This window comes from Malaclemys terrapin, chromosome 8 (genome assembly GCF_027887155.1).
Source record: "Malaclemys terrapin pileata isolate rMalTer1 chromosome 8, rMalTer1.hap1, whole genome shotgun sequence".
Classification (NCBI taxonomy): Eukaryota; Metazoa; Chordata; order Testudines; family Emydidae; genus Malaclemys; species Malaclemys terrapin.
The window spans coordinates 18,162,867-18,451,224 of record NC_071512.1 but is presented as its reverse complement, the minus strand read 5'-3'; the positions used below and the strand labels follow the sequence as shown (position 1 = coordinate 18,451,224).

At 42.3% G+C, this 288,358-nt stretch overlaps 1 protein-coding gene across 2 annotated transcripts; it reads left to right on the top strand.

Annotated features, from left to right (window-relative positions):
* Positions 1 to 59,300: 59,300 nt before the first annotated feature.
* PPP2R2B (protein phosphatase 2 regulatory subunit Bbeta) lies at positions 59,301 to 287,704 on the top strand. Of its 2 annotated transcripts, none has more exons than XM_054038264.1 (9): positions 59,301 to 59,470; positions 220,018 to 220,115; positions 222,862 to 223,027; positions 226,729 to 226,841; positions 257,440 to 257,617; positions 265,932 to 266,096; positions 280,358 to 280,527; positions 281,789 to 281,880; positions 283,241 to 287,704. In XM_054038264.1, exons 1-9 carry the CDS (start codon positions 59,392 to 59,394, stop codon positions 283,518 to 283,520), a joined length of 1,341 nt encoding a protein of 446 aa, XP_053894239.1. In that variant the 5' UTR covers positions 59,301 to 59,391; the 3' UTR covers positions 283,521 to 287,704. The 2 variants fall into 2 exon arrangements, with proteins under 2 accessions (XP_053894239.1, XP_053894240.1); XM_054038265.1 differs by lacking the exon at positions 59,301 to 59,470 and adding an exon at positions 127,337 to 127,729.
* The last annotated feature ends 654 nt before the right edge of the window (positions 287,705 to 288,358 follow it).

Here is a 288,358-nt window from a genome sequence, read left to right as displayed (position 1 = left end):
ACCGCACCATAACAACTCTAACTCAGGAACCAACCCATGCAACAAACCTCGATGCCAACTCTGCCCACATATCTACACCAGCAACACCATCACTGGACCTAACCAGATCAGCTACAACATCACCGGCTCATTCACCTGCACGTCCACCAATGTTATATATGCCATCATATGCCAGCAATGCCCCGCTGCTATGTACATTGGCCAAACTGGACAGTCACTACGCAAGAGGATAAATGGACACAAGTCAGATATCAGGAATGGCAATATACAAAAACCTGTAGGAGAACACTTCAACCTCCCTGGCCACACAATAGCAGATGTAAAGGTAGCCATCTTACAGCAAAAAAACTTCAGGACCAGACTCCAAAGAGAAACTGCTGAGCTCCAGTTCATTTGCAAATTTGACACCATCAGATCAGGATTAAACAAAGACTGTGAATGGCTATCCAACTACAGAAACAGTTTCTCCTCCCTTGGTGTTCACACCTCAACTGCTAGCAGAGCACCTCACCCTCCCTGATTGAACTAACCTCGTTATCTCCACACTGATATATACCTGCTTCTGGAGATTTCCATTACTTGCATCTGAAGAAGTGAGGTTCTTACCCACGAAAGCTTATGCTCCCAGTACTTCTGTTAGTCTCAAAGGTACCACAGGACCCTCTGTTGCTTTTTACAGATTCAGACTAACACGGCTACCCCTCTGAATCTGTATGTATTCACTCAAATTCATGCGATCTCTCCCTCTGAGCCTATATTTTTAAAACTGTGTCCTGAAACTTTTGATGGCCTTTGATGCCAAAATGAAAGTTCCCTACTGGACAGTCTTGAATGAGTTCGAGTGAGAATTCTTTGAAATACTTTGTTGTAATGGGTGCTTTTATCATTGCCCAATGCTGCTACAGAAGCCCTTTGGGAAATAAAATGTCTTCAATCTCACAGGGAAAACTACTCTTGATTATTCAAAAATTTACACCAGTAAGGGTGAAATTCACCCGGGTGCAGAAAGACAGCCCAAGACCGAGGCACCATTTAACGCCTACTGAAATCCTCCATGCTGGCCGCCTGCATGGAGGTGAATCCCACAGTAAGTGAATATAAATCAGATTCCAAACCTGGTTCTGCTGGCTTCTTGCACACCCATTTCTTGGCTCTCCTACAGCTTGCTGCAGCAACAGGTTTGCCAGCTAGCATTTCAATACATCTCAGCCAACTGCTTCTCTTTCTAAAAGTTAGCCTGTTGTGGAAAATAAAAACAACTCAGGGGGACTGTTACTTTTGTGGGTAACGAGCAATCTAACTTAAAAATGATGTCCATAAATGGAACCACCCATTATCATAGGACAATGCCAATGATAAAAGGTATAGAAAACCGCAGGACCAGGAGGAAACATGACTAAAAGCCAATGTGATAATTGTCTGTAAGTGCCTGCCAGGGATTAACGAAAAGCATGGCAACAAGAGAGAGGGGAATTCTTATTAGTACCCAATGGAGTCACTACAATTTAAACCAGAACTGGATTTCAGAAAATTAAGTCTACTTTAGTACAGAGCATAATATCCATGTAAGCATCAATATGCTGAAAACCCAACAAACAGAGAGGTGGGTTTTTTTTTAATCAATAAAGAGGAAGAAACATTTTATAATGTAAGACACTGGAATAGCCACAAAGAAAGGTTAAAGAATTATCATCAATGGGTGTAATCAGAGAAACACTAGATAAAGACCTGAGCCAGTGTCTGCCCTTCATCAGTGTAAATCTGGAATTACTCTATTCAAGTCAGTTTATGCTGAAGTGACAGAGACCTGAATTTGGTTTCCTAAGCGGATTGTAAAATATTCTACGAATGCTATATTCTATACATAGTGTACAGATATATTCTCTATATATTTTATATATAAATAGTCTATGAAATAGTCTCTGAATATTTTCGTGCACAGACAGAATGGAATGGACTAGATGGATCTTACCTGAATATTTGGACATTAACAATATGTCTAAGCTAATACAATTGTGATTTTTTTTGGATCTCGTTGTTTTGATGTGGTTTCAGATCACAACCACACTATGCTAGATACACATAGATTGCTTCATATACAGACCATTCCAATACACTAGATGCATTATCTTCATGTGCCCAGGTCCAGGTGCCATCTTGGTTTATATCTTGCAACCCTGTCCATGTGGGTCCATTCAGAGATGATTTAATCCAATTCTGTATATAAAAGTTTTCAGAAACAAAAAGGAAAAAGTGTCTGTGGTTTTACTGTTTTTATCAAAACGAAACAGGACAATTATTATTAAAAGAGAAGGAAATCATATTATCTGAGTCCAAATCTGCTGGGGTTTCATGCCAGAAAAAGTCCACTGAGATCAAGCCAATTCCTTGGATGCTTGATACAGCAAACACTTCTGATCCCAAAACCTTCCTGTGGTGCCTACGGCTCCACATAAACGTCAATGGAACTTCCAGATGTTCAGCACGTGCCATAACCCCTGAACGGTGTCACCCTTCCGGAAGTTCTGTCAGCATAGGCCAAAAACCCATTAAGAGAAGAAAAGCGGTGACATTAATAACTGTACCAGTTCTTCCGGGCTTTCAAACCAAACAAGTTCAGCACCTCTGTATCGACTGCAGGTGGAATTGGCATCCATCCAGGATTTCGCTTTAGCGCGTGAGATATAGTAACAGTACCTGTTCCAGTAGCGCCACCCGGCCTCATCTGGACACTGTATACTGATTGTGGCTTTAAAAAAAACAACAAAACCACAGCATTGATCTGTTATGTCAAAAACAACATGACAGACATTTACCCTTAAAAAATATTCACATTCACAAAACTGCCAGCAATTCATTCTGGGGTAAATTCCTCTCTGCAAAGAAACCTGGCACAAGGCCTATGCACCATTCAAGTCCTACTTATCCACTAGTACAGTGATGTGAGTTAGATGATGTATAGGCCTCGCACTGGCATTTTGCATGGTGAGGAGGGTGTGTGTGTGAATAATTCATCCTCCACACAACTCCCTTTGAATTTAACAGGGGCTGCACAATGAGATCCCTGGGAACCACTTTGAAAATTTAGAAGTTAAGGTATGAGGGAAAATACATATGTTCCTCAGCCTCCCGAGCTTTCATGATTTTTTTTTAAATTGGATGTGATACAGTACGTTTTCCTGGATCCTCATCAATAGGTCCATCAAGATACTTCTCTTTCAGCTCACTGAAGAGGCTTTAATGAATCTGTTTGCAGCGCATGGACAGAGAGTAGACCAGAGAGCCATATGAACAATTGTTTGCCTACATTTCTGTGCACAATTATATTTATGTGCACAAACGGGATGAATGGACACACGTCTGTACAATTTAGCACCTACAATAAGGCCCTGATCCTGGAAAGTTACTCATGTGCTTAAGTGTTTGCAGGATGAGTGCTTGAGTGTGCAACTTCTGTTATTGCACAGGCAAATTAGTCACCCGTGTGTCCAGTGATGCAACCTGTAATCTCTACAATATACAGGAGAGACCCCATTGCAATTTCAAGTTGAGGTTTGCCCTGATGTACTTAGCCAAAATTTCCCTTCCTATTACTCTTGAACAGTGTGCCCTGTGCCAAATGTCAGCTCAACTGCTTCCTCCACTCCAAAAGTGGCAGCATCTCCATGAAGCTATACATATTCTGCAGCATTTGTGAAACACTAAGAATCCATGGTACTCCTCTCGGGTCAGTTTTACACTGATGTAATCCCAGTGGCTTCAATGCAGTTACCTGTATTTGAGAGGAGAATCAGATCCTATATTTCTGCCTGCAGCACCAAATACCACTGTATTCAGATTCCAACATATTTGTTAGTACTTTATTCTTTGGAATGAAGAGGTGTTAGAGGGATGCAAATTATGATTATTAACTTGCTTCTTAAAGGAAAATCAGGCAGTTCCTCCCACAGCCCTGAACTATAAGATCATGGTTTAAATAACCCTTATTATGTAGCCCATTATTCTTGGGCCTCTATGTGCTTTGTAACATTGCTGTAATGCAGGTGCATTAATCTATAGTTATTTCTGTTTTTAATGTCCACACAGACAAATTTTGCTATGAGCAGTGCATTTTTAAGAAGTGCTGACCCAAAGTGAAAGCATTCTTCCATATGGTTCCTCTTTTGGTTTTCTTAGGCCTACAGCAACTAAGTATACACCAGTCAGCACAACATTTATCTTAGTCATCATCCCTGGTTTAATATCACTCTGAACACTGTCTTTTTATATTATATCCCTTTCCCTGATCCTTTGTTTTCAAGAACATAAGCTTCTCAAAGCTGGGACTGTCTTTCTCTGCACACATACTACTGCAAGCTAAATAATAATAAATCTTAATATTCAGCCTTGTGAGTTTTTGGGTGAAAGCAGAAGCATGTATCACACACATATGCATTTATATGACCATTAAAAAAATAAAAGGCCCAGGAAATAAAGGAAAATCTTTCTAATTATAGCAGTAGTTAAGCTCTGGAATAGGCTTCCAAGGGAGGTTGTGGAATCCCTATCATTGGAGGTTTTTACAAACAGGTTGGACAATTCAGAGGGGTGGACTAGATGACTTCTTGAAATCCTTTCCATCCCTACATTTCTATGAGTCTCTGATTAGCCACAATCAGTCACGTAAGAGCTACTCAAACTTATGCTAGTTAACAAGAGTCTCCAAGGGACAGTCTGCCAGTTGGAGTTCCAGGCACACATCTTCCTCCTCTCTCACACTGGGGACTGTAAGGGAGGGTGGCGTAGAAGTTGGTTGTGCCAGCTGCACACCCGTTGAGGACTCCCCCCTATGCAAGGGGAACAGGACCATATTCTATCCCCATAGCACCATTCTGGAAGGACAAAAGAGATGTACGGAGAGAATCCAGGCCAACAAGAAAAACCACCCACTGGTACACTTGGCCTCATGTGGAACCCTTCTTGGTAGTTTCAGAGAAGCCATGAACTGAACTGGCATGAAGACTAGAGCTCAGACTTACTGTTTGCACAACAGAGAGGGAGGCTTGCACTGCTGCTCCACCTTTTCTGTGGCGTATCAGAAGATTTACAAGATCCAATATATTCAGTCCGGCCTCTTTCACGAACCAGACAGATTTCAAACTTGTACTGGTCTGCAGGAGCTCAAGGGCAGGGAAAGGACACAAGCACCAAAGAGAAAGATAGTTTGCACTCTAGGGCTTTCATGGGCCACAGTCCTAGGTATCAGTCCACACAAGAGGGAACGAGCACCCCATCTATCTAGTTTCAATGACTGACATGTGTAAAATGAAAGAGATGGGCCATCATTTCAGGGCTCTTGTCAACATCCCTCCTGACCCTAGCCAGCTCATTTTATGTGGATTAAAACCCAGGCAACGTAATAGAAAATTGGATGTTCTGAGGTGTCCCCTTTTAGTACTTACTTGCCACACAGCTTGCTAGAGTGAATGGCAACAGACACATTGTTTTCTCATCACAGAAGCCAGTCAAACTGTTACAAGGCAGGATGCTAGTGCAGCGGGGGCAGGCTTTCCTGCATCCAGATCCGTACCGCCCAGAAACACAGCCTAGATAAGGGAAACACATAGCAACTTTCTGAGATTAACAGCCAGATTACATCTATGCATGCTGACTTTTTCCTTTCTCATTCATTTTTTTAACAATTTCCATTACCACAACTGAGAACCAGAGGAGAGAGTAGAATCGGGCTGGAGAAAGTTATCAGCATTTGGGTTCAAATGAGTTATGTTATCTTGGAATAAATGCTTTAAAATGTAACAGATATACGACTCAATGTTCTTGTGTCATCCCTACAATCTGCATCATCTGTTGAGGCAAGAAAAGTAGTCAGCTGTGAAACATCTAAGAAAAAAACACTAACAAGAGACTTACACAAAGTCCAAACGTATAGTTATAACTTTTATAAACGAAAATTTCCAAATACGGTTGTAAGTTCTTGTTACAAGTGGAATCTAGATTTCCAAGATGATACGCTATGTTGAAACCAAGAATGCACAGTACCTATGAATCACAGGACTGAAGAAAATAAGGCAGGTTATATTATGAGTCCAAATATGGATTTAGGATCCTAACCCAAGTTTGAGAACCACAATTCTTAAACATTGTCTAATAAATGAACCAAAGAACCATAAATAGCAGGACCAGGAAGAGACTATTTGGGTCATCAGGTAGGATTTTCTGCATTTCCAGAGACTGCCACCTACACCACGTCCACAAAATATATTAACTAACCCATTCATGAATAACTGCAGTGATGTTGCCTGGACTCTCTCCATTACCTAATAGCTTGAACTACCAAGAACTTTTTCCTGAGGTCTATCCTAAACTTTTCCTTCTTTAGCTTCAGCCCATCTTCTGACAGTGTGAATAATTCCCTTCCTTCATTTATATTACTGCCTCAAAAGCATTTATAGATTATGATAATGTCCTCCATGAGTCTCCTCTTTTCCAGACTGTATACATTTAGCTCATTCAAGATCTCTTCCTGTGCCCTATCTGCTAATCCTTGTACCATCCCTTTTTGCTCTTGGTATTTTTTCTACTTTTTTCCTATATCCTTTGTAAGTTATGGGAGCTAGAAATGCATGTGGATATATCAAATGTGGGTGTTTGCTATCCCTCCAGCTGTGCTACTGTCAGAAAAGTTATCATGCCAGGTTTTCATCCCAGCTGATCTCTCCTCTTCTTCCCTTCCCAACAGACCACTCGCTGGCTTCCTCTTTCCCCTTTTTCACCTATTTGTGTAAGCCTTTTTTATTACAATTGTTACCCCACCCTAACAGGTTGTATCTGTGTAATATTGTCTGATTATGTATTGTCTGGTCTTGCATCTTTGACCAGGGCCGCCCAGAGGATTCAGGGGGCCTGGGGCAAAACAATTTTGGGGGCCCCTTCCATAAACAAAAAAGTTGCAATATTATAGAATACTATATTCTTGTGGGGGCCCCTGCAGGGCCCAAAGCAAATTGCCCCACTTGCCCCCACCCCCTCTGGGTGGCCCTGTCTTTGACAGTTGTAAAGTTGGGTAACGACATGATTTTACTGGCTATCCTGTGAAATGTGCAGCATTTGGTAACATATACAAGCCGAGAGTCATTTACCTTTTTGTATTTTGTTTCTTTGTGAAAATTAATAAAACATTAATCAAAAATATTAAAGAATATAAATTCTAATATTGAACATCCTCTTTCCATACTCCACTTTGACACCCCACCCTTAATGAATACTCTATTTTCCGGCTACTTCCCAATACATACTATGGTGTTTTTCATCAATAACTGACATTTACCCACTTTTAATTAGTTTATTATGGGGCACTATATCAATAGCCTTACTGAAATCTTAATAGGTTACATTTGTTATATCCCTGCTATCCCCTTGTGATGTGGTGTGCTGACCCTTCGTGCAAAGAACCTATGAATTGAAAATATCCTATTGCAATCTGGTCACTGCAGAGAAAAGCCACGACTAACGCTGAATCTACTGCAGGGATGGAACCACCACAAGTAGGGATTAAGAAATAGTGTTTGCTTAGCCAGGTGGCCCTTCATACACGACCCATTAATCCATCACGAAATATAACACATGCTGGCTTTCCCTGGAAAGGAGATTGTGAGGTCACAGGAACCTGCAGAAAGGGCTCTGGCCCAGACAGCTGGAAAGGGGATCTATCTATAGTTTAGATTCTATTTACATACTGCAAGTTGATACCTGAGAAAGAAGCACCTCGCTTGGGACGCTAGGAGAAAGGTCTTTGTTGTGTTTTGTAATTTTTCTATTAAAGGCCTAATAAATCAGAAGGGAAAAGACTTTATAGTTAACTAGAAACCAGAGTATCTGTTGTTTTTATATGGTGGGGAAGCCTGTTTACACTACAGTGATCACATGGAAGGAGGCTAATGGATTTGCATGACAGATCTTTAATAAAGCTTTCCTGCCTGCCAAGTGATCAGACACCTTTCTCCCAAACTCTCACATATTGGTGCGCTTCTGTCTCCCACCTGGCCCTATTTCCTATTTATAAACAAAATATTCTACCCAAACAGCACAGTCCTTCTTTCTTAAAGACTGGTGCACCTTCGCCTCCTGGGATTAGTTCTCATACCCACAATGCACTTCTTTGAAAGTGTCCCGCTGCTCCTTGAGAACATGTATTTTACACATGCTGTGAAATAACACTACTTATCTGGTGAAAGGGGCAAATCCTCTGCCCTGGGTTTAGCCTGAGCAGCAGCAGAGGCTATTTCAGCTCAATACCATACAGGGCACCCCAGGCAGCAGAACAATAGACTCAGACTTTTGGGTCAGAAGGAACGATCATAAGCATCTAGTCTGACCTCTTGCACATCGCAGGCCACAGAATCTCACCCACCCAGTCCTGTAACAGACCCATAACCTCTGGCTGAGTTACTGAAGTCCTCAAATCGTGGTTTAAAGACTACGTTACAGAGAAGCCATCATTTACTCTAGTTTAAACCTGCAAGTGACCCATGATCCATGCTGTAGAGGGAGGCTAAAACCCTCAGGGTCTCGGCCAATCTGACCTAGGGGAAAATTCCTTCCTGCCTGACCTCAAATATGATGGTCAGTTGGACCTTGAGCACTTCGGTAAGACCCAGACAGACACCTGGGAAAGAATTCTCTGTAGTAACTCAGAGCCCTCCCCATCTAGTGTCCCACTACCGGCTACTGGGGATGTTTGCTACTAGCAGTTACAATAAGTTGTGCAGGTCCTGCCTGGCCCCCAGGAGTCTTGTTTTCCCATTGGCTTAGACAAAAACAAACTGGTTCCATTGCCAAAGGAGGCTCTGGAATGGAGGGGTGGAACTGGGTGAGGATTTCCCGCATGCAGAGCTTTCCATTCCTGGATCTCCAAGAGCTTCACAAAAGTGGGTAAGCAACATTATTTCCATTTTTCTAGACGGGGAAACTGACTTGTCCACGGTCACAAAATAATTGCAGACTGGGAAAATAATCAACCCTCTGGCTCCCTGCTCTATGTCAATTTCCTACTTAACAAGATTCTGAATCTTTACTTTTGCTGACTCTTTACTCATACTATAAAAACAGTAAAAACAAAAAAAGTATTTTTTAAATCTCATCTATATATATTTTTTTACTAATTAGTAAAGAGAAAAGATGGATCCTTACTTGTTTTCAAGTAAACTATACATCTACCGGGAGCTGACACCATTTCACTTCCTGAGACAAGATAAAATTTGGATGGCCAACTACTTATTCCTGTACAATGAGCTTTGATCATGCAGTAGAATTTTGCTTCAGTTAGGGTACTGTATTGAGCCATTGCCACCAGAGAAAGCAGTATTCTTCCAGGATACTCAAGGAAAATATCAAGGTCTGCAAGTGAAAAGAAAGTTGTAAAGTTGACAAGAACACAGCATGAATCACAGAGACGCTAAAGTCAGACTAGCTTGGCCTGCAGCTCCCTTAGCCATGGCAATTACACTAGCCGAAGGACTAAAGTTTCTAGAGCAACTAGGCCGTGCTTCACAAAAGCATCCCTATTCAGGACAGCACTTAACGACTTGCAGGACTAAAGCACACGTCGAAGTGTTGTCCTGCATAGTGATGGAGTTAGGTACATGCTTAAGTGCTTTCCCGAATTGGGGCCTTAATGACTACTCATTAAATATTTTAATAAGTATAAGTAGAAAGAGTGCAGGCTGCAATGAAGGCTCCATTCAGCCCTGGTTTTTCCCTGGTTAATGCACCAATTTCTGATGCAGACCATGTTGGACAGAATTATTATTTTAGACCTTTACTTTTTATGAACTGTTTTGTTGTCTGAACACAGAAAGCTTGATCTGCAGGGAGAATCTATGTTTCATTTAGACTAAAGGTTTTTTTTTTTTTTTTGCTGAACTTCTCTAGCAGCACAAGTTTAAGAAGTAGTATTTTATACAGTCCAGCTGGATCTTCTGGAGACACAGAAGGAATTTCACACAATAGCTTCATTTTATTCAATAGTTACCATGTATAAAGTCAAACAAACCACCACATGATTTATCACAAGATACTATGGTATGTAATACAGTAATTCAATTTCACTCCTTGAGGTTTGTCAATAAGACATCTCATGATCGTCTTTTCATATATTATGAATTAGTTTTGAAAGTATCTTGTTGATACATTTTTCTAAATTATTCTTGCACAGCAATTGCTAATTTAAATTACACTGTGGAGATTAGGGGCAGATTCTCAGCTGCTGTAAAATCAGCACAGCTCCATTTAAATCAATGAGATAAACCCACTTACATCACCTGAATACTTGGCACACAGAGTTAGCTAGCTTTGGAATCTGCATTCCCCGGGTATAGTACATATGCAGCAACATACAATCAGATATATCGTGAAAAGCATCTTATAAGATCCTACACAATTAGCTGTAGACACTACTACTGGTTCTTTAGATCACCACCTGCTTGTTTTTCACAGACCCAGTGCAGGCGTGTGGAGCAACCAGTAGCCATAAGTTCTCCTCCTTTCTTCATCTGAGCACAACCACTTTGACCCCTTTTAATGTCTGAAAGCCTGTTAAAAAAAATAAGGCAGCATAGGTGAATATTACTAAAGCAATCATTGGCCCTGCTGTACAATCAGAAACACACAATATGGCCCCCAGTAAATTGTTCTTTTATTATAAAACAAGAAGCTATCAGAATATAAATACCTTCTCTCCTTTGTTATATTGGCTCTTTTGAAAACTACTGAAAATGTAATTACTCCAAAAAAAAGTCCCAATAAACCCATGAATATCCATTTGCTACATACAATAACAGAAATAATGGCAACAATATTATCTTAAGTAGGTCAAGCATTCAACTGAGTCAAGGAAAAGAAACACATGTTGAAATCACATCTATCACATCTATCCACATTCAAATACAAAATGTTATTCTATCATTTCAATAATTCCCATGTTGACTTCAGGTGCTTTCTTCATGAGTGTGATTAAAATTCTTTGTATCTATTGACAAATGCATTTTCTGCTATTTTTGTATTTAATTCCAGAAGGTTTCTTATTGAAACTGCCAAATGCACACATGCAGATTCATTGATTCAAAGCCAGAAGGAACCATTATGATCATCTTGTCTGACCTCCTCTAACACACAGGACATAGAATGTCTAGAAAATAATTCCTACAATATATCTTTTAGAAAACTTGATTTAAAAAATGTTGGTACCTAATACTTTGCATTAATAGATTTAAGGTTCATTAATCTTTGACAAATAGAACAGAAAGTGAGAAGAAGATGAGAGTTTCTTCACAATAATTAAAAGAATTTAAAAAGAATTAATCCTCAGAATCTAAAATGCATGGTTTGGGAAGCATGAGGATGTACATGTGATATTTAAAACTTTGTCCACCTAAAGTGACTTGAAAACTTATGTCTAATGGATTTGGAAGACAGAGAAAATGCAGATAGGAAAGCTACCCCCAAAGCTATCAAGAATACATTTGCAGCTTTAATATTTCTGCTAGTTTTGGGACTAATCTTAATTTCGGTCCCTTTTTCATGCTCCCACAGTAAAGAACTGTTGGATAGTGGGGCCAACATCCTTTGAGATAAAAACGCCTGAATTTCATGGGCATTCTATCAGTGATCACTCAAAAGCCTGACTGTTTAGCAATGTAAGACCTTGTCTCCACTGTGGATTTGCCCCAATGGCCAGCCATCAATGTAACTGAACACACACCATCCCCTGGCATAGATCCGCAAAGCTGCTGTTTGCACTTGTGGAAGTTATCCCTGCTTGAAATCAGGGTACGTTGCAATAGTGTAAATCATGACTTCATAGCTCTTTACCATGGTTACGCTAGAAATCTGCAGTGAAGCAGCTACGCTACGGGCTGGGCACCAATGGCAAAAGTTAGGGCACGTCTCCAGTGTAGAGAAGGATTAAGGGTGAGATTCACAAAGGGACTCAGGAGTCTATCCACCACTTTATTTGTACTGCTTAATAAAGTTGTTCCAACCAGGTGTTATCTACCCCTTTGTTTGTGAATATTATTGTTACACTAATAATTATAAAAGCACATCTCAATGTCTTCCATTTTCCTGCTTAACAGAAATTTCTATGCCTGCCAAATCTACTAGACAACTGTCAGCTCTAGCATCTACAGCTAATGCTAATGTACAGAGAACATGATAGCTATGATGGTTAATATGAAACAAGATTCAAATACTTTGCTCCACCAGGCTATAGCAGCAATTCAGGTGTGGGGGGGGGAAGTTAGCTGGGGAAGCACCTCAGTCTATAGAAGATCAGTTGAGTACATGAAACAGCCAAGCATGTAAAGTCAACCCACTCCCCAGCTCCTTGACTGCTAGGTTTTCATAATTAAGATGGCTAACTCCTTACCAGCTGAGTGCAAGATTAGCACCGTGTCCACTAGTCCACTGCCAGGCACTAGACTGCTGCTTTGACAAACCAATCCAGGTGCCACTCTCCAGCATGGAAGCCACCCACATCTGAAACAGTAACGATTTCCTGCTGTTACTAAAACTCCCACAAGGCTCTTCTCATCCAACTGTCTCTCAAATCCTGCCGGGAAGTCAGTGAAAAGCCCCATTTGATAAACAAAGAGGAAGAAGAATTGGCTTTGCTACCTTAGAACTACATTGAAATAAAGCAGTCCCCAAAGAGAGCAGTCCAACAGAGTAACCGGAGAGAAATTTAACTTTCAAGATTGGAGGGAGGGATAGCTCAGTGGTTTGAGCATTGGCCTGCTAAACTTAGGGTCATGAGTTCAATCCTTGAGGGAGCCATTTAGAGATCTAGGGCAAAGATCTGTCTGGGGATTGGTCCTGCTTTGAGCAGGGGGTTGGACTAGATGACCTCCTGAGGTCCCTTCCAACCCTGATATTCTACAAAAATTCACTTAAGACTTTCAAACTACAGATTTTCTTTGAAATGAAAATAACTCCTCCCCTTCGCAAAAATACCTTTTCTTCTGCACTATCTATTTGGAGAAGACTAGCATGCTTATACAATGCACATTGGCCCAGAGCCTGCTCCCACCGCATAGTCTCTTTCCTTTCTAGGTAATAACAGTTTCCATTCCAATACCACCATGTGGGGTCTTGAGGGCACTTTAAACTGGTGAGTCCTGCAAACAAAGAAGTTTAAGTGCAAAAGGAATGTAAAAAGATGTCTAAACCTGGACAATGTATCATCCAGGATGAACAGACAACATACCATGAATAGTGATACAGCTAATGGGCCATTAGCTGAAAAAATATGCTGTGAGGTTCCACAAGGGTATGTGCAGTTTTTTGAAGAAAGGCATACGCACTTTTAAAAAGGTGAATAGCAAAGCTTTGTCCGTACAGTGCCTGGGACAGTGGAGCTCTGATCCTTGATTGGGAATCCTAGGCACTACTATAAAATAAACAACACATTTTCTGCAAAAGGTATTAAAAATACTTTACACCTCCATAAAGAAATTTGCTAACTATTTGAAATTGTATGGGCCACACTTTCAATGCGTCTCTTTACCTGTGTCTGCACACTGCTTAAGTGCATTTATTTTGCATATGGAAAGTAGCAGGTGAGCATGCAAGTTTTTCAGGTGCCATTAAGGAGGTCCACTGAAAATATGGCTCCAAAAATTGAGACCATGTTTATTTTCAGAAACAAAATATCTCCTTAGCCTACCTGCCAAGACCCGAGTGCAGGGTTGTGTATTTCCACTGTAAGAGCAGAAAACATCAAAGCCATGACATCAAAAACAGCTTCCTGAACAGTTTGCCATTGACCTCAACAGAAGCAAGACAAGACCCATATTTGTTCTCTGAGTTTCAATGCTGTGGAAATGTGTGTTAGGTTTCCTTTTATAAAGAAAAAAAGCTCAATTAAATAAATAAACCTCTGCACTTCAGCTTTGAATTTGCTCAAGTTATAGCCTCAGAGGAGGGCTCTACCTTTCCAGAGACAGAATTTGTTGTATAATGTAACTGCTGGTACACAAAGGAGAGGAGATGAGAATCAGCACAAGTAATACTGAATGAGAAAGAGAAAACAAATACACACACACACAATCACTCAAACCAGCCAAATACCCCAGATCTCCACCATAGGCAAGCAACAGAACAGGGACAAACTGCTGGAGTAAAGAAAATCTTACTACCCAATGACTGAGGATTACTGTAAAGAAAAACAAGTTATCTTAGTTAAGGCTTGATCCAACTCCCACTGGAGTCAATGGGAATTTTCCATTTGATTTAATAAGAGTTGGATCAGGCCCTTATTAAGGGACTGATTCTGTAGCTGATTTATGCCCTGAAGTTACAATGAGCCAAATCTGGGCTACAGAGAAAAGATGGCACAGTGGTTGGAGTGCCAGCCTGGGAGTCGGGAAACTTACATATGATTCTTTGCTCTACCACACACTTCCTATGTAACTTCAGTTCCCTAGGTGTAAAACGGAGGTAATAGCACATCTGCTAGGTGAGTTCTGAGCATGCTCACTGGATTGGGCCCTGCAGGCAAGTTAGGCAGAGGAATATCTATCTTCCTCCAGTTCTTGCTTTATTCTGAGGGAAGGGCATCTGGATGCCTAGAGTGGGGCAGCCATGCACTGTGGAAGCAGAGAAAGAACTGACAGGAAGGGGATTGCAATGCATGACAGTTTGTTAGCAAGAGTCAGGCTAACTGTAACCCTAGTAACACGAGATTTGTAGAAGCGAGGATTGTGTGAGGCGAGTAGGACAGAACTGTGTGAGAAGTTGTTGCGACCTTGTGTAGATAATGTTAGATAATGTGCAGACAATATGGAATGTAAACTAAGAGTCCACATAAGTGAGAAAAACAAGATATCAGAATGACCCATGTATAAACAAAATGCAGCTGTTGCTTATTATTGTCTGTAACAAAAGGTATAAATGCTTGCTGTAATTGTTTACCTGTGAAGAGATCTGCCTAGGAAGGGGAGACCCTGTGTCCTAGTGCACTCTCTTCCTTTACACAGCTGTTAAAGAGAATAAAGTATCTGATTTTGCTGTACCCAAACAAAGAGTGAGAACTGTGTTATTCTCCGACAGCACAGAGACAGAAACATAGGCACCTAGGAAACTTTTACTGCAAAAATGTAGGCGTGGAGCTGAGCAGGGGTTTTGTGAACCCCCAATGGGGCCTGATTCTGGGATTTAGGTGCCTAAAGTGACAGTTATGTGCTTAAATCCTTTTGTGAAGCTAGCCCAACTCGGTATATTCAAAGAATAATTCATTTTGGTTACATCTGCAGGTCACACTACAACATTTAAAATCCAGGATGTCCTGGGACAGGTAATATCATTTTATGTCTGCACTATACATATTAGACAGAAAAGGTGAATTAAAAAAACCCCGAGTTAATATTACTGTACCTGATTCACAAATTTCACCTTTAAATTTGTCCACACACATTAACTTTTCTGGGCATTTGCCAGTTATTGAATTGCATCTGAAGTTTCCAGGACAGAGCGGACAAACTCTTGCACAGTTTTCTCCATAGTATCCCAAAGAACATTCTGTATGAAGAACAACCAACATACCAGAGTTAAATGTAGAGGAGAAGTGATATAGCTAAGAAGCTATCTAAAATGTTACTAATGAAAGACATGATCCTGATTTCAATGAGAGTGTTACTTCCTAAGGAATTCCAGGCCCAGGCCCTTAAGTAGAAGGGTTATTTACTGAGATGCAACCAGGGTGGATAAAAAACAATGATTTTTTTAAAAAAATAAAAATAAAAAAAGTCAAATTTTTTAAAGTTTAAATTGGATTTTTTTTTTATAAAATACTTTTTGAGGAAAAAGCCTATCTAAAGATAGTTTTAATTAAGATACATTATAGCTCAAAGATATCTCATCATGGAATAGGGATTATAAATTCTAATTCTATAGTATGAGACAATATATTCATGTAATGTTTAAGAAAAATTCTGTAAATGAGTTCCAATAGTTCATGGATTAGGGACCCAATCTTATGGGGTTCCAGGGGCTTCTGTATAGATTTAGGTTAATCCTTCTATCTACCCAATGGGACTCAGTGCTCAGTCTAGAAGATACCATTAGAGATGCTTAGTTTTGCAGGTCTCAAACTGTGAATTTGTGTCTCCAGAGATAACATGCTTGTTAACAGCAAAAATGTTTTAAAATCAATAAATAATATACAGAGGTGAGAAAGAACAGACCTCAACCCTATTGTCCCTCTGCAAATTTGTGTACACAGAGTCAATCCCTTACCTCTCTCTAAAAGTGCAAAGTTTCAAAAAGTTCAATGAATAGAAGATTGTTGGGGGTGGAATAGATCTGGACAAGGAGAAGAAGTCTGGAGATAAATGTGAGAAGAGAGGGACAGGCAGTAGAAACAAAAGTGAAACTGTTTGAGCCGCATATTCCAGAAGTCTTGAGGTCTTTCTGAGCATAGCCTTCATTGATTTGAGATCTACCATACCATTCTCTCACTAGAAGGGAAAACCTATAATGGCAGCAGGCTGTAAAAGAGACTCAGTTTGAAAATATTTAATGAAGTTCCTCTACCTGTGGGTAAGACAGGCATGCGTGCAAAATGCAAACACTGAAACAAAGAAATGCAAGGCCTAGTTGCCCGAATGAAACATCATGAGAAGTGTTCCTTCTCAGGAGGAAGCTGCGTTGAAGATGATGAAAGGAACATGTCTGAACATGCAGGATCTTCAGGTTGGTAAACTTTTTTATTTCATACTTCTTTCTTAAGGACTGCCTGTCTTCCTCTGGACTATTCTTGAATTCTCATGTTTGAGCAAAAAATACAGTTGTTACTCTATGGTACTATCATTTTAGATGCAGTTGTGATAAAAAAATAAATAGCTGAAATAGGCAGAACTTCCTTTTACAATTTCACCTTTAAAGTAGTACTGAGTGTCAGTGAATGCATTGAGTAATACTAAGGCCTGGTCTACACTGGGGGGGGGGGTCAGAGGGGGAAATCGATCTAAGATACGCAACTTCGGCTAGGAGAATAGTGTAGCTGAAGTCGATGTATCTTAGATCGACTTAGAATCACTTACTTCGCGTCCTCGCAGCGCAGGATTGACGGCCGCCGCTCCCCCGTCGACTTTGCTTCCGCCTCTTGCCGAGCTGGAGTTCAGCAGTCGACGGGAAAGCGATCGGGGATTGATTTATCGCGTCTATGCTACACACAATAAATCAATCCCCAATAGATCAATTGCTACCCGCCGATCCGGCGGATAGTGTAGACGTATCCAGAATGAGCAGTATGGTAATAATAATTAAATAACTGCATTGACTTATTTTGTTTAGGAGAATCCATCCTCAACATACAGGATTCTGAAGACTATCCACCTTCAAGATCACCATCATTTTCTATAGTTTCAGACTTATCCGCCAATGATAGTGTTTCAGTCACATCATGTATGTCACATAGCCACAGTATATCACCTGTAGCAAAAAGAAAAAAAAATCTCCATCATCCAGAAACAATCATAGATAAGTTTGTGATAAGAACCAGCAGATTACAAAAAGAGGTAACTGATGAAAAAATTGCCCAGTTTGTTTATGCAACAAACTCTCCTTTCCGTATGATTGAGAACCTACACTTCATTAACATGGTTCAATCATTAAGACCAGGATACAATCCACCCAACAGAGCAGGTGTTGCAGGCAAATTTCTGGATAAAGTGTATGAAAGAGAAACTGAGCAGTGTGCAAAAGGTCTAGAGGGTAAAATTGTTAACCTGAATCTTGATGGGTGGAGCAATGTCCACAATGATCCTGTTGTATGAGCTTGAGTGACAACAGAAGAAGGTAATGTCTTCCTTACAGAAACAATTGATACATCAGGAAATGCACACACAGCGGAATACTGACAAGAAGTAGTAGTAAAAGCTATAACAAACTGTGAAAAAAAATTCAAATGTCTAGTATGCAGCTTGGTTACAGACAATGCTGCAAATGTATCCAAGATTAGAAGAAATTATTTAGAAGAGAGTGAAGAGAGTCCCAAGCTAATGACATACGATTGCAGTGCTCATTTGATGCACCTCTTAGCTAAAGACGTCAGTGTTCCAGAGATAAAGGCTAATGTTGTTGAAATTGCAAAATACTTCCGTAACAACCATTTTGCAGCAGCTGCTCTGAAAAAAGTGGGAGGAACCAAGCTAACTCTCCCATAAGGCATGCGATGGAACTCAGAAGTGGACTGTTTTGAACACTATATCAAGAACTGGCCTAATTTGATGACATTTTGTGAACAAAATTGTGAAAAAATAGATGGCACTGTCACAGCCAAAGTACTCAACATTGGGCTCAAGAGAAATGTTGAACAAATGCTGAGTACCTTGAAGCCTATTTCTGTAGCTTGAACAAAATGCAGGGAAACAGCTGTTTTACTGCTGACGCTGTTGAAATTTGGAACTGAGTGAAATCTTAAAAAGAGAAATATGCAATGACAGAGTTAAATTACAAGCATTAAAAAAACGAATAGGACAAGCACTATCTCCAGCTCATTTTCTTGCAAATATTCTCAATACTCGGTACAAGGGTCAAACCTTAACTGCTAAAGAAGAGGAGTTGGCTATGACATGGACATCCAGCAATCATCCCTCCATAATGCCAACTATAATAAACTTCAGAGCTAAGGGTGAACCATTCAAGAAACGTTTGCTGATGACGTTTTAAAGAAAGTCACACCAGTGAACTGGTGGAAGTCACTTAAGCACTTGGATTCAGAGACTGTTGAAGTGATAATCTCACTTTTAACAGTTGTAGCTTCTTCTGCCGGTGTAGAAAGAATATTTTCTTCCTTTGGACTAATTCATTCCAAATTGAGAAATCGTTTGGGACCTGAAAAAGCAGAAAAGCTTGTTTTTCTTTTCCAGATTATGAACAAACAGGAAAACGAAGGTGAAGACAACTGAGTTAGCTGAAGAAGCCAATAATTTAAGTTTTTCATGTTGACCTGGCTGACAGTCGATTTAATTTTTTTTAAAATTTCATTTAACTATTTTAGTTAAAAACAATTTTAACAAAAACCTGATTTTAAAAAACTTGAATGTTTAACTAAATTCAAAAATTCACATGCTTGATTTGTTAAAATATTTTATGTTTGCTGTTGAAGAAAAAAATCCAGAACACATAACGTTGTTGTTTTAGTTAAATAAAACAATTTAAATGTCTGTCTGGTGATGTTCTCCTCCTAATACAGCATGGCAAGAAAATCTCTTGATCAGGTTGTTCTAACATTGATCAAGAGACCAGTTCAGCACAGAGCAGCCCCAAAATGCAGGGAGCTTACCATTACCTTTGCACCCATTTCAGCACCATAAATTGCAGTCAACACTCTTCTACCAGAGCAAAGAATCAGGGCCAAAGACTCTGAAGTACAGTTTCAGTTTCTGTAAATAATTTCTGCAAAATTGAACATTTTTTCATCTCCTTGGTTTTTCAGAATTTTCCATAACAGTTTTTTAAGTAGAAAAAAAAAGTCATTTTCAAAATTGGGAAATTTCCAAAAATTATTTCTGTTCTGAAAAAAGCCCGCTATGTGAGTAATTGATCATGCTAAACTGGCAATGCAAACAAAAAATCCAAAGAACAAGAAACACTTGTGGTTTTTTAAAAATTAGACTATTTTTGCCAAAAAAAAAAAATTCAGTTTTCCCAAACTGGCCAAATTTTGATGAAACATTTCAACTTGCTTTAACCACCATAGACTGGTGAGGCAATATAGGTGAAAAGTTAATGCAATTTACCACATGGCTATCATTCTTCTGTAACTGCAGCAAATTTGTACTTGGAGTGTGACACATACCACGTTTTACATACGAAATAGCACTCGAGGGAGCAGTAAAAGGAGCAAAGTGGATTTCATCAATTCCTGCCATTCTTCTGAAGTACTGTGAGACTTTTACTACTCCTGTGCAGTTCCTGTCATATAAGCAGTCTATCTTAGCACTATGGAGGGAGTTGTATATCTTCTGTGATGAAAATGGTCTTGACAGGTACCGACTAAGAAACACATCAAAAATGTGTGGAGCTATAAAATACAAAAAAAAAAAGAAAAAACAAATCCATGCAATGAAATTAACTATGCCAATTTTCGGCGGCATTTCGGCAGCAACACCTCTGGATGACGCTGCTTGTCGGCGGCATTTCAGCAGCAACGCCTATTGACGTTGCCGCTTCTCGGCAGCATTTCGGTGGATGCTCATCTGCCGGCCACAGTCCGTGGTGGCTCGTCATCTGTCGCCCACCAGACAAAGAAGGTTGGGGACCACTGCTCTAAGGTAGCATGTCACAAAAGGTATGTGAGCTGAAGTGTGAACCCTAGTGCAAGGAGAAGAATGAGGATTCTATTCCACCTAAAGAGGGAGCTCCATAAGGATACCTTAGATCAGGGGTTCTCAAACTGGGGGTCGGGACCCCTCAGGGAGTCGCAAGGTTATTACATGGGGGATCGCGTGCTGTCAACCTCCACCCCAAACCCTGCTTTGCCTCCAGCATTTATAATGGCATTAAATATATTAAAAAGTGTTTTTAATTTATAAGGGGGGTCTAGGATGACCAGATCGCAACACTAAAATATCGGGACAGACTGGGGTGCCGTCAGCCCTGCTCACAGTCCACCCCCGATCCTCCCAGGCTCTGCCCCAAGTCCTGCCCCCTCCACCCTCGCCCCCCCCACGCCCTTCCTCATCCCCCCGGCCCCCTGCTGCCTTGCTGCGTCACTCCTCAGCCCCGCACCCACCGCTCGCCTCCTCACTCCCCCACCTGTCCACCTGCTGCTCAACCCTCACCTCTTCACCCTCCCTGCCTGCCACTCACCTCTTCACCCCCCCACCCGCCACTCACCCCTATTGCGCCGACTTCCCCTCTGCTGGGTGGGTGCTCGCCCACCCCCCGCCTCTTCCCGCCCAAGCATCCGCCCTCACTCCGCCCCCATTCCACCATCTTCCCCCAAGTCCCCACCTCTGCCATGCCTCTTCTCCGCCTCCTCCTCTAAGCGCGCCTCGTCCCCGCTCCTCCCCCTCCTTCCTGGAAAGCGCTAAGCGCCACCAAACAGCTGTTAGGCGACTGGAAGCGCTGGGAGGTAGGGAGAAACGGGGACGCAGCGCTCTGGGAGAAGGGGGAGGAGAAGGAGGGGGGAGCTTGGCTGCAATTTTTCCCTGTGGGTGCTCCAACCCTGGAGCACCCACGGAGTTGGCGCCTCCCTCCTGCTCTCCTCCTTACCTGAATATTGGGACAAATGGCATCCCGATCTTACATTGATCAGGACGCGGGACAAAGGGTTAAATATCGGAACAGTCCCGATTTTATCGGGACATCTGGTCACCCTAGGGGGGGTCGCATTCAGAGTCTTGCTATGTGAAAGGGGTCACCAGTAAAAAAGTTTGAGAGTCACTGCCTTAGATCATTACAGAATTATGCTTAGGGAGGAAAACTGGGGAGGGGAAGAACTGAGTTTTAATGATGAAAATATCCTTAAAAAAACCCTGTGGAAAACCATAGCTGAGCTGCAGATACCAAACCAGGCATCTGGGCGCAGCCTCAACTACTTCAGTGGGACTATGCCCATTCACACCAGATGAGGATCCAGCCAACTGTTGTTCTTCATGGACTTAGGCTACCCTGTTTTATAAGCCTTTTGCTCTCATCTCCCTACCCCACTCCAATGGTTTGTCTCTATCACTTCTTCCTGTCTGGCTAGGGTTGGTACAAGAACCTTCTCCTCTGCAGCTCCCGCCATCTAGAACCTGGATGCATCTCTCCACCGTACCGACTTTCAAATCTTTCCTCCATTGTCGGTTTCCTGGTTCCTCGCTAACTTAGTATTACTCTTGTAGCTAAATGCTTTAATTTTTTTCCCACCCTGCAGTCTTTAAACCCCATTTTCCACAATTTATACTATATACTAATAATCTCTATGGTCATTTTAAACACTGAATAGCTCTGGGGCAGGGTTTGCAGGAAAGAGGCTTTATATAATTAATTTGTATTCTATTCTATTCTCACGCTTAGAATTTTTTCCCCAAAAAGTCTGGAAAAAAATTTCCCTAAACTCCCTCATTGCAACTTACATTCAGCTTTCTTACAAAGCCATCTGTACTTATTTTCACAGTTAAACTTTAAAATACTTCTGGGTGCTGGCTGGATACCTGCACATCTTCCAGATGGATTTCCAATCATGGATAACCTGAAATACAAAATACATGACCAATGAATCTCAAACTGGAAGTACTTGTATCCCTCAAGATTTATCTTTTTTAAAGCTTTAGGAGTGATAGGACGGCCGTTTAAACACATAGGTATACATAACAATATTGCTCAACTTCCAAGTATTTTACAAAACATTAATTAATCCTCAAAACATCCTTGTGAGTCTTTCCATTGACTTCCAAGGGAGCTGGATCAGGTTCTAGGAGTGAAATTAACCCCTTTGCAGAGGGTGAACACAAAAGTACCACATGACATAAGTGAGACCCACATGACCCATGAGCAGGGCTTAAATTCAGCCAAAGCCATCGGGAGCGGAACTCTGGTAAATATTTTCAAACCTGCAGAAGCCCTGGCATCTCTCGTGGGGCAGAAGCCCCGAGCTCCTCCCATCCCACCGCAGGACTGAAGCCCCAATTCTTGGTGCCCCCCCCTCCAGAGCTAAAGCCCCATGCCCCAGAGGCCCCCCCAGTGGCTAAAGAACACTCTGCACTTATCTCAGATCCCTTTACAGAGGTAGGCAAGTATTATATTATCTATTTTACATGGGGAAAGTGAGGCAAAAAGAGATTCAGTAACTCGCCCCAATTCATAGTCAGTAGAGACACCATAAATAGAGTCCAAATCACCTGATTCCCAGCCCCGAGCTCAATCCAATAGATCACACTGGCTGTTCAGGATGCAAAAAGAACATTTGCAAGAAATAAACCAGTTTCTATGACTCTGGGAAGAAGATCTGTGTTCCTTCCAAAACACACTATACAGTATACTAACCCATCAGATTCCTACTCAAGCAAAAGCCAGATGAGATGGGTCTGGTCTCTACAGCATTAAGGTCAACTGGGCACCATATATTTATATTAACAGAATGAGCCACACATCTTTTTAAGCTTCCTCTGTTTCTGCTTTCTGTGGCATCTCCCATTCTTGCTCTTTGCCAGACATTTCAAGGGACCGAGTTGCCACATTTGGACTTAAGTAAATTGCATGCTCTGGCTATCACAGCATGCTTTGGTTCCATGGCATATATTCTATTTCTGAGGCACAGAGTTCACAAACTCAGCAGTGTCTCATGGAAGTTTCTAGATCTGTTACAGCTTTTCAATACATTGATAACATGATTCCAAATTGATGCATTTTAGAGCTGGTCGAAAATGAGGAAAAAATCATTAAAAAAAATCAGACTTTTTCAAATTAATTTGAAAAATTTTCACTAGCTCTTGTACATTTTTTCTAGAATGTGCAACTGTTGCAACTTTGGCATCACTTCATACTATACCTTCCTCAGTGCAGCAATAGTGCCGAAATGTCTCAACGTGACAAATTCTGTTTTGCCTTTAACTGATATGGGCCCAGATTCTCAGCTGGTGTAAGTCAGCATAGCTCAGTGGAGCTACACCAATTTACAGCAGCTAAGATTCTGGTCCTCAAAATGCCTGTTAGGGTCATGCACTACTTTACCAATCAAGTTCTTTAGCAGCTGACTTCCCATTTGACCAAATCCATATAGACTCTTGCTGCCTGCTATTCAATCCAATCCACAAGGTTTCAGATGGAATCGCCGAGAACAACCAATTCTGTTAGTGACACAAGAAAGTATGAACGAGTTATTTACAGCGGTGCTCTCCAACCCAAAGGCTAAACTACTAGATTTGATATTTTTAAGACTACATTTCATAAATACTACAGCATGTCAAACAACGGAAAATACTTGTGTGTAACATTTTTCTTTTTCATTGACATTTCCCGACCAATTCTAAAAAATACCATTTCTTCTGGGCTCTCAATCCATAGCAGATCTGCACTTCTGTATCTTCTACACTTCTCCCTTGCTTGAAGCCAGCTGGCAGGGGCCTCTGTGCTGAAGTAGTAACAGTTGCCACTCCAATACGACCAACCAGAAAAACGGGGGCACCACAAACTTTTCATAGCTAGTCAAATACAAAGGAGTAATAATACCCGAGGGTCCTGATTACTGACATCAGACAAAAGGAGAATTAGTTAAGCACTGACAAAATGCCGGGGAAAGGAAAATAACTGCTAGGAGTGAACACGTGAAACACTGCTTATGTCAAGAACAAGGGCAATTGCTCACCTTCAAACTTTTGTACTGCATTAGGAAAACCCGCCACACATAAAGCACTTATGTTTAGGTACCTCTCTCACAGGCTGTAGGTGCACTCTGAACACTGCACAAATGGAAATCGTCACAAGTTCCCGTGTAGGGATTGCACAGATCATCGTTGTGACACAAACCGCACACAGAGGAACAATCCCTTCCAAAGTAACCCATGGAGCAATCTAAGAAACGAAATAGAAAACAGCACTGTCATTCATTTCAGGGACACATAGGCTGTCATGATACAAATTTACAGTGAGATTGTGGCTACCTCTTACAGTCAGGCAGGGTGTAAGGGACATCACCCCCGGAGAGCCTATGTAAGGGCTCCCCAAACAGACTGACCCAGAGAACACAAGGGCTACTACGAGCTTCCTCCCTTTAGGAAGCTAGTTGTGGAAAGGAGGCAGGGGTGAGGAGCCTCAAGGGCTGGGGCTCTGGCTTCCTAAGGCCAGCCAGGAGTGAGGGTATGATTCACCCCTTGAAGAATGTCTTATGGTGCTCACCGCAGGGCAGAGTAGCCGTTGAGGCCTCAGCCAAATGCTACAAATTTGCCTTATACCAACAACCACCAACAATAAGACACAAAACAATATTGTTATGAGCTGGGTGAAACTTTGTTATGCATTTAGTTAAAACCTCATTCAAATGGATGTGTGAACACTCCCTTCACTTAAGATAGTTGTATAAACAATTAGGGTCATGCCTAAAACAAGGCCTAATAAAATCTGCCCAGAAACTAGCACCAGGTGGGAGGGTTACACTGCGTATTGTGACCAGGTGTGTTGGATTTCGGGGCGGGGAGGCGGGAGAGGGGAATAAGAGAACACACACAAAGTGAGAAGGGAGAGAGACAGAGGTAAAAGCAAGAGAAAGCCAAGCGCTTTGAGCACAGTCAAACCCTAGAAAAAGCTTCAGAGCAAACTTTTGGGACTGGGGCTGTAAGCTAAGAAACCGCTACTCTTGTTTTTGGTTACTCCTTCATTCAGAAGAGCAGCACTTCGCAAGTTCTTAGTAAATAAACAAGATTGCACCAAAGAAAACACCAACAACAACAACTTCTACTTCCAAATGGAACATTCCAGGGCCCTGAAATTTGACTAGCTGCTCAGGTCGAAAAGGGGCAACAATTTATTCAAATTATGTTAAAAATATGGCTTTAAATTCCACAGTGCATAATCAATTCTGAGGTCATACCTGCCCCTAACAGAAACCTGAGGAGTCTGTCTTTTTCTTACACTTTGGTAACTCGTATGCAGCTTGTCAGGTCAACAGAGTCTCACTGAACTGGCCCAAAGGAAACTCACAAAAGTTTGGATGGTCATTCCCACAAAGTCCTCAGTTATATGATCATACAGCACTGGAGAATGTGACATACTTTCAGGGGAAAAATACAAGATATTGGGAAGTAGCCATAACCACAGCACTGCTGTTATCCTAACAGTCCATACTAAGATCACAGTGGCATCAGAAGCAGCTTCTCTCTGCCATTCTATATGATGCAGGAGGGACAGAGAGTGAAATCCTGACTCTAGTAAAGTCAATGGGAGCTGTTCCATTAACATCAATGGATCAGAATTTCACTCAGAGCATGTAAGTGGTCATGTGAAGTAGTGGATTTGATCTATGGATTGTTCTAATAATTCAACTTGCCTGATTTTACATAGGCATAGGAATTGCTCTCCTCACTCTTCAACAATACGGTCCCCCTGGCAAGGGCATATGCATTATTCCACGTAGAAATTCCTGTGCATTTCTCCCTAAGCTCCAGACAAGCTTCTTTAGCAGAATTCAAATCTGCATGTACTTGTGCTTGTACACTTGGTGGTGAGAGAAGTACTTTTCCTTTGTGTTCTTGATACCGCTCCGTATCTTGTGAGGGGGGGAAGGAAGACGGAAGAACAATAACGGAATGTATGCAGATACCCACACCTGCCCTGGAGCCAATGCTCCAAAATGCACAGCTCAGAGGTGTGCTCTGGCAAAAATACCCGACTCTCCATTTCCCCCCCCCAGTAGCAGCTGGCATGTGCACTACTCCTGAGTTAACATAAAAAAATTCTTGCCGTTTCATCTAAACAAGGAAACATGATGAAAAGAGTGACAGACAGCAATGAACCCAGGTTCTGATCAGATCGATACTGTTGTGTTCTCTATAGGTGTACCATGCATACTGCCTCTGTTGTGCTCCCCAGCTCAAACCTATGCAACAGTGTGACGGGGCATCTGCCCCACACTGGCCCTGAAAGGGTTAAAACCCAGCCTGGAGGGTTGCAAGGAAACAGCCAATTAGGACGGTGGCTGCAGCCAATTAGGGAGGCGGCAGGACCAGCCAATCAGGGCCTAGCTGGCCCATATAAAAGGAAGCAGCAGGCCAAAACAAGAAGTCTGCTGCAGGAAGCCCAAGGGAGGGGACTGGCTTTCTGGAGGGCTGCAGGACTAGCACTGTGAATAGGGCTTGCAGGCCCGAGGCCCTGGGAAGAGGGTGAAGGAGCCAGAGGCAGGAGCTGAAGGTGTTGGGGCTGTGAGGAAGTGGCCCAGGGAACTGAGTCAGACTGGTGGAGAAAAAAAAGGAGGGGCAGTGGAAAGTTGTTTACAGGATCCCTGGGCTGGGACTAGGGTGACCAGATGTCCTGATTTTATAGGGACAATCCCGATTTTTGGGTCTTTTTCTTATATAGACTCCTACTGCCCCCCCATCCTGATTTTTCACATTTGTTGTTTGGTCACCCTAGCTGGGACCCAGAGTAGTGGGTGGGCCTGGGTCCTCATCCCCAGCCACACACCCCCACCCCAGAACCCAATCTCCCAGGCAAAGCTCTCACTCCCCCTGCACCCCTACCGTCTGCCCCACCCTGAGCCCCCTCCTGCACCGTGAACCCCTCATCCCTGGCCCCACCCTGCAGCCCTCACCCCCCTGCCATAGCAGAGTCCCTCAGCCACAGCCAGAGCCCTCATCCCCCACCACACCCCAACCCTCTGCCCTAGCCCTCAGCCCCCTCCCACATTCCAAACCTCCCAGCCCCACCCCAGAGCCTGCACCCCCAGCCAGAACCCTCATCCCCCACGCCCTATTGTGCAATATAGGGAAACTGTTAAACACTCCACTGCTTCCTCCTCCGTCCTGCCTCTTCCCACCCCCACTCCACCCCGCCCGCTTCTTCCCACCCAGTTCCGGCCCAAGTGCGCCACGTCCTCGCTCCTCCCTCCCTCCCTCCATTTCCCCCCCCATGGATGCTCCAGCCCCAGAACACCCATGGAGTCGGCGCCTATGGACTAGGACTAAGGACCAGTCTACATTTAAAGCTAAAAGCCCAAGTGTAGATGCAGTTATACTGATATGAAAGGTGCCTTTTACTGAGAGCTTGTCTTCACATACAGTTCTACAGCAGCGCAGCTGCACCGGTGCAGCTCCGCAGCTGTAGCACTTTAGTGAAGACATTATTATGCCAACGAGAGAGCTTCTCCCATCGGCATAATTAATCCACCTCCCCGAAAGGTGGTATCAGCTCCCATATCAACATAGTGCTGTCTACATGGGGGGGTTAGGTCGGTATAACTACCTTGCTCAGGAGTGTAGATTTTTCACACCTGAGCAACATAGTTTACCGATATAGGTCTATAGTTGTAGACCTGGCCTGATAGTGCTTATTTCAGATCCTGAGCTTGAAAACGCTACACAAGTATAACTGCATCCTCACTAATGTGGGTATAGGGCATTATACTGATTTAGGGCTTGTCTACACTTCAAACGCTACAGCAGAGCAGCAGCTATGCTGTTCTAGCGCTTCAGTGCAGACACTACCTATGCCAACAGGAGGGATTTTCCCACCAGCATAGGTAATTCACCTCCCCAAGAGGGGGGGAGCTAGGTCGCTGTTCCGTCCACCCAGTGCAGTCTACAGAGGTATTTACATCGGTTTAACTACACAGCTCAGGAATGTGGATTTTTCACATTCCTGACCGACATAGTTAAACCAACCTAATTTTCTAGTGTAGATCAGGCCTTAGTTAAAGCAGCAAAACCTCCTAGTATATGCAAACCCTGAGTACTATGTTCCTACTCTTACAAACCTTCACTCCTGAGAGCAGTTCCACTGACTTCAAAAGGGACTACTTGTAAAAGCAAGGACTTCTCCCATGAGTAAAAGTTTGTAGGACTGAGGCCTAAAGGGTACATCTGCAAATGGAAATCCTGATTTAGACATCAATGGATTAAACAAGCAGTGTAAATTCTCACCTGCACTTCGCTTGCAGATCCAATGAGCCTTGGCACTACAGTCCACAGCAATCAAGATACCATTGGAAATCTTCACACAATAAGCATTGTTTGGTGGGGCTGGGCGTGACATCCAAAGCCTTTCCATTCAATTTTAACAGAATACAAAAAGGCTACTGTTAAAGAAAACATCTAGAGAAATAATTACATTACAATGACACAAAAATGACTTCATTTTTGAGGGGTTTTTTTTTTTGCTCTATATTTGGTGGGAAAATGCAGGACAGAGGGGTGAGGAACTATAAAAAATTTCAGCAAAATTTCCCTTTTAAATTTTGATATTTGATAAGTATTGACCAGCTCTATTTGATGTAGGTTTTGGTTCCATTCTTTGCACCTGGGCACTCAACTTTGTGTTCTGTTGTATAGCATTTGAGTTTTAAAATAGGCTTCTCTCCCTTAAACAGATCTCATTATATCCTACTTCATATCTGGGGAGAGATGGGGACCAATTTTGCAGAAAAGTGTCTTAGAAATAAAATATGATCCACTGCAATGTTGCTGTGAGGTAGAATCTTATGACTCAGATCTGTGCTGTGCTTCTGCAGAGTGCCAGACCAGGCAGACAGGGGTCTACGGTGTTCTTAACTCACTTTTGCACCCTCCCAATCCCGGGCTGGTCCAGAGGATGAAGCACCACCGCCCGCCCACAGCATAATCTGACAGCTATGGGATCCTACCTAAGAAACAGCAGCCCCCTGCTTGTCTCACCCCTCTCACCTCCACCACATCCACTACACTAGGGCATGTCAGTGGGTCCTTCAAAGGCAGCCTAATGGCTATTTTGTCAGTTCCTGTACTAGACGAATCCTTACCTGGACGTATCCAGGGATTATAGACTTTTTTATACTACTTTGGCCTTTTTACCTGGCATAAAGAAACTGAAATGGGATTGAGGATCTGACCCCATTTCTTTATATTCCTCTTTTTCTATTAAATTAGACTCCTTGCATTCCTATTCCCAGAAACTTTGCAAAGCAACTTTAGTCTATGCATTTGGACTAACGGATGCAAGTCCATATTTTAAGACATATCCAAATGAATTTTCTTTTATACTTTGCCTCATTGGAGTTATCTAATATGTAATCTGACTTTTATTTTCTGCTCATTATATTTTTAAATTTTCTAAATTTGAATATTATTTAAAAAATTTTAAAAATGAGAGTGCACCCAACATGTTATAAAAATCAGTTAGCAAACAAACAAAAATGTTTCCAATTTATTAAGATGAGGTGTAATAGCAATTTGGTAATAAATACTAATATCACTGTCTCGACAGTCATGTCTATGATATTACATACTCAAATGAGCTTACACGATAATATGAATACTGCTCAAATCAGCTTCTTACCAGGGTGCTGTAATGTCTGCCAGTGTTCCTTCCGACCAGGCAAAATTAGTCACATTTTCCAAATTATTTAATCCAATCCAGAAATTGTTCAGAGGCAACCCTAAAATCCATTTCTGTGGAAATGATCAATTCTTTATAAACACATTTATGTATAGTAATAATTAGCACTTGTATAACAGCTTTTTATTCAGGCATTTCAGACATTAATTCTCATATCCACCCTGAGAAAAAGACATTATCCCTATTTTATAGATTTGGAAACTGAGGCACAGATAATTTAAGTGACTTGCTTGAGGTCATACAATGAATCAGTGGTTGAGTTGTAAAGAAAAACAAGAAGTTCTGACTCTCAATCCCGTTAACCACTAGATAGCACAGCCTTATATACACATTTGGCCAAATTCCGCTCCTAGTTATACACCGACAACACAATTAACGTCAATGGGGTTGCTCAGTAGCACAGAGCAGACTCTGGCCCAGTGACATACAATATGCATTAAATTCACTTAACACCAGAACTGAAAACAGTGCAGCTGGTAGTAAACATCATAAACCAGCAAACTAATCAATAGCTGTGTGCAATCTATACCCAGCCATATTTGATTTTTAAAGAGTTATTGAACATCAGAATAAAAAAGGCATTTAATTTGCATGACAAGGCAGAGATATGTATCTGGACAACAAAAGATCGTGCAAGACAGACTGCATAAACAGGCTTGCTTTTTTATCAAGTTCACAAGAACACATACTCCTTGTTTTATTAATTTCTTGTCCTTGCAAGGATCCGTGTTTTAAAAGAAGCAAGAGCTTACAAACTCTACGTCATTCCCTAGAAAGGTACTTGCAGTTGAGTCTATACTAGGGCATGAAGAACTTGACAGCATCTTTTAAATCACTAATTAACAAGCCTGCACGAGGGAAAACAACGACTCATTTATTGTTTTTTTTTTTAATCACTTTGTGTGACATTCTTTTCTCACTCATATTGCTTCTGTCTAGGAGTCAGGTTATACAGTATGCAAAGGAATCTGATTCTTCTCTGTCACTTGCACTTGTGAGAATCTGCACTTACCTCAATGAAGTCAATGGAGTTGCACTATTTTTGAAGAAGTGTAAGCGAAAGAAGAATCATTGTCAGATTTGGTCAAGCCAAGATTTGATAAACAATGCAATCTGAAGCATGAAGATCAGGGGAGATACTGCAAGATTATACAGTATACTTGTGGGATCATTTCATTGAAGCAACCACAGTGCTTGCTTTAGGGACTATGTGGTATTATCAGAAACTTCCCATATCGGATTTTAGAGGAAATATTCCCTCAGCTCCTTGGAAATATTTATTTTTTTCTCTCTTCTGCAGCAAACATGGCATTCCTTTAAGTTTGTGTCTGACTTTGAGTCACAGAGCTGGAATGCACAGGGGAGGGGAATAAATTCAGAGTGAATCATTGGCAGCAACACTCCTGGCGCCACAAACTCCTAAGCAGGTTCAATCATTATGGAGAAGGTGGGTGGAGGGAGACAATTAGTGATAAGTGTCATGCCCTCACCAATCTGTGATAGCCAAGCATGACTAGGTTTCAGTGGTACTGTTTCACATAATGAACTATGGTTGTGCTGGAGATGGTGCAGTAGATTGAGAGGGGCTTTTAGTGGCAATGATTTTCTAGTGCTTCTTTAAACAGCATTCGTATTATTTGCTGGCCCTCAGCAAAGTGCCCATCAAGCTTACACATAACCAAGGTGCTAACTGACCTGCTGTCTGAATACAATTAATAAGCACACAATGATTCTATTTTTTATAAAGGCCTATGTGCCATTCTGAAGAGAATTCTCCTGGGTACAACTCGGAAGGGAAGGACCATTGCCTAGAAGTTAGAGATCAGATATGGAAGCCAGAAGTTCCGTATTCTGTTCCTCAAAATCTCAGACTCCCCATGTGACAGTACGCCAAAAGTTTCAACTACAAAGCCCAAGGTTAGGTACTTAACTCCATATTTAGGCACCTAGATCAGTGACTTGTCTTCCTGTGGACTGTGAGTGTTCAGCACTTTTGAAAATCAGGCCGTTTATTCAGGTGCCTAACTTTAGGTTCATGCAATTACACTTATTGGCATGGATCTCCCGTACCTCATTTGGGAGTCTTCATTAATGTTTGTAAAATACTTTGAGATATTTGGAGAGAAGGTGTCATGAAGCTGCTAAAGGTTATGACTATTTTGAAAATGCAATAAGTAATATGTAAATTTACATCAAGTTTGTCTTGTATAGTGTTTATAGGCATAAAAACCTTATGAAATACTGAATATTGTTTACTGTTATACTATTAAAAAAATAAACAAATTATGGTTGCCAAGTCAAGCACTCAAAAGTTAGGAAATGTCAGAAGTTAAGGCTGTCTGTGGCTGCACTACTACTTATGGCACGCTAGCTTCAGCAGAGCTAGCATGTCTGTCTCCCAGCTGCTGTGCAGACAAACCCCAAAGGTCTAAACTCAGCTCCCAACAGAGTTTACATGTGAAAACAACAGTTGTCCAAAGCTACAGTAGTTCTCTCATGCCACAGTTCAGAACCTGTCGCACAGTATAGTTAGGAAAAGTCCAAAACTGGAACAGCAGGGGCTGTAACTGGCAGAAATGTGTAGAGAAAAGCTTGTATATAGCTTATAAGAGCATCTGGCAACACATGCAAATGTAACTCTGAGGTTGGGGGGAAAAAAGATAAAATGAATCAACAATGTAGAAGAAATACTGACTAGAATATTGACTAGAAATAAAAGCAGCACGATTGGTCTTTGCAGTCAAGCTTTAAAATGATACACAAGGCACAAGCTTTACCTTTTCTGACGCATTAGTGATTTTTAATAGTTCTGTATCTCGATATCGTTTGCAGTATCTCAATGCTTCAGTCCAAGTCCCAGTGCGACTCCTCTCCATGCAATAACAATTCCCCTGCCAATAGTGCCAGCAGGGTGCTTGAGGACAATTCAATCTCAACTTGACTTTAGAGAATTAAAAAACAAGACCATTATCTTGCTATATGCAAAACTTATCCAGACAGAAATATATTTATTTCAGATACAATGTTCAGCTGAACAAAGGTTTTTTTGCTATACTTCCTATCAAAGCTTTCTGAAAAAAGTCTATATTTAGGGAAAACTCAAAGATGCAGTTTAGTTCCTGGTAAATTATTAATTTCCAAACTGCTCATGGGTTTTTCCTAATTAGTTGTAAAGTGCCTCCTCTGTACTGTATATCTGGGACCACTGCAGATTGAAGGTCTGTTAATGAGGCTTTGTAACCTACAGCTTCCTAAAAGTCTGACAGTTTAATGATTTATAAATGTATGAACACTCTGTGACTTGCAATACTACTGTAAAAACCAAATGCAACCAAACCATGCGCAAACACCCCCAAATGATCTAGACTTCTTGAGTCCCACTCGTTTTTGTATTTATAGCTCAACTACTAATTTTGGCTGCAGTTTTATTTTCCGCTATTTAAAAAAGTTAATGCTTATTCCAAACCCATGCCTCTCTGACGTGCCACCAATGGCAGGAACATATGAACATTTCCATGTCCTCATTTTAAAAGGGACACTTTGAAGGTTTTTTCCCTTAAAATTAATAGTCTGTCACTGGCATTTTTCCTGTCTGAAAGCTCATAGCGTTCTTGTTGAAACTAATAATTGCTGAGATGCTCAATTTAAACACAAAACTTAATGACGCAGCAGCCTTTCTAAGCACTTGACAAATCAAAGAGCATGTGTGAATACACACACTCATACATGTTGTACATTCCACTTACATAGCCAGGCACACAGCAAGTTAGAATGTAGAAAATAAATTAATGAATAAATAAAGCACCGTGGGCTGAATCCTTAGAGCAAATGCTATCAAATATGACAATTATCAAGCTGTGTTTAAAACCTAACTCTGACAGTGTCCCTATAATTACTACAAGATATTCTTATTCTTTTGTTGAACAAGGGAAAAACACTCACTAGAAGAAACCTTTGTCATGATCATGCAACAATGGCATTTGTTCATTGGTTTGATAAGGCTGGAGAATTAAAAATACTCTTTACATTTTTAAATATTGTCTTAGTTGCAAATATGGAACAAATTTTACACACAGAAATAACTTCTCTAATCTCGCCTGCTTTGGTTCCCATATTCAATTATTTACCTTTCCAAATTTTATAATTTATACTTCACAATGTTCCTGAAAAACCATACAAAATTAATTTAACAGATGCTGATTTAGACTACCTTGTAATAAACAGAGAATAAATATACTTTTTCCCATCCTTCAGGCAGATGTCTCAGTAAAACATGAGCCTATTACCTCCTGCAAACAGCTTCTCGGCAATCTGAATGATCAATTTTGTCTATTTTACTGTTCACCCTCTACTGTAAATCTGAGAATTAATAGTATTAAATTATTAATCTAATTTGCAAATATGAGTCATTTTACCATTGCCATTTTTTTCCTGAATAGTGAATTCAGTTGTGGTGAAATATGGACAAACATCCTTGAAGGCTCCTCCTTCTCCATCCTTTCTCTTCCTCACACCATATCTCCACCATGTCTATACTCTGACTTGCAGGATTACTGCAAGGGGTAAGAGTCTAGTTCAGTGATACTCAGACCTCAGTGGTTCAGGAGCCAAATTAATGATTAACATTACACAAAAGAGCCACAGTAGGGTAAATTTTATATATAAACTAGTAAATGAAACAATGAATTATACATATATATTATTCTCACAGCAAAATTACTGACCAAGTATTATTATTTTATCAACTACAATTGGTTAACAACATAGTAAAAGCATCTTGATTGGTTAATAAATTAATTAAATCACTTTTTTTAATATCAAGAGCTGCAAAGAGCCGCAGGAGACACCTTACATAGCCACTTGCGGTTCGTAAGCTTCAGTCTGAGTATCACTGGTCTAGTTCAATCATCATTGCCTAGTCCGTCCTTACACTGTCCTCTGAGAGGATCAAGAAGGGTGTCAGTTGTGGAGGTCTTTTGTGTTTTTACTGTGGGCATTGGCCATTGGTAACTGCTGTGAAACCAACAGCTCTCGTCACATAGGCCAGCAACCCCCTATCTGATAATGACTTTTAGTTATGACTACAGATGGCTCAAGATTGTTTTGTAACAACTTTCAACATTTCAAAATGTGTTTTCATTCTGCATTAGACCGAAAAATACTTTCAATGTTTTCACAAAATGGACTTGTGTTAAAACGCCCATCTTTGAATTGAAAAAGGTCAAGTTGCTGGGTTTTTTTTCTCGTGTGTGTGTTTAGAGAATACCCTGGAACTCAGAAAGAAACCTTCCCATTGAAAACTTAGTTGAAATTGATATCTTTCCACAACATTTGTTTTGACCTCTATGAAACAACAGTTTGACAAAAATATTCTGATCAGTTCTAGTGGCTCTTAGAACCACAACCACATTCTGCACTTAGACAGCACTTTAGGAGCAATCGATCTGACCATAATCACATTTTAATAGGCTTCTTTTCCAAAGAGGGACCTTCTAAACAATCAAAAAGTGGGTACATCCCAAATCGTCACTATCCCTTAGGTATCATGATTTGCTGAATCCTAACGATTGGGCTTTATAAGAAGTTTCAAGTCAAAGCAAAATTCACTTACAATCTTTTGAAGACAAATTACTTCCATTTAATCATTTGAATTTTACATTAAATAAAAAATTTGGATTTTTTTAATCACTGAGATTGGATATCTTTTAGGAAACAAGGTTCAAGTTTCTTGCTGTGTATGTATTTGGAGTTCAACAAAATGCTGATACACAACCAATACTCATGAAAGAACTCATCCTGTTCACAAACGGGACCCTGAAATCTTACGTTTGTCTACAGAAGGGGCATACACTGGGCAATGAGAGTGCAAACTCACCTGCATACTACTCCTCCATGTGTCTCAAACAATAACCAGGAAGCACTCCCACAGTGGCCAGAAGGTAGTTAATTCTTCATGTTCATTGAGTCCATAACCTCAACAGCCAACAAGGCAGCCAGTTTTGATGAAGGTTTCTCTGATGTGGCTAGATGTCCAACAGGGACTGGATTGAAACCACCAGTTCTTTTTTGATAGGCCACTGTACCAACCATCAAATGGAAAACAGGCAGCCCTGTCAAGCTGGGGTGGCTACTAACTGTGAAGAGCTCTATATCCTATTACAAATCTCCAAGCCAAGCAGACATAAATAAGGGCCTGGGCCTAGAACAAGTGGGGACGAGAGTGTAAAGGGCCTTCATCACCCTCATGCACCTGCAAAAATCAGGGCATAATCCCACTCATGCTAAATGCTAGATCTGTAATTTTCAAAGGAGCCTTATAGATTTAGACACTCAAATCCCCTATCTCGCTCTCCTAGGCTCGTTTGAAAATCCCAGCCTAGTTTAATCAAAGGAGCCAGAAAGGAAGACTGGCCTCAGAGGAGAGAACATGTACTGTGCTCTTTCAGAGGCAGGAGTCCTGGAGGCACTCCCCAGAGACATTTGCTCACAACAGACTCCACCTAGGAGCTCTTTGTAGGTGCACCTACATACACATGCAGTGAAGCTACTTGTTTTACTGCCAGACTGATCTCATGACATTAGTTCAACTGAATGGTTAGCAGACAAAATCACTCCTCTCTTTCTGCTAGTAAATATATCATTGGAATAGATTAGGAGAAACAGGTCAGGTTTGGTTTTGTTCTCAACTGACATGGTATATCTCTAGTTTTAATTGCAAAACCACACTTCAAAATGCATGCTAAACATCATTCCTGTGGCTAACTCAGAGCTGCATAAGGAGAGAAATGGACCAGATCTGATTGTACACCTCTACCTCAATATAACGCTGTCCTCGGGAGCCAAAAAATCTTACCGCGTTATAGGTGAAAACACGTTATATCAAACTTGCTTTGATCCGCCCGTACACAGCCCCGCCACCCCAGAGCACTGCTTTACTGCGTTATATCAGAATTCATGTTATATCGGGTCATGTTATATTGGGGTAGAGGTGTATATTGCTCCAACATAAAAGCTGTCTTCACTTAGCTTGATGGAAGTCCCACACTACAGTTGATAAAGCAAGATTTTTAAACCACCTGTCCCTTAAATGCAAGAGGAAGAATGGTCCTGTGGTTAAGGCACCAGCCTAGGACTCAACAGAGCCACTCTCAATTCCTCCATGGACTTTGTTTGTAACCTTGTGTAAAGTTATTTAGTCTCTGTTTCAATTCCCCATCTGTAAAATGGGTTTAATACTTCCTCTGTCTATTAAGACTGTAAACACTTAGAGGCCAGGACTGTCTCTTACAACATGTTTGTTCAGTGCTTAGCAGAATGGACCCCTAATATCATCTAGGAGACTGTAGGAACTACTGAAATACAAATACCTGGGATGTTATGTCTGGTCTGTGATGCTTTAATTGATGCATGTGGATGATAATATTTTCCTACCTCAAAGGGAGGGGGGTGAGGTTTAATTCTTTCCTTTAATGAAGCTTGATAATGCAATTGTTCTTGTGGAGAAAACAGTCCCCTAAGTCTTCATCAAAACCCCTACTTTCAAAATAGTGATGATTTAAAATCTGTTTTATATCAGTTCTTGATCCATTCCTCCAAATTTCATGGCAACAAATTAGTTTTGAATTTCATATTTTTGAATGCTCCTTGTAAGCAGAACTATTAATGTAAAACAGGAAAACCAATGGGAAAATTCTTTTCTCAGAAAACATGTACGGGGTTTCATGCTGCAGCCCTTTTTCAATGTGATTTAAATGGAAATGACTCCTGTACCAAGGGCAGCTAGACCAGGCTTGCAAAGAGAGACATTTTGGCATCAAGTTCTGCTATGCTGGTATCAGAGGAGAAATCTACCTGCATGGTGTAGATTGTGCCATTTGCTTTATTTATAATTTTGAAAAACACAAATAGTTGGGAGCGCATACAATGTACACACTAGCCAGGCTGTATCACAGTATGCAGACTGGAAGCTCAGTTTTGTTTTAAGAGGAGAACCGAGACACAGAACTACAGTCCACAGGAGTAATAGTACCTATAACCAACACTCTTCCTATACTTCTGTTAGTCTTAAAGGTGCCACAGGACTCTCTGTTACTCTTCCATTGCATTCAGTTAAGTTAGGCAATACAGTCAACAGTCTCCATCCAAAATCACAGACACTGATAGTTTAAAGTTCTCATTACCACAAACTAGAAATGTGGTCCTCAATTCAAGAACTTACCATACATACTATTATTAAATACTTATACTGCAATAGTACTCAGAAGTCCTAATCAGGATCAAGGCCCCTTTACAGTAGATATAGTCCAGACACGTAGAAAGACAGTCCATTTTTCATTAATGAAGAAAGCCAAATTTTGTTTACTTTTTAAGTTCCTTGTGCAAAATACAGTGGGCAACTCACCCCAATATTTTATTTGTACAATTCTTAGATGAAGGGGAAGCCAAATAAAGGTTCTGAAGGTGCACACAAAAGTAAATGGGGTATGATGTTATAAAAATAAGGCAAATAAATAGATAAGGGATAGTGGGTTGGGTACATTCCTTGTGTGAGGATAGAATGTTCATAACTAGAGAGGCTATGGCTTAGTGATGGGAAGATGACTCCTCTGTCACCCCTGAAAAAATCATTTAGGTCCTGGAGCAGCTTATAGGTTCACAATCTTGGTACCTTTGAACATAATTCGCAAAATAGATAGAGATTCTCTATCTCTGAGACAGATACAGACTCTCTGTGTTTACAGTTGTTATGACTTATTTTTTTTATTGGCTAAAATCATCACCCTTTTTTCGTGCATTTTATAAAGTGAGTTTTTAAGCACCTCCTCTTCTCCCCCTTCAAATCTTATATCATATCAAATGTTCCTCTCCCACTCCCCTATACAATATAAACTCTCTTGGATATTTATGGCTTGCTTAACACTAGTATAGTTGTTTACTATGCAGTGGGTATTCTTGGCTTTATGATGTTTGCTGAATTATTTTAGTACTATTTATTATATTATGATACCGATTGTATTAAAATATGCCTATTTATTGTATGCACTCTTAATCATGATGTTTTTATTAAATTATCAATTAAACAGCATCATTGATTATATTAAAATCATTATCTATTACAAAGCATTGTTACTTTGAAGATTTATTACTCCTTTGCCTGTTATTGATTGCAGTTATTCCTGACTGCCATTTATTAGTTTTATTGGTGCATGTATTGTGATTTATCACTACTCTCATCTACTGCCAGCATCAGTTATTTTAAATGTTAAGTACTTATAGTGCGCTCGCTGCCCTTCGCTCTTTACCTGCAGCCCACGGCACGCTCAGCTGCACCTGGAGCTGTGAGAGCAGCAGCATTCGAACCAGCCCTCCAGCCATGCCGCACGCGCTCACGCGCGAGCTCCAGCTTCCAACGACGCACCTCCAGGCGGGCCGGGGACTGAGTCTGCGCGAATGCTCTGGGCGCTAGAGGCGGCTCTTAGGACCGAAGATGAGAGAGCTGCGCATGCGTCCTCTTCACACCTTTGGCTTTTTCTCGTTCCTTCAAGGCGCCTGTTCTCCCCAGGCAGCCATCTTGAGTCAGGAGTGCATCTCTCCCCTCCCCCTCGCCGCTGCACGGTTTTAACCCCTGCAGTGCCTCATAGTGCATGCCCAGGGTAATCACTCTTGGGGCCACATGGCAAAGTGGTGTATGCACGTGCCACATTGGTGCACGCCCACGCGCTGTATTGGCACCTGCAGCAAAATATGCACAGAGCCCTATACATCTATAACCGGAATACCAGTCTGTGTGGTACAGTGCAAGCAAACAGCTAAGAGCCAGCTCCTCTCCCACCATACATAAGTAGATAGATTTCTTTATATAGCTCTGGTCCTGTACAGTCAAAAAAAGGACTCATAAACAGCAAAGTCCCTTGCCCTGTAGCTCTTTACAGTCTAAAGGAATTCAGGCACCGTTTGTAATGGAAGGCATATTGTCAATCTGTTTAGATGTTCCCTTCTCTCCAGTTCATTATTTAGATAGACAAAGCACCCAAAGTGTGCTAGGCATTGTCCAAGTCCAGAGAAAGGCACAATAGGCGTTGTGAATAGAGCTGTTGGAAAATCTTCCTTTGAAACTGTTTTGTGACAGAAAATTGAGTTTGTGACAAAAAGATTTTGCAAAAACTATCTGTTTTCCACAGGAAATATTGACATTTCATGGAAAAAACACATTCGTTAAAATTAAAAAAAAATCCATTTGGCCACGTCGCCATTGCCTCTTGGGAGCTGTAGTTTAGCTGCCTCAGGTCACCATACTCCTTGATGGGCCGGGATCCCTAGTCACACTGCATCTCTAAATGTAGTCCAGCCTGGGAATCCAGCCCATTGAGGAGAATGGGGACATGCAACACCCAAAATACAGCTCCCTTGAAGCAACATGGTGGCATTTCCAAATCAAATTTTTTCAGTTTTCGGTGGAAGGTTTCCAGTTGAACATTTTCAGGTTTTAATTTTTCACCCAAAAGTTGAAATTGTCCATGGAAAAAAATTCTGACCAGTCCTAGTTATGAGAGTTAAGAAATGTTTGTAAAGTGATTTGAGGGCTCCAGATAATTAGTCACTCAGTTTCATACCAGTAAACACTTCATCAACACTACCACTTTCAACACCCTTAAAAGAAAGAAGGATAAGACAACTCTGAAATATGCTGAGAGCAATTGCCAGCAAAGATAAATTTAACTGCTTTTGTTCTGGCAAGAAAAAGGCATCCTCTTTGCTCATCTAGTAAAACCTCTTCCTCGTTTTTGAATCCAAGAAGTAATAATGTGCAGAACACCAAGGATTAAATTTTCTAATATTTGTGGTGAACATTTACCCTCACAAAATACATGTGTAATTGTGTGCCTTTGCATGCTCAGTTACTGCAAATGCACATGTAAATAGGTTAACTATGCTATACACAGGTCTAGTTCATGTGATCATGCCTACATTTAGTCATTGGCCCTAGTGGGAATAAGAGTCTCCTGATTACCAAAAATTAACAGTTACTCCTTTAATTCAAGTGAAAGAGGCTTTCCTATGGAAGCTCATACTGGTAACCATGGTATCTGTACCTATGCAGTCAGAGATTAATTACCATTGTGTATACAAATGTCCAGAACTGGCTATTTCCATTATTACTTACCTAGTTTGCACTTGCAATCATGACAATTGAACATTCAGATTAGGCACACAATAATGCACACATAGTAGTGCAATTAAAAAGAAGTGGGGCTCCGCTAATTGGTTAAATCTGCTTTAGTTCCTGGGTACTAGTTGGCAAAGAGATGAGCAAACATTCGGATTGTTCAAGACTAAAGCCCTGGCACATGTGCGTTATAGAACAATCAACTGAAAATCCTCCAAATCAGTGCTGAAATCTGCCTAATGCTGTAAGAAATGCATTAATGCACAAAAGTCCTTATTGTACCACAAAAACTTGTCATCCTTGTACTATCCTCTATTGGATAGCATGCATCCCAGAGCGAGGAATTTGAGGAACCCAGCAGGGAGGAATTTGTGAGATTCTGAAGAGAAAGCAGAAATTCCTTTTTGGTTCTTAAGAAAAGTTGCTCCTTAATAAGATGTTGATCTAATCCAGGGGTCTGCAACCTTTCAGAAGTGGTGTGCCGAGTCTTAATTTATTCTCTCTAATTTAAGGTTTCGCGTGCCAGTCATACATTTTAACATTTTTAGAAGGTCTCTTTCTATAAGTCTATAATATATAACTAAACTATTGTTGTATGTAAAGTAAATAAGGTTTTTAAAAATGTTTAAGAAGCTTCATTTAAAATTAAATTAAAATGCAGAGCCCCCTGACCGGTGGTCAGGACCCGGGCAGTGTGAGTGCCACTGAAAATCAGCTCGCGTGCCGCCTTCGGCACGCGTGCCATAGGTTGCCTACCCCTGATCTCACAACTGTACGGTGAAACTTATTACAGTTTTCAGAGTAATTAATTAACATTTTATTAGCGCTGCATCTAGTTAGCCTGATAAACATTCACAAACATAAAAAACTCTTTTCAGAGTAGCAGCCGTGTTAGTCTGTATCCGTAAAAAGAACAGGAATACTTGTGGCACCTTAAAAAACTCTGTAAAACCTGAATATTTGTGAATGAACATGAGCTCAATATTTTGATAACACTTTGACTCATTAGACTACTGTTTCAAACTTTCTCTCTATATTTGCCTATGTTAGATTTTCTCTTCAGCTATTGTATAACTAGCAGGAGCAATACTGAACACTAACTGAGATCCAAGTTGAGAAGCAACCTGTGCTACTATGCTATTCTACATCCAGGCTGCTATGAGCTCCTTATGGCCTTTTCCCAATGATGAACCCCGTTTACATTTATGCTGAGCCAGTCAACATTAACTTAGATAGGTAAACTCCATAGTTTTGCGTGAGGACAGTGCTATAGGATTGGGGAATCAGTACTATAAAGGTGGCACAAACCCTTCTGTAAGTCACTTCACATTTCTATGGGGACAGTATTTCAGAGAAATAATGAGGCTTACTTTATATATAAAAATCCATGTGTCAGTGTCTCTCTGTTTTTCATGCCTAGAATCACTGGATTTTCATCCCTTTTGTCCATGCAGGTAAAGAGGGTGTTTTGGCCCATTGTATTCTATTCTAGCTTTCACCTCACCCTGATGCCTCCTTTGTCTGGAACTGTGTCCCAATTTTCTTGCACAAGGCAGCCTCTGTTTCATTCTTTAAAATGGCTTGGGCTAGATACCCAAGAATATACCGAAGGGTCAGTCAGCTTTGTACTTGAGTGGCTTGCCCAAACTGTTGCCCGTGCTGACATGGCCACATTGCTATGTGCATTGTGCTAGTTCTGTGCTATTTTTAGCATGCAACTCAAATAGAGCTAGCATAGGTTTGTCTACCCGCTCTGGGATGCATGCTCCCACTGCAGTGTAGACATTTCTACTGTGACATCTCCCATCTGATCTGCATTTTAATTATGTCACCTTCTGAATCTTACTAGCCTGAGTTAAATTCCTTGAGGCAGGAACCTTATCTTACATGTGGGTAAAGCATTATGTATTCTGTAAAAACTAAACAATAATAATTATGAGTAATAAATAATAAAACAAATTCTGTTCTCACACTGCAGTAAATCAGGTATAACTCCACTGAAATCCATGGATTTACACTAGGATAAAGACTGTAAAAGACATTAGATTTAGACCCAGTAAATAAAATAATTGCCAGTTATGCTGATGCAGAGTTTCAATATTGAAAAGAATGTCTATCAAATTGAAAATCTAATAAGAGATGGATTTGTTTCAACTATCAAAATTATGCTCCATTATTTAGTTTCTACTTTTCAGGTCCTTTATTTCTTTAAACTGCCCAAACTAGTTATCTGAAAATTAAATTCTCTAAGACTAGGGAATATATTTCTAAAAGTTAACAATCGCAATTCCCAGCTGTTCAGCACTAGCAAATTTCACATCATAGTGATTCTGGAGACCACTGAAATCAAGGATGATGAAACAAATCAGTACTGGTTGCTTCTTTACTACCTTATAGGACATGTGACTTTTTGTATCTGTATATATATTGAGGGAAGAACAACTGTAATGAGATAACATTTAATTAGGGAAAAAAGATGGAGATGAAAGTTAAGGAAAAATCAAATCTAAGATCATGTAGGAAACAAAAACAAATCAAAATTTTGTTTTTCTACAGTGGCATGAACATTTTTATGGCACTACTCAGTTTTAATTGGGGTATTGCAGTCTGTCACTATTTTTAATCCATTGCCAAGATTTTCTACCAGTGCATCCCCCAATATACAAGATTTAATTAAAAACTGAAAATGTTACAATTCTGAAGATGTGTACAGCTTTCCTCTTAGAAGTTGTGATTTGCATACATTTATCTTGAAGATATTTTGGGGATTGAGGTTGCAAAACATGTTGAGTCTATTTGAGCCATGTGATGGAACTGTTACCTTGGCAATAATTTTTTCCTAATAAAATAGATCATTGTTTAAAAGAGCAAAATATTGGCTTTTGACATTGTGGTTCATCATCCTGTGTAGTCAACTTTTGGCTCATTCTGAAGGTCACCATAAGTTGGTTCTCATTCAAATTTCATCAAATTAAAAAGTTAGTTGGATGTTTTCTATAATATTTGTTGCAACAATCTAGACTTAAGACGAAGGGCTTTATTTCTTAAAAACAACAACCTGCAAAAATTATACATTTCAGTTGTTTAAAAAGAGGATTTCATTTACAACCTTTTCATATTGGAATGTTTCAAGGAGATAAAGACCTTTTTTATGACATTTGTAGGCAACTTGAATTTTCAGTATAAGTCAAGAGAAAAACTGAGTCCCTGTTCAAACTAAAACAGATGCCTTCAAATAAATAACACCTTAGATGGCTGAGACAACTATTTTCACTGGCCTGAATGATCTTCTCCCAGTAACTACAACAGAGAAGTGATTAGGCACCTACTTTCTGTTCCATCTCAACCCCTCTTCCAGTATGCACAACCATAATCTTTTTTGCTAAGATATTTCATTAGGGTCAAATCCTGAAGTTGTTACTCATTTTTATTCAGTCTTTACTAAGGCAAAAAATTCTGTTGTGAATTAATCCATTTAGGGATGAATTTGGCCCACTGGGAGTAATGGCTGAGTAAGGAGTGACTAAAGAAGTCAGGGTTTGGCCAAGTAATATTAAATGTATTCATTTTGGAGGATTCAAAGTGCTGTACCAGGATAAGAAGCTCTTTCAAACACCACAAAGATGACCTATTCCCTCACAGAAATGCAGCCAACTCCAGGATGAAATGTAGTAGCTTAACTAGGACACCAGAGCACGACACAACACAGACCAAATTCTGCCCTCAGTCATAAATGCATACCTCTCGCTGAAGCCAATGTGCATAGCACCTAAGTAATGTAGGGCAGAATTGGGCATGATATCCCTTTGAAACTGAAGAGGGTGTACAGGATTTAGGATGTCAAAATGTAATTACCTGAGGTTAAATTTGGCCAAGAAATTGCAGTTAATTTCCGCAAAAAAGCACCATGGGATCTTTCTCACAAATAGTCAGAGCCTGAATTACTAATGGAAACCTACTGAAAAGGAGAAGGATAATCAAAATATTTTCATGTTAGTTACTTGCATTTGTTTGTTATCATATAAATTAGAAATATATTCCTAAGAAGTGTATAAAAGCAGCTGTGATTGTATCACAGACCAGTGGATTGGCAGGAGATCTGTGAGTTGCATGCCAGTCCCGCCTGTTTTAATTTTTACCATAACAATTAGAATGTCTTATAGCATCACTTTTCAGGGATGTTGATAAAGTTTGACAGGTCCACATTTTAACTAAAAACTCACTTTCTTTCTTTTTTTTTTAAACTGACTTGATACTGGAAAAAAAAATCACCAGTGTTTCCTAAACAAAGGCTGCAAATGATGATGAATCCCAGCTCCCAAGCTGGGCAAGTTGTCAACAGGAAAATCAGGGTTTTTGTTCATTCATAATATGTCACACTATCCATCTGCTCTCCTAAGTCCATTCTTGTGAGCAAGCAAGGGATTGATTAGACAAAAATGCTACTTTCAGAAGCCCTTTAGAATTGTTGGTCACCCAGCCAAGGAGCAGGAATTTTGAGTCTTTTAGAAGGAAATGGTCGATTTCTTCAGTCTGAGTAAAAAATATTAAATAAAAAACACAATAATTTTCTAGAGAAGGGCATAAATGTTGAGCCTCTCAACCATGACATTGTCCATTTGTCTGTGTGATACATCCCATGAAACATTCAAATGTATGCAGGACATACCCTCTGTAGGACATACCCTCTGTAGGCTTCAGACTACTTTTTAAAAAGTAGGAAAATTTCAGAGCTAACATGGCTCAGAATGTCAGCCTGCTATGAGTCATATCAAAATTAAGATTCTTTCCAACTAGGATCACCTCAAATATGAGATCATCTCAGAATCTGGCCATTTAACTTTACATGTTCATAATTTTAGAACTACTCCACCATTTTTGTTCAAACTTGGCTTGTTCTGTAGATCTCATTGATACTTAAAATCAAGAAAGTTCTGAAAACTGTATATACTCTATTATAACATACTGTATATAAGCATTTTAAGTGTTTAAAATCCAGTTTATTTTATATTAATTTATAAATAATTGATCATGATAAAAAGAAAAACCATACTTGAGGCTTAAACACAGACTTTACTTCTTCATTCTGCATTTCCTAATATTTGGATGCTTTATTTTTCAGTCATAATGTTGCATTAATGTTAATGTTAACTCTTTGCATAGAATTGTAATAAATGGACTCTTGTTAGATAATTGATTACTGAGACATTAGGTGGTCAAGTCCAACTTTGTTTATTTAAGTCAGGTTGCCCTGTCTAAAGACATGACAGCATGTTACAGGTGGGCTGAGGTCTTTTATAGTCCTTCTGCTCCCTCCTTCCCCATTTATTATATATTTACAATACAGCTACTGCATAACTTATTATTGTTTAACTACTATTAAATGTCTACTTTGTGGTTATTTGTTTAGACAGTTACATTTAATACACTTAAGATTTTCAGTGTACAAAAGGTTATAACAAATTTGGCTAAAGGAGACAGTAACAATTAATTACTTATTTTTCCCTTTGCAGTTGGAACATTTTATACTTTTGTGAGATTTACTTAAAAACATAAAGAAAGGCCATGATGGGCCACATTAATTGTCCATCTAGCCCAGTAACCTGTCTTTAACAGTGGCCAGTGCCAGATGCTTCAGAGTGAATGAACAGAACAGGATAATTTTGAGTGATCCACACGCTGTGGTCCAGTCCCAGCTTCTGGCAGTTGGAGGTTTAGGGACACCCAGAGCATGGGATTACATCCCTGACCATCTTGGCTAATAGCCATTGATGGACCTGTCCTCCATGAATTCATCTAATTCTTTTTTTGAACCCAGTTATACTTTTGGCCTGTGTGTTGTGTGAAAAAGTACTTTCTTAGATTTGTTTTAAACCTGCTGCCTATTAATTTCATTGGGTGACTCCTAGTTCTTGTGTCCTGTGAAGGGGTAAATAACACTTCCCTATTCACACCATTCATGATTTTATAGTCCTCTTTCATATTCCTCCGCACCTTAGTCATCTCTGTTCTAAGCTGAACAGACCCAGTTATTTTAATTTCTCCTCATATGGAATCTGTCTCATGCACCTTATAATTTTAGTTGCCCTTCTCTGCACATTTTCCATTTTTTTGGTAGTTTTGATTACAACCTTATAACTTTCCATTTGAGTAGTCAGAGCAGATTACAAGTATATATGTTTAAGCATCTGCAAAAATAAGTGTGCAAAAATAGATTCTGACCTTCAGATATATTTTTACTTCATAAGCAATATAAAATTTGCTTGCTAATATTTTTATTTTTCTAAGCCTAACTTTACAAAGCTTTATGGAAGTTTTAATTAACAGTTTATACTAAAAGCTCTAGGTCTATTTGTTAACAGAATAAACACAAACCACAGTATGATACAGAAAGACAGATAGAGAGACAGAAAGGCATATGGATGTATAGCATGTGGATGAATGAAAGAAAACTAGTAGATCAGATCAGAACCCCTTATTTCTATGTGGGTAGATCTGAAACACAAGTTCCAAACTAAATTCTACAATTTGATTCTTTCTAGTTTGGATACAAAAGCAGAAAAAGGTTATTTTCTGGGTTTGATTCAGATACGGCAGAAATCTCACTAAGACAATGCTCCTCATAGGATTTTAGCCTAAGAGCCAGCTAGTCTATATCATTAACCTATATTTACATCTTAATATATGTATATCTCTATACTTATCTAAAAAGGGAAGGAAGGGAGTGTGATTCTCATGGTTAAAGAAAGAGCTTTGGGAGTCAGGACCTCCGGGTTCTGAGCTTTTTCTCTGATTTGCTGAGGGCAAAACACTTAACCTCTCTCTGTGTCACAGTGTACCCATCTGTAAAATTGATATAATAATATTTCCCTTCCTCACAGGCTTGTTGTGAAGCCTCCTTAATTTGATATTTTTAAAATGCTTTGACAGCCTCAGATAAAAAGTGGTATATTAGATAAAATAAAGCAAGTTGACTTTGGAGCTAAGGATTTTGTGTACCAAAGAGAACGATATATTGCAAAGGGGAACTTTTTGCTGTGCCCTCAAGGAGATGAGGAGCAGCAGCAGATGAAACATATTACCATGCTGGGATCAGTGTAGATTGCTACTGTTTACATGGAGATGCTTACAATATGAATGCCTGCTGTACCCTTTTATAACAACTATAAAGTACTAGAAGCTTCCAGGCAAACATTAATCTAACAATCTTGTAATGATCTTAAACTAAAATGGTTTCATTCTGCAAAGATAATTGCCAAGCAATTGACAACTACGTAGGCCACAAACTAGAAAAAATGGTGTTTTGTTGCTCTCTCTCTCTTTTTCAGTCTCTCTTTCACAAAGATGGAAATGACTGGGAACATTAGTATTCTGACGAAGAGAGGCTGTGACAAAGAGCATGACTGCAGGGCCTCCTGACTCCTCTATGATGCTGCCAATGATGTAGAGGGGACTGGCTCCAATTGCACCGTTTTCGAAATAGCCCTAAGATGGTACAGAGAGAACAGACAGAGAGGCAATTCACAAACACAGGCATAATGTTTTTAGTTTCCCGGCATTAGGTTATCATTTTGCATGGAAGAATGATACCAGGTTAACACATATATTTATCCTCATGCAGTGGTTGTAGATATTAGTGAATGTTTGTTCATTTAAAGAAAGGCCATATATGGACATGTGTGGTTACATCTTATCTTCTTTCTGCATGTGTTTCACTGGCAGGATTTGGAAACCTCATGCAGGATGTGCTGTGGTGCTTTAGTCAAGTAAAAGGAACTATTGACATAGGAGTCACAGAAGGTAGGTTTATTTTTCCTTTTGTTGCTTTGAGCAAAGAGAACTTGTTTTTCATGTATAGCTTGCTTGATCAACATCGGGTTTATTTGATCACATGTTGTTGAGTAAAATTGCAAGAGAGGAATTGATCAGTGCTTCCTTTCTCTTCTGTTTTCTTCAAATATTTATTCATTTTAAAAGGTAAGTCACCAAAATTAGTTAGCAATCAAACATTCATATTATGTAATTATTGCTTAAATGGATTGATAATTTAACAACCATTTGTAAAATACATTTATAGTAGCTCTTAGTTCTTATTCACAATAGCATCAATAGCAGGGAATTATGATGCAACCTCCCCACAAAAAATTGTAAAATTGGAATCAGTTTGATTTGATTTCTGGATAATACCATACTAACATACTATTTACCCCCATATCTGGGGATAACATAAATTAGAGAGCTACACTTTTACAGATATGCATTAGTGCAGGAGGGATTTCAAAAGCACCTCAGGGATTTAGGAGCACAAGTCACATTGACTTTCACACCCAATAGTGTTCAGTGGGAATTGTGCTGCTTAGGCACTTTTGAAATTCTCCCTCCCAAAAGCACAACCAGTGTCTCATTTCAGATTTGGTCAAATACTGGACACATGGAAATAACATTCTGCCATAGCTGAATAGAACACAGGAACAAATAAATACAATTTTACTGATCTTAAATTTGTGTGTGTTAAATTTATCCTGTTCTCTCCTTTGTTTATTTCATTTTTTCTTTTAACTCTCATTTTCTCTCCATTGCCCACTTTTGTTTTCTGTTTTATCTCCCATTTTGTTTTTATTGCCTCTTTTCTGTCCATTATTTTCTTTCCTTCTTGATTTCACACATTTCCTCTTACATTCAATTTGTCCTTTGTAGAGAACTGAGATCGCCATCCCATGCCATTTCCTCATATTGCTCCCAAGTCGCCAACACTCTTCCCCGCATTTTTATAACCTGATTCTCAAAAACGAGTTATTAATTGTTTGCTTAGAAATTCTGGCATAGGAAGGCTAGATATCAGATGATGAGAAACCCATCACTCTATCTTCAGAGGGCTTTTATGGGAGGAGATTCAAGTTTCTGATCTGGGTTACTGCACTGATCTTTAATGTTTAGAGACCTGGGTTTCCTTCATGTTTAAATTGTCAGCTAACATGAGTTTATCCTTGTGATCATATCACAAAATCACTACATGACTGACGGTTTAGACTGGAGTTTAGAATAACACATGAGGATGTTGCAGATCAGGACTTAGTTGCACTGGCAGAAATGTGTTGTCGGTCTGAAACCAGTATTACTGCATATAGCTTTAGACAATGGGGCTGGCATGAGTGGATTTCCTCCAGTGGAATCACTTTAGGCACTAGAATGATGAACGGGAAAGAATTTGCTGAAAGTGGTGCCACTGCTTGAAGGCTCTTTTCTATGGGCACCCAGGTACCAAATGCAGGAAATGAATTATTCTGTTGTGGTGTTTTTATTTATTTGTTTATTTTTGGAAAGTGAGGGTTTCTTTAAAAGCATGGTATTGTGAGAAATGTGGTTCTAGGTATAAAGACAATTTATTCAGCCCATGTCTTGGGTAGCCTCTGCTAAGAGTTCCTACTTCCTACCCTGGTCCCCAGGAAAAGTGTCCTTATCTATGGTACCATTGCATATTCTTCCTTGAGTTATTGCTCCCATTGTTGAGCTGGCTTGGTAACATGGGAGTATAATATCCATCGTCCTGAGAGCAGAGTGTTGCATGAAACACAACAGATATTTAAAAATCTATTAAATGGCTGCAAAAAAATTAAAATCAATTACAGTCAAGTTCACTGAATTCATGTGCTGCAATGTGGTTGCAAACCTGTTTACATATGGTTTGAGCCTTTCTCATACAACCTAGATATGGAAAAATTATTGTACTTTGTCATATCTATCTGCCTGCCAGTTCAAGATAAATAAGAATGCTGGCTTTTTTTTTTTTTTTCAGCTTGTGAGACAATGAATGCTTTAAGACATTGGTTTTCCACCTGTGGGTTTGACACCTCCCCCCATACACACACAGCAAATAGGTCCAGGATGGTAGGCGAGGGCTCCTGAAACTTTTCTTCTATTGTAATATGGGGCCACAGTATGGAAAAGGTTGAGAGCCACTAGTTTAGAATATGTATGCAATGCAACCACCAGTGAAACAAGTGATCATACGGATTACCAAAAATTGGTCAACAAGTAAAGGTGGCCTTACACAAAAAATCAAGCATGACTGGGTAGGAAGCCTTGGGAGGTAATTAAGAGGTAGAGTTAATTATTATTGGTGGTCATTGGTGCTGTTTCATTTTGGATATATATTTACAATGATGCCACAGCATCCAGCACTTCAGTGAGGTTATACAAATTTATATCACAAAAGTGTTTAAATGCTTCAGTTTCAGCAGAGCTCCATCCTTTTAGTTTTAAAAACTTGATTCTATCATGTGCTGCAGTCTTTGGGGTATATTCTAATCTCTCACCCTCCTAGCTCTTGTTAATGTCAATCTTTTGTGTCTTATTTTCATGAAATATAATCTCATTGATTCTTGTGATGTATGCAGTTATGTGCCATTAACTGAAAGGAGATGTTGCCATTCTGTTTACTGGGTACCACACCTTTAAATGTAGAGGATTCTAACTTCTGCAGGGCACCTGGGTTTCAGGTCATACACAGAATGTTGCGGAGAGACAGTCTATGCGCGCGCTCTCTCTCTTTCTCTTTCTCTCTCTCTAATTTAATAATTGTTCTTTCTTTTGTCTGTTGTTTTCCTTAATCTGAAATAAAAGTAACCTAGCATGTAATACATATTTTGATGGACTCAATAATGTAATGGATCCTTTTCATCTTTAACTAACATAAACTTCAGAGTAAATGAGATATTTTATACTTCAGAGGGGCCTGAAGTTATCTTTTTCTAGTTGTAGAGACAAACACATCGACAAAAGTAATATAAAGATACCAGACAATTACATTTGATGTACCACATTGTATCAAACCAAATTTCATTCTGGAAAATATAAAACAAATTTTCAGGAGTCCTGCTTCAAATTGGTTTAATGGGGATTAGCAACTCGGTGGAGAATCCAGATATATGCAAAATAAAGAGGCAGGATTTCCCCCAGTTCTCTTGAGGCTTCAGAATCCACAGTCTAGAGTCTTAAAAATATCAGTAAGATTAGAGGAACTTCTCCAGATCTGACTGTGGGTGATGCCACTGGGGAGAGCTATATGTGGTAGATGCTGTTGTCTTTAAAAGGCAGCATAATGAGATTTGGGGCTGCAGTGCAACTCCTGTGATCTGTGTATCACAGAATAGTGGGTCATAGACTCTTAGCATGTAAATCATGTCTTATTTAATTATTCAAGTTTAAAACATACAGATAATGAGATTTCCAATGGAAAATAATATATAAATAGCAATATTTAAATTAAAATGACCTTAGTACATTGAATTGATCTTTCTAGTGCCTGTTAGGAATACTTTGTCATTGGGATGCTATTGGATTCAAGAAATCTGCCATGATCAACAGCCGTTCCCATTGAGTTTGGGACTTTTATTACATGTGCTTGCACAATCTGTGTTTGCCAGGTCATCCAAATGTGTAACTGATAGCTCAGAATCAAACATTTAAAATGGTGAGTAACTGTCTGCAGGCTCATTGACTTGGCACTGAGCTTGGCCTGTTGTCTTATCATGTTGGTTTCCTTTTTGTGTTGCTTGCTAATTAAGCACAATGCACCTCCAGAATTTTGCATGTGAACTGACATGTTGTTTGTTACTGGAGCATAAAAAAATGAGCACAAACAATTAAATAGATTCAAACCACCATAGGGTTACTGATATTGTTGTGTCCAAAGTTTAAAAGATAGGATTGATCTCTTTCTTGGGAAACTTTTAAATCTATTTTATATTTTTAGTGAAAATAATTTTTTTTTTTCAGTCATGTACAGTGGAAACTATTTTAATCCATAAATTTATTGTAAAAGTGGAAGCAAAATTGGTGTTTATTACATGAGCATAGGATCTGCTGTTGCGTTACCCTCTCCATCCTCCCTCCCTATTGCATGTCAGCATCCACACAGGTTACTTCATCTACTCAAGTGCCAGTGTGGAACAATGCCTTACTTGCTCTGCAGTGGGCATGAAATGGGAGATAGAAAGGGAAGATTCTGAGCATCTGCCCAGAACTTAGCCTGGCTACTTTGGTTTGAAATTGGGTTCTGGGCTCTTATTTAATCCTTATAAATCCACTATTATCAACCAGACTGAGACCCTGGTTTTGTTGGGGGTGTCTTGCCCAGAGGAGCAGCAGTGATTTTTATAATTTTGCAGCCCTTTTTCACTGGAGTAGCTAAGAGTTTTTGACACCACAAGGCAGTTAAAATCAAAACCTGATCATTGTTCGAACTAGTTAAGTGTTGAGCATTTGTGACTTAATCAGCCTCCCTTTCAATTTACAGTTTGAGCAAGTTTGAGTTAATATTAATTTTTAAAACAAATATCCATAGTTTTATTTATTTTTATTTCATTACCACTCTTCTTCCTACAAACCTTTTTCAAGATACAGTTTAAAGTAATTTCCCCTCAGATAACGGCATAAATAATTTCTTAGACGGGACTTCTATAGCTCACTCCATTGATCAAAGCTGGCAAAGCTAAACAAAGTATTGATACTCTACTTCAATTTTGTCAGGAAAACTGAAGGTAATTTTCTGCGTTTAACCGTGAAGGGAGTGAATGTGAGAATGAATACCATCATCAGTACCTTCCTTTTTTCCTGGATTTCAGACACCGTGTGAAATAGAATGCAGAAACCATTTGTTTGCACAGTTTGGTCTGCTTACTGCAAATTTGTTCTTCTATAAAAATTTACTCTGAGTGTGCACAGGAAGTCCAATATGTGGACATGACCATAGGACCCTTACTTCTTGGCTGAATCCAGAGATAATACTCAGCAAAATTCAGAACTCTAATATTCCTCCTTGCCTACAAGTCTGTATGTCCCACATCAGTGGGAGTTCTGCATACACAGAAATAAGAGAATATTACAGTTAAGATACAAAATATAGCTCAGAATGCAAACAGTTTTGACTTAACCTTCTGACTAGGCGGTAAAGAGCATGCAACACAACATGTTTGGCACGTTTATACCACCTGGTAGTTTTTATATTACCAGTAGTTCTTGTATTGACTTATAGCTTCAGAGGAGGACATTTAATTTCCCACTTGCAGAATACCACTTGCACAATTACTAGAATTTGTGGCTGGAGGGGTTAAACAGGACAATGAAACATAAATTAAGTAGTGGGTGGACGCCTACTCCAGCTAGTTAACCATACTTTAACATGTGCTTCTGGAAACCAATAACCCCACCCTCACCCCTTGATATAAGCCATTACTAGGGTTAATAGTGAGAAGAAAGACCATGTTTGGAAAAAGTGCCATTTATTGCTGTATCTGATTCTTCTTACACTTACATCAGTGTAACTCCATTGGCTTCAGTGGATGTACACCAGTGTAATTGAGAGCAGAATTAACCCTCCTGCATGTAAGTTAAGGTTTCTTGGAGAACTGGATCTAAGAGTTCTGACCACAACCATTTATTCTAGCATTGATTCTGCAATATTTCTTAGACTAAGGCTCATTGTGTGTGTGTGTGTGTGTGTGTGTGTGTGTGTGTGTGTGTGTGTGTGAGAGAGAGAGAGAGAGAGAGAGAGAGAGAGAGAGAGAGAGAATCTCCCTACTTACAGCTGTAAACACTATGTTCAGTACTATTTTTAGGCCTAGGCCCTAAAGCTGTACACAGATTGATAAGTCAAAGGGACTTCTTAGCTGTGGGGGATGGAGAGAAACAGTTCTAAAGCACCACAGTTTCACAGAAAGCCCTAATAGTTGCACCTGCACAACTGCTCACACCCACTGGCACTTGGCAAAACCCACATTGGCATCTGCAAACAGGGAGTTAAATGTACAATTGCTTGTTTTACATGGAGGAATGTTTTTTTGCAGGATCAATTAGGATCAGACTCTGCAAACACTTTGTCATGGAAAGTATCCTGTTAGAGTCAATGGGACTATTTGCAAAAAGACTACACACGTGTAGTTCAAGTTCAGGCTTTTTGTCCTTACTTTCCTGGCCCTTCATAGCTTTACTTCTCTGACTCGGCCAACCTTGTCTCCTCTTGTGCTGTATGTACTGCCTTTTGCTCTGCCTGTTATGCCAGCCTTGCTTGCCTGTTTATCTGTTTCTCTCCAAAATATTTCTGCCCTTTCTTACAGACTGCTCCCATGCAGGGAACACACTTCCTGCGATGAGCTGCTAAACCATCACCCTCAGTCAAATCTCTTCTTAATTTTCACTTCTTCCATGAAAGAAATTAGCCAACTAAGAAATAAATATTCCTCAGATACAATTAATTAAAAAAATAAAAAGCTTTCCTTACTCCATCACGCCATGACTAGTACTCCCCGAATAACCTGTAATCCTTCTGATGTGACCCCTACCCTTCAATCCCATCCCCACCCTACTGTCTTGTTACTCCTTTACTATGTCATATCTAATATTCATTTGTAAACTCCTCAGGGCAGGGATCATGGTTTTTATCTATTTTGGGAAGAGCCCAGTTTACATGGTTGGACATAGGTAATAAGTATATTTGCAAGTATAGCCATTGGGCCCTTTGTTAAAAAAAATATGAGAATTGTTAAAACAGGATGTGTTAAAATGATGCCTGCTGTGTTTAGGTTTTGAAGGTTATATGGAATGTTTCACCTTACCTATAGCTTTTAAGGCCTTTGTTAACTTGTTATCCAAAAAATAACATATAGTTTCCTAGGAGGTTGGCTGGATACAGGGATTAATAATGGGATATAAAACCTTTCACCTTTAGGTTGTTCAAAGCTTGCCCTTCAGCACCTATTGAAATTAATGGAAAAACTCCCATTGACTTGACTGGGAAATTGATCTGGTCCATTGTATGTAGTGAGCAAAGGTGGTGGCCTGTTGAAATAATTCGTGCAGGTACCAGTGGACAAAGTTCCACGTCATATTAATCATGGGCATAATCAAAAACCTGGATGTCAATGGGTACGCCTACGCTGCAATAAAAAACACGCAGCTCTGAATCTCAAGAGTCGGTGTCAATTGATTCAGGCTTGCGGGGCTCAGGCTGCGGGACTAAAAATTATAGTGCACAAAGGTCCAGACTCAGTTGTGGAGCCTGGGCTCTGAGACACATCCTCCTTGTGGGGTTTCAGAACATGGGCTCCAGCCCAAACCTGAAAGTCTACTCTGCAATTTTTAGCCCTGCAGACTGAGACCCATGAGCCAGAGTCAGTTGACCCAAGCCAGCTATGGACTTGCCAAGACATACCCAGGCAGGTTTGTGAGTGAATGTGAGGAAGCCTGCATTGGCCCTGTCCATACAATGCATCATGTGCAAGATCTCATCTGTGGGTTGAGGACTTCAATTTCCAGTATTGCCTATCTGGCATTTTACATGAGAATTTAGATTCATTTACAAAAATAATAGATGACTTCTTATAAGTGCATAAAGTTCATTCTACACACTTTCTTAGAGATGTTTGCATATTAGAGCCACAGAAACCTATACTACTGTTATAGTATCATACTGTATCAGCCAAAGAAGTACTAATATTCAGTACATTATATGTACCATGCAGCTACTTAATTTAGTATTCAGCTTGATCTTGTGAACTAAGTAAGATGATAGTTGCTTTGGGATGCAGTGCTGGTGAATCAATAAGAGGCACTCTTCCTTCTGAGTCAGTACTGAAACCAATGTCCATTGGTGTTACATGGTGCTATGTTGCTGGAAGTACCATCTTTCAGGTGACACATAAAACAAAGCCCTTCAGGCCACTTGGGCCAGATTCTCTTGCCTTCATCAGCCCTTTTGCAACATCATGCAGACGCACACATATACGCAGCGTGGAAGTATGCAATGAATGGGTGGGATTACAGTCAGAATAGGACATAATAGTGCTCTGACTCTTCACAGCTGGTGGACAGCTTCTTAAGGACTATTACCAGCTGACATAGTTTAGCTAAAGTCCTAGGCTGCTCTAATTTATACAGAGAACTGGGCTGGCATAAAAGTGACCCCAAATCCAGGGAGTGCAAATGACTCATTGGCAATTCACAACTACCTCCACATTTCGCTGTGCTCCATTAGGGAGGATGGACTCAAGAGAGAGCCTAGGCTATAGTGGTCATTAATGATCCCATGGAACTATTTATAAGAATGGAGCTAACTTCCCCCTGTCATTTCAATTGGATATGGCATTCATCACTTCTTGAAATAAACTGTTGTGTAGTGTTGCTGTTTTCTGTTAAAACAGCTGTTTTGTTTCACCCCAGAAGTGCTCATATGAGAATATATAAAGTGTTTTGGGATTAAAAGTGCTCTATAAATGCAATATATTACTTGTGTTTTGTATCTTGTTTCTTGTGATATATTTGCTGTAGAAAAATGGTTCTCAAATTGTGGCCTGCAATGCACTTTCATGTGATTCTGTCACAATGAAGTAGCATCTGTCAGTCTTCGCATTACTTGTAGCCCAGTCCTGGAATTTTTTTGGGTTCTTAGAAGTTTTTTTTAACAAACTAAAATGAAAAGAAAAACATGTTTCTCCATGCATCTGCACAACTGCTTCATGTCTCTTGGTTGTCTTGGTATAAACACAACCATGATTAAATTTGCTGATGACAAGAAAACTGGAGATCCCTCCACACAGGTGGACAGGACCAAACTGCAGAGTGACCTACAATGATCAGAGAAAAGGAGGTCTGCAGGCAACAGAGGCAGATTTGGTCCTAGTAAATGCACAGTCCTATACCCAGGGAGAGGAAATAAATAGCAGCAGTACAAAATAGGCAGGGTGGCAGGACATAAGAAGTTAATAGCATATGAAAACAAATCTTTTTTCAGGTTGTCCTCTCAACACAGTTCTTACATTACTTTTTCATGTAACCAAGCAAGCTACTGCAGTGAAGGTGTGGAACAGGGAATGCACTCACATATCTCTGTGAATATCTCTTTCTTAAGAAGTGGTACAGAAGATGAACAAGTGTCAGAAGCACTGATCTAGGTACATTTGCTTGAATGCTGGAGGCTTCCACGATCAGCTGGATGCTAAAGCATTTGAATTACAGCACTGATTGAAAAGAGTCAAGGGCACAGTAAAAGGTACTTTCATAATGTGGTTTAATTTTCATAATGTGGTTTCTAATAGCCCTTTTAATATCCCTTGGTTACTCCCATGCCCTAAATTGCTGTAAAAATATTAACCAAATACCTGACTGCTGTGAAAGCACCTAACAGTACGCTAATGTGTGGGGAAGACAATGTGCTCGGTTTGAGATTGCTCTCACTCTTACTGAGGCATTTGACTTTACATTCGCACTGAAAATTGCTTGGTGCTGAAATTACTGTTTTGTGTTGGGGTTTGCAGAATGATACAGCTATAGAAGCTAAAATTAGTTAGTGTGATCCTCAAGTCACCAGTTACCACCAAACCTAGTTACATTCCTCTTCCCACCTCCCCCTCACATTCTTTTGGGCTGGTTGTCTGCTGTACCTACAGTTTGCAAAGCACTTTGGCATCCTTTGGAATGAAAGGCTCCATATAAATGTAGGATGTTTTTATGCTGCAGCTACCCTTAAAAACTAAATGCTTTTTTATTCTACATAGGTTAACTCCCACTCCCAATTCTTTAATAAAACAAGGGCAGATACCATTTCAGTGCATCCTCTTTTATTATTCTTGAAATCCACGCCTTCCCTTGGTGATTTCTTTTAACAGCAGCCTATCCCTCAGGTGACAAAGTTGTAAAGCCTTGGTTACATTAAGATCTTTACCCAGAATGAGATATGGTCACAGAGTCTCCCTGCTTCCAGACACTGCTCGTTTTCTGTCTAAAAACAAACGGACCCAAAGGAGAGTAGGATGTTGCAGGCACTGTTGTTCAGGGTGTGTGTTTACAGGCAGGACTGACTTAGTCAGCAAATCCTGCTCTGATGAGCTTCAGCCAATGAAGAGCCTATCCCAGCTTGCTTGGGGGCTTCAGAGTTCGAGCAGCATGCATGCAGAAATGTGAGGTGGTTCTCTTCCTGGTGCTGCTGCTGATGGCAAAATGGGGTCCGGCAACAGCGATTACTTGGGTTTCCCAGCTCGGCAGACCCAGGAGGGGTCCTATAACGCACCTCCCACGCGGTCTGCCTTGAAAGCAGAAGGACTCCTCATGGATTGAGGAGACTGGGTTTATTTTAATTTTTTTTATTTATTTTTTGGAAGATGAAATGCTTTTCTCGTTACCTGCCTTACATCTTCAGACCTCCGAACACCATCCTCTCCTGCAGCTGCCACACAGAAGGTACAGCCCAGTGGACGGCTGGTGGGAGGAGGAGGGGAAATGTGGGTAGGTGGAAAGAAAAGTGGGCTGGGAACATGACTGCCCCAAAAGCTCTGCTGACATTGCCTTTTGCAGCTAATACATGACAGTGATTGCTGGCGAAAGCCTCTGTGTGCTAGACTTAGAGATCAGTTCAGCCTTGTGGAAAGCAAGGGAAAACTGTTATTATCTAGCCATTTATCGAGATGAAGACTGAAAAGCAGTAAAATGCTTGGGAGGTGTTTTGAACACTTAGCAGGTTATTTCTGTAAATATGCATGATTTTGCTATTAAGTTTACACTAATCATGCAAACTAGTAGTCAGAACCGATTTTAAAGAAAGACTCTCTCACTAGATATTGCCCTGGAAATTTTAGAGACTTATACAGTTTCTCATAGTCCGTTTAACTCAGCTGTGCATTCCCAAGTAGGCAATTAAGAAAATAGATTTTAGCATTTGACTCATTTGTGTATTTTTCACTGTTTCATTCCTTCACTTGAGCCTGTTTTCAGCTCTCAGCAGAAAAGCTCTGCAGCACTTGCTATTAAATCTAATGTTTGAACAAGGCTTGAACTTAATGCCCTGGATTTTAGTGGGACTGCTGCAAACTTCCTCCTTCCATAGGGCATCTTCTCTCCCGCTGATTTATAATCTTATATGTGTGTGTGTGTATGTGTGTATACCATGTGGGAACTATCAGGCAATTTTGTGAATTACTTGTAATAATTCCTAACAGCCATGCTGGATTCAGAATTAACACTAATATTAATTCCCTATTTGGAATTGAAACATTTTTTCACACATCCTATAAAAATTAAAGGTTTGGAGGAAAAAATCTAAAGATGTTTGTCAGTGAATGTCTAATCAGCTAGAGTATTGCCTTGTAACTAATGGAAAGTTGGTGAGAGAAAGGAGAGACTAAGGGCCAAATCATGCTCTTAGTTACACTAGTGTAAGGGCTCAATAATGCAAACATTACTCAAGTAGAAGCATCACACTTAGTATCACGTGTTTGCAGAGACAGGCCTTAACAGTAGAAAAAGACTGTTGATTTCAATGGCGCTATTCTGCATTTAAATGGTCACACAAGGGTAACAGAGAACAGTTTGGCCCAATGGAAGTTTCAGATAAGTGCTTAAATAACACTGTTATTGGTGCTGTAGAAAATCTTGAGTTTGACAGATAACAGGAGACTCAATACTAAATTGACTTACCCAGTTTGTTTTAGAAATCAAATCACCTATTTTTATTCTATAATTTCTGATTCTTTCCATATGGGGAGCCAATATTATAGCACATAGAGGTAGTGTATGTATGTACTTACTTTTTAATTAGGATTAAAACTTATCTAGAGATACTTTGCGTAAATAATAATTTTCAAGTGAAATTATTTAAGGTGGAAGGTTTCAGTGATGATTTATTTGTGCTTAGTTCATGTTTTTTTGCTTTTTTGTTTTCACATTGAGTGATTTCAGTTTTCCTTTATATTTGACAATTGAATGCTGAGCTACAACAGTTAAACAGCTTGAAAATGTTTTTGCTCTCTTGTATAATCTGAGGTGCGTCTAGGACATCTGTGTATGGAATCCCCTTGTTATCGAGGTCAGTACATAATCATGCAGTTATATATGGTCATGAGTCTACCTGCTACCACACTATGTAAAAATAATAACAATTTGTAAGGAATGTGAGTTTTGTTTAATATGGACCTTGATCTTGAGCAAGTAGTCCCATTGAAGCCAATGGGATTACTTCCATAAGGATTATTACGTGTGCAAGGTTTGCAGGGTTGAGTAATGTTTATACAGTTTTTACCTACCCTAACAGATATGGGATGACTAACTTTTGTACATTATGAAAATTGATGACATAAAGGATTATTAAAAACACATCAGTAGAAGCAAGGACAGGCTTCTAAAACCAAACTCTACAAACTTGTCCACATCACTAAAGTGTGATGTATTTTCATGTACACCATTCAAGTTTTCCAAACATGAAACTGGACGTATGTCTTCACTGAAGTTAACTCAAATGATTGGCACCTGGATTAACCTAGCCCTGGTGTGAGGAGCCACACTGCAAAGCCATGCTGCATTACTGTGTCCTTACTGCTGATGCACTTGCCTGTTTGTGTCACTAGGACTTCTGGGGCCATGTCCCAAAGTTCTTTGTGCTACAGTAAGCTGAGCCACTCTGATTCTTTCCAGGAAATTTTGGGAGAACTTGTTTGTTCTTCTGGGCACTTGAGGTGGTGGTGTAGAATTGTGCGAAGGCACTGGAGGCTGTCAGCATAAGAACATAAGAATGGCTATACTGGGTCAGACCAAAGGTCCATCTAGCCCAGTATCCTGTCTTCTGACAGTGGCCAATGCCAGGTGCCCCAGAGGGAATGAACAGAACAGGTAATCATCAAATGATGCATTCCCTGTTGCCCATTCCCAGGTTCTAGCAAACAGAGGCTAGGGATACCATCCTGGCTAATAGCCATTGATGGACCTATCCTCCATGAATTTGTCTAGTTCTTTTTTGAACCCTGTTATAGTCTTGGCCTTCACAACATCCTCTGGCATGGAGTTCCACAGGTTGACAGCACTTGAATGATTTAGCCTGCACCCTCATTCCACAGTGGGTGGGTTACCAGCCCAAGTGAAAATAACACCTGAGTTCTAGCCTTTGCCCCAGCTGGGCCAACTAGCACCACCAAACTCATGTGAGAGGGTTTTGTGTGTGGATGGAGAAGGGTTATGGGTGGCACCCAAATAAACATCTAAGTTAATTCTTCAGTGAAGACATTGCTTGAGGGTGTACAGATTATTCATGTGTGTGCCATGCTATTGGAAAATGTCTGCTTGAGTCTCCTGTTATTATTCTTTTACCTAAGAAAACTATTGAGGGCAAATGACATCAAACTGGATCTCAGAATTCAGGAGCTTTGGTCAATCTTGTTTTGGAAGGATTCCCCTTGAGCACCAATGTCAAGTTATAGCAGGGAAGTTTAATACTTATCTACACTAGATCTTACTTTAGGCAAAGGGGAAATCAGAGTGTGCAAACCACAGGTAAAAGCAAAAAAAGAGAAATATTTCAACTTGATATATTAAGCAATGTGGGCAAGAACTAATGGGAAATTATGGAATGAAAGCAGAGCCACTGGAAGATTTCTTAATAAGACAAAACAACCTTCTTGATGCCCATTCATCTATACCTATTCAGCTAATTTAAGCCAGTGTGCAAGGACTCAAGTTACCAAGCTCTTCCTTTAGTAGCATGAAAATCCAAACAAAGAAACAAGTGATGTATGCTCATGGCTTTGATGGAGACAATGCGCCTCACTCTTCCCTCTCTGTGGACCTAATTAAAGGAACATCACAGTGACACCTCCTCCCTTCCCCCCCGTACTCCATTCTGTAGCATGATTCATCCAGTGAAAGTAAGACTAGAGATGAAAATACCAGCCTGCCAGCCCACAGAATGGAAGGGCCAGAATTGAAGGGGACATACATTAATACAGGCATGAGGAGTATAATAATCCACTGCTACTTATTTCATTGGACTTTAGTGTAGGGAGAAGGCCATGGAGAATTTTTCTTTGCTTCAGACATCAGTAGGAATATTTTGCCCCTATTATTTTGTCTGTTTAAAGGAACTCAGAACAGCTTCTATGAAAGACGTACCCTCCAAAGATTTCTTCCAGTGACATTCTCTAAAGGTAACATTTAGTCCCTGGCTTTCTGAAGACCAATCTGCTGCTGCATTGTTCTACCACTGTGAGATTTTCAATAGAGGTTACTGGGAATAACTAAATTCACCAAAGGGTGACCATGCGGGCGAATTCTCTTTTATTATTCAATCAAAATAAAAATAATAAGCACACGTACAGTTTCTTAAACTGTTTACTAAGATGTGTCTCATTAACTACATTTTTACAGAAGAGGAAACTGAGTAACAAAGAGTATAAATGACGTACCTTAGGCCACAAAATAAATCAATAGCGGAGCTGGAACTTGAACACAGAGGTGAGATCCTCACCCCCATTCTGGCTTCTTTACAGCAGTAAAAGAGCTGGGATGTCATAAGGGGGCTCTGAAAACTCTGGTTCTAGCTGGGGGGTGAGGGGGGGAGATTACTGTGGTGCAGGCACTGTGGGAGACAGCCATAATGCTGCTTATCAAGGACTCTCTTGCAAGCCCTGGCACTGTGGGCATGCCAGGGGTGGGTCTGGGGGTGGAAGAGTGTATCAGTCCTGGATGTGCTGCAGAATTTCCAGGCAGCACTGCCACCCTTAGGGCAGCCCCAGGAGCCCGCTGTAATTTAGATAGCGGGGGACTTGGGTTCTATTCCTGACTCAGCCAAGGTCACACAGTGAGCCATTGGCAAAATCACATTAACAGCGCTGTATCTCAGTTTCCCTATCCATAAAATAGGAATAATGATCCGTTACCTTCCTTTGTAAAGTGCTGTGAGATATGCTAATGAAAAGAGCTAATTAGTATTATTAGTAGTTAGGAAATAACGGGGATCTAAATTGTAATATAAAATAATGTTCTAGACCAGGTGGGACAAGGGCATCAGCCTTTCAGTCAAATCCGTGAGGAGCTGGCATAGATACTGAAACACACAAGTTTCCGTCTCAGATATTCTTCTGCCCAATGCTGCACAGAGGTCTTTCTCAATGAGCTGCTGGAGTACTCAGTGCTAACTCCAACATTACAGAATGCTTTATAAGCAAGATTTGGACACTCATCTAACCATAATAGCAAAACATCCAATGAGGTAAACGTATCTGGTTCGCCAGCTCTTCCATGCTATAGACCACTTCATAAGAGAGAGATTCCCCACCACTGATCACTTAGTTCCTCATCCAGTCTCCCCTTCGCTCACTGTCTGGTGTTCTAAACACTTTGTTCTGCAGAGCACAGGGAAGGGATTTGTGGACCACTGGTGATTCATAGACAGCAGTTTGTGTAATTCCTTTGTATGTTAGTTTGCATGGCTGAGAGCGAATGAGGAAGTGTGAGGAGTTCTCCGACTAAAATATCTTTCGAGACTGACTAAACCACCTGTCCATATGACCAGACTGTTGGTATTAAACTCTACCCATATCAAAGCTCTATCTTTTATTCTTACAAGAATCCTAACTGAAGCCAATGTATGTACAGTTGCAAATAATTTAAAAGTTTGCTTTCTTTCATTTTAATAAATAGATATATGATACCAAAATAGGCTGGGGGATACAGGAAGGGTGGCCAGCATGTCCCTTGGCCCGCGCCACTTTCTGCAGCCCCCATTGGCCTGGAGCAGCGAACCGCATCCGGTGGGAGCCGTGATCGGCCGAATCCGTGGACGCGGCAGGTAAACAAACCAACCTGGCCCGCCAGGGGCTTTCCCTGAACTAGGTGGCCCTAGTTTGAGAACCACTGGCCTAGTGGACAGATCACTGCACTGGGACTCAAAAGAGGTAGGTTCTATTCTTGGCTCCACCACTGGCCTGCTGGGTGACCATAGGCAAGACATTTCCTCTCTCTATGCCTCAGTTTCCCCATCTGTAAAATGGGAATAAGGAAACTGACTTCCTTTGGAAAAGGCTTTGAGATCAACAAGGTATTATTATTTTATTTTTTCGGATATTTTGTTTTTTCAAAGGGTTTACAGCATGTTGAGAGAACTAAACTACCAGAGAACTTTCCATTAAAATGTGCCATTCCCAGTGCATGACATGCCTTCATACTTCCCTGCTGACTGGAGCTCAACATATTTCCGCTATAGCCCAGCGTCAGATAGCTATTCTTTATTCCACTTCCTTCAATGATTCTGTGTTCCTTGTGCACCCAAATGTCACATGGGCATGATGATGAGATTTAGATGAGCAAAGAATGCAGAAAAGGGCAGAGAGAGGAACTTTCACACTGGGGAAAACCTGAAACTCAAGAATGGTGGTAACGAAAGACGAGAGAGCCTGTCGTTTCCTGCATTGCCTTTGAATTGTTTTCAGATAGTTATTTGAGTAAGAATTTATTTCCTCATGGCCCAGTTTCTCCTTCTGCTTCATCCTGCTCTAAAGTCATAATCCTGCATTTGGAACATCTCCATCATTGGCCATGGACATTAATGGAATGTCATCAGTTCAGCATTTCGGTGGAGATGTGAGATTATCATTCACTGACTGATCAAATAGGAGGAGAAGATGGGTCAGAAGAAAAAGAACAAGTAAAATATCGGAGACTGTAAATGTTGGGGGGTGGGGGGGAGCGGAAATGACACGCCAGTGAGCAATGGATGGAAGTGTGTTTGAAAGTTCCTCTTTAAGGTGTTTCTTTTATAAGATTCTTTGAGGTTCTGAATGCCCCTTTGATATTCAGAACCTCAGTATCAGGCCAACGATTGGTATATTCAGTATAGTGACTCCTTTATAAATTAATACTGTGTATAGCGTTTTGATCAGCAGATTCGGAGTCAGGACTCTTGGTTTCTATTCCTTATCTGACAGCAAAGTGCTGTGCATATTTACCCATCCACAAAAATCAGTTATAATTATAAATCCAAACTAACCTGCATGATATGAGAACTGTAATTAGAAAAGTGTGCAATAAATAACAATAAATGTTAAATTGAGTGAGGTTTGTAAAACACTTTGAGAACCTCCAGAGGTCTTCCAGAACTGCCAGGTATTGTTGTTAGTTTGGTGAGCAAATCTCCATCTCTAAAGCAGTTTTACATCAAACACATTTGCTTTAATTTTTGTCACAAGAGTAAAGATTTGTACAGACACTAACATTTGTTTATTAAATTCTGGCAAGAGGAAGTGAATTCACCACTTAAACATGATACGAAGACTAAAAACACCTTTAAAACATATATGTGGCACTGCCATTAAATGTAAGAAGAGATGTTCATTGTTGTCCAGAAATATCAGTCCTCCTTCACATTCATGCATGCTGTCCAAAACTTTGCACTTTTCAGTTTTTAAGAAGGCAGTTAACTAGTTAATCCTTAAGACACGAGCTCAGTAAAGCACTTAAGCATATGCTTAACTTTATATGCGTAAGTCTATCCCTATTCAGTAAGGCACATATTTAAGTCCCATTTATTTTAATGTTAAGCACATATTTAAGTGCTTTGCTAAAATATCACTGTTAGCTATTCTTATCCCTATTTTGAATCTCAGTTAGACCTGCATAAAAAAACTGTTTGCAAATACATCTCTACCCCGATATAACGCTGTCCTCGGGAGCCAAAAAATCTTACCGTGTTATAGGTGAAACTGCGTTATATCGAACTTGCTTTGATCCACCGGAGTGTGCAGCCCCCCCCCACCCCCCCGAGCACTGCTTTACTGCTTTATATCCGAATTCGTGTTCTATCGGGTCGCGTTGTATCGGGGTAGAGGTGTATTCATTCCAACGCAAAACAGCTGGTAGAGTCAACTACATTCATGTCCTGTTTTAGTAACTGAATTGTCCTAGAGTATTCACTATTAGTTATTTGCCGTTCATTCTTTGTTGCGGGAGGGTTAGATGATACTGAGGGGATGGTGTGTTATAATAACTATATTTTAAAATAGCATCAAGCTTGTCCAGAGTTGTGGACAGGCAGCTGCTCCTTTATTATTTTTTTTTTGCATGTTTGTACAAATTGAATTAAATACAATTTTGCCGTAAATTAAACATATCTTTTGGGGTTCTAAAACAACTGAGTATGATTTTAACATTAGTAATAATAGTGCTTGGCACTTCTTTAGCACTTTCTACACAAAGGCGCCAAAGGCATTACAAACCTAATAAATTAAGCTCAGTCACAAACCTTTGAATTAGAAAAGTATTATGTCCTTGTCTCCAGATGGGGAAACAAACACGGGGCCTGTCTAGATGGACAGTGAGTGTCTGGCAAGCCGGGTATAAAGCTGGAGTGCACTAGTGTGCTGCGCACTAAGGAAGTACATCAAAGTATGCTAGGGAATTGGACTCTCCTACCACACAGTCAACATGGATGGTTAGTGTGTAGCACACCAGTACACCATAGTTTCGCACCCTGCATTGCCGAGCACTAACTGTTCATCTAGATGAGGCCACAGAGAGGCAAAATGGCTTCTTCAAGGTCACATTGTAGGTAAAGGCAGAACCAGGAACAGAACTCAGATTTCCAAACTCCCAGTTATACTCTACAACCACTAGATATGCTTCTTCTCCATAACTTAGCTAAACAAAAAAAAGTTTTGCTCAATTTTTTTCTGTGCCCATCTTTCTGATCCAAATTTTAAAATGTAGGTACCTCAACGGGATATTCAAAGCCAGCAGTTGGAAAGTGGAATAGGCACATCGTAGTTATGTTATATGCCTGAGATAATTTCAGCATCCAAATGTGGATTTTGATATGCTTGTATGGTACACATATTTGAAAAATGGGCCCATGGCCTGAATAATATACTTAAGCAATGCCTGGGTATCCTCAAAAAGTTTGAAAATTTGATTTGAGTTCAGTTTGAATTTTGGTTGAATTTCTGTTTGTTTTGTTTTATCCCAACAAGTTGGGCCATTCTTATATATAATGCTGGGATCTTTGGGCTGCCTGTATGCCAAGTTGAGGGTGGATGTGAATATGCAATCTACATAAGTACATCCAGTTTCACTTTACTCACAGACATTTCCAGCTTTCTGAGATGTATTTGTTCAGTCTAGCCTGGAATATACATGAACTGAGATGCTAAAAGTGAAAAATCATATACAGTATCTGAATTTGCTGCCCGGGCTTAGATATAATATTCTATTATCTGCTGTACTGGAGTATCACATGACATTATTTACATATGATACAGCAAAACCAATAAATTCTAGGAGCCTCTTTGATTATTAAAAGAACACACTTAGGACTGATCATTTTAAACGTTTAATTTAAAGAATCATTGCTACACTCAAGCAAAGTTTAAAAAGATAATTTTTTTTTTCATTAAGCTGTCATCTATTTTTCTGTATTTTCTTTCTTATCACTGCTGATTAGTATTAGAACTGATTTACTTTTTAGTTACAAGTAAGTAATCTGATGAATGTACTCCTTTTTTATTCTTTTGTAAACTGGTTTTGAACAGTCTTGATATCTGTAGATGTGTTTGTTACTTGCTCGATGGTTTGGACAAATAATTCTTAACTATATTAAGGCTGCGAGTTTATCACAGAAGTCATGGAGTAAAGTTCAGAGTGGGCTATAACCACCAAGAGGGCAATCCCAGACTGAATCTTGAAATTAACAGGGAGTTGTCAGCTTTGGGGTGATGTCTTTGTGCTTCTATGTACATTGGAGAAGGCTCTTAGCATGCGCTTGATTCATGGTTGCTTGGACTTGCAGAGGCCATAGAAACAGCATGGCATTTAGCAATGGCAGATATTACAGATGGGCCTGACCCAAAAATCCTGAGCTCCAGGGCCGCCCGGGGGAAGAGGGAGGGTGGAGGGGCAAGTGGGGCAATTTGCCCCAGGCCCCGCATGGGCCCCCACAAGAATATAGCATTCTATAGTATTGCAACTTTTTTTTATGGAAGGGGCCCCCGAAATTGCTTTGCTCCAGGTCCCCTGAATCCTCTGGGCGGCCCTGCTGAGCTCTAGGAATGGCTGGACCCAGCTCTGAACTTTGCAGGTGATCCCTCTCTCTAATAGGTCAAATGAAAATCATGGATCCAAATACCTCTGAATGCTTGGAACATTTAGAGGCTACGCTGAACTCTGCACCTCAGGCCATCTCTAGTGGATATATTGTAGTTCAGGTAAAACACGCAAAGCCAATGGAGACAGCATAACTCCCACTAGAATAGGATGTATCTATAATTTCCAGGGGCTGTTCCCACCAGACTCCTGACCAGGAATTCGTAAAAACGAAGAAAAGATTGCCTGCCTTGGAGAATCCGTCCAGATTGCATATGGAGCTCGGTTCATGCTAGGACATGACCTTGGGATTTTAGTCAGTGCTGTGAATATGCTCATGCAGAGTGGACATGATCCATAAAGTTTATTGCTTTTGTGCCTCACTAACAAATCTGAATGTCTCTTGCTTTAAAGAACACCCCAGTAATCTGGCTTGATCTTGCAAACTCTTACTCGCCTGAATGTATGGCCTTAACTCACATAAAGCATTTAAACAGAGTGACTGCATAGGGTAGTCTCGTAGTAAGTACCTAGGTAGCACATAAGTAAGAATTTGCAGGAACAGGCTTATAGTCTGTAGCCATTTGAACAAAATTATGAAGATGGGGGAGAAACAACTCAGTGTATTGTGGGTAAATTGCTGAATGCCCAGCAAAGCTGGCTGACAGCTCATCTGGCAGCAACAAACGTGTCCACTCACAGAAAGCTTCCACATCTGGTGTACCCAAAGTCAAGACAATTGTCTAGAAATATAATAAGCATATAATAGGCTTTTCTCTCTGCGACACAAACAGCAAGAAAATGTGGCCAGTGATAATGCAGCCTATGGAACCCTGCCATACTTAATGTTAGCTGCTCTCACATGCAGATGTTAAGGGAGAAACAATGTTTCAAACGTGACTCATGTATGAGAGAACAATAAGTGCCGTGGGGGTGCAAAGGAAAGTCCTGAATCACAGCTGCAGAAAGGAAAACAAAGAATTTACTATACAATTACCATAGTGTATTATCTGAGGCTAAATCTCATCAGATAACATCTCTGGCTTCTATATTATGCCATTATCATGGCTGCATCTGCTAGCCTCAGTGCTGTATGTTTGTCAACACTTTTATCGGAAATCCTTGCTTTTCTGGGAGCTGGAGGTTGTAAATATTGTAGCTGGAGAGAAACTTGATGTGCAAAGGTCTGGATTCATCCAAGTTGCTCAGATACCATGCTGATGGGCACAACATTAGAACACAAATAGAACAGAAGGAAAGGTGGATATATATTTTTCTATTCTGTAACTGAAAAGAAAGGCAGCATTGGGCTAGTTCTTTTTCCATACTAGGACCTGAGATCTAGACAGGATCTCTGTCCCACTGAGCAATATAGCAATGGAACCTCTCTCCCCCCACACTGAGAACCCCTGGTCCGGTTGCAGAATGTGATTGTCATCAGAATTCATAAATTCTCATCCCAACTCTGGCACTAACTTGCTGTATGACTTTGAGAAAGTCACTGAAGCTCTCTAGAATAAATTCATCCCTGGAGTAACTACTGAATTCAATGGAGTTACTCCAGGGATGAATCTCTGTGTGCCTCAGGTAGGGAACAAGTGTGTTATGAGGGTCAGTTTAATCCTTGTAAATATCAGTGAGATCCCCATATAAAAGGAATGATGCAGCTGCAAATTTATTAGTATTCTTTGTTTTTCATTTCCTTTCAAAATTTAAAGGAGAGTGTTAGGGATAATTATTGCATTTCAGTATTGAAAATAAACCAGAAACCTGTAAGAGTGGAACTGTGAGATGATAAAGGTTACAAGGAAAGTTATTTGAGCTACATAATCGTATGAGAATTATGTAGTACGGGCCAATATTGTGCTTGGCAGTGGACATGACACGTAACAGGATCCTGGTTTATTCCACTAAAACAACAAGGAGTCTGGTGGCACCTTAAAGACTAACAGACTTATTTGGGCATAAGCTTTCGTGAGTAATAACCTCACTTCTTCGGATGATTCCAGTGGAGTTACACTGTCATAAAAATGGAGTAACACAGTGGTGAATCAGCTCCTTGATCTTTGCCTCAGATCTTACAGTGTAAACAGACAACACTAACCAGATGCATTGGTAGAATCAGATAAAGATTTTATCTCTGCTTGGCCAAGTAATGACTCAAGTGGGGAGGGGTACATGGAGAACAGGCTACAAATATTTAAGGGCTCTAATCACCAAGGAGGGAGATAATTTATTTAAATTAGTGGAAGAATCTCCCAAGGGAAGTGTGGAACCCCATCACTTGATACATTCACAGCAAGACGTTAAAAAACACTAGAAAATGTGTAATAAAGGGCAGTCCAGAATAGGCAGAATGGACCAGCTGACATAATAGTAGAGCTGATAGAAAATTTTCTATTGGAACAGTTTTGTGACGGAAAATGGCTTTTTGAATAAATGGAAATGTTTTCATTTGTATCAATTTTTTCCCAGGGAAAATAATAATTTCCCAATAAACTCCACTCAGCAGGGCTTTGTCATTTTAATCTGTATGTTAACGTTCATTTGAAAGGCTACTAGAGTAAAAGAAACATTCCCTTTGGAGGTACATGCTGGGCTACACCTGTGTAAATCTGCTGTAACGCCACTAAAATCAATGGAGTTACTCCAGACTTAGTGTGGTTACTGAGATCGGACTCTGACCCTGGGACCCCTTTAAATATATGCACAGAATTCCTCATTAACACTATTGGGAAATATGCATGCACCTCAAGAACATAGTAGCTGCCCTCCCCTTTCTTTATCCTATCTCTTTATTTACTTTGTTTATTATGATGAATCTGGTATTTTGGTATATTTGTTGTACTTGGAAAAATAACAACATATTTATTAAAAAAAATCATAATTGTTGGCAGACAATCCTGTTGACTCATTTTGAGAAACTTTATTGAGAAACCCTAGCGCGGCTCCTTTGTTTGTTTTTCCACTGCTGCTGGTATCAAGCATTCGTTGCTCTAGTAATACTTACAGCTTGAACATCTTCCATCTTAATTTGCCAGCCTGACCTCAGCCGATAACCATTTGTCTTTCTAAACAATTACTATGGTGAATTGCTTTGATTGTGGAGCGGACATTATTTAAATATTTATGGCCATATCCCTGCAGCACTGAACAGAAAAAAACTAAAAGACAGTTTAATAAATGGATAAAAATCAATTGGATAAATGTATCTGTTAGAAAATAAACATTTATTTTAAGCCACTTGAACAATCACAGGCATTGGTATGCTAGGACTTCTCCACATGAATGAAAGCCTTGAGTACAAACAGGGAGGAGATTGTTTTGTGTGCCCCGTTTGAGGACCAGAGTGTACAAAACAGTAGCTTAGTGCAACAGCCTTTCACTCCTCTGATGCCTCATCACTGACAACAGGGAAAGAGAAGGCTTGTACCCACATCATCATCTTCTCTTCTAAGCGTAGGCAGGCTTGGAGTTATGCCATGGCTGCACGTGACGGAGTTTAAGAAAGAGCTTTGGTATTGCTCACAAAGGGAGGTCAGAATAAATGAAATAGATACACCCCGTAGTGTTGGCAGCTGAGTCCAATCAATGTGTGTGCCTGCTGCTCTTAGTTACCAATATTGGATCCATTAGGAGCTCTGTGTTAGATGTAGCAAACCTTTATTTCTGGTTGCAGTTTAGATTTATACTGCAATGAATTAAAACAGAATTGTGTCTGTGTTCACACTTGAGAATTAAATGTCTGTGTCCAAATTATACACATTACAATTAGATAGCAAGGAAAGATGGGGGACAGGTTCTGATCTCTGCTGCACTGGAGTAAATCGGGAGTAGCTCCACTTTGATTTACCCTAAGCTGGGTAATGGAGATCAGAATCGGGCCCATTAACTCTACTTGCAGTGGGAGTCAACCAAAAGCATAATACCGCTCATATACTAGCTGCCTTGCAGATCTTTTAGGCTCAAAATTCTGAAATACTTATACCTTACACACTTGTATTCATGCACTGGGGGTTGTGTGTATAATTCAAGCTTGTGCAAAAGAGTGTGCACACCTCTTGCAAATGTGGGACTTACCATAGGACCCACCTGCCCCCAGGATCTATCTGTTTCAATGCTTTGATAATAGTTGATCTGAAGGAGGTCATACAAATCATCTGTTTCAGTACATAGAGAGCATGGAGCTACTCTTGGATTCATTTCACACTATCGCTCTCTTAATGAAGTTAATTACTTTAGCCCTTAGTTCACTTTTGTTTTATTGATGTTGAATGTTCCTGTTGTCTTTTGCTCCGTTTATAAAATGCCCTATGGTAAGTTAAGTAAAGGTACTGTGAAGTAAATAGTACACCTAATGGGCTGGATTTTTTAGTAAAGAACTAAATATAATTTAAATATAAAGGGATACTAACTAATAAACCCCTTCCTGAGGTAGAATAATTATGTCTTAATAACCCAGGTGGTAGATACACTCAGAAACTAAAAATTCACTCAAAGACCAAAATTTAACATATCTTACAAAGTAAGGGCCAGATTGTGGACTTGTTATTCCCATATTTTACCCACCAAAGCTTAAAGCTTATGCCCAAATAAATCTGTTAGTCTTTAAGATGCCACCAGACTCCTCGTTGTTTTTGTGGATACAGACTAACACGGCTACCCCTCTGATAACTCACCAGTGGGAGTGCAGGAGTTCAAAATATTTGTGGCTTCCTAGTCCCTGCTGTATCTTTACTATTCCTGTGTCTTGCTGAACTTCTAAAATCAGGTGTAACCCTTCCACTGGCATTTTCAGAAGCACCAGCTAAAAAGCTAGAGTGGTGTACAACACGGGGGATGCTTAAGCACTTCCTTTTTGAGGTGATTTAAAGCTTAGCTCAAAGGTGCCTTTAAGCGAGAAGTTTTAGCTTTTAGGGGTCTTTAAGATGAAAGCGGAGCTAGAAGCACCTTAAAACCAAGTTTTTCACCTTAAGGGCACCTCTAGGCTAAGCTTTTAGCTTTTGAAATGTTTTGAAGTGATGCATGTAAAAAATAAAAAAAGACACTTCCCCATATGTTCCAGTCAGAACATTTCTGTATGGATAAATCAAGCTCAGGCATGGCTTGTATTGTAGATCTCACTGGGATTTTAGGAATAAATAAGCCAGGTATGAAGAAAACCAGTTGAGTAATTTTTAATGTTTAATTACTCACCTTTTTCGGCAGAATTTGTCATTTTATCAGGTAAATGCAAAACACCCGAGTGACAGGGTACTTGAGCCTTGGGAAAGGAGGGTTTACTTCAGTTCGGCTTCCCCAACACATTGCACAGGTACTTGGAGGACAGACTGTAAGAATGGCTGCATGGAATGTTTTTGAGAACGTAGGAATCCACAGCCAAGATCACTGGACTGGATTCAACCCTAAGCTTGGGGAGTTTTCTGTTCATTCTTTTTTAGTTGTTAACTTAGTTCATTGTTATAAACCATGAGCCCAATTCTTGTTTACACCACTCTACCAGTGTAAAATGGTCTTAAATTTGGCATAGATATAACCACCTCCTACATTAACACTTCGCTGACTGTAACTATGTTCATTTTTCTGCTCAGTCATTCTAATGGCTTACAGCCTGAATCTGATCTTGCAGACAGCAGTAGGAATCATGAGAAACTCCACTGTGAAGTCAGCGAAGTTACACTGGTGTAAAACCCATGTAAGTGAAATCAGTCTGTATTAGTAGTACAGTATGTTATGCACAATATGTGTATGGTATGTAAGGTTGTATAAGTAGGCAAGTACGGCTACCCCTCTGATACTAGAAGTATTATTCAGTGTTTGATTTGAAAAATAATGTATAATTCTATAAAGAGGGACCATTATTTCAAGGGACATGAAGTAAAGCACAGAGTTTAGGTTGAGCTCTCAATATTAACTGTATTTCCTAACTTCCAACTGCTTTATATCTCACACTCAGTGTCGCATTGATTCTATTTTTTCCCAGGAACATATTAGAAACCTTCTGATCGAAATTCTCCCATTTATCAGAATTAGCACCAAATACAGATACCTAACTTGGGGATCTATTCTTCCGATAACATTAATGGAAGTTAATTGTGTGGAGAAACAGCCCTTTAGGTTGTTGCTAGGTGAAAAGTAGTGAATTTCTCATTCAGAATATTAGGGATGAGGAGAGATTGAAACAATGTATATAAAACCCAGTCCCCTTGCATTGAACTTAGAGCCCATTTCTATAAATATTATTTTTATTATTATTATTCAAAGGTTGAACCGTTTAACAAGCTTCAGCTCATCCAGTGGTGTTATTTATGAATGACAGAAACACAATACAAAACATAAAACAGTATACGCTAATATAAAGCAACAGGCACATGTCTAAACTGTTTTAATATTAAAAAGTATAAAGATCATCCGAACTGATGGTGATGTGGAGAAGGTATGATGAGCAGTCGCACTGTTCATGAACTGGCAACATGCCCTGTTCTTTGACTGCCAGATTCAATTATTGGTATTTAGGCATATCGGTAGTGCAGATGGTTCAGTTTTCCCCATTAAGGATGATTGGTGCACCTGCATTTTTGTTGTGATAACTCAGATGCTAGAAATGTCTCTCCTTGGCTACACTTTCCCACTTTTGCTTTGTATTTATTTTTATTCCATTTATCTGTGTAAACCAGCATTTTCTCATCTTCATTATCTTCTTAGAGGGATTAATTTTGTTTTCTGTGTTTCCCACACAAGAAAGAAAGAAAAATAGAAAAGGTTCTCAATGTAATTAAACTTTCATCACTATAATTGATGGAGTTTTATAATACCAAAGCACAGAATCCACTTTAAAACCCCCTGTAATGTAGGATACACAGTAAAAGAAAATAAATCAACTTCAGATATCGGTCTGGGGGAATACTTTCATCCCAGTGCACAGGTATTGGATATGCATCGGACCCCCTATAATCTACTGTGGATGTAAAATCCTGTGTGTCAGGAAGAGAAAATATTACATCACACTCATATAGTACTTGCTATGTAAGGATCTTAAAGAGCTTCTCAGACAAATAATTAATCTTCAGAATACCCATCTCTGGTAGGTAAGGAATAAATAGAATTTATTTCATCCACCATTTGGTGTAATCCAGGCCTGGTCTACAGAAAAAAGTTACATCAACCCTACTACACCACTCAGGAGTGTGAAAAATCCACACCCTTGAGCAATGTAGTTAAGTTGACCTAAGCCCTGGTGTAGACAGAGCCAGGTTGATGGAAGAATTCTTCTGTTGACCTAGCTACCACCTCTCGAGGCGGTGAAATACCTATGCCAATGGGAGAATCCTTCCTGTTGGCATAGGTTGTGTCGACAGTGAAGCACTACAGCGCCACAGCTGTAGCGTTTCAAGTGTAGACGAGCTCTAATAAAGTAGGAAGTGAAATGAAAAATATTGTCTCTAGTGGAAACTGCATGGCAAATATAGATTAGTAGTAAGTAAGTATCCAAATTGGAATTTGGCCAGGAACATGGGAAAACATGCCTTTTTTCAGAAGAAAGTGCCACAGGATCAATCTTACATGACCACAGATGGTTCTAACCTCAATTTTACATCTGATCCAGAAAACAGAACCCCCCTCCCAAAGCGCAGTTGCTGGGATTTTGGTTTATTACAGGCTCTAATGGATGAGTAGCTCCTGCTGAATCATCAGTACCATTTTTTAGCAGCCATTGGGTATAAATCATGTCACTTGCTTTTGACCTGGAGAAGATGATCAGTAAAGCAACCTCCCTAGATCAAGCACCATGTATCAGGGCAGGTCTTCACTACAGGGTGGGGTCGATTTAAGATACACAAATTCAGCTACGCTATAGCTGAATTCAACGTATCGGAGCCGACTTACCCCGCTGTGAGGACGGCGGCAAAATCGACCTCCGCGGCTCCCCGTCAACGGCGCTTACTCCTACCTCCGCTGTTGGAGTAAGAGCGTCGATTCGGGGATCAATTGTCGCGTCTCGACGAGACGCGATAATTCGATCCCCGAGAGATCGATTTCTACCTGCCGATTCAGTGTAGTGTAGACCTAGCCTCAGCGTGTAACATATTATACCAGCACAAGAGGAGCAATTTCAGGTGTCTTGCTTCTCAAACTGGTCTGGGAAGGGAGTGTCACAAGGGTCTCAAATGACTCATCATGTCTAGAGGTGATTGTCTGACTAGTCAGCCAGCCAAATATGTGATGAATTTGTTCTTTAAGAGTTGGTGAACACTCTCTGCTTCCAGTGACTTTAACAGGAGTTGGGGGCACTCAGCATGTTGCAGGAAGTGCTCAGCATCTCACACGACGGGGCTCTCAGTGCATAGGGGGGAAAGTTTTCAAAAGCCACCTGTGTGATTTGGGAGCTGTGTGATGTGCAACTTTCATTGGGACCTGGGTGCCTAAGTCACTTAGGTGCTTTTGAAAATTTTACCCTATATCTTTAAGACAACAGCATGGAGTCTATCTCCTTATTAGTATGCTAGATTTTGCCCTTTAAGGAGCAGAGAGTAAGAGACGAGAGAAAGAACTCACTGTGTGGTTCCTCTGCTTTATTATTTAAACATGTTACTTGTTCAAGCTGTTAGTGTCTTTCACCAGGGTGGAGGCTGTACATTTGGAATCCAGGTTTTCTCCTCCGAGAGTGCAAAACTTTCCCATATAGCATGGTGTAATGCAGATGGTTATTCCGGAGCTGAGCTGGGTAATGAAGAGCCCCCTCACCCAATCAATACAGACCATTTTCTTACTGTACCACAGTGAGCAATGGAGATTCCTCACACGTTACAGGGCATACAGCCAGCCCAGACAACTGCAGGTTTACTGCCAAGTGAATGTGCCGTAGAGGATGATGTATAGGAAATTGTAGCTGGAGGAGGGGATCAGAGAATAGGCAGGGGGTGGGGGGAGAAATAGCAGCCCACAATGAAGAGCAGGGTGAAAGCCCAAGGACCACCCTCGGGTTTTTTAATATTCAAAGTCAATGCATTTGGCAAGCTGGAGTCTCATTGGCACATACCCTCAGCTGCACCCGTGCATTCTGCAGCAGTCCTATCTGAAGCCTATATAAACAAAGGCAGTACTGTAGTAGTACTATGTTTAGGGTAATTTAGTAAGGCCTGGTCTATACAGTTTTTCTGTTGGTATAACTATTGTGGTTAGGGGTGTGATTTTTACCAACTAGTTACTCTAGTACAGCTTCTAGTGTGGATGAAGTTATACCAGTAGAAAGGTGCCTTGAGCCATTGTAACTTATCCCTCTTTCTTTCTGGGAATGAGCTATACTGATATAAGTACTTTTATACTGATACACGTGGGGTTATACTGCTTTAACTCTACCAGCACTAATCTTCTGAGCTAAATTCTGCCCCCATTTATATCCTTGCAGCCCCTTGTGAGCGAGGGCAAATGTTGGTCCTCTATTCTCATAGCTACAGCAGATGCCATTTAAAAATAATCAGCATTTACCAACAGTTGTGTCTGAGCAATCAGAGTTATTTCATTTCTTCAGATCCTGCTTTCAGCTCCTGTTGGGCAAATGAAGTGCAACTCTACTGACATCAGTGGAGCTACGGTGGATTTAAATCAGTGTAGATCAGAATTTGACCCTAAGCACAGGGCATAAGTAACTGTGTTCCATGGGCTACCATCCTGTTGAACTGTTTGCAACTTTTGGGCCCAATTCTATGCTGTTGTAAACTGGCACAACTCTCTTTGGCTTCAGTTTGGCTCATTGGTGACTCACTGTCTAGGAAACAAGGGCGGCAGCTGAGCTGATGGCTAGTTACTTTTGGGGAAATGTTCCTGACCATGGGGCTGATTTGCTGAAGTGCAGGGGGAGAGTTGTTGGTTCTTTACTAACTTGTAATTAAAATATAATTGAAGGGATTGCTCTAGATTATAACTGCTTGGCTAAGCAGTTCCGAGTGTTGTATGCTGCTTACATAAACTGCTCATTAAGGGTATTGCGTGCACTTTCTCTGAATCTTCATTTCCAGGTCTTGCATTTGCAAGTTTCTTCCCTTTTTACTTTTGTTAAATAGATACCATTTGTTTGCCAGAGACAAGCTCATTTTTGTCTGGGCTGAATTTCTCTCTTTCTCGCTCTCTCTCATATCTAAGGCCTTCGGCCCCGAGAATCATTGGTCACAATTATAACAGGATCAGGGATTAGTGAGCTGGGAGGAAACAATCTACACAGGATGCTGTTCTTGGACAACACACACATTTTCCCCACTTAGAGTCAATGTGGCCTGATTAAGGATTCCAGAAGGGAGCATGACTCTTCTGTGAAATCATTAAAGCATTGATGTTTTATGAAGTCCTCTCATTCTATTGCAGTACTGGGAAACACATATAGGGATATTATTGACTGTGTAAATTAAGGAACAGTGGCATATCCTGCTACAAAAGTAAAGCTGGAGAAGAGCCAAGCTTGAAGTTCAGTTCAGCCTAGTTTTTAAGCTTTTGCTCAGAGAAGGGTTATGAAAATTCACAGAATGGAAAACCCTCCTTTAAAAATAAAGATTTGGATTGAGAATCAGGCCCAGAAAGCATCCTGATTTGAATGGCCAAAACTGCTGCAATTTTAGTTGCCCTATTATCAGAGACAGTTTCCATCCTGATTTACTTACATGATTGATAGCTGGAAGAGGAATATTAGGGCCAAGTCTTCAGCTAGTGTAAAGAGGTCTAGCTCTGTTGACGTCAATGGAGCTGGTCCAATTCACACTAGCTGAGAATCTGGGGCTAGATTTTCATAGGTATTTAGGCACAGTCCATAATGTTCCAGATGTAAGAAATGCTTAAAATATGAAACAGCTGCACTGTCATTCAAATCTTATTATATTTTTTAAGACACGGTTGTCGATTTTTGTGTGTAAATTTTAGTGCTGGAGAAAAGGGGCTGGAGATGTCGCCTGTTTACACACACAGCAAATTCAGCAGGGACAATGGGATGTCAAGTTTTCCTCACACTGCCCCGCCAATGTGTCTCATTCTCATCTCTAGCAACAAGAGGTTCGTGTTCCAGGTCCATCAATCCTTAATCTTTCTGCTGAGAATGTCAATATCGTGCTGATTGGGGTGATGTGGACATCTGATCACTAGGAAATGAATGGAGACCACCAGCTCATTTCACATAGGCCTTTGAACAACCTTCAGATAGTAATGAAGGTCTTTGGTTCTATGCACTCCTGGGGAAGCTTGGAGCCAGGTAACTAAAAGTGAAAAGGGTCATGTCCAATTACCAATCCTTGAGCCATCCTGTCCCCTCAATCATCACCTTTTTATTCTTTTTGTTTTATACAGCCATCTATTTGTGTTTCAAAGGGATAATTCAGGAAGGTACACAACAGAGTAAGCGTATACACACAACAAACCTAAGATATACAGGTGAATGAAGTAAACAGGTAGACAGGATATACATCATTATATTCTTAACCATCGCTAGTTATCAGAGCTCTGTGTGTGTTTGATCAATAAATACAGAGGGTGAAATCGTGACTCCATTAGACCCAGTGGGAGTTTTGCCACTGACTTTTATAAGGCTGGGATTTCACTCTTGGAATGAAGTCCTGGTGGATTTTACTTCACACTGCCAAGTAAGAAACCTGGGTTCAGTTCCTATTCCTAGGTCACATGCTTAGGCCCTGAGAACCTTGCCTTGAAACGTAAATGAGATTTGTGAAGGAACAAAGCAGTAGCCGTAATGGGCTCAGCGGGGAGCTCTCCTTTGCTAAGAAAGTTTGCAGTGATGCAAAATCTTGAAGGGGGAAAGAGAAGCTCTGGGGTCCGAAGGAAGTTATCCGTCTTCTAAGGATACACAAAAGATGGCGGTATTGTCTCTTCTGACTCTCTAAAAATTATCAGACCTTTATTATAGCTCCAATTTGACCACTAATGCATCACACGCCTTGGCATTTCTAAACTAGGAGAGTCTCTTTCAAAATTCTCTCTCTGGTAGAATTATGTACTGACCTTGTTTACTTGTTCCTGCAGCAAACCAATATGGAGGCTGGTAAAGAGAAGGAAATGTTTCAACTTTTAGGTTGGTGACAAGAATCTATTTCAAGGTTGTTTCCAGTATTGTTGGAGCTGTGTCGGTCCAGGAAATTAGAGAGACAAGGGGTGTATGTGTAAAGTAATATCATTTATTGGTCGCTGAGTACCTTGCCCAAACTTGCTGAAGAGATTTGTGAAGCTCGAAAGCTTGTCTCTTTCACCAACAGAAACTGGTCCGGTCCAATAAAGGATATTTACTCACCCACCTTGTCTCTCTATTTCAAGGAACATTTATGTTGGCATTTCCTTGGCTGCATTTTCTAGGTCACCCACAAGGTGGTGGTGTCTAATTATGTTCAGTGACCATGCTAATTAAATCGTCTCTAACGTATACCTGCACTACTACAAGTGGTCTAATTGTTCTTTGTTAATGGTAATAATTACAATGAGCCTTTTTCAAAATCATGTTGCATTTAAGGATTTTTGTGTTCTATGCAGAGTGGATCAATTTCCGCCTTTCCACTGATACGTTTGGAAATCTATAGCACTAGATTTCTAGAAATCTGGAGTGTTTTAGGAATAATTTGCTGTGTTTCAAATCAGTTAACCACTTTGAAAACAATGCACTTCATACATTTTCATCTTTAAAACATTAGCCTTTGGAGCAAATGATTAGCATTTCTTCCTTACTTGACATTGGCATCAATACCTTGGCTGGTGTGGCTGTGGTGATAAATATCTCAGCTGTCGCAGGAACTTGTGCGGTGTTGAATTCTGTTTAATGGCTGCATACTGTTAAAACGCCTGATGCCACCGAGGGAGCTGAAAGTGCAGAGAGAGGATTATCAAGCATACAATATGTGGCAGCTCATTTAATAATGCAAACAAATTAGGCTACCTTAAGCATGTGAGCTGGCCTGGAAAGGCTGCTGTAGTAAGCAACACACCCTGCTGTGAAAATGTTTTCAGAAAATGCTCAGAACAGAAACATTATGATGACTTGTCAATATTGCTCTTTCAGGGAAAATAACAGCATTCATGCATTTTGTATAAGGGAGACAGATCAAACAGACGATCAAAGTCATTTTATTATGTATAAGCTCTCCTCCTGTGTTGTTTTAGCATCAGAAGCTCAGGCACTCGAGAACAGGCTTGCTTGCCCACAGTTGTGATTGGGGCATATGCCGTACCAAGAAGACCTCTCTACAGGCCCTCTCCAGCTCTCATTAAAATAAGTGGGAATCTTTCCAATTACTTTAATGGGAGTTGGATTGAGTCCTTAATAAGGTTCCCAGGTGAAATGTCTGGCCTGATGATTAAGTTCCCAAGAATTCAAACAAATTTTATTGTGATTCTCCATTCTTTCCCCTTCTTTGCACTTCTTACTACAATTGCCTTTTACTAACAGACTGGTGGCCACCTACCTGCCCACCTTCCACACTGCACACCGTGTCTGAGAAGACAGAGACTAGAGCCTCTTGTCCATAAGCCTGTGTCTTTATCGCTTGAACGGAATGTTAATCTACTTCAGCTGCTGGCAGTATAGGGCTTAGGACACACAGGGGAGCAGTTCTGATTCCAGCCAGCAGATGGCAGTACTACACATACACACTAGTCACGCTATTAAAATACTTTACATATGCACAGCACCTGAGGATCTCAGGGCCTATTTGCAAACACTAATTACTTCATTTAGCTTCACAACATCCTTGTGATATATTATCACCTCCATTTTACAGTCTGAGAAATTGGGGCACAGGAAAGTATAATTGCTTGCCAAAAATCAAACAATGCATTAGTGACAGTTTGGAAGAGATGCCAGATCTCCTAGTGCCACTAGAGGGCATTCCCTAACTGTAGTGGGACATTTGATACTTGGATTTGCCTGGCTTGAAAATGAGCCAAAGAACTCCATCTACACCTGTCTCTCCGGGTGAGGAATAGGTGAGCTAGAAAAGTTTCGGAGTGTGGATTTGGAGTGTAGATTTGGTTTGAACTTCTGAGTGCCCATCAAACTGCTTAACTCGGTATTTCTGTCTAAGCTCCCAGCTGAAAAAAGGATGAAAGCAGCTTTGCTGATGCTTTTTATTGGTCACTGTCAGAAGACAGGAAACTGGGCTATATGGACCATTGGTCTGACCCAGTATGCTGTTCTTATTCAAAAGCAAGCAGGAAATTAATGGAGTGAAAGCCTGATCTTCTGTTGAACTTTTTGCATGACTGTGCAACCATAACAAATAAGCCATTGTTGTGAACCTGAAAATCTCTGAGTGTCTCTTTGAGCTCAAGTGACCTCTTCTACCTCCACGGGGATAGCTCATAACAGCCGCTGGCTGGAGTAATGCCAGTGCAGGTATAAATAACTTACGATACACAGAGCTTTGTTATGATGATGTGGGAGTACTATCTAGAAAGGCGTCAATCTGTAATGGCAAGGGTAAATTATCAGGGACAGTGAAAGACACGGGACTGAGTCTCCCTGAAAGAATGAAATGTCTGAGATGAGCTAAGAGAAGCTCATCTCTGGAGTATGGGAAAATTTTACCAAGGCAATTTATTTCACCTGAAGAAGACTTCACCAGCTGGTGCACATAGTGGGAAAATTAGGACACTGAAGCAGACAGGGTGCTGAGGCAGAACTTGCTTACTCAAAGGTAGTGAACATGTGGAAGAATAAGTTGCCAGAAAAGGCCTTGAAGCTAACAGTAGAAAACACATTAAAAGGCAACTCACTGGATTTCTGATGCTGGGGTATCAAAGTGTAACAGACCTGGGAGATGAAATGGCTTTTCTTTTGCTTCCTAAACTACATTATGTTCTTTTGATGCATCACCTGAATCAAGGCAGCTTCTGTTCCCTAACATTTCATGGATTATTTCTTTTCTTAAAAATCATGGAGTCTGGTTCACCACTGTTTTATTCCTGGTTTGTGCCAGTGTAGTTCCACTGAAATCAAAGAAGTTAACATGGAAGTAAAAAACTGGATTAATGCAGTAGTGAAACAGACCCATTGTATGAATTTTGTGCTCATGAAGATGATGGAATAGTGACCAGAGAGTGCATATAGGCATGGTCCAGACTTAGGCCCTGAAGTTCACTTACACATGTGAGTAACTCTTACTCACTTATGTAGATGTTTGCCTAACTCCCCATATCTCTGTCAACATGGCTGAATCCTAATATTACCACAGTCAGGGGCATAATAAGGAGTTGGATGGAAGGGGCCCAGGGTCCTCCTTGGCCTTTGACTGGAGCTGGGTGTCCTAATGGCAGAGCTCCTTCCCTGCTGGCGTGACAGAAGGGTGGTTGGGCTAAATTTGAGTGGCATTGCGACCTTGTGCAACAGGTCACAATGCCACTCAAAGTTGAGGTGGCCGGGCAGGAAACCTAAGCCTCCTCCAGCAAAATTCTGGTTGCATTCCTGACCCCATTCATGGACCTCCACACACCTCTGCCAATTTACTTCAGTCCTGACCTGTAGCACGCTCTGCTGAACCCGTCATGGGTTCCCCTGCAGCTCTTATCGATGCCTCTGAATCCTGACTGGCAGCACCTTCTCCTCTTTCAATCCTGAGCACAGACTGCCACCCACAAAGTGATTTATTATGTAAATAGTTATCCACCAGGGTCAAGAAGCAGCCCCTCAAATTCCTGTAAGTTATGACTAGAGCTGGTTGGGGGTGGGGGGAAGGAGACAAATTTTAGTCCATAATTTCCCCCTATTTTTTGTCAAAAATATTTTGTCCTGACCATCACTAACAGATTGCACCACCCCTTGTTTTTGTTGAAAAATGTTCAGAGTGAAGTTTTGTTTCCCATCCACCTGTAATTAGGACCAGAAATTCAGAGATGCTCCATGGTCTCCAGATGCTACCCCGTGCTGAGCTTTCCTGAGATTTTGTATGTGGATCTGGTGTTGAGGACAAGAACGCGCTAACTGAACGCAGTGTTTCTGAGGCATGAGAGCTATTACCCGTGACTTTAAATGAGTTCAGAAGTAGCCGCCCAGCGTTCTTGCCTTACCTATATTTAGTTGCTACTTAAACCAGCAAAAAGTTACCCTCCTTTATGGCCCTCGCCACCATAATAAAGGCCCAAGTTAGATTACAAGTCTGCACAACAAATGTGGCACTGGAACAAGAGAGTAGCAGCTGGCTGGGACCCTTGGTTTCCTCTTTCTTTGGCTTAAATGAAATTGAGGTATTTTAAGTAGATTTGGGGGACACCAGTGTGGGAGGATCCTGACTTACATCTCCCAGGACTTTGGTCAATCTTACCTACTTGATTTATTTGTAAGAGGGGAGCCAGGAAAATTATCCCCAGTTGTTCAATGCCTCCCTTCCCCCTCCAGACCAATTCTACCCAGCAGGATTTAAGGGAGTTACTTGTATCATGTGAAGGGCAGAACTGGGCCTCTGAATCTAAAAGTTCTACAGCCAGGGAATGCTTAGCTGCTGTGCTCAATAGGGATGGTTTGCTGGATCTCGGTCTATATTTTCCTGTGGTTGGCTATATCAACTGGTGTGTGTGTGTGTGTGTATATATATATATATATATAACAATGCACTTTCTACAGCGGCCTGCGGCTTCAGGCCTTTATGTGCGTTCCCCACTGAACCCATGTAGGATTTTCACAAATAAATCACTGTGGCAATACAGATCGAAGTAGTATCCATAAATGTAAATACATTTGCTTTAGAAGACACTCACACAAAAGCTTGATAAGGCTTCATCTTTCACTTCCTCTCCTTATCTGATCTGTCCTTAAGTCTCCTCAGTTCAAGTGAGGTCACTACAAAATAAAAGTACTAAATTTTATTTAAATGTTTAATTTTGAGGATGACACAGGCCAGGTGTAATTACCACGCTGAAAAGTGTGTGCTTACTATGAAACTCTAATTCATACTACTTACTATTTGATAACCATCTAACAAATTGCTTTCCATGCTGCACTTTGAATGATTTTCTAATTTGAATTAAAAAAAAAGAAACTGCCATAGGCTAATCTTGCTATGTTTGGGGAGTAAATGCTTCATCAGCATTGTAAAAGCCATATGGCAGGTTTATTCACAATGCGCAGTTCCATTCACATGCAAGTTCATGGCATTTGGTAATAAATTTTCTGGTATACAGCTCAGCATTCTTTTCTTTCTTCTTTTTTCTAGCATGTGATTTGACAGCGGTGAGCTGGGTGTATTTGTACATCACCTATTGTTTATATAGTGCATATTCAGAAATATTATTTATCACTTACATTAGTGATTCCCTACTGACTCCTGCATGCTGTTTCTTTAATCTTTGGCGCCATGGAGATTTATCTTCAGTGGCGTTGCTTTTTTAGTTACCCAGTGTATATAGCAATGTGTTATTAGAGCTGGGCCTGAGCTGCAGAGTTTGGATCCAGATTTGGATCTAAGCTTCTTCAGAGTGAGCGGGGTGATCCACATCTGGGTTCCGGTTTGATACAAGATTTGCCTGTACGTATGTACGTCATTAATAGATAAGATCCATATAGTTCATATCCAGTACAAAGATGGGCCTGAGCCATGACATCTGGATCTGAATCCAGACACTTTCCCAGTATAAACAACTTAATTATAATTAAAACAATTGACCGCCATAGCTGACTTGTGGGTACAGGATGTTCTCTAATGTTTATGGGCTTGATCCTGTGGCGTGCTGAGAGCTCGTGAGGGGTGCTGAACAATCTCAACTACCATTGACTTTAAAGGGAGTTGAGGATGCCCAGCTCCTCTTGGAAGCACTCAACTCCATGCAGGCTCAAGCCCTCTAGGCCATATCACATCATGCTTTCACAATAGGATCTGTGCATGCATACATGAGGGCAGTAGAACTCAGCCCCCTTTTTACCCTTGATTAGCTGCATTGTAGCTGAAATCAATGACAATCTGTTTCTCCTGTGTGCACTCCAGATGCTCCATGCACTAGACTAACACCACTTAGCACTGAACAGCTTCAGAAGGCTTTATAAACATTAACTAATTAATCCTCACAGCAGTCCTGTGGAGTAGCTATACATCATTTGTTTAAGAGATGGGGAAACTGAGGCACAGAGAAATTAAGTAACCTGCCTAAGGCTATTTTATGAGCTGGATTTGGAAATCAGGACTTCTTGGCTCAGTACAGTGCATATCTATAAATCTAATGTACTCCCTTATTTATCTAACTAAGATTGTATTGTGGGATATTTTTAGTGATAAAAATAGCGGGGGGGGGGGGGGTTGTTGTTTTTAAACAAGCTAAAGCAATAAATAGTAACCAATATAAAAAAGAGTTTGAGAGGCTGAGCACTTCCTTCCTCTCTATTTATTCTCAGTGCTACCTGGCGTTTGTAACTGACGGATCTTCGTTGAACCAGATTCACCTATTAGAACCAAATTCTGCCCTGATTTACACCCTTTGAGATCAATAGTCTTACACCACGGAAAGTAATGGGCTCACATGGGGGTTGCAAAGGCTTTACACCACTGAAATGAGTGGTACTCCTGGGGAAATTCTGCACACATGCAGAATTCATGTCCCCTCAGATTTCTTTGCTTCCCCTCAGAAAAATGACTTTCTGACAGGGAAGCAAAGGGAAGCTGCGAGAGCAGTCACACATCACTCCCTAGCTGCACAGGGGTACATTGTTTCAGGCACCCGGAGCAGCCAGCGGAGAGGTAAATCACCGCAGGGCTGGGGACACCCCAGCCAGTGGGTCCTAACCTGAGCCAGGATCAGCTGCGCTGGAGGCAGGAGAGGACGGGACTTTCTCTGTCCCTACAAGGAATGGTTGGGGCTGTGTTAGACCCACTCCCAGAAACCTTCCCCACCTGCAGGAAGCTCAGCATCCTCACCTGTTTCCTGTCCCCATCTCTCCTCAGCCGCTGGGGGAGAGGTCACTGTATGGGGAGCTGCTCCCCCATCCACCCAACCCCTGTGCATTCGGACCTCTCATACCCAGACACCACCACCAAGCTTCACCCCGTACACCCAGAACCCCCGTAGCCCTCTATCTCAGAACCCCACCCCATTGAACCTCAATCCCTGCATCTGGAGCCCCCTGCACCGAGACTCCCTGCCTCAGGACCACCACCACGGCACCCAGACCACCCCCACTGATCTCCCTGCACTCAACCCCCCCACCCTATAAGCCCCACCCCCTGCACTCTCTGAGCCCCCACTTCCAGACCCCCATGCCCCTGACCCCCCAACTAGCTGCACCCAGACCCCCCCACCAAGCCCCACACCCCCAGCACCCAGACCTCCCTGTTGAGACCCCTACACCCAGACCCCTCCATTGAGCCCCAACCACTTTCATCTGAAGCCCCTGCAGAGTCCCTTTGCCCCTGAACCTGGACCTCCCCCCACCCAACGAGCCTCTCTGCATCCAGATCCCCTCACACCTAGTGCCCCCCCCCCCACTGAGCAGCCTTCACCCAGATTGTCCCATACAGATTCCTCTCACTCCTCACCTGGATCCCCCCCTCATACTGAGCCCCTCCACACTTGGATCCTGCCTGGTTGAGCCTATCCACCCACACCTGGTGCGCCTGGCGCAGAGGGGCAGGGTCCCAGAGTGTTTCGGGGACGGGCCCAGGCTTTGTGCTGTGTCAGGGTCGGGTGCAGCCTCACCACTGACTCCGTGTCTGGGGTGGGGGGAGGCTGCAGCCAGTGGCCTGTGCTCCCCACGGCCATGCTGGAGCCTCTGCATTTATTTATTGACAAATAAAACTTGCGAATTTTAAAATATTGTGTGCACAATTTTTAATTTTTTGCCGCAGAATGCCCTCAGGAGTAATTGAAGGGGGTGACAATGATCTGACACCACTGAAACCAGTGGGCCTGCATGGGATGTAAATCAGAACAGCATTTGCTCATTAGTTATTTAGCATATTTCCCCCCCCCCCAAAATGCTTTGTAAAATCCATACAGTACAAGGGAGTTCTACTGGACCGTAACTCAGCAATCAAAAAAAGTGGTACAGAGGTTTTGGGTTGTATTGGGGAAAATTTTAGCCTGGGATTCTGGAGTGAACTCCTTACCATACCAACAGTGCCCTGGGAACTTTGATATCCATGCGGTGCAGATAGGATCTCAGTTTTTAAGGTCTCAGCTAAAAGACCTTCATAGAAACCCCACAGAGCTCAGTGAGCCCCTGCTGGCACTCAAACGTGGAATCAGTATTTCAGACCTAATTCTCAGGCCACTAACACACCTACTTGGCAGAATTTTCTTTCATGTCCTTTTATAGTAGAGAGTTCAGCAATAATAGACCAGTTTTCTCAATATCACTGTGCAAGGTGTAGGTAGTTACAGGGAAAGAGACTCAGCCTTGGGACTCAGCCTTGTAGTCAAGGCTGCTGAGAGCTGGGTCTGAGAATGACTGGCTGGTTCTCACTCCTCGCTTACTAATAGAGACAAAATGCACCCATGGGGTGAGACATGCTGCTCTCTTGGGGCCAGTACCAGTACTCCTCCTTGAAGTCAGTGAGCACTTGGGACTCTCAAGGTCTATCTGGAAAGATGCTGAGCACATCCTGAATGTCCTCCACTCCTATTGATTTTGCTGGGAAATGAGGGTGCTCAGTACTTACCTTGGATTATCAGGGTGGGTGGCAGCTGCCTCTGTCTGACTGCACCCCCCCCCCCGCCCACTAATCACTTCCTGAGACTGCATCAATATCAGCTTCAACGGGTGGTCCATGAAATGGGGTGCCATAAGGGAAACTGCTGTACAAAGAGGAGTCAAGTCTTGTGGGTGAGAGGCTCTTGTGGGCTGACAATAATGTAATCGAAACCACCTCGCCTGAGAAATCACAGCAATGATTTGCTTTAGGACTAAAACACTCATGGAAATAGAGATGGGATTATTTTTTCATGTTTCTTTTTCTGTACCCTGCACGCCTGGTTATTTGTAGTATTTTGGCATTGCAAATAAGCAAATGTACCAGTCTAGGTTCTGTGGTAGCTTGTGTTCTGTGTGCCAGAGCACTGATCAATAATTACATTTCAGCAGTCCAGAGACATTCAGGTACATTGCAAGCTGTGGAAAGGGTACAAACAGTACTAGAGGCCAGATGTTCAAAGGTATTTGGGAACCTCAGAATGGAGCTAGATGCTCACTGGGACATTGACAAGCTCTGACGCAAGCTAGAGAGTTAGGTGCCTAACCTGCTTTGGTGCTTTTGAAAATTCCATAAGGTGCCTATCTGTACTTAAATACCTTTGAACATCTGGCCTTAGATGCCGGTCAGGGCACTCACCTGACTATGCCTCTATAAAACATAAATAGTTTACAAAAATCCTGCGCCCTCTATTACAGAAAATTGCTTCCTACTGGAAATGTGCAAGGGTGCCCTACAAACAGGAACAATCAATGTGTTTGATGTGGAAATAAGCCAAGGAGTTGTGGTAATCTTAGTTGCTGTTTCTAGTCTGAAACGTGAATGAGATTTGTTCCAAGATAAAAACTGGTAAAAATAGTCATTTTAAAGTTCAAGTTATTTGATTAATCAATTACCATTGTCTGCATTTGATAAAATAAACCAACATACACGTATACCTTCCTTCTCAGAGCTTTATCTGCAGTAGATCATCCCTTTCCATCATTATTTCTCAGCATGTCTCCAAAAAGTTACCGTTCCTAAAATATGCCAAAAAAATCTTCCCGACTGCAATTTCCTTCACATTAACTCTGTGTAAAGTCCATCTGGTAAGGTGTGCCACGTACCTGCAACTTCCATCAAAATCAATGAGAATGATGAGTGCTCTTAGGATTTGGCCATACATACTCCAACTCCTAAAAGCACTTATGGCCCCAGGGCATTCTGCAGGTATTCCACGGGCTCGTCTATCTGATAAGATATCTAATGTAGAATATATAATGTATTCTGTGTCTATCATGAAAACATATAAATTAAGGATTAAAGGACCAGATTTTAAAATAATTTGGAGGAGCAAATGTGTGTGGCGATTGCTTGCCTTATTTCCCTGTGTAGTTATTGCGACTGTGAGTGGGAATCTGATAGGACATAAAAGTCACCATGATTATCCATTTGCCTGTGCAATTACCGGCTCTGCAAATTACGCATGTAACTGGGTGCCCTCTCTGTACTCAAGCTGTTTGAGACTTGGGCCCTATATTTTCAGAAAATTGCGCGTCTGTGTGCACAGTGGTGTACCTGAATTGCACACATATTATGGGATCATAAGAATGACCAACCAATGGTCCATCTATTCCACTATCCTGTTTTCTCACAGTGGCCATGGCGTACCAGATGCTTCAAGGGAATAAACAGAACAGGGCAATTATCAAGTGATCAATCTCCTGTAGTCCACTCCTGGCTTCTGGCAGTCAGAGGTTTAGGGACACCCAGAGCATGGGGTTGTGTCCCTGACCGTCTTGGTTAACAGCCATTGGTGGAACGATCCTTCATGAACTTATCCAATTCTTTTTTGAACCCACTTATATTTTTGGCCTTCACAATATCCCCTGACAATGAGTTCCACAAGTTGACTGTGTGTTATGTGAAGAACTTCCTTGTGTTTGTTTTAAAAATGCTGCCTGTTAATTTCACTGGGTGACCCCTGATTCTTGTGTTACATGAAGGAGCAAAAAACATTTACTTTCTCCGGGCCATTCATAATTTTATAGATCTCTATCGTAGTCCCCCCTTCTTCGTCTGTTCTCTAAGCTTTCTCCATAATAGCACATGCAAGCATAATCAAGCAACTGACCAGTTATCTATCTAACTGATCGTGTGCTTGCCAGTTCTGCGGTTGCTCATGCATTCATGGCAATTGTGCATATAAGGTAAGCCTAAAAGCTTAACAATGAAATCTTGCTGCAGCACTGACTAGGGAATCCTGCCAAGCAAGAACAGGATTCCAAAGAGCGGCCTGGGACAACCTGCTGAGTAGTGTGCTTTACCTCTCCTCTGAGCTAAAGCGATGTGCATGGCCCACCATCTGCTGTCTAACGCTTGCTGCTGTGATGGCAACATATGTGCTAGCAGGAGGAGATTGGGGGCAGGAGGCTAAATATGCCCCTTGTTGTGAAGACCCTGCTCCCTTGGGGGACATGATGTGTGAGTCAGAGTTTTAGCCAGATATCTCTCCTAGCACTCTCCTGGGTACTATGAGAGATTCTGTCTGACAACTGAAATCCAAGGCAGGACTGCATGCATAGAGGCAAACCCTTGTTGCCAGTATCTAGTCTGCTAAGAGAGAAGGTACTATAGTTGGCTGTTTGGAAAACCCAATTTAAAAAAAAATCTATAGTGGGCACAATGCATCTTTTTTTGCCTTTTGGGATTGTCTCCCATGTGGTGGAAGCTGAGTTTCACACAGGCAGGGCTGGCTCTGGCTTTTTGGCCGCCCCAAGCAGCAAAAAAAAAAAAAAAACCCAACCGGAGCGCGGGTGCAGGGGGACTGGCTGGGGGGGTGGGAGAGGGAGCGGGCGGGAGAGAGAGAGAAGGGGCGGCCAGGGCTACAGCAGGGGTGCTGCCACGCGACCCGTCCTGCTGCGCCGCCGCCTGCCGCGAGGGCTCCGTGCCGGTCAGCGGGGAGGGAAGGAAGAGGACTGCCCTGCAGGGCACTCTGGTTCTCCGTGCTGCCGCCCCCTACAGGGTGGCCGGAGTGGAACAAGCACACCAAAAAAAAAAAAAAAAAAAAAAAAAGCGGCTGTGCCGTCCTAGGATTGGGCAGAATGCCGCCTCCAACAATCTGCCGCCCCAAGCACCAGCTTGCTCAGCTGGTGCCTGGAGCTGGCCCTGCACACAGGGGCCCAGTTAGTGAAATCACAGGGGTAGAGTTCACTGTCACTTTGGTGCATTCATTCGGCAGAAGTAGCACAAGACCAAATTCTGCTTTCTGTTAGTTTGGAGTAATTCCAGAGTTATTCCAGATTTACACTAGTGTGACTGAGGTCAAAATTTGTCCCTGTAGTGACTGAGTTCACAACTACCACGTCACACGCATTTCAGCTACTCTAATTAATTTCCCTTAAGATAACAAAAATATTGCACAACTTTAGTGGACGACTAAGACAGGAAATTATATATATGCTGACCAATGTTACAGTATATTGGCTGATAGCTCTGGAAATCAAAATCCTCACTTTATGCACAGAGCAGGAATTCACAGAGCAATCTGATTTCACATTGCCTTAGTATTATGCCTCATACCATGAGCTGGAGGAACGACCTGTAGGGTATGAGTAGAAGTTCAGTACATATGACCTATTCAGTCTGGCTCACAACATTGCGGATAAGTGCAAATCATTATGGTGGGGCTTTCTTGTGCTGTGAATACCTCTCCACTGGGAACTAAACTGGGACCTACACAACTCAATTCACATGGGCTACTAAACAGCCATTAGATGCTAATAACTTTCAGTCTCTACCTGTGCTAGATTTTGAGTTGGTCACCTAGAGGTGAAACCCTTTATAGTCCATTACCAATACCCTGAGCATTCCCACTGCTCGTGGTCTTTATTGTTTGCTCTTCAATGCACAGATTAGTCTCTGTTCCTTTTGAAGATGAGGATGAAATTTCAGATAAGAATGTTTTCAGTAACCAGTTAGAATTAAACTGAAATGAAGCAGCAACAAAGCAAATTCTGAGCTTTGAGGCCCTCAGATAAAAGGCACAATAGAAAGGTTATGTTGTTATTATTATTCATCTTAATCAATGTGACTTTGATTAATTCAATTGTTCAGAGACAATTCTGTGTTTCCAGAGAGTTTCTTGATTTTAAATAATTTCTTGTCCTGTACTTTTGACCAGCAGCAAATTCTCTCCTGAATTCTTTTTCCAACCAGTTAATGAAATGGGTCTGTTTTCTTCTTCCCCCATTCTGCCTGGGGACAGCATCACCATGGTTACCTGGATACCTGTTTTGTGGACTACGCGCTGTACCAATTTAGCTATTGAAACGTCTCGTTTTGTTGTCTATAAGTAGAAATCAGTCAATACCACAATGTCATTAAACTACTGGCTGCCTAAGTACTGTTTACACCATAAGATCAAAACTGCAATTTATTCTTATCAAGAGCTATGAAAACTGAAATGAGTTTGGGCTATCACTGGCCATTGATTAACTACTCTACACAGTGGAATTGTGATCCGAAAATATAGCTTCCAGAAAGGAGGTACCAATGTGCTAAATTTTATGGATAGTGCCAGGGGCAATATGTACCATATTAAAGACCTGCATGGGCAGCTGGTAATCTTCCCCATTCACTACTCCTCACTGTGCTTTGTGCTCCACAATGTAAACTTGATGTGCTATGCAATGTGACTTTTACAGAAAAGCTCAATGTAAGAATTTGGCATAACATTTATAGGGATCAAACATTTTCCATGTTGTTAAATCAAATCAAGGATGAGAGGAAACAAGAAAACTCTGAATTTCATTAAACCTTATAGTACTTCTTTTTGTAAAACATTTTTTGTTCTCTTCTCATAATGACTGAAAAACTACATAAAATAACACATTGTAATTACATGGCACCTTTCAGCCCAAAATTTCTTAAAGTGTAATGAATACTGACACTTTGCATTTACTTTCCAACTCACATCTGAGAATCTCAAAACATTTTACAAAGGTGGGTAAGTACCCAATTATTATTTATCCTTATTTTAAAGATGAGGTCTTTGAGGCACAGAGAGATCAGAGGACTTGCCCAAAGTCAGACAGCCAAGTCAGTAGAGGAGTCAGGAACACAATCTGTGTTGCTTGACTCCCAGTTTTTAATCAAGCTTTACATCTCCCCTGTAAAGCAGGTAAGATTTTTATCCCCATTTTACAGATGGGCAAAATGAATCATGGGGCAGTTAAAGTCACACTGCAAATCAGAGGTAAAGTGAGGAATAGAACCCAGGAGTCCTGACTCTCAATCCCCTGCTCTATCCACTAGCTCACACTTTCCTTAAAAAGCTGTGCTGTTCTCCCAGGCATCTATATAAAGTATTTAGAAGTTCCTTAACCACCAGTTCCAGTGCTGACACATACATTGAAAATGTTATTACACACATGAAACCCAAATGGTATTTTTAGCAAAATAAAGACCTACCTTCTCATCTTCCCAATCAAAGGCCTGTCTTCTTGCCAGCTTTTGAATATCAAAAGTACTACATAGAGTTCAGAGGTTCTGCATTGTTTGAGGAGCACTTTGAAGAATTTCTAGGCTGGTTATTATAATTTGCTTTTTTTCCTCAGGCCTCTTATTAAATATAATTCTAACAACTGCTGAAGGGAAAATTAGGTCCCAAGTGTTCTGGCATCTTCTTAACACAGAAGGTCAACTACATTCCAGTGAGCCGGAAAGCGGCATGATCAAACATATGCCTTTCCATTTTCCTCATTCATTTCTGTGGGGGGAGGGCGTGTATGGAGGGAAGGCTTGTATGTCTCCATTTCCCATTCTTAGTGGCTATGGTAGCATCTACATTCCTCTCTCCATGAAGCTAGCAAATTCTTCCTACAAGTGTTGCTGCACCTTAACTGTTAAAGTTAAAATCATAATTATTGCAACTATGGAAAAAACATAATTCCTCTCAGCATTTTTTTACAGAAATCCTGTGCCTTTCAGCTGTGTGAGAAATTCTAAAAGGCTGAGGAGGAAACAATAAAGTTGTGCATTATGGGCCTGGGTTTACTTTAACAACTGAGCAGTTAAAATAAATCTATGTTTCTTTAATTTAGATACATTTCTCATTTCTTTAGACTTCGGGATTCAGGCAAGCAGACTTTGGCATCAAAGGGGTTTCTCCTGTTTACCATGTTTTTCTCTTTGCCCCATCAGAGCCACGGGAGTCAAACTCGGACTTCCTTTGGAATTTGTTAGTGTCACTTAACTGACCATTGCACAGTAAGAGGAACTGCCTCTCTGCTGGTCTGGAGGTCTGTCTACCCTGCATTAGATGATGGGATTGCAGCTCGGGTAGACATATCCACCTAACTGTAATCTAGCTAGCGCGGCGGCACAGGCTGCTGTAAAAGCCTGCCCTGGACTAGGTACTATGTACCTGGGTATGTACTCGTATTCCCAGCCCACATTGGGATCTGTGCTGCCACATCTTTACTGCTAATTTTATCCATGCTAACTAGATTAAAGCTATCGTGGGTATGGCTACCCAAGCTGCAAACACATCGATTGCAGGGTAGACATACCCTGAGTCTCAGCTGCCAGACAATAGGTTGTATGTATTCCCATTCACATGGATGTATTGGAACAATATAATCATCTTTGTGATAATATTTAGCTGTTCCTCTTCAAAGCCCTGTGTAAACATTAACTTATCCTCACGATAGCCCTGTGAGGTGGTAACTATTATCGCCTCCCTTTTATAGGTAGGAAGTTGAGCATAGAAAGGTAAAAAGACTTCTGAAAGGTCACACTGGGGTGAGTGGGCAACAAAATGGCAGATGAAGTCAATGCTGGTAAATACACAGTAATGCACACTGGAAAATATAATCCCAACTGTACATACTAAATTATGGGATCTAAATTAGCTGTTACCACTTCAGACAGACATTTTGGCATCATCGTGGCTAGTTCTCTGAAAACATCCGCTCGATGTGCAGCAGCAGTCAAAAGCTAACAGGAGTGTTAGGAACCATTTCGAAAGGAATAATTAACAAGAGAAAATATAATGACACTATATGTTACGTCTACCCCTGGAATACTGTGGGAAGTTCTGATCACCCCATCTTAAAAAAGATATATGAGAATTGGAAAAGGTGCAGAAAAGGGCAACAAAAATTATTTAGGGTATGGAACAGAGGAGAGATGAAAAAAACTGGGACTTTTCAGCTTGGAAAAGAGACAATTAAAAGTGGATCTGATAGAGGTCTATAAAATCATACATGGGGTGGAGAAAGTGAATAAGGAAGTGTTATTTACCCCTCACATAACACAAGAAGCAGGGGGTCACCCAATGAAATTAATAGGCAGCAGGTTTAAAATAGACAAAAGGAAGTACCAGTTCACACAACGCACAGTCAACCCGTAGAACTTGTTTCCAAGGGATGCTGTGAAAGCCAAAACTATAACTGGATACAAAAAAGAACTACTGTATATACTTGTTCATAAGCCAAATTTTTTTAGTAAAAAAGGGAAGCGTCAGCTTATGAACGGGTATAGAGAGGGAGAGGTCGAACACAGCCTCTCCCCCGCAACCGAGGGAGCAAGGAGAGGCAGCACAGCTAGAGGGAAGAGGCAGGGCCAGAGTCTCTCCACTTCTGGCCACGCTGCTCTCCCCCCAGCCTCCGAAGCAGCTTAAGCTCCGGGACTGGCAGGCTGCGGCCGTACCGTTTGTTCTGGCCCGCCGGAGAAGGCTATGGCCATGTTACCCGGCCTGGCCCGCCGGAGAAGGCTGTGGCCACGCTGCCCAGCTTGCCGGAGCAGCTCCAGCCAGGCCAGAGACATTCTCCCTTGGCCTGCCCCAGCTAAGGTGGGAAGGGATGGGATGGGGAGAGTGTGGGGGTTCCAGGCTAGGGGTGGAGTCATGTGGGGGGTGGTCACAGGGGTTACTCCCCTGACCCAGCTTCTCTCCCCTCCCACCCCAAAATTTGCCCACCAGTTGCTGTCCCGGCCTGTAAGGGTAAGCCACTGGCGCGCCGGGACACTTTGTTTACTTAGGTTTACCTCTGTGCCTGCGGACCCTTGAGGTAAACAAACCGTCTCGGCCCACCAAGTGGCTTATCCTGATGGCCTGGGAGCCAACGTTTGCTGATCCCTGAATTATAGGGTCGGCTTATGAATGGGTCATAAAAAAATTCCATTTTTACTTATCCATCTTCGGGGGGAGAGGGGCGGTTGGCTTATAAATGAACCAGCTTATGATCGAGTATATATGGTAGATAAGTTCATGGAACATAGATCTATCAATGTCTACTAGCCAAGATTATCGGGGATGCAATTTGATGCTCTGGGTGTCCTAAGCTTCTAATTGCCAGAAGGTGGGAGAGTACAAGGGGATGGCTACTGCTAGAAGACAGAATATGGGGCTAGATGGACCATTGGTCTGACCCAGTGTGGACATTCTTATGGGGTTAAAATGTAAAAGTTTCCTGCTCCCAATCCTGTTCTGAGGCCTCTAGACTTCACATCTTTGTTTTTACAGTGTTATGTTACAGTAGTGACACTTCTCTTGGTTTCCTGGAATTTAAATCTTGATGGAGTTATGTTCTTCTTCCTTTAATATCTGCTAAGATTTATATATTCGTGAAGTTATCATCTATTTTCAGAGAAACAGGTGCATGTAAGTCGGTGCATGTGATCTGATATTGACTACAGGCCTCAAATAACTTGTTTTATAACGTTTGTTTTTAAATATCTAAGAAGACTATTGTAGGAACCTCAGCCTCTTCAGTGGAAGCAGAGGGTACTCAATACCTTGCTGAAGGCACTCAGCACCAGGCTGGTTTGGGACCTGAGACTGTACACATCTCAGGGCATGACCTTGTTTTCCTTTATGTATTGTGCAATGCCAAGCCCAATAGCAGTGCTCAACAACTAATAAATTAATCATGAGAATCAGAGTATTTAAGATTTATTTTATCTGATAGCAGGAACAGAATATGTTCCTTATCCTGCATTTCTTATTCACCCCTTCACTTCATTAAGCATATAACCCGAGTAAGGGGCCTGACAGAAACGCAGAATCAGGCCTCAGATGTGTCAGTGTAAATGCTGCAACTAGTCTGTATTTAAAAAAAAAAAAAAAAAAGTGAGCACAAGCTTCAATTTCCGTGCAGATGGGAGGGAGCTGGGAGTTAGGACTCAAACTTTTCTGAACACTTTCTGGATCAGAGTGCCACCCTGCATGGAGAACAGTAAAGTATTCATCACCTTACAGGGCAGGTCCATCTCCTAGACAGACAGCAAAGTTCAGACACAGAACACACCTAGGATAAAAGTTGCAAAAGTGCTTAAGTGGCTTAGGATCCCAAATCCCATTTTCAAAAGGGATTTAGGCACCTGTCTGCATCTTTGCACACCTTTAAAAATCTGGCCCATTGGCACTTAGCAGCCTAAGTCTCTTTGAAATTCAGTGGGAGCCAGGCTTCTAAGTGCCTATGCCATTTTTGCCATGTTTGAAAATAGAACTGATGCTCCTAAGTCACAGAGGCGCTCTTGAAAATGTTCCCCCTGGTGAATAGAGGAAGGTACACGCTGAAAATAGTGCAGCTTTTGCCTTTTTCTGGCAAATGATCACTGAGAGCCCTCATAGAAGGATTGTGTTATAAATAGCGCTGGTCAGAAAATGTCAACAAAAACAATGTTTTAATGAAAAGCAGAAGCTCATTTATTCTGAAATTTCCACAAATTCTTCTTCTCCCCCTATTTTCCAACCAGCCTTCGTTTTCTGAAAGGAATTGAATAAAGAGCAGGTGGGCACCCTGTGCATGTGGGTCAGTCCTGCTGTAGTGATCTCCACCTGAGAGGAAGCCTGGCAGAAGGTGTGAAGTCGAGCATCGTAGAAGACTTGGCAAGAGTCTTGAGCAGAGCAAAAGGAGTGACAGGCAGAGAGTGGAAAGGAATGACGGCAGGTGTGGAGCAGTACCCTGTAATAGAGGGCCAGAAGTTCAAATCTGACATGGGGAGTGTTAGCCAGTGAAGGGTTAGATAAGGGGATGTGACATAGCCTGACAGGTGTGAAGAGATGTTTTTCATAGGCGGACTGGAAAAGAATGAGACAAGATACATGGATGCCACAGATCTATATTTTTCTTAGTGATAGCTTTAGTAGCTTTGCCATTTCCCTTTGTCAGTGCTTTCTTTTCCTTACTGTGGCATGCGCGTGCGCACACACACACATAGGGTGGCTTTATTTCTCTTTAATCTGGTTTCTTAGTAACTCGCCTGAAGTGGAAATTTCAGAACAAAACAAAGTGACCATTAATAGCTTCAAAAGCAGATTTGATAAGAAGGTTTTCCTTTTATGTTCACCCGAATTCAGCCTTTGGATTCTACGTTTCTCAACTGAAAAGAAAGAATGAGAAAAATTCAGAAGCAGATGGCCACAATAATAATGCACTAACCCCTGATTAAAAAACATCAAGGTGTGCTTTTGACCTGCTGCCTCATATTAAAAAGATTTTTATTCCATTGAAACAGACTAATTGACTTGACTATTTAACTTAATAGCAGCTTAGGCTTCCATCCAGGGTCCAACATGTTAATCAGTGGAATAATTGGAAGAGAAAACAATTAATCCAATTGATAAAAAAAGAGGATCATTCATATTCAGCATTCATTAGTGAATCTCATTCTTTGAAATACAGAAACGTTTCTAGTCAGAGAGAGCTAAGAACAAGAGGCACACAAGGTTTTGTTGCTTGGTGGAATGTTACTTGGTATAAAAATAACAATAGACAGTCTCATCCCTGTGTAATGTTTCTTGTTTATAATATCATCACTTGCCTAGAAGTATTGAATGGTAATCAGCCTTGACCATCATTCCATTCAACTAAACAAAAGTGACTTCTGAAACCTGCCCATCAAGGTCACATAGACTCCAGAGAGATTTGCTGTAATGGGCGTGTTTTCCCAGAATACTTTGTGCAGATCAGGCTATGTGAAGGGTTAGTAAAGGAGTTTGTGGGGAAGAGGAATAGTTTTTTTTAAATATATTTTTATAAGAGATATATGCAGAAACAAAGCAAAACACCTAGATGTGAACAACTCCCAAACTCTGCGGGCTCTGGATGCAGATCTGAACTTGGCAGCTATTTTACAGCCCCGCAACCCAAGCCCCGGGAGCCAGCCATGGGTGTTTAATTGCTGTGTAGACATACCCTAATGGGCTATAGTGGGCTGAATTGAATTTGCTGTCTGAACACCCCCGAATCTTAGAGAAGTTTGGAGTCTGATCCAAACTCTACAAACTCCCATCTCCTATTTGTATATATTTACAGAAAGCAAACACACACATTTTTTTGATGACACACACACACACACACACACACACACACCCCTAATGAATTGCCCATAGATGTGTCAGGTTATAGTCCTTTATGAGTTAGTCTGCAAATCAAATCTATACCTTTGCCCTTTAATGCTGACTCTGCAGTTTTGCAAGGGCAGTTGTCCTTGAGAGCGAAGACGTTGCAGGGTCAGCGCATAACATCAGTCTCCATGTTGCCTGAACGTAGGAGCCATAAACCTCACACAACATCAAATTTTATGTGTATGAAATGAAGTAAGAATGTTTTTGATAGACTGTCATGGCTGTATTTTTATAGCATTAATATTCCAGGATGGAGGCAAAACATTCCTTTTCCCCCCCTTCTAATTTTGACCTCTTAAGCTTGGGAGGGTGGGAATAAAGCATTGCGACCCCCTTACCTTATTCTACTAGGAATCATTACATACACCTCTACCTTGATATAACGCTGTCCTCGGGAGCCAAAAAATCTTACCACGTTATAGATGAAACCGCGTTATATCGAACTTGCTTTGATCCACCGGAGTGTGCAGCCCTGCCCCGCCCGGAGTGCTGCTTTACCACGTTATATCTGAATTCGTGTTATATCGGGTCACGTTATATCGGGGTAGAGGTGTATTATGGTGCACAGATAGATCTAGAGTAGGTCTTTATTTAGCTGACTTATGATTGAGTCCCTTTTTCTTATCAGGAATGGTAAGGTTGACTAGAAAGGCCAAGAGGGAGGAAGTGTGGCTAGTGGTTGGATCAAGGTGATCAAGATTCATAGGTGCCTATGTTCTGAGTCTGTGTGTTCTTGGGTAAGTTACTTAACCCCTCTCTCTATATCCATCTGTAATAACATTGATGTGCCTTACAGGGGAGTTGGGTAGCTTCATTTATTAATATTTGTAAATTATTTTAAGACTTTAAAACCCTCAGATTAAAGGTGCATTTTTTTTATTTGCATGCACAGTTGTTCCCTTGAACTGAATAATCATGGTAATTGTACATACCAGTTAGACATGCAGTTGTACACACTTTTTGCATGCACAATAGTGTTCTACAGTTATTTGAAAAACAGCTCAAATACTGCTGGTCCAGAAACATACTCATGGATTAATTACTCTAAATACAAGCATGTTTCCTCTCTTTAAATGTTCAGTAATCAGTCAAAACATGGCAAGAAAAAAATCAATTTTGTTTATCAAATTGGATTAAACTAACTGGATTCCCATATGGACAAGGGGAATTGGATTTAATGTTATTTTACATAATATCTGCTACACTGGTGTCTTTGTTGTAGTGGTGATATTTTAGAAATAAAATATTCTGCTTTGGACATAAAGGATAAAAAAGAAAGATAAAATGTTAACGATCACATCACTGTATTTAAATCTATCCTCCTGAAGCTTGAGAGTCGCACTTTCCCCCACTGTTCTTCTTGCAATACATACAGTACAGGAGAAGGGATTGAGAATGATAGGTATGGGCATGTGTGTGGCATGGGCATGTGCAGCCCATGTGGTAAAATGGGTTGTTGTTTGATTCATGATTTAGTTGGGGCTATTAGATTTTCTTCCCTAAGGCATTTTATAATTTGTTTAACAGAACGCAGCCATTTGTCTTGTTTGCTGACTGCTTAACAGATGGATTTGTGATTTTGGTAATTACTATATGAACGTTAATAAGACGTGATATCTTTTATTAATTAATACTTTTCAAGGTTTGTTTTTCCAAATGACATGAGCTAGATTATATCTAAATATTAGTGGCATACAAATATTGGTTTTATAGAATTCGCATTTTGAGAACTCATGTAAACTTTTGACCTCCTAGGAGTAGCTTCTTTGTCCTCAGACTCTCTCTAGAAATTATAGCCCAAAACTGTAATGATGCCATTTGTTTTTAGATTTTGTACTGTAAACAAGGGCTAAAATTTGGTCTGTTCAGTTTAATAACATCTAAAGGTGGGTCAATGCCATAAGAACCTTATTTTGCAAATTTCTCTTCTGTAAGTCATGAGCTTTACTTTTAGCCATCCTTGTAGCCCCTTGGCATTCACTTTCTGGGTGAAATTCACCCATGTGCAAAGATCCAGCACAAGGCCTGTGCACCACTTACATCCCACTTAAGCCTTCATAAGATATTTATATTGCATCTTTCAGTCTGGAGGATTCCAAAAATACTTTACAAGCTTAAATGGATAAGAAAGCTGTATACTATACATAGGAATCACTTCATCGGCTGTTGAAATAAGGCCAGTAGTGGAATCAGTGCAGTTAAGGATGAGAATTTACAGTAGCATTTCCAGTTCAATCTGTAAAGGCAGGAGTTCTGCCGTGATAGCATACTGGGAAAATGGTGTGGAGTTTCTGAAGCTTGGAATGCCACCACATAGGAAATACTGTGGGCCTCATTCTCCACCCCACCGTAGAACTGGGACTTAACTTAGTTCATAGACCTTCTGCTGTCCCTCGGTACAGTGGTGAATTTCATTCTTTGTGAACTTTTGAAAAGCAAGCCTCCCTGGTACCAGACGTCACAGACAGTAAACTACGAAGTATATGCAGGAGTGTGGGTGGAAACCACTTGTCTCATTTGGCCAGATGAGTATTCCACTGGAAGTGATTGCAAGCTCATGCAATCAGGGAACAGAAACAAATACCATACTTGCTTTGTCACAGCTGTGCAGTACAAGCCAAAAATTGAATTTTGAGTTTCAGGTGCTCACAAAGACCTCTTTGTGATCAAGCCATAGAAAGAAAACAATATGAAAGTGAATTCAACAAATAAATCTGATGAAGTAGCCATCAGCTCATTGACATTTCATGAAACAAGAGGCTAAATTTGCTGAATATATTATTTATTGCGAACTATTTACTTAGCTCAAACCACACTTTTTTAAATTAAAAAAATAGTGGTGCTCACACTATTTTTTTAATTTAAAAAAAGTGAGACAGTTTAAGCAGATTATTCTCCTGTAGGTTTATTAAAGCCAAGAGTAATGGAAATACAAATCCAGATTCTGCACTCCATTAAACTAGATTTACACGACTAGAGCATCAGTGTAGCTACATCAGTGTAAAACTCGGATATCAGAGGGGGGAAAAATCACATAAATGTTTAGCACCAACGTTTGTTCATTTGAAAATCTGCACTGGAAAGTACACTGTTCATGATTCACTATATGCCATTCTCCTGTTTTAAGAGTTCCAGTCATAGAGCAGAAACAATACCACATGACTCTGGGACCTCCCAGCCAACAAGCCTAATAAATGATGAATAGCTGAAGCAAAACACTACTTGACCTTCCTGAGTACTGAAAAACATTCACCTAAACTATTCAGCTAATACTTACAAGCAGTGGACATTTTTGAAGAAAATCAGAATCTCTTCCTGAACAATTTGCTAACCAAGAAAGGATCTCAACCTATAATGAATATTTCTTTTTTATGAAATAGTTCACCCAGCCTCAAAACTTAACATGCGCTTTCCTCAGTGACTGAAAGCTTAGAAAACCAAACACAAAAACAGCCTGAAAAATTCTTTGATAGAACTTAACTGTAAAACTTGGTGACAATATGTAGATGTTGGTGTGATATGAATTTCATCCATAATCACATATATAGTAGAACCTCAGAGTAAGGAACACCAGAGTTATGAATTGACCAGTCAACCACAAACCTCATTTGGAACAAGAAGTACGCAATCAGGCAGCAGCAGAGACCAAAAACAACAACAACAACAACAACAAAAAAACAAATATAGTACAGTACTGTGTTAAACATAAACTACTTAAAAAAAAAAAGAGAAAGTTAAAATTTTTTTTGACAAGATAAGGAAACTGTTTCTGGACTTGTTTCATTTAAATTAATAGGGTTAAAAGCAGCATTTTTCTTCTGCATAGTAAAGTTTCAAAGCTGTATTAAGTCAATATTCAGTAGTAAACTTTTGAATGTTTTGTTCAGAGTTACGAACGTCCTTTCCTGAAGTGTTCATAACTCCGAGGTTTTACTGTAGTACAGGAAACAGAAGCCTAAGGCTACTTTCCTTTCAAGTACATTCCTTTTCTTGTTTCTTTACGCATCCACCTTGTTTGGCAGTGAATTCACTCACGTGTTAAACAATATGGTCATAATTCTTTGTGACAGTCATTCTCATAATACTTAGAACATTGTAGCCTTTCTGTACCAAAGAGGCAGGCGGAACTATGATTAGTTGTTGTGATTTTTTCCATACAAAAATAGCTTAATGAATAACACTTGCAGTAAGATAAGCAAATGAAAAGTACATGAGGCTATGCTGACTTTCCAATATTTGACTGTCAATGTCCGTCTTTAAATTATTGCAGTGCCAAACCAATTTGTATCTCTCTATCAAAACAACTGTGGAAAATCCTTGCTAGCAGCAAGCAGAACTGTAGTGAACATGTATTGTTTAGTAATGCATCATTGAAAATGTACGAGGTCCTTTGAGTTTTGAAATAATTAGATAACTAATAACTGCTTTTAAAAATGCAAGGGGCTCCCAAGGTTATCATGCTTTCAGTAGTGTCCAACAGTTCAATAGTATCCGATAATGCAACAGATCTTGTCTTATCCTAGAACTATATTACACTGAAAATGTATGCCACTCTAAACAATCTAACTTGTGGGTTTGTATGTGCTACTGAAACTTCCCCTTCCTAAATGATCAAAATAAATATCTTAAATTTGGTATATCTGAGATGACAATAGCATGTGTTTGATAATAGTGTATTAGAAAAATATGTTTAAAACTGATCAAGTTTTGGTGATATCACACCAGATCAATGCCAATATAATCTATTTATGTTCGTGGATTTACTCTGGTTAACATTGTAAGTACAGGATCGGGACCTTTATCACTATTATAAAATTTCACAGAGGATTGTGCTCCATCTTAACTTGGATGGAGAGCAAGTGAAACTTTTGCCTAATATTGTGTGACTCTTCTGCCAGTTGGTTAACAGCAGCAAAGGGGCTGGGTTTAATATACCTAGGGTCTCTCCTGACAAATAACAGGGAGTACTCCTTTCAATGGTTGTTCTATCATTGCTACTGTATTTTAAGTGAGTACCTATGACAAGCCATTTTTGCTCCGTCTTTGCAAGTACCAGCAATGATTTGCTGTCATACATTAAAGTTCCCATTGGTATTTCAGGTGGTTGTTTTTTGTGTTCTCTATTTTCTTATAGGCAAACAGTGAATGGGTCCTCGGGGTGTTCCAATATTGCTCCCCTACTCATTGTTTGTAGTAGTTAGAGAGAACTGGACTTGGTCCCTATCAACACAGACACATCAGGAACAGCTGCATTACTCACTAAACAGTACCTTAGATTCCCCAATTTTCTGAATCACTCTTATTTCAGTGAATGGATCCAGTGTAAATGTTGGGACATTAGCTACAAGATGAGGTTTTCCCCCTGTGTGGTTAGGAAGGTTCATGACTTAAAATCATATAAACTGAATGAAAAAAATGGAAAAAAATAGACTAAGAAAAAAGTTGCAATGATTTATAATAATACATATTTATTGTATATACTAATGGAGTATGTTAGTCAGTAACTTACATTACTCAGTAACTGTGCTGCTTTCATAGTATATAGTAAATCATATTTTATATATAGGTCCATTTCACAGGATGAGTGTCAGGACCACTGCACTTTAGTCATTCATAAGAGCTACCTCCCTTTGGTTGCATTCATTTAAAGGCACACCACCCCAAATCATATTTGTCTGAAAAAGTTGTACTAGTTGTTGTTACAAGTAATGCTTACGATTATTATCACTGAATAAAGTTGGAGAAAGGTTCCCCCCCTATTTTTTTCAGGGTTTTGTTATTGTTGCTGACTTTTTACTTGGTGCAGTTGACAGCACTCTGTCAGACACTGGAAGTTCTAGTCAATTGTTAAAAAAAATCAAGTGGTCAGAATCCTTTTAACTGAATTAAATGTAGTATATGGCACTAGTGACCTATCCCCAATTGTCCTTATCCTGGAAGCTATTTTTGAGATCCCATCCTTCCAATGGTTGGGAAACCTTCTTAAACTAATCCTAATGTAGGTCAAGATTGCTGCCCAACCCATTATGCAGTATAATTTTCTTAAGGGAATTAATCCTAGTCTTTGTGGTTTCAATTTCCTAAAGATGGCAAAGCTGTATCAGAGCATTCTCCTCACTCCTCCTTCCAGGTGAGACTTGGACAAGCAGAATAATTTAAATATAATAATCCTAGAGCAAATGTTTGCAATGTGGTAAAATCTGCTATGCTCATATTGTAAAATGAGGGTAGTTTCGCTTTAACTTCTAGCAGGATTTCATTACTTTTTGATGGAGTTGTGCCTGTAGTCAGATTAAATGAGGAAAATGGAGTAGTTAAGGACCAAAATGGTTTAGCTGCACTCGTGTCTCACCTTAGCATAAATTCCCTTGCACAAAATCCATCTCAGAGCGTATAACAAAACCCAGTGTATACAGAATTGGGCTTAGCTAAAGCAAATGCTAGATGGGCATTTTAACTAATGATGTCGCAGTACTAAACATGTGTCGGACAGGAACAGATTACTCAGTACAAATAACTAAATGACAAATGTAGCTTTTTTTTCTATTCATGAAGCAATCCTGATTTCTGTATTTGTTATTCCTACAGCTGAAGAGCTAATGGATAAACACATATTAGTCTATGGTTGTTTACAAAGTATTCACTTTATTTTCAGTGTGTGATTTAGAGTGACCAGACAGCAAGTGTGAAAAATAGGGATGGGAGTGCGGGGTAATAGGAGCCCATATAAAAAAGCCCCAAATATCGGGACTGTCCCTATAAAATCGGGACATCTGGTCACCCTAGTGTGATTGGTCACCTATGTCAGATGGTATTGCTTCTGCTCCCTCACTGTATGACCTGAAATATTTGAAATGGAAAAATAATGAATAACAAATAGCACATACCCTTGTGCATGCAGAAATACTCCTTTGTATGCATTCGCATGTGAACTGAACACTGTTCCCCAGGCATGCATATGAACAAACACTATGCACAAATGTTTGTGAATAGATGCAGATAAAAGGGCACAAATATGGCTGAAACAAGCAGTTATTTGGAATATAAATGGATGTTCATGAAGATAATTTTTACAGTACTTGACCAACTCTAATGCGTGTCTAAATACAAACTTTCTGTCTCTACATTAGGGCCTAATCCAATTTACATGGAAGTCAATGGGAGTTGGCTCAGACATTAGATTCCAGAAGTGCCATGGTTATTTTCTTCAACACTTAAAAATAAATCAACTAGGAAATCCAAGCAACAAAAATGTTGCCTCTTTTCATCCTGTGCCCAGTTGATTTAGCTGTTCAGTCTTAGTCTTCCATATATTGGCTGTCTCATAGATGCTGTCCCTGTATCATCTCTCACCCTGTTTATCCCACATATCATGTTTCTCTGCAATAGACTGTAAGTGCTTTGGGGCAAGGAGCCAGTATTTATGAGTTACAAAGTGCCATGTACATTTGCTATGCTATATAAATAGTATTACTAGTCTCCAAAAGACTGTTTGCGTTTGTGTTTCATAACTGTATACGAATAGAAAGAGCATTCCAGACCTGGAATCACAAACAGCAGTAATCAATTTTTGACATTCCACCATTTTGTACCGAGGTTGTTGAGCAAAAAAATTTAAAAAAGCCAAAATGCCTCAGTGGTGGTAGTATTTACAATGACAGTGTTCAAGGAAAAAACATGTTCCTTAGTATAAGCTATGCTCAGCTAATTCAAATGCATTGACGTGGTAGCATCTGGTCTTGTTTAGAAATGGCAAATCCTATTTACTTTATAAGTATTTAAGCTAATTACTGCTCTGATGTAAGGGGACGTATGACAAGGAGTTCACACTATACCCTTTAAAGGGCATTAAAGTGTTTTATCCACAGGAAGCAATCTATGCTTCATTCAATTGATTTGTGGGGACTCTGTTTTCTGCAATACACTGAGTAGATGTAATATACACAAAACTAGAACCTTGTGGTTATAGCTTCTATGCAATAATTTCTCTAATATAAAAAAAACTCATAAAATGCTTTTGCTGGAGATGTTTTTTTATTTTATTTGCACTATCTCATATTTGTGGGATCTATTATATTACAATAAATGGTTTATTGTAAAAAAAACCTAATTTGGACTTTAAAAGTTGAATCTATAATCAAATTACTGCATCTCCTAGTTACACAAGAACTTTATTGTTTCTAGATATAAAAGGGCCGTATAAAGGATTATACTTCTGTTGCAACACCTACCAAAGAAATTAAAGAAGCAGGTGTGACGTTGTTCCATATGTTTTATGGAAATATGCTTATGAGTGTGAATATGATGTAACTGGAATATGCTTTATGCAAAAGGTCTCTTGTAAGGTATCATAACAAAGGTTATAACCCATTGAATATATTCCTCCTATTTGTATGCATCATTCTTGTATCTGAAGCTAGAAATATGAAGTATAACTCTGAGGTCCTACTGAAATTATGCAAAACGTGGGTCATTAATGGTGGTTTAGAATCTTGATGGCTCCCATTGACTAGGACAGTGTTTCCCAAACTTGGGAGGCTGCTTGTTTAGGGAAAGCCCCTGGCGGGCCGGGCTGGTTTGTTTACCTGCCGCGTCCGCAGGTCCAGCCGATCGGTTCCCGCTGGCTGCGGTTCGCCGCTCCAGGCCAATGGGAGCTGCTGGAAGCGGCGACCAGTACGTCCCTCAGTCCCCGCAGCTCCCATTGGCCTGGAGCAGTGAACTGCAGCCAGCGGGAGCCGCGATCGGCTGGACCTGCGGACGCGGCAGGTAAACAAACCAGCCCGGCCCGCCAGGGGCTTTCCCTAACAAGCGGCATCCCAAGTTTGGGAAACACTGTGGTAGGACAATTGGTTGTAACTGGTTTATTTACCTGCAAACTTCCTGTGTACTTGTGGGCCAGCCCAGGAAGAACGGAGACTTAGGGTCTTACAATGACGTGACCATGTCACCTGATAATAAAATCCATCTTAAATCTGGTATTTTTCCATTTAGAAGGAGGGGTGGGGACCCAGAAAGACAAAAGATTCCCGCCTTGTGCCAAAGCTATGAAAGGGGGTGGAGTAGGACAGAGGGGGATGAGAAAACCCCGGTTTATCACCTGAGATGCCTGCTGGAACTAACAAGGAATGTACCAGGGAAAAGGATTGGGCCTAGACTAGGAAGGAGTCTAGTCTATGAAAGAAGCTTATTGGAACATCTCTGATGGTGAGATGTTACCTATAATCAGTTTCTTAATGTATTAGGCTTAGACGTGCATGTTTTTGCTTTATTTTGCTTGGTGACTTACTTTGTTCTGTCTGTTACTACTTGAAACCACTTAAATCCTACTTTTTATACTTAATAAAATCACTTTTGTATATTAATAAACCCAGAGTAAGTGATTAATACCTGGGGGAGCAAACAACTGTTCATATCTCTCTATCAGTGTTATAGAGGGCGGACAATTTATGAATTTACCCTGTATAAGCTTTATACATGGGCATGGGGGCATGGACCAGACCCTGGGTCTATGTTGCAGCAGGCTAGTGTGTCTGGCTCAACAAGACAGGGTTCTGGAAGTCCCAAGCTGGCAGGGAAAATGGGTTCAGAGGTAATTTCAGCATATCAGATGGCAGTCCCAAGGGGGTCACTGTGACCGAACCTGTCACAACAGGACTCAGATTTTGTTCTCCTACAGTCATAACATTAACCGTGACATCATAATAATGTAACCTATTGGTATGTAGTATAGTGAGAATTTCAGGACAGCAGCAAAAGACAGTGTGGGCCAAATACTGCTCTCAATGGAGACAGTGGAATTACTCCTGATTTGTATAAATATAAGCAAGAATAAAATTAGGCTCGAGACTCTTCAGCTAATACAGTAAGTTAGTTGCATCTGTAGCAACTGCTGTCTAAGCTATGAGAGGATGCTGAGTCTGATTTTTATGTCACATCAAGTTTTTGTTGACTTCAGATGAGTTACTTCTGATTTATGCCACTGTAAGTGAGATCAGAATCAGGCTTGTTATTCACTGTCATTGTTTTGGTCACAGCTAAAACGGCAAAGGGGCGGGGAAATGTAATGATGGGAAACGTCATGAAAGTAAATGGTGCAAGCAGATTTGTTTATTGAGTGGCATCTTATCAAGTCAGATCACAGGAAACACTAAATGGGCTTTATTGCCCTTTCTTTTAAACCCAGACCATGAAGGAGAAGAGGGTGGAATTCTTCTACACACCCACACAGTATTCTTGCATTGACACGTGTGTACACAATTTATAGAGTCATCTATACATGCAAGTGACAGAACTTAAATGAGCAAAATCCATTCACCTTGGCGCTAGAAGAGTGTATTCATGTTTTATATATACAAAGTTGCATGCACACAAAGGGAGGCTGGTCAGGGCCCCTAGTGAAAATCAAGCTGTTTTTTATTATAGTTGCTAGGTGCTATGGAAATATTAAGAATAATAATTAATAGTACACCTCTACCCCGATATAACGTGACCCGATATAACACAATTTCGGATATAATGTGGTAAAGCAGCGCTCCAGGGGAGCGGGGCTGCGCACTCCAGCGGATCAAAGCAAGTTCGATATAACACGGTTTCACCTATAACGTGGTAAAATTTTTTGGCTCCCGAGGACAGCGTTCTATATGGGTAGAGGTGTAGTAGCACTTAGCTCATATATTAATGGGTTTCATCTATAGTGCTCAAAGTGCTACGTAAGAGAGATGAACACTCATTTGCCATGTAGAGGTAAGAACATCATAAACCTACTACATGAGGTTAGGGATAAACATAAACTTGAAAATAGATAAAGAAATATGAAAGTGAAAAATAATAACAAGAGTTTATACATGTGATTCTAACAGACCAACAAAGCAGCTTTTAAGGTGGTGGCTATTGCATAAAATAATGCATCATGAAACAAAGCAAAGTTCCAGCTAAGAAAAAAAAATGTGGGGAAAATTAACACAGGAGGGGACATATAGCTTCTTTCATATAATTCATTATTCAGACTATTTGTTCTCAGACTGTATTGGAGAATGTATGGTAGTGGATGAGCAGAAATGAAGAGAGGCATGCAGAAATGTCACAGAACGCTGGTCAGTCTAATTGAAAATAAACTCTCCAAGAATAAGGACCCACTGAGCCAGAATAGTGGTGAGTCGGTGGTGATGCTCATTATGGGTGTGCTGTTAATCATACGCAACTTGAACTGGTAACAGTAATAATATGCAGCAAGTGTGAACATGAAGTAGATCTATTTATCATGTGACCTTTGGGAGGTAGAAGCCTGTACCTACTTTGCATTCAATGAACTGATTCTTTCCCTTTCTGTCTCAGGGTCCTGACCCTTATTCTTCTCTTTCTGTGAAGGGGGAGTGCTGTTACGTACCCTTTTTATGTGACTTGACTTCCTAATTTTCCTCACTTTAGGCTTAATCCTGTAAGGTATTGAGCACTTCTTGAATTCGCACTGAAGATGGTTTACATGAGTGGGGCCCTTATACTTGAGGGTTTTGGCTTCCCAATTTTCCTCATTTAGGTTTCCTATGGTCCAAACTGCTAGAGACAAGTCGTAGTTTCAAACAACGACATTAATAAAGTCATGGCCAAGGTTTCCAGTGTGCTGTATGAGAATCAGACACACAAGGGCACAGCTTCAAAGCAGCATATAGGGAAGTCATGGTAGGCTCAGAAATCCTGTTAATAAATAATAGGATTTGTGCACACACAAACCATTCCACCTGAACACATTTTCCCTACTCTGCACCATCCACTGCTGAATCAGGAGGGAGTGCTTATTATTGGCTAAGACAAGAGGTGGAGTGGGTTCTATTTCCAACCTTTTACTCACTCCACGTAGCTGTGTGCAAGTCACTTATGCTCTATTTTCCTTAGTTCATCCGTCTGCACAGTGAGGATAATAATTTTCTGATTCACTGGGGATCTGTAATTCGATAAAGAGCTTTGAGATCTTCTGATCCTATGGAAAATGAAAGGTATTAACGTAACTCTTGGTCTTGGATCTAGATGTCAGGCCTTTGGCTTTCCCAGACTAGACTATTGCAATGTGCTCTACCTGGGGGTTACACCTGAAGAGAAACCAGGAGCTCCTGCCACTGCAAAAAGCATCTGTTTGCTTGGCAGTGACAACTGCACTGACTCCATATATGCTTTTAGGTGCCATTTGAAGGTACTGACTGGTGATCTGAAAGGCTGCATCTTGCTTCATGTTCCCCTGCTGCCTCTGAGGTCTGCTGGTGTGCTCAGGCGAACAGTCACACCTATAACCAGCTGGTTACTGATGGCCAAGCATTTTCCATGTAGGGCCTTCAACTCCTGATTTATCCTCCCATCAGAGACAGTATTTGTTAGGCCCTGTCATAAAGGTTATCTCTGCTGTTTGTTTACTTTCAGGAATGTCTTTTATCCTTTATTCTGGTGCAAGTAATGTGTGTTTTCTTACATAATGCACATGCAACCCGAGATGCAACGTCGGCTGCATTTTAGAAATTAAAGGGCCAATGGATCTTTAATGACCATAAGTGGTCAGGACCTCATCTGAAAGACAGGACTTTCAGCACCACATTGCCCCTAACATCATATTGGGTACATCTGCACAGCAGCACAAAGGTGTAACTTCTAGCTCAGGAAGACTTATGCGCACTAGCTCTGCTGGAGCTAACAATTAAAAATAGCAACAGCTTGGGCTGTCCACCTGAGGACTTAATCAGGGGATTATTGGGCAGGATTGTACTCAGGCAGCTAGTCCGAGCTGCTACCTGTGCCACTAAGGCCATGCTGCTATTTTTAGGCACTAGTTTGAGCAGAGCTAGCGCATGTCTGTCCACCCAAGCTGGGAATCGCACCTCCCAGTTGCTGTGTAGATGAACCCACTGGGGCATTAACATACCCAATTCTTCTCTGTTGGAAGTCAGTGGCAAATCTATTGACTTTGACAGATGGAAGACTGGATTCTAGATTAACTCTGGTTCAGAGTTAAGAGTCGCCTAGTGCCTCACAGATACCATCTTCTACAGCACCTGCAGAGGTTTCCCAGAACACTAGCCTGGTCCAGAGATGTTTATATTATGAGATTTGATGGCTATTACTGTCAAAATAAGCATTTTACTTTTTGTTCTCTAGTTAGCATATGTCTTCCAGCACTTATTTAGCATAGGGGTCTTTAGCTCCTGATAACATCCTATTACATTTGGAATCATCCCTTAAATAATGGCCAGCCATCCAGCACCTGGATTGGCTGACAATTACATGTGGGATAATAGGAGTATAATTACCCTATTTTTTGCTGCTTAATTAGGTTCTCAGATTTGAAGTGCTCTGTCTCTTGGAATCCGCAAGCAGGGAGATTCTGAGCACAGTTATAAATGCATTTTGGAAGTTGACACAATACTAGCAATGGGATGAGAGCTTCAAGTGCTTTTCCTCCCACTATAACATGACCTTCATCCAGATTGAAAATTAGGTCCCAACATTCATTCCAGTGGGACAGCTGAGTAAACTCAATGCCATGTTAGTACTTATCTTCCTCAGCTGCGTGGCAATGGCCTCTCAATCAAGGCATGCTCTTGTGAGCCTAAGTTATGCAAACCTGGTTAAAATAAACTAGGGTGGTTAGCACTGGCATTCTGCCTTTCATTTGTGAAGTCTGCAGGCTCTCCCAGGGAGAAACCCGTCCCTGTTATAAAAACCTACATACATTCACCTAAATCTTCAGAACTACAGTGGCATTGGAAAAGTCAATATTGGTTTGAAATGATTGAACCACTTTATGAAATAATGATTGGTGCAATGAATGTCATGAATTCTAATTAATTTACATATGTATTAAAGTCCACTGTCACAAAAGACCGTGCTTATTTCTCTTTCAAGCATATGAAATTGAATATGTTTTCCTGTTGTGATTTCATATATACACAGTTAATACCTCTCCCCAATACAATCTGTTCACCACCATATGTCACGTTCATTACAGATCATATGTAACTCACCATAGTGGCACCAAGTCCAGTGGTTCAAAGAAATAGGTGAACTTGCTGTGATCTCTAATATATATTTGTTTCTGTGAACTCCAGCTCACAGTAGTGCCAGGAAACCGCCCAGCAGTTCAGTCTTCAAAGAGCTATCTATCTCTTTCTTTCTAATGGAGCAGCACTGGAAAAGTACTAAGGACCAAGGGCCTGATCCTGCTCCCATGGGAATTTTGCCATGACTTGAACTGGAGCAGAATAGGCCCCTAGAGAGTCTAAACTGATTTAACCTAAATCTTCTTGCCCACTTCCCATGCATGTTATATCAACGTCCCTCCCTGTAGATTTTCTCCCTTGGATACCTAGCCACTTACCAACACAACATATATCTGTTGCCCTTACACATCACCTCCAAATTTGGGCTTCAGACTCTGATTTCAATGAAAGGATTTTCGTATATTTTCCAAATGTGCGGATCTCCTACTTGGTAACATAATTGACTGGTATTTAATAGAAGTGGCTATATTATAACTTAAACCAATATTTACAAATATAATTCTGCAGATTCTCCAGTAAGTACAAGTATTAAAAAAAATCTTGCTCTCCTTCAAATATCTCCCTTAAAACTCATTTCTGCTGGGATGCCTCCACAAAACAGCAGTTAACTCTGGTAGTCAGTGTGCTGTGACAATTGCTTAGCACACTGTTCATTATCATCTAATGCAGAAGTCCCCAAACTGTGGGGCATGCCCTCCTACAAGGATGTGGAGGAACATTTGGGGGGGCCTGGCCAAGCCCTGGTGGGGGCAGGGAGGGAGTGCCACCCAGCTCCGCTCCTGGCACTGCGCCCAGGGCCCCGGCTGCCGGCCCCACGTCCAGGGCTCTGCAGTTGGTGCTCTGGCCGCTGGCCTCGGCCCCCAGCCTCAGCTCTGTCCCTGCCCCAGTCTTGGCCCCCTTACCCGTCTGCATTCCCCCCTCCCAGACTTGTGGACCCTCTCCCAGCCCCAGCTCCGGGGGTGGGGGGCACAGTGTACAGGCGGGGGGGGGAGGACATGAGGTAAAAAGTTTGGGGACCACTGGTCTGTTTATTGTAGCCACCTGTTTTCTCTCATCTGCTACTTAGATTGTAAGCTCTTCTAGCAGGAACCAACTTTTGTGTTCATACAGGGCCTAGCAGAGATGGCCTCTGATTCTTGGCTGTGGCTCTGAGGTATTTCTGCAGTACTGCTTCTACTAACGCTGTATTAATAATAATTAATAAAACGACAAACCTTTTCCCTTGTTACCTATTAGACCAAATCATCATCCTATCTTAACAAGTTGCTTTTCCCACCAAAGGTTAGAAGGTGATGCTGTGTAAATGATAGCCCCTCTCAGGGTACATAGTGTAGGCTGGGAACAAAGAGATTTGCTTAAAAGAAATGAAATCATCTAATAACAGATATTGAACTTCCAACTGCAAATGACTTATCCGGACTGCAAGGAGCTATCACATTTCAGAGATTGCTTTAGTCAAATGGAGGAAATTAACGTACAGAATAGAATATTAGTATAGTGTTAAATGAAAAGTGCATATAGGCAGCAAGAGGAAAATTAATCAATAAAAACCAAGTTTAGAATATTTTTTCTCATCTACTGATACATTTAAAAGTTTAAAAAATGAAGCTAGCAATTTAACTTGTACCAGTAATTATGAACATGGATCTAGTGCTCACGGATGTGAAGATAAAAATAAATTAGCTGGAAGAAGTTCTTCATCTGAGTGTTTTATGATCAGAATAAAATTGGAGGTTTGATTGAATGATTATTAATATACTCTTTAGATCCCATAGAAACCAGTGCATAGGGGCTCTTACAGCTATTTTAATTGAAGCAAAAAATCAGTGGAGTGGAAAGTGCCCTGACTCCTCAAGATATGTCAAAGTATGTAACATGGTAGACACGTGGGGGTTTGGAGAACAGTGACAACTACAAGCTGACCTTTAGTGAATTTAATCTGCAAATGGGTTCCTGCGTAGGACAGCTAATGCTTTTAGTTATTGTAAAGGCTTGCGCCTGGATTTTAGAGAGCTGAGAATAAATGAATTCAGCAAAGCAGCACTATGAACATTGCATAACAAACAGGTGGATTGTGGAAGTATTTAAATTATATGCTGAGAAAATTTGCAGGGTGTATGAATGTACAAATATAAGTAATGCACAATGGGGAGAACGATATGTCCATTCAATAAAGGAAAAAGGTGTTGACGCTCACTGAAATTGGAATAATTGGGAGACCGAGAGAAGGCTGCTGAAGAGAAAATGATGATTTGTTGTTGATTTGTGTTTATTTAGCAATATTCTCAACAATTCCAGGGGTTTGTTACTTGGCTAAACATTTGCTTTCGATTGAAACTTGTGATTTTAGGTCTGAGTGTGAGAGAAAAAATTGTAAATCATAAAATTTGAAGGGGAAAACAGTTGGATTTTTTTTAAGAACATGGGGTTTACAGTCTAGTCTGTACATTTTACAGATGGGAAAACTGAGGTACAGAAAGGTGCACTGACTTGCCCAAAAGTCATCAGAAGACCAGATTCAGGATTTGAACTAAGGTCTCATAACTCCTAATCTAGTACGGTAGCTTCTAGGCCACACTACCTTCTCATATAGTTTAATGAGTTATAAGTGACACAAGTAAAAAGATTTTTCTTTTCAATATGTGATTTATGTGTTATACCCCTCTAGAGTTTTGCAGGCCAGCATTTTACAGCAGTATTCCAGTCATACAAGTGTACTTTGGTATTAAAAATGGGGCCAGGTTCTGCTCTCAGTAGCACTGAGGTAAATTTGGAGTAACTATGGATTTAACCTAGTGTAACTGTGAGCAGAATCTAGCCTGAAATATGCTGAAGTCGCCTAATTTAAAACTGTCTGTTGAGCATACGCAACAACTTGTTTTCAACAACAATTAGACAAGGATTTTTGGTAGGTGAACTTTCTGCGTATGGCTCTGAGGCATTACACCTCCAATGGAATGTTTCTGGCTTGTCAGGTCACTAATCCCCATGTCAATGAATGTCGTATGACATGACAAGCTGATCAATCTCTGAAATGATACGTGCGTAACTGAGCTCCTGAGTTGGCCTGGGCAAAATTTTACACAGTTTTGCATCAACCATTCCCCTACATTGTGACAAAAATCCACCGAGGGAACCATGGAATGAAGAATCTAAAATTCACCTTTCCCTAACAAGGTCATGACATCACACGGCGGGAGCTATTGCACTAGCTTGCCAATAGTGTTCATCTTAAAGAGAGCCACACACCCATTCAAAAGGCATGATACAATGGCTTAGAATAGACTGTCCTGTCAATGAGCCCTTTATGCAGGAGTCCTTAAGCCCTCATTAACAGATACTATCTTCTGCACTTCCACTGAAACAAGCAGCTTCAAAGAAACCAGTGCAATCTCGGCTGAATAATGAAGAATATAGAATCTTGCACTCTTCCAATGAGATTTTAATTATGATACTATAATCAGGAAAGGCAATCAAACCCCTGTGTGTTACAATGGTATCCAATGGCTTTCTCCATTCACTGCACATCCATGGTGCCCTCTTGGATCACAGTAATAATAATGCTCACCATTCACATAGCCCTTTATTAGCCAGATAGATTCTCTCCTGCCTCAAAGCTGTGCTTGGAGTTGGCAAGAGGGGTGAGCATAAAGCCTCCCTGATCTTGAGGAGTGGCCCCGACCATTTAGCATTGCTGTTGGAACCTGTAAATTGCATCACTGATGTAAAGTGCACATCAGTGGAGGATTGGAATAATGGAACAGAGCTCTGCTGTGTCCCCCTCAACACCTGACACACCTGAATGTCCGGAGGAGGGCTGGGATCAGAGGGACGGACCCAGAGCCAACACTTGTGCCCAGCAAAGAGTGCCCCTCTGACAGGGCATTTGCTACTGGGAACTTGTGGCCAGATTATATCCCCTTTATGCCACTTGAGTGGTGCAAAGGGGCAGTATCTCAATGGAGAATCTGGCTTTATATGTTCAAAACTGGTTATAACAATTAATTAATCCTCACAACATCTGGGGGTGGTAAGTGGGGAAGTGTTATTGTCTCAATCTTTGTCTGTAAAATTAAGTGTCCTGTCTAAGAGTACACAGTGACCCACTGGCAGAGATGGAATTAGAATTTGGGGCCTCCTGACTTACATCTTGATACTTACTCCTTCAAACTGATTCCCAAGTCACAGATCGCTTGCATGATGAAAATGTCTTGTACATCAAAGTAATAATTTTCACTTTTACTGTTTTCAATTATTTAAGTGGGGGTTGGAGAGGTGGGGAGAATTTTCCTGCTTCTGATGGGTTTCTTCCCTGTCTGTAGCTACTACTAAATTATTGCCAGGGTTTACTTTTTCCCTGGATCATAAAGAATATTCTGAAGAATTGTTTTGCCTTTGGACTGCACCAGATGGCATGTACAGTACATGGCATGTATTTCCAAACATATGTTCAGAAGAGAATAGTCCAAAACTCCCCAATAAGGACACAGTAAATAACTCATTTTCAACTCTGGTGGCATTCCATGGAAGATCTCAGAGCATTTTACACACATTAATGCTCACAGCAAGAATCCAGTGAGGGATGGAAGTCTTGATATCCTCATTTTACTTGAAAGGAAACTGAGGCACCAAGAAGTGAAGTGACTTGCTTATTTGAGTACATACTCAATGGCAGAGCTGGGAATAGAATCCAGTAGTCTTCAGTCTCCTACTTTAGCCACTAGATCACTTATAATTAATCTCCTGTCTATATTATTATTTATTATTATTATTATTAATTTGGATTGTGGTAGTGACTAGGAGCCCTAATCATGGACCAGAACCCCATTGTGCTAGGTGTTGGACTAATAATAACATAATACATTAAATAATAATTTATCACCTCTATAATCCCCAATCCATTGTGTTGGACACTGTATAAAAATATAAATATGAATAAAAAGTCCCTATCCCAAAGGGTTTACAATCTAACCACTTTAAGGCTAATATAGCATTGTGCTGGAAGGGACAATGGGTCTGATTCTGCATTTTCACCATTTTTACACTGGCCAAACTCCATTTGCTTCAGTGCAGGTTACAATTAATTTGCAGCCCTGTAAGTGAGAGGCGACTCCAGTCCCCTTGGGGCTCAGCATTAAAAACAAATACCAGACTCTAATTTACTACTGATACTGGCACCAAAATGATTACAGTCAGGTCTCCTTAGGCATGTAAATGGTGGCTTGAAAAACTATACCACAACTGTTGATCCATTACATGCATCCTTTGTGCCCACTGCAATAACAGGGCACAGTACTTGCAATGATGAAAATGCCCTGTCCTCCATAGGACATTAAATCTATTAAAACTTCAGGTCATTGTCTTCTTTGCCACTTCCCTTATTGACTGTATGCCTGGCTGTTGTGCAAATTAGTCTTTCTAAGGTCTGCTGATATCTGGTCCATGTACTGAGTCTTTGGCCTCCCCTTGGGTCATCCTCCATCCATGATAACTGCAAGGGCCATCCTACTGATATAGCTGCCAGGTCTCTGCTGGACATATCCATACCAACGTAGCCTAACCTCCCTCAACTTGTCTTCAGGTGGGGCAACTCATATTAGGTCCCTCATAACCTAATTTTGCTGCCTAACTATCTGACCATCTTCATTCCCATAGTGGAGAGCACACGGATGTCTTTTCTTGGGGTTGGCCAAGTGTCTGTTCCGTATATTAGAATGGTGTCATATTACATTTTATACACTCTATTCATACTTCAGGTATATGAAAATATATATCAATATTCTCCTCCTCTTTTGATGGCAGTAACAAGGTCCAGATGCCCAGCTATGGAAGTTATTTTTCCAGCACTAGCATCTGTCTCATTTGCACTCTCATTTGACTTGCACAGAAGCAGGGTGCAATTAACTGACCAGTTGCCCATTTAGTAACCATTAAAGGAAATTCATGTTGCATTTTATTGCCATCATATCTGCTATTTACTATGGGATATATTATGGTTTTTAAGCAATAGCCTTCAGTAGGAGTCAGGGCGTTTGTGTGTGGGGAGGGGGGGGAGGTCAGGCATCAAAAAGGAGCCCCTGGGATCATTTTGGCTCATTCCGCAAAAATGTCTGGGTGGGGAGCAGATGCTGGGATAAGAGCAGCACCCCCTTTAAAAGGTTGCAGTATGTGCTAACCCTACACATACTGCTCCACTTGTCACTGCAAAAGGCAGGAGAGGCCCTTTTCCCATGTCCTCTTTGTGGAGTCTAGCATTGGTGTCAGTGCAAAATATCTCATGTCAGGAACACAAAAACCCAGCCTGTGGATGCACAAATGGAAGGGAAACTTCTGCATTCTCTCTTCCTTCCCCCAAAATGCCCTCTCAGGGCTAGTCAAAATCTAAGTAAAATTCTGGCTGGTGCCTGCCCTGGGCACCTCCCAGAAAGCCCATACCGAGAGGAGCCAGGCATGGCGATTGTCTGTCCTGAGCTTGGCTCCCCAGCAATTTCTGTCAAAGGGAGGCTTGAGGCTTTGGATCAGACCTCAAACCTTAAGATGCTCTGCTCTGTGTGATCTCTTGTGAACTGTACTCATAAGCGACCCTGCAATAGACACGCTATGACAACAAACCATGTTATACATATGGGACAGAAAAAAACATTCTGATCATTACTATTCATTATTTGTACTGTGGAAGTGCCTAGGCACTATGCAAATTCAGAACAAAATAGACAGTACCTGCCGCAAGGACCTTACAATAAGGGGAAAGGTTCCATTTTCAAGTTTCCAAGGGACTATGGCTACCTCAGTGATTTTGACAAGGATGCCTTGTAAAGTCTCATCTGATTAGAAGACAGTGGCTGGACATGAACCTAATATAAAACCCCACATGTAGGTATTAAACCTATCGAAATTCCGTGCCTATTTGATTGTCAAACTGAATTCAGAGTTGGCAACCTCAAGTATCCAAAAATCATGAATCAGCCCCCTCCAAAATAATGAGACTGGCTTAAAAATCATGAACTTTAAATATAACAATAATACACTAGAGATTATTTTTATTTACCTTCTGGATTATGAACCTTTAGGATGCAATTGGGTCAGATTCTCAGGCTCTTCTCTGCAACCAGGAGGTTTCATTTTTTTAATGAAAGCTGAGATATGCATATATTTACATGACTGGAAACTAAGGCTTTAAGAAATACACCAACGATCATGGGACTCATGATAAAATCTTGCGAATAAGCAGCTAGATCTGTGCGGAGAACAGAAATTCCATTTTGTGAAGTATTTCGAGGTTTTGAAATCTAGTTTTGTTTTGAATTGGAATGAAACTCAAAATTTTTCTAATTCTCTGTAAAGGAAAAGTCTGAATTTTAAAAAATTTCTGATTGATTGAAGTGTTTTGTTTTGACAAAATCATATTGAGATGTTATGTTTCAATTTGACTCTTATTTTATATTACAAAATAAAAAGATCAAAACAAAAAGTAATTTCAAAATGAAAAATCAAAATGTTTCATTCCAAAAATGTTGAAATGGGATGTTTTGACACTCTTGGAATATTTTCTCTCCCTCCCACCCCACCCATTTTTTCTTCAAAATAAAATGATGGTTAAATCATGATTTTGCAAAGCATTTCGGTTTTGATAGAACTGCATTTTTAGACAGTAAATGGTTCGATCAACGTTTTTCTGACCAGCTCCATTGGCAACTGAGAACTCTGGGGACATAAATCTTTCACCACACTGCCTTTTATAACCCATTGTACTTACAACTCTCACATTATACCAGAACAACACTCCCATTCCCTTTTAACTGAAATCACTGGAGCTTTGAACAGGCACAAGGGTCTTCCTGCATGGATGTGAGTTTTCCTGTGTATGCAAGCTGACTTACATTAACACCGGCCCTTATTGCTCTTTTCCTCATTGTCCCTCTCCCACTACATCCTACTGTTTGTTTTACTCACAGTTGAATCTTGTCTTAAACTAGACTCTGAGCTCTTTCAGGCAGGGTCTGTCACTCTACGTTGTCTTCGTATGGCATTGTGAGGGGGTGGGCTAGACCCAGAGGCCCCCTGCGGGAGGCCTCAGGGTCCTAAAAAGTAGTCCCAGGAAAGGAGCAGTGGAGAGGTCCTCCAAACAGGCTAGACTGGCTGCAGGGGAAGCAGCTAATCAGAGAGGCTGCAGGGTGTGGCTAATCAGGGCCCAGGAGGACCCTATAAAAAGGAGCTGCAGCACTGGAAACAGTCAGTTTCTTGTTGGAGTGAGAGTTCAGGTGATACTCCTGGCTGGCCAAAGGGAACGCTAGCATAATGGACAGCTCAGTGCTAGTAGGGACTGGGGAAGTGAGGAAGAGCTCCTGGCTGGCTGCTGGATCTGAACTTAGAAGGGCCCTGAGCAAAGGATGAGGTGGTGGTGGTGGTGAAGGCTGGGGCTCTGGGGAAGTGCCCATGGAACTGAAGGCAGTTGTCCTAGAGCAGTGCTTCCCAAACTGGGGTTCGCAAAATGTTACAGGAGGTTCTTGGGGAAAAAAATCCCTAATGGTGGACAGAGCTGTCCCTAGGAACCCCGGGTAGCACGTGGCCAGCAGCCCAGAGCTCCTAGACTTGTAAGAGCTAAGCAGATCAAAGCAAGCATATCTATCACACTGAGGAGATTTAAACTTCAAGACTCATAAGAAAGGGAGGTGGATATTTTTTGCTGTTTTTAAAATTAAATAGGCAGTTAGTATTGTTTGAAAAATTATTATGAAGAACAAGTTTAAGCTTTGTTGTAACGTGAGTTGTTTGCCTGGACTGCTCAAGACCTGAATACTTGTGTAGGAGGAACTCTTTGAGTTGGCTTCTTAAATACCTTCATGCTGTTTCACATCTGATACTCCTTGATGAAACATAAGAGCCTTGTCTTACAACAGGCTTATTCAAACTGATACAAGCTATGAAAGTGAGATCTTGGAAGAGTGTTGCTGTTTTCATAAGGTAATACAAATACTGTACTGATAAATAATAATTAATAAATAGTGTGTAATAAGCATGTCACAAAAACAAATTTTATATTTCCAAGATCACTGCTTTTATAATTTATACTCAGGTAAAGGAGAAAATCCATGGAAATATTCATTTTTAAGAGGGGGTTTGTGAGACTTAACATTTTAGTGAAAGGGGTTCACAGGTTGTTAAAGTTTGGGAACCACTGTCCTAGAGGGACACAGAAGCATATGGCTGCTATTCTTAGGGTCCCTGGGCTGGGACCTGGAGTAGTGGGTAGGCCTGGGTCCCTCCATAGGCCACTGGGGAAGTGGGCCTACAACTGGACAGCAATAACCCCTTAGAAGGGGATCTGAACTGTCAAGAGGCCCAGCTGGAGAGATGGTGCCAGAAGGGACAAAGAGGGAAAAAACATAGGCTCCATGGAAGAAGCCCTGGGCGTTTGGCCTGATATCAAGGCCAGAACTGTTTAAAGACCACAGACACACCCTGACCAGAAGAAGGCGCTCATGAGAGGTGGGTGCCACACTGTTACTGGATCTAGCAAAATGCTTCCCTTTATGTGAATTATCACTTCTGGAATGGCAATGAATAGCTTTAAGTAATGTACAGGGTCTTAAGTAGGCCTTCTATGATGGGTGAATTTCACCCAAATATCATAAATGGTGAAAAGTAGGTTAGAATTCTCATGTTATCCCAAAGTGTTATTAGTAACAGAGAAGGAATTCTCTTTTTCTAAAAAGATGTTATTAACTTGATTTATCCATTTGGGGACAAATCATGTTAAGAAGTGTGCATCTGATCCTGTACTCGATGATGTAAATGACAAAATTCCCAATGAATTAAATAGTGCAGGTTTAGACCCCCTATGTTTTCAAACAAAAATTGCTTGTCTTTATTATTGACACCTTAGATTATTCAAACTTTAATTATACATATTATTAGCATTTAGGCGCCCCAGTCGTAGATGAAGGCTGCATTGGGCTAGGTACTGTACAATCTTTTTGTTCTGTTTGTAAGATTTTTGGGGCAGGGATTGTCTAAGTAAAATGTTAAATCTCTAGAATGTAAAAACTTGAATTTACTCTTCACATATTATGATGTTCTTGTATTTCACTCATCTTGGACAGGGATAGTTGACCAATCATTTTTGCTTTCTGGTTTTCATGCACTGACTAGCACCTTACTGAAATATTTAAGGGCTAATCTGGTACTCCTATCACAGGCAAAACTTCAGGTGGAGTCATTAACAGTTTTACCTACATAAGTACTGCAGGATCAGACCCTTAGGCTGCAAAACTGCAGAGGAATCTTTATGTTCAAACAAACACAAAAAAGGCTTTTGGAACAGAAATATAGATATAACTTCATGGTATTTCTATTAATTATTAGCATTATGGAAGAGCCTGGAGGCCTCAACCAAGATTGGGCCCCATTGTGCTACGTGATTTACAAATCCATAGTAAAAGGTAGTCCCTACCATCAAGAACTTCCAATCTCAATACATTTAAAAAAAGGAAGGCTGGGAAGGAAAGCAGAGGCCCAGAGAGAAGTGACTTGCTCAAGGTCACACAGCAGGGGAGCTGGGAACATCACACCACTTTTATAACCCACTCATCTTAGGTTTTTTGAAACCCTTTGCTAATGAAATGCAACATTTGGGTCTAAATTGCAGCATCCTTTTAATTCTGCTTAGGGTTCCCTGGTTGTGCTCTTAAAATTCCCAAAAGGTTCCCCAGGGCCAGTGCAACCTATTAGGTGTCCTAGACGGTCGCCTAGGGCACTAGCATTTGGGGGGCGGCATTTTCTTTGGCGTCGACCACGGTGGCCGGATCTTCGGGGAGGAGGCGGAGCAGAGGTGAGCTGGGGTGGGGAGCTGCCGCACGGCTCCCCGGGCTGGGGAGCTACTGTGGGGGGGTGCCTCAGGGCGGGGGGGAAGCTGCCATGGTGGGGAGCTGCCGCAGGGTAGGGAGCTGCCGCAGGGCTTGGGGAGGGTGCAAGGTTAAAGTTTCGCCTAGGGTGCGAAACATCCTTGCACCAGTCCTGCCTGGTCCAGGCAAGCCTTACGCTACCGTGGTAGCAAGCATTATCGCACCCATTTTACATATGAGTAAACCCACACGCAATGAGAGGGTAGTGCCCAGATCCTCAACGGTATGTAGGCACCTAGCCTCCATTGAAGTCAATGGGAGTTAGGCATCTAAATACCTTTGAGGATCTGGGTCCAAGAGTCTGATCCTACAAAACCCTTACTACCATTGAAGTCAGTGAAAGAGAGGGTTGGTGTTTTTTCCCCAAGGTCACACATCTGTCCCAGGCAATGCCTGGGTAGAGCTCCTAGCCCTCTGCTCCATCAGCCCTGGCCTAAAACAGTAAACGCCCATGCACCAAAAGCTGGCGCCTTATAACGCACTGGAGCCCAGGCCGGCGCAAACGTGTCTCCGACCCAGACCCGAACCCGCTGCTTCAGCGGCTGAGCAGTGCGAGCGCAACAGGATCCATTTCTCCGCCTTCCTCATCGGCCTCTCCTAGCGGGCTGCCTGGGGTAGAGGGCGGAGAGCAGCGACCCCTTGGGAGGTGCCGGGTCAGCCACTCCCCGGGCGCCGCGGTGCCTCTGCTCCACTGCAGCAGAAAGGTGCGCGGTCGCTGCTGCCGCCGGGGGAGAGTCCCCAAGCTGCCGACGCGGTTGGACTGAGCCGAGCTGTATGGGAGGAGCTTGGGCTTTAATGCACCATAAGGCTCCAGCAGCCAACAGCCGCCGCCGCACGAGCTTCTCTTCAGCCGCCTCCTGAGCCCGCGGCTGCGAGCGGGGCGAACCCCGCGGTGCCTGCCGACCCAGCCGCCAGCCTTGCCCCGCTAGGGAAACACCCAGCAGGGCCGCAGCTCTGCAAGGTTACCCTCTTATCCCCCCCCCCCAAAAAAAAAAAAAAACCCGGAGCCGCGAGCTTTGCAGAAGCGGACACCATTTTGTGGCTAGCGGCTTCCTGACTGGGCGAGCCGGGGACTGCTGCATGCGGAAGGGAGCTCGCCCGGCGCCAGGGGAACCTGTTGGGCACCGCCAGAGCAGCGCTCGCAGCCCAGCCCAGCTGCGGCACTTCGCACTGGAGCGGGGGCTTGCGGCAGCCTCACTGCAATTCGCCCGGCTGCAGCAGCCGCCGCCGCCGCCGTCCCTGAGAGGCGGAGGGAATTTGGACCCGGTGCTGCAACAGCAACCGCCCCCCGGGGTGGTGTAGGAGCCCGGGGTTTGCACCGTGTGCATCGCCGTCCCTGGGCGGAGAAGGCGATCCGGACCTTTGCTGCAGCAGGAGGAGGTGAAAGCTTGCTGGGGTGGTACCCCCGCCTCCCCCGTAGGGTAAGGACCATGCTGTGCTCGATGCAACTCCCCTGCTCTCCTCTCCGCTGAGCCTGGCCGTGTTGGGGCGATGATGGATACTTGCCTGCTTGTTCTCACTTCTCACGAAAGTAAGCCTGCTGTAAATGGAGGAGGACATTGATACCCGCAAGATAAACAACAGTTTCCTGCGCGACCACAGCTATGCAACAGAAGGTAATTGCATGCTGAGGAGCCCACGGCGCGGAGAGCCGCATTCCGCTGGGGCGGAGGGGGGGTGGGGGGTGGGGGGTTGGCGATGCCTTGGCGGGGCTCAACTTAGACCCAGGGCAGATCCGGCAGCAGCTCGGCCTCCGCATCTAAAAAGCACGGCCCCGGGGGAAGGCATGGGTGTAAGCAGAGCTTGTCGCCATGGCACGGAAAGGGCCAGAGGGTGTCGCTGGAATGGCAGCGGATTGCCACCGTGGGAGTGAGGAGGGCTTGGGCATGGAGCAGCAGGTGGATCCGGACAGCACCTCCCTTCGGGAAAGGCCAGAGGGGCCGTGTGGGGGGTGTGGGCAGGGCCGAAGCTGTGCCCTACCCTCTGAGTCACACACCGGGTGAGCGCCACTGGGATTCGGCTCTGCTCACATCCTTCTGTGTCAGCCTCGCCTGCCCACTCCCAGATGTCACCAGCCTCCCTCGAACCCTTTTTTGCTTTCATGGGGCCACGTTACAAAACGAAATTTAGCTCATGGTTGCCACAGGGCAGGGCTTCGGTTCCTGCCCGTTCATTCCTCGACAGGATTATGTCACGCATCCAGAGGACAGTAAAAAGCCCCAAGCAACCGAAGCTCCCCAAAAACTGCTGATGTGTGATGAATAAATCGTGTCAAAGGGAAGGGCTGACGGCAGCCAGCCAGGTTCCGACACACGCGTTCAGAATGCAATGGGTGTCCATTTAGTTATTAATTCTGCAGCAGTGGTTTCTGCTGAATCAACAGTGAGCGGAAGCGGAGTGGGTTTAAAGTGTTCAAACATCTGGGATTTGTCTTGAAGGGAAACAGAAGGAAGAGGTGCCTTCTTTATTCGCTGTCCTTCAGTTAACCCATTAAAGAGGCTAGGCAGGGCTGTGCCTGGTAGATTTTTCACTATTAAGGGTGCAATTCTACCTCCCACTGAAACCAATGGGAGGTTTGGGTGTGGAAGGAATGCAGGATTGGACCCCAGCTTTGCAGATGAATAATGGTAGAAACATCTCTGCAATACTGGGATGGAATCTAGTTGAAATCAGTGGTATTTCTCCAGGTCGATGCTGGTATAGCTGAGATTAAAATCCTGCCCACTGCTCCTGCAGTTGGGTGAGAATGAACTAATTACATATTTGTAGCAAACTGCCTTATTGGTATCATGCTATCTTATTAATAGTTTTTTAGCCTTTTCACCTTCAGAATATTTGGAAAACATATTAGTAGTCTCAACACACGCATGCAAGGCAAATAAGAACTAGCATCCTTATTTTTACAGATGGGGAAACTGAGTCAAAGAGAGAAATTGATTTGCCCACTGTTTTAAAAGGAGTCACTGCGGCAGCTGGATTAGATCTCAGAACTTCCTGTCTCCTGATATGTTACACAGATCCCTAGACCAATCCTCTCACTGAGAAACAATATCTGTTTTGTTTTAAATTTGGAAATTGTATTAATTTGCCCTTTCACTTATTTCCTATCTGTCTTTTGGGAGGCAATATGGCCTGAAGGCTGTGGAATTGCAAGTGTGTGGATGAGTGTGAAATTGCAAGTCAGATAATTCCGAGATCTAATCCTAACTGACATTGGATGACAATGGCAAGTCACTGCATCCTTGTGCCTCAGTTTTCCCATCTGTCAAATGGGAATAATACATAACTCTATTTTGCAGGGTTGTTGTGGAAGCTAATTAACACTTTGCCTGTTAAAAGTGGCATTTAAATACCACTTTTATTTTTAATTACTGTTGTGATAAATGGAAAGATTTGTGGAATATCAAATAGACATTGAATTACAATTTGAGAACATGGTACGTTATATTCTGACGATATCACTGACATTCAAAGGGTCTGAGCATAGGTTTTTTTTTATTTTAAATTCTGGGAAATACAATATATAATGTGAATGAAAATATTTTATTAGGGTTATAATTATTTGTTCCTCTTGAGACTTATTTCCTGAAAGGTTTCCACATGAAGAAGTATAATTTGACTAGCATATTGCAAAAAGGTGAATTGGCTGTATGTAATTCTGCCAAAAACAGTATATACAGTACCTCATCCCCCAGCTAAGCATTTCAGGTTTGGCCACTGGTGCATTTGAACGTGGCTTTCCTATTCTGGTATGGTGGGGGGGTGGGAGATCACGTGGCCTTGTAAAGTTAGAGTAACAGAATGCAAGATGTAATACACATTTCACACTGCATTCTGCCACAAAAAGGCAGCCTCCACCCAGTGGGTAATGCCCAGGAAGGATGGATAGGAAAAGGACCTATTTGCCTCTGTTAGTATTTCTGATTCCTGCAATCTCAAAACTCTCTTGCTTCCCAGACAAAATTTCTTGTTCAGACAAAACGCAGCTATTGTTCAAAAAGAAAAATTAATCCTCTGAAAAATTACAGGGAACCCCTTAAACAAATAATCCCTTCAAACAGGAATCCAGATTAAGCTCTTTACTGCTTCATTCTCCTGAAATGTGACACTGATACGACATACACTGAGAAAATCATATGTATGAAAGGAGAATGAGATTTTTTTATTTTGATGTGCTATTAGATGGGAAAATTAAATTGTTCAAAAGTGTGGGACACCTAGTGATTCACAGATTAAAACACTTATCATGTACAAGGTAGCATTGCTTGTGGGCAGCTGAAATGTACCTGGTCAGTCAAAGGGCTGCAGCCTGGACATGGATGGCAGAGGCCAAAACATCCAGAAAGGTAATTTGGTGAGAATTTGTGGGAGGCACGCTAATAGTCCTTTCTTGATGTAAGGGGAGAGTGGCGGTGCAAATGTCACCCTCTAGGGGGCAGCTGCTACAGCTGACACACTAAGTGGCATTTGACTTCCACATGATTATCTGCTTGGAACTCAGGATGAGTAGAAGGATGACTGGCTGAGCTGAACCTGCAATGATTTAAACTCCTAATGCTAAGAAGTCTGGGTATTTCAAACCTGATGCTTATACTTTAAAGCTATTCCTTCCAGCTGTTGCATGGCAAATTCCCCCAAGTTGTGCCGCAGAATTCCAGGAAGAACAGCTTAATGCAACAAACTAGAGAACAATAGTGCCTCCTCTCCTTAAAAATTAAGTTGAGGAACCTTAATTATACCCCGGATCATCTAATAGGTAACATACCAGGTCAGAATAAAATGTCTGTTGCTGGACTTTAAGAAGTAGATGAAAATATTTCATAGCAGAATATCAGCTGGGAGTTTCTTTTGCACCTATCATGCTTTGATGGACTTCTGATTCCTCTTGAAATATTTCTATTAGAATGAGGCTCAGTGAGCTGTGAAATACTATAGCTGGTTAGTGCGTGGTGTAAGTAGAAAAAAAATCATAGGAAGTTGTGTTTATTTCTCCTCCCTCCCCCACAAAAGTAGCATAGGTCTAAAAAGATTTGATTGATAACATTTCTTCTATTAAAAATCCTTACAGTGCCTCTGCAGTATGTGAAGACTTGCTTTTGAAATGAGGTGGCCCGCAGTGTTTTTAACTGAAGAAGTAAATGGGGTTATGTAATTTGGGTTAGTGAAGTGTTGTTGCTACTTAAATCGCTTTGATATTTTTATGCAAATGCAGGATAAGTATGGTATTTAAAATGCATTCACTTGAATCCTTATCTTTGAGCAATGCTCAGACCTACTGGTAATGGAGGGAAAAAATCAGTGCTATTAAAACTCAGCTTTACAATTGCCAGGAATTATCAAGCTATTGAATATAATAAACAGAATCGGTATAAAATTACTGGCAAGTGTTATGAAATTCACCAGAGTTATAAGACAATGATGAAAAGTGTGTACTAAATTTCATTGCGGAAGAATTGCCATTCCATTCTGGGTCACTTTATGACCCAGAAATGTTATAAAATGTTCACAGAATGGGAAATATTCCATAAAATGCCCCAGACATACTTTTTTGCTTTTTTTAAGCATAGATCAACCTATATACGAACAGCAATTTTAAAATTAAAAATGCAGAGTCTTTGCTTGAAAATAGGACAAACTAAGTCCCTTTATCTGAGTGAAAAGGAACCTGTTTTTGCTCCACAGAGGTTCCATTTATTGAGCAAAATGTTTGAGAGCTAAAAATCCCCCCCCCCCAAAAAAATGGGACCATTTTCCTTAGCTTGAACCAAAAGGTGAATCCATTATATGTTTAAGTCTTCAGATTTCAATGTGACTATTTTGCATAGCCCTGCTATTTACCCAACGCTTCTCTGAAACCCTCTAGGTGGCTTGCAGGACAGAAAAGTACTGATTAAAAAATGTGAATAATATCAATATGGTCCCTTTATGCTTCTCATGTTGAATGGAAAGTGCTGGGTTCATGATGAGCTGCTTGTACTCTGCAATTTCCAGTGCAAAGGGAACTGCTGCTATTACCTCTTGCATCTAGTAAAACAACACTTTACTAAAACGGACATCATTTTTTAAGCTGTCTTGCAAGCCGTCTGTGTCTGATGATCCCACTGATGTCAGCATGCATTCTAAGTGTGGAGAAATTTCAGGATTGGGCTTTTTAGCCGCAGCTACTACATTTGACTGACTTTGCCACTAAAGCTTACAGAAATCTCCATTCCTTCTAGTTTTCGTAGGATACATCAAACTTAATTTTATGCGACTCGACAGGTGCCCTTGCCATTCCAGACATCTGCTAACCTCTTCCAATGGAGAGGGCTAGCAGGTGTTTCCTTCACATTGCAAATGCCAAATATAGTGCAGTAGAATCTGTTTTGTATTATGTTTAAAATTGTAAACACTCCGCAGTCAGGAAATGCGAAAGTTAGAATTCCTCTAATATTCTTAACTTCCCTGCATTGCACATATGGGATCCAAGTTTGCCATGTTTGTGACTTGTCTGAGAATTGCTGCTATGTGAGATGTGGAATAATCACTAGGCAGTGCTCCACCCAGATTTCCAATGATTGTGTACTTGTGATAATGCAGAGCTGTGTAGAGAGCTACTGGGGAGTTGTCCAGGAGCCCCAGGCTGGCACTTTTACTACTCTGTTTCCCCGAAAATAAGACATCCTCCGAAAATAAGGCCTACTTACAGTTTTGCCTCTCGTTGTAATATAAGGCATCCCCCCGATAATAAGACCTCCCCGATAATAAGGCATCCACCGATAATAAGGCATTTTTCATTTCTGAAAAATAAGACATCCCCTGAAAATAAGACCTAGCGCATCTTTGGGAGCAAAAATTAATATAAGACACTGTCTTATTTTCGGGGAAACAGGGTATCAAGAAGCTTATGGATGTGGGTTAAGGCTAATTGAAACCTGGCTCCACAAAGAGTTTACCCATTCAAATCTTTTAGGTTCCATCTGAAAGACTTTTCCTCTGACCACTCTTAGAAGCCCTCTTCAGACTCCCCAACCTAAGTTCCTCTTCTTCCAGAACCTTCTTAGTCATTCACAGCCCCCTTCTTCCTCTGCAGCTTTACTTCTTTGAGCCTCGCCTTTTCCTTCTCAGCCCCATGTACTCCTCCCACATTTACTGAATGAGATTCCTTCCTCTTTTGCCCAGGGGCCAGCAAAGAGGTCTCAGTAGTAAAAGCCTGGCTGCCAAATTGGGTCACCCATGTCAGTCATGCGCAGGCTGACTGCTATGTTTCCTTTCTCACAAACTCCCATTTCCTCAGCCCACCTGGACCATGAGACTTGTGCTGCAATGGACTCGACCTGGGCAGGGGGAAGAGTCACCTCAGATGTCTTACATTGGAAGTACTAGCAGTCCTTGCAGTGACTGGATCCTCCCCTGAGGCTGTTTGAAATGGGCATGTAATTTAGCTATTGTGATTTGGGGTCAGGAGGGAGCCAGTTTGTCTGAGAAGCCTTCAATGAGGAGAGAATCATTGGAGGGAAAAACTGTTGGGGTGGGTGGGGATGCCTGAAGAAGGAAATGAGGACAGAGCAGCAGAGGGCTTAATTACACATGCTCAATCAATGCAGTGGAATGGTTTCTTGTAAAAGCAAGTTCTGAGGTTTCGGATTCATGACTGAAGGGTTAAATGACATGACTAACCCCATCCTATTGGCAATCTTGCTTGGATTACTGCTGTTCCTTACTTGTACGAAAGACTTGGTAAGGACGGCTAGTGGGCCAGGAACATCAGATGCAAGACTCTCTTTTGCAGTTGGGGGTCCAAATTCTAAAATCCTCCTCCCCCTGACTTCAATGAGAGAGCTGTCGGAGTTAAGGTAAAATGAGCAAGGACTGGAGGCTATGACCCTTTTGGGTTTGAAAAAGATGTGGTCTGAATACGGTATTCGACATATTATGCTAGCAACCAGGAAGACAGCTGCACATCTGTGTCTGTCAGAACTCATGATCATATCTGCATCTGAATGCCAGGAAATCCCATCTCTTTATTTATTTATTTTTAAATAGCTGGAAACATTTTTTTTTTCCCCCCCTTTGCTTGCTCCCCAGGTTTTGCATCTCAAATCAGACTCTTTCAATTCCTGCCAACACGATAGCACCTGCAGTGGTCACCTGTCCATGAGGTGTGTCAAAAGGTACTCCTGTGAGGAGTTGAGATACCACTGAAGTAATTTAGACTCAGATCCTCAAAGATAGGCTTCCAAATTCCACTGCAATCAGTGGAAGTCCCTTTACGGATCTGGGCCTTAGAGACTAGCTGTTTTCCTGTGAAGGGAACCACACAGTGAGTCTATCAATAAGCAAATAAGGACTTTACTGAAACAATCACTAGGTGGCTCCCTGACAGGAAGCTAGTCTGCATATTTTTGAAAAGGCTCAGAACTCACTATCTAAGTGTAGGATCCTCCCAGGCATTAATTGTATGTGCCCTAGGAATCAAGCAGAAATGCAAGTGTGCTTCATTTGTAGTGTTCGCACACAGAAAGTGATCGGAATACAAAAAGCCACATGGAATCTTTCCCCTCGTTTTCTCTCCCTCCTCCCCCAATTCTCCCACTACTTGGCATATTGACTGTCTGATGTATGGAACATTTTTTTTTTTTGGTGGATGGAACTGGAATCATGTCCTGGTTCCCCTTGCATTTACACTGGTGCAAATCAGGAATAACTCCATTTGACTTCAGTGGAGGTACAGTGATGTGAGAGGAGACTCAGGCCTCTGGGTATCTAGGATTCTGGGGGGAAATTCCAAAGGGGAAAATACTCTTGGGCTATATAATCCATCCACAGGGCTAGTGGAGGGTTGTTCCTGACATCCACTCTTCCATTGCTTCACTGAATGCCCCAGTGCTAGGGCTCCCTCTGCAAGATTGTTCCATGATTGAGTAGATTTTACTGTTAAGAAATCAGCCTACATTTTCCTTTTCTTAATTTAATTCAATTTCATATAGTTGTAGCCCCCTTTTTCCAACTCTAAATCAACTTTGCCCTCTTTTCTGTCTGCACTGTTACCATGGACCAGTCATATCTGCATTGTGTTCTGGTTTTGAAGAAGTAGCTTTTAGAACATGTAATCCCCCCACTCCGCCCCACAAAATGAAGACTAGCCCAACCTTTACAAAAAACATGTACTTAGAAGCCATCTCACCAGTACCTTGACAAGGGCGTAAGATATCTTGGAGTTGTCAGATGCATAAATCGCCTGTCATGTATTGCAAAGGGCAGGTTTAGTTCCTTTTATTTTCTTTTGCAGAGGGCGGGAGGGGGAAATCCACAAGCTTTCATTGCAATTAAAGACAGAAAATTTCTGTTGCTAATTTCCTCACATAACTGGATCCGAGATCATTGCCCATATGCTTCCCCCGCCTTCCTCCAATTGCCCAGCAACCACGTTGGTCTTTGATTCATTTGTGTTGTGTTATATCTAATGCTGCTGGCAGGCATTCCAGGACATTCTGCAGAGTGCAAATTAATGCATTTTTCCCTACACTGACAGAATTTTTAAAAAGATTAGTTTGCTTACTGGGGCTGGTTTTTGCTGTGCTGGGAACCTAAAAGCTTTTTACTTTCAATGTCAATTTGATAAGAGCTCTTTGTGGCCATGACAGCAACTTAAAAAAAAAAATCTATCTACAGTCGCCTTCTTAGAAGCATGAAATAGCAGCTCTCCCTCCCTCCTTCCCTCCCCTGCACACCTTTTCTCCTGCACTTCATTAAAGGTGAGCGATGTTCAATATCTGTTCCCATGGAAAGATCCATATTATTGTTCAGTGGGGCAGGTAATTAACCTGGGACCCTCATTAAAGTTGTTATACCCTATAGATATTTTTGAATATGAAACTTAACCCTTTCCTCTACCTGCATTGGGGTTGGGGTTTTTTTGTTTTTTGTTTTGTTGAAGCTCCTCTTTTTCTCCCCTGACCTTCTCCACTCTTACTGGGTCTGAGGGAGTCCTGATCTGGACTCGTTGTCTAATCCACAGATCACTGAAAATGAGACCCTTAGAATTCAGCCATTTGTGTTGTATTGCGTCAAAGCTGACTGGGATTTACTTTAATCTGTAGATACTTTAATCTGTGGATTAATAATAGAATAGACCTACTTGGGGACACCATAAACCGTGGATTATTGACGTGGCTGGGGGCAGTTAATCATGCGAATCAGAACACATTGTGACCTATCCCAGAGAGCCACTCTGGTCATGGTGATAGAGCATCTGCTGCAATCATCTTCCCCGTGTGCAGAGGAAGGGGGTAAGTAAGATTCTTTTCCCACACACACCCTGTGCAAGGGCTAGGACAGCTACAGTCCATGGAATTGAGCAATAGCCCAGGGACTGTTCCCTCTGTGCCTCCAAGGAGCTTTGCACCACTCTTAGCATAAGCCAGTAGCTAAATATCACAGTCGAGCCCTAAAGATCCAATCCAGCCCCCCATTACAATCAATGAAAAGACTCTGTATCCCGTAATGAGACTCCTGGACCATTTTGTCACTGAATTTTTGTATCGCAGTAGGTAATATAAGTGAGACTCGTAGAAAATCAAGGGAAACCGTATTTTTCCCTTCTGTCAGAGGATCTCAGAGCACTTTACAAATGATCATGAATTAGGCCTCAGACTACTGCTGTTGGATAGGGCATTGATACTGTTGGTTTTATAAGTGATGATCCAAGACACAAGTGAAATGACTGTGAAAGTGCTGGGGATATGACATCGGATCATCTGACTTCCATTTGCTTTGGACACAAGACCATCCTTTTCTACTGAACCAGCATCTTTATCCTTTTCTTTGGTGTACACACTCCTGTCATTCTAAATCCATTGGAGTGTAAAAAGAAAGCCAGATCCTCAGATAATGCCTTTTGTATAGCAAGCTTTATATGGGAAAGAGTTTTTTATGACCATATCCTTGAGATCCAATCAGGTTTATACTGGGAACACCAGCTGGCATCTTCATTACGGGGGTGGCCTCTTGGTAGTTAGGAGACGGAAAGATAATGCAAGGAGTTAGACCATTTAGCACAATCACTTGGTCCTATTTCCTTCCATGAGTGGTGGATATGATTACACTTGCAAGGCTAAATTCTCTCCGTGTTTCATATCGGTGTAGACCCTTGTAGAGAGCTCTGATAGAAGAACTTCTGAGCGTCCAGGTTGCAGTGGTGGAAAGCAGCATTCACAGTCTCACTTAAGGGGAGAAGCGGGTCTGTAAGGGGCCAGCACAACCCCAACAATGCCTGAAAAGGGGACTCTGCCAACACTACCAGTGGATGGTGGATGAAACTTAATTGGATGTGTTGATGCAGGAGATTAGACTAAATGATCACAAACTGTCTCTTGGGCTTGAAAATCTGGGAATTCAAGTGGCTCTGCACCCCTCCCAATGGGACCCTGATAAAGCTCTGCAGAGTGACATGGAAGATGTCTTTAGAAACTAAAATGTCCAGCCCCTCAACACACTGGCAGCACTGCCAACATGTGCTAGTCATGCCGTTGGCCTGAATGAATGCGGTATGTTCTGAGAGCTAGCAGAGGTGAGACAGGGCACGTAGAGCAGAGATGTTGGTGTGACAGGATGCTGATTAGGTTGCTTAAAAATAAAAACATTTTTTTATTTTTTCCTCCTGGTCTTGGTTGCGTGATTGCAGTGAAAGGGCTTATGCTAGCATACTGAGCAGGTACAAAACTCCCAGCTGTGTTCAGGGCCTAGGCACTGCCTGGGCATCACCACCACTACATGCATGGGCCAGTGCAGAACCTCAGAGATTGTTTGAGGCTCACAGCAACGTGTGTGGCTGCTGCAAGATTTTGAGCTGTAGAAGGTAGCCGAGTCTGTCTGTAACTGATGATGTGAGGGATTTAAGTGGTTTGTGACTTCTTCTGGGTTTTAATGATATCTGTGGCTACGTCTGCACTACGTATCCTACACGCCAAGGTGAAAAGCAAGCTGCATCCATGCTGCAATGCGTAGCCATATGTGTCAGGGGAGGCAGCTGGGAAAGGCTCCCGTGCATCCCTGCTGCATGTACTAGTGGGGTTCCTGTATATCCTCGGGTATAACCTGCGAGAGAGTGCTCTGATGGAAACGTCAGAATCACTTCTCCAGGAGTGAATCTTTCTTGCAGCACAACAAGGATAAATTTAGCCCTTTAAGAGCCAAATCCATTCTGCCTCTGAATTCAATGATTTTATTCCAGCGATGGATTTGGTGGGCCAAATCCATTTGGGTCAACATTAAAGCTGTGTGGAGTGAAGTAATTTTGCTCCCCATGGGGTTCATATGAACAATGTCTTTGAGTTTGGGATGTCTGGGCTCTCATTGACCTTAGTGGGAGCTGTTTGTGATCAGTACATCCTGACAAAGCCCTGGCTGGGGTGATTTAGTTGGGGATTGGTCCTGCTTTGAGCAGGGGATTGGACTAGATGACCTCCTGAGGTCTCTTCCAACCCTAATATTCTGTGATTCTAAGTTCAAGTGACTTTCAGGATCTCAAAGCAAAACACAGTAGTAAGTGCTGAGTGTTGCTTGATTTTTTTTTTTGTTTTAGAACCATAGATTTTATTTGTATCTAAAACAAACCAACGATCAGCTCAAATCTACTAGAAAATGGGCACAAGCTCACTCAAAAGTTTCATCATGAGTATTAGAAAATTGTTCTGTGAATCTGGGCTGAATTCCAAGTCACTAACAGAACCCCAAAAGCCAGAGAAATTCATGAGATTTTTTGGTGTTTCCTTATGATTGTTTCACACATTCAGAATCAATGTCCTCTTCTCTAATAAAGATATAATAGACCCATTAGGGTCAATATCTCCATTTGAAATAGTTGTTCATGTGGGTTTTTGCTCATCGTATTGTGAGCTTGATTTCTGGAGAGGAAACATTTTGAAGGAGCTGTAATTCCTGTGATTGAAAGGGTTTGTTTTCTTGGAGCAGCTGCAGTCGTGCAGCTCTGCAAGGAATGGGAAAGGCCAGCGCAGATGCACAGTGAAAAGTATCCTGTTGACTTGGTTTTAAATAGTTCTTGAAATGTAGAAACAAATTACTAGAGATCTTGCACAGTGCAAATGTGGAAATAAACTAATTTAAGTGTGGGGTCGGGGGAGATGGCAGGTCAGAAGGGAGGGAAGCTGTTGTCATCCAAGGATCTCGAAGCACATTATTATTATTTATTACAGTAGAGAATAGATCGGTGCTAGGTTGTGGTAGGCGCTGTACAAACACAGCGTAGTAGACAGTCCTTGCTCTGAAGAGCGTACAATCTAAATAGAACAAGACCGACACAAGCGGAGTGAACAATATGATGGTGGCAAATGTTATGTTAGTTCTATAACTTTTATACAGGCTTTATCTATATAATCTTATTTTTAAAAAAGTGTGTGTGTGTAGAGAGAGAGAGATCTATATATAAATACTAATAATGTATAAGAGATCTATACAGGCGTTATATGCTTCCCCTTCTCCCTGTTGAGGAGATGTCAGCCTGCTAGCTGAAGTGTAAGTGCTAAAGGGCAGCTCATGGTGTGTGGTGGTGTTTTTTTTAATGTGTTTTAATGTTAGCTTGATGCTGGTGGAAAGATGTTGGCCTGACCGTTCTGGAGATGGAGTCCTCTCTTTATCCCCAGAACAACTCTTTGACTCCCCTGCATAACATGTAATTAGCACTGTCATTGGAGTGTCAGCATTTACTAGCTGCGAGCATTCAAAACTGTCAGGCCCCCAAAATAATGAGACTGACTAAAATCTTGTTGATTTTTTTTTTTTTTTTAAGTGTTTTCGGTTCTCTTTACATGCCCTCTAGTTTTCGATCCTTTAGAGTTCCCAGGCTTTTCACTGCTACCACAAAGACTAGAAATTGACTTTGTTTTGGGGGGCAGATTTACAAAGGTATTTAGGTAACTAATGATCTAGATAGGCACCTACTGGGTTTTACAAAAGTACCGAAGCAGGTAAAACACCTAACTCCCATTGAAAGTTGTGAGGTATGGGGCATATCTGTTTCTTTAGACACATAACTACCTTTTGTAAATCAAGCCTGTTTCTGTAATGAAACCTGAGATTTTCATGGTATCGTGAGTCAGGAAGGTGGGGCTTTAAGAAAAGCAGCAGTTATTGCAAGATTCTGTGAATAACAATAACGTTAATGGAGAGATAAAGACTTATCTCCCTTGTGTCTATTTTGTCATCGGAATAACAACTTTAAATGTTAAAAGCTCATAGATTTATACATGTCCAGCCTGTTCAGCGAAAAGAAAATAAATCAAGTACCGTAGGGCACATTATATTTTATCGCTGATATATTATCTCTAAGCTGGGTGGGTATTAACCCCATAATGACATCTTCAAACAGGATTTTAAATAATCTTGTGGACTCATGTGAATGTTCCCAGTGCGCTGTGATCTTGAAACTCATTTTAGTGAAGGAATATTGACGTGAGACCTGTTTGTCCAGTAGACCAACAGTAACAAAAAACCCCAAAGAAGTTAGAGAGATGATCCCTGGCATTTGCGCAAACTAAAAAACTTGGTCAAGAAAAGTGTGGAAATCTTAAAAAGGTAATTGTTTTATCTGTGTCCTCAGAGACTCCAGTTGTGCATGTAGCTTATAATTATGGATTTTTGCTGTTTAGTGCTGAGTTTTTGAAGGCCATTTTAGAAATGGAGGAAGATATGTTACCAATCTCTTTCAAACATAGTCTTGATGTTTTTATAGTTAATATAAAGAACTCCTGTACTTTATTTATATATAAGCAATGTGTCAGTGGACCCTATCAGAGTGCAGCTAGCTGCATAAATATATTACAACTAATATTTAATGAATGACACAAGCAAGAGTGATTTCATAGTCTCGTCACTTTGAGCAAAATTCTGCTTTCAGATCAGATCACAGTGGATATTGATTGTGATATTCTGACCTTTCTATACAAGACTTATTTCTTAAAAATAAAGTAATGAAACACAATGGTAACATAGGCTCTCAACCCACATTTCCTACCAGAAGACCCCATCCTGCAAGACCGTGAATGTCCTCAACTTCAGCTGTATTATCATTTTTAGTGCTAAGTGTACCATTAGAGTTAATGGGAGCTTGTGACACTTTGCACCTTGCAAAATTGGACTCTAGTATTGTATCATGCGTTTGATTTTTAAAGTAGAACTATGCATTGAAATCAGTGATAAAACCTGCCTCAGAAGGGATGGCATGATGTAACTCTTGGTAACGGTGCACTAAACTTTAGACCATCTCTGTATACCTTCCTCTCAATTTGGATGTATCATTCCACAGTTTGAGGTGAATAACAGGAAATTAAATGTCAAAGCTGCCACCCTGAAGTGAATAGTGCAGTTTGCATAGTTATACTTATGAGGCATGACTGAGTTTTCACCTTGTCTTGGTTTTGCAAGAGCTCTGTTAATGAAATATTCTGGTTCGTTCTCTCCCTTCCCCATCCCCTGTAGCTAATGAACAGATGAGTTTGACCAAATACTAACTGGGTACTAACAACGTTTCAGTAGCAAACAACTGAAGAGCAGAATATTAATAGACATGATAAATTGTTCTGACTGGAGGTGTAGATAAATACTACTGAGAAAAAGAGGGCAGGGTCAGATCATGAAAGAGACGATCCTCATACCTTGCATTGTTTATGCAAAATAATGATGAATCTGGCTGAACACGGTGCTCAGAATGATAGGCGCCAGATGCAGTTTCCAATGTCTTGAGGAAGCAATAACTTGTTAACACCTGGCACCCAACCATTAAACTCACTCAAACACAGTGCAGAACACTAACTGCTTGTACTTGAGTTTTGATGACATAGCTGGTGAATAAACCTGTTTGCAAGAAGAGACAGTGCACATCTCTAAGCCGCCATTTTAGTACCTGAGCATAGAGATGTCTGCAGCCAGCCACCGAGCTGTGCCTGTGAATACCCTGCGGATGGATAACTTCAGATTTCTGGGCTGTCAGTCCAGTATCTTTCCTAAGTATTAAACCTATTTAAAATGAACAGGGAAAACCTTTTTAACTCTGCTTTTTATGTACTTTGGGACCCTAACTCAGCAGCTGTGTTGTAGGACTCTACAGTCATACGCCTTGACCTTAAAATCAGATTCATGACGGGTCCTATAGTCACTACCTGAATATAAGTAACAATTCTCTCATTTTATATTTAGTCACTAGCTCAGGCACATGTGCACTAATGTTGCATTTGCATTACACGTATCTGAGATGCATATTTTGATGGCGCTCTGAGAGACCAACCCCTCCTTTACCACATTTCCACATCTTTGCGGGTTCTCCACCTGCTTTCCAGGATCTTAGGGAATGCACGGAGACACTGGTCTGTGCCAAAGCTCTAGTTTGGCAATTACACTACTTTAAGAACTGTACATTACTGTTGAGAAACAACCAAGCATTCAGATGCTACTGGAATCTTCCTCGTGGGCCCCTGACTCCCTTGTGCCTGGGCTGGAGGATTTCTCTCTCTCATTTAATTATTTCATCTTAAAATAAGCACTCAAATACATTCTTTAAATGCAGTTTGTTGTGCTGCAGCCTTAATGAGCTATTTGAATATTGTGATGCACGCTTTGTGCTGGGAACTGCTTTGAAGTAAAAGACACTTAGAACGGCTGGATGTTTGTATAAGGCAAACGAGCTTTAAGGTTGGTAACCCTAAAGACTTCATATGATGTTGCTTGAAAGGGTGTGGGTAATGCTGTAGGAAGTATTACTGTGCTTTAAGGTGAATTCTGACCTCAGTGGGGTTGTCAGGGAGGGTCTAGATCAGTGCAGAATTTTGGCCTGCAGATTTTGTGTAGTCACTTTGGCAGAAATGAAAGGGAAAAAAAAGGAAAAAAATAGCATGAATAGTAACAATAAATATGGGGGAAAATCTGACATGAAGTTCCATGGCAGATTTCTGAGCTACCAGGCAAGAGAGCTTCTGTTTGATTCTCAGCTTCGGCTTCTATCAAGTTATCGGGTTGACAGGTACTGGGTGTGCTAGAACACAGCATGCTTGATGCTAGCAGTGGTGAATGTATTGTAGGAATGGGGAGAATCTCTCTCATGATGTTGTGGTGGATTATCAAGAACCTACGTTTATTCAATGAAATAAAAAGGACCATCGGTGAATCTGGAAGGCTACTAATCTAAATCTGATAACCAGAAATACTTTTATACACAATGTAATGTTACCCTGTGGAACTCCTTGCCACATGGTATCTGTGAGGTTTAGAGGAGTTCAAAAAGGATTTGAATATCCACAGTTAGATAGGATTAAAAGAAAAGAAAAAACGGATCAGATATAAACTCTCCATGCATCGGAGCAAATCCATAACTGTCTGGAGGTAGGAAGAAACTTCTCCTATGGGCAGATTATTCCATAATTGCCTATTTCAGGTTTCTTGCACCTTCCTTTGAGAACCATCTAGTGGAACTGGCCACTGTCAGAGACACAAGATACTGGACTAGATGGACCATTGGTCTGATCCAGTCTGCCAAGACCTATGTCAGTGGATGATTGGGATCCTATCCTGTCTTCTGAGTGGAAGGCTGAAGCTGAGATGTGTCTGCAGCAGGTAATGGAAATGAAAAGGGGATAGAATAAGAGGGGGATTCTAAAAGGCCTTCCTGTAAATACCTAAATAAACTTAGCCTATCATGAAGCTGGCTGACAGACCCTTAATTATAACAGCAGGAGTGGTGTGGCTTTATAACCTGTTCCCTACTGTAAATTTCTGGCTAGCAGGAATGGTGCCAGATGTCTGCTTCTGATTGCTTCTGGTCCTGAAGAACGGTTCAGGGGTAACTCTCGCAGCTGGAGAATGCAAATAATTGCAGTTATCTAGAGTTCTTCTTAATTTTTTTTGGCAGCAGCCAGAGGCCCACTGAATGGGCCCATCTAAATCTTTGTGACTATCTCCAAAGCAGTTATCTGCCCAAAAGTCCATTATAAGTCTCTTCTGAGGAGATTCCACTGAACGGGAATGTGTTCTCCTCTAACGAATGAATTTGCTGCTCCTTTGGGGAAGGTATCTTTGCTTTCAGCATCCGGTATAATCCACAGCCGTGGGCATTTCTCAATCCATGCAGCCGAGAAAAGACGATTTCAGTCTGTTGAGGAGAAATCAGGCTCAGCATCTAACTGCTAGAAGAGGGTGACTGCGTGAGGTGGTTTGAGGCTGTGGTAGTGGGGGAAATCTCTTTGGATCGGCATTTGTCAGCCTGTCGTTCTTGTGTCCCTAATACACATGTACAGATGGGTATAGTTCCATTAAATGTTAAATAGTGCACCCACCACAGTGTCATTGGAGTGAGTTATATAACACGCACAACCAATATGTATGCCATTCTATGTAGTTGCCAATGGTTGCAGTTTGGCTGGGAGTGTTGTGTGCTTTGGGAATAGGCCCTGGTCAGCATCATGGAGGAGTGGAGGCGGGGGAGGAAAGTGAGAGTGTGTTGGTCAGAAGTGCGGCCGGGGGTTGCAATGCTGTTATACAGCATCTTTCCAGCTGCTCAGGCAAGTGTGATCACCTCTTTTCCCCCCTCCCCTCCCCTCCGCAGGCAGCTTCTGCTCCTACTGAAGTTGATCCAGTACAGGTGCCTGCACTGGGCTGGGGAATGCACGCTCCATATGGATGAGGAAGAGATTAGACCTGGAGGTTACTACACAGGACATTATGCACCACGCCAGCAGACTTAGAATCCTCCTCCAAGAGCATCACATGAGATTCACAACACTTGGCAGAGCTATATGATGAGGTGGGGAGAGAGCTGGGAGGAAGTATGGGCAGGGTGTCTGGGGCTCTGCAAATGATAGTGCCTTGCGCCCTCTTCCCCGACTTTCCCCACACATCTTCTGGACTCAGAGAGGCAGGGCCCAAAGTCTTTTTTGGCTTAGAATTCCATTCAGAGTGAGGTGCAAGTGTGCATTAGTCTCCAAGTAATTGACAGGCTGTCTAGTTGTCGGGTCCTGAGGGAAATGGCATGGCATAACCTTTAACGCCATACTGGTGTTTGTAGAACGGTGTTGCAGAACACGAGGGCTGGCAAACATCCCTGAAACAGAAGGCTTTTGAAGCTAGGGCCATAAGAGAGAATGCAGGAGATGGCAAAAGCTGAAAATTGTGCCCCTGCCTTATAAATACAGAGGCTTTATTTTGCTCACGCTTACCATACCATTGTTGAAAATAAGGAGTAAGTCAATGGAAACGTGTGTGAAATCAGTGTAAGAACTGGTATCCCTAATGCCACCAGGTACTTTCTCCTTGGGCATCCACTGCCTTCCGCTACCCCAAACCCCTCTGTCTCTGCAGACATATTTTTTGATCTTGACACCTCTGTCAAAGATACCATCACCACCACTTCAGGAACTGGGCACCTGGACAGTGCAGAGAGTCACCACCGTCCGCTTAAATAGCCATCTGCTCCATGTGAAGAACTCCCAGGGGAAGCTCCCTATGAAGAGCAGCTGCAGAATTAGGTCATTAGGTGTAAAAGAGAGAATGCTGAATACACTGCAGGACAATTGCCTTCCCCAGTGTATGCCTTTCCCAACTGACTGTCCCAGAGCAGCTAGCCACTGAAATGGGCCATGCATTTTTAATGAATTGTGCTTCCATTGTCTTGATTTTATGTGGCCATCCTGTATGGGAAATAAAAGCCCTGATTCTTCTCTCACTTGCGCCAGATTTACCCTAGAATAACTCCACTGAATGCAGTAGACTTGCTTCTGATTTATATCATTGTAACTAATAGCAGAAATGGGCCTATGGAGTATGTTGCGGGGGGAGGGGGAAACTGTGTTGTGCTTCAATTGTATTCAGTTCAATTAAATAAGACTTTGTTTTCCATGCTGGGTTTTGAAATAGACTTTGAACAGGAGTCGTATGCAAAGATACATGTACATTTGCACAGTTACTGCAGTTTCATTTAGATCCTCTTTTGTATACATAAATACCCAGTTTGCACAAGCAGCTGCCATAATTGTACATGCAAATGTAGCCTGTTACATACACATTTGCATCTATGTTTACTTGCTCAAAGGAAAGTTGCTAACAGGAGAGACTGTGAGCAAATCTTCGTTCCCTTTGTTCCTGTTGCTGAATGGCATGCATGCTATTGCCAACTCCCAGGCATTCCAAAATCATGAGATTTACAAAATAATAAATGCTGGCTTCCTTTTATTTGCTTTCTGGAGTTGGCACATTTAGGCTTCATGTTTGGTGTACCATGAGTTCCTTTCCTTATGAAAGCTGAGATTCACAGGTAATTTACTTCCAACAGCTGAATCTTTAAGAAAAACAGCAAACATTGCAAGCCTTACAGTAAAGTTGAGAGAGTTGGCAATGCTACATTCAGGCCAAATCCTACCTGCCGTGGTTTTATGACCTTCCTTGAGCAACACCTGGTGGTGTCGCATTTCTCTGGTAGATTTTACATGAGACATTTTGTCTTCATTGTGTTTTACTTGCATTGTTAGAAAGGTCCTCTGCTGGCAGGAGAGGTGGAAGGCAAGGTACCCCTCACCCTTATGCCACCCACACCCTTCTGCTGGGGTGGCAGGATCCAAGACTCCCCTCCTACTGAGCCAGATCCTAACCTGTGTGAAGACAGGGTGCAGCAGGCTGAAGAGTGATTCCTCAGCCAGGCTGAAGACCAGTGGTGACTGGCCCCCTGCTTACCACTCTGATAGAAAGCTTTTATATCCTCACCCACTCCAGCAGAAGGCCTCGTGTGGGTATTTGGGCAAACCAGCAGGGGGCTCTTTTATGTGGGGAAACCTCCACTGCTACCTCCATCCCAGTAGATCCCTCTAGAATGGGGACAGCAGAGTCCCCACCTCACAACAGACTCTACTCTGGGAGTGTGGATTGTCAGGCCTCTTCCTGAGGAGAAAGAATGAGGAGTACCTGTGGCACCTTAGAGACTAACAAATTTATTTGGGCATAAGCTTTCGTGGGCTAAAACCCACTTCATCGGAAGCATGCAGTGGAAAATACAGTAGGAAGATATATAATCACAGAGGACATGAAAAAAATGGGTGTTGCCATACTAACCATAATGAGAGTAATCAGTTAAGGTGGGCTATTATCAGCAGGAGGGGGGAAAAGAGCTTTTGTAGTGATAATCAGGATTGCCCATTTCCAACAGTTGACAAGAAGGTGTGAGTAACAGTAGGGGGGAAAATTAGCATGGGGAAATCGGTTTTCCTTTGTGTAATGACCCATCCACTCCCAGTCTTTATTCAAGCCTAATTTAATGGTGTCAAGTTTGCAAATTAATTCCAATTCTGTAGTTTCTTGTTGGAGTCTGTTTTTGAAGTTTTTGTTGTTGTTGGAGTATTGTGACTTTGAGGTCTGCAATCGAGTGACCAGGGCGGTTGAAGTGTCTCCGACTGGTTTTTGAATGTTATTATTCTTGATGTCTGATTTGTGTCCGTTTATTCTTTTGCATAGAGACTGTCCAGTTTGGCCAATGTACGTGGCAGAGGGGCAGCAATCGCAGCTGGGGTTCTCTCTCCTCTTACTTAATCTCCCCTCCCCCCCCCCCCCCCGCCACCCAAAGACAAGTAACAATGCATACCCCCAATGGCTTACAGTGGGGGTATCGTATAGCAGGTGATCTGCTCCCCATTCTTTCCTGTGGTCGCTTGCTATGATCCCAGAACCAGGGGTCTAGGCATGGGCCTGCTGTGTCTAGAGATCAACCCAGTCCGCACTGTAGGTGGTCTCATTCTGATCTGGTGAATGAAAAATAGTTTCCCCCCACACACACACACACCCGGAACACATACACGCAAGCAACCTATCTCAACATGTCATTCTAGCTGTAGGTGAGATGTCAAAACTTCATGACACATACACACTCTGAAGTTAGACACTGGTTTGTCACCACTCATGCAAAGTACAGCTGGAAAATGAAACCTCATTATTACCAGCTGAGCTTGAGTTTCCCTGCAGACTGGGCATTTTGGTTATGGATCCTGTTTCATAGTGCTGCTTGACAACTTGATGTAATGTTTTCATTAAAAGCACTACCAGATACAGCAACTTAATATTACTGATGAGGTGTCTCCGGCTAATAGCTGGTCATTAAGCCTTTCTTAAAAGTGAAAGTAATGTAGAAACATCCCTTTAGTAGTCATTGGGCATAAAAATAAAATCGAAGTTCAGCAATTAGAACAGAGAACTATTTATATTTGCTTAAGATTCTGTTCATTAAGCTGTGCAGAGAGAACCCAGCAGTTAGTTTCTTATGTCAGCTGAAGACAGTGATTTCACTTGAAGGTTTCAAACATGGTCAGAATTTAGCGTTTCATGTTTGTTTGTGATGGAGTTTCTAGCAAGCAGGAGATGCTTTCCTGCTCAGATTCCACACAGGTGTTGAAGGTGAAGTAATGAGGCAGTGATGAGGACTGAAGGTCGAATCAGACACTGCAGAAGGAACCACTGTGTGGAAAATAGCTGCCTGGTATTCAGAAGGGAGAGACACCTTTGGATAAGACATTGACAGAGTCTATTTTTTTTAAATCTATTTTAAGTAACTTACTGTTGTAATTTGGATACATTAAGGCTCCATAATAAAAATAATAAGAAATAGCTCTATATAACATTCTTTATCTGTAGATCTCCAAGCACTTTACAAGGAAGATCAGCATCGTCATTCCCGTTTGACAGGTGGTGAAACTATGGCACAGAGCGGGAAGTGATTACCCAAGGTCACCCAGGGGGCCACTGGCAGAGCTGGGAATAGAACCCAGGTCTCTCAAGTCAGTCCTCTATCCACTAGACTACCTCACCTCATGCAAATTAAAATCTTGGTTGGTGAGATTCTTACATATTGTTGCTGAACCAACTGAGACTTCCCTCTTTTGTGTATAATATAACTATAAGATACACTAACTGGCTCTGATTATTACCATTGTGACTGGCGCAAGGAATTATTTAACATGCTGGAATATCCATGGGGTATGTTGCCAGACAAGCCTTTCTAGAAAACTGCTGAATTTTGACTGTCACAGTTTAATAGCAGTCTGTAGGGCCAAATAGTCAGCTGTCACACTGAGGTATAGGGGGAATGCCTTGGCATGTTTGCACTTACAGATGTAATCACCTGTGCAAGGGCTTGGATATGCAACTGTCTGATTTGTGCACACAAATATGAGGTTGTGTGTATTCAGTGAGGGCCCTTTCATCTTTACAGGTGTCCCTGTTGGGCTTGTGGCTGAAAACCAGCTTTTCTGTGGGCTCAATTCACTTCTCACTTACGTGGGTTTTTAAAATCTAATTCACTTTTCATCAGTGCCGCTGTTTCTCTTTTTTGCATTTCATTTAGCTTAGCTTCCCTGCTTGTGCCAGCCAGTTTCATTGGCTGATTCTTAAACATGAGCACAGTGCAGCAAGACTGGATTCTGATCTTAGTTAATTGATGTAAATCCAGAGCAAGTCCAATGAAATCAGTGCAGCTACTTTGAATGTACATGGGTGTTAGGAGAGAAGAATTTGGTCCATCATGTTTGGGCTTCTGACCGCATGTAAGAACTTCTGATTAGTATGTTTGGTGTGTAATTAAATGTGATTGTTTAAATGTTCCTGCTGATAGACTTTAAGGTCAAAAGGGACCATCATGATCATGTAGTCCAGTGGTTTTCAACCCTTTGGTGAACCCCCTAAAAATTTTGAATGGAGGTGCAGACCCCTTTGGAAATCTTAAAAATAGTCTGCAGACCCCTGGGATCCGCGGACCACAGGTTGAAAACTGCCGATCTAGTCTGACTTCCTGCATGTTGTAGACCACAGAACCTCACTCACTGACTCCTGTAAGAGACCCCTAACCTCTGGCTGTGTGACTGGGGAGAAGAAGGGGGAGAATGGATCATCGTTTTTGGCTGTATGTCACCCTCATGCATTATCTCCATTTGGTTGGCTCCTCCTGCCTTGTGCCCTTCACATGGAAGTAAGTGTGTACCAGCAGCGATTAATAGCTGAATCCTGCAACAGTCTGCTGTCACAGATGGGATTCTGAGCTTCTGAAGCCTAAAACTCATTACAAATAAAGCAATACGTGCTATGGTACCTAATGCAATTAGGCTTGCTATAAATAACATAGATTCTCAGGGCTATGTACTGCTCTTGTTGTCTATGTAAGGAATGGCTATTGGTGTCATTAAGCCTTGTGCTTGCAGATCCAGACCAGTCTTAATTTGTCTCCATTTAGATGATGTTGCATATAACAATTTCCTAGTGTATCTCTCTGTGTAAAAATAGAATGTGGTAAATACAGCACCCTGGTTCTTTGTTCTCAGCACTGTTTCCCTTTTAAATATGGAGTCCAATTCAAGGTCTCTGTCGTGATATTCAAAACCTTCCATTGGTCTCAGCTGAGTCACCTGAGGAAATGCCTCTCCCTTTGTGATGATTTCCTGCAACAGCTGCATTCCACTGGACCAAAGAAAGTGTTGTTCTAGGCCTTGTCTGCACTGGGATAACGGGTGAGCTGGTCAAGGTTTAGATTTCACCTTGACTTGCTACCACCTGTTAAAATACAACTTGCTTTGTCTACAGAAGGGTCTTAGAGCATGCTAGTTAAGCATGTAAGCTAACTGGAAGACAGAAAGTTCACACCTGTTGTGTGGAACTCGCTCCCACAAGTGATAAGAATGACTATAGATCTCAGAGCTGAAAACCAAATGCAATCCCCATGATTTGACTCAGTAGTTTGCACGCTCGCGCGCTCTCTCTCTCTCTCTCACTCAACTACACCCACTTACATTTACTTGTTTAAAATAAGCAAAGCATTCTCCTCTTATCTACTTAAATTTTTTCTTTTACCAGTGGGAAAGGGAGAGTGGGAATTTAGTGCTGGTCTACACAGGGACACTCAGGAAAGTAAAAAGAACGAGGAGTACTTGTGGTACCTTTGAGCATAAGCTTTCATGGGCTAAAGCCCACTTCATCAGATGCATGCAGTGGAAAATACAGTAGGATGTAAAGTAAATCACTCTTTTAGTTTAATTCAGATTAATTAAACAATTAATTAATAGTGGATTAATTAAGCTGCATTAAAACCTTGTGTGGATGTTCTTATTCAGAATTAAAGTGGCCTTAATTTAATTTAGCTTAAGTTATTTCCATAGTGAATTGGTTTATATTTTGCATTTCACAGCACTCTGTGTATCATCTGTTTTACTGTTCCCAAGTAGTTTGTCTGGGTCTTTCACACAGTATCAGAGGGGAGAAAATATATTTTAAAAAGATTATAAAGCCAGATAAATTGACAGGCTTTTCTGCAGGTGGGGGCCAGATGAAGGACCTGAAACTACTTTCGGGGGGTATTTGTGTGTAAATAGACTAGATTTTAAGTGTACTGTCCATTTAAATTGAATCTTACAAAGATGGGAGGTTGTGTTTCAGCACCATGGACAGCTCAGTGACTGCTTGATGTGTGATCACTGGCCTGCATACAGCACATGGCAGGCATCCATTTGATACTGTCAGGACCGAAAGAAAACCCCACAGGAGGTGACCTGACCTTGTAATGTTTGCTCAGTGAGGAACATAGTGAGTTAAAAATAGCAGTGGAATTGCTTTAAATGCTTATTTAGAGGTTTCATCGTTGTTGTTAATGTGACATTGAAAACTATGGATGTCTGTATTATTTTCCATTTAATTGTAGCTTTGGTAGCTTTTGTTAATTATCTTACTCAAATTGCATTGTTGCCTTCAGCTTTCAGAATTGTGTAAATCTATTACCGGTGTTATAAAACCATGACATTACTCTCTAGATTGTTCAGACATCAGTTGCTTGAATTTCACACCTCCCTGGGCCACCCAGGAGCCTGGAGGATATGCATATTCCTTCCCTCTCTGCAGATTCTCTGCCACCCTCACTGTTTCTATATCCTGTTGATGCTTGCTCTGGAGAGAAGGACTGGGTCAGTTAATGCTGCTGCTTATTCGGTTAGCCAAAGGGATTTGCTAAAGAGGAACACAAAGGAAACACTCTCCTACAAGGCTAAATATATTGTATGAAATCCTGTCTCCACTGAAGTCAATGGCAAAATGCCTGTTGATTTTCAATGGGGCGAGGATTTTGCCTGTTGGCTCCACAGCATTTTCAGACCATACCTGTTTGGAAGCAAAGGATTTATCTAAGGCAATGAACCTCATGACCCTACAGTGAGGCTTTGGAGCCAAATGCTTTCTGGTTTTTGTTGCAAGTCTCCATCAATTGTAAAGGCAAACTTGTATTCTTGAGGGCTTAATTTTGAGACCCTTTGAGATAAAAATAGGGCACAACAAACCATTGGTGTTCTGGGTTTTAGCTGAAGATTTTTGCGTGGTGGGCAGGGAGTGCTTTGATATAGCAGATCCAAAGCCTGCTTTGCATTGCATTCACGTGGCAACACAGGAAAGGGATTGGCAGTCCAGATGTTTGCAAAATAAAAACTGTTTACAGTTTCATGTGACTGCAGGGGGACCTTGTACAAGCTAAAGTCCGCTCCATTCCTACTCCCAGATAAAATCCAAAAGGGAAGTGACCAGATAAAATCTAAAAGGGAAGCTCTCCTTCAGGTTTGTGCAACAGGATGCCCTGTCCCTTGGCAGGCAAATGAAGATCATCTGTTTTTCATGTGAGCACATCTCAAAACACAGGTAGGCAAGTCACAAGAGGTCCAGGGCAGGAATAACAGGTGCTGTAGTTCAGGCTTAAGGTGCATTCAAGATGTTATGTGATTGTCCAGGATATATCAAAATGGAGTGCAGAGTAGTGTGAGAATCCATTACTCCTAGTTGCAGGCTATGCTGGAGTTCAGTATTAAGTGCCCTTGGGCAATTCACTTAACCTTTCTGTGCCTCGGGGTATCCCCATCTGTAAATTAGAGGTAACCCTTCCTTCACAGGAGTATTGCAAGGCTTAATTAATCAATATTTCTGAAATGTTTGAATCGGGGAAGGATCTTGGAGATCTAAGTTCCTATATGCACTAAGAAGAGCTTTGATATCCGTTTCTGGATACACTACACTAGTGGGTCTCAAACTTTTTTTACTGGCGTCCCCTTTCACACAGCAAGCCTTTGAGTGTGACCACCCCCCCCCAATAAATTAAACACGCTTTTTTTATATATTTAACACCATTATAAGTGCTGGAGGCAAGCGGGGTTTGGGGTGGAGGTTGACAGCTCGCGACCCCCTGAGGGGTCCTGGCCCCCAGTTTGAGAACCCCTGCACTACACAGTTCTGTATTTCAGCCATTGTGAGCCGAAGTAAGAAGACCACCTGGATTTTGTACAAGGCTCTGCCGCTACCCTACTGAGCCACGTTGGGAAAATTGCTTCATCTTTCTGTGCTCATTTGCAAAACAGGAATAATCCTATTTTCCTACTTCACTGGGTGTTCAGGTGCTGAGGTTCCTGAATGGAAAGGTCTTTAGATGTCTGGTTATAAGGATGCTGTTTCATTTTGAAAAGCTTTTTCTGCTTTTGAGAAGTTCATCTTGTTTGCATCTGACAGAAGAGTCAGAATCACTTAGGAGTAGTAGATTATACACATTTCAAGAAATTTGCACCTACTAGACCCAAGAGCCTTCGTTTCAAAAGCGTAATTCATTGCAAATGTGCTTAAAACACAACTGATGTTTCAAAGCCAATTAAAAGAACTAAGATTGATCTACAATTACAGCAGCTATCCATTGAAACAAAGACAGTGAATTGGGGGTTAACTGTGCTAATCCAAACTCAAGAATTGGAAGGTATGCTAATATTTACACTCAGGCTTGCCTACACATGGAGTTATGCAGGAGTAGCTATTAAAGGTGAGTTCAGAGACACAGGAAGAAGGTACTCTTATTCCAGAAATTATTGCAGAATAGCTATTGAACTTTAAATTCACACGCTACCTTAATCCAAAACCACTTCAAGTATAGAAGCTTGTTTTCTCAGATGCCAAAAGCCCCAGCTGTCCCCTTCTTAACTGCCAGAATATCCAGCTTCTCCCCCGATGATGCCATTACATGTTGTCAGTATGAAAATCTGCTGGATGCTGGAAATGTGGGCAGAATGTAAAATGAAAAGGCTCTATGACCAGCATGAACGCTGATTGAATTATTCCTATTCATTCACCTTTAATTTAATAAAAGCCTCTATTAAAGTGGAGCTGCTGCAGAACTTCCAGTCTCCTGTACTGGAGTGCTGCTGAATTCAGGGATCTTGCTGTAGAGTCCTCCACCAGTTTGTGATGGAGTACATGCGACCTGGGGCATGGTGGCCTTTAGACTGGATCTTGTGTCTGTTTTTCTTTCCTAATTCCAGCCATTGTTCTTGGCTTTTAGGGGCAAACCGTGTCCTTCCTTCATAGCATAAGATGGCCACGTATGCTGTGGAACTGATTTGGTTCCATAGCACTGGGGAGGTGAAGGGGTCCCCCCACACAGCTTAACCTCACACATAGGAATTCTAGAGGCCGGGATCAGCTGGATGTAGGGCCTGGGGCCTGTGGATCTGCCAGTTGTGGCTGCAGAACATCCTGGGGAAAGATTCCTTCAACATACTGCCCCCATCTGCCAACACAAGTGACTAGAGCCTGGGAGGAAGCCCAGGTTAAAGTCCTAAATCCTAAGAGGTCTTAGGAAAGTTTTCCTGGATATATTCCACTGTCAACAGCTGAGTCTCTTTGGCCCTCAGCTAGTGCTGACTGTGTTTACACTTTGCTCCATTGTCTCTTCTTTCTGGTGCAGATTCTAATGGCGCATGTGCATGTGTGTAAGGGATTACAATCCAGAAATGAAGATCAGCAGTGTGACTGGCAAGCAGGATTCGAATTAGGAGAAGGAAGTGCATATGGCGTTGGCTTGTCAAGTATAAATTTCCAGACCTAGCTAACCAACTTCAGAGTTAACTTTAACTTGCAGCACCACACAGCATTTAGGGAGATGAAAGCATTGTCAGTCTGCAAATATCTCACTATCATGCAGACAGGAAGAGAATCAGGAGTGCAGAGCACAGAAGAGAAGCAGCAGATGGGAGCTAGGATTGTGTGGGCAGATGAGCTGCGAGAAGGTGTGATCACACCTAGGTGGCAGAGCAAACCACACAGTGAAATCATCAGAGCCTTGATTTTTGTTGTTGTTGTTTTGTTTTTCTGTTCTGTACTATCCTCAGGCTCCCACAATGAAGGAGAACAAAGACCTGCAGTACCAAGCATTCTCCTCCATGGAAAAGAGAAATGGACACATGGAGTCCAGTGATGCTGGTGGAAAAACAAGATGGTGGGCAGCCAGGTCTCTGGGATGGAGATGGTTTGGTTGCAACAGCACAATGCAAGTCATGTCCTTCTCCTTGCAGGACCTGGGGAAGATCCCAGAGTGCTTGCTCCATGTTGGAAGCCCTGATACAGGTCCCTGTGAGGGGAACTTTATCTAAAACAGCCCAGGTTAATTCCTCATTTCCCACCCACAGGCCCTTTCTCCTACCCTCCCTGAAATCCTTTCCAGTGATTTATCATGTGGGCTCCTCTATCAAGGACATAAAACCAGGAGGGAAGGGGAATATGTCTTCCACACTGGGGCTCTTATAGCCTCCCCCTGCATCTCCTAGTCTCACCTTTTGCAGACCCAGGTTCTTCATTCCATCCTCTCTGGAGGTTTTATATCCCATCTTGTTTCCTTCAAATATGTATATTTTATTAGTCCTCCCAGTTTCCTTTCCTTCTCCCTCCATCTCCAATTCCTTTTCTCTTGTATGCTTCCCAGGCCTTTCTCTGCAAACATTTCAAAGTCCCATCTTTCTTTTTCCTGTCCCCTTTCTCCCTTTGTCCTTCCAATCTCTCTTTCCCCTCTTCTCCTTTACTCCTGATTCCTGTTCCCCTCATCTTATCTTCTATACTCAGCCCTTCTTCTCCAAGTAACTCTGTCTCTTTCTAGCTTCCCATCTCCTCACAGGTTGAGCGCATTCAGCAGTGGAATTGCTAATAACCAGGGAAGCAGCAGAAGAGAACAGAGGGATGGGGTGGAGTGGCTCTTTTTGTTTGTTTGGTTGTTTTTGAAGTGGGAGAAGGGAGTTAGCTGAGAACTGTATTATTGCTGTTAGAGAGAGAAATTGCCAGTAACTGTCTTCACATTTGGTACATTCCTACTCACCAAGGACCCACATGGCCTAGAAACCTGTTGTTATACTTTTGAAACATAAAAGAGCTTTATTCCAAAAAGGCACTGCTTAATTCTTTGGTTATAGAGAGAACTGATTTCATGGGGAGAATCTATTGTTAAAGCAGCTAGATTGGTGCTTACAAAACCTTTCTGTCTCTCCTTGTACCTTTTTGTGGCGGTGTACTCAGGTACTGTTTGAGTCCTAGTGGTTTAAAAATGGTGAAAGAGGGACCAAAAGGCTCCAGTGTGCCTCTCGAGCTCAGTTCTGTGTGCCCAATACCAATGGGAGCTCCAGGAGACCTTATGCCTGAGGTACTCAGAGGAGCTTTGGGACCATGGTCTCTGAGCCATTCTTGAAGGGGTTCCCTGTTCATTCTTTTCTGTCTGGCCAGCTCTGTTGGTTTATGTGGCTGGCACAGGCTTGCCCCTTCTCATTCATTTTGGAGAGGGTAATGCCAGCAGCAGTATTGGCCCAGCCCAGTTCAAATGCAAGGACTCACCTGGGTCCAGCCCCTGCATGGTTAGACTTTTGGACTGCACAGAATCTCCCCACATGCAGCATTTACAACTTCAGCACTGACAGCAGAATTGCAGGCACAGATCAGATAGAAATGCAAATATTCAGATTTGCATCCCCAATTCACTGTGGGGGTAAATTTGCACCAGCAAATGAGATACTGGGCCTCCATTCTCTTGAAAATTTACCCTAAAAAGTGCAAATTTTCTTAGTTCTTACATACCTCTTCACTTCTGAGTATACGCATGCCTAATATATTCATGTTCATGGTAGTAAAGGGTGTTCACTGAGGATGGAACAGATCTATATAAGCTTCTTATGGTGTAGCTATTAACCTTCCACCCCGTTACTTTAAAACTGAAATATGTGATGAGCCACTACCACTTGAATCCTATGCCATACCTGGAAGATTAGGTCAGGCAAGATATTATTGCTAATTTTACTTCAGAATTAACTCCACCATCTGCAACATGTCCCTCACCTGCAGTCCATTTCACCCGGTCATGGGGAATTAATCTTCCCCCCCCCCCACCTTTGTATAGTTAATCCACATGGATCAAATTCGTCCCTGGTCTTGCTTCATCAACTTTCAATGGAATTATATCAGGGATGAACTTGGCCTTGCGTTCTGTTTGTACAGTATTCAGATGTGATCTTGAGTTTCTTTTTCAGGGCTTAGCACAAAAAGAGAGAGAGACAGCAAGAGGCAAATTACTGATCACTTCTCTTCTAATGAAACAAGGAAAAAGTTCCAATAGGGAGTGCAGTTTTGATGTGCATCAGGTTCCTTTCAGTTTGCTTCTGGTGGCACATTATTATTCTTTTGTTTTTAATATACTTCAGCTATAATCTAACTCTTAACATCAGAAATTGCTCCAGGTACAAAGATTCCTGTGGTTGCATTACTATTCCTAGCCCTGTTTTGTCCATGGAATACAAAAGGCATAGTTGTGGTCCAGATTCTCTTCTCTCTGATATGCTGGTACAAATCTGAACTAACTCCACTGAAGTCATTTACTCTGGATTTACTACAGTGTGACAAGAGTAGAATCTAGCGCACATTCTCTGCATGGAGAATTGTTGTCTCAACCCAAGCAGGTTAACTCAGGGGGTTGGTAGTGGGCTACAGAGGCTTTCATCTCTAGGATTTTCATTTCAGATCTATTCCAGGACAGCAGTAATAGAATGTCATTGCATTCAGGTGGCTCTTTGGCATCTGATGTGAAAAAGCTGGTAATCTTGGTACAATTCTGATGGCCGGGTGTCCATGTCCCAGAACTGAATGGCATGGTACTGTCAACAGAAGGTCAAAGGTTTGCAAATGAGCCATGAAGGCTGAACTACCTTTTCATCCTGGATGTGCTCCCTCAAATATTTAGTATTTTGTGAGGCCAAGTGGTGGAACCCTGAACTATTGTCTGTTCTATAGGGAGAACATGCAAGGCTGTCCATATGGCACATTCCAAAGGCATCAGACTCTATTTCTAAAGAAAATATTAGAAAGGATTTTTTTAAAAAAAGTTGCTAAGCCTTAAGGGCACTTAATAAACACCTTGAACTCAAGATCAGTGTTTCTGCTGTGTGTGTGGTATCCTGAAAACCACTAATTCACTCTTCTTATCACGTCCTATTTCTCCAGTTACTGATTGAACTAGCAACCCAGCCAGCAGCAGGCAAGGATATTCGGAGACTGTCTCAACAGCTAGTCTTCATTAATAATTTACTATCTAGTCCTCGCATCAGAATTATTTTAAGCAGTATTTGTAAATGTATCTCTGTCTGAGTGACTGGGGTATGACCTCAGTCCACCAAATCTCTTGGTTCAATAAAGGCATAAACAAAACCTGGCCAGTATTAACATGTCACTTGTAGAATTTTACCCTAGGTCTATGATTAAAACAAAAGGGAGTGTGTGGAGTAAAGCTTGGCCATTTGTTTACATGTTTCATCATGCCTACTTTTAAGGTAGGTATTTTAAACTATCTGTTTCTCTAAGCTTCGAGCCAAACCTGAAAGTTCTTAGCGCTTAATGCCTGTGCATAGCTTTATATTTTTCAAAAAGTCACATGGAAATAAACAAATAATTCTCACAACTCTCCCGTGAGGTGGGGTGCAAAAATGTGAAGGGGCACTGGAAATTTTATGTAGAGGTTGAAGCAAGGAACTGGGAGTCAGGTTTCCTGGGTTCTAGTCCCAACTCTGACACTGACAGGCTGTGTCAAATTCGTCAGGTTTCTTGAGCAAATATTTTCCAATATGGGTACCTAAAGTTACTTTAAACCCCTATATAAGAACCAAAGTAACGGCTGGCCAACTTGCAGATTTGCCGAGTGCTCCAACTTCCACTGAAGTGAGAGTTTTACACCAGAGTAAAGATTTACCCCCTAACAGATCAGAAACTGACCCAGTTTCATAGAAGTCTATCCCAAGCTATGTCTGCAGCTGATGACTTTTGGGTATATCTAGACTAGGATAAAAGGTGGGGAATTTTTTTTTTTAAACATGTTTTAAATCCCCACCGTGTATTATCATAGACTAAACATAACCTTATTTGTGTAATAGCATTGGATCTGATTCTGCCTCATTTCAATGAACCTAAATTGGAAGGAATTAGCTTACTTGTATTAGTGGACTTACTTGTGACTTGCATTGGTATAGCTGGGAGCAGAATCTGGCCCTTGAAAAAAAAATTCACTGTCCAGGAGGAGAGATTAAGGCTAAGGGAGAACACTGAAGTAAGTGTCTCTCTCTACGTTCAGTGAACAGATCTTTGTAAGGGGTACTGCTACCAGCCCCATACAATTTGTAATCTTGCTGTAAATCTGTAGAGTGCTTATGTGCTGTAGTTTGGAGACTGTGAGTATTCATCACCATAAATATAGACAGCACCTGTGTTCCTCTCTTAAGAGAGACGGTACAGCAGCTGCCTTTTCTGCTTCATGGTTTTTACATTTGCTAGGTAATGATAAAACTAGTCTGAGAAACCTGCAGATGTTCACTTAAATGGATATTAATGTTCAATGTGAACCCGTATATGGAAGCTGGCTTGGTTCAAAGTCCTACTGTATAATTTAAAACTGAATTGCTGTGTCTTCATGGCACCCTGTGCTTTTAATTCCAGCTGTATCTTTTTTTTTTTTTTCTTTTTAAAATCTCTGTGTAACTGAACCTTCCCATTCATTGCCATCTGTTTCTGATAGTGTGGCAAATTATTGACAAGGCAACGAAATCCGGTGGACTAAAACTTGCAAAAAATAATGCTGTTTTCTGCAAATGAAACCTTCAGACCTTCAGATGAAGGTATCTTCCACTTACCAGGATGGTGATGAACAATATTTATTGATTCAAATTAATATTTAAAAAGGGCCCTTCCAGAACTAACTCTAAGATAGGCATAATTGAAAATACTACTCTAGCCCTGGGACTGCGTGTGTCTTTTCAGTCTGTGAGCTGGTCTCCAGATGAGGTGCAAGTGGTACCTGGGACCATGGCAAAATGGCTTAGGTCTCGGATGTGATCCTTGCTGTTTCCAATCCTTCATCAAGTACTGGCTATTGCTCACTGCTGTGCTTGGGCAGTCATAACTTGCTGGCTAAAAACAAACCTGAAACAGTTCTGTCTCAAAAAGGCAAAAATAAGTATGATTCTCAGTAATGTTTTAAAAGCTCAACCCCAAGGTAAGTTTGTTTTAAAACATGCCAGCATTACATGGTGTGTGGGTGTGGGTGTGTGTGTGTGTGTGTGTCAGGCTATTCGGGCGAGAATCATCACCGTTTTATGTGATAAGAAATATACCCAGCAAAGATTAGCCAGAACCTTTCTTTGGGGGGGTGAGGATTGTTGGGGACTAAAGGATGTTATGTACCATTGTGCACACTCTGAATATTACTCCATTAACTTGCGTTTCTAACGCAAGTTAAGGTAATGGAATACGATAAGATCCATTAGACTGTGGAATACTCTCCGAAGGGAAGTGGTAGAAGTCTTGTCACTTGATATTTAGAGTTAATCTGGCCACAACACTTGAAGGTACTATAACGAAAAATCTTGTATTGACACAGGGCTTCATAGGCCTTAACTTCTGTGAAGTTAACATTACTTTATGTGGTAAAATGTATCGTGTTCACATTAGCACTTACCGTTCTTAGATGCCAGTCCTCCTTGGTTTTAGGACAATTTTTGGCTCTTCTTTCAGCAGTATCTTTCTGGCTACCAGCACTAAGACTCTGGACTGCCGCCTAAACAATCTGGCAAAGAAATTGTCATTTGATGCTGGTACCTTTTTAAAACCAGACTTACCTTAAAAACTGCACTTGGTTATCTTCACTATAATCACTTTAGAAACAACTCAGATGGATCGATAGAGTTTTAACATTACTGTATATCAGTCATATTTCTCTCTTGAAAGCTGCAAGATTTACTTTGATTGTTTGGTTTTTCCTCTTCTGCATTACTGAATTTCTGCTGGTAAGAAAATGAAGTTCTACTGAAAGATGTGGCAAACTAGACTGGAAACCTGTCTGTTTGGGAATCGAATCTCTTCTGGCAAGAGTATCACAATTAGAAAACAAGAAGCCTACAAAATGTTTTTTTTAATCCTGTATTTTAAAACAGAGTTTCAGGTTCCAGCTGTCTTTTTAATCGGCTTCCCCCCCCCCCCCCATCACCTGCTGAATGTTGCTTGAGTCAGCATGTTGTAATTGGTCTGTGGAGAAAACAGCCTCTCTGGCTTAAATCTAGATCCTTACTGGTATCACTTAAAACCCAAATGGCTTCTGATACAAAAGCAATTTTTCCACTCTTTGGCTTTCCATGTACTAGCAAACTCGAACACTTCTGAGCACTGTTTGTACCACTGTTGTATTGGCCGAGAACACTTGGCTAATTGTATCCTGTAATTAAAATCTTCATTAGCAATAAAGTTAATCTTCTCAGTGCACATAAAACCTGACCCACAGCTTGAACTGGCAGAATTGCAGTTGTTCATAGACCTCTTTTTCCAGGCCCAAAGGTTTCATTCCAAAACCAGAAGCAATTAGTAGAACCAAAAATTCCCTTTTCTGAGTGAAGGATCCAATAATAATAATATATTGTACTGATACAGCAACTTTCTTCTGAAGATTTCATAGATTTTAAGCCTGAATGGGACCATTATGATCCTCTCGTCTGCGCCCGTGCATATTGTAGGGCAAATGACATCAGCCATTAATCTCTGCATCAAATCCATAACTTCTGTTTGAACTATAGATATGTTTTAGTAAGACATCCATTCTTGATTTGATTTAAAAACTGAGAGTGATGGAGAATCCATGACTCCCTAGGCAAGTTGTTGCAATGGTTAATTACCTTCACTGTTGGAAGTTTGTGCCTTATTTTTGGTGTGAAATTGTCTAGCTTGTTTCCTACCACTGGAACTTGTTATGCCTTTTTCTGCTAAAGGAAAGAACCATCTACTGCCAGATATCTCTTCCCCAAGTAGGTACTTGTAGACTGTGGTCAAGTCACCTCTTAACTTTCTCTTGGATAAATTTAAATAGGTTGAGCTTCTTAAGTGTCTCACTATAAGGCGTGTGTTCCAGGCCTCAAATCATTCGTGTAGCTTTTTTTCTCAACCCTTTCCAATATTTTGACGTGCGAACACAAGAACTGGACCCAGGATTCCAGTAACTGTCTCGCTAATGCCAGATACAGAGGTAATACCACCTCACTAATCCTACTTGATACTTTCCTGCTAATACATCTCAGGATTGAGTTTGCCCTCTTAGCTAAATCTTGGCACTGGGAGCTCATGTTCAATTGGTTATCTACCAGTTGACCCTTTAAGTTCTTTTCAGTGTCACTGCATTCCAGGACCCAGCCTCCTATCTTATAAATGTGACCTCCATTCTTTGTTCCTAGGTGTATGACCTTGTGTTTGGTGGTATTAAAACACATGCTGTTCAAATGAGCCTGCCTTACCAAGTGAGCCAGGTTGGCCTATGTAACTGATCTGTCCCCATAGTTCTTTAAATTACCGGGTCTCTAAACACCTGAGTGAAGCAAGTAAATACTCCAAATCTTCATCCCCATTCCAATCACTAGACTGCGCTTCCTTTTCTTGAAAATTTGAAAACCAGGCAGTTCTTATTTCACGACTCTTGTTCCTGAAGAGAAAGAGGCACTTCACATATGAACTGCTGTGTGCTGTCTTTTCCCCACCCATCATATGAAGGTTCAAATCCCTACGTGCCCCATCTGCATTTTTAATTTTGTTAACCAGTTCTTGTGGCAACTTTATCATTATCCGCTTCTAATTCTGCTTAGAGAAATAGTTATTTCAGCTAATAGGCTAGTGTTCATTATGCCCTCAGAATGTGCTTCAAAGAATCTCTCATTTGGTTTTTAGATTTCAGATTTTTACTACAGTTCATTTTAAGCTGTTGGAATCTAAGAGGAAAGCCCAGCTGATCCGAAAGTTCTGTTATTACTTAAATCTGTCACCCCATCAGTGGAAAAACTAAACACAAACAATAGCCACTGTTGGTGGTACCCACAAAAAATCAATGTGTGTGTATACTCCCCTGGTGACTGCACTGCAAGAGAGGGGAATCCATCCAGGATGCTGAGACTCAAAGCAAAGAAGTGCAATTTAGTATGATTTTAATAATGAAATGTTCAATCAGGGATCTTTCTGATTTGAGCCTGATCCTGCATGGTGTTGATGAAATTAAGACCTTAGCACCTCCTAGCATTGTGCCCTCTAAGAGCTGTGCAAAATCCAGGTGCTATAAAACAGGGATTCTCAACATTTTTCTTTCTGAGTCCCCCCCCCCCCTTAACATGCTATAAAAATTCCAGGACCCAGCGGGGGGCGGGGCTCCGAGCTTTAGCTGTGGGGATCTCGGCGCTTCAGCCCTGTGGGTGGGAGGCTCCAGCTGCAGGGGGGGGTTCAGGGCTTCTGTCCTGCAGGGCACCAGTGCTTGTGGCTTCTGCTCTGTGGGATGGGGGGGCCTCGGGGCTCGCAGACTCCCCCCCCCCCCCCCCCCCCACTGGCTCGCAAACCCCTGGTTGAGAACCGCTGCTGTAGAACACTGAGGGTGTTTTGGGTGGTGACTGCTTGAAGAGAAAGTAATGTACAGGTCCACTGTGCTGTGTCCATGCCCTTGTAATTGCCCCTTTGTGTGTCTGGTGGATAATCCTGTTTGTTGGACCATTCTGTGTTGGCGCTGGAGTAGCCCTGAGCTTTGTCCCAACATATAATATTGATTAGCCACTTGAGTCTTTAGCCACTTAGTTTGTGACCTTGAGTCCGGCAAACCTCGAAAATAGATCATAATGCTAAAAGTTTTAATTAAATGCCTAATTAAAAGTGGTCACTCTCCCTTATAATAGTAAATTTAAATGTAATGATCTGTTTAAATATTAATAACTCTTTATCTAAAAAACCCCGCTCATTTGTATTGCGGGGGTAACTCGTGCTAGATAATATTAGCTGAATATTATCATTGCAATTCGTCCCTTCCTTCCCTTTGGAAGTGATACTTGATTTGGAACGATCGTGTTGCAAGTCTAGATGTCTTTGCAGTGGAATGAATCTTTTAGCCTTGTTCATTGACGAACCTATTGAGTTCCTGCTATAGAAGCAGGAGTCAGATTAAGCGAATAGCCGGTGGTCCTAGATAAACCAGCACTGCTCACAAGACTTCCTCAGTTTTGAAGATTGAAGCTACTCAAATCCTTGGTCAGTTGATCCTCTGGCACAGATTAGAACAGATTTCCTCAGACTGCAAATGCCTTGGAGCAGGGATAGTCCTTCACAAGTGTTTGGAGTAGACTTGATCAAACATTTTCGCAAAACACCTTTTGTTTTGGCTGAAATTTGTTTTTTGACGCCCCTCCCCAAAAAAAATTGTTGTGGGGGGAACCCAATTTTTTTTCTCTTTATTTTTTCATCCCTACTAGAAAAAATGATGGGGAGGGAAAAGAGTGTTTCCCCACCACCACCGAAATGGAACAGTGGGGAGTGGCCACGTGCATCTTGAAAGGGGGCTGACTCATTCATTTATATCAGTTGAACATTAACTTTTTCACTATTCCTGGAACCAACGTTGCAAGCTGCCAAGAGCTTCCTGTGAGTTGCTGAGCATGCACAACTCTCTAGCAATTCACAGGCTTGGACGGGGTGGCCAGCCGGTGGCTCCAGAGCCGCATGTGGCTCTTCAGAAGTTAATATGCAGCACCTTGTATAGGCACTGACTCCGGGGCTGGAGCTACAGGTGCCAACTTTCCAGTGTGCCAGGGGGTGCTCACTGCTCAAACCCTGGCTCTGCGATAGTCCTTGCCCCCGTTCCTGCTCCCTCCCTTGAGCCTTCCATGCTCTTGCTCCTCCCCCTTCTCCCCCCCCCCCGAGCCTCCTGCACGCCACGAAACAGGTGATCAGGAGGTGTGGGAAGGGAGCGGGAGCTGCTGATCGGCAGGGCTGCCAGTGGGCGGGAGGTGCTGGGAGCCTGGGGGGGAGCTGATGTGGGGGCTGCTGACGTATTACTGTGGCTCTTTGGCAATATACATTGGTAAATTCTGGCTCCTTCTCAGGCTCAGGTTGGCCACCCCTGGGCTTGGACCTCATTTTAGAAAATACTCTAGGATTGTGGGTGGAGCTTGGACCATGGGCAGTGTGTGAGACATGTACCTCAACATCTTTCCACTTGTGGCCCTTGTGTAAGTGATCCCTGTTTTAAAGTTGAGAGTGGAAATCCATATGCACGACCCCTGCCCTTTTTTGGTTCTTGGCCTTCTCCTGATGCTTGTGCCGATGTGTTTGTGGCTTTGCTTTTAGCTGCACAAACATCTTGTTAATATTATCAATGATAACTAAAGTGGAATTTATCTGCAGCAAGAAGCCAAGTTGGACACATGCCAGTTCCCAGAATGCTCTTTGGCCTCAGTTATTTCATTGTTGTGCTGATGTCTGAGCTTTGGGAGCAGAGTCAAAAGTTTGGGTAGAGCTGGCCCCAAGTTTTGTGGAGCCCTGTGCCAATTAGGGCATGTAAGGATTCCTACAAAGTGCATGTTGTGGGGGATTGGGGGAGGATAGTGTGGGATTTAGGGCTTGGCAGATAAATGTAGTGCTGATTAACAAGATAAGACAGGTTTATCTTCTGGGTTCTGGGCACTTGTTATACCTTCTTCCTCTAGGATAGGAGAAAAGCCCAAGTAAAACTAAGGGTATGATTCTAATGCTCTGATGATGTTATACTGGGTTGGCTCCACTGGCTTCAATAGAGTTAATCCCAGTTCACACCCATAAACATTGAATTGGAATGAGACCCTATGATTTCTAAACAATTCCTCAGTAGTTCCATTCTATTATTATTCTCTTCCAATACAATAAAATTGCTGTAGGTTTTCAACACAATAAAAAATCCCAGATATTCTCGCAGTTCCTCTATGTTAAATATGTGAGTGACGCCTAGGAGTAGGATGAAGGTCCATGTATTTAGCTTTTGATTTAATTTCTCAGAAGGGCACTGCTCAAATACCCCAGTGGCAAAACTACCTCGCTTAAAATTCCTTTCTACAGTCTGTTTTGCAAGTGAAAATTGGGGGAGATTTCCTTCAACTCTTGTCATGTTTTCATAAACATATTAATAAATGAATTGACCAAATCCTAGCATTCAGCTTCCTCTTGCTAACTAACTTGAACCATATGTTTAGGTCCCATAGCTTCTTTGGATTTTAAGAAGAGGTTAAAAAAGTACCTATTTGCATCACCTTGGGGTATTGAAATTCCAAGCACAAATAGTTTTGCATAATTTATTACTCTCGTTGTGGTTTTGCTCATACAATAAGTTCAACTTCAAAGTACTTTGTCTCCACTTGTAATTATTTATGTGCAGCAAAAAAATCATTAAGTACCCTCCAAGCAATGCCTTGTTCCTGTCTGATCAGTAGTTGATTCTAGTTCTTGCCTGTTCACGAAATTTCTCACACACTTGTAAAGGGGCACTGTTAGGACAAAGATCTTCTCTTAAATACCCCTCCACCATTTTCCTCCCTTTAGATGTGTAAAATTGAAACACTATAAAAACGTGCATTTCCTTTTCCTTACCCTGGCTATGCTGGATGTTTACCTTCAGCGGTTCAGCTTGGACAATGAAGGTCGACTTGTCAATTTCACTTGTATTTATAGTGAGCTTCACTTGCCAATTCTTTCCCACTGGCGCAACGCTGGGGCTACAAACAGTGCCAGGGAATCTCTGGACAGCAGGATGGTAGTAATATGTGGTATTAATTATTTATATGGAATACAACATTGGAAGGACACTCTACCCCTGTAGACTCTGGGGCAGTATGGTCAGCCCTTGGCCTGTTTTAAACACGAGACCATCTGGTACTCTGCACTCCGGGACCCCATTGGTATCCACAGCTCATTAGCAATGGGACTGAAAGGGGAGACCACAGTGTTCGGTCTCTTCTGGGTGGCAGTCATCTGTCATTGCTGTCTAGCAATTTAGGAGTGGCAGACTCAGGAGTGCACTATATCAAATTGCTATTAGGACAAATCAGACCAAGATGGGAATGCAGAGTGGAGGTGGGCAATGCAATGAAAGAAAATACCAGGGGAGGGTGAGGGTTCCCCAGAACATGGGAAAGGAATCTTCCTGTTGTCTTAAAACACACAAATATATATATGCATTTCATCATCTCAGGATGTGGGGCACTTTGCCCTTGAGAGGTACCATGGGTATGAGCAACCACAGCTTCCATTGACGTTTTAACCTTCAGGAGTCTGGCCAGTCCTAAAGATGTGTTAGACCCTGAAGACTAGCCAATTTTTTGGGGTAAGAAAGAACCTCTATGCACAGAGTGGTAGGAAGAAGGAGGGATGTGTGACCACTAGGAGAATAAGCCTGGTCAAAATATTTTGGTGAAATCGGGCCTAATGCACCCTCCTGCCTTGGTCTGGAATTCCCCTACTCCCTCTGGCTTAAATGGAAGACTTGCCTCACCTCTACCTGGCCCTGCCCACTCCTGCCTCAAGTGGGGCAGGCAGGCAGCCCAGGAGTAATTGCAGGGGGTAAATATTCAGACAGGATGGAACATTTTTGAAATTTTGCAATTTCAGTGATTTCCTGCTTTCTTTCCCCCACCCCTCCCCCCACTCCCCAATCAAAATTGTGGATTTCACTGGAGAGTGGGTGGTAAGGACAGGATGACATTTTGGTGAAAATATTGATCAATTTTCCGACCAGTGTCACTTACTAGCCTAGAGCCTGGAGATGATCCTGTTCTAAAGGGTATCTGGCTGGAGAGTGGGAGCAGGTAGGGAGCATGAGATTCCCTGCCATCCACAGGGCAGCATGGTATGTGTTCTCTTTCAGTATTTGCAGGAGGAGCCTGGGGGAAGGTGTGAGAATGAGAGAGGGGTTAGGAGAGAGAAGCAGGACAGCGAGAGGAGAAGAGAGGAGGTGCTGAAGTTAGCCCTTTCCTGTCCCTTCATTTTTGTATTCTAAAGCGGTATCTATGCCAGCACACTTTTTGTAGCTGTAACTTGCCACTAGTGGTAGCAAGGGTGGAAGATGCACTGCACACAGGGCTCAGGCATTTTTACCACTGTGTTGTCTAAGCTAGTAGGGTTATGTCTAAGCCACTAAGGTTATGTCTGCGCCAGAGCTGGAGGTATAATTCCCAGCTTGGGTAGATACCCTCACTAGCGCTGATCGAGCTGGAAGGTGTAACTTCCAGTTAAGGCAGACATCCCTATGCTAGCTCTGATCAAGCTAGTGTGCTAAAAATAGCCGTGTAGCCTCAGCTGCCTGGGTGGCAGCACGAGCTAGCTGCCCTGAGTGTGTACCGAGGAGGTCAGATGGAATGGGACTCAGGGTGGCTCGCCTGTCTCTCCGCCTGTGGAGCTGCAGCTACGCTGCTGTATTTAAGGCACTAGCTCAATCAGAGCTAGCGTGGGTATGTCTGCCTTATCTGGATAATACATACGCTAAAGGGTGGGTGTTGCTGGTTTATACTAGCGCATCTGCCAGAGGGGCTGCACTGGGGAAGCATTGCCACTTTGCTTTACTCTAGAAAATGTCAGTGTAATGTAAGTGTTACCCAGCAAATGTCATGTTGAGAACTATTGTTTTCTTTACAGATAGAAAATTTCCCACCTTGCATGACCCACAACTACAATGCTTCTCATGCCCTAAAGCTGAAACCTTATTTACCTCTGAAATCTGACTTAATTGTTTTAATAACTGAGATTTCCTCTTATCATGATCCGAGTTCTTCTACCGATCAATTCCACCCAAGCTAATGAACTATCATGTAGAGCAACGGGGAACTGCTCTCATACTCTGCATTCCTCCAATCGTTTTTTGGATGCTAATGAAGAGAACCAGGGAGATATACAGGGCCTGAATAAATCAGCGTGTATGGATCATTGAGCATCTTTGTTGTAAAACAAATGGCCTGTGGTCAGTTAATCATACAAAAAAAATCTCTTGGGCCCCACAGCAATATTCATAAGTCCCAAATCCTTTTGCAGTTTCATAAATAGAACATCTGTTAAAATATGGAGAAATTACAGCCACAAATGATTGTTTACAAATGTAGCTGTTGCGGATTGTTAGGGATACAGAGAGTTATTGCTCTAGTTTTGCAGACGCCTCATCTCTCCCTGGTTCACACCTGCTTTTTGTTTTACCTTCCAAATCTCCTTTTGTTCCATTCTCTCTCATTGTTCTTGACAAGTTGCTCTGATCCTGTGTTGGCTGTAATGCAGCTAAAGCCTTGGCTACACTTGCAGATGTACAGCGCTGTGAGTTAAACCTGACTTCGTGCAGCTGAGTAGGGAAAGCGCTGTGGTCTGTCCACACTGACAGCTGCCCAGCGCACTGTCGTGGCCACATTTGCGGCAATTGCTGCGCTATTGGGAGCGGTGCATTAGGGGCAGCTATCCCACAGAGCACCTTTTCCCATTCTGGCTCTGTGGGTTGTGGGAAGGGGGCGTGGGTGCAGGGGATTCCAGGTCCTGTCCCAATGCCCCGTGATGCATCGCTTCGCATCCCAGAAATCCCTTTGTTTCCGTCCATCTTTCAACGGTTTCTGTGCAGCGCGATCTGTCTGCGGGAAATGGAGTCCAAACTGCTGAGGCGTATGCTGACGAGTCTCGCCAGCACGTCACGTTTGGCTGTCGAACTATTCCTTAAGATCCAAAGTGACAGCGAGGGTGAGGAGTCTGACGATGCTATCGAGCCACGTAACACGTACGACACAAAATTGCTTGTGGCATTCACGGACATGCTCAGTACCGTGGAACGCCGCTTTTGGGCTCAGGGAAACAAGCACCAGGTGGTGGAATCACATCGTCATGGAAGTCTGGGATGACAAGCAGTGGCTGCAGAACTATCAGATGAGAAAAGCCACTTTCATGGGACTGTGTGAGGAGCTTTCCCCCACCCTGCGGTGCAAGGACATGAGATTGAGAGCTGCCCTGCCAGTGGAGAAGTGGGTGGCTATTGCAATCTGGAAGCTGGCAACTCCAGACAGCTACCGGTCGGTTGCAAACCAGTTTGGAGTGGGAAAGTCGACCACTGGAATTGTGTTGATGCAAGTTTGCAAGGCCATTAATCGCATCCTACTCAGAAGAACCGTGACTCTGGATAACGTGCAGGAAATAGTGGATGGCTTTGCACAAATGGGGTTCCCTAACTGTGGAGGGGCGATAGATGGGACGCACATTCCTATTCTGGCACCACCCCACCTAGGATTCGAGTACGTTAATCGGAAGGGGTATTTCTCTATGGTTCTCCAGGCGCGTGTGGATCACCGTGGGCATTTCATTGACATTAACACAGGCTGGCCCGGAAAGGTGCATGATGCATGCATCTTTCGGAACACTTGGCTGTTCAGGAAGATGCAGGCCGGGACTTTTTTCCCCAGAGTGGAAGATCACGGTAGGGGAAGTTGAAATGCCCATTCTGATCCTTGGAGATCCCGTTAATGCCGTGGCTCATGAAACCCTACACAGGGAGCCTTGACAGCAGCAAGGAACGGTTCAACTACAGGCTGAGCTGGTGCCGAATGACTGTGGAGTGTGCCTTTGGCCGTTTAAAGGGCCGCTGGCAATCTCTGTATGGGAAGCTGGACTTGGCCGAAAACAGCATCCCCGCGGTTATATCCACGTGCTGTGCCCTCCATAATATTTGTGAAGGGAAGGGTGAAAGCTTCACTCAGGCATGGACCTCTGAGGTTCAACACCTGGAGGCTGAATTTGCACAGCCAGAGAGCAAGGCTATTACAGGGGCCCAGTGCAGGGCTGCAAGGATTTAGGGATGCCTTGAGGGAGCAATTTGAGGCTGAAAACCAGCAGTGATATCTGGTGCCCTGCATGGGAGTGAAGTGCATTAGTTCCAATCTTTAGGAATCAGTGTCTGCTTAGCAGACAAGCAGACTGGCAGTGCCTGTTTATTTCTTGGGCTAAGGAGTCTTTTACTTTATGCAATAATAAAGAATGTTTTCAAAGCCAAAGAATCCATTTATTGAAAAGAAACAAGGGGGTGGAGTGGGGAACAGTACAATCACAGATTCGCGTATGTCCTGTCTGGTGTGCTGTGCAGTGAGTGCTGCACTTCAGGACAGCTATACTGCATGGTGATGGGGGTTGAGTGCAGAGGGTAAGGGTCATGGTTTTCAGGGCTGGGTGGTGAAGATACTGGTGTTGGAGGCAGCGGGTGGCGTGAAGAACACGAAGTTGTGGAAAGTGGGTTAGAGGTGACAGTGGGGCACAACGGAAAGAGTTTTGGGACAAGGGCTGTAGGGGGGCGGGTGGCGTTTGCGGTACTGCTCCTCTTTCTGCATGGCTACCAGCTCCTGGATAGCGTCTGATTGGCGCTCCAGGATGCTTATGAGCCTATCAGTGCTTTGCTGCCGGTGCGCTGTGTTTTCCTGGCGGATCCTGCATTCTCTCTCCCTCCAGTTCTGTGCTTTCTCATTCTCTTTAATAGATTACCGCATCACTTCTTGCAGCATGTCTTCTTTGCTTTGTTGCAGTCTCTTCCTGAGTCTTTGCAGTCTCTGAGCAGGCGATAAGAGGGACAGCTGAGGTCTCAAGGTTGATGCAGCTGTATAGGCAAAACGCAACATTTAACAGAGGCAGCATTGTTTATACCAGACAGAGTAATGATTCCCCCCGCACTTAAGGAGTAGAAAACACATAGGGTCTACACAATAGCATCATTTTCCCGTCCAAAACAGAGCACACACATCCCATGGGAGCCTCAAAATGGTGAGTAAGGGGAACTGATTGTTTCAGGGTTGCACTGTCCTCTGGGTTTCTGTGCCTTGGGGAGAGCCAACAGCTTCAGGGGGCACCTACACTGAACACTGTCCCAACATTTTCCACAGGAGTTCGTCCTGGACAATATCTCACTGCTGAGGGTGACCTGGGAAGCAAGGGAGGGTCTTCTACTGCAATGCGGCTTCCGCCCTGGCCCATATGCAGCTTGCCTGGGTGCAGCAATGGTCCCCTCATGGCACAGTGGCACGGACACATCAGCCTGGCTGGGACAAGGACCACGGTGGCTCTCCCGATAAACCTGCGCAAGCGCATTGCACACGTTCTGGATGAGACATTAGAGGAGATTACTGAGGCCGATGACCACGATGTGATAAACCACATCAATGCACTATTCCGCATCTAGGCATGCATGCCTAACCCTCCTCTCCCAAAGAGCCCGCACCGAAAAAATTCCTTCCTGGGGAAAAAAAAACACTTACCGGGAACCTGCTCTTCTGTTTGTCCTCCACCAAGTACCGGCCGCTGCGACTGGCTACCTTCCTCCTGGCTCAAGAAGATCTCCTGGCTGCATGGCTCCAGGGATTCTGGGGTGTCTCCATCTGGCCCACCACCATCACTCCCGTTTTCCTCCTCCTCCTCTCCCACCGGCTCTGAAGTGTCCATGGTGGTGCTCAGAGTGGAGGTGGGGTTAACCTCAAGTATCGCATCCAGCTCTTTGTAGAATCGGCAGGTCGCAGGGGGGAGCATCTGAGCGGCCCTTTGTGTCACGGGCTTTGTGGTTGGCACACCGTAGCTCCTTCACTTTAATCCTGCACTGCAGGGCATCCTGGTCATGGCCCCGTTCCATCATGTCCTTTGATACCTTCCCGAAGGTATCGTAATTCCTACGGCTGGAGCGCAGCTGGGACTGTACAGCTTCCTCCCCCCAAACACTGATGAGGTCCAGCAACTCGCCATTGCTCCATGCTGGGGCTCGCTTGGCGCGTGGAGGCATGGTCACCTGGAAAGATTCGCTGATAGCACTCCACACCACGCCGGGCTGAACAAACAGGAAGGGGATTTTTAAAATTCCCGGGGAATGTAAAGGGTCGGTCACATGGTTGGTTGCCTGAGGCCAGGGCAGTAGAGTTTGAACTGATGACCAGAGTGGCTAGAACAGACATTGTGGGATACTGCCAAATAATTCTGGAGGCCATTCACAGCGCATTGGGCGGCCACACTGGCGCCGCAGCGGTGCAGTGGCAGCGCTGCACTCGCTATTCCTCTTGAAGAGGTGGAGTACATGCAGCGCCGCAACCACGGAGATACAGCTCTGTAAATGCCTTGCCAGTGTGGACTGGGAGTGAGTTACAGCACTGGGGGCGGCTTTACAGCGCTGCAACTTGAAAGTGTAGCCACGGCCTAAGAGAAGACCAAGATACGTGGTGGTAAGTTGGCATCCGCTACTCCCCCCTCCCTCCCCCCACTCTAGAAAACATCTACTGTCCAGCACATTCAGTCTTAAGCAGCCTGAGGCATAGGAGCCTTAATCAGTTTCACACTTTCCTTATTGACCTTGGACACTAATACACAGTGAATGCATTTGGCTACTTGTCCACGTTGAAATTTTATGTTTGTTGATGTTGGCATCACCTTCAGCTACAATTAACCTCCCCAAGTAAAGTCTTAGCTGACAAACAGGCCTGTGTGTTATCGCTATGTAAACAAGAGGCAGCAGGAACCCATGGGCCTGAACTGATGGTATGCTTCGGTGTTTTTCCTTTAAATGCAATGATCTTCGGTGCAGATGAACTTTTTCTTTGTTTCTCCCGCATTGAAATGAGAACTGCAGGCACTTTGATAAATGTGCTGGAAGATTATCTGCTCTCATGGTAACTCTCTGGGAAAGTGTGCTCTTTATCATTTGCTTAAGTGCTGGCTCTGCAACTTCCTAATGCAGATACTCCTGAGTGAATAGTAATAGACAGGCCTATGCCACCATTAGTTTCTCTTTCCAGCCCTATTTTTCCTATTTCTTTCTCCCCTCTCTACCCACTGAAACTGAGCAACCTCCCAAAGACTCTACTAGGTATAGCAGTTCCTGTGTTATTCAGAGAAGCCTAATGTAACACACTGCATGGGAGGTACAGTTGATACATCTTCATATTGATCTATTACCTAGAGGGAACTGATTAATGGCAGCCAATGCTGGGTTCCATGAGTCCTCTCTCTGCTGAATGAAATAAGTCCTGCCCTTTGGGGTGATCCCCTATCCTGGTGCACAGCCCAAGTAGACAGGTTGAATGAGGAGGTGCTGGGAGATGAAGGCAGGAGAGGAAGAAGTCCTCATCAGGCCACAGAGCAACAGTAGGCCAGTGGCTGATGCTCCCACTCTGTGCCATGGAGTCAGGGACTGGTTGGTAGGGTCCTGTACTAACAGATCCCTTGCTCCCTCTGTGCTGGGTTACAAGGGAGCCAGCGTGTGCCGTAGTATGCAGAACGTGTATCTCCCCTGAACAAGCCTCCACAAAACTTTTACACCCCTTCCCCTCCCCCCCCCCCCCGAGTTCCACTACTCTTTCCACATACACAGGGGCCTCTAAGGCCTTGAAGATGAAAAGCAGGATTTGCTCTTTGGGGCGAAAATGTCTTGTCGGATGGTGCAGGGATAGAGTGACCAGATGCCCCGATTTTATAGGGACAGTCCTGATTTTGGGGGCTTTTTCTTATATAGGCACCTATTACCCCCCCACCCCCCCATCCCAATTTTTCACACTTGCCCTCTGGTCACGCTATGCAGGGACAACATTCTGGCAGATGCCTGGAAAAAGGTGTAACGCCCCCACTGGAAACAAAGCAAGGGCAGACTAATCAGTGACACCTTGAGGCTTCCTTTCACTTGTGTGACAAATTAGGAGGTGAGGGGCGAGCTGGAGGTGAAGGGATTGAATGAGAGAGAGCCAACAGAGTGTAAAAAAGTTGGGGTGAATTAGGCAGTGAAAGAGCCAGTTTGCATGTCGAGGTGGCATAAAGGGATCAGAGGGTGAAAGCCAATTAACTGATCAAAGGCCGAGAAACCGAGCCCTAAAGAAAGAGGGTTGATTAAGTGGAGAAGACTAAAAATGCATGTTAATAAAATGGCTAGGGGGCTTCAATGAATTTGGAAGTACAGCTGGCCCTGGGTCAGTGTGTGGACAGGGAGAATAGAGAGAAGGGGGCTCCAGACAGGGAGGCTGTTTAATCACCTTTCACTGTTCTCTCGTTCCTTGTATGTTTTATGCTCTTCCACGTTCATGGTAGAGTCCCTTGCGCAACTAACCATGTGGTTAGTGCTCTCTGCAGACCTAAGGGTCACCGGTGGAGTTGGGCTCCTCAGGCAGTATCTTTTAGAACTAGAATTGCTTCTGTTTTGTGGTTGCCAGCTAAACTGTCAGGACTGAAACAAACACGCAGTAAAACATGGGGCTGCTTTAAAATGAAGAACCTGATTCTGTTCTCACTGCTTTTACATCAGTGGAGTTCCACTGACTTCAGGGGAGTTACTGTTGAGTTACACCAGTATGAAGGGAGAATCTGGCCCAAGGTTCTTAAAAATGCAGTCAGGTCCAATTCCTTTCTTCTTATGCCAGCCTGAGTAATTCAGTGGGGCATCTTCATTGATAGAGAGCGCTTCTCCACGGGAGAAGAAATACAGGTGAACAGCTCTGCAGGCACTGTTCTCTGTTTGGGAGGAGGGATGGAAGATCCATATAACACATCCTTCAGGAGCAGTGCAGCCACTGCGTCACTGCACATATTCCCTTCTGCAGAAGATCTTCCAGGTTTTTGCCTCTTCCATGCCCTTACTGCAGAGGCTAATGCCGGCACTAGCCCTGAGTGCAAAGACTCCCACTGGGCCTGATTTCAAGAGGTGCTGAGCACTTGTTGAAGTCAATGGGAGCAGTTGGAGTTATGGCTACTCAGAGCTTCTGAAAACCGGGCCTGGAGTGCTGCTGCTTGCACCCTCTCACTTCCTTGCTCACCTGTGCGTGGGCCAAGCCCTGGCTGTTTAACTCATCCTACCGAACCACACTGTGTCTTGACTAAAGCCTTTGGGGTATACTAAGGGCCTGACTCCCAGCAGTGACTTCAATTGGGACTGAGCAGTGAGCACCTTCAAAAATGAGTCCCTTAAATAAATACCAAGAGCCCAGTGTGAATAGAAGGTCCGAATGAATCTCTCTGTAACAGATACTTCCTTGTAATATATCTTTTAGTACTCACCACCTATTGAGCATGCAGTAACCATTCAAACACCATTAAATGGCTTTTGGAGAATCTTAACAATTTGGTGCCCGCTGAGTGGTCTGTGTATGTCCAGTTGGAAAACACCCCTGCTCTGCTGCTCATTGTGCCAGACCTTGATGTTCCCTTGACTAGCACAAGAAGTGTGGAAGAGGCCAACAGCAAAAGGGTTAACTTGCATCTTTTGCCAGGATGTTTCCCAGTTTATGCAAACTGCGTTCCAGGTCTGGGGCCTAGGGTGTCAAATACATTTCCTCCCTGCCAGTGATTACGGCAGAAATGCTCTCTGTGACTGACAGGCCAAAGAACGACACGTTTAATTAATAGCCGTAATTATGCCATGGAGTAATCTGGGGTATTTGGGGCATTCAGAAGTTAGCTCAGATGCTCTTTGCTGAGCGCTGCATTTTTGAAGCACAGCTATAGAGTGTTGTTCTAACCCAGCATATCCCATCATCTCCGCTCTTGGGATACAGGAGGCACATTCTGGTTTTCTTTGTCTCCTTGTGTAGGTGTGATGGGCTGCTCAGAGCTAAGACAGTCTATAGTTTGCCATCTGTAATGATTTTATCCATTGAATTTAAAAAGAAACCATGGTTATCAAACAGCTGGAGAAACCGTCTGACAAGCAGAGATGGTATGAGTCACAAAATGTGGATCCAAATCTGAAGGCCCTCAAAGTTCAAAAATGTTTGATTTCCTTATTTGAATTTGGGACATTATACAGATATGCCTAAATTGGAACGTTCAGGTGCAGATCTGGACTCAAATTCAATGACCATTTTTGTTGTTGTCAAACCCCCGTTTTATGGACAAAAAACCCCAAACAACCCAGCAAAATAATGTCAACCAGCTCTATCCTCAATTATGATCTTGGAAATAATTGCAGGTGCTAGGAAGGCAGTATGTACTGGGCTGGAACACAGGAGTCTCGGCTTCTATTACCAGCTCTGCCACTGGCCAACTGGTTGACCTTGGACAAGTGCCTTTTCCTTTCTGTTCCTTAGTTTTCCTGTCTTTAAAATGAGGATGATGATACTGACCTCTTTTGTAAAGCACTTTGGGATCTATGGGTGAAAAGTGCTATATAAAAGCAACATGTTAGTAGTAGTATTTTGCAGGTGCAAATAAGTGTGCATGCATTTTATAACTCTGGGACATCTAAGCACCTGATATTTTGTTGGCACAGTTACTAGATAACTAATTCCCTATTAACTTGCTGTACCCTCTTGGGTAGATAGTTCCAAATTCATTGTGTGTCCTTCACTCGCATTTATTGAATGCTTTAGGTATCTTGACTTATGAAAGGTGTACTATAAAATTGAATGCGATCTACCAAACGAAGAACTCCCTCTGAAGATTGTGGATTTGTATGCCTTTACACCAGCTCTGAATTTAATCCTATGTTCCTAAAGTAGAGTTCATTTCTATTTGATCTGCCGACTTGATCCCTGTTGCTTTTCCACCATGATTAAAATGTCTAAATGGGGCCACCCCAATTTACAGTTCGTTTCAAGAAAGTGGCTCTTATGTCATGCCAACCCTCAGTATGTTCACTTGTTAAATTATGCGTATACTAATGAAGTGTGAAAATCAGCCAAATAACAACTCTCTGTAATCGCTTAATGTCCCCAGAGCATTGTGGCTTTTTTATTATTATTATTTTATGATTTGCAGGCCATTCTGAGTCACATTTCTTCAGGGCATTCTTCCAACAACTGGGGCTAATTAGCATTTTCATTTTTACCCCTTCTGAGGAGGTCTGGGCGAGCGTTCAAACCCCACAGTGCTATTTTCATTTTCTGTCTTGAACTAAGTAATCCCTAGTTTTCCATTATAGTTCGGAATGGTTTCCCATCGCAATTGCTAGAATCCACTTCATTGCCCTCTGCTTGGGTCTGGGGGTGTTGGGAGGAAAAGCCTCAAACATTAGGCATTCCAAGGTCACTTTTGCTGTGCTAGAAATCTCTTTGGAATTTCACCCTGTGGATTGGTACTTCTCTCTCTCCTACCTCCCACTTGGGTTGGCCTCCTGGACAAAGGTACTATTCCATCTTGAATCCAGCTATCTGACTCCAGTCTAGGAATTTTTGACTAGGAGAGTAAGACATTTTGTTAATTCAACAGCTCTTTCATCACTGCCTCGCTGGAAGTCTGCATATAATTATGATGTGTTTTGAGATGTCCCAGCAGGTCAAGATCATCACTTTAACACGTAACGCTGTATTGATACCTCTACATGTTAGACATTTATTTTAACCTCACTGCCAGAAACTGAGTGCACTCGTCTTCCTGTCTGACCTAAATCGTTGGGAAGGGCTCCATACTGTTAAACATCATTCTACCCTGAGGTGGCTGGCTGCATTTGAGTGTTTCGTGACTCTGATATACAGTACATATGTATACACATAAGACCAAATTCACCAGTGACATAGGTAGGTGCAGCTCCATTGACATCAGTGGAATTGTCGACTTCTGTACATGGTGAACGTAGTCCTAAGGCATCTAACTTGCAGAGGTGTAGGTGGTGACTCCATTGTTAAGGTTGTCTTGAGATTTCCACTTAAAATACCCTTTTTGCACTTTATGTGATTTTTTTTTTTTTTTTTTTTTTTAGTCCCCCAGATTTAACACACTGGCCCAGATCCTTTCTTGAATCCAGTCACTGTTGCATGTGGGAAGAACCTTCAGGATTAGGTTCCTCAGTCCCAGGGCTAGCTTTATAATGGCTCCAGTCCCTGTTGAGTTTATCACAGACTAGTGTGCTGCAGCCATACTTCCTATGATGAAGGAGGGTTAGGAGTAAGTGGAAGAGAGAGAGGAACACAAGCATTTCCCTGCCTTCTCCACCAGTTCTGGTCTGTTCTGGTTTGCTAGGTAGGAAGTTCTTGTCCTCTGAGCCATCTAAGGAAGGCTGGATCAGGTCCCCAGCAGCTCCCACATGTGCCCGACCATTGTACCAGGCTGCAGCTCCGGGCTACCACCTGTTTGCAGGGCTGGATAGCGTGTGAGGACAGAGCCAGGGGCCTATTGGGCTGTATGTGTTTTGTGTACATTTAATTATACTGTCACGCACACCTGCTTATGTAATTGCATTGACTTCACTCAAGTTTCAGAGTAACAGCCGTGTTAGTCTGTATCCGCAAAAAGAAGAACAGGAGTACTTGTGGCACCTTAGAGACTAACAAATTAATTAGAGCATAAGCTTTCGTGGACTACAGCCCACTTCTTCGGATGCATATAGATCCGAAGAAGTGGGCTGTAGTCCACGAAAGCTTATGCTCTAATAAATTTGTTAGTCTCTAAGGTGCCACAAGTACTCCTGTTCTTCTTTTTATTGACTTCACTGTAGTTACCAATGTGAGAGGAGAATGAGGCCCAGTGTCCATTACTTGTCTGTAAAGCACCAAGCACACCTAGGATAATGTATAAATAACCTGTCCTAGCCTTTTGCTTTCATCTTTGCCTAGTGGGGAATGGTGGGTTATTGTGTTCCTGAAAGCAACGTGGTCTGTTGAGTCTGGAGATTCTGTCTCTTATGAAAACAAACATCGTAACTGAGCTCCTGGAAAGCCTGACTGCAGATTAACCACATGACAGCACCTGAGGCAACTGCAGAGTTCCAACACAACAGCCTGAGGCAGAAGGGGGGTTGGGTAGCGAGCTGGTTAACCGGGCTTTCCATAGGTCTTCACTTGCCAGCCAAAGCTGAGCAGAGAGGGAAAGAGAATGATACTTTGCCACCTTAACGTGTCTGGTGTATGGTAATTTACTGGGAGCAGTATTTGAGGCTTGGGCGGGGAATGGCACACACTGTTGGATCATGGGTTTTTGTATAGGTTTGGTTTTCTGAAAGGAAAACAACATGGAAATGATCTTGAATACAGCTTACTGAGTCCCTTCAAATCCAGTTTCTGGCACAGTCAATGGAAAGTGCTCGGCACAGTGCTGGGCCAGACCCTAACTGAATAATGCAGGGTGGCTGGAAAAATGAGGGCCAGATTTTGAACAGGAACGACCTGTGCGCACTCAGTGATGATGGACAAGATAAGGACTTGAATGTGCACAGCATATGCAACACTGGCTTCTGAACCACGACTAGATCAGTATACCATCAGCTGGACAAAGCAAGTTACTGGCATTTTGAGGACATGTCACGGTATGCAAATAGTATATCCTGTGGCACTTATATCCCCCTGTAAATCTCAAATTAATTATGAGTTAACTCAGCAGAAAAGACTGTCTAAGGGGTAGAGCACACAATTAAGGCATTAGGCCAACGAAAGTGCACAGTCAAAGGCCCAAATATTCAATAGTGACATCTAAAATGGCACCTGTAATTTTGTGCATGCAAATTTAGATGCACACATTTTTGCATGTGCAGAAACTTTGGTATGAGCTAGCAAATTATGTGACCACACAAATCAGGTAATTAGATTTGAACACACTGTATCCATAGGTGCTGGAACTAGGGGTACTGGGGGTTCTGCCACATCCCTTGGCTTGAAGTGGTTTCCATCATATGCAGGGTTTACAGTTTGGTTCAATGGCTCTCAGCACCCCCACCCACCCCCACTATACATATTGTTCCGGCCCCCTGACTGTATCTGATTCTGTTCTTGCTTTCACTGAGTTTATGCTTGTGTAACTGCAGTGACTTCAGTGGAGTTTCTTCCAATTTATGCTAGTCTAAGATCAGAATCAGGCCCATATTGTGCAAATACAATGATTAATACACAAGACCTTGCAGAATGGCTTGCATGGGAAAAATATTTTGGGTGCAATTTTAAAGGCTAAGTTGCTGTCGCTTAGAAAATGTGAGCCAAAAATCCTTTTTAGTTGCTCTGGCTATTCCCAGTTCTCTTCTGACAATAATTCAACATTTTCCCTCATGCCTTTTGAGTGTCTGCTGCTTAGTTGCGTTGTATTAAATAGCAGTGCATGGAGCACATCTGTGTCCCTGGAAGGTCTTCTCAATCTTGGAAGTTTACCACAAATCCTTCATCATTTGACTTCACAGCAGCCTCTGGTTGTTTCATTCCTCTAGCTGGGATCAGATGGTGACAGGAGATCACGTGTTCGGTCACATGCAGTCCAGATGTGTCTCATCCCTTTATCTCTTCTCTTACTCATATGAAAGGTAGAACAGAACAAATCACTGCTCTGCTCTTTGAAGAAAACCTGTTACTTTGTTAGAAAATTGATAGCAACAAAGAAAAGAAAAGGAGGTGGGGAGAAATAGTTGGTGCTCAAAGAATAATAAAGTAGAAATGGGAGTTAAAAATCCCAGGGTAAAACAGGTGCTGGGGTACATTTTTAGATGCTCTGCCTCTGAGGTACAGGGGGCGGGCACTGTCAAAATTTGAACTTTCATTGTTGTGCCCACAATTGAATTGTGGGTGTAAACTTGACCACTTGTACCTCTTTGGCTGTAGACCCAAGAGTCAAAAGTGATCAAACTTGCACCCACAATTGTGTGTAAATTGTACCTGCAAACAGGAGACTGGGACTGAGCCTGCTGAAAATATGTCCTATAGTGTGTGTTCCGAAGGTATTGTAACAAAACCCCTGCAGTTCAGTTCTGGCAGTGGACCAATACAAACCGCCTGTGAGATACAGGAAATGGTATGTGCAGTCGATGATGTGGCATTTACTTCTGGCAAGAAGACTGTGCACTGAATAGTGAAGTAACAAGGTGGATATTAACAACAAGAATGCCATGTATTCTTGATGACTCAAGTCTTGAAACCAGTTACCTTAAAACACTACATTTTTTTTTTAGTAGGATTTAATTAAATAGACATATTAGACCAAATGCATAAACCTCTAGGACTCAGTTCTGAGCCCTGCTATGGCTAGCTAACTTAAGTAGCCAGTTATGAAACTCCCCCATGTGATAATACTGATGTAGCCAGGTCTGACCCTCTTTCCTGTATCTGATGTAGGGGTTGTGCCAGGAGTGGAATGAGTGGCCAGATCATTTGATGGTCTGGCAGGCAGGCAGACTTAGTCTACTCCAGACTATGCCTCCAGGTAGAGAGAGCTGCAAGTGGTTCCTTGGCTGCTCCTCCACCTCTGCTGCGCCCAGCAGAGATAATTAAGCTGTTCACAACTGGTTTGAAGTCACTCACTCACACCAAGTCTGACTCCGGCTCACTCTGTCATTTAAACATAGGCTTTGGCTTTCTTTTGGAGAGCTGGGCTGACCTGAAGTGAAATTTGAAAAGAGGCTGTTGTGAGCAGCAGAAAGAACTGTATTAAACATTTTAAAAGTCTCAAACACTGGATGAAATCCTGGCTTCGTTGACGTGAATGGGAGATTTGCCATTGACTTTGGTGAAGGGTCATTGATTTGGTGGAGCCAGGATTTCATCCTTTGTCCTTATCGTACGTTTTTACTCTTGTTTACTGGCTAAAGTAGGAGTCTGGGCTTCAAGATTCCTATCCTACCACTCACCTCATGGGTGATTTTGGCGAGACGTTTTAGGCCAAAGGTTTCTACCTAAGGTGTCTATAAATAAGTTCCTTAGTGAAATCATGAACTCTCTGTGCCATCATATTACTGATTGATCAAATAGGGAAAATGTAGTACTTACCTCACACTGGTGTTGTGATGCATAAATAATTTTTTCAAAGCATAGAAATACTTTCCAGAAAGGTGCTATAGAAAGGCAGCGTATTCTTGTTCTCATGGCTTTGAGGTGGAAGTCTTATTGGAGGCTGGATAATTACATGTCTCTTCAATGTTGACCATGTGAGCTTAAGTTGGCAACATTTCAAGTCAGTAACTTTTGCTTGGTATATCAGAACTAATTTTCACACTCCTTCCACCACCAAAAAGTCCTATTGCTATTCTACGTTCAAGATCTTTATGTGCTTGGTAACCAACTTTATGATAGACATGCTACAGATTGATGCTTTTCATTGCTAACAATAGCACAGACAAACGCTTTATTGAAACAAAACAGAGAATAGAAAAATCTACCTTCTTCTGTGACATGACCTTAGCTCAGGGGAAATCGCATTTTATATTCTGTGCACAGTGCATGGCAAAAAAAACAAAATGAAACAAAAACCTCTTCTTTATGCAAAGTACATACTGTTTCCAATGGTAGCACCGGGAATGACTCCATTTAAATCCAGCTAATTATGACTTGCAACCACTGCCATAAATTAAAGCTTGGTATGCGCCTATGACCAGTCACGGTCTGTAATGTTTATGAGCCATAAGGTCACTGTGGAAAACAGCAAGGAACATACTTATAATAGGCTGTTGGCCTCCATGGAAATTATTAATTAAATTTTATCTTCTTTTCTGCACGCCTGAATGCTACCACTATGAATCTTTAGACCTGAGGAAACCATCCTGCAGTAATAATTGTGTGCTTATCACAGGCTGAGCAGTCATTTAATATGCTCTTTTGTGTGTCAGATATCATAATGCAATGATGCAAGATGTCAAGTTTTCTGAAAATGCCAATAGCATGCCTCACTGTGCATCAGGCCCAGGTTTCAGATCTTGCGATAAGAAGACAACCAAGAATCAATAGAATGTGCAGTAATACATTTTCTCATAATTAGCTTTAGAATAAGCTCCTACTGAGAGCATCCAGAGGTGCAGCCTACGGTATGTATTATTCAGTAAGGAGCAGAAACCTCTCTCGTAGAATCAACAGAGGAGAAGGAATTGGTGTCTCACTGCTCTAACCCCAAAGAGAACTAGATGGATTTTCTCACCTTCTAAATTCTTCTCCAATTTAGCTGAGTTAAAGTGAGGTTACAGCCACTTTTTAAAAATGTCTTTAGGCCAAACCCTGAGGTCATTGTCTCACTTTTTACTGGGTTCTTAATCAAACAGAACTCCCCATTAGTGTCAGGAGAAGTGCTGGACTGAGCGAGGACTTCAGGGTTTGGCTCACTGTGAGGTTCAACATTTATTTCCATGTAGTGACTTCCATATCACGTGACTGCTTGATTTCCAAGTTAGGAAGTCCAAGGTTTTTCCTTCCTGCCAGTGATGCAAGCGCCAATTCTCAGTTCTTTCTGCCTCTGCATAATCACAGGGAATCCTTATTAAAATCTATATCATCGCATTTGTTGACGATGCATGAGGCAGAATGTGGTGCATGAGGTTTTACCACAGTTGATTTCTACCCTGAAATGCTCATAGTAATATAAGGGTTTGCTTTGGTCTTTTAAGTCCGCAGATATAACTCAGACACAATCCCGCCCTTCGCCCACTTGTACTGAAAATTCCATTCAGTGGAAGTACGGTAACATTCTTGCTAAACACAAAGGATTAAATCCTGGCCCTGTTGAAGTCAACAAATCAGGATTTCACCCAAAAGATTGAGCCACTCCTCAAATTAGCACACTGTAAGTAATGAGGTAAAAGCTGGGACACAGATGCAGAATGCCTCTAAAGGTTCAGGCTTTTGTGTAACTGCTTTTAATAATTCAAGGCTAGACTGTGTCGTTCCCTAAAGTGGGTGCAGCTCCTAAGTGGCACAACTGAGCCCTCAATAAAAATACTTGTTTGGTCTAGCCAAGAACTCTCTAGATCTCTGAGTTTTGTCTTGGACTGTGTAGCCAGAAAACATTTCTCTGCTCTACTCTAAAATCCTTGGTGACCAGTTATGTCTGATGATTGGGGTTCTTCTGGGCAAAACTATACAGTAGACCAGGGGTGGGCAAAGTTTTTGGCCCGAGGGCCACATCAGGGAATAGAAATTGTATGAAGGGCCATGAATGCTCACAAAATTGGGGTTGGCATGCGGGAAGAGGTGCGAGCTCTGGGGTGGGGCTAGGGATGAGAGGTTTGGGGTGCAGGAGGGTGCTCTGGACTGGGATTTAGGGATTTGGAGAGCGGGAGTGGGAGGGGGATCAGGGCTGGGGCACGGGGTTGGAGCGTGATAAGAGGCTCAGGGGTGCATGCTCTGAGCAGTGCTTACCTCAAGTGGTTCCCGGAAGCAGTGGCGTGTCCCTTCTCCAGCTCCTACGCGGAGGCGCAGCCAGGTGGATCTGCACACTACCCTATCCGCAGGCACCGCCCCTGCAGCTCCCATTGGAGCATGTAGGAGCCAGAGCGGGGCCATGCAGCAGCAGCCAGGAGCTACATGGTGCAGCCTCCGACCCTGTGCCCTAGCCACGTGGTCCAGTTCTGACCCAGCTCCCCAGCCAGAGCGCCGCCGAGCCGTGTGGTCCAGCCCCGACCCAGCGCCCCAGCTGGAGCAGGCTGGCTTAAAATGGCTCGCAGGCTGGATCCGGCCCATGGGCCGTAGTTTGCCCACCACTGCGGTAGACCATCTCTCAAGCGGTTATATTGGGGCCTTGCTCTTCTACAAGTCATTTGCCACTTCTGACTCACTCATAATGGGTAGCAAAAGGTGGCGCCTTTCACTGTGGGTAGAATTAAACACATTTGTCTGAACGCCAATCATTATGTCAGCGATGAATCCTCATCAGCTTTGATGCACACCAGTGGTGCAGTGGTGTTGTATCAATATAGATGGAATATATTGGCCCAAAGAGTCAGAGATGTTAACATGACTTGGTAACTGTTCAACATTAAACAGTTTTGAACAAGGTTTGGGGTTTGGCATGCAAAGATCTCAGCCTGTTTAGTGCCATGGCAAACACACCATTACGCATCTTTTAAACCTTTTATTAAAGATCCAGAAAAAGAAGGAAAAACAGTTACAGCATTTGGAATGTGAAATATTAAGTAAGGCTTTCACTTTAGCGACATTCCTTGTCCTCTTTGCCTTTGGCTGTAAAGAATTTTTAGAAGGAAAACCCCGTCTGAGTCTTTTGGGTGGCATTCATGGTGTCTGACAATAACTGTCTTTCTTTGAGGAGCAAAGGAATTTAACTGAGATGGGCTGGACCTGTCATAGCTGTTGGTGAAGTCAGATCCCATTTCCTAGAAGACAAAACAAAACAAACACACTTGAGGGAAGAACAGCAAAGACAGACAATGCAGCTTCTGTCTCTGGTGTTGACTTTTCTCTCAGTGAGATTGCTAGTGAAAACACAAGCACAGCCTACAGTATTGTCAGTCGTTCTGGGACCCGGCAAACTTGTACAAGCATTGGGCTGTTGTGAGTATTACATTCAGCTGCCTCTTTGGTCACAGGTTTACAGCAGTGTTGCAAAATATACAACACTAAGGGTATGTCTTCAATACTGGCCGGAACAGCGGGCAGTGATCGATCCAGTGGGGATCGATTTATGGCGTCTAATCTAGATGCCATAAATGGATCCCCGAGCGCTCTCCTGTCGACTCCTGTACTCCAGCTCGGCGAGAGGCGCAAGCGGAGTCGACAGGGGAGCAGCAGCAGTCAACTCACCGTAGTGGTAAGTAGATCTAAGTACGTCGACTTCAGCTACGTTATTTACGTAGTTGAAGTTGCATAACTTAGATCGATTTCCCCCCTCCCCAGTGTAGACCAGGCCTAAGAGCTAAGCCAGACTCATACTAAACAGAAGGCAAAAGAGGGAGATAAGGAAAAGAACATAAGGCAGGTGGCAGTGGCAAAGTCTCACATCCCTAGTGGTGTTTGGGATTCAGCTGGAGCCAGGGGGGATGTCATCAGTCTCTCTAGCCCAGTCTGGTCTGGACCTCGGTCAGGATTAGACAAAGAAGAGACGATGGGGGTGGCAGGGATGTCTCTTTCTGAGGACCCCAAAAGGGAGTGATGAGCGGAATAGCCTATCCCTTCATTATTTTGTCCATCAGTTAGGCCTAATTCATGACAGACCAATTTTGGTTCGTTAATTTCCTGTTCCACACTTTTTTTGCCTACCAGGCATGACTTTACCACAGGCCTTGAGTTGTATTAGTTGGCCTTTTCGTTTGGACTGAGTCAGTCTTTCTGCGACCTTTCGTATCTTCTCCCGTCAACATTCATACTTATAAGTTATTGTGACATTTTATGAACTCTTCACGTGCTTTATACAGTTGAGCTCACAATTAGGATAAATGTGTAGGCCCTGTTATCACAACAATGGCAATAGCACTGACCTGGTAAGTTGCACCCAGATGTATTACAACGTATCAGACAGTAACTCTTGTCTTGTCAGTGGAGTTGCTGGACTGCTGCATGATATGGCAATTTTATAGAGCATCCCAGTGGAACACGGAAATTATCTGATGACACCTACTAGAACTGGTTCAGCAAGGGTTTGTCAGAATACTTTATTACATTAACCAGACTGACAATCCAGAAATGTGCATTGACTCATGTGCTGGCTTATGCATATGAGTAGAGCTGTTGGAAAATATTGTTATCTGGAACTACACAATTGACACTGTATTATTGCACAGGGTGGTCATGTGGAATACCACAGCAACAGAAAAGCTAGGACTCTGATCCTCCTGCTCCAAAAGCACAGTCCCATGCGACTTAAGCGAAAGGAGAATCTCCATTGTCTTTTACAGTAGAGGACATATGACACACAGTTGAGCAGTTCCCATTCCATTATGTAAAAGGGAGTAGTGGCACTAGCCAATGCATTCCAAAGCCTTCGGTTAGAAGTCATGTTGCTATTCCACACCAAAGACAATCGGTACAATAAAACCACACACTGATTGACAACACATCTGCCCCTCTCATCTCCCATAATGTTAGCAGCTGATGCAGCAGAGTCAGTCTCAAGCTTGAGCAGGTTTCTCTTAATTTCAAGGTGCCTTGATGTAAGTGACATTGCAAGCTCTGCATGGTTTTATTAGCCTCTGCTGTATTGCCAGTGGAGCCGTCACAATGACATCGTCGTCAATCTTTAGGCATTTTCTGAGATTACTATCGGTGCCAGCAGGCTTGTGCCACGTGACGTCAGAATTGTTTCCTAGGAGGGGTGGTTCAATATTTTTGTAGGAAAACTTCAGTGGGCTGATGGTAGGGCCATGCTCTTAAATTGATGCCGCTATCTTGCACCTGTTCCCTGACCCAGTTCCACTTACTAACTTTTTGATGTCTCATTAAGAGAACAACATCCTCTGTATCTCACCCAAGAGTTGCTCAGTGAGCAGAATAATAAGGGGAAGATACAGGAATTTTCCAGTGTTGCAAATACTCCTCTTGCAACTCAGTAAAACTCTTGGTTCAAACTGGTGGCCTAGATGCCTGGCTTTCCTTCTGAAAACTATAATCATAAAAACGAAATAGGCATTTAACTGTATTTAGCATCTGAGACAAATTAAGGGATGGATCCCGCAAACCCTTAATCACCCAAGCAGGCCTTCCTCATCTATGTCATTCCATTGGAGCCACCTACTGTCATGAACAAGGGCTACTTGCATGAGGAAGGGCTTGCAGGATCGGGCCCTAATCTGCTGAGAGCTAAGCACAAATAGTGGTGTACACAATCGTTACCCATAATCCATTCTGTTTTTTCCAAGTCACTATCATCAGCTTGATAATACTGTTTAATCCCTTACACTGATTTAAAATTCCATCAGAGGACAGTAATGTGTTTCTGTTCTGGGGTTTTTTACTATGGTAAAAGCATTACTGGATTAACTTTATCTTTGCTATTACAGAGGTCTTTAGGAGTTTGCACAGTCTATTAAAATAAATAAATATAAAACAAACCCAGCTATATCAGCAAGCTCCTTTCAGAGGAGAGTGTTCCCTGACTCTGGCTGACTTCAGATGTTTGCACAAGACCAATGGGTACCCCAGTGAAGAGCTAAAATCTTTCTCTTGTCTATAAACAATAGCCCTGGCCCAGAAGCTTTTGGACAATCGGCTGCTGCAAATGAAACCCCTAACTGAATCAGTATAATGCCTGTGTTAGATCTGGGTAAGCATTTGTCCGCTATATCTGAGGTTTTATATTAATGCTATCCTGATTCACATCCATCTCTCAGTATTGGGAGACATGTTTGTTAGTAGACTAAGGTAAAAAGTAGATGTATTCTTGACAGAATTTTATCTGGTGAGATTGCCCATAAGTGCCGAGTCCTTCAACTTCTGTTGACTTCAGTAGGAATTGAGGTGTTTGGTACATTATAATGATGATAATACCTAGTTCTTATTTCCTGCTTTTTACTCAGTAGATCTCATTTGTAGATTAATCCCAACTCTGCCACTGATCAGAAGTATTTATTTGGTCCTGGCTCTGCAGTATTCAGTTCTAGGTAACTTAGTTTTGCTTGTTAGCAGGTTACTCTAACTATTCCTATCCTTGGTGAGCTGTACGTATCTGCATTACAAATCCTAGCACAAGTAAGAATGATTAACAGGCCTTACTCAGGGTTTTCAGCAATGGAATAGTAGGAATGATGTATATCAGGTGCTTTGACACAGAGATACACATGCAAGTGCCTGCCAGCATTTTGCCTTTGGTTTCTGTAGCTAAGGGTGTGTCTGCACTGTAGTTATAAAAACCTGCCACTCGTCTGTACCAGCTGACTCTCGGTTGTGGGGCTCAGGCTTAGGGGCTGTTCAATTGCAGTGCAGATGTTCCGATTCGAGGCTCGAGGACCCTGCCAAATGGAGGGTCCCAGAGCTCTGGCTGCAGCCCGAGCTTGAACATCTACACCACAGTTGAATTGCAGTGTAGATGTACCCTAGGTACTTATGTGGCCCCCATTACCATTGTATCTGAGCACCTCACATTGTGGAGCGCACTCGTCAGTCCCCTGTGACACAGGAAAGTACAGCAATCCTTTTTACAAATGGGGAACTGAGGCACACATGAAGCCTGTGTTAGAGCAGGGACTTGAACGCCGGTCCCAGGTTAGTGCCATAACCACTGGGACATCCTCCTAACCACTGGACCATTCTGCATATGTAGGTTCTGCTTTTGGGATGGATTGAGGTCCAGTGTTGGGACTCCCCACCAGTGATGCAGGGGAGGGTTTGCTACCCAACAGTTCTTATTAGTGTTGTGTTGCTATTTTACCACTTTCCCATTCCCTCAGGAGCCTTCCCCTTTCACCTGTCAGCTTACTAGCACCTTAGCATACGGCAGCATCTGTGGATAGCTTCCAGCTTTGCTACCTTTTCTAGAGCAATCACTTGGAGTTAGACCAAGTAAGTAATTGATAATGTAGGTGTTGTTGCACATAATACAGTGTGGGTTTTTTCTTTTGTTCACTTTGAAAATGACTGCTTTTTGGCAGCCTCGAACATAAGTAAATCAGAGCCATTCTATTCAAGTCAGAGTTCATTTTCAGGGACAAAAGCTCTTTGTTGGGAGCTGACTCTGTTTGTGAAGAAAAAACGATGACTCAGAAGATAACATTGATTTTGTTGTTGTTGTTGTTCTGCAAAAATCTCCGATCAGATGGAGCCTTCCAGTTCGTTTACGATTGCTTGAAATCTCTGTGATGTTTAAAAGTTGAAAGGAGTGGTGCTTCAGCTCAGACCTCGTACTTAGAAGATAAACTTGGGAGGAAGTCCCCATCTGATGCAGAGCATCTATCTCTGGACCAAATTGAAAGAGAAGGCCTGCAATTATATCCTGTGGATTTTTAATGTAGGGAAAAATATCTGCCAAGCAAGATTTAAGTCCTGCACTTTTGTGGGTCAAGAAACCGGCATTAAAATGAAGGCTGGAATAAGTTGCATTCTCTAAGAAACTTATTGTCACCTGTTCAAGAAGATGAATTGTGTTTTACTAGTAGAGGAAAATACCTTATCGTCAGCTTCCAGGTTTTCAAGTCACTTAATCGTAGCCTTTGAGATGTACCCAATCTCTATGCTGGTGCAAAGAGTGATGAATAAGTATCAAATAAGTGTTTAACTCTCTCTTTCAATTTTATTCATTGATGGAGCCCAGTCTATTGGATTAAGTCTGCTCCCAGAAATATGAGTAATGGGAGCTTGAGATCTGAGATGTAAGAATAGCTGTTCAACTTCCTCTTCCTCCCCCTTCTTCATTTGATGTTATCTGCCAACTAATCCGGCTTGAGTGAAACCTTGATGCACTACTATCTTCTTCACATTATCTCCTTTACAACACAATACATAGGGAAAAGACTGCCAAGATTTGGAGGTATACGTGCATAAGAAATAATCAGAGGGTAACCTTGGTTAGTTCATATTATCAAACAATAAGAGAGAAAAGGAAGATTTCATTCCTTCTTAAAACTAATCTCCTATGTGAATCATTTTTTCTGGATCGTCTTCAGAAAGAGAGACGCTGATCCACTTCCTGTATGGCCAAAAAAATCTGGGGGGGAGGGGAGAGAAGGAGAATATCAAGAGTAAAATTTTACAGGAAGTGCCCGATGTTATTTGTGATTTCTCTCGAGTGCTCGGACCGAACTCTAATGAGCTAAGAGTGAAATTAGTCATGGCCAGGTTTCAGGTCTCAAAAGAGGCAACTATTTGGCACACAGATGTTGCCAACAGAAGAATCAAATCCTTTGAAAATCATCACCCAACACCAACGAAGAAAATAATCCACCCTAGCAGACTAAAGGCAGCTAGATATTCCCTCGGGGCTTGATCCAACTCCCACTGAAGTCAATGGGAAATTGACTTTAATAGGAGCTGGATTGGGCTTTAAAGGCCTAATATATGTGAGAAAGCTGTGAAGAACAAACTCCAAACCAGTTCTTACAGCAGAAACACCTGGGTAGAGGAAAAGCCAGAGCACTGATTCAGATCAAGCCAGTTGGCAAAGTTCTTTCCACTCTCCCCCCACTTTTCTTATTTGGGGGGGGAGGCGCGGGGCTTAGATGTTAAAATTAAATCCTAATCACCACATCTCATTCCTTAAGAGGACCAGTAATCTGTTAAACAGAATTGTTCATACTTTGACAGAAAATCTTTGGACTGAGTGGGAAATAGAATATTTTACTAAAAAATACAGCCAGCATTTCTGTTGCATTCCATATAGCTATTCTGAAATAGCAGCAGGGAACTGTGGAAAAAGCCTGTGGTCTTATACAAATGATTACTCTTTAGCCACTTAATATAATAGCATCACCCTCTATATTTTTTCCTTGATGTTAGAAGTTTAAAATACATCATACATTTTTCAGTGCATTCTAATTAACTCTGATTGTGATTCATGTGCTAATAATAAGACTTCACCAGAGACAACAAGGTTAAGCTGATACTTTGATTCATGTATTGTGGCAAACAAACAAGGACAGGATTATCTCGGTCTAATGGTTTTGTCCAGATTCTTTTGTGCTAATACTGCCTGAGGAAGCTCTGGGTGTGTATACACTGCATTGGGCCAGCTGACTCGTGCTTGGGCTGCAGGGCTATATAATTGCAGTGTAGATGTCCGGATTCACACCGGAGCCCAGACTCCAGAACCCTGCAAGGGGGAAGGGTCCCAGAGCCTGAGCTGCAGTCCGAGCCCAGATATCTACACTGCAGTTTTATAGCCCTGCAGCCCAAGCCCTGCGAGCCAGAGCCTGCTGACTTGGGCCAGCCGCAAGTGTTTTATTGCAGTGTAGACGAATACCCTCTGTGTTTAGCTTCAAAGATGGAGCCCCCAACACCAGAAATAGAGCTTCCAGCAAAGCTCTTTTAATTCTTTGTCAGAATCAACTTAATTAAATCCCCTTTGATCAAGCGTGTTTTTGTTTTTTTGTTTTTCAATTTGATCTAATGAACGTCTGCATCTAAATTTGGAAGCTTGTTATATCCCAAGGTTTATTCCGAGGTTTCCCCCAAAAACACGAGGCTTCATCCAACCGCTTTTGGTAAATCCTGTCTGACATCTTCAATGTATGTGAAGCTCTGAAAAAGGAAAGGGGGTAAGGAACGGTCTGCTCCAGAGGATGTAATCCATGGTATTGCAGTTTGCTAAACAGAAAGCAAATGAACTCTGTTTGGATTTGCAGGCTTGACAGACTTAGGCTCAAGGGGTCCTAAAGCGGATACTGGGTATCTTGACCAGAACACCTTACTCAGGTCACGTGACATGTAGGTCACAATGCAGCCTATTTACTGAGGAAATATATAGAAATCTGTTGGAAGTGACTATTAAGAAATATTTGCTTAATAGGCAGCCTTCTAATAAAGGTGGAGCAGAGTTGTAATCCTTATATTTGGGGAAACTTTGGGCTAGTCTCATGAGAGCAGAGTGTCTAATAAGGGTGACCTCTGAAGACCTAATCCAAAGCCCACTGGGAGTGTTTCCATTCTTTTCAATGGATTTAGGTTCAAGCCCTTATGCAGCTTTCACTGTACTGGCTCGTATTGCTGAGTGTATCCATCAGCACAGAGTCTTGAAGTAAATTGGCATGGGGTATGTCAGCAGAAAAACATGGGAAGCTACTGAGCTCTCTGAACTGTTCCATAGGCATTTGCTCTGTTAACCCTATAAAGCTCTAATTCCTTGCCTAGTTACCTGATGGTAGAACAAAATGGACTTCACCAAAGGCAACAAGGTTCCACTTGCCTGTGTATTTATTTATACCTTTCTAGTTCTGTGCTCAGCAGTATATTTTTCTTTATAACGATGCTGGTGAACAGCATAGCTGGGATACCAGCGGTAGATATCTTTAAGCATGGAGATATTAGGTCTATCATGTTGTTAAAGATGGATTCCTGTTATCATACCCTAGCAGATCCTAACAGTAATGTGACCCATGACTTCTCCATTTGAGATAGAGATTGAATGGAGATTTATCACTCAATGAAGTAAACTTGATCATTTCCTCTCTGGGCAACTGTGGAGGAGGTATATAAACCTGGGTATTAGGTGTTTATCTATATCAGGACAACAGCAGTGCAGGCAGGTTTGTGCTTGAAATTCTTGATCAGTTTTGGAAGAAATATGTGTCGGGGTGCTCTCAAGATTTGTAAAATAAATATTATTGTACCCTCTACTATTTACTTCTTTCTAGTAAGAGGCACAAAGCTTTCTTGTTCAGGTATATGAGAAGAAACTCTCAAGGTTAAAGCTGAGGATTTAGTGGTCTGAAAGCTGTATGGTTTTACTGAACAGTTAACGCTATCTAGGCATGTTCTTAATTCATTTTTGCTGTGTATTTAAGTTATTCTGCAACATATTTGATTACAATGAGACTTCCACTGTTAACTTTTTTGGTATCATTGCAATAAAAAAATCCTGAATATTATCATATATTAAAGGATGTGCACACATGCACCTAAAAAAAACCAAACCCCCCCCCCCCCAATTGGATTCAAATAATGTATTCCTTTTATAGTTGTAATCCCCTAGCTAATGTTCTGGGTGCTGTACAAAGTAATTAAAAATAAGTCAAGATAGTAGGTCAAAAGATCATATAATGAGTCTGTTAATTAATTTAAGAAACATTAATCAGGGGGGAAATTTCCTGAAAAATCAGACCTCTCAGGGCCTGATCCAGCATGGTGCTGAGTGCTATCAACTTCCATTGAAATAAATGGTAGACATGCTAAAAATCCTGTAGTTCTATTATGACTGTTAAAATGTACTGTATGGTAGGGACAGTCCTGTACTGGGGCCTGGTCCAGATCTCACTGAAGCAAGTGAGAATTTTTCCATTGACTTTGATGGGAGCTTGATTGGGCCATGAGTGTAGAAAGAATGGAGTCAACAGTCCAATGCACGTCTCTTATGTAACCCCTTAAAGAAGCAGGATGCACCTTCTCTGCAGCTGATGGCTCTAGGTAAGGCCTGTCTGACCTGACACTCTGTCACTGTCCATGGAATATTGGTAGCCAGGCAGTTGCCATGGAGAGAGAGGGTTAATCCACAGTCATTGAAATTGCTGCTATGGCAGATGCAGGGTGTAAGTGCATAACTAGGGCCGGCCCACAACATTTTGGCACCTGAGGCAAGGAGCTCAAATGACGCCCCCATACCCCCTCGCTTGGGCCAAAACTTTGAAAGGTCTCAATTCTGCCTTCTTCCTGTTCTGCTCCTCTCATGGTAGTGCTCTGCTATCTACCCCCAAGAAAGGAGAACTAACAACTTAAAAGGCCTTGTTCAAAACAACTTAAAGTAACACTTAACTTTCATACGTCTGAACAGCAAATGTAACTTTTCTTGTCTGCATAGTAAACACTGGCATTTTTATCTGTTTGAATAATCAAAGTGGTGTTTTCCGTGCCTTCTTGGTTGCAAAGATTTGAACTGCTTCCTGCTGAAGGTCCACAGTCTGGGCCAACTCATGCTCTATTGAGATGGTTGCAAGGCCGACCAGCCTCTCCTGTGTCATTGTGGAGCGTAGATGTGTTTTTATTAACTTCAGCTTAGAGAAGCTGCATTCTCCACTGGCAACTGTTACAGGAAGTGTTAGAAGTATGCGCAGAGCAACAAAAGCATTTGGAAAGAGGGTGATCATCTTATGTGTGCACATATATTCCAGAACAGCCTTTGGAGTTGATCCTGCTGAAATGTATCTTGAAAGGGCTTTCAGTTCATCGCCTAAATCACTCCCATCAATATTGTGCATGTCATCATGTGTCAACACCAGCCCTACATTGCTGGTGTCGGTCTTCATGTATATTGAGGAGTTTTGGAATATCATACAGCATGCCAAATATACTGCTGTGTTCCTTGAGCTGCATGAAACGTTCTTCAGCTGACTGTATTGCACAATCTAGCACCTAGTTAAAGAATTCAACTTTTGAATTGTTGTTTGGGGTCTCGTACGGGATTATCCCGTGCCTCGTAATCAAAATGTCGTCGTCGTCTTCTTCGGTGACTCCTGAATGGGTGGGAAAACAGCTTCAGTGTGAAGTTCCTCTGCCAACTTCTGTGCACTCTTCAGAACATTTTGAAATCCCTCATCTGACTGGTAAGACTGTAGATATGACTTTGCTTTGTCTAGTTGTTCCATTGCTCCAGATATATCCAGGTCAACACCTTGGAGTCTCTTGCTTACAACATTTATTTCAAACAATATGTCATGCCACAACACTAAGCCACACAGAAATTTGAAATTATGTATGTTTCTGGTGATTCCATTTCCATTCTGCAAGGTGTTGATCACCCTCAATTCCTGTTGAAGCCAGTGGCAGCTGAGGGTTCTCAGTACCTTGTCGTCAAATGGATAGCACAGTGAATAAATGGTGGGGGAAAGTGTGGGAAATAGGAGAGTAATGATACCACAAGGGGATAGGGAGAAATGCTCTGAGGAGAGCGTTCATGTATGGTGTGTTTCTCTCTTTTTACGTTGTCTTGTTTTATAGGGCTTTTAGTTGTTCAAAGCACTACATAAAAATCCGTACCTTTAATAGTGTTACCAGGTGCCACTGTGCTACAGCTGTTTTGATCCCAAAATAAAATTAAATCCCTTTTTGGTGTCTTCCTCCTTGATATGGCTCCAGATATTGGATAAACCATCTTTGGCTGATTAAATTCAAATCTACACAACAGACGCCAAGGACTGTCTGTACGTAGCTTTAGAACATGTTTACTTACCCCCTAAACATAGATTTGTGGTATTAAGCATATCCTCTCAAATATTAGCATTATTTTGAGGTTGTGGTTTCTGTGTATTGGTTTTTTAAAAGTAGATTATTGTCATATTGGCTCAGCTGGTGTCTGTGTAAAAAGTGTTTATCTTTTGTCAAATAAATTCCATACTTCCCTTTGCATTTATCTGCATGTGTAATGACATCGCCCACACTTTATCACTAATTCACTGGCCTCTGTTCTTCTGTGCTGCCCTCCCCCTCATCCCTTGCACATACTTGGCGCTGTGGAACACAAATGCTATCTCTTTTTATATGCCTTCACAAACTGTCACCATTGGAACATGTCTCTTGGACCGTGCTATTTAAACTGTGTGCCCCAATTAGAGTGTGTTTTATTTTTTCCACCTTTTCCATTAATTGGAGTCATCCTTCCAGAGCTATATAAATAATGCCTCATCCAGTTATACTCTGTTGCATAGCTTTGTTCATTATGGTCCACCAAGGTGTGTTACCAAGATAGCTTCTTGGTGCCATTTTTCATGTATGTCAGAAGGGTGGGATCTCCAGCTTGTTACCCATGACTGCATCCTCCTGCATTGTGCAAAAAAGCAGGCTTGTAAAGTATGCCAGCACTGGTAGTTGAAGGATGAGACCTCACATTACCTATCATCCCTGGAGATCAGAGTAAATAGAAGTGGCATGGCCATTCTGAATTTCAAAGTTGATGAGAGGGTGAAAGATTAACTGATATCAAAGTGATGTAGAATCTCTAAGCCTGGAGTCATTAAGATCTGGAATAGTTCCTGTTACATTCATTCAAATATTTAAGTATTTTTGAAACTCAACAGTTAACAGCTATCTTGAGTATCTATTAATCATTGCAAATGTTACAGAAATAGTTCATAGTAGTTGAAAAACTTGGAAATATTCAGCAAACCTATTCTGGGACTTCATGACAGGAGGAGCCTTGTTATTTCAAAGACCTGGAAAAGTTACATGAAACACAGATAGGCAGTGTTTGTGTAAAAACTTTACCTTCTTAGCAAGTCAGCATTCTGGAAGAAAATGTTAAGTGCGTTTTGGTGACTCTGTGTCATATGTAGCTCATTAATCCACTCAGATATAAGGGTGGGTGGGAGGAGCTTTCAGAGAGAGGAGCCCTAGGTTCTAAACTGAAGAGTCCTTGAGGAGGAAACTGAGAAAAGCTAGAAAATGGGTCATGTCTTAGGCAAGTAACTAAACGGTGCCTTAGTTTACCCAGGGGTAAAATGGGGATAATGATATTGGTCTGCACAACTGGCATATTGTGAGAGTCAACGTTTTTAAGTATTTTGAGATAATTAATGAAGGGGTCTCTGACAAGTGCTGTTATTGAATGTTTGTTATCAATGTCTTATTAGAACACTTTACTCAGAGGAAAGTATCTGTAAAAGTTATTTTATACTGTAATGTCTGCATTTATCCTAGAAGCTTATGCCATATGCATCGAATTGGCAGAATATCATGGAAATATCATGGAAAAAGAAAATGACATCCGTGCAAGATGATAAATTTCGATCATAAGCTGAAAACAGCTGCTGTGTATGAGAGGCAAGCTTGCTGCTTCCAAATTTAACTCACTTAGCTGACATTTAGTTACTTCTAATTAAAATGTTTAGAAAATCAATAGGTTTTGCCCGATAAGCTAACAGATGGCTTCAGCAAAATGACCAAAAAGCAGCATCCGTAGCAAACTGTAAGCTCTGGTTCAGATATAGACTGACCCTTTTGCTGCAGTGCTGATTTAACTGCAGTTCTCCATCGGTTTTAGCAAGGCAGTATGTAAGGACACCTATGTAAAATACTACCGTCAGTCAGCTGGGTATCATGGTCAGTACAGTTTTACTATAAGCTACAAGAGCCTTCTCTTCAGAGATGGCCTCTAGTTTTTGCAGACACAGTTTATTGCACCAGCAAATAATTTTACCAGCAGTTCATCATCATAGGTGCAAGTAATAGAAGCTAAACATCTAACTACATGTGTGTACCTGCCAGTCAAATAGACCTCTAACTCCCAGGGTTTGCACTTGCAGTTAACTGGAGGCACAATTATTGGCAGGTGTAAAATGGTGCCCACTGTGATGGCGGCTGGGATGGGGTTCAGCATCGGTGGGAAAAATGAGGTCTCTGAACTATAGATTTGAATAGAATAATACAGTAGTATTCTTATCCAGTGATCTCAAAATACACAGTAATGAGTTGCCTCACAAAGCACCTGTTTGATCTGGTGCCTCTGTCATCCACTAAAGGTCTATGGATGAAAAGCACTAAGTGTTTTTATGATGTTACACATGCATACATTTACATGAGACCGAGAAGTCACGTGACTTTCCCTCTGACACTCAGCGAATCACTGGTATAGCCAGGAATATACTCAGAGTCCCGATTCTCAGTCCCCTTCTTTAAACACCAGACCACACCAAGTCACTGCAGAAATCAGAGACAAATTTTCTCTTCCTGTTGCATGACAGGAAGATGAATGTCTAACGTTGTCAGTAGGAGTTACATAGATAAATCCTGTGCATCCAAATAGGACTATGTCAAGCATTGCTTGCACTCCCGTGGGGTGAACACAAACTTCACGGTACACCCTTCAGTCCTTGTGAGGATTCCAGATCATTAATGTTCCTTTTATTAGTTGGTAAGATTTAAGCAGCCAGTTCAACAGCTACAGTGGGAATGGAAGGCTCTCAGAGAAGTTATCTGATTTTTCAAAGAGATTCTAAGTACCTAACACTATTTACCTATATTTGAAAATATAGATCTCTTGAGTTGCTCACAGTAACAGAATTGGGCATAGACTCCTGGTGCCCTGATTCCTGGTCCTCGGTTTTAGTGGATAGACTATACTTCCTCCTGTTCTCTCTAGACATGATACGTTTTTGAAACACATTTGTTGGGCAGTGGTTAAGCTGAGTACTGGATAAATGTTGTGGTACCTTCCAGAAGTTCTAATTCACTATGAACACGTATTTTAAAAGAGAGAATCTTTTTCTATGAATATTCAAAGAATCCACATTAAACCATATTTAATAAATGTTCTTTCCCATGCTCTTCAAAATCCTGTGGCAAAGGGTTGCCTGTTTTTAATGACACATGAAAAGGATTTTTGAAATGATTGCGTAGGATTGAATTTCTGGTCAGTCATCCACAAGGCATATTGCAGTTAAATCCTGGATATGTTCCATACAGAAAACATGCAAGTCTTTTTCTACCAGCTGCTCCAGCTACAAGCTTTCTGTCTATCTCCAGCACCCTTTTCACACTCTGCTTTTACAGGTGAAAATTTAAAACATATAGATCCAGGAATTTAAATAAAAATCAGACCCACTGGATAATACAATATCTTGCTGATATTCTGTAGCAGCCTTGCACTTCTATTGCAGCATGGACTAGATGAGGCCTCTGGTCATGCCAATGGGTTTGTGACCCTCCTAAGTGCAGAACCGAAAGGAATCGATAGACTGTCTGTCCAGGTTACCAGAGGCAGAGGGGAAGACAGTGTATCAATAAATAAGAGCGGCTGTGGATACAGAGGGACTACTATCACTTTTCATCACTTGCCAAGCACATTTCCTCTCATTTCCCTAATCAATAGAAATGTATGAAGTGTAATGAAGGACTGTGTGCATGTGTGCAAGAGAGATGTAACAATAGAAAGAGAAATGTACAGAAGCAAAATGATACAGAAAATGATGGATCTCAGTAATTGTACGATTCATGACAGGTTTCATTTGCTCAAATTGACTGCATTATGCAGACATATTTCATAATTACACTAAGCATACTTACAGTGTGTCTGTTTCACCACAATTAGGATTATTAAAGAAGCATCTTCTAATCCTTTCTGTTATGCATACAGCTGGGCACATGTTTGTCTTTTGTAAATTGGCTATGGAACTTCCTGCACTACTTGCTTTTATTTTAAAACTTTTTGTTCAGGGAATTTCAGCAATGATGCAAAGGGACAGATTAATAAGCCTGGGAAATGACATCTGCTGTTTACCTACAGAATGGGTAGGACACAGGCACTAACAGCACTGGTTTCTCATCCTTCCTACTATACCAGTGTGCCTAATTCTTGCATAGAGAGAGACCACCTCTTAGGGTTTTATTCAGTCCTTGCTCTTTGCTGTGACTACCAACAGGGGAGCCAGTTGGGCTGTTATCAAATAGATGCTTCTCCACTAGGAACTGGATTAAGACTCAACGATCTGTATCACATAGGCTCCCAAGCAGCCATCAGTTAGTACTGACCTTCTCTCAGTCCTGACCTGGGGCAGGATTCAAACAGGCCACTGTACTTTTTCATGGCAGAGAGGAGGTGTGACTTATTTGTAATGGATATAAAGGGGATTCTTTAATGAGGCTGCTGGACACAGGCAGACTCTGTGGTTCTCTCGCTTCCATAGTGATTGACACACCTTGAGTTTCTTAAAGGTGTCTCTCCTAGGAGTGAAGGGCATGGCCAAGGAGTCCAGGGAATTGACTGCTCACTCCAAGGGGGGGAGGGGGAAGTCCTCTGTAATCTTCTCCATTACAACATCTCTGCATCTTAGCACCGACTTGAGACACAATCTGTCACTAGCTGTATAGCAGTAGGACAGGAACATTCAGAGGATGAAAATAAGTGCATTTTCAGCTTTGCACAAGGAGTAAAATTATCCTCACCTTGCAAGGACTCGAAGGTGGTGGTGGGGAAAAGCTAAATACAGTAGATTGAGTTGTCTGTGGAGCCACTGAGAAGCCTGTTCAAATTACTTTAACCTAGAAGGAAAACCCTTGTTGGCTGTTCTTTCCTCTGGGGGTAATATAATGCTTTTAAACTGAGCTGTTCTATTTCTCCCTTCTTATATCTTCTCTTGGAAATCTCTCTTTGCAGATATCAAACTTTCAGTGTTCGCTACTGCCATTTTATCCCACGAACAACATGTGCTGCCTTCCACCATCCCAACATCAGAGATGCTTCAAAGTCAGCGTTAATACTAGGGTTTAACGTCACAACAGATGTTTTGTTGTCCTGGCGTGAATGATATATGCCACTCACTTGATGTGGCTCTGATTGCAGATCTTATACAAAGTGAGATAATTTGAGACACCATAAAGCAGCTGTTAATTTTCCTCTCAAAGTGAGAAGGATTATTCACAGTGGCAGAGGGATTCTCTGGGTCCCACACTAATTGTCTTGATTAACATGCTGTTCAGTTATTACAGGTGTAACGTATAATAGCTCTATAAGGTTTTCATAGCCTGGCCAATTAAAAATTGTCATTAATCCAAGAGCTAACGAGTTGTGCATCTTAATGCTGAAAGACAAGATGAGTTTTCCAGTGCAAGTTTAAATCCAAGATCCGTGTGGGGTGATAACACAGTTCTGAGTTCATATTGTACAGAGAATTGCCACCCATCGCTGTGCAGCTTGCCTCTTCGTAATTATAGGGTTCAGTGATTCATTTACAAGGGAGAGTGGGGAAGGGGAGTGTAATTGAAAATGAATTCTGTAGCTTCGACCCCTGCCCTGTTAACCTCTTGATCCGTTTAGCACAGACCAGGTACATTTAATGAAGGGACACATGTATGGCCTGGAGACGCACCGCATGAATCCCGATGATGGCAATTGGTTTAAGAGGCTCGAATGCTGGTGTGCGGAGGCACGTGGCTCAGCAGGATAATGGACAAGAGCAGGGGTGATGTACAAATCTCATCCTAGCCAAAGGGCATTGGGGAGGAAAGAGGCCAGACCAGGCTTTTTTCCCCTACAGTTCAGTGTGGCTGGTTATTTTCCAGGGAAAACTTTTTCTCCCTCAGCCTGTAATGCCCTTCCTCTTCCTGTGGCCAAGAGAGGTTGGCTGGAAAGTAGGAGCACTCTCCTCCTGCAGATCCCTTTGCAACCCCCCTTCTTTCCATTGCTGATTTCCACTCCAGGCTGTTTCCTCATCCCTTCTTGCCCTCGGTTTGTGATTTAAAAACACCAAAATAGCTTTGGGTCAGATCTTGAACTCCTTATTTCCAGGGGTCAGTAATGACCTGGACAAGCCATGCCACTGACTTCAGTGGGAAAGCATGCGAGTTACTGCTCCCCACTAAGCGGTTTGCGATAACGGTATGGAGCACGCTGTTCTTATTGGTTCTACCCCATCTCCCCTTTCTCCGGTTCCTTCCTTTGCTCAGGTTTAGGTTCTAGATTGGTCTGATCTAGTGTTGTAGAGCAGAACTATGTGTAAGTGGAGCTGCTGCACCCGAGTATGAGCCCAAGGAAGAAGCAGTGACTCTTTGAGAGTCCCAATTCCTCCCCTGCTCTCCCTTAGCTCCTTAGGGCATCAGCCCTGAAAAAAGTGCAACTTCCTTCTCCCTTTGCGCTGGCTCGCTTTGGCCTGCAGGAGTGTTGGAGGCGGAGCTTGATATACCCGGTCCCTCCCTAGCCATTTGCTGAGAGGGAATGCCAGCTGCTCCTACTTTCCAGCCAACCTGCAATGAAGGGTGGCGGGGATCGCAAACACGGCCATGGAGGGTGAGGGGGGTGGATCTTATTCCCCTGCACAGCAATGCGGTAAAGAGACACAATCTGATCCTTTGAATCCAAGTTCTCCAGGGCAGGGAAGATGTGGGTTTTAAAAAGAAAATCTCTCTAAAGCACCATACAAAGTAAATTGTGCAGTGCTTAAGGATAACTACTTCCCTGAAATTATTCTCTTCTGAATTCTCAATTCAAACAGTTACGGCAAACTAAATCTTTCCAGGATAGTAGGCAGAACTATATTCCTGTGCTTTGATGAAGGTGTTTTGAAATAGACAGCAACATGGGGCAAAGCGGCAGAGATGTGCTACTGGAGCCAGAAGATGGAAACTCTCTAGCCAAGGTCTGTGGCACTAATGCATTCTTTGCTGTACTACGGGCAGCGAGTTTTGTACTTGCCAATATTTGTAGCAGTTAGATCCAGGAGGTTTGTTTCATTTTGGGTTGTCAGCCATTGCATGTCATGTGATGTGGTGACACCATGACAAGAAATGGAGGCAAACCATGAAATTTGGCTTCAGATATGAACATTCACAAAGCACAAGGGAGTTAAAAAAAAATTCAGATACCGGATTTTTGTTCAGCCCATTAGTGACATAATAGCCATGAAACAGGGATGTGGACCCAAATTTTCTGCCGAGTTTGCAGGTGGTCTCTTGGGGTTTTGCGGGAGATAGCATCACAGCCTGACCATGCTATGTGACACGTGGCATCGCTGATGCAATTAAAACACTTCAAAGCTTGCTATTTTGAATAAGGAGACCAGGCAGGCATGGGGTGTCTGCACAAGGAAATCCTCTGCAATAGAACAGCAATACGGTTCTCTGTGTGGTTGCGCAATAATGTTTCATGGCATTTTGCTGATGAGATCAGATTCTTACTGAGCTTAATGCAGTGGAATTGATTTCTGTTTGCTAACCTATCATTCCCCTCAGTGGGGAAAAATCAATGCAGATCAATCATGTACGATTTTGCATGCCATTAGATCCCAGTTTAACCTCTGTAGTCTACCCTCACCCCCCACTGTGGACCACACAGTTTGGAAGAAGATTGATTGCATCAGATCATCTGTGCATGACCCTCTGAGGCACTCTATGCTCTGCCTGATGAAATGTCGGGAATTAGTTTCTCACCCACCCCTTTTTGTTGGGGGGAGGCAATTTTATCCATCCGGTTCTGGTTAACATTTCATCATGGGTTTAAATCAAACGGGGGGGGAATAATCTGTGATTATTCAGATCTTTTAGAAGACCTCTTATTTCTGCGTAAACGGGACCTGATTCTGTTACTCACGGTGTATAGAGCCAGATAGTCCTGCTGAAATTACTATTGAAATGAATGGGTGGAGTAAGGTGTTATTCACAATGATAAGGGAGCCGCAATATGGTGCACAAATCGGAGAGACGAGTTTTATGCCCAGAGGATTAGCTCCCCCAAAGTCAACATTAACACCCCAGTAGCTCCGGGTGCTGAAGTATTTGTGTTTTATTTCATTGCAAGCATTTCAATGATGACCTTCACCACAGTGTCTGGGCACCCTTTGTATCATTTCCAACTTCCCTGATTGTTCACATTGTGACCATAGCTCCTCCACTATTGCCCTTCTTTCTCCGTACTGCTTTCTTAAGTGGGATCCACCCCAAGTGGCTCTGGGTTGGGTCCACTGCTCATTTAGAAAAGAACCCGCACAGAGAAATGAGTCGTGCCTGCCTGGTGGCACCTGGATTGGCAGAAGTATAAGGAGCATGCCTTGGCACTTGGGAGTGATTGTGAAGGCAAAACTGTACCTGCGAAATTGAGACCGGGTTGAGGCTTCTTTTAAAGATTAAGCCTTGAGAGTATTTTAACCTTGGCGTTGGTATTTCCATGGTCTTCCTACAAAAGTGTGACCGTCCCTACTTACGCCTTTGACTTATGGCCTCTATTCCGTATTGCTGATGTCGCATGCATTTCAGATGTCCTTTTAAAAGAGAGAAGTGAAAAAAACTCCGTTTGAGCAATAAAGTTCAAAATCTAACAATTTCCTGAACTAGCTAAGACCTTTAGGCTATTCCTGAGTTTTTGAGCCAGTAAGTTTCCAAAACTGCCTTCTATTGACATTTATACTATGTTAGTCGAAGTATGAATGTGAAGGGTTGATTGTGCTTTTTTTTTGCTTTTTTTTTTTTGCTTTTTTTTTTTAAATCCTCTCTCACTCAAAGCTTCGACAGCCTCCTTACAGACTCAATGGCCCTGAGATGGTGATTAGCAAAAAGAGAGATGCCGAGGATCTGTTAATTGGCTAGATCTATGTCAAGTGTCCAGCAGTCCTGTTAGTAGATACAACCAGATCCTTAGTCATTCCCCTCCCGCTTATCCCTTTCATTTTTCCATTACCTTCCCATGTTCATTTCATCCACTTTAACAGCATAAAATCTCTTTGATTCAGACCATGTTCTCCAGTTAATGGAATCCTGCAGCATCCCTTCTTTCTTTATTACAGCCCCACAGCAGGCTGAGGACATTGGGGATTACCGGTATTGTACAATAACTCAGTCCCATTCCTGGTCAATGTGTAGCATCCCCATTCCATTCAACAAATCCATCCATGTCCTCTCTCTATTTGAGGGACTTCTGGAGGGGGGAGGCATGTTTGCAGTGAATTATTATCCCACACTTATCAGCATTAAACGGGATTTGACAACTCCTAGCACGGGATTTGAATGATCTAAATCCTTCATTTGGCTGCCTGGTTTGCTGTTATTTATGGTGCTTCCCAATTTATTATCATCTGCAGACTTGGAGTCTTTGCTTGCAGTGCCATCAGCTGAGTGATTTATACAAATAATAAAAAGATGGGGGCTCCTAGTGCTGAACTCCAGTTCTGAGTCCCTTTCACGGCTCTGCTTTTCTGCATGAGTCCATCTCGTACCATTAACCCCATTGCCCCCTCCCTCTCTGAAATACTTTCTCAAATGCTTCCCACATCAGGATCATACCTGGTAAGATCGAAGGAGGAAGAAGTGCATTTAGGGGCCAGACGCACACATCCATCCACAGAGTCTTTGTTCGGTAAAAAGGTCGGGGCTGGTTAAATAAAAAACAACAACAACACAACAGACCTTGGGGAATGAGGGGAAGAACTGGCCAAATTAAATTCCATGTATAAACCACAGGCCTAGGTCTGAGGATGCTGACTCATGGAACCAGATGGAATTTGTTGGCCCCAAAGCTCTGGTTGTACCACCAGAACAAGTATTATCCCCCAGATTCTCACTCCTTCCAGGAAACAGTCAACAAATGGTTACATCTACTAGTGCTTGCATTTGGGGACTCGATGAACTTTCGGGGTCCCTTCCAGTTCTAGGAGATAGGTATATCTCCATATATTTAAATCCACAGCGAGTGTAAATCAGTGCGGTCAAAAGGGCTACATCGATTTACACCAAAGTGTGAGTTTTGCCCATGAAATTTACATGCCAGTAAGAGTATCCATTTGTTGCCTGTTTCTTAGAAGGAGTGAGAGTCTGGGGTGGTGGTGGGGGATTATACCTAAAGAAATGCTGTGATTTTGCACCTTAAATGTAGTCTGGGCAAGCTCTATACGAATGGTAGTTGGAAACCAGAAGTAAACACAGCCCGGTATATAGGGTGGTGCCATCCAAAGTTTCAACACAGAGTAAAGAGGCATAAGGGAGAAATGAGGCCAGTGGCTTCCTTCCCTCATCACTGAGTAATGGGTGACTCAGCATCAGGGTTGCAAAGAGTAAGAGTGACTTAGAGATGAACAGGCTGCACTGGGAGTTCATTGAAACAGTAACAGGTTAAAGGCTTTCGGGGTGATACTGTGAATACCAGCTCAGAGGATGTTGTCTTTGGGACATGTTTGATGGGAAATGGCTAATTTTGCAGTCGTAACGCTGACTCAGCCACAGGTCTCGGAGATGAAAGTTGCTGTTCCTTGTCCCCCACTGCAACAATTCCAGTTTGATGATTGTAATATGGGTGCACAGTATAGTATCTGTCATCTACGGATCTCAAAGAACTTTGCAAACATTAATTAATTCAGCTTCACAAAACATTTATAATGTAGATATTGTAATCACGTTTTACAGATGGAGGAAACTGATGCACCGAGGGGCTGATTGACTTTCCCAAAGTCACATGATAAGTCTGTGCCAGAGTCAACCAAAAAATGTTTCACAGTCCTAATCATTAGATCAGTGTTGATAAATGCAAAGTAATGCATGTTGGAAAACATAATCCCAACTATACATATAAAATGATGGGGTCTAAATTATCTGTTACCATTCAAGAAAAGATCTTGAAGTCATTGTGGATAGTTCTCTGAAAACATCCACTCAATGTGCAGCGGCAGTCAAAAAAGCTTACAGAATGTTGTGAATCATTTAAAAAAAGGAATAGATAAGACAGAAATTATCATATTGTCTCTATATAAATCCATGGTGTGTCCACATCTTGAATACTGTGTGCAGATATGGTCGCCCCATCTCAAGAAAGATATATATTGGAATTGGAAAAGGTTCAGAAAAGGGCAACAGAAATAATTAGGGGTATGGAACGGCTTCCATATGAGGAGAGATTAATAAAACTGGGACTGTTCAGCTTGGAAAAGAGACAACTAAGGGGGGATATGGTAGAAGTCTATAAAATCATGACTGGTGAGGAGAAAATAAATAAGGAAGTGTTATTTAGTCCTTCTCATAACACAAGAACTAGGGGTCACCAAATTAAATTAATAGGCAGCAGGTTTAAAAAAACCAAAAGGAAGTATTTTTTCATACAACGCACAGTCAGCCTGTGGAACTCCTTGCCAGAGGGTGTTATGAAGGCCAAGACTATAACAGGGCTCAAAAAAGAGAGAGGTTCATGGAGGAAAGATCCATTGATGGCTTTTAGCCATGATGGGCAGGGATGGTGCCCCTAGCCTCTGTTTGCCAGAAGCTGGGAATGGGCGACAGGGGATGGATCACTCGATGATTACCTGTTCTGTTCATTCCCTCTGGGGCACCCAGCATTGGCCACTTTCAGAAGACAGGATACTGGCCTAGATGGACCTTTGGTCTGACCCAGTATGGCTGTTCTTCTGTTCTTATCATACTCCCTCTCTTTTAACATGACAGAGATCTGATCAATACAACAATCAGGTAGTTACAATGGAGCTGCCCTTGGAAAAACTACAAGGCCCAACCACCATCTCCCTTAATATCAGTCGAAGGTTAGGGCATTGTGAAACAGGCATTATTGCTGATTTGAGTACGCACTGCAATACTATTAACAAGTAGTAATGTCAGATTCTGTACTTGCCAGTCCTTCCTTCCTTCCTGACAGTTCATCCTAATTTTGCCTCCTAACTCAGTCTGCCACCAGCATGTCTTTGCAATAGTGTGTAATTTTTTTTTAATGAGCTGATTAACAAAATCTGATCATTGCATTATCCAGTAAAAGATGAAGGCTGGTGGATGAGCCCGCTGCTATAATACATGTAAGCTCAATTGGAAACGATGCTCTCATCAGCGATTTCCTCCCCCCACCCCAATTTACACTGTGAATCCCTTTTTATTTGAGCTCACAGCATAATGAGCTTTATTGTTAGTTGTGCAGAATGTTTCTTTATTTTTCTTTTTATGTGGGCAAATCCACATAGAGATGTGCAACTCTTACCAACCTCTGTGGAATTTGCACATGCCTATCTGTGGACATACATTAGTCTGTACTATATCTCCCTAAGGCTCCTAATGAAATCCAGTGGGAGTTTTGCCATTGGCTTAAATGAAAACAGGATCAGGTCCTTAGATTGTGGCTCCACAATACCTGGTATATAGATAAAATGACTGGTTCTATTCCATTGTATTCTGCATAGGCTTTTATATCACACTCATCACCATAGTATCTGTGTGCCCTCCAGTAGTGCATTAAGAGATGTAACTGCACATCAGTCACTTGTTGTTTGTTCTCTCATCTTCTCCCCAGAGGAGAAGCGAGTGGAATGGAGTGTCTTGTTTTGTTTTGGGGGGGATTTTTTAAGTGTATTAAATATACCTGTTGCTGGGTGTTTATATGAATGAAGGCAAGGACAAAGAAATGCGCCTTGCCCTTGGTGCAAAAAGTTGTCAGGCTTCTGAGAGTCCTTAGTGCCTGGGGAGATCAGTCCACAGTGTCAGACCACACTCGGAGAAGGTTCTGTCTCCCACAGAACCTAGCTTCACTCTTATTGTTGAGAGTTGTGTTATACAGAGGAGTTAAGTTGTTGACCAGGGCCTTCATCCTGGAGCTATAGACAGTTTTTTAGATATCCTGGGTCCAGGCTGCAGAGTGCTTTGAAGATAAGGATGAGACCTTGATCTTGATTTGAAATTCGATGGGAAGGTGGCATAGAGTGCAGGAAAGTAGCCTTTCCGTAGCCTCTGTTGCTCAGGAGACGTGCTGCAGCAGTCACATGTTCTGTTATTGGGTGATTAATCACATTGTCCTTAATATCTGCTGTGAACTAATATGATACAGGGATTTGCAGTGATCAGCATAGAGCTTAGGAGCAGCTCTACATTGCAGACCAAATGGTATGTGGGCATTAGTCACAGAGGCCCTGATCATGGCTGGGGGCAAGATCTTCCTGAACCACGAGCACGAGTGTCTCACCCTTCTAGTAGCCTCAGAAACGCTTAGCTTGATTGTCCTCTCTGGCAACTAGGATCAGAGGAAGGAGACTCTTCTCCTAGTTCTTTCTTCCAGCAGAGAGACACAGAAGGCCCATGCAAAGCCCATCTGGAAAAGAACTAGCACGTGTGAATACATTCCTCTGGGTTTTGGTACCAGATCCTGAGAGTTATTCCAGGGTCAGAACCTTAATTACCCTAGCAATCAAATGAAACCAATTCAGCGCTGCCATCTTGGAGTTCATAGGCCTGATATAATGTGCTGATAAGCACTCTCTGGTTCCATTGAGTTCAATGGGAGCTGGAGGTGCTCCTCCTCTTACTGGATCAGGCCTTCTGAGAACACCGATGGGAGTTCAGTCACCAGCTCTCCTAGTTACAGCAATGAGAGGTGCAGGACTGGGCTCCACATTGGGACAATAGCAGCACACAAGCCAGCTTGCATCTCAAGAAGAGCATTATCTTGCTCCCATTTCAAACCACTGGGAGTTTTGCCATTCGCTTCATGGAGAGCAGCATCTGGCCCTAAGCAAGGATTCTGGATATGCTAATACCTAGCATATGCAGATGAGCATTAACCAGGGCCGGCGCTTCCATTAGGCGAACCTAGGCGGTCGCCTAGGACGGCAGGATTTGGGGGGCGGCATTTTGCCGTCCTTGGCGGCAATTCAGTGGCGGGGATCCTTCTGCTCCGCGTCTTCGGGGCGCTTCAGTGGTGAGTCCTTCACTCGCTCCGGGACCCGCCGCTGAAGCTCCCCGAAGACACGGAGCGGAAGGACCCCCGCCACCGAATGCTCTGAGGAGGAGCGCTGCCGCCTAGGGCAGCAAAAACCCTGGTGCCGCTCCTGGAATTAACCCAGTGCCATTTGTGGTCCACACCTTCCTCCAGTGAAACAGAGGCTCCTTCCTAGTCTCCGTTACAATGTGGAAGAGACAGCCAAACGGCTCCATTTCAAACTGGACTGCTCTGAAAATTCAAATCTTCCCATTAACCTCCGTCTTCCTGGGGGTTTTCTTTAATAACTGGTTAGTTTTCTCTTCCTTGTTAGGTTTTCTCCTTCTCTTGATGAAAGGATGGGGGAGGGGAGAACTTATTCTTTATGCTGAAAATAAATATATATACTCCCATTTTTCTGATAAAATTGTATCGCTGCTGAGGAAATCAAATTCAATCTTCAATATATTTAGCATGAAAGCAATAAGGAACATTAATGCACTTCAGAAAGGAGAGAACTGCAGGCTGGTATAGCCTGCTGCTTGGAGAAGGAAGGATCACCATGGAAACAGTTTTCTTCAAATTCCATGCACTCCAGGCACCGAACATATAGGAAGCAAGGAAAAGAAGAGGAAGAAAAAAGCCCTTATATGCCTTCTGTTGTCACAAAACTGCTGTAGGAGTCTTAGGAGGAACAGCTATGAATTATTGATCACATGAATATGAATATATATTAATTCAAATTAATAATTATACTGTGCTGGCTTTTAAATGAAGTTTTGGGTGTAGTAGCAGGCAGGCAGTTGAATCGGAGAGGGTTGCTTAAGAGCGTCACAAGTTTACCAGGAAACATCTTTTAAAAAACAGCTAACATGCTATACTGGGCTCACCTCACTTGTTGAAGGAATGGAAGATATTTCCATACCTAACACTATAATGTTTTTTCACTTGGAAATACCTAGGACAGAGCCTGATCTAAACCCTGTTGAAGTCCATGGATAGACTCCTGTTGATTTCAGTGGGTTTTGTATCAGGCCATGATAGATTTGACTGACTAAGTGAAAGAACTAGTCACACAGAATGGAAACTACTGGCACCTTCTTCCCAGTTTACTATGAAGAATGCCACAGATGTTTAATTATATCGAATGACACATATTGGACCAAAAATCTTGGCTGGTGTAACTCTATTGAAATCAGTGGTGTGTGAATTTGGACTGTTATAAAAGAGGGATTCTGATTTTTTTTTATTCATTATTTGGGTTTTTTTAGGGTGATAAAACTTCGTGAGCCATAGACCATTATTTAAATACGCATGAAATCCAAGCAGCAGGTGTGCAAGTAAACAGATAAACCAAGAAAAGTTCAGCAGATTCTATGGCCAAGAACTCCCCCTGCTCTGCTCCCCTGGAATAAAGCAACAAAGTGGCCAGGGCGATTTCTTATGCCCCAGGAGCTGAGTATGGATTGTTCATAAATTCTGGCCCCAGATGTTTTAAATAGTTCTGCTGACAAGGTAATCCATTAGGTAGCTGGATGCTGTCTGAAAAATTTCTTGTTGTAGCATTGAAAGTTTTTAATTCATTAAAAATTAAATGGCTTAAATGTAATCAGCAGCAGTTGATGGAGAAAATTAAATGGTGAAAAACAAATACAATTCCAAGTGGGTGATTTTAGAAGGGAAAAACATCTGGATGCAAGGGACACATTAACTAGTTACTGTGGTCAGCTCTAAAATTTCTCCAGTTGCCTTTATAGCTAATACTCCCATGCTATTTACAGCATTTTCCCTAGCTAACCCCTGTACTAAGGGTAGGGAATGCCATGAATACCATAGTTGTTAGCTGATGATCAGTGGAAAAACTAGAAAGTATTGAGGAACATCTGCTGTATGTGTTAGTTATTGCCATAGAGACCTGCGTTCGGACATCTTCTTATCTTTATTACTGTGCACCTATTTCTGTCACTCACTGTATCATTAAGGCACAATTATGTATGTTACTGTGTTCCAGACTGGTACTTAGGTAGAAGTTTCCCAGGCAAAAAGTGCATGACTTTTTCCAGAGAAAAGATCTGACTGATGGAGCTTGCTTTGAGTATGGATCTAATTTACACCATTTTCCACATTTTTTTCATCTGGAACAGTCCTAGGGAAATGTGAGGCTTGACTTTCTGCCCATATTTTAATGCATTCGAGTTGCTATCTTCCATGAGAAGCACATAAATTAGGAAAAGAGTAAAAACACTGGGCAGGATGGTTCGCAGTAAAATATGGTTAGAAATTGACATGTTTATAACTGACATTTTATTTAAACTGGAAACTTTAAATACGTTCCAAAGATGAAATCACCATAAAGGAAAAGGGCTGTTCTAATCAGAGATGGGCCCATGCCACAGATCCAAGTTTGGTTCCAAGGACAAACTTCCCCAAAGTTTGTGTGTTCATGTTTCGGTTGTGAAGTCTAGAACTGGCTCTGGATGTGATCAGATATGAGAGATGAGGGAAATATAGCTGTTTCACTTTGAAGGGACTCATGCAGACATTTTCCCCATATTCTGTCCACATAGCTTGGCATGCATCCTGAACCAAATTTTACTTCAATATGCAGGTTTCAATAAACCCCAAATTTTGAAGTGCAACTTGGTCAAAATCACTGAGTTTATCCTATTTTCTTAAAAGTGGGGAAGTTACAAACTCCTACCAGCTCTTCACACAAAAGCATAGTGATGTCGTTAGCAGTTTGAGCTGAGATTTGTAATTAAAATGGGGATTAAGGGCCTGATCCATGGAACATTGAGATTAATGGCTGTTGGACGAGATCCCCAATCCCTTTGGTATTGCAAAAAAGGGCCCTAGTTCTATAATAAGGTCCTCAGACTTCTTAGCAAACCTGGGCTGGGTTGTGAATTTGTAAAAAATCTAAAACCAGGTGAGATTTTCATGGCCTAGGGCTTTCATTGCAAACATTTAGCAGATCACTAGTAATCATCTGCGTTGTGCGTTGGGATCCCAATTTAATTTCCTTCGTCTTTTTGATCAGTAATTAGAACCTTTCTGTAAATAACTTAACCACTCTGGAAATGAACCAGATCAGCTGGATGTTTTGTGAACTTGGGCTTTTACTTGTTTCACTTCCAGGCGGCTGCCTCTAGTATAGCCTAGCCACTGTCCCCCTTATGTAAACAACTTTTATGGCACCGTCCAGTCCTAGCCAATCAATTAAACAAATGCCAGGCTAACCAGTGGAGTTTCTTGGCGGGTCAGAGAGAGCTACGTTTTGCTCAGTGTTATTTATCTAATAGCAGTTTTCTTTGAATGACAAAAACTTTCAATGTGTCTCTACTGTGGGGGCAGCTTCTCAAGCAGCTTGAGCCGGTGCTGGAAATGCACATGAAAGAATGAGCTATGTACACAGCGCCTCATCCATGCCTGAAGTCTGTGGATAAAGTAGAATATTCTACAGCTCAACCACTACCCTGCATCATTAAAGTCTCTAGCCCTGCATGCGTAAGAGTGAGAGACTGCAAGGAGATTATGGAGCAGGGCGTAGTGCAGGGTCCTTGCCCTCATCTGAATGCAAAGCCTGCATAAGGCCAACCAAAAGAGGGTAGAAAAGAGGAAAAGATTCAGCCTTTTATATTATTATTGATTATTTTATTAATCCATCATCATTTATTCTTATGCATTCCTGCCCTTTGATTCCACTCCCACAGCTCTTTCAGATCCCCTATCAGTGCCAAGGGGCAGGCTTGAGTGACAGGGACTTTCCTGTACATTGTTACACGTCCTGATAACTACAAATATCCATACAAGTCATTATACAAGAATGTAAACCTAAGGCCAGAAAAAAAATTACTGGTATTCCCTCTAAATCAGCACCACAGTGCATAATGTGTCCAAGTAACCTGGACGTTCCTGGCACTATTGCATCTATTTCCCCACTCCCAGGTTCCCTATAAATCTTTGACAGGTCTAGGCAAGGCATTTTTTTTTCACCTTGACTCGTCTGTTTCTATCCATCAAAACTAAGTAATGATGAGAGAATCACTCAAGAGGAGGTTCAGGGAGGTCATGCTACTGGTGTGTAAGTAATTTTGTTGTGTATTTATTGCTTAGTTAAGGTGCTGTGCTGGAAAGGGGAGCTACACACGGTGTAGGGAAGTGTTAGGGCATCATACAGAAGGATTTGGGTCACTTCCAATCTGGGTTGAATATGAGCTGGTGATCTAAAGTCAAAGGCTGTGTACTTTATTATCCGTTCCCTGGGCCACCCAGCCTCGTAGCATCAACATTAAATATAGTAATAGATTACAAACCTGTGTTCTAGGAATTGTACAAGTGTAGAAAGGAGGCTGGTCTTGCAGTTAGGCTACAGGACTCAACTGGGCAGAGAGAAGTTTAAATCCTGATTTCCCACCCCACCCCACCCCCAGGCTTCCTGTGTGACCAGGAACAAGTCACTTGGGGTTTGTCTACACGCACAAGTTGTATCACTTTATTCTGGTATAGTTGAAGTGGTACAGTCCCTATAGTGTGGACAGTTATACTGGGATAAAGATGCCATACAGCTTAGGCTACATCTACACTACGGGGGGGGGGGGGAATCGATTTAAGATACGCAAATTCAGCTACGCGAATAGCGTAGCTGAATTCGACGTATCGCAGCCGACTTACCCCGCTGTAGGGACGGCGGCAAAATCGACCTCTGCGGCTTCCTGTCGACGGCGCTTACTCCCACCTCCGCTGGTGGAGTAAGAGCGTCGATTCGGGGATCGATTTGTCGCGTCCCATCCCCAAGAGGTTGATTTCTACCCACCGATTCAGGCGGGTAGTGTAGACCCAGCCTGTTTCTCATGGAGGATGGGAATAAGCTATACCAGTATAAGGCACTTCATACCGGTATAACTGCATCCACACTAGGTGTTATATTGGTATAACTATTTTGGTAAAAAAAAAAAAAAAAATCATACCACTAATTGTGGTAGTTAAGGACCAAATCTCTGTCTTGGTTCCATATCTGTAAAATGGGGATAGTAATTGGCCTGTAGCTCATTTATCTAAGGTACTTAAGGTATGAATAATACACTTTTGAAGCAAATCAGGATCCATTCACAAATGACTCCCTTACTAAAAAAGGATGAAATTTGTAGTAAGTGTTGATCGGACCAAATAGTCCAGCCATGTCCAGTCGAGTTATTTTGGCTTTCCACTGGTGTAAATAAGAGTAGAATTTGGCCCCTCTGTATTGAGGTTCATCCCTTTTGTGAAAGTTGGTAGCAGATGGTTAAAATCTTAATGGCAGATTTTACTACCCACAAACCCAGGCTGAATCAGAAGGGCTCCATATAATGGAATAGAAATGCTTCACCTTACTGCTTTCCAATTGAGTGCTGGCCAGGCTACCACCCCTGCCACTCAGTAGATTTCTGTGTGTTCGGATGGATGGGGTGTTATCTACCGTAATCCTCTTGGGTTTCTTTGCTGCAGTGCTGGCTCTGTGTGCAATGAAATATTATCCCTAAATCTATTCACAGGAACCAAATGTTATAAATGAATTAAGACAAACTTTAGAAAGCATTCACATGTCATTGCAATTATGCTTAATGCTGGAGAGACGGGGCAATGTGGGGAAGATGCGTGAATATTAATAGAAGCAGCATGGAGTTCATTACTCACCTGCCTGCTGCCATCTGGATTGTCACAGCTCAGCAGACATGGTGGGCTCCTCGCACATTATCAGGGAGTGATTGGATCCTAAAGTGAGCGGAGGGATCCCTATGAAGACATAAAACAGTGGACATGATGAATAAATTGTAGATGGCCGTGTGTCCCCAGCACTGAGAAGGGGCAACCAACTCCCATCAGGCACATTCCTGGGTGATGGATAGGAAACGGAAGGACAACTGTGAATATCCAATAAGTAGTCATGGCATCTCTCAGCAGGGCATGGTGGGGTAGCTGGTGGCACGGCTATCTCTGTAAAATGCCAGATAGGCCCTATGATGAGGACATCAAGGTGAATAAAGACCACCTTAAAATAAGACTTGCTGGGGCAGGTAGGGTTTGGTAGCCTTGATAAGCAGATCACCTAGAAGGGAAACTCCAATTTCAAACCGGTGGTGTCAATCTTGGACAGCCAACCTGTAAAGCTTATCCAATAAGATATGCCCTTTTGAACTTGTGTCCATGTCAAGTGTCCCTCAGAAAGCAGGATCATTCCTCACAAGCCACCTGCAACAGCCTTACCCGACTGTTGTAACTGGGCAAGGGCTGCTAAAGTTAACGATATTGGTAGGCTGGCCTTTGCAATGATCGTGGACTGATGATGACCAAGGGGGAGGCCAAAGACTCGATATATGGACCGGATATCCGTGGACCTTACAGAGACCAATATGCACGACAGCTAGGTGTACATTCATGCGTTTTGGAAGAAGGCTATGGAAGTCGCTGACCCTGATTAGGAAAGTGTCAAGAAAGAAGAAGGTCTTGTGTCCCCAGTCGCCTTCCACACTGGAAGGCTTTTTTCCTGTTTTTACTCATGGACCATAATCTGCCCCACATTAATAGTGAAAAGCAAAGGAGAGCTGGACAGAAAGGTGGGCAGGAGAATGTAACACACAGTCTGAGCAGTAAGGACTATAAATGGTGGTTAGTCCACCAGGATGCGTGAGTGGACATAGCGTGGAATAGATGAGTGAGATACCACATTTCGCCTTTGTACAGAGGCCGGTTGTAGTGGGTCGCTGTAGTGAAGCTAGAGCCTGAGACTCACCCTACCTGTGGCTGTTCTCTTACACCAGCTCCTGGAATCCCTTCCTTGTTCTAGCCAGATTGTGGAGATCTGAGTTATACTGATGGTTTGTTTTTGTTTAATGACAGAGGTTTGTGATTAAAGCATTGGAGTTGCTCGAGTTACAGGTGAATCTTCAGGCCCCAGAGTTAATCTGAATGTTGTTGTTCTTTTTAAAAACATGTTGGTTGGGGTGGGGGAACATCCAGGAGTCACTGCTTCAATTTAGTCTGGTAGAAACTTAATGCATGACTGAGGTGGACTTTGTTGCCCTTTGGGGAGGAGAAGAATCATCTCCTTGTCAGCCAGCTAAGAGTCCCATTGGTTTCCCAGCTTGAGTTAAGCCACCAGGCACCAGCCAGATCCTAGTAGAGGAATAAGAGGAAAATAACCAAACAAACTGGATTCTAGTGAAATGGGTAAATAGCGCTAAACTTGTTTAAAATGGGCCAGATTTCACCTGACGTACATTGAAGCCATTATGGTGTGTCAGGCCATAAATCGGAAGCAGTTTGGTCCAGACACTGGCAAAGAACAGAGGCAGTTTATGTGGGTGCAGTGGCACCAGTCTGGGGACAAGAATAGGAAAATGACTGATGCAACTAACATCTATAACTTGAGATCACGGGATGCAATATTTAAGATGATTGAGCAATTCAGGACAATTAGAACCTGGAGGGAGGAAACTTGCCTGTCTGAAATACCATTTAGAAAGTCACCTTTGCGGGTTTGCTAGAACTCTTGAGGATATTTTTTTTGCTGGATGGCATCTTGATTCACATTGTAGAAGACATAGACAATAACCAGCATTCACCGTGGCTTCTGAAGGGTGTGTGTGTGTGTGTGTGTGTGTGTGTGTGTGTATATATATGTGTATATATATGTGTGTATATATATATATATATATATATATATATATATATATATATATATATATATATATATATATATATATATATATATATATATATATATATATATATAAAAGAGAGATCCATGTATATTAGTACCTTCCTAATATTTTGATTGTATCTTATATGTTTGGGTCCAATTCAGTGCTGACATATTTATTTAGATGTTTTTCACCTGTCTCAGACTCTCGGTGCATTACAGTAAAACACAGATTTTGATCCAGTAAAGTATATGCTAAAAAACAATCCGTGAGAGAAACTCTTGTGATATCTACAGCCCATCTAGAGGGGTCAGAAAAGCATCCCTATTCAGGGCAGCACCTAAGCACCTGTTTTTCTTTAAGCATTCATACGACGTCTGAGTGTATGTACCCAATGTGTGTGCACGTACATACATATAAGGGGTGTACATGTTTATTAGAAATGTTTTGTTTAGATAGACACACACATATACAAAGACAGAGAGAAAGAGAGGTTACATAAATAAGGTATGAAAAGAGAATTTAAAGTTCAATAAAACTGACTTGTACACAAAGGATCTGGATACCAAAAGCTAAAACAAAGTGCCTTTCATTTTAAAAGATGTCCTTTAGCCAACTGCTGGGTTTGAGGCCGTATTCCTTCTCCCCCCTGCACTGTTTTGCCTTCGCTGAATGCTGCACTCAAAGACAATTCATGAAGACCAGTAGGGGAATAACCACAGTAGAATTAACCTCTGACATTCTTCTAAAAATAGTCCTAATAAATCCAATCATTGGCAGTTCTCCTGTCTGCTTTGCCTTAGGGGTAAACACCACTGAGTAAAGCCTTTAAAGCATGGCTTTCCCAGATTGTGACCCCCTATATAAGTTACAGGTTCCTGTCTGTTTCCTTGTTTCTCACACATTAGGACAATTCGCCTCACTGTAATTTTGACCACATGTCCCTGTTCACACACAACTTTTCTTCTGATGATTGTGTTGGACTGCACCACTTTGGGGAGACTAGATGGCAATACAGTAGTGTGGATGGAGTGTTTCCTTTACTTAATCTGAAGTACAAAACGGGGGTTCTGCAATGGGCAGGGCAAACAGCACACATCTAAGGCTATTTTGCCCTGTGGCTTTGAATGGGGTGAGAATGCAGTGGTGCCCAGGAAGGTCCCCCATCTGCCCCATCCTCTGACTCTGCAGAGATGGAAACTAGCAGAGCTCCCTAGAGTCAGAGGGAAGTGGAGGGAGCATAGAAAGGAAAATATGGATCTGAATGATGACACATTCACTTAAACGTGCACAGGATGTTTTGGGGGCTTTTTATTGAGCACAAATAGTAGAAATGGCTGATAATTCCAAAATCTGGATATAAATCTAGACCCAAATGTCTCCTAGAGTTTGCGTATGGTATTGGTTTGAGATAACACCGCTATGGAGACATAAAACAGCCACAAAATTTACTTCCAGACATGAATCCAATTCTTAGTGTCCCAAAACTCCATGGGTTTATATCCGGTTTTAGCTTGTGCTCATTCCTAGTAAACTGTGTTACAAAATTCCATGAGCATATTTATGTACAAGAAGAAACATAAGGACTCTGGAAACTTCTCTGGGGAGACAAAGCACTGACAATACATTTTTCCTTAACTGCACAGAGAATGGTGTCTTATAGATGCCCATGAAAAGCCAGTATACAATTACTTAAATTGCCTTTGTCTTCTTTTTTTCAGCTGACATTATCTCTACAGTAGAATTCAACCACACAGGAGAATTACTAGCGACAGGGGACAAGGGGGGTCGGGTTGTAATATTTCAACGTGAGCAGGAGGTAAGTGCTAGTGAATGCAAAATGCCTATTTTATCCTTTTAAAAGAAGCTTCCTGCTGCTTCCTAATCCTCATGTGTCACTCTTCCCCCCAGTTCTCTTCTGGCAAACTAAAAACTGCAAATAGGCCATTAACCAAAATGGGACCATATTCCTCTCAGAAAGCACCTTCAAAATGTTGCATTTTCTGCATCATTTTACTTTTATTGCACTTGTTGGGAACCTAATGCAAATTGGATCAAGCTGCTGCGTTAGAAACTCCAGTGGTCCTAATTGTGTCATTTGCCAAACCAAATAATGTTCTTTGAACTTTGCTCCTTTCATCCAAATTTGGCACATTCATTGAACCTTCTCGTGTTCACAGCCTTGCTTTGATTTGTATCAATTTGCATTAGCATGTTAGAATTCTGTAAACCTAACTAGCTGCCTTCTGATCTCAGTTTTACCCTTTTTTACACTGATAAAACACCCAGACGTCAATGGAATTGCACCTGATTTACACTGGTGTCAGTGAGATCACAGCACGGCCTAACAGTTGGTGTAAGAGCCCCTACAATTTTAAGCCATAATTGCCATTTCCCTTGTTGTTCCCTGCTCACACCACCAATAACATGCGTAGGGCCTTGTATTCCCCTTCAATGCAAGATGGGGAAGAGTCAAAGGGGGCAGAAAAGTCTTTGTGGGCCAAGCATGAACTTTGTGACACTGCCCTCTTTCTGAGAGACCTCTGTCAACTCTGCTGGGTTGAAGCTGTGTGGCTCAGAGAAGGGAGCGATGTCAGGTTGGGCAGGGAAGAGGATCAGCTGCTTTTTGTGGTGTGATCCGGTCTGTCTGTCTGGCAATGTTCTCACTAGAATAACTGCCAGAAATGAATGCTCTTGAAGCACTATTTGCTCCTGCTCTGGGCTTCTCACTTCTCACAATGGGTGGGTGCAGGCAGGGCAAGCTAGTAGCGGTGCAGAATAGCTCAAAGAATAGTGCTGTGGGGCAGCTCAATTGGCCATCACTGCTCACAAGAGTCCCTTCGCTATAGAACAAGATTTGGGGTAAGTGCCAAGAGCTGTGGGGGGAAGCTTGCACAGTATCTGGCTGTACTGTAGTGGGCTCTCGGCCTTGCTGGTGTGAGTCTGGCGCTTCCAGGAGCATCAAAAATTCTCAGAGAACAGAACATTTCAAATTAAAAAAAAAAAATCTACTGTAGCATAGATGGATAAGAATCATCAAGGTGACCCTGGACATACACCTTACCTCAGAAAAACCTTCCTTAAGAGCTTCTTGGAAGCTATGTATCATTTGTGGTTCATTTCTGCAGGACCCATATTTGCAGAAGCATTGAGCACACAATTAAAGATCTCTGCACATGCTGTGGGTCCAAGAAGCACAGAATGGTTTTGGCAAATGAAAACTGTCACAGGCCCTTACAATCTGGAATATTTTTTCCCTCCGTTTCCAAAGCTGTCTGATGCTAATTGGTCTGGCACATCTTGTGCATACTTCACAGTCTGATCTGGATGGTAGCAAAGCCCCCTTTTGTCAATGTGTTTTGTTAAGGTGGAGTGGGATCTCGGAGGTCTGGCCATGATAAACTTTATAGTCCAAAGACATTTTAAAGCCTATTCTAAAGTCTTACTCTCAAAACTGTTTCTGTGTATACAGTATACACTGGGAGGGGCTGTTTAGTTTAGATTATATATACACACACACCATTATCATCATTCCCAACAGTATTTTATTTCCTATTCTCTTTTTATTATTCTACTCCATTTCTTGAACTTTAAACTTCCTTATGTGCTGCAGGGTAAATTCCATTGAATTCCTGCTTTACAGAGATGCGCCACTTCTGGAGGGATGTTAAAGGGCCTGGGTACATCATTTGAACGCAGAAAGTCAATCCATACAATAAATGACAGGTTTCAGAGTAGCAGCCGTGTTAGTCTGTATCCGCAAAAAGAACAGGAGTACTTGTGGCACCTTAGAGACTAATAAATTTGTTAGTCTCTAAGGTGCCACAAGTACTCCTGTTCTTTTTTCCATACAATAAAGTGTGTGCATTTCTGTTCTATTCGAGTTCTTATATAGTGCTCATCACTGTAGTATCTGAGAGCGTCTGGGAGCATTTAGCTACCTCGGCCTCACTCAGGGCTCCAAGGTGCTAAGCACCTGGGCACCTCATGGATGTCCATGGGACTTGAAGGTACACAGCACCTGCCAGGCTTACCCAGCACCTTGCAGGACTGAGCCCTTTGCCGTTTTATGCAACATTCATTCTTGCACAGATTGTTTCCTTTCCTTGGTTATTTTGTTTCTGATGGATATTTATAGATCTTTGGGGCAAATCCTGCTCACCTTATGCCAGTACAGAGCCCCACTGGCTTCTATGGGGTTGCTCGCGTGAGTGAGTCAAACGGGACTTGGCCCTGTATCTGAGCCATTATCTCTCCTCACCAATTTGCCTTGGAGAGAAATGATAGGGAGGATTTCATTCATTCTAGAAACAAAGCAAAACAAAGGCACCATTTCCTGCTCATATCATCAGCATGCAGAGAAACTGACATAAGAGGAGAATACATCGTGCCGGAAAGATCTCTTGTGTCGGCTTTGATATCTAAACTGTAATGTGTCACCGTAATCACACATTCCCCATCTCTTAACAATCCGCAGAGAACAAAAGAATCAATAGAAAATTTGCGCTCTCTCTCTTTCTCTCTCTCAAAATTCCCTTTACCATTTTTTTTTCTCACTCCTGCAGAGTAAAAATCAGCCCCATCGTAGGGGAGAATACAATGTTTACAGCACGTTCCAGAGCCATGAACCCGAGTTCGATTACCTGAAGAGTTTAGAGATAGAGGAGAAGATCAATAAAATACGATGGCTCCCGCAGCAAAATGCAGCCTACTTCCTTCTCTCCACCAATGGTATGTGACAATAATAATATATAATGCTTTGCCTTTCATCCATGGATTCCATGGTGCTTTGTCAGCATGAAAAAATAAATCTTCACAATCCCCCCGCAGGGCAGGTAAGTATTTCCCTCATTTTAGAGCGGGGGGAACTGAGGCATGGAGAGTTTGACTTGCCTGAAGTCACTCAGTGAAGCAATGGCCGAGATGGAAATAGAACCCAGTTTTCCTGGCTTCCAGCCCTCTTCTTCGATCACTAGACCACTAAGGTCTTACGTTTATTTAGGTCTTGATCCTGGGAAGAGCAGAGCATCTTTGACACCCTTTGAAATTAATGGAGAATTAAGAGTGCTCAGCTCCTCACAGGAGCAGGCCCATGCTACCCCTCATCCCAAAGAATCTCTCCCAGGAGAGAGAAAAACGTGGGGAGATGAACAGAGAAGGCTGAGGTAAGTAACCAAGGTTCACCTCTTAGTTCTAATCTTAATTATACTCTTGTCAATTTTTGTAAATGATCAAACACTGAACTAACATTTAATGGGGCATGCCCTAGTGCACCTCAGTCTTCCCTTTGTATCTGTGGTTTTGGTCCAGGGGCCTGTCCTATTTGAACTCCTTTCTGCCTTCTGTTCAGGCATGTAACTCCCATTACCTTTGGAACAGACTCTTTCATCCATAACTTCAGTATTAGGGAAACCTTGCCCTCAGGAAAACCATCTTCACATTTTTTGTAGTAGTTAAAAAAAAAAAAAAAAAAAAAAAAAACAAGGAGGACTGATTTTTGCAGCCTTTACTTATGCTGAGTAGTACTTACACAGAGGAGAAGTCCTATTGAAATACCATTCTTCTGGGATCCTGGAGAGAACAATAGAGAAGGGGAGTTATTTAAAACAGTTATTGGGGTCTGTACTTGTACCATATCCCCCTGATTTCAGCTAGAGTTGCTGGGTCTCAACGCCTCTCAAGATCAGGCCCGTGGTGTCCACATAATCCACACACATAAAGTAAAAGGAGGAGGAGAAGCAAGAATTAGGAGGGCCAGGAATATTCATGTTAGGAATTTGATACATTCAATGGGCTGCACTCTGGTCTCACGTACGATAATGTCTGACCAGTGATGTGACTCTGGATTTTAACTAGCATGGCTAAGATCAGCATTTGAAGCCCAACCTTGGTGAGAAAATTCTTCAGCCTCTACAGGGCAGAAGAGCTTAAAAAGCCTTGAAGTCATTTTTCTGTCTCTGGTCCCTTTTTCTCTTGGTTTGCTCACCTTGGGAGTTTGACCGTTAGGGAGCACAAGCACAGGGAATTGGTATATGCGACTTGTGGCAATACAGACAATAGTCAGAAAATGTCTTTTGTTATTATTTCTTCTTCTTTCTGGCAAAATCCAATTTTAAAAAATCAAGAATGATTCTATTCTAAAACATGAGTTTAAATAGGGATAACAGGAGCCCAGCTAGAATTTGCTGTCGATGCACATTTCATGTGTATTTCCCTCACACAGGGTTCTGCAGTCAGTTCACACTTGTTCGTTTGCCACTAAACAGGGAGTTTTCTTCCCTCTGACTATTCATTGCGCTCATTATGTTTTTGGATCCTGGAATCTTTTTTAAGAAAAACTACAGCTGATTTTTTTCAATTTGCAGCTGTGTTCAGCTGAGCAGCTTCCTGTTATGCTCAGATAAATATCAGGAGGATCCAATGATATTACGTGGGATGAATGGGACCTTAAGATGGATGTGACTTAATTACTTCAGGGGAAAAGGAGGGGGTCTAATTATCTCCCATAGCCAACTTACTTTGTATTATGGAATTTACTCTATTGATCATTGTAATAAAATTCAAAGACTTATTAAACTCATTTGGGGGGGAGAATCATTGAAACGCAATGAAGATTAATTATAGAGCATAATGTTCTGTTAATTGAGTTTTTAAATAGTTTTTTGATTAACAGGGATATTATCTTTCCATTTGGGATGGTGTTTCAGAGGCTTGCAAGATATCAAAATGATTCTTTAAAAAATAACTCCCATGTTATTCTGTATCTTTTTGTTCTTGTTGTTAAACCAACATTATAGAGGGGAAACCCCCTGAAGTTAAATGGGTTAATAAAAACAAAATTAATGGTAGTCTAATGAAATTGCTGTGTAAAGGGGAAAATTAAGACGAATGATAAGATTGTGTTTTAAAGCTGGTGGAAGTGATGATAAACTGCTGATAGAATCTCTGCCAGTCAAGGGAAAAGAAAACACCATTATTCAGAATAAAGACCACATGTTCCTGGGGCTCTTTCACCTAAAAGCCTTCATGGCACAGGATAAACGGGATGTCAGTAGTTGAAAAAGCCAAGGAAAGATGGCAGTATGGGAATTCAAATTGGATGTGCAGTCAATAATAAAATGCCAGTTTCTGTTCAAGGTGGTGGAAGGGGGAGTTGAAACTGACTTTTGAGTAAATTACAGACATGATTTTACTTCATTCTGGGGGTGTTCTTTTTACTGTGTTCACAGTGTGAACTTCAAATCACTGTATATTTCACTGTATTACATCCTAGATTTCTTTGCCTGAGCTAGTCTCCACCCATGGACAAAAACAAAACTCATGGAATTTGATATCCGTTGTGTGCAGGGTATTTTAAAGTTCACGCACAAATGACCACTGTTCTCTAAACACTGGTGTATAGCTGCACAAGCACTACTTATGGTTAATGATTCCACTGGCTGCTGGAAATATTCAAAGACATGATGGATAGAGCACTCATGAATATTATTCTCTCTTTATTTGTAAGAGGACAATTGGGCTTGATGCAGGAATTGAATGAAATGTTGTGCAAGAGGTCAGAGTAGATGATTGTAATTGTCCCTTCTGACCTTAAAATCTGGGAATTGCCATGTATCATGGCAGTTTGCAGTAATAAGATTGAATAGAAGGAGTAATAAAATAGGCAGTAGGGACACAATATGGAGATGTGGTGTATCATCAGCATTTAACATGTTTTCAGTGATTTGTTTAAGCATTTGGACCAAGTTAATTTGGAAATCATACTTGAAAGTAGTCAGTTTCCCCTGGATAACTGCCATGCAATCTGGCAAATTGTAGGAGGAAAAATCATATAATAGGGTGTTCTCTTGATTAACTTTGGTGGTAGGTATACAAATATGCAGCAATGGGAGAAAAAATGGATTTGGTCTGTAGGTGAGGAGTTCTAAATTAAACTTCTCAGCAGACTTCTGCCTTCTCAGAACAATGTAAAAAGCTCTCTTCTCTTGTAGCCAATGCCCATGTTAGAGTTTCTAGTGACACACTGTGGCGTGTACTAGATAAATCCTAAACTCTGTATACTGAATCATGTGACCTATGGTCATAATCTCTGCAGCTGAGCCCTGGGAAATCACTTCTCAAATAATTTGTCTATTAATGCTTGTTTGAATCAAACAATCTTCTTATATTTGTAATAAATATGTCGGCAGTTGTCTTGCAGCAATAGGAAGGCCAAATATTCCTGGAAAAAAGTGTTGATGATAAACGGTGTTTCTTTCTTTAGAGCTGATTCTTTCCATGTTCCTAGATCTCATTCAGATAAGACAAGAAACAGGAACCTTTTTTACATTTAAACCAATTTTTGTGACACTGGCATTTCTATCAGGCATTCCTTTTAGGATGTCCATTTACTCAGGCATAACTGTATCTTCTTCTCTCTCTTGCTCTTCCAGATAAAACTGTGAAGCTATGGAAAGTTAGTGAACGAGATAAAAGACCAGAGGGCTATAATCTTAAAGATGAAGATGGCCGCCTCCGAGACCCCTCCATGATTACAATGCTACGGGTGAGTTAATTGAGATGCCTAAGGGTCAAGGAATCTTTTTGTATGTGAACTTGGGTAGAAAATTGTCACTGTGGTTTATTTATGGTGGCATGCATAATGCCCTCATGTCTTCAGTGGGGTCCCTGCCTCCAGGAGCTCATGGTTTAAAGACAGAGAGAGGCTGGAAGAGAGGGAAGAGGTACAACACAATAAGGAAAGTAGCCAAGGTGGTGGTGGGCCATGTCTTGGTAAAGATGTGTTTGTTATTACAATAACATTGAGGATGCTTTTGTTGATACTTGAGCCAGGAATGCTTGCGATGCCAGGTTGGCTGCTTTTGCAGGCATGACAAGAAGGGCCAATAGAGCTCTGTGGCGGCAAGATAGAGTAAGGGCCATGGAGCTGGAGCTGGCTGTAGAACCTTGACCGGTGCTCTGGCAGTGGCTTCCTTCAGGGTGAAATGCAGAATGCAGGCTCCCTTTTCTTCCCCCCTCCTGTGGGTTCTGGGTTCAGAGCAGCCCAGCCCTCTCTCATCGCAGAGGTTCCCTAGGAGCCTACTGCAGTAATGAGCTGACTAGTGCAGAGCCCCATCAGCCCAGAATATAGCCCCACACTTGCCCTGACACCTCACAGAAATCCTTTTTCACCATCTGGTATTCATGGTGGCTGCTGTAAATCTAGAAACCTGCAGATTCTCAGGAGAGTTATTCATTCTGAATGAAAAAATGAAGATAAATAGGAAATGCTGTTTCTTCCTTTAAATGTGAAAACGAACACAGAGACATCTCTGATATGCCTTTAATGAATTCAGCTTAGTGTCAGATGATAGGACATGGTGTCCCATGGATCATTAAGGGATAAATCCTGCAGCTTATGTGCAGGCTGAATAACACAACTCTACTGGAGAGAGCTGTAGGTCTGAGTGGAAAGAATCCTCTCCCCTTTGGTCATACTGGGTACCAGTATGCCCCTGCCTCGTGTGTCCAAACTCTGCACCTCTTGTGCTGCTGAACATGTCTGGCACACGCTTGTATTCCTGCCTGGCAATGAAGGAGTTAAAGCATTTCTTTTTTTTCCTTAGTGTTTGACTTGGGTTGTTGGAATGTAAGTACATTCTGTAATTGAGTTTTCCCTCCCAGTGAAAGGAGATTAAAACCGGCCTCCCAAATCAAATGTAAACACCTAAGGCTACATTTTCCATTTACAAGGAAGATGCACGTACAAAATCCATTAAACCAGTTTTCTTCATAGTCACTGGAACGCCACTCGCCTTTCTGAGTGCTGTACCAAGCTGTTGTCTGATGTGGTTTTCTGGAGCTGACACCCTAAAGTCCAGGAGCCTTGCATCAGTGAGTGCTATGGGGGAGCCCCCATAAGACAAGGTGGGAGTGATGCCGTGAGGGCTGTAACACTGACTGGTGTTTGGAAGCTGTAGCATTTAGTAGCAAATTTCACCTGGTCCATCTTTGTGTTGGTAAATTTGTCCTTCTTCATGGGGGATGCAGTATTGTCAGAGCGGTCTCTGATCTTTAACGTGCAGACTAAGAGCTAGATTGTGTCTTCTAGGCACAGCCCTGCAGGGGGAGTTTAGGTGCTGCGGGGGCCTCTCAGCTAATTCAGTCAGGATTCTTCCCAGGACTCCTGTGGAGTGCACTCTGAAGCTGCCGTTCAGTTGTTTTTTACATGAGTACAAGACTTCTTCCCTGTGCCTGGCCATGTCTGCTGGCTGAAGCAGTGGGGTCAGTCCACCAGGGGCCCCGTCCTTACTTCACCCTGCCTGGTCATTTATGTGAAGGCTAGCCCTGCAGGCAGCATAAGCATGGAACGGGGTTCTGCAACCTCGCCAAACTGTGACTGGTCCATGACCCGGAGTGTGAGAAGAGGAAGGGGATAAGCTCCTTGTATCCTCTGCTCCCCTCAGGGCCAGTTAGACCAGTGGGTCTCAAACTTTTTTACTGGCGACCCCTTTCATATAGCAAGCCTCTGAGTGTGACACCCTTAATAAATTAAACACACTTTTTTTTATATATTTAACGCCATTATAAATGCTGGAGGCAAGCGGGGTTTGTGGTGGACGTTGACAGCTCACAACCCCCCATGTAATTACCTCGTGACCCTCTGAGCGGTCCCGATCCCCAGTTTGAGAACCCCTGAGTTAGAGTGAAGCAGGCTTTCTGTTTAAACATGGAGCGAGACCACATTTATCTCAGCTTATCATTGGAGATTTAAAAGAAAAACACCGGATCTAAACTGTAGGCCTAAAAACTCCAACTGAACAGTCCATCTGATGTGCTGTTAATCAGACCAGACCAGTCTGTAATTTATTCACACTGTCAGAATTTGCATTACAAGCAGGGTTTTTTGTTTAAAATATTATTTGTTGCTGTGATTACCTCTGGCTCACTTTTATAGCTCCCGGTTTCATCACAGATCAGGCCAATGAAAACATTTAATAACCCCAGACAGCTAATTAATCCTTGCTAAGAAATGAATGGCTTCTATTTTGAATTGCTCCTACTTGCTGGTAGGCACGTTTTGGTTGTTTTTTCCCAGAGCAAGAAAACATTTTATTTCCTATATGTATTGTTGTTATGTTTAAGGTAGCATTTCCAACCAATACGCTGTAAATTAGGAAGCCCACTAGAATCATTTCTCCAAGATTTGAATGTCAGATTCTATAGCTTCCCGACCCTTCTGTATGTAGAGCTGGGGAAACCGCTTTTGCTTTAAAGCAATATTAAAGGGTATTACTCCAGTTATTGCTTTCTTCTGTGTCTTAATGCCTCAGAAAAGCCATGGACTTAGTGTGGGAAAGGCAGGGTTGCAGCGCAAAGGCATGGAGCTAGTGTCTTTATTTCATCCAGATCTGCAAAAGAGAGATCCGTGTGGAGCTTTTCCATATGGCAGATTTGTCTGCTTATGCCTTAGGTGCACTCACTCAGCTCCTGTTCCCCAACCTCTCAATGCCCAGAGGTGACAGTCCACCCTGAGTGCTTTCTAAGCAACTGCAACTAATCGAGAGGCCTAATAAGCTATGAAGAGAGCAAACACAGACTGTACTTTTCTGCAACAGACAGCTTGTTCACTACATTCCATTTGCCTGTAATTTGTATTTTACTGCAACTGGGATTATTATTATTGTTTATTATTTAGAAATAGGCTAACTCATTTTGCCTAATGTCACACCAGCTCGGATGCTGTAGGTCTGAAAGCTGGACTCGCACCTTACTGGCTTTGCCTTCCATTTGGGAGAGGCTGTGAAAAGAGGAGCAGAGAGAGAAATCCAATGGGAAAAATGGAGAGCGAGAAAATGAGAACTGAAAAAAGGAGAGAGGAATTCTACTAGCCCCAGGGACCTACTTATGCCAGTTTAGTTTTTGTAGAGGTACATAGCCCCATTTCCTGTTTGCTAGAAAAAAAGTTTGGTTTTTTTTGTTTGTTTGTTTTTTAAATAACACAACAGAGATTTAATTTACAGAGGCAAAGAAAGTTTTGTGAATTTATTTGAACTGGTTTTGCAAACCAAAAATACTTTGTGAAATTACCATTCTCATGAGCTCCACATACATTCTTGTACATTCACATATGAACTTAGTGCCAATATGTGGCCCAGAAGTATTTGGACCCAAAGACCAGTAGGTCAGCAAGATAGGAGCCCGAGTGTCTGAGTCATTGTTCAGTTCCCACTGTTCTCGGCAGAAGCTTGCTTCTTGGAAAAATCAATATAAAGTTTATGAAACTGCTGTTAAGTTACATTTGATTCAGAGGTTAGGTCAAGGTGAATTTAGTGTTTGGTCTGGAGGCACAGCACCCCTTTTCTATTACAGGGGAAGCAAAAATCTACGTGTCTCTATTCTGACCCCAGGTTCATAGAGACAGAATTCAAAGGACGCTCCCAGGACAGTGGAATCTCTCTGTCTGCTGCTTTCAGATCAGTTCCTCACATCCACTGACACAGTGCTATGTCCTCGTGTTGAGCTGCCATCAGCCATTGTGCTATGTTCTTCAGGACTGCCGACCTCGCCAAGGAAGAACAAACACCCAACGCTCCCTTAGCCAACTCATAGTTTAGAGTCATATTTGTAATTTGTTGATACTGCTGACGATTGTAAGCAATTTTTACCCATCACTGCACTCTTCGTATATTTGTTACAAATGTTGGGCTAATGAAAACACAGTCAACCCCCTTATATAATTACAGGATCACAGTGGCGCACAAACAGCCCACATTATTAGGGTTAACTTTGTTGAGCTGTTTTCTTAGTAATTCCTCAAGCTTTTCTCTCTCTTCCCCCCCCTCCCTGGGCTCTCTGAGGTGCAGATACTGACATGTGATTGACTATGGCCAAGTGAATACTGGCATGTGATCAGTGGGATACTTATATGATATGATTATGAAAACTAATAACAATGCTTACCTTCACTATTGATTACTGTCATTATCTGATTGTATTTGATTGAATACTGGGGTTCTCATATGTGATCATGTGGCCTAGCTCCAAAGATCAACTTAAATTCTGTTTTTAAAAGCATTTAACCTTTTATTATATCTGCCTGTCTGTCGCTCAGTCTTTGCCTCTGGCTTCAGTGGGAACTGAAGAGACAAAGTTACACAGACTCCCATTGACATCAGTGGACTTTGGGTAAGGCCCGATGTCAGCACACTACATGGGCTTTAGCCATGAGACTCGTATTAATGTGTCACATTAAAATGTATTTGACCCTTAGAGTGAACTAAATCACATCTTATTCTGTGCAGAACAGACAAGCCAGTCTTTTCCCTGCCTTTAGACTGGAGAGCCATTATGGGCTCCCTCTTGCAGTATGTGCTGGTCATAGTCCTCATCAGCATTAGAATTGCTCATGAAAACGTCTTTTGAAATGGGCAGTGTCTTACCTTTTCCAATGAATAGGAAATCTTTGAAACACAGCAGCAGTTGCTGGAGTTATGGGCGTTCCCCAGATACTGTGGCAAGCCCCAGTTTCCTCTGTTATGACCTTTCTCTTTTCGTAACCTTCCTTTAACTGCCATTAAATTATCTGGAGGTTTGAGATCTGTAAAGGTCAGAGACTGGGGGTAGGAAGGGAGGAATACGGTGCTGGGATTTTTCACGGTTTTGAAGTCAGTATTTTATCACTGTCAAAAATGAAACCCTCCCTGACCCAAGTGAATTTTCTCTGGATAGTAAATTTTATGTCATATGGTTTTCTTTTAGTTCTTGTGAACCATTCACACCACTTGTCAGACAGGGGAAAGCAGGGGCTGTCAATGATTTCTCTTAATGCTCTCTGATGGTCCTCCTAGAGCGCTTGGAATTTCATCTGGCATGCACTAAGTTGTATCATGCAAAGTTTCCTTGTGTTTCCATTTCCTACTATTTGCCACATTTGGATGTATTTAGACACAGACCTGCTACCGTAGATTCTAGTAACATCCTATTGCTAAAGCCAGGTACTTCCAATGCAACAGTGAAACCCAATCCTGAGGAAGGAGGTGTTGCCACATATGAAGAAGCCAGTGGTCCATTCACTTTACTATATGCCTTGGTAGTTTTCTTGTGAGAAAGTTAAAACCCAAACCAATAATGCATCTGGACAAGAACTATACAACTGGGGGAAAACTATTTCTGACTCCAGGTGGTGATCATTTTATGCCTTTACATTTGATTGTTGATAACCCTTATCATTTTGATTCTGGTTACTATAACTGCAAATGTTAGTCTTATTTATATATTGGCCTAATCCATTTTCTGAATCCTGCTAAGTTATTTGGCTCAAAAATATCCTGCATCAATGAGTTCCATAAGTTAATTCTAGGATTTCTAAAGTTATATTTCAGCTTTTTGACATGTATTGCTTTTTAGCTCCATTGGCTCACCCAGCACTGCCTTCCATCACATGCGGCTGTCATTGGAGCAGAGTATGTACAAAAGTACCATCATGCACTACTGATTTCGGAGACTCTTGCTGTTGAAAATAAACACCCCCGCATGCGCACACACTCACCATTTTCAGATGGCCTGTTTATGCCATGCCACACTGAGGAGTGGAGATTGGCCAATAGTGAGTGAATGTTGCCAGGGCAACATGAAATTGTATTTTTTTTTTTTCTTGTAGTAAGTCATGTTGACATTAATTTTATTTTGGCTTGTCCCTGACCCCTCCCACCTTTTCCCAAGCCTCAGTCTTAATTTGTTTTTTTTCCATGAGTTTTCTACTTGGTACCTTTTTTTTTCTGTAGCAAGCTGGAGGTTTTGGCTGCTTTAGAAGCAGGCTTTTTAGTAAGTTGCTATGATTTCCTGATCTCTGTAGCAGGAAACCCCCTGGGAACATATAGTTACTACTTTACAGCACTTTGAAGAAGTAAAGCAAAATGTAAGTGCTAAGTATTATGTGTATGGTTATTATAATGTCATCATTCCCTCAGGGTAGAAGATTGGGGAGTCGTCAACCAAACTCCACTTTGAGTCTGATATACTGATAATTATATAGACAGATATTTACATTGATTTAACTGTTTCATTGCTGTCTAATAATCAGTTATGTGAGTCAACAGTGTGGAATGCTGGCACTTCAGAGTATACTGCTGGATCCCACTGCAGCAGAGCCAGCAACCAAAGGGTTTAAAAAAAATCTTGCTGCAACTATGTTTTACCCATTCCTCCTAAAGATTCCAGTTTATTTGGGGGCGTTGCTCTCTGAGGAATTATTGTTATTTATATGGGCTTTCCAAGCCATATAATGCGCCAGAAATAATGAAACTCTGCTCAGACTGTTAAGTGGCTTTTTTGTTTTTATAAGGCGCTCTGCTTATTTAGCTACTCACCCTGGTTTAATGGCTGTAGAGCCCTTTGGCCAGTGAGGCTTTGTCTACACTACACTGCTTTTAGCGATTCGGCCCTGTTACTAAAAGTCGGGCCATGTAAATGCTGTTTGTCAGCACTTTTGCAGACGAAATACGTCCACCCCCTACGAGCGGGGTTTGCGTTCTCGCCAGGAGAGCGCGCCTGCCGACAATGAGCCGTTTACACTGCCACTTGCCACTGCAAAACTTTTGTCTTTCGGGGGTGTGGGGCTTTTTTTAAGCACCTGTGAACAACAAAAGTTTTGTCGTTCAGTTGGCAGTGTAGACAAAGCCTGAATGGGGATCTAATTTTGCATCATCAAAGAACTCTCGAAAGTGGTCCTGTATATATACATTTGTACCAATGCTATGGGATGTTTGCAAGAAATAATTAACACAAATAATATCCAGGGCTTAAATCTCGTTAAATTGGGAATGTGTGTGCTTTGATCTTCTCACACTGCAAATCAAGCTTCAACTGCAGCTTCACTATAGGAATTTTCCCACTTTTAACTATCCTTCCTGCTAGAAAGGAGAAGGCTGCAAATATCCCCCTGGGGTGCTGTGCTCAGTTAGACACTTTCTGTCTCCTTTGATGATCAAAACTGGGGGGAGGGGGGAATTATGTGGGGCAGAAACAGCTCCTAGGTTTCATTTTGTGGTACAGACTATCTGATGTTGGGGGGTGTGGGGGAATGAAAAGGCAGCAGGCTGCGTTTCTTATGCTGCCTTAATATTTCATTTTTTGGTTTAAAATGCTGCAGTTAGTGTCTTGCTAGTTAACCCTTAGACTGCTGGCATTTTTCAGCATGCCAGTCAGATAACTGTTTAGGAGGATCGTGTGTTTGTATACAAAATGTGTGCGCATTCCACAAGAAGGCTAATTAATTGTTGTTTTGAATCTGACCACGGTCCCGATCCTGGATGTGCGCAGGTAGACCCCGTCATCCGTGCAGAGTACTAGAATTTCACTGAGACTCGGGGGGGAGCTCTGCCCACATGGATGGAGTTGTGGGATTGGGGCCTCAGAGAAAATGTCAGGATCATTGAATGGTGTAACTAGGACTGGCCAGTTACCATTCAGCAAATACCAGGGTTATTACCCTTGCTCTTAGAAAAAGTTTTGAAGTATTCTGCTTAAATTTTCCATGTTTAAATTTCATCCCATTACAGCCCCATCAAACTCCCCCCCCCTTCCTCCCCCCCCCCCCAATCTAGGGAGGAATGATTCTGATGGTAGGGAAAGGGGTTGCCATGGGATGAAATTTAAACATGGAAAATTGAAGCAAGAATATTTCAAAACGTTTTCTAAGAGCAAGGTGTATTAAGCTGTGGAATAGCCTCTCAGTAGATTTAGTAGAAAACCCGTCACTGCACAAATTTAAACCACAGCTGTTCAAAGCATTTAAGAGTGTGTTGTAGGGTTGCGGTCCTGCTTTGGCCACAGAGAATGGCAAAGGTGAGACATAATTGCTCTTTCAGCTTGAATTTTTATCATTTTCTGGTTATGAGGCTAGTAGTTAAGTGTCAGTCTCAAGTAGTCTAGTGTGAACAGTGCTTACTTGGGGAGAGGGATGCAGGGAATGGATAATTTGCCCAAATGTGTATGTTAAGATTAGAATTGGAATTCAACCAGCAGCAGATTGCTCTCATTATTATTATTACCATTATCATTAATTTATAATGCGCTAACCTGTCAGCATATATGCTGCTATGCAAGCAAAGAAATAGACAAGATCCCTGCCTCAAGGAACTTTTGTTCTAATTGTGCTGGCACAGTACTCGATTGAGGATTAGGAGTGAGGGTGGGAAGAGAGTCAGAGGAGATGAGGGAAGAGAGTAAGCCTACAACATGAGAAATCTGAAGGCAAGAGGTCACTTGGTACACAAAAAGAGGGAGGCTGGTTTAAGCATAGTGAGCCGTGCAAAAAAGGGCATACGTCTGCGAATGGAAGAGGTAGACAAAAGAAGGGAGTATTGAGCAGGGTGCATGACCCATGAGGTAGTGTACGGCATATGAGGAAATGAAAAACATGAAACTGTACTGCATCGACAGGAACTAGGCATCTTTTAGTTTGCAACAGCAGAATCTACACGGGGCAGTTAGAGCACTATACATTAGAGTGTTCTGCAATTCACACCACAAAGACCAGTCTACAGTGCCGTGTAGACAAACCCAAAGGCTAACATAGAGTCTCTGGTACCATCTTCCTTGGCCTGCTCCAAGCAAGAGGGTTTGTAATGGTAATGTTTATGTGAAGTTTCATGCTGATAGTTTAACTGCAGACAGCTGGGTGGAAAATGGGGACATTTTTCATAAAAACTTCAATTTCCATTTGTTCTCACAAAATTTTCTAGTTTTGAACATTTTCAACAAGTTCTATAGCTAGTGGAAAAATAGGATGAATTTATTACGAATATTCTTCGGAAAAAATCAATTATATTTCCCATTGAAAAATGAAAGTTAGAAAAATGTTGAGCAGCTCTAAGTTGGTGTGGGTTTTGATGGGGCTGAAAGCACTTTTTATCTCACATTTTATTCACCTCTTTACATTTGCAGGGTACAGTTCAGTTTCCCTTCACTTTGGGGTTGTAAGACATTCCCCTTGCTGTCCACTTCTACTGAGTGTTCCACAATGGCTTAATTCAGCAAACTCTTCCATTCTCCCATTGACCAAGCCATTAAAAGCCTTTCCCCCACAATATCCAAGCTATGTTCATCTTTGTTCAACTGGAGCCCAGAACCCCAATCTTATTACCTTACTTATAGTATTGTGACCTGTCAGCTGATTTGGCAGAAAATCCAAACAAGTCTTGCGAGTGGATGTCTAATAATCCAAGTGAGTGCTTGACCCCAATTAGAGGTTCAGAAGAAGTGCAAGTGACTCTTGCACCTCTAAAGGAGGAATCAGCCAGTCATTTCAAGGAAAGATGAATGCCATAGATAACACAAGGTCACTTCCCCTTCAGTGGGACAGCCGTGCAAAGAAAGCTATCCTACCACAAGTTATTGAGTTTAGTGCAGGAGTTTCTGAGTGACTTCGCAGGGCCTGGGTTTTGCAGGAGGCCAGACTAATGGAGCACAATGCTCCCTTCTGGTCTTAAAGATCAGAGTCGAGGCATGGATTTTAAATGAAATGAAGGGAGGCAATAGAAACAGATGAACAATCTTCTGTTTGGCAGAATATCTGCTGACCTGCCAGATGAATGGCTTTGCAACCAGTGAGACATGATCTCAGATCATATCCAAAAAGTAATATCTTGGATAAAAGTGGAGACAGGAAATTGGTTGTATTGGTTTGTACCACCTCATCCAATCCTGGATGAGAACCGTCTTCTAAATCATAGCGCATCAATAAAGGCCTAAGGGTGGAAAAAAGCATAAAGTAACCCTGAAGATGTGAGAGAGGTGTGTATTAGGAAATAGATCCCGAAGGAAGCAAGCAATGGAGTTATGGTACGATATTGCTGTTACGCTGTCTGGAGTGACTCACAAGAGATCATACTAACCTTGGGGCAGACTGTTAAGAACAGGGCACAGACTCCACACTGGGTGTGAATTCTATACTTAGAATTCACCAACCAAGTAACAAGTGTAAACTCCTCAAGCACTATACAGCCTTAACAAAGAGTCACAGATAGTCCCCTTGGACAGTTCAATCTATTTTGCCACCCTGGCAAGCTTGACTCAGTGCTATATGGTCACTTTACACCAATGATCACAAAATATTCAGATTACTCCCAGTCCCAAAGGACCAACCACTTACCCCAGATCAATTTGAAACTTGAACCTCACACCAAAGACAATGCTGGTAGCCAATCCTGTAACATACTAACTGTTTATTAACTAATAAATAACTCTCATTTCTTTTTCCAAGGTTAAAATAAGGTAAGCATGCACAGAAATGAAATATAATCTTAAGTTCAAAAGGTGATAGAAGCTTCTTTTATGTCCTTGGAGCTAAGACAAGCCAAGCAGCTTAGGAGTCTCTTACTTATGTTTAGAAATCTTTGCCCCTCAGAGTCCAGAAAGCATAAGGAGACCCTAATTCCTTCTGGTCAGGAATTTTTATCCCCACATCCTTAGAATCCAAGATGATGGGATGAGCGCTGTTGCACCTAGCATCTTCATGGGTCGGTGTGGGGAGCAATCAACAAAGTCTTTATTCCACGATGGCCCATTTGGATTCAGTAGTCCTTCCTGATGGACAGGAGATAACACCTTCTGCAGGAATCCAACATTTTGCAGTAGGTGAAGTTTTTTATCCTGTTTGGTGAGTTACATTGCTTCAGAACAAACATTAATACAGTTACAGAGCCAACTCATAAGTACTAGCTTGTAGCAGGGGGTACAAATATAACGCATTTCATCAAGTCTGAACGCTAAACACATTCTTATAACACTAATATCCTTTTAAACTATGCTAACCCACAGGTAAGCCAGACTGGTTTCCAGCTACGCATTTATCAGTGTTCAGTGAGACCCGGGGCCTTGGCATGAGCTGGCACCTGGTCTGCCGGCTCACAATTGCCTATTTGAAACTTGGCTGTGGAGTGGAGCCTGCTAGTGACGAGACGATGCGGTGGGTTGTCTTCATAATTCACTCAGCTTTCGCTAGCCAGACGGAAGATACTCCTGAACAGTTGCATCTTAGCAGCCACAATGGTGCTCTGTGGAAATAAGGGACCATCCTGATGGATACTGGGCATTTTTAATTTAATGAAATAAAAGAAGTCCTATCAGTTCAGCAAGGGTAGCCATCAGTTGCACTTCAGCATGTGCTGCATGTAGGGGCTGGCCCTGACTGAACACCCAGAATATCAAGACATTCTGTCTCTGAGGTGAAACATTGGTGTCGTTTATTAAATTGTTTGGAGGGTCATGGAAGCTGACAGCTTGCCATTACACAAAGGGAAAGATAAGCTTCCGATTAGTTTCTGTGCCTTGAAGAAACCCAAGATACAGCACATGTCAAAAAGGCTCGAAAAGTATAAATCACTACCTCAATTTTCTATATGATACCAAAAAAATAAAAGACATTTCTAAGGTTGGCTAGCAGTGTGGAACCTTGTTAAAAATTCTTCAGTTCCCCTTTTAAACAGGATTTTGTCCAAGATCAAGGCAGAGGGGACTAGAGCCTGCCATCCTGAGGGAAAATAGAGATGAGTGCCCATTGGTATAATTTTGAGTCATCTGTTGTCATAATTTGAGTCATTTATTTCCCTGCCATTTACTAACCGTCCAAATTGTATGTGAACGGCTAATCTAAGAGCAGTAACAGCAAAGGCATCATTGTGTCAAACAAAAGGACTTGCTGGTTGCAGCATTCCTTCTGAGGGGTATTCTTTTATTACACCTATTAAGTGTCCTTACAAATGATGGGCCATGGTTGGTTCTTATTTTCTCTGGACCAGATCTCTCATTCCCAGGGTCTGTCTCAAAAAAAAAAAAAGAGTGCAGCATGGTGCTACTGAAAGCTAGCATAGCATGGGTAAATTAGGATGATTCTTATTTTATTATATCCATACTCACAATGTTATTCTCCAGAGCAGGACGCCTCTCTAACAAACCAGCTGTACAAAGAGTGTATGGAACCTTTTGGTTTCATTCTGCTTGATGCTGCAGTTTGGTTTTCCTATTCTAGGAGGAATGCGATCTCCTTTCCTACATTTAAAATATGCCAGAAAGCTTCCCTTTTGCTAGTGAAATCCTCTGGGGCCCATGGAAGAAATCAAAAGTCTGTTCGAATAAAACAATGAGAATACAGGTCTGGCTAATCTAGAGAGATGGGTGAGATGGGTGAACAAGAAATAGATTTAAAATAAAACGGGACTATTGACTGCTCGGTCACAGTGAGATGGATATTCCCCTGCCAGCAGGGGAGGTGACTTGCACATTTCTGTTTCACTTGCATCTTCACTTGAAGAAAAGCCTCTTTTCAATGTATGTACCTTTGTTAGGGCATTCCTGCGCAGCCAGAGCCATGTCTTCTCATTCTCTCCTTACAGAGCACCTCATCCTCTCATCCTCTGTCTGTCTATGGATGTATGCTGCATTCTTCACTCAAGTCCCCTCATCCAGGCCACCATGATTCTGGCTGAGGATTAGATGGGATTCCCTTAGGAGAATCTTTGGTGTTGCACTCAACTGAGCCGAGAGATTGCTGTTGCTCATAACTGCCTCCAGTGCCTCTGCAAGCGCTCTCCACCCCTGGTGGCCTAGAGAGCTCCAAAGATGCAATTCCATTTATTTAGTGGAGTTACACCAGGAGTGAATTTGTCCCTGAGAATCCCACCTGGGCATTCCAGATGGCATTGCAGTCTCCTTTGTGTGAGCAGTTGTTTAAACTTTATTCCTCACATGCCTGTCACATGTGGTTGTAACTGCTCCCTGCCCTATACAGATTCTTTCCTCTTCCCCCAGTCTCACTGTGCCCAAGGCTTAAACCTAGCTCATCTTGCATGTTCTACATCTTGGATCCCAAGTTGGATTTACATCCTTGTAAGCAACCTACACATATATTTTTGTACCTCTGTCTTTGAATTTGGCTAAGTATGTTTTAACAGTGGCTGGGCTCTTAACAGCTGGCTGGTCAGGGGATATTAATTTGATAAGGAGCCTGTTGCTTGAGGTCTCTGTAGTCTACTCCAGTATAATAATGAGTGAACTTCATTTCTATCTGATGGCAGTGTCGGAGAAAAACACAGTTCTCACTTTTTGTTTGGGTACAGCAAGTCAGATGCTTTATTTTCTCTCTATCAATTGCATAGAGGGAGAGAGCTAAACAGGTCTGTCAACAGGTAAACAATTACAGCAAGCATTTATACCTTTTGTTACAGACAATAATGAGCAACAGCTGCATTTTGTTTATACATAGGTCATTCTGATATCTTGTTTTGCTCACTAATGTAGACTCTTAGTCTACAGTCCATATTATCTACACAAGGTCCCAACAACTTCTCACGCAGTTCTTTCCCACTCGTCTCACACATTCCTCGCTGCTACAAATCTCGCGTTATTAGGGTTACAGTTAGCCTGACTCTTGCTAACGAACTGTCATGCATTGCATCCCCTTCCTGTCCGTTCTTTCTCTGCTTCCACAGCAGTTAGTGATCTGTAGCATGTGATCTTAGTTGGGTGGTCTTGGTGCAGTCCCTAAAGGCCAAGTTTCTGCAACACAAAACTCCATCACAGTCTGCATGCTTGCTAGCAATCTCAGAAGAGAGAACAGGGTCTGAATATCGGTGGAACTCCCACTGCATCCTTTGAGGGGATCCCTCCACTTTGGGTTGTGGTTCAGAGAACACAAGAACTGCATTTATCTGTGCTTTCCCTCTTCTGTGGAAAACAGAGTTCAGTCTCCAGGGCTCTCAGCCCAGCATTTTTTTTCAGGAGCACTAAAATAAAACCCTGTAAAAAAATGAATGAAAGTCTATTTTATATATATTGCGCCCATATATCCACCCACATTGATGGGAAAATAGACCCTTTACGATTAGTTAATCTCAAAGTCAAAGTTGCTACATGGCTGTGGTCAGCATATGCATTTTCTCCCCTGGCGTTTTGTTGTTGTTATGAAGCCATCTCTGAATAAGACCTATCATTTCATTCATTTAACCTCAACAAAATCTATCGTAAAATCTCATATATAATAACACTTCCTTCTTGCAAAAGCATGCAAATTCCTTGGCTTCTGGGGACTGTTTCTTGGAGAATTTGTACTTTATTCCTCATACCATGCGCAGTTCTGTATGCAACTTCAAGCATCTGCAGTTTAATGTGGAGAGAGAAAAAATGGTGCTGTGGATAAAAATTGTTATACTGCCAGCACTGGGGCTTTGTCTCTGGTGTCAGAGTATTTATTCCACAGCACAGAGATCTGTATTTTTTTTAGTCTCAAAAACATTATCATTTAAATGACAAACAGGGTAATTTGAACCGTTTGGCTTTTTAAAAATAATGAAGTGCTATAAAATGCATGTGGCAGAACTAATCAATTTCAAATGATCAGATCATTGTCAAACCACTGCAACAAAAATAATTGAAAAAAAGATTTCCCCATTTGCGCTTGTTACCTACATTGCTCTAAAACAGTTCAGTGTGCAGTTTTTGCATGCTCAGCTGAGCTCAAAATGCAATCTTAGGTGGTCTCATTTCTTTAGGCCTAGTGCAGGGGCAGGCAAACTTTTTGGCCTGAGGGCCACATTGGGTTTCTGAAATTGTATGGAGGGCCAATTAGGGGAGGCTGTGCCTCCCCAAACAGCCAGGAGTGGCCTGGCCCCTGCCCCCTATCCAACTCCCTCCCCCCCCCGCTTCTCGCCCCCTGATGCCCCCCCGGGACTCCTGCCCCATCCAACCCCCCTATTTCCCTGATGCCCCTCTCCCGGACCCCTGTCCCATCCACCCCTCCCTGTCCCCTGACCATCCTCTGAACCCCTGCCCTGACTGCCCTCCTTGCCCCATCTCACCCCCCCCTCCTTCCTGACTGCTCCCCCGGGACCCCTGCCCCCATTCAACCCCCCTGTTCCCTGCCCTCTGACCATCCTGCCCCCTATCGACCTCCCTGCCCCCTGACCACCACCCCGAACTCCACTGCCCTCTATCCAACCCCCCCCCCCCCGACCCCTTACTGCGCTGCCTGGAGAACCGGTGGCTGGCGGCGCTACAGCCGCCGCCACCGAGAGCACCAGGACAAGCAGCCGTGCCACCTGGCTGGAGCCAGCCACGCCACCGCACAGCACAGAGCACCGGGTCAGGCCGGGCTCTGCAAGTGCCCCACCACCCAGAGCATTGTGCCGGCGGCACAGCGAGCTGAGGCTGCGGGGAAGGGACCGGGGGCCAGCCTCCTGGGCCAGGAGCTCAGGGGCCGGACAGGAGAGTCCCGCAGGCCGGATGTGGGCCGTAGTTTGCCCACCTCTGCCCTAGTGGGACAGTATCAGACTCGCACTGACACATACAGTCTCAAGGAGGACAGTCCATTATTCTGCTATTAACCCACTGCCAACCATCTGGATTGTGCTTTTGTCTTATGGAGTGCACTCTTTAGGATTTACTTACTTTTTGTTGCTCATTAAATACTGTTAGTTTATAAAGGAAAAAAAAAGTCAGGGCCAGATTTTCTGGTGTGGCACAGCCACTTTGCAAAGAGATGTGGCTGGAGGAAAGGAGGCGTGGCGGCATTCCCCAGTGTCCCTGATTCTTAGCTGCTTGTTTGTTTAGCTGTTACCTCAGGAATAAAGAGTGTTATTTACAATTGAAGCCACAAGGGTGGAATTCAGGTATCAGCAGGTAGAAGATGTTTGAGAATTCGACCAGGACACCACAATCCATACTTGTAGTTTGAGAGTTGAGTGATTCTGGTTGTTTCGTGTGTTTTTTAGCAGCTGAATTAATTTTGTAAAATAAAAATTGTAATATCTTCCTTCCAGTCTTAATCCTTTGTTGAACCAAGAGTAGACCATAGAAGCAGCATGTAGGGGTTAGTTAGATCTCTGGCCGTTTGACTCTTCAGGTTGCTGAAAAGAAAAAAGGAGGTTATTTTGCCTCTTTGCTCACCCCTTTCCTTCCTCCCCCCTCATTTGCCCAGGTCATGAGCTGGATTCTTTCTTCTCCAATGCAAACTCATTATCCATCCATTTTAATATTTGTAAATTTGGCTTGAAGCACTGATGACCAGAATTGACCTTCCAGAATATTTTCCTCTTCATCTGTTTTTTCCACAGCAATTACACTGTCGGTATCTATGTCTAGGCATACTGTAAAAACAATGTGCCTGGGAGAATTATCAAATGGAATTAGATTGCTGTGAATTTGTGTTTGATAACACAACTATGCCTTTGCATAATTCTCCCTGATTATCAGAAGAGAGAAACACTATAAATCTGGTGGATGGGTTTAAAATGACATTGGCTCTTCTGGGATGGGAAAATATATGAGTGAGATCATTTGAAAGAATCATGCCCTTTAGGGGAATGAAATTCTAAGCAGTCCATAAAGCTGAGATTGAGAATTCCAGATCTTTACCCTCAAATAATAAAAATGCTCTATTTTCTAGCCCAGGTAGCTGTAAACTTCTCACATTTCATAACTTGAAGAAACATACAGTAAAAATAACTATAATAATTAAAGAAGAACTCGGAGCTAAAAAAAATATTATACTAGCGTGCACAGGAAATGAGAAATCCTGAATGGTTTGAAATATTATTTTTGTTTTGTTTTAATAATACTTGCTATGAATGGAACCTCTGTTAGGTAGGGTAGTTTGCAAACTGATCCTGATCACCATGAGCGTGATTTTTTTATTCATAAGTATTTTCTGAGTAGTTGTGACAAATACATTTTGGCCTGTGAGTTTTGTCTTTATTGTGTGATTGGTCCCTTAAGTCACATGGTACTGCTGCTGTTCTCTGATTGGATGACTGACTTTTTTTTAAACCAGGGAAAAACTAATATGGCACTTTTTGGTAGAAATTTTGGAATGAATGAATGTTCCCACACTAAGATTCACGACGTTTTTGGCATTCGCAAACAGTTTCACAAATACCTGGCTGTTGCCAAAAATCACATGACCCCATGAATGACAGCAAACCAAACGTGATGCTTTTCTTCATGAATCAGGATGTTTTTTACTTTCTGGCCAGCTCCTGTTAAGGCCGTGAGAACTTCAGGCCTGCGTGATGCAATGTCGCCAGGGACAAAACAGGAGACGCGGGGAAATAGGAACTGTGTCCAAGTGGAACAGACCGTTGAGCAGGAGAATTCTTTAGGCACAGGGGGGGACGCATTGAGCAGAAAGTCTATGTGGGGTGACATTGATTAAGAGCAGTGTTTATGGGCCAAATCCTGCTAACTGTCTTCAGGGAGACTGCTTGTGTAAATAACACGAGGGGGGGTTTACCCTATATGTGGGATGAAGGCAGATGCTGAGAGTAGAAATATCCAGCGGATGTAAATAAGACTTCGATAGTGCATAAAGTCAAAGCAGCAGCAGCAACAACAAAGGGAAAGGAAACATGAGGGTCAAAGAACAGTGAACCAAAGGGGAAGAAACCTTTCAAAATGCGTGAGGGTGAGCAGCTCTTAGTGGAAGCTTCTCTTCAAGGCACCTCAGGAGCTCGGCTGGTGTGTGAGAGCCTTGGAGCACTGTAGGGGGCGAGGGAAGGGAAGTGTAGTGCCCAAGCAGTAATTGCTTAAGGCATTCTGCCTGGGGAAGACAGATGGTAACTATGACACACTTTAATGTGGAGTAGCTTGAGCTCCCCCAGTGCTGGAGAGAGGAAGGGAGGCACAAGGGAGCGGTGCCAGGAGCGTGCCCTAACTGCCCATTCCTCCTCTGTTTGATATATTGGGCACCTTTAACTGCACCAGTCTGGCTGCCCCCTTATGCTCAGAGGCCCTGATCCTTCATTCATGGAAATCAATGGCAGTGCTCCCGTTGGCTTCCATAATGCGGGATCATTCCCAGAGAGCACAAACACCAGCATGATGCTGGCTGTCTTCAGCAGGTGTGTGCAGTGTGGAAAGGGCTCTCTCGCCCAACCACTGTGCACCTGCCTGAGAGCACCAGCAGTCTAGCTCTGGGGCTGGCGTGGAAGTTTAGAGCTACAGAAAATAACCTCAGGGTATGAAGGATGCTCAGTGGTAAAGGTACTGTCCAGAGCATGGCTGGCACTCTGCTAACTGCATTAAACCTCACTCACTAGAAGCATTCACTCAGGTGGAACCATCAGGATAGTGGTGTTGGTGGTACCTTGCCCAAAGGGAGAGGGGATAGTAGCTTCATTCTGTATGAAACACTTTTCCAAGCACAGTTCCAGTGCTGTTCCCTGCTGAGGTTTATATTTCTGTGTAGGTGTAATACAGCGATGACATAAAGAAAATAATCCTTTTCACTCTGTTCAGAGAGCACCCCAGAGAACCCAGACTAAAAGCAAGAGTGGGAGCTTTTGGAGCCTGCATAGGGCATGCGAGCAGTGTGCCAATCTGCCTACCTAGCCTTTCTACCGCACACCCATCCTCCTCCCCACCACCCACAGCATATTATGCTGTTGCTGCGATGGAGCATTAGGCTGTATCGCAGGAGGCTGGATCTTAGCAAACAATGAAATATTGCTTTATTTTTTCTTTTGATTCCATTAGCTGTGGGTGTGCTCTGAATACCTGCCTGCGTGCTGGTGCCGGAGCGATTTGGTGTGCCAGGAGTCTTCTCTATAGTGAAATGGTAATTGAAAAGCTCAACAGGACTCCTGCTGGCAGGTCTGTCAAGAAGCGCTAAGCACATTCATTAAAGCAAACATACTCCCTCTTCTGCTCGGCGGCATCGGCTTTACCATCTTTATTGTGTGCTACCGTCTGATAGAGAGTAAAGAGCATATCAAAAGACTTTCGTCTATCATCCAGGTTCAGGTGGCCAGTTTGAAATGAGAACAAGTTCTATTAACATTTATCTAAATCTGAATTTCTTCCAGCCCCTATCCATAAGCGGAAGAATAATGCATCTTCAGAGCATGAAGTAAATTTAATTCACCTAGCACCCAGGTGAGGGGGTAGAAATCATTATCCCCATTTTATAGATGGGGAAACCGAGGCAGAGAGATGCATTGACTTGGCCAGCAGCACAGAGTGAGTCAGTGGCAGAGCCGGGAATGGACATTTAGATTTCCTGGCTCCTTTATTTTAAACATAATATGAAAGATTAAATGTTAGGAGATTGGTACCTTATGTCTGAGTATTTGATAGCATGTTGTAAATTGAGAGGCAGGTACTGATATCCTGGCTTCACCCTCTTTCTCCTATTTCTTTTTTTGTTTTTGTTTTACCCATTTTGTATGTTGGCAGAGGGATTTTTCTCTTCTATTTAATGATGAGAGCCCACCTATGCTCCATTGGGAGACAATGTGACATCAGAAATGTTGGAAACTGGCCCTGGATGCTTTGCTCACTGCCTTGTTCTGGTCTGCTCACTGCTTGGCACCCAGTCGGGCCTTTGGTTTGCCAGCTCTTCAGAGAAGAGATTTTTTGTCCTTTTTGTGCATTCTCAGGTTGCTGTGTACAGTTTTGCACTCCATACTCCGCTCCTGATTCTGCCAGGGGCTGAGCAGCCTCTGCTCCAGCATCCAGCTCCTCAGAGAACTGGGCCCTCAATCCTCACTCCCATCAATTTCTTGCTAAAGCACCACACCTCAAAAGAATGGGCCCAGTAAGGCCACCTTCAGTTCATGGAGTTTGCAGTGGCCTGTATGAGTGAGTTTCACTGTAGCTGTTCCCTTAGCAGAATTCCTAAGCCTGCTGAACATCTCACTGCTCCCATAGCGTGACCCATGTCCTCCTGGGACAGCCCAGCATAGTTTAATTCAGTGCAGGATCTCTGCTCCCTGACAAACCTAAGAATATTTGATGTGTTAGGATGTCTCTGTCCTTGCGTTTGATTACATGAAAAAATCCAAAGTAATAAATGACAGAAGAAATAGCATTAGTGTAAATGTAATGTTTAGAGGGGATGGAAATGTCTAGGGAAAACAGATGAAACCAGCAGAATTATAGGCAACATGGACTGGTAATTAGATAGCAAGTTTATCTTCACACGGAAAGGTGTCTTTTCTCACTTCACGAGAAAGGCTCAATAAGACAAAGTCATAGAGAGCGTGAAATTGTAAGTCTGCCATGAAAATAGTCTTTGATGCGTATTCTGTCTGCAAAATATGAATCCCCAGGCTGCTTCAGCCCATTATTTCTGCTACTGACAGCACAGAATGTGCCTTTTGGAATTACAAAATAAAAATCAAGGACCAAATGCACAGAGGTGCGCCGTTGATGGAGTATGGTCAGCACCTCTCAGGGTTTGGCTCCAAAGAACTAGTGCTGCCATCTGACTAGATACTTTTTTGTTTTAAATAAAAGGTTAGGTTTAGCGTGCATTACAAAAGGGAACTTCAGTGTTGCTAATTTCACGGGGCCAGATTTTGCCCTCACTTGCAGGCTAGGTTCCTGTTGCAGTCATGGGCTAAATTCTGCTCTTGGTAACACTCTGGAGTAAACCCACTAAAATTCATAGGCTTACTTTTGATTTTCACATGGTGACTAGCAGCAAATACTGGCTGAGTGGGAGCTGCCCTCACATATCCAAGTTAATCCAGTGTAATTATTAAACAAAATAATGGTTTCAGATATCTGACTCATTTTCAGTATCATAGATTACTTCACAGGTAAGCACTATTATACATACAAAGTTGACTGCAGTAGATGTCGCTAAGAAGTGAACATTACTGTTATTACTCAGTGCTGTCAGAGATGCTGCATTATTTCCTTGCAGTTATTACCTGTTTTAAGTGTATTACCTCAGCTCAGATAAGGAGGTTTGGTAGCCATTGGCCAGATGGGTACCTAAATGAAGTGGCTATATTGTGTATTAATTTTTTTAAATGGCTACCATGGTGAACCAGATTATGCTCAGTTATTGGTGTAAATCCAGTTACCCCATTGCATTACAAGATTTTCCATGAAGTTAATCTAGGTTGACGCTGGTATCACTGAGAGCAGAACCTCACCTTCTGCCAACATAAATAAATAACCCAAATATTTAGAAGTCTGTCACTTTTAAAATCAGAGAGACAAGGTGGGTGAGTAAATAGCTTTTATGAGACCAACTTCGGTTGGTGAGAGAGACAAGTTTTCGAGCCACACAGAGCTTGTCTTCATGTCTGGGAAAGGTTTTAAAATCACTCGTCTACCAATGTGATCAGCATACCCCATAATTTATACCGGTTCAGCAAACTTCACCAAGGAACAGTCACATTTTTCATGAAGATTTGTGAATTTAGTAAAAAGCAGAAGAGTCGCATGTTCCAGTGGATGAGTGTTGTTTGTCTTACCGCTGCACTTAGAAATCCCAACCAAGATTGGGACCCCATTGTGCTACACACCATACAAATGCATAGTAAGCTTATACTCTAGTCTAAATGTACAACCAATGGGTAGGAAGGGAAACGGAAGCACAGAGAAGTGAAGTGACTTGCCCCTGGTCACACAGCAGGACAGTGACAGAGCTGGGACTAGAATGCAGATGTCCTGACTCCCAGTTCAGTGTCCTAAGTACTAGACCACCCTGTCTTCTCTTGAGACTACAGCCTGAAGCCAATCAGAAACTGTCACACATTCACGACTGTTTCCAGGGAGGCAATGGCTTCTTTGTCAGCAAGGGCCGTCTTTCATTCCATAGAAAATAGCAAAAGAATGGAAGTGAAATATCAAACCATTTCACTTCTCACAAATGTGACAGATCCGCTCTTTTATTTATTTATTTATATAATGGTGCAGTTTCCTTTGTGATTTCTCTTGTAGTGTGATTTATTCCTTTATACAGTAACTCCTCACTTAAAGTCATCCTGGTTAACGTTGTTTCGTTGCTGATCAATTAGGGAACATGCTCGTTTAAAGTTGCACAATGCTCCCTTATAATGTCGTTTGGCAGCCGCCTGCTTTGTCCACTGCTTGGAGGAAGAGCAGCCCGTTGGCGCTAACTGGTGGGGGCTTGGAACCAGGGTGGACCAGCATCCCCTCTATCAGCTCCCCGCTACCCTAAGTTCCCTGTGCTGCAGCCACCCAGCAGGCTATCAATTGCCAGCAGTTCAGTTGTCCCTCCCCCCACTGCCATGTGCTGCTCCTGCCTTCTGCCTTAGAGCTGCTCTCCGGAGCCTCTTGCTTGCTGTGCAGGGGAGGCGGGGGGGAGGGCTAATGTCAGGGTGTCCCCCTGCTCCTGCCCCCCGCTTACCCGATTTCCATGGGGAGGGGGACACATGACAGGGCTCAGCTCGGAGGGAGCTTGCTGGCAGGAGCTGCTGTCTCAACTTGCTGAGCTGTTTATAAAGGCAGTGTACTTATAGTGGGGTCAGCATACTTAAAGGGGCAATTCACATGACTCTCTCTCACACACAGTGTGCGTTTCTGTCTGCCATGCTGTCTCCCCTCCCTTCATTCATTCATGCTGCTTTGTAGAGTGTGAGGTTATATTAACAACAATGTGTTAACCCCTGAGGGCTCAGCCGATTGCTAGTTCATCATTTAGCAGTAAGGCATTCCCTGGGAAATATCCCACCCTTTTCCATCCTCTGACTTGTATTTTTCTACAATAAGGCCCAAGTTTTTGTTCGCTTAAAATACGTGAGATGGACCATGCAATTCATTGTTCGTGACTTAGCCCACCAGATTGCTTACACAAAGCACATGAGCCAGGCAGTTTTTAGGTCTCCTGCAGTTTTGTAAATTTACCACAATGACTGGAAGGCCTTTTGCAAACCACTGAATTTTTCAAACACCCACATAGCGTTAAAATGGATTGGCCAGAGGCAAGCCACCAGCCCACCATTGCCATTTTGGATTTGCTCCCATAAGGGAACTAGTGCTCCTCCTCATTGTTTTAAAGATTCTAAATCATTGATTTCCATTTCAGAGGCAGATCTGAGCCCATGAGCATCACTGTGTTCACATAGGACTTCCCAATTAAAGAAAAGTGTTGCCCAGCACCAAATGCATTTAAGAAACAAGGCAAACTACCCTGGCTAGTGGGTACTGAAATTACTTTATGGGGAGATAGAGCAAGGCATGGGGAATCATAGAATCGTAGAACTGGAAGGGACTTCAAGAGATCATCTAGTCCAGTCCCCTGCACTCATGGCAGGACTGAGTATTATCTAGACCACCCCTGACAGGTGTTTGTCTAACCTGCTCTTAAAAATCTCCAGTGATAGAGATTCCACAGCCTCACTAGGCAATTATTCCAGTGCTTAACCACCCTGACAGTTCAGAAGTTTTTCCTAATGTCCAACCGAAACCTCCCTTGCTGTAATTTAAGCCCATGGCTTCTTATCCTATCCTCAGAGGTTAACGAGAACAATTTTTCTCCCTCCTCCTTGTAACAACCTTTTATGTACTTGAAAACTGTTATCATGTCCCCTAGTCTTCTCTTTTCCAGTTTAAACAAATCCAGTTTTTTCAATCTTCCCTCCTAGGTCATGTTTTCTAGAACTTTAGTCATTTTTGTTGCTCTTCTCCGGACTTTCTCCAATTTGTCCACATCTTTCCTGAAAAGTGGCACCCAGAACTAGACACAATACTCCAGCTGAGGCCTAACCAGAGCAGAGTAAAGCGGAAGAATTACTTCTCGTGTCTTGCTTACAACACTCCTGCTAAAACATCCCAGCATGATGTTTGCTTTTTTTGCAATAGTGTTACACTGTTGACTCATATTTAGTAGACTATGACCCCCAGATCCCTTTCCTCAGTACTCCTTCCTAGGCAGTCATTTCCCATTTTGTATGTGTGCAACTGATTGTTCCTTCCCAAGTGGAGTACTTTGCATTTGTCCTTATTGAATTTCATCCTATTTACTTCAGACCATTTCTCTAGTTTATCTTGATCATTTTGAATCTTAATCCTATCCTCCAAAGCACTTACAACCCACAGTTCTTTACCTTCCCAGGCTTTCAGGCAGGCTGTCATCTCTCACCACCCCACAGGTCTCTTCCTCTCCACTGAGCTGCTCTCTCCTCTTTTTGAGTCCACCCCTTCACCTGGCCACCCCCTTCCCAGGTGCAGTCAGTGGGGTTACTCGCTCTTTCAGGGTCCCAGAACTCTTTTTGTGCCAGTGCAGAGTTCACACCCTTATTCATTCTAACCCCAAAATCCCTGTGTTCCACATAATTTGGATATGTGCTCATTTTTATGGTTAAGATAAAGAATTCTGTTATGGAAGTTACAGAAAGAGAGATGTTTACCCTGGAAAAAGAAATCCTGCAGCATTTTAAGTTTCTTCCATGGATAAATGTTTGGTGCCTCTCCTCCTGGGCCTTTGTCACAGTATTGTCAATCACACCTGTTCTCTGATCATGTGATTGACTTAAGAATTCTGAGATATTTCATGCCAACACGTAGGCATTTTGGTTTTTGAACTTTCATGTATTCATGTGACTCCTGAAACTGGAGATTTAAGATGACCAATTATTGACTCAAAATTTGGCAACGCTGCAGGGGAGGAGAGTGAGAGATACGAAGTTACTCATGGAAGCGATTCCAGTCGCGCTATGTCCACCCTCACAAAAGATAGAAAAAACAATGCCTTTCTCCAAGAGTGGAGTAGAATGTGCACGTCATTATACCACCTACGCAAAACAGGAGAAACCTGATGAGAACGAAGGAAGGAAATAACAAAACAATGACAATTACGCTGATCGGATTAACTCTGCTGTGATCTTTTTGATAGTAGACTGAATCTGGAAGTAAGAAATGCAATTCTGATGTGTGAGAAGGGGCCAAGGCAGGCTGTCTCCCTTGCTTTTTGAACCACATCCGCCACTGAACCATGGAGAAAACGAATTTTACAGCTCAAGAGAGGATTAGTGCTTCATTAACTCAGGAAAGGAGAAGCCTTCTTTAGACAAGGAGAAAAAGATTGAATGTGGTGCGGGTATCAAATGAGTCTGATCAGCTCCGTGTGCTGGGGGGGGTCCTTTCTCTAAAATCCAAAAGGAAAATTAAGACATATTTTTTTTAAATGAAAAAGGACTGGCATTCTCCCTTCTAAAAACAGAAAGTAATTTAATTTGTTACTGGTTTATTTTATGTGACAGCCTTTGTATGTACTTGATTCGGTTTGTTACACTGAATTACCCTTTAATAATGGGTATATATAATACCAGATATTGCCCTTCGGGTTAGTTCAGTAATTGAATAAGGAATGCATTTAGGAGTTTTCTATATTGTTCAAGATTGTCATGATAATACTAGTAGGAGTTAGGCTCTTCTTAAACCAACCAACAGGAAGGCTGTATGCTTACAAAAAACAAAAGTTTTAATTGCTACCAAGTGACCTGTCATTTTATTAGCGAGTTTCATTTAACACTTGCTAAGTGCTGCAATTCTGAGCAAATTCATTGCCTCATGCATTAATTTCTGGTAACTCTGATGCTCTTTTTCAATGTGTGATGCAGCGTAGCAGACCTTTGTAGAATGCAGAGTAGTTTGCAGTGTTGTTAAGTTAGACCATCATTTTTCTCCATTTGTTGTATGTTAAGCAGAATTGTAATGAGGAGGTCTGTTAGACTGTAGAGTAGTCTCCCAAGGGGACTGTTGGAAGCTGTATTGCTTGAAACCTTTGAAACCTTGACTAGACAGCGTATTAGAAAATATATAGCTGAGAACAAACCTGCATCAGCCCTGGGGTGGACTAGACAGAAGATCTTTTCCATCTGTGATTCTTTGGTTAGTGGTTTGCTATTATTTTTCCTAGGACTCCCCAAATCAAATGACTTCGATTCTGCACCTGCTTCCTCGCTAAAACAAACAGCCCACTTCCACTTTTGAAAAATCCAAGAATCCCTTTTCTTTGCTTTATCTCCTTTGATAACAAAGGGCATACAGACTTTATTTTCAAATAAATATTTGAACACAAATGATGATGGAAAGAGAAAATTCACCATTTCATTGTGCAAAATGTCTTCGGATGCAAATTCCAAGTCTAGGGGTTGCAGTACTGACATTCTGAGCATTCCAATTGAGAAGATAGGACAGTTTGCTGTTGATACATGCACACTTGCACATATTTCTTTTCTTTGTCATTTGTGCAAAATATGTAAATGTTCATAAGCTATAATGAATGCTTGTGTTGCTCTTCTGAGGAGGCTCTCTCTCTCACTGCCTTCTAAGTACCACCATCTAGAGCACTGATGTCAAACCAGTGGCCCTTAAGGACAGTGTATTAAGAAGAAAATGTGGATTTGATTCTAAATTGAAAGCCCATTCCCACATCCATGCCCTGTGTGATATTTTTAGCTGAAGTACTTGAATCAGCTCTGTTGCTATGAAGAAGCAGTATAGCCATTACCTCCCAGTGCTGCTTCTGGTACCCCAAGAACACCACTTCCTTTGCTTGCGTGCTGCATTGCAGAGGAGGGAGGAGAGCGTAGATCTGGTAGCTCCATTCTCGGGTTGTGGGAACCCCAAGGAGAGCAGAATAGCACTGCAGCTGTGTCTGCGCCTAAAGGAGCGGTATGCAAAGGGTGGCTCCCTTCCCCCAAATGTATTAACCTAGAGTAGCCCAGGAGAGTATAAAAGGAGAGGTTGAGAACCAACAACCAGTTACAATTCCCTGATTCTCTGCATCATCCCAGAGTAGAATAGCCTGGGGGCCATTATAACATGTGCCAGCTGGCAACAGTCCCATATGGCTCATATTCCATTTGGGGATAGCAGGAGTGCAATAAACTCCAGCCATTTCCCTCCCACAGTTGACATACTACCTATGCCAGTAACTGTGGGGACGGAAGCTATGCAGCCTCATTGTCCACTGGGAACTCCCCTATGCCAGCTAAAGCCCTGGCTCAGTGAGCCAAAAACTATGGGCGAGATTTTCAATGGCAGACACAACTAAGTACCCTGAAATATGCACGTGTACCATCTTTGCCTCCAGAAACTAGACATGGCCAGGGAGAACGTGTTTGGATCCAGCTCCAGATTAGGACCAGGCTGGGAAGTAGGTTTGAGATCGAATCAGGGTTAGGTTCAGTTTCAGATCATTCAGCTCACGAAGCTTGCCAGCTGTTCTCCATCAACATCCTGAATGGGGTTTAGCTCTTTCTGCAAACCAAAATCTTATGGGTGGGCTCGAGTTCAGGGAGCCAAATCCTACACCAGATTTGGAAGAGGATCAGATTCAAGGTTCCAGTGCTGGCTCACCTCAACCAGAAGCCTACAATTGCACCTACAAGCCAAGTAACTGTGTGTTCGAATGACATGTGCATGGGCAGTTACACCTTTGCCTGTTCAGATGCAGATTCTTGCAGTTGTAACAGCTGAAAAAACTGCCTTCGTCCTGTCTGTCAGACCGTGTATCCCTTACACAAAATGTAATAGTCACTACGGTACACCAAGACCTTGACAACAGCCTGCTGAAGGTCTACACTACATAGTTAGGTCGACATGAGGCAGCTTACGTTGACCTAATTATGTTAGTCAACCTTACTCCTGAAGATGTAAGTGCCCTACCACACTGACAACGTATCTCCACCTCCACGAGAGGCGTAGGGCTTGTGTTGGTGTAGTTGAGGCGAAGCAGTGTCTGTGTAGACACTATTACTTGCATCAGTTGTTAGCGCTCTTGTCAATTTCACGGCTCCAGCAGAGACGTGAAATTGACAAGAAAGCCAGGCAGCTAGAGCCCAGCTGCCCCCTCTGCCCCTGGAGAGCTGTGCAGCTGGACTCCTGGCTGGGAGTCGGGGCAAGGAGCCCGGGCGGCTGGACCCTGCTCCTGGTTGGGAGCCAGGGCAAGGAGCCCAGATGCCTGGAACCCGCTCCCCAGTGTCAAGAAGCCCCAGGCCGCTTCCCCCCCCACTCCTAGCAGGAAATAGGGAGGCGAGAAGCCCTGGGCGGGTCTCCCTCTCCCCCCTTCTGCCCCTGCTCCCACTGGGGAATGGGGAGCTGAGGGGTGGGGAGCAGCTTCCCAGGAGCCTGTGAGGCAGCCAGGCTCCCAGCAGGGCGCTACCAGCAGAGCTGAGAGAACAGGCTCTCAGCTCCCCACACTGCCCCTCTTAGGTCAGTGGAAGCGCTCCTGATGAGGGCACACATCACCAACCCAAGGAGGGTAGTGTGGACGTGCACCACCACAGTAAGTACTGAAGTGGCTGTAATATAGGTCGACTTACGTTTTTTTTTTTTGTGTAGACATACCCTGAGTAAAAACTGAATTTGGCTCTGTACTAGAAAACTGAGATGTTCATTACCTGAGGATACTGTTAACTTCACTCTCGGGGTGCAAGAAAACTGATTTCTTTGCAAAAAGCTGCGATATAAAAGAGACCTTACCTACCAACGCTGGTATTGCAGTGATTACTGCAGGCTTGGGGATAGGAACACGTGTGTGGCTTGGGCGGGTGGCATGACAGTCGAGACGTTGCTGTACTGCATATCAGTGTTGTGTTGAGTGAAATCTTATGCCAAAGCCTTTTATTTATTTATTTACTTTTGTTTCCAGAGTCTGGTGTAACAGTTGAACTCTGTACCTTTGCAAACCATCATGATTCTGACAGTCTGAATGACAGCCTGCTTCCTGCAGTCTCTGGGCAAAATGCTAGACTATGTCCCCAGATGACTGAGCAAAGTCCTTCAACAGCAAATGATGCATCATTGAATATGTCAGGCTGAATTAGAAAGCAGGCTCATCACATTAAGCTCAGGCTCTGAGCTGGCAGTTCCTATGTTCTAGTGTCACTTGATCCTGGCTGTCATACCCCTATCCCCACCTCAGTAGCCATGGGAAATCTCTTTGGGCAGCATACAGATAATACACACAGTAATGAAGTAGCTTGAGGGAATGGGTTATCGGCAAAAGGAAGCATAGACTGACACCTTTCTATTGTATTAAGTTGCCTTAAGAGTGTTATGTCTAAATATATTACTTATGTACTTCTTTGCGTACACAGTTTTTGACTGTATCTATTCATCCATTGATGGCTTACGTGGGTTATGGTTAATAAACATATAAGGAAAAGTAGATCAGTTAGTTTTTTTCCCCATCTGCTGCAATGTTCTTTCTATTTTCCTCTCTCTTCCCATCTCCCAATTCCGTTATTTTACCATAGAGTGGGGAGAGGGGCAGGAATCTATGCTGACGTGGGTTTCCTTTAATAAAAAATATTAAAAATATTACATGTTAATAACAAAGAATAAAGGAATTGCTGATTGGAGGAAGGGAAGGTTTAGTCAACCAATAACAAAAATATCTACAGTGACTTTCTTTATTTTTTGCCTTTCTGTGTATTTGCATTTTGCAATAAGAATAAGCGCTTGGCTTTAGCAGCAATCTAGCAGTAGTTTGGAAGAAAATGTTAATATTGGGAGCTCTGAGCCTGCAAACGCGTCTGTACAGATGGGCCCCTGTGCCAGTACAGAACTGCAGGGCAGGAGTCCATCCACGTGGATTTGATAGCAGGATTGGAGCCTTAATGTGCTGTTCCAAGTACTGTATGTAGATACAATTTTCTTAAAAAAAAAAAAAAAAAAAAAGCAGTTATGCTAGACCTTTGGTGTTCAAAACATTAATTAATCATCACAATGACCCTGTTAATTAGTAAGTATTAATATCTCAATTTTTCAAATGGGGAAACTGAGGCAGAAAGGGTAAATAACTTGACTAAGGCCAAAGAGGGAATCATTGCCAGAGTGGGGATTAGAACTCAAGGGTACCTGACTTTCAGTGCTGTGCCCAAACCTAACAATACCTTGCCTCCAAATATAAGGGATTTCTACATCTGTTCTTCCTACTGTTCAGTCTTTCTATTGCATATATTAATGCATATATTAATGTATAAAATTGTGAGGGACGAGGGGCTTAAATGAATTTGTGTTCGTGAAAAGGGCAGGATTAAATCCATGGGGACTAAAGATAACACAAGAGTGCCAATTAGTGCCTGTTGAATTGGTGGTTTATGTGATGCACACAATTGTCCACTAAGAACTGGACTGAGACCACCAAACAATCATCAGATGGGAACTATCAGACAGCCCTGATCTAGATCAGATTCATTTCTAGAGGCAAAAACTAATTCATGTCACTGAACAATCCGGTCTCCCCATAAAATGTACGGTGCCCTGGATTAACTCAGCTGTAGATGAGATTGTTTGAATATTAGCTGAGTGTACTGATCTGGAAGTTGCAATGAGATTGCTTTTAATGCTGAAACTATTTTGTTCTCCTAACGCCTTGCTTTTGTTCCTTCTATTGCCAGGTCCCTGTACTAAGGCCCATGGATCTAATGGTGGAGGCCACACCCCGAAGAGTATTTGCCAATGCGCACACATATCACATCAACTCCATATCCGTAAACAGTGACTATGAAACCTACATGTCAGCTGACGACCTGAGGATAAACTTATGGAACTTTGAAATAACCAATCAAAGTTTTAGTATCCTTTGATTCATAAATCTGGCTGGAGTTATTGTCCAATCAGGAGAGGTTCTTGTAGAACCCAGACGTTAGAAGAATGAGCTCATCTGAACCTTGAGTTTACATCTTTTGGAGGATTTCTTTTGCATTGTCTACAAATCCTTCTTATATTTGAATTAGGTTTTCTCTTTAACCATTAGACAAATATCTTGTTATTTGTGCATGATTGTGTATACACAGTCAGTCAGATGCTGAGTTCCTTATGCAGGTTTTATTCATTCCTTATTCAGGCAAAATTTCCAATGAAGCCCATGGAAGTTTTGCCTAAGGAAGGATTGAATAAGAACTGAGCGAGGTCTTCAGGATTTAGCCCATTCTGATTTGCTTTACAACAGGATGTTAATAATAATAATAATAATTTTAATTCTGTTTTTATTACTGCAGATTACCCCATTCAGTTACCCTCCGTCAGTAGGTTTTTTTTCATACAGAGATTAAAGTGTAAAGCAGGAACACAACAAACTGTTCATGAACAGTTAAATGGAATACACATATCTTGCAATGTATCACGAACGTTGCTAGACTTGTATTCTGAGACTCCTCCAAGGAGAGAGAATTCCAAAGGCAGCCTCGTTCCTTGCTTCTGTGGGAATTCTATCCACGTATAAATTGAGCGAGGACCTCCAGGCTTGGCCCTATACAATATGTGCCTCCAAGGTTTGTCTGTATTTCACACTAGTGTAGGGTCAGTCTGGTTCTCTGGCTTAGACGTGACATAAAAGCAGCTGCTGTTGTTTTTCTGATGTGAATTTAGTACTGGTGAAAAGGGTGAACCTACTTGACCGCTGTAGGGGACCCTGAAAGTACAATGGCATTTCCCTCATGGGGAGAGGGAAGGGGCCACAAAGATACAGAGGACAATTAAGGGGGAGAAAGTAAACAAAGGGGTAAGGCCAGGAGTGGGGACAGAAATGCTGAGCAGAGAGCCCCAGAGTAAAAAGGGGTGGCCTATCTGATAACTATCTGATATGTGGGGGAGAGGAGAGAGGGGAGCTCACCAAAGCAATGGAAGGCCCACCCCTCAGGTGAGGTCAGAGCCACAACCCAGGCGTCATCAGATCACAAGGGAAAACAAATGAAAAGCAGGGATGGGGGTCCAGGTCACAGGGTCAAAGCAAGGGATCCAGAAAGGGACACCAAGCAGAGAACCCTGGACAATGCCCACTGCTCAGAGAGGGTTGACAGCTTTATCTACTGGCAGGAAAGCAGTAGTGCCAGCTTCTCTCACTCAGTGACCTGTGCTAGTATGCATCAGTTCTAGTGGTAAGAGAAGATAATGCAGGTTCTTTATTGATACACCCATCTGGTCCCACATATGTGGGTGGGTGCAGAGTTTACTCAGGCCAGGTCTACACTACAAACTTACGTTGGTATACCTGTGTTGCTTCTAGGTATGAAAAATGTGCACCCCTGAGTGCAAGAGTTATACTGACCTAACATCTGGTGTAGATAGTGCTGTGGTGATGGGAGGGCCTCTTCTGTCAACTTAGCCACTGCCTCTTGCAGAGGTGGATCAACTAGGCTGACAGAAGAAGTTCTTCCGTGGGTGTAGTGCCATCTTCAGTGAAGCACTACAGCTGTGCCGCTGCAGCTTTTTAAGTATAGTCCTGCCCTAAGTGTTGGGAGGCCATTATTGGTTTTCAATGTCTGTAAAGTGCTCTGAGCTCCTCAGATAAAAGGTGCTACCTAAATACCAGCTATTATTGGTGCCGTGTTATGGTTCTAATTCGTGTGTTTCAGTCTGGACAGTGTGTAAATGTAAGTGCCAAGACCTCCTTTTTCTTTTTATTTCTGTTGCTCTTGCTGTGGATGCAAAATGTTACCATAGCAGCTGGCACTGAGAAGGTCTCAATCTCTCTCTCTTTTTTTTTTTTTTTTTTTTTTTTTAACCACTATGCTGTTTTGTCTGATTCCAAGAGCCATAAGATTGAACACCGCTCAGCTGGGCATCATTACAAGCTGCTGCTTTCCAGTTTGGGTGACATGTTGAATTTTGCCTGCAGGGTGTAAGTGGGGGAGGGGAGTTTCCTTAGGTGATTTAGAAGACAGATGCCTTGGGGGAAATAAGGAGAGGAAATATTAATAGTGTAGTTTTCATTATAAACTGTAGTGTGTGACAGGTTGCCAGTTGCAGACATACAAATGAGACCGTGCCAGTCACCCCTATAACAGCCACATCAGAAATAATAACAACAGGGATGATGATAATCACTGATACTTGTATAGTGCTTTCCACTGATAAATCCCCAAAGCACACAGCAAACTTTACCAGCTGGGGATCATTTTGGTAATCACTGAAATTCAGCCACTCTGGGGTGGAAAGTGTTTGTGTTTGAACTGCTTGCAGCAACTGTATATTATGGTTTAGAACAGAAAGTGCCAAGTGCCATATTCAGACAAAACTACAGAGAATTCAGATGGACAGAATGTAGTTGTCCCAGCCAAATTTAGCCAAGATACCAGTGCTGATACTCTACTGTTCCTAAAGTGCCAGGAGAATTTTAATTGACACAACTCACCAGGAACTCAGTGGTACATCTCATTCAAACAAGGTATCTCCAGCAGCAAATTGCTCCTTAGCACCATGCTGGGGTATTGGTACAGTCCTGACCAAGAGAAAAGAGTGCCCCTTGATGTATCACCACTAATAATTCTTGCAGCCATCCGAGTTCTCCGTGGCATTCTGCTTAGCTTAATAAGTCTGACTGGATCACACTCTATAGGGTTATGGCTCTATCATAGAAGCAGCAGTTCAGACCAGCAAGGGGAAGGTTAGTCCTTTGGATAATGGACTGTTGTCATATCCAGAGATCATTGCTTCTGTTCACAGCTGTGAAGAGCCAAAGAAATTTGGATAATGCAGGTGGCTGTTGGGTTGGCAGTGTGGATGCCTTGCTCTCTTCTCTACCATTATCCCGTCTTTCTTGTTGCAGTTGATCGGTTAATTCTCTTAACTACCCACAGGTCTCTGATCCATCCAGAAGAAGTTCCCTGGGAAATTTGCGGGCAGCACGTTAGCAGGAGACTTGTTGTTCTGTGCTGAATTCCCATGCATTCTGCCAGGGGGATTGCATTCACTGATCTGTGCTGAACTGGCATTTCATAAGTGAAGCAGTCCTTCTGAGATGTCAGTGAGTCATTAGTACAACATGGCAGCATGTGACACATCACATCCCATCCCATCCCTTGAAAGCGGCTTCCTAGAATTCTTCCTGATCGCAGTGCTTTGGATGCTACAAATCCTTATTTCTGAAGTCCGTTCCAGGGGCAGTGCTTAGTCATGGAGCTGACACTCCAAGAAGGGTGGAGAAGAGCAGTTAATTGAAAGCTGGTAAGACAGTCTTAAGGATCCCACATTTATTCATCCACAATGTTTTTTTTCCTGGCGAACGCTCCGTCCTCTAATTTCATATGGTCTTTTGCGCAGAGATCTGTGATATCTTTTGAAACCTATCTTCGAAGGGCACTTGTAGTCAAGAAAGTGGCTTTGTAAAAATGACGCTGTGGGCCCTATATATCCTGGGCATGCCTGATACTTGAGCTCTGGAAAATGAGTAGAGTTTTTCTTTAATATCCTTCCTCCTTCTTGGGCCTTTAGGGCAGGGAGGTGGGTTCTTTCATGGCTTCACAGACCATTGAGCAAATCTCCATAGGACACCTAGCAAGTGATACTCATGGCCACCTCTCCAAGCCCAAAGCATCTCATCTATAAGGCATCCTTGAGAGGCACTGGCCAAAGCAAAAGACTCCTCAGAAACTCAGGCCTCCCACACTGAGGATAGCCTGCTTAGCTGTGGTCATCCACTCTGAGGAAGAAATGGAGATAAAGCCGTTGCCTTTGGAACAAGACTTCTATCACCATCTGGGAAAACTATGCAGAGGTTTCATGAGAGAAGAGATGTGGTGGGAATAATCTTACAGGTTACAGCAAGGAGTCACCTGGTGAGATGAGACAAACCAGCAGCACTTTAGGATTGGGTGAATAAAGATTTTGGGGTTTTACTCCTAAAGAAAGGAAAAGATAATTTAGTAAATTGTAGGGTTGGTTGGGAAATTATTATTTCCCCCTGTATTTTCCCCTCAATAAAATCAAAACGTTTTAGTTTTCATCAAAATATTTCAGGTTTTCACTGGAAAACAAAAAATGTCCAGATTTCAGTTCTTCTACCTCCCTCTCCACCCAAATGTCAATGAAAGCAGATTTTTCACAACAACTTCCATTTAATCAAACAGTCATTATTGTGAGAAAATAATGTCAATGGGCGACTAGTAGATTATGGAGTGCTATTGTCATCTCCTTGTTTCCTCAGTTTACAATCATGCGTTACTGTCGTGGAGTCTGCACAGTCTTGGAACTGGCTTTTAAACTGCTTTTATTTTTATCTTTTACATAACTCATGGGGTTGGCTTTTTACTTGTCTAAAGTTAGCTCCCTAGAGCAGTGGTTCTCAACCTTCCTGGGATCAGGATCCATTTGTAAACTTTGATGGCCTGTTGCAACCTAGAGCTATCCCCAGACCTAATGCCTCCCCTGCAGGAGTCCATAAGTTACACCCCAGGTTGGAACGCCCTGAGCAAGGAGCTCAACCCAACCAGACCCCTGCCCCCAAACCCTGTGATGTGTTCTGGCAACCCAGTATTGGGTTTTCCATTTGATCTGGAGCAATCTGAGATCTTCATTGGGTATGCTAGGCCCCTCATTCCATTACACTACTCTGCAAAGTTTCGTTTGCCAGCAGATTTCCAGGGCCAAACTCTTCTCACAGTTACTGACACAACCCCATTGACTTCAATTGGGCCCTCAGCATTTTAAATTAGTTTTTAACGCTGCGGGCCTCTCAATAACAATTGTTTTTGGAGCTGCTCCAACAACTGCCAGTCTCAAAACTCAGTCGCTGTATATTCTTAAAAAAACAGAGAAATTGTTTAGTTAGTTTAAAAAAGCAGACTTAGTGATGCACCATGTCCCATTCCACGAAGTACAGTGCAGTTTAATAAGGTCTAAAAATCTCTGGAGATAACAGCATGCACAGGATTAACACGCTAGCTTTTCACCACTAGAGACCTAAGCTCAAATCCTACTTAAGTCATAAGTGAAAATGAGTTTGGAAGGGGGGGGGGGGTGTGTCACTGATTTTGTGCACATCACAAAGCCATTGTGCAATTTGACATGATTCGAAGGCACTGCTTAGCAGGGGCAAGAGTTGTTGAAGATCAGAATTGAAGGATGTTGGCAAAGCGGCGAGAGGGTTGAGAAATATGATAATACAGACGCTCCCTGACTTATGCAAACATTCCATTCCGGAACGCCTTGCGTAACTCACAGTTTGCGTAAGTCGGAAACGTATCTCTGACCATTACGCGCAAAAAATAATAATAAATAAAACCTCCTATTTCTAGCTTACGGAACTTTTTCCGTAAACTCGGATTTGCGTCCGTTGGGTTTACGTAACTCGGGGAGCATCTGTACCATGTATTTCTATATCACTTTTCATCTTGGACTATCGTGGTGCTTCACAAACATTAAGAAATCTAACCTCACTGCAGTCAGTGAGGACGTTAAGTATGTGCAATCCAGGGTATAGGGCACTGGCTGGTGTTATAGTTTCAGTTCTGCCACTGAACGGCAGCATGACCATGTGCAAGTCAGTTTGCCTCTCTCTGTCTCAGCTGCCCCATCTGTACAGTGGAAATACTAATATTTGCATTCATATAAAGCACTCTGTACATGAAAAGTAGTTGACAAAGAGCAAAGTATTCTGATTTCACAGAGGCGGAGACTGAGACACGGAGAGAGAAGGTGACATCCCCATTCTATTGAAATGCAAATAATAGTAACACGGGAAATCTGTAGCTGAGCTGAGATTTCTCTTGATCCCTAGTTTGTACTTTAACCTTATAACCATCCTTCATCCCAAGAGTCTAACAGCAGAAGTATTACTGATTAGTACTGAAGTGCATTGGCAGAGCTGAGGATGGATGGCAGAGTACCTGACTAATATATACCTGGTTATAGCCAGTGCTGTTGGCCTTTCCTGTCTCTGAGCACTACATTCACCCATTTTTTTCTCCAAAGGGAAAAATGTCCTCTCTTGAAACCCTCCCACCCACCATGCTGCACTGAGGAAAGGACTTTTCCTAGAGTCAGGTTTTCAAAAAATCCCCACAGACCTGTGAAGTTCACATCTGTTTGTTTTTTTTTTTTTTTTTTTTTTCCCCCTCTCCCTCTCTCTGGACATTGCTGTTAACAGCAGGACCTTAATTTGCTTTCCTTGGGGTGATGAAAGTAATGGTGCAATCCCCCTCTCCCCCTGCACAGTCAGTAAATTGTCCCATGCTGGGTATTTTGATTGGACTGTGAAATCTAAAGCTGCTTGCCACCAGTGACCACTAAGTCAGTGTCAGGGCCGGATTGATAGAGACAATCATCAAAGGCTCATCTGTACCACTAGGAGGCTCTTTGTGATTGACGTGGTTCCTTTCTGATTCCCTCCATCTGGTGTGTCTGACTACAGATATTTCAAGCTCAACTTGAATGTCAGGATGATTTAATTTTAGTCCAGGATTTTACTGAGTCTAAACTTGCAGAACCTTCTTGAGATGAAAAATCTTCCTGTTACAGCAATTGTTTTTTGTTTTTCTTGCATTGTTGCAGCAATTGGGGTTATTTTCTTTTTCCAGCAACTGTAATAAGAGCTGTTTATTCTGCCCCATGACAAATTTGCCAAAGTCGAATCTTGCAGCTTTTTTGAACAAAGAGGGCACTACAGTGTGTGTTACAAGCAGCTACAGTCTCTAGGTAAATAGATAATGTAACAAAAGATGGGATTTCTCTTTAGTGCATTAGTTTCTTTCAGTCTGCTTGTTCACATTGACCTCATTTGAATGGTGAGAAGTAAAGAGTAATGTCAGTTAAAGCCAGATTCACACTAAAGACAGTTAACATAAGCTGAGATTTTTTTAAAGGAGTCGAAAGGAGTGAGATGCCTAACTTGCATTGAATGCAAAGGGATTTGGGCATCTAACTCCTGTAGGCTATTTTGAAAATCCAGACATTAGTTCTCGATCTGTTTTATTCCCAGTAACAGCGTGTCTCTTGAGAACAGTGCTTTTGGGAAGCAGTATCTCACTACATTCTGAATATGTGTAAGAGGAGTGGGAATGTATATACTGGTATTCTTGATCCCTTATTGTTATGTAATTTATACACACCATCAAGGGTACATGGTGCTAAAATGTTTTGGGCAAATATTGTCCTGGCCCTAAACAGCTTAAATTCTAAGGCCATAAGCAGGTACAATATGTGGTACAATACAGTACAGAACAAACATATGCTAAAATAATTTTTTTGCCAAGTGGTAAAGAAATACGGAAGTAACTGTAGTGATCAAAGCAGCCAAGGTACTACTTGCCTGGCTGAATCTGCTTAGAGAGAAGGAATATGTTTTACTGGTTAGATCAATACTGTAGACTAGTGGCTCTCAACCTTTCCAGATTACTGTACCCCTTTCAGGACTCTGATTTGTCTTGTTTCCCCCAAGTTTCACCTCACTTAAAAACTACTTGCTTACAAAATCAAGACATAAAAATACAAAAGTGTCACAGCACACTATTACTGAAAAATTGCATTTCAGTGTATAGTATATAGAGCAGTATAAACATGTCATTGTCTGTATGAAATTTTAGTTTGTACTGACTCCACTAGTGCTTTTTATGTAGCCTGTTGTAAAAAGGCAAATATCTAGATGAGTTGATGTACCTTCGGAAAACCTCTGTGTACCCCCAGGGGTGTGCGTACCCCTGGTTGAGAACCACTGCTGTAGACAGATTACTGTAGACCTGGCACTCACTGTGAGGCCTTATGCAAATCACTTGGCTTCTGAGCCTCAGTTTTCCCATCTGTAAAATGGATAATGATGCCACTGAGATCCTCAGATGATAACGTGCATATTAGCATAGCGCCCAAGTGCTGCTTATTTACATATGATCTAACATGAAACTACAGCCATTCAGTAATACAGAGAAAGAGAACAGAAAATCCCTTCTAGAGCTAGAATACAAGGCTTTGCTGAGAGTTCCTGGGGCAGAACTTTATCACTCAGGATTAAAACATCAGAGATTTGAACCCTGTCTTCATACTCACTGTCAAAAACAAAGTGCCCCAGTTAAACAATGCATAATAAAGAAAGCCAGAAGTGATTAATAACAACCAGGGCTGCATGTTGACAGCACTGGCTCCTACTGTTTGTTTTTCCTTGACTTACCCGTTTCAGATATCGTAGATATAAAGCCAGCCAACATGGAGGAGCTAACGGAGGTGATCACTGCGGCAGAATTCCATCCACACCACTGCAACACCTTTGTGTACAGTAGCAGCAAAGGGACAATAAGGCTATGTGACATGCGGGCATCTGCCCTTTGTGACAGACACTCCAAATGTGAGTACTTCCAGCACTTCACCAAGGTTGGGGTAGAGGGGTGTTGTGATGGCGGGGAGGAGAGAGTAAATAAAGGAAGGAGAACTCTGAAATTATAGGATCTCATTTCTACCAGACCTAGGGCTCAGTGGCGTCAGGTCACTAAATGCCAGCTAAAAAAGCCAAAAAAACCCAATGAAAGAAATAAAAAATGTGGTTAAATGCGAATGGAACGGTTTTGAATCAGGCTCAAAATTCAGTCTCCGATCCAACCTTCAAACTCCCCAAAGTTCTGGAGACTTTGCATCTGAGGGGTCTGTTTCAGCCTGCTATGAAACTAGGAGCCATTTGAAAATTCAGATTCCAGTCTGGGTGTTCAGAAACGGGCTTCAAGTCAGGTCACTTCTCACTGTGGTATTTCCCAACACTGCTTTTCATGGGGTAAAGTGAAGAATGATCATTTCATTGAGTCTTTCTGGCCTTTGTAGAGAAGTGGTGAGGTCATATGCTTCCCTCACTACTGATGTCTTTGTTTTTGCTGTGGTTGATATGAAATGAATGCCCAAACCAGAGGGAACAAAATCCACATCTTTCTCCAGTCCTGCACTAGTTTGCTCCAGCATCATGCGTATCTTTGCCAGCTCTGCAAGCAAGAAGGCCCTCTCGCTGAAACCCAGCACTGCAGACTTTGGGAGTAGTGAGGGAACAGATGGTAGGCCGTGAAAAATTATTTGTGCTGCTTTGACAGTACAGCATCAGATTTATTGCATTGAGGCCCTAGGGTGCAATGTTTATCAATCCCATATATCTGGGAACATAGAAATTGCTATCCTGGTTCAGATGAGAGCTGGACAAAAAAAAATGGGCCAAATCTTTTTCCAGCACAAAACGCAGATTTGGCAACATTGAAACGTTTTGTTAATTGATGACAATTTCACTGAATTTTTCTTTTAGGGAAAAGTACCAAAAAAATAGTTTAAAAAAAAAATTCAGATTGAAATTACTTTTTATTTATATTTTGTTTTTGTTTCTAAAAATTCAATGGCATTTAAAAGTGGTCAGAATCCAAACAAAACATTTTGATTTTATCAAAACAAAATGTTAGTCCAACCCAAAATTATTTTTTTTAGACTTTTTGAAATTGCCAATTAACCAAAAATCTGTTACTCATCCTGATCTAGTTCAGACCTCTTGTCCAATGAGGCCAGTATGCTGTCTCAGAAGGTGGTGCAAAACGACAAGAAAAACAAACCCTGTAGTGGACAATTTGGAATAAGCAGATCACATGGGAAATTTGTTCCTAACCCTCCCCCCCATCCCCCCTTCCCATCAAGTTAATGGTTGGTTATGCCCTGGAACGTGAGAGTTTATACAAACAAAAGGAAGTATTTCTTCACACAACGCACAGTCAACCTGTGGAACTCTTTGCCAGAGGATGTTTTGAAGGCCAAGACTATAACAGGGTTAAAAAAAGAACTAGATAAATTAATGGAGGATAGGTTCATCAATGACTATTAGCCAAGATGGTGTCCCTAGCCTCTGTTTGCCAGAAGCTGGGAATGAGCAACAGGGGATGGATCATTTGATGATTTCCTGTTCAATTCATTCCTCTGAAGCACCTGGCATTGGCCACTGTCGGAAGACAGGATACTGGGCTAGATGGACCTTTGGTCTGACCCAGTATGGCCATTCTTATGTTCTTATATCCCATCTTTTTCTCTAATATCAGATTTCAGGGGCCACATTTCACCTCAGCAGAGCTGGTGGAATTATTAATTGCTAATAATGTATCCACCTAATTGATGCTGGTTCTCTATTCACCGTTTATTTACAAACTAGTTGTTACTGTGATTTGCAAGAGGTCAGACTAGGTGGTCATGATGGTCCCTTCTGGCCTTAGTCTATGAGACTGTTCGGAATTTGTTCGTTATTAACTATTGTCCAATGAGTAGTTTGTGTGAGTGAATAGTTTGCTTATAAATGGATCGGTACACATATTGTTATTGTTATTTGTATTGTGGTAGTGTCTTAGGGGACAGGGCCCTACTGTGCCAGGTGCTGTACAAACATATAGCAAATACAGTCCCTGCCTAAAGGAGTTTACATTTAAGAGAAGAGTTAGCACAATAGATTCAGGGTTGGTTATTCATATGATTGGTCACCTGACTCCCATGATGTTGTTTTTCTTCCTGGATTGGATGCCCTACATTTTATTCTCTGCAAACATTTATAATCTGTCGATATTACTATTGTGCAAACAATAGGGGCTTTTCAAAATGGCCAGGGAAGAATTTCTGGTGGAAGGACATAAAATATATATCTGGCTAGTATTCACTTACCACCAATAATTCCACAATTAAAAACTTGCTGACTGGGATGTTTTGTGGAGATGGAAATATAAGGGGTCATGAAGACTACCAAAGCAAATCGGTGTGTTTTATCCACAAGAATTTTTGCAAATATGTTTTTGCGGTTTTCACACCGCTCCAAACGTATATTATAGATACATACTATGTACTATAGACCCATAATGCTGATATGGTGTAACATCTCTTTTATTAATAAGTTTAGAGATATTTCAAAGGATGAGCATCCTCTCCTAGCATCCTCAGAAGGACTAGACTGGAAGTTGTAAGTGCACATATCTTCTTTCAGTAGATTTAATATGCAAGGGTATTTGTGCATTCTATTGCTCAAATCATAATATCTGCCAATATCCTACCCAGTTGCTGGTGATTAGAATTCATCACCTTTTAGAGCACCTTGGATATATATATTAGGCCTTTTGAATTCACATACCCCAAAGGCTATTCTAACATCTGTGGGTGCAACACTTTTAAAGGGTTATTTATCTAAAAACAAGTGTGTTGTGGTTTATTGTTATTGGAAGACAACGTAAAGCAGGTTAATATTGTACTGTAATTCTTAGTGACCTCAGAAGCGCACGTGTGCTTTCATTGACTAATAAAACACAACAAAACTGTTATTGGAGACAGACCATAAGTTGGAATTCAAACCTCTTTGAAAAATCTAGATCTGAATCTGTCTCTGTAGTTCTGGTTCTGAGGGGGGCCTATTTTCCAGTTCCATATCTTACAAGAATCTCAGGAGATTTCTAGCATCCAAGATGTGAGAATATTATTGCAAGAACAAATTGCACATACTTGGTGCCATTGAGTCCTAACCCTAATAAACTAGATCCAGACAGTACTTTCTCAGCATATTTCAGGATCTAATCTCCCGGAGGTGATGAGAAATAAAGTGCAAACTAATGCTTTTGATCTTGCTAGAGCATGATTATGGCTGCATATCTACAACATATTGTTAGGTTAAAAAAAAGCAGATTGGGAAGAAAACTGTATTTCTATATGGAGGGCTTAAGTTTTTGAACAGCAGTTTCCCTAAATGCCACTGTTTCTTTGCACCGTCTCACTATCCTGTGGGATCAGCTCCCACCTGAGATTCCTAATACAATTAAGAAGCAAACAAAATTCAGTTTCTTGACTTTTCAGCAGCAGAAACGCTCCTTTGGTATCCCCCTTTGTTCAGTTGCTGAAATGTCCTTTTAGTCCTCAGCGCGTATACAAGCCAACTGCAAAAACCAGTTCAATTTGACCTCTCCCTTGACATTTCATATTGATTTTCCTCTATCCTTCAGAGGCATCGGTCTTCAGTCAATTGCAGCTCAGCAGATGTGAGAGTCGGAATTGAGACAGTTCATCAAAGTTCAAAATGATAAAGCAACATTGGGTTTTGGAGATGAATTCTCTAAAGGAGATATTTAATAACTGCCCGTGTGTAATCAAAATGCAGACCATATCAGTGTACATCCAGTCATATCTATTAACCTTTTAATAAGTATTTGGGTGCAACACACTGCTTAGGGTCAGCTTTAACATATGTGTTTCTGTTTTCACAGCATACTTGCTCTTTGTAGTCAAAGCTCTGTTAAGCCACTACCTCTTTCCATGCAAGGTAGCTTGTAGTTGCCTTTGTGCATGAAGGAGAGAATACTACCGTACATTTATATAAAGCCTACTCTCCGGATATTTCAGTATTAATTAAGACTCACTTACCTACCTCAGAGTGGTATTGTATGTGGATAAACTAATGTGTAGAGAAGTCAAGTAACATGCCCGAGGTTACCCAGGAAGTTAGTAGAAATGGAATCCAAGGTCCTTGTTCTCCTGATCTAATCACCAATAACATTTCCTTTCAAGAGGACAAGAAGTGTAACTTGTGCTTCTGGTTACATTTTCTTCCCAGTTGAAAGAAAGCAGCTGCCCTACATTAATCAATAATTGATCTTAAGATTTCACAGACCTGCACCAGGAAGATCTGGGTAACGTTAATCTTTTGTTTGAGTTTTATAAGCCTCCAAATTAATAAAGATCTGAGTAAAAGCCTTCACCAAGAGTCCATGATCATTCACTACATTTCTCATGGGATCCAAACTAAAACCGGACCTCCAAACATCTATAAAGATTAGGAATTGGGAGTTGGAAATGATCTTTTCAGCTGACCCCATCTGACTCTGCATCTCAGTCCAGCTAATGCCAAAGGTTCCATCAGCTGGCATTACATTTGCAATCGTTCCTACTACCTCTGAGATTTTTGCTTTGTTCTCTTAACCACACAGAATTGATGGCGGAGATGCCAGTGAGGGTTCATTTGTATTAAAAGCAGAGAAACGCTCAGCATTTAAATAATTTCCTTCCCCGCCCCCCCCCCCCCCCCCCCCATGTTTTGGGAGGAAATATGGACGGAGAGAGAATACCACTCAGTTAAAGAGAAAATAGATTTGTTATGTAACATGGAATTAGCTGAAGAGCTCCCAAGAAATCCTCTCTGTGAGCTCAGCAGCCAGTGTCTGCTTCTGCAGCGCATGGAAAAACCCCTTGCAAGCTTCCATCAAAGAAGCAAAAGTAACTCCGCCCACCCCCAGCTAACTCCATCACTCATTTACTTTTTTTATTCATTACACCTGTTTTCACACTGGAGTCATGTGACTGGGTTTTCGGGAAGACTCTGAGGCTTATTAGTTTCTGAGCTGATACTCCTCCATCAGAATTTGATGCCACTCTGTGGGTCCACCTTTAATACAGAGCTGTACCCTGGCTGAGCAGGTGCAGGGCTGTGGCAAGGATTACAAATAGCACCTGGAAGAAGTTTCATTCTTGGTTCTTGGAGGTAACTGAAGTGCTGTTATTGCTGCTTAAAGCCAAAAAAGAAGCTTTTCACCATTCCATGGACTTGCCCTTCTTTTCCCTTTCCACAGGGCTGTCTGAGCCCAACCCAGGTAATGTCGAACAGATAGCAAACTCCATTTCCTTTAACCGTGAATGTAAATCTCAATGAAGAAATCCACATTGCTTGTACTGGGAACAGTTACTGCATATGGTGAAACAGAACTATTTCACTCTGAGCAGCACATCACTGCAGGTGGCAATGTGATTTGTGATGCATTGCACCTGTAGCCATGTTTGTACAGGACAGGTCAAGAGCCACAAGTCTGTGCAGGTGGGTAAGAGGAATAGGGTGCACTGACCTTTTCCTTACTCCTGCACAAGGGTCAGGCAACTTCATAATCTTGCTGATCTCCTGAGCTCCCTCATAGAGCCTCTAAAGATGCAAACCACTCCAAAAAGAGTGGGGGGAGGGTAGGCCATAATTCTCCGGCTCCTCCACAGTGCCAAGCAGAGCTGTTGGGGGTCCCTAGGGGGGAGGGACTGCACCATACTAAAGGAGGAGTGTGCTTGTGGACCATCCCGCGTACTACGGCGAGAGCTCCCCTTTGGATAAAGTGGCCCTGCCCTGCCCTGTACTCAGGGCTGTGGCTGAAATTGTACACCTTTCAGTGACCCTACGTTGCAGATGAATTTGGTTCACTTGGTCCTGGTTAACTACATAATGCAATCGTAATTAGCACTGGTGCATTTCTCCCTCCAAGTATGTTACCAAAATTACCTTATTAATCTTCTCTCTCTCTCTCTCTCTCTCCCCCTGTGAGGCAAAGAAGTAAGTGGTGTTATGCCTGTCTTGCGGAGCAGGAAAGTGAGGTAGAAAGGTTAAGTGTCTTGTCCATGGTCAACTGGGGTCAGCATTCAGGAGTTCCTGCTTTCTAGTTCTGTGCCCAGGACATACCTGGGTCTCGCATACCTATTTTAGGGCTGGACCAGACTTAAAGCTTATTTTCCAGGATAAAGGAGAATTAGTCTCCTTATGTATTATGTTAATGCTGTCTGTATTATCTTTATGATGAATTTTGTGCTTTGACTGAGGTTTGACTTTGTTTATGAAGAAAGGGGAGGAGCAGAGGGATAATTTATTTGTCCATGAAAGCTCTGCTCTGCTGTGACATCTGGTTTTCACTGGGGTCATGTATATTCCATAGCTTTACAGGTGAGCTGACTGAGATTCAGATTACTTGCCTGAGGCCGAACAGTGAGTGGATTATTCATATGAGAACACAAGGCCCTCCTGATTCCAGCTGTTTGCAGCAAGTACTACCAGGTCTCACAGCCTCTGTTCTACTCGGCCTGATTTTCCTCACACTTACATTGGGGCGAGCCAGGAGTAACTCCCACAAAGTCAATGGCGTTATAATGGTGTGAGAGGAAAATAAGACCTCATTGTGTCTCCCTGTGTGCGTATACAATGTCTAGCACATATAGGGTACTACCGCAGTGTAAATTATAATTAAGGCTGTGAGTCTGTCATGGAAGTCACAGATTCTGTGCCACCCTCCCCTCCCCCCCGAGAGCAACAGCAGCAGTCTCAGGCCACACCCACCCTGCCCTTCCCCAGAGCAACAGTGGCGGTCTCAGGCGGTGTGTGGCCCCCCAGCACCAGCGAAGGTCTTGGGCCATGTCCCCCCCCCACCACCACCAGTAGTGGTCCCAAGCCATGTGCCATCACACACACCCCTCCCCCAAGCATCAGCAGTGGTCCCGGGCTGTTCGCCACTGCCCCCTGCATCAGTAGCGTCCCCGGGCCACCCCAGAGCACGAGTGGCACCCCTGGGCCGCCCCCCTCCCCAGTGCACCTGCAGTACTGCCGGAGCCCCTTACACTGGGGTGAGCCAGGAGTAACTCCCCCAAAGTCAATGGAGTTATAATAGTGTGAGAGGAAAATAAGACCTTATTGTGTCTCCCTGTGTGTGTATACAATATCTAGCACATTTAGGGTGCTACTGCCATGTAAATTATAATTGAGGCTTCGAGTCTGTCATGGAAGTCACAGATTCTGCGCCACCCCTCACCTCCCGCGAGCAGCAGCGGCGGTCTCAGGACATGCCCCCTGCCCTCCCTCTGAGCAGCAGCGGCGGTCTCAGGCTGCACGCTGCCCCTCCAGCACCAGCGAAGGTCCTGGGATGCGTTTCCCCCCCCCCCCCATGGTGGTCCCAAGTCATGCGCCACATTCCCTCCCCCCGCCCCCACCAGCAGCAGCGGTCCTGGTCTACGCACTACCACCCCTGCACCAACTGCATCCCCAGGCCACTGCTGGGCTTCCCCCTTCCCCAATGAACCCACAGTGCCACCAGAGCCCCCCCTCCAGACCAAGATTTAGTCAGGGGTATATAGTACAAGTCATGGACTGATCATGGCTGTAAATTTTTGTTTACTGCCTGTGAACTGTCCATGCCTTTTACTACAAATACCCATGACTAAAACTTAGCCTTAATTATAATGGGTTCTGTACATTGTAGCAAGACCATTAATGGAAGACCTTGCAAGGATGACACCCTGCATGCTAGCCTGTGGTTACCTTTAGCCATCCCCTTGTGGATAACCTTGCTGTTTCTAACCCAGCTGAATATAGACCTGTGTTTAAACATAACTCCCAATTAAACCCCACTGTGCTGTTTAGCAAGGGACACTCTCAATACTGCCCTTTGGAAAGCTCAGTGGGTAATAACTATATTATATGATTTGTCCATTCAAGTAGGATTCAGATTGATTGCCTCAAAATCCTTTCCACTATCAGATTGCTTAATGCTGCTAGTCATCCTCTCTGCTGTATGACTTTAAATTGTTGACGAGAGAGAGAAGTGAAGGGTGGGGAGAAAGCAGGAGAGACTGAACCAGTTTATCAAACTGTGGATACTTCGAAACTAAGGGTAGTGCAGAGGTCACTGAATCATTTGAGTGAATAACTCCTTGCCACATCCAGTACAACTGGTGACTGGAATGCCTACTGCACTGGCAGTGGAAGAAGAGGGAAGTTTATTTCAATGGAGAGAGAGAGAGAGTGCGCGCGCGCGCATGCGTGTTTATCCATCCATTTCCATCCCTCCTGAAATGTTCACAGCTGCAAAGGGTGGCGAAATCCACTTGGCCTCCCTTCTTAACTTTTCCACTTTTAATGGCCTCAGACTCTATATAAATGTTTAGCTGTCTAAATACCTCTGATGGTGGAGTTAAAATATCATTGGCGTAGCAAGCGCACCACGGAATGAATGTGTTAACTCTGATCAGACCCCTCTCATGATCACTTGGTGGGACGCATGGTGGTTGGTAAGCACTTGCCCTAGAGTACCAGGAACTCAAAGGGATCAAAGTCTGCTTTTTATCATTTCCCTCTTTGTATGAGGCTTTCTGTTGAGGGTTTGTCCCGGGTTTTTCACTGTGTGTGTCAGCTCTTATGTTTCCAGCATTAATGCTCTTAAAGCCTTCACAGACTGAACCCTATCCTCTCTTCATGACTCCTTCCCTCCCAAAAAAGGTCCTACCCATTCTTCATGATTTATTTGCTACAATCAGCAGCATCTCATCCATGCACTCCCACAGGGGCTAATACAGAGGTAGACTAGTTAAACTTATCAGCACCCCAGACTGATCAAATGAACTGTTCCCTTTACTCTAAGAACTCCTTACCTAGGGAAGTTTTACCATTAGCAGGATGAAAGATCCTTGGGCTTGGGAGAGAAACTCTTCAGAGTCTCTTCTGCCAAGGAATCAGAGGGGGATTGGCGCACAGGCCCACAAGTACCATATGGATCACCAGGGAGTCACTGGGAGCACTAGGACAGTATTTCTATGTGAATGAGTGGCAGGGCACCCATGAGCCCCTCAAGGAAAGAGTGCAGAGGAAACTGTGAGTAGCCCATGTAGGAGACTATATGGCCCTATAAGACAAAGTCCTGGCTGGGATGATTTAGTCGGGGTTGATCCTGCTTTGAGCAGGGGGTTGGACTATATGACCTCCTGAGGTCTCTTCAATCCCTAATCTTCTATGTTTCTATGATAACCCAGACTTCATCGAGCAATTATGTGCTTTGTCTGCATTTCTTTTCCAGTCAGACTCTCCTTGACTGGTCTGTGCATGGTGGATAACTCATACATCTTATGCAGTGCTGATGGTGTTACAAAAGCTGGACTGTGGCATCCTAATGAATCTGAAATACTGCGAAAGCTGGATGCCAAATAGAAAGGGCACAGTGAGAACAATGTATAGCCTCAGCCTTCTAGGAAGTGTATTAAAGGATTGGGAATTGTATGGAGTTTTGTTAATCTCTCTCCTAGGCTGATATTTCTGCCCTACAGAGAGACAATGATATTTTCCCCTCATATAGAGACATGATTGACAATTTCTACCATAATGGGACAAAATTGGCAATTTTCCTGCAGAGCAAAGCAGGTGACAATTTTCCTTTGGAGAGACACAAGGCAACAGTTTTCCCATGGAGAGGCAGTGCACTCCCATAAAGAGCTGCATCTGACAATTTCTCCATAGAGAGAGACTCACCCAATCATTTTCCCCAAGGAGGGAATCGTCCAACAGTATTTCCCATTTAGACAAGGCTTCACGAGGGCAGTGTTGTTGATGCAGCTCAAACGAGAGCTGAGCTGATCGCTGAGCTGATCGCTGAGCAGGCCTTAAGCAGCCCTCTCCTACTGGCAGTTAGGGAGTGCAGTATTGAACCACTGTCACTCTAGTGTATTTCTTATGTGTTAAGGCATGTAAGTCAGCACTCAGGCACTTTCGAAAAGCCCACTAGGCACCTACCTGCATTTTTAGGTGCTTAAATACCTTTAAAATCTGGCCAAGAACCGTCCTTTTCCTTGAATTTTAACATGAATTGGGGACCCTTCGCTGTTTCAGAATTATACTATGAGCAACCAATATTTCTCTCCTGAGGTGTGAACCTTTCCCAATCCCTCTACGTAATACAGAACGAGCTCCTGTTGCACAGAATAATAGGCCAACAGACCTAAAGGAAACAATTAACTAGCCCCTTGTGCAGAATATCCAGAGGAGGAGAAACAGTTTTGTCTGGACTTTCTGTGCCATCATGATCGGCTGTTTGGGTCAACCGTCTCCCTCCTCTTTCACCTCAGCTTCACTCCACACCTGTCCCTCTTGCCTTCTTCTCCCTGCCCTTTGGCCTTCACATGCCCTCCTAACTAACTCTCCTCCCCTTCCCCCGAACAATCATGGAAGAAACATGCCGTTTGCTGCCATCACAGTGTTCACTGTGTCTGTGTGTTCCAGTCCTTCCCCCTCCTTGCGTCTGCCCTATCTATTTAAAAGAAACAGCCTCTTGCTCCATCCTGGCTTCTTTTCACAGCACAGAAAATGTTTAGCATTTCCTGATGTTGCCTCTCCTCTGTCTTTACTTGCTGTGATGAAATCTTTTACCTGAATGGAAATCAGTTGTCTCCAATGGGACTCCTTGTTACATCTGCACTGAGGGGTGACATTGCGCCAAATATGCTGGGACAGGCTTGAATTAGTAGTTGCCAATGGCATCGCCAAGGAAGCCAATTGTTGTGGCAGCATGGAATCAGAAACTGTGAGGCTGTGCTGAGTGGCGAGGCCTCCTGTGGTCTCTGGTAACAATGCGATTCATAGACTTCTACATTTCCAGTCAGCATTGGTTATTTATTGTGATTAAAGTTTAAATGGAGAAAAGAGCATAACAAAGCCCTTGGTTGGTGCTGATCATATTTATTGATGAGTAAACCTCAGTCCAAGTAGTGGGTTTGAAGCTGCCTTGCAAAAAGGATGCTACTGGAGATGGGCTGAATTTCAGCGAAGATCCGGTGTTATGGGGTGTTTTGGCTCCAAAATTTTCATTCAGGCCCATCTCTAAATCTTTTCCTGCTTCTTGCAGTTCTGGTTTTCCAGCCTATCTGAGAAGTGACAGGGTCCCAACGTTGCAGACATAGGGACCTGTTTTACATAAAAGAATTTTGGCCCATACTTGAATCAAGACATTTGGAAATTATGGCCTCTTTTGTAGCCATGACTGGACACTTCCTTTGCCCCACATGCACATTTCCTCATTCTTCAGCATGGATGTGCCCCATGGTGGAAGGTGATGGAGACATCTGTGAAAGTAACGGTTCTCCCTGCTTTTGAGGCCCCCATTTTCTGGGACCCTTCTCAGGGCATTCAGGAGAAGTAGATGCCTGGTCACTTCCTTGGGCTGCTCTGAAGAGCATTTTTCCCCCTGGCAGTGGCTTTTCATTTGACTTCAGACCTCTGGAATGAGGGCAAGGTTGGCACAGCATATACAATGACTGTTGAAGATTGGGGTTAAAAAGATGATCATTAAAAAAGGCAAATGTAATAATAACAATAACAACCTGTACAAAAAGAGCATGGGGAAAAGCAATGGAGTAGATTTTGACATTCAGCCGAGGGGGAATCTCACTCCCAAGAACAATAGCCTGTGGAATATTCAGTTCCTGGTGAAATGTATCAAAAATTTGCCTTGTTGTTTTTTTAACACCACCATTGTCTTGTTCTTGCTGGTATTCCCCATTCATTCATAGTATTCTTCAGATATTCCGGAGCTTTTTTGTTGTTGCTGTTTGTAGTTTTTGACATTTCCCAGTTCTACAGCATCAGCAATAATTCCTCCTGCTTGTGTGCTATAGATTTAACACTTCCAGCCTTGACACAAGCTCATACACATACATACACACCGAATGGAAATGATGCAGCCATTAAAGAAAGCCTCATGAGTCAGTCCACCTGGTGCGAGCAAACCCGTAATTATTACACCGAAGACATGAGCTCTCTGCAGACCAGCTCAGATCTTTTATTTTCTGTTGTTGTTGGGGTGTTGGTGTTTTATTTACTTATTTAAAAAAACCTGCAGGTCAGCAGAATTCCTGCTGGCGATTAAAGGAGCCCAACTTGGATCCTGCTGTGAGCTACGCCATTCTGATTTGTAGAGAGATCATTTGTTCTGGCACTTCAGGCAATTTCCCCGCCCCCTCCCCCCCATCCTACTCCAGAACTCAGGAGTTCGCAGCCCAGCACTCAGATAGGGGATAATAACATTGAACAAATGTTTGCACTCAGTATGGGCTTCTGAAAGTCAATCTCTGGCAGCACTTTTTGTGGTACATGAAACAGTCAGGCTGGCTGCCAGGTTAAGCCACTTATTTTCTAGACAGAAGGTGGGTCTGAATATTAGCCCAACTGTCAATGGAACAGCAGTGGAGGGGTTTTTCTAAAAAGAATTTCAGTGCTAGTGAAAGGGACTGGATGGAGACTGGAGTCCTCTCTTCAACCACGGCACAAGGGTAGCCCGTGCAACAGCAATACAAACTTGCACCATGACACCCTGCCTCAACCCTAACCTGTAGTGACCATCTGTAGAGATGGATCAGACCTGATAGATGGCCCACTCAGTCCTCAGCCTCTGTTGATGCCACCAGCAAGGGTCCATATGTGATGAGGACCACAAGTTTTTGAGAGAGACACATGTCCTGCTGATTACATTCAGAAATTTAATTTTATAAATGGGTCCCAAATTGCTGAACTTCATTGGTCCTCAGCCTCTATTGATGCCACCAACAAGGGTCCATATGTGATGAGGACCACAAGGTTTTGAGAGAGAGACATTGACATTCAGAAATTTAATTTTATAAATGGGTCCCAAATTGCTGAACTTCATTGGTCTCCTTTGTAAACTGCTCAAATTGTGATGTATTCAGGGAGTAACAAGATTAAGCTGTATGTTTGCAGTAGCTATGAAATTTTACATCGACTTCCAGTTGCTCATCACTTTGATTTTCAGCAAGCAGGAATAGTGTGTAAGGCTTTACGTTTTTGGGCTAGTGTTGCATTGTTGATATATTGATCTCCTATGGTCGTCCTTGCTCATTGCACTTATTAAAGATGAAATAGCTTCAACTATGCAGGGTAAAATCCTTCAAATATGGGCATTTTGTCTACTTTATGTCAAATCCAGACCCAGTATAAATGGGGATGCAATTCCACTGATTCCAATCGAGTTGTATCTCCTTATAGCAGAGCCAGTTTTAGCCCTGCAATTCTTGTGTTCTCCACCTTTTGGATTCATTCCAGCTGTGCAGTCAAAGTGATGCCTCATTTTGTAATGCTGCATTTTAATTTAGGAAATTAATATTTTGTAGTGCATGATTTATAATGACTCTCTGAACAGCACTGTAGGGTGCCTTGCACATGAATGATGAAATGCAACTAAAGATTGTACTGTATAGTTTAAAACTGTCAGACAAAATTAAATGGTGAGAAAGCATGACAGTCTCCCTGGTCATTGCATTTTGGTGCTCGACCTTTGTGCTGAAAATGTCTCTCTAAGATCTCAGAACACCAGCGCCAGCTTTTCCTTATCATGATGTAAAGAGGTGGAACTCAAGGGAAAAAATGAAGTTTCACCCCCAAAAAGAGCCTAATGTGCAAGGTTTTAGTGTCGCACTGACACCAACATCAATGTGAGTTTAGGGTCCCCAGCACCATGAAGGATCAGGCTCAAATGCTGAAGGGTTCTTAGGAAAAAGTAGGGACAAAACTGAGTTTGGCTCAAATTTCCCTTCTTTCTCTCGATATTTTAATGTTGCACATTCAGATGCCGATATTGGAAGAAACTTACCCTGTGGGCTGGTTAATTAAATAAATGTCCATTATGGGATTTCTTGCACCTTCCTCTGAGGCACCAGGTGCTGGCTACTGTCAGAAACCGATTACTGGGTTAGATGAACCTAAGGTCTGATGTAGAATGGCAATTCCTATGTTCCTATCCTTTTGTTACCATCCTTTCTATACAGATACAGTCACTGATTTGACACTAAATACTGTCCAAGCAGACACATTAGAACATTCCAACTGGCCATGTTAGCCCAGGCCCTGATTCAGGAAAGCACTTAAGTTAATCATATGCTTACATGCTTTCCTGATTTGGGGCCCCAGTGTGCCATTGTTGCATGACCAGTCGTCCTCTAAGATCGTATTGATTCAACTTACAGCATGTTTTATGTTGCCGTTTTTCTTTTGTTCTGCAGTTTTTGAAGAGCCTGAAGACCCAAGTAACAGATCATTTTTTTCTGAGATCATCTCCTCAATTTCTGATGTTAAATTCAGTCACAGTGGAAGGTATATCATGACCAGGGACTATCTCACCGTCAAAGTATGGGACCTGAACATGGAGAACAGGCCTATTGAGACATATCAGGTATTTCATCTTCAAGGCTGATTGGACAAGAAACATTTAAAACTAAATAGGAACAGTTGTAGAGATTTGGAATAAATGGGAAAGGACCAGATTTCACCTTTCAGTGATGGGTGCACAAGTTCGTGATGGAAAGGGTTAGGGTAAACATACAAAGTATAAGAACCTGCCCCTGCTCCCACAGAAGTTTTGCCTGTGATTTCAATGGGAGCATATCTATAAAATATGAGCTTGAGTGACTTGATAAATTATAACCTTCTTGATTTTTTTCCTTTTATGATTTTGGATGGATTGGTGAAACTAATTTGGTGAAAGTGAGGAATTGATTTTCAGGCATATTTTGGACAGGTGTTGTGCAGAGTGCCCCAGTAGACCTTCCTTAATCCAGACCTGCAGCACCAGATACCATTCCAATGCTGAGTCTCTTAACACAGACCTGTCACTGTACTTCAGCCCACTGGGGACTTGAGCCATCTTTGAAATGGTAACATTCATTTTTCATAGGCTAGACTGTAAAATGATTGAAAGTGCATATACAACTGAACACACTTAAACACGCCATCCAACTCCATTTAGAGAACACAGTGAACCAGTCAATATATCCATCAATGCCTTTGTCTGAGGATGTATTAGTAAGTACTACAGCAGGAACAAACTTCACATTTGTAAGGCACTGGGCTATATAGGTGAAATGCAGAACTAACAAGCAGTGAGTAGATGTTGAAGGTGCAATGCTGACAAACTGGCTATGCTTTTTGATGTGTTTTGGATCTTTGATTATTAGCGGTACATGTGCCCAATGGCCTGTGATGGGATGTTAGGTGGGGTGGGATCTGAGTTACTACAGAGAATTCTTTCCTGGATGTCTGCCTGGTCAGTCTTGCCCACATGCTCAGGGTTTAGCTGATTGCCATATTTGGGGTCGGGAAGGAATTTTCCTCCAGGGCAGATTGGCAGAGGCCCTGGGGGTTTTTCGCCTTCCTCTGCAGCGTGGGGCACAGGTCACTTACTGGAAGATTCTCTGCACCTTGAAGTCTTTAAACCATGATTTGAGGACTTCAATAGCTCAGACATAGGTTAGGGGTTTGTTACAGGAGTGGGTGGGTGAGATTCTGTGGCCTGCGTTGTGCAGGAGGTCAGACTAGACGATCATGATGGTCCCGTCTGACCTTAAAGTCTATGACTGTATGACTTCAGGCTTTAGCAGAACTTCCACAAAGCACAGTCTTGTTTTCATTCCACGGCCTTGTGTCTTTGCTGTTAGGTACACGATTACCTCCGAAGCAAGCTGTGCTCGCTCTATGAGAATGACTGCATCTTCGATAAATTTGAATGTGTGTGGAATGGGTCTGACAGGTGAGACACATCATCATGAATTATAAGAGGGGATTTTTCTCTGACGGTTCCCCAAACCACCCATTGTATTATTCGTTCTGCACTCAAAATGTGCTGTCAGTTTGGGAGGATATGCTTTATTTTTCTTACACAGCAGAGATGTTGAATTCCTGTGTTAAGTGCAAAATGTAACGCAACCTTAACCAGTATGTACATAATACTATTGGCTCTTCTCTCCCTTCTGCTCTGTAGTTCTTTGACTGACCTCTTTGTGGGTGACATGAATGTTTGGTGCACAGTTTGGAGTTCTTTTCATAATTATATGGATAGAAACAGAGATTGGCCTAACCCAGAACCGCATGTTCAAACTCCTCCAAATTTCAGGCATTATTGGGGGTGGGGAGGTGCTGTCAGATTCAAATCATTGAATTTGAATCTATGCCTGAAGTTTTGGTACCACATCATCCAAACATTCTGGTTCTGGTTTGGATGTGGTTGAAATCTCAGGAGACCAGTTGTTCATGTGGAGGTTTTGGCTCAAGAAGATGACGATATAGTTTGGCCCAAAATTGCAGAAATTCTTGCATTAGTCACACCATTCAAGGTGGCAGAAATCAAGTAGGATTGCCTGATTTTGTACGATTTCTGCAATTGTGGGCCAAAATCTTATGCAAATTCAGCACCCTCAAAACATAAACCCAGGATTAATTGGGCCTTGAGCCCAAATACCATATCTAATCTGGTTCCAAATAATGCCTCCTTGCAAGGTTGGGTTTTTTTGCATTTAATAATGGGTGAAATTCAGAGTACAGGTCAGAAAAAATTCATGTCGAACTATGAGATTCTTATTCAGTCTGTACTCCGGAAAAACTCACTGACTTCCATGGGAATTCTCCTTGAATAAGTACTGAGAAAAGACTTGATGAGATGTATGGGCTTATTTAAATATATCCAAAGATCTTTGGTCTGATAAAAGGAATGGAGTTCTCCAGAACTTCCTGATACTGGCTGGTTGGAAGTCCTGCAAGAACAGCCTTTTTCAATGAACTTCTCACTCATCCAAGCCCAATAAATATAGAGGCATGGGGGAAAAAATTAAAAACTCAAAGGAAAGTTACCAAAGCCATTCCTAGCCCTTGGGGAAGGAGGAAGGCCACCATCTTGAGGTCAATCTATCACAAACCACTATGGCTAATTCAGGAGTGACATTGTCTCTCATCATGCCCTTATTGTCCAGAAGGATAGTGAATCTGATCTGATGCCTCAAGATTGGGGAAGGGAGAGTAAGACATAGAAGCTTAAGAGGCCGTAAGCTCTAGCTGCTGTGCCATCCTCATATGGCATAATTAACTCTCATCTGATCTTTCCACTTGCTTCACAGTGTCATAATGACCGGCTCCTACAACAATTTCTTCAGAATGTTTGACCGCAACACCAAGCGTGACGTAACCCTGGAGGCCTCTAGGGAAAACAGCAAACCCCGGGCCATACTCAAGCCCCGCAAAGTGTGCGTTGGGGGCAAACGGAGGAAAGACGAAATTAGCGTGGACAGTCTGGACTTCAGCAAAAAGATCTTGCATACAGCTTGGCATCCTTCAGAAAATATCATTGCAGTGGCCGCAACAAATAACCTGTATATATTCCAGGACAAGGTTAACTAGGAGGACAAGTTATTCTTTAGGAATCTCATGTACAGAATATTAGTAAACACAAGTTTTAAAATGTTTCTTTTCTTTTCCCTCTTCCCTGTTCATTTGTTTAATTATTCCTCTGCAGATACTGTGTAGAGGCATGCAAACAGATTCCAATATCCCCTACCTCCCACTCACCTTAAAGCAACGGGTTGGCAAACCCAGTAGGTACTGGTATCATGGTTTGTTTATTTTTTTTTTTAAAGAGTTGAGAGCTAACAGATGTAATGATCCCTTCAATAGCTGGCTTGGATTTCTGATGCTTTTATTACATCCAGTACTCTTTGGTGGTTCCTAGTGTTGTTTGGTTCTAGACGTCTGCTGGTTTAAATTGAGGTTAATACTGTAGTATGGTATTTAAAAATTCAATTAAGGTCAGAAAAGAAGGTGTGTGTATGTGTGTGTTGTTTCTAATTAAGCAATCCCAGAGTTCTTTTAGTATCATTTGAAATAATCCACTTGCAGAATGATGTTGCCCTTGCCAATGTTTTTTTTTAATTTGCCTTTTTTCTCCTGCATTTCTTCCCTCCCCCCCGCCCCCCAGTGGAGATAGCGAAACCAAACATAAAATGGAAAGATCAGATTTGCAGTGGACAGGTTTAAAATCGGGGAGGAGGGGAAGGGGAGGTAGGAGGGAAAGTTCAACTTTACACTCTAATCAAGGCTGCTGCCTTCCTCCTTCGCATCCCACAGAAACTCTTAAGGATTTGGCTCTGTAGATACTGTGGTGCCTTTTTTTGGTATATGACATACCTTTATAAATAATGCTTCCAAAATGCATCTATTGCAAACCAAAATGAATCTGGGCTTTTCGTCTGCATTTCCTGTGTTTTGCTTTGGTCATTTTTAATTGTTCTGTTTTAATCTCTTTCATGTTATGACTGAGTCTCGCTCTTCCTTTTTTAAAAAAAAATATTTATTTATTTATATTTGAATGACACAATCTAAGTTACTAATTTATGACATTGTGGAAAAAAAAAATACCACCACCACCACCACCACATACTGCTGTCTGCACCTGACCGCTTTGAAGAGAGGGTATCCATGGTTCTGTGGTATAATAGTAATAAATAAGAGCTCCTCCTCTTGGCAAGGCTGCCCCTAAGGATTACTCAGGTCCCTTCTTTATCTGAGCAATTGTACAATATAAAACTGAAATTTTATTCAATCTGTAGTCTACAATCTATAGTCTACACCATGGCTACATGGTGGTCAATGTGCTGTGCATTCTTGCAGCTTGTGAACCCTGGGCAAAAGAGACAACAGCTGTGATTGTTGAAGTGAAATTTACTAGATATTTTTTTTTAAAGGCAAAGCATACTCTTTAAAGCCTCTTTTGTAAGGCATGAGTTGGATTTCCAGCATGTCCTGCAAGACTTACCGAGTCCTATACCTTACAAGAAAGACTGACTGCCACTTACTCAAGGGACATAAATACCATAAGGAAATTACACAAACTGCACAGCTACTGGGGACCTTCACTTAATATCTCTGGGGCAGGAGGAAGTCACTGTTGAAGTACTTGGAACCAAGCTTCTAATTATTATTTAACTACTTAATACCCTGTCAGCTGTTCATGAGACTGCTCAGGACAGGAACAGATAAGTTTGCCTTGTTTAAAGGAATGATTACAAGGGAAAAAATTATGCTGGCTTATAAATTTATTACAAAAAATTGCTTTCAGGAGTAACCTGTTTTTTAAAATGAAATGATTAAAAAATAGCAAAAGTAAACGTCTTTTTTTTTTTTTTTTTAATTTCCTGTAAAGAGAGCCTGCACTCTGGCATCAGAAGTAAAATTGTCTCAAATGTGTATTGGTGTGGTTTCACTGATTGATGTGGTTTCTAAATGCTGCATGAGCTTAAACTTTTAATGCCAGGATTGTTCCTGGGGAGACTCAAAATCAGCTGTCTGTCAGTCTCTGATCATGCTGTTGGAAGTGCTGCTAGGCATGTCAGAGAGACCTAATAAATCCTCCTGTCTTAGTGAATGTGTGGGTAATTTGGGTGGCAGGGTGGCTCAGAGAGTGGTAGTGGGAAATAGAGCCTTTCACCTCCAGTTTGCTGGTTGGTCTCTATCCCAGGTCAGTACAGGCTTGATCCTGCCAGTGGCACAAGGGGTTGTGCTACTGCATGGATGGGATCCACAACAGTGCTGAGCAGTGTGGTGATCCTGTTGCATCCAGTGCAAAGAGCTTAGCTAATGTGGCAGCCATATAGCAGAGGTGAGCTCAGAGAGGGCAGAAAGGATGTGGTGATGGGTGGAGTCAAGGCATGGCACCACAACTCCAATGGAAGTGCATTCATCAAAAAGATGCCCCCCCCACTATCACCAAATTCCCTTATGCCTATTGGCTGCAAGTAGAGGGGTAGGCAGGGCAGCTGCACCACAATCCAGTGGTGCTAAATATGGCAGCTGTGCTTAGCTTGCTCCCTCTAGGATCCAGGGAATCCTAAACCAAGATGGCATATCAGGGGGGAAAGCCTTCCCTTACCGTCTAATCACACCTGTAGGCTTCAAGACCAGCCAGGGAATGAGGCGAACACTGAAAAACAAACCATCCTCAAGAAGATTTGACAGAACAACTTGATCATATCAAGCTCCCTGTGAGTCTGCTTCTGCCTTGGCATTATTGCCATTAACCTTTAGTAAGCACCCAAGCACGTGGCTCCGTCTGAGGTTTCTAAAACCCCTGGAAACATGTATAACCGCACTTTCAAAAGGGTCTGCTAATGACAGGGGCCTGTTTCACCAATGTGCTGCAGTACCCATTGAAATCAATGGTAGTTGCTCATATGGAGTGAGAAAAGAATTGGACCCAAGAATTTTATATTGTTCCTATTCTCTCTTGTGCGCGCGCGCACGCGCACACACACACCTACCTTTGTGATGAAGTTCCACAGCCATGACAGACATGCCATAGGACTTATCAAGGTTTCTCCCTGTGAAGGAAAAGAAACTATGCTCATGGCTCTCTGTGAGGATCAGTACAGCCCCGGCGTAACTGGTGAATGGCAATTTTTAGAGAAGTCCTAAAGTACAGGTCAATGGAGACTGGCGACTTCAGAAAAGGCACAGGTGAAAATGACGAATGAGCACATGCTACTGTAAAGAGGTTCAGAGCATGTAACCAGGCAATGTCTGTCATGCCCGCCCTGAGCAGCCCCTACCACTACACCTATAAATACAATGGGAACACGGTGAAATGGACAGCTTTCTGGTTTGTTTTCCTGCACTACTTGTTAACAGCTGAATTCACCTCTCATGTTCTCTAGTGCAGCAAACGTTTCCCTAGTTATATGGGCATTTCTCTGGGCATTGTTGTTGTTTATGGCCATTTACAGAAACCAAGATCAATGCACAAAACTATTGGCCTGACCCTGAGATGTGCTGAGTACCAGCAACTCTACAATGGGAGATACTGATACTTGGCCTGCAAAAGGCCATAAAACAACCAGTGAAGGATTTGCACTCTGCTTTATTTTATTTAGCCCTTGATGCTCCAATGTGAAGAGCCATCCAGCTTGATTTTTGAATGCTTGCTGTAACCAGAGAAGAGGTGGCAGGATGTTCTAGAGGTGTATTAAGGGACGCTAACCAAGATTTTATAGCGGTGTTGGTTAATACAGCGTGTGAGAGACTTGCCTGATGCATTATGGTCTGGTTAAGACTATTGGAATACCACAAAGCATGCACAAGGGATGACAGCTTACAATCAATATTGTGCTCGCTGATGCAGGAAGCAACATCATCGCATCCTAGCGGTTACCCCTACAGCCCAGCCTCAGCACTAAATATCTCTAATAACAAGGCTATATGAAGTGACAAGGGCTATTATTCTTAACCTTGCAGCCTACCCTCTCTGAACAATAGAGCTGCCAAAATCTTCCATTGGATTTTATTAGGGAGAGATGATTCAGACCCCATCATAATCCCATCACAGGAGTTAGACAAGTACTTAATACAGCAAGATAAGAAGGAAAACGATTGGCATTCCCCTTTATTCAGGGCTCCGTAAAGCATGAGTCATTGCAGCTTGATTGATGGGAGGTGAAATGCATTTTTATGGTATTTATAATAGTGTTTTAAGGGATGAAACTTGAATTTTATTGTATTGAAGACACTTATTCTAATAAATAAACCTAGTTCTCCCAGTGGGGGGTTATTATTTTGTCCTCAACTTCTGCAGTGTAATCAATGTAATATTTCATAGAGGCTCAGCACAGGCTCTGATTGTAAAAAATATATTGATTCTACAATACAAATTTGCTACAGCCTGTGACTATAGGGATCTGTGACATCTAATGTGTTTCAATTATGATAGTGTGTTTTACGTCAGAGTCAGGACTTTTCTAGAGACAAATGCACAATGTTTAGAAGATTTAAAAAAAAAAAAAGACCACTATGTTTGTATCATCAGGAGGCAACATTTCTGAGTGGTTAGAGCAATAGAACTGGGAGTCAGGAGACCTCCGTTCTACTCCTGACCAAGCCCATGAACCTGTGTGAACCTGCACAAGTCATTTCACTTCTATGTGCCTCAGTTCCCCTGTAAAATGGGGGATTAAAAAGAGTTGCCCACCTTTTTAAATCATTTTAGATCCTCACATGAAAGTCAGTGAATAAGTTCAAAATATTACTATTACTATAAATATATTCCTGTTTTATTTATAAGGGATTTTATATGGAATACAAACACAGAGGCCCTCATCCTGCATGTTACTCTGATGAAACGCTCCAATAAAAGGTAAAGAAACACAAACCAATAATATTGTAAAGGGGGTCTGAAGCTTTAGTGATTAAACACT

Excerpts from the sequence above, each read along its gene's own strand:
- PPP2R2B (XM_054038264.1), top strand. The coding sequence starts at position 59,392 with ATGAAATGCTTTTCTCGTTACCTGCCTTACATCTTCAGACCTCCGAAC. Across the intron at positions 223,028-226,728 it reads CTTCCTTCTCTCCACCAATG|ATAAAACTGTGAAGCTATGG; the intron begins GTATGTGACAAT and ends TTGCTCTTCCAG. Across the intron at positions 226,842-257,439 it reads CCATGATTACAATGCTACGG|GTCCCTGTACTAAGGCCCAT; the intron begins GTGAGTTAATTG and ends TTCTATTGCCAG.